At 40.5% G+C, this 268988-nt stretch overlaps 1 protein-coding gene and 1 non-coding gene across 2 annotated transcripts; both read left to right on the top strand.

The window, feature by feature from the left end:
* Positions 1–90887: 90887 nt before the first annotated feature.
* NPSR1 (neuropeptide S receptor 1) lies at positions 90888–240419 on the top strand. The gene is made up of 9 exons (XM_046670608.1): positions 90888–91034; positions 118106–118238; positions 191874–191977; positions 207322–207415; positions 212394–212595; positions 221916–221992; positions 234244–234330; positions 239299–239479; positions 240329–240419. The coding sequence occupies exons 1-9, from the start codon at positions 90888–90890 to the stop codon at positions 240417–240419; spliced, it is 1116 nt and encodes a 371-aa protein (XP_046526564.1).
* LOC124244290 (U6 spliceosomal RNA) lies at positions 219077–219183 on the top strand. Its single transcript, XR_006889940.1, has one exon. It is a non-coding gene; the product is annotated as a U6 spliceosomal RNA (small nuclear RNA).
* Positions 240420–268988: the final 28569 nt, after the last annotated feature.

Here is a 268988-nt window from a genome sequence, read left to right on the forward strand (position 1 = left end):
ATATATGGATCTCTCTTTTGTATCCAATCTGGCAACCTCTGCATTTTAATTGGCTATTTACTCTCCTTACATCTAACGTAATTAGTAACAGGATTGAATAGAAGTCTACCATTGTACTGTTTTTCTCTATTTAACTTCTATTTTTTTTTTCTGTTTTTCTTTATCCTCTGCTTTTTAAAAAACTAACTGAGGGGCCGGCCCCGTGGCCAAGTGGTTAAGTTCCTGCGCTGTGCTTTGGCGGTCCAGCGTTTCGCTGGTTCAGATCCTGGGCATGGACCTGGTACTGCTCATCAAGCCACACTGAGACCATGTTCCACATAGAAGAACCAATTGGGCCTACAAACAGAATATACAAGTATGTACTGGGGGGCTTTGGGGAGAAGAAGAAGAGGAAAAAAAAGAATATCGGCAACAGACGTTAGCTCAGGTCCCAATCTTTTGATAAAACAAAATTAGCTGAGTATTTCTTAGTATTGCATTTGATCTCCTCCTTCATTCTGACATCCATTTCCTTTGCCCAGCAAGTTTGCTGCTCTCTAGGCACCACTTTTCACTGTGGGAAAATAGACACTCTCATATATTGTTGGTAAAAGTATAAGTTGATATAAATTCCTATGGAGTACAGCTTTACAATGTCCATTAAATTTAAAAATGCAAATAAACTTTGATGCCACAATTTCCCCAATGAGAGTGAGTCTCAGATATACTTGTACATATGTAAAATGATATATGTATATATGCATGTAAGGTTATGCTTTGCAGCGTTGTTTGAACTAGCATATGACTGGAAACAACTCAAATGTTCCTACATTGGATACTACCCTTAAAATTACTGTATCTTTATACACTAGCATACTATTCAGCTTTATAAAAGAATGAGGACACTTTCTGTGTCCTCATAGACAGAAAGATCTCCAAGATAAATTTGGTGAAGAGAGCCAGGTGAAGTACAATGTATATAATATGTGTAAAAGAAAAAGAGGAAAAGAAAAAGAATCTCTATTTGTAATAACTTACATAAGCATAATGAACTTCTGAAATGCTAACTTGAACCATTGAGAATACATGTGGAATTGAGAGAAATGTGTAGATGAAATATTTTTTCATTATTTAATTTTATATGCATTTAAAAATTTTAAACTATGTGAAAATTATACCTAATCAAAAAATTTAAGTACATTAAAATCAGTATCATAAAGGACTAATAAATCCACAAAGAATATATCTAAGGATTCCTTGGAATCCAAAGAACCCCAGCGTGAGAAACTTCTATTTTGTTTTTATAGCACATGTACATGGAAAATATTCAACAGTACAAAACTATAAGTTAATTTTCTATCACACTGTCCGAAGTATCTCTATGTAAAACTGCCAGCTTTTAGGGTGTGTGTTTGTGTGTGTGCATGTGTAGTTGCGTACACTGTATATCACTATAGCCTAGAAGTTTTTATGGGTACTTGACAACATTTACAATTCCTTTCATAATTTTTGGTCCCTATTGGTTTTCTGCTTCTGAAATAAATTTCAGTAACTTATGTTTTAAAAAAATTCATCATCTTTTCCAGATTTTCAATTTGCTTTATAGATTTATTTGTGTAATAGTCGCCTATTAACTTTTTAAAGCCCTGTGCATGATGATATATCTATTTCCTTTTTTATCTCCAAGATGATATGTTACTGCTTTATCTTCTTTTAGCTTAATAATCAGTGAACTTCCTTAGTTTATTTTATAGCAGTGTTTTCAATAATGCAACTTTGTATGTATTTATCAATTCTATTTGTTTCTATTTTCTAATTCATTAATATCTGCAATGCTATTTATTATTTCCTTTATTTCACCTTAAATTTAATTGATTGTTAGTTTTGAGTTTCTTGAGTTGACTTAGTTCATTTATTTTTATTTTCATTATAATTTTATCATTAAAAGTTATGAATTGACTTAGACCTAGCACCGCTTATCAAGCCATGCTGTGGCAGGCGTCCCACGTAGGAAAAAATAGAGGAAGATGGGCACCGATGTTAGCTCAGGACCAGTCTTCCTCAGGAAAAAGAGGAGGATTGGCAACAGATGTTAGCTCAGGGCTAATCTTCTTCAGCAAAAAGGGGAGGAGTGGTGGCAGATGTTCGCTCAGGGCTAACTTTCCTCAAAAAAAAGTTATGAATTATTTTTTTGGATATTTTGTTACATTGTATTATCATTCACTTAGGAAAGCAAATTTAAATTTTCCAGATGCTTAAAATATTGGTTTAAATGCATTGTGGTCAAATGAGACCTTTAGACTTTTTGTTTTGAAGAAACTATCAAGGTTTTCTTTTTGCCTACAACATGATTAATAGGATTCATTCTCTGCTTATGAGATCTTTATATAAATATACACTAAATGAAGACTTACAATTATAAATTTCTTTTATAGTCTTGCTTAATATTTCCTACTTGATCTTTCACAGCCTGGAAAATGTCTTTCAAAATTTTGAACTATAATTACTATTTTATTAATTTATTTTTTGGAAAGAAATAGAAGTTTACATACTATATAAACCATTACATGAAAGCACCTGCTCTCTTAGGAATTTGATCTCAATGAGAACAAGCAGTACCTTGACATAGAGGCAGAATGCCAGACACCTCAAGAGAACACTACTTTGATGTTGATTTTAGCTTCTCCTATGTATTCCTTACCTTTGACCAAATTTTATTACCATCCAAGTATATATCTACCAAAAAAGATTTCTATGCTCTAACATATGATTACCTTATTTCAACTAATTATCAATAAAATGTAATTCCAACCCAATGAGAACACCAAAATTGAAAGTTTCAAGAACGTACACTTGGTTTTAGTACATTTGTATAAATGACCAATCTTTCTTAACAAAGATTTTAAGCAGAATACACATTCGGAAGGCAGAATCATGAGCTTAAATGTACTGCAAATAGCACTTGCAATTTCACAGCTTCATTTCGTGTATGGATATTAGAGAAAAGACAGATGGTTCACATTACTCCTTCAACCAAACTACCACTTACAGGACATTATCTTTGACAATGACAGGCCCTAATACAATCAATTTTACCTTTGCCTATTACGTGAATGTTTGCTTTGTCAAGAAACTAAATTTCAGTTGGAGCAACACAGAAAAAGCCAATTTTACACCCTTTTAAAAAGTCAAGTAAATGGAGAAAATGGATGGCTATTGATGTATTTACAGGCTGTGAAGGCTTTGGCTTGTAGAAAAGGTATTCTCTATATCTTGTCAGGGGTATTGCAACTCTTGTTGAAATAGTTTTTGCAATGATAAAGAACCAAGCCTGGTAAAAGACTCTTTCATAGAATTATAGAATGTTAGGTATAGTAGGAATACGAGAAATCACGTGAAATATAACAGTTAAGTTCATTGCAAGTAACAGATGGCATGTCTAAAATAGGATAATCCCAGTAGAGTTTTTAAAAGGCACTAATTACAAAGGCATGGGAAATATGTAGGGAAATGATGAAGGATGATGCAGTACCTTGGGATTAATAATAACGAGATGCTTTTACTACCCATTAAGCCTAAAGGAGTAAGAGGAGGAAGTAGTTACTTGCATGGAAAAGAAGACATACAGAAAGTAACAACTTGAAAAGAGCTGTGAACTCAGTTGAAGGATATGGCCAGCTTAATATTAGCACAGAGAGGAAAGTGAGGGAATAAATACCCGCGTTCGCTCTCTTCCTTTCTCCAATCTTCTGGCAGGGCTCCACATAGGCCAAACTCAGCTGGAAATCAGAAAGTCAAGGGACCTATGGAGTTGTTTATACAAGTCAACCTCCTAGAAAAAGGAGCAGGGTGCGGAAGGCTGAAGGTGTACTTAGAAAGGGAAACAAAAGGTGTATGACACATGACCCAATGATCTATACTTTTAGATGAAGACTTTGAGTCACAAGTTGAGGAACTGACTTGCTCAGGTTCAACAAACAAGTTAGAATCAGAAGTAACACCAGAGACTTACTCCCAATCATCTAGTCCCCATTTCATGGAAGTTGCCTGTGTCCCACTTCCAAAATATCTTGCTTTGGGATAACTGTCATGATTGGAAAGAATCTGACGAGACTCTTGAATCAAAAGGGCAAAGTAAATACATGTAGTTTTTTCTCCTTTTGTTCTGGTGATCAGTTGTTGCATTATAAAACACCCCCAAACATACAGCACTGAATAGCAATAATTTTATTGTGTTTATGGATTCTGTGAGTCAGAACTTTTGACAGGAAGCAGCAGTGGTGACTTTTTTCTAATATGCAATATTTAGGGGTTATCTGGGAAGATTTGAGTGTCTGCTTAATAGTGAAATGGCTGAAGTGTAGAATCATCTGAGAGCCTCCTCCTTAACCTCTCTGCCATGAGGCTGAGATGACTAGGAGGCTAGGCTGAGCTGGAGCTAATGACCAGAGCATCTACACATGGCATCTCCATGTGGCCTAGGCTTCTCACTGCACAATAGATAGAATCCAACAGGGCCAATCCTGAGACGGTGCATCCAGAGAGTGAGCTCTCCAAGAACCAAAGTAAAAGCAGCCTTGCTTCTTCTGAGTTAGCCTTGAAAGTTACACTGCATCTCCTCTGCTAAATTCCTTTGGTTACAAATGAGTCACTGAGGCCAGGCCATATTCAAAAGGAGGGGAATTAGATGCCACTTCTTGATGGGGAAATGGCAAGTTCACACTGCAGAAGTGCATATGAGCTAGGATATATTGTTGTGGCCATTGTAGGAAGATATAATTTGCCACATCCTTCAAAGACAACGTTTAAATAAGAGCCAAGAAATTTAAAAGTATGAATTAATATTGAATAAGGGAATAGAGATGGGATTCACCTGAGGAAAGAAATACCAACACATTTTTGGAAGAAAGAAACTGAATAGAGAGCAGTAAGTGATAGAGTAGAGTACATAAACCTACATTTAGTATATGCATAGAAGATAAAGTTAAGAAGATGCTAACCTGCCTCCAGAAGAGCAGAGAAGCACAGGACTTAGAAATGCCAGCTGTATAACAGGAGTGTGGGATGTGAAAATGGGGATATTAATTTTCTGAATATGTACTAGACAATACTCCTGTCACACTCTATAGAAAATTCATGTAAACTAGTCATTTGTGTGTCTGGCTTAAAAAAATCATGGATTTGTCTCAGGAAATTGAGCAGCTATAGAACAAAGACACTAAAATTCTGGCATTTAGCTCCCTATTCAATTACCTAAAACAAACTCTTTCAGAAAATATTGGAGGAAGGAACAAGTCTCAATTTATTTGAATGTGTTAGCGTATTTCTGGCACCAAAACAAAGCAACACTGTTACGAGAAAAGAAGAGTGAAGTTCAGTATCCTGAAGGAACATAGATGCAAACAATTTTAACAAAACTAGCAAATCTAATCTAGAAGTATATAAAAGGTATAACATATTGTGAAGAATTGAGCTTTACCCCTGGGAAACAAAGATGGTGCAGTATTTTAAAAATCAATTAATACAATTCCTATAATTATGAGCATAAAGAAAAAAATCATATCTTAATACATATAGGAAAAACATTTAACAAAATTTAACACTATTCATGATAAAGACTTCAACAGGGGCCGGCTCCATGGCCGAGTGGTTAAGTTCGCGTGCTCTGCTGCGTTGGCCCAGGGTTCGGATCCTGGGTGCGGACGGACATGGCACTGCTCGTCAGGCCACGTTGAGGCGGCGTCCCACATAGCACAACTAGAAGGACCTGCAACTAAGATATACAACTGTGTACAGGGGGGTTTGGGGAGATAAAGCAGAAAAAAAAAAAAAAAAGATTGGCAACAGTTGTTAGCCTAGGTGCCAATCTTAGGGAAAAAAAAAAAAAAAAATAAGGCAGGAATTTGCATAGTTTGTCTTAAAACAAAAAAGACTTCAACAAACTAGTAATAGAGTAAAACTTTCTTATTATGATAAACAGAATCTATGAAAAAACTTTAGCAAATACCTTGCTTTCTGTTGAAAGACTGAACACTTTAACCATAAAGTTGAAAGGAAGGCAAGTAGGTCTGCTGTCAACACTCTTAAACAAAATTGTACGTGAAACTTTCCCACAATCAAAGCTTTAGGCCCCAAAATCTTCCCTGATGAATTCTTACAAACATTCAACAAAGAAATAACAACTCTTCACAAATTCCTCCAAAGAACTGAGGAAGATGTCTCATTCTATAAGGCCAGCTTTACTCAAACACAAAAAGGAAAGTTACAGGTTAATATCTGTCATGAACACAGATGCAAAAAAGTCATTTAAAAATTAGCAAATTGAATCCAAGAATATATAAATATAATAATACACCATAACCTAGTCAGTTTTGTCCCAAGAATGCAAGGTTAGTTTAACCTTTATAAACCCATTAATGTAATGCATTGTGTTAAAAGAATAAAAAAGGGAAGAAAAATACATGATCATCTCAATAGATACAGAAAAAGCATTAAGCAAAATTCAACATTCATTCCCGACTCAAACTCTCAGTAAAGTAGGAATAGAAGGGAACTTCTTCAACCTTATTAAGAGCATCTATGGAAAACCTATGACTAGTATCATACTTAATGGTAAAAAAACGAATATTTTCCCCTGAAGATTATGGACAAGGAAAGGATTCTACTCTCAGCACTTCTATTCAATATTATCTTGGAGGTTCTAGCCAATCTAAAGGGCAAGAAAATGAAGTAAAAGTCATCCAGATTTGAAAGAAAGAAATAAAACTACTTTATCTGTAGAAGACATAATGTTCTGGAAAGAAAATCCTATTAAATCTATAATAAAAGTTATTTGAATTAATAAGCAACTTTAGCAAGGTTGTCGAATACAAATCCATATGAAAAAATCTATTGTATTCTATATGCTAGAAATGAAGGATCAGAAAGTTGAATTAAAATAATGCCATTTAGGGGGCTGGCCTAGTGGCAAAACAATTGAGTTCTGGTGGTCCTCTTCCACGCGGCCAGGGGTTTGCCGGTTCGGATCTCGGGTGTGGACATATGCACCACTTGTCAAGCCATGCTGTGGCAGGCATCCCACACATAAAGTAGGGGAAGATGGGCACCGCTGTTAGCTCAGGGCCTGTCTTCCTCAGCAAAAAGAGGAGGATTGGCAGCACATGTTAGCTCAAGGCTAATCTTCCTCAAAAATAATAACAATAATAATACCATTTAACAGTAGCATCAACACATGAAATTCTTAGGGATATACATATTAAAAATGTCAGATAGATTTACAAAAAACTGCAAAATATTCCTGGGAGAAATTAAAGATGATCTTAACACATGGAGAGATATACTACGCTTATAAATCAGAACACCCAATATTTTTAAGATGTTGTCTCCTCAAAGTGATCTATATATTTACTACAATCCTACTCAAATTCCCAATAGGAATTTTATAGAAATTTACAAGCTGAATATAAAATTCATTTGGAAATGTGAAGGACATAGAACATCTCTACAACTTTTGAAAGAACAAAGTTGGAGAGGACACATGATATGATGGCAAGAATTTCTATAATGCTAGAGTAATCAAGACAATCTGGTTTAGAATCATGATAGACAAATCAACCAAGAGCAGAGAAGACTGTCAAAGTAAATTTTGACAAAGGCGCAAAAGCAATTTGCTTCTTCAACCAATAATATTGGAACAATTGGAGAATGATATGCGAAAAAAGAAAAAAAGAAAAGGAGAGAAAAGGAGGTAGGGAAGCAGGCAGGAAGAAAGGGAAGAAAGCAAAAAAGAAGGAAAGAAAAGATGCTCAACATCATTAGTCATTAGGGAAATGCAAATTAAAAGCATAGTAATATACCACTACATACTTACTAGAGTGACCAAAATTTAAAAAAACTGACGATATCAAGCCTTGGCAAGAATATGAAGGAACTGGAACTCTCCTTCCACTTCTAGATGTTTTCCTCAGACAAATGAGACTATGTATCCATACAAAGACTTTTATGAATATATACAACAGCTTTATTTGTAATAGTCCAAACTGAAAACAACTCAAATGTTCATAAAAGTGAACAGTAACCAAATGCTGTATATCCATGTATGGAATACTACTTAGCAATAAAACAGAATGAACTCTTGACACACACAAAACAGAGAATTCTTAAAATAATTAACCCGAGTGAAATAAAACAGACAAAAAGTTTTCATGTTTTATGATTATATTTATACAAAATTTAAGGAAATGCAAACTAATCTACAATGACAAAAATTAGATCATTGGTTTCCTGAGGGATGGGGTTGCCTAGGTATGGCCAGGAGAGATGGAGTCTAAGAAACTTTTGGGGTAATAGATATATTATCTATGTTCAAGTGATGGTTTTATGGGTACATATATATGTCAAAACTTATCCAATTATATACTTTAAACCTGCAAGTTTTTGGGTGACAATTATGCCTCAATAAATCCGCTAAAAAAACACTATTAAAAACTGATTGGCAATGAAACACAGGGAGAAAATATTTCAAATACATATATCTGGCGTAGGATTTGTAATCCTACTATATTTAGTTTTAGAAAGGTCTACATCTAAAAAACAAAAAAGTTTAAAAACCTTTTTTTTTTCGTAAGGAAGACTGTCACTGAGCTAACATCTGTGCCAGTCTTGGCTTGATGAAACACTACCACAGCATGGCTTGATGAGCAGTGTGTATGTCCTCACCCAGGATCCGAACCTGCAAACCCCAGGCCACCAAAGCAGAGCATGCAAACTTAACCACTACGGCCACTGGGCCAGCCTCAAAAACATTTTTTAAATAGGCAAAAATTTAAACACATTTCACAAAAGAATATACATAAATGGCCAATGAGAAGCACATGAAAAGATGTTCAAAATTTTCATCACCACATAAATGCAAATTAAAACCACAATAGATATGACTGTATTCCCACTACAATGACTACAATAAAACCACTGACAATCCAATGTTAGCAAAGATATGGAGGGGCTGGAAATCTCACACATTGCTGGCAGGAGTGTAAAATAGTAAAAATTGTATAAAAGTGTATGGAAGTTTCTAATAAAGTTTTTACAACTACATTATGACTGGGCATTTCACTCAAGAATTCGCTTGAAAGAGATAAAACATTTGTACACAAAATGTCTTTTACAGGAATACTCATAGTAGGGTTTTTGTTGTTTTGTATCAAAAATTAAAAAGTTTATTTACTTAACATGAACATATGCACAGCTGGTATATTTGAGAAAATTTGGCAATTTTCCTTCATTTTTTCTTTTTTTTATTGAGATGCAATTGATGCATCACATGGTATTAGTTTCAGGTGTACAACATAATGATTTGATATTTGTGTATATTGTGAAATGATCACCACAGTAAGTCTAGTTAACTTCCACCGTTACTCACAATTGTGACTTTTTTTCTTGTGATGAGAACTTTGAAGATCTACTCTCTAGCAACTTTCAAATATACAATGCAATATTATTAACTCTAGTCACCATGCTGTACATTACATCCCCAGGACTTATTTGTTTTTATAACTGGAAGTTTGTACCTTTTGACCACTTTCACCCATTTCTCCCATCTCCCACTTCCGGTTTCTGACAACCACCAATCTGTTCTCTTTGTATGAATTCATTTTTTTGTTTTGTTTTGTTTAGATTCCATATAAAAGTGAGATCACATGGTATTCGTCTTTCTCTGTCTGACCTGTTACACTTATCATAATGCCCTCAAGGTCCATCCATGTTGTTGCAAATGGCAAGATTTCCTTCTGTTCTATAGCTGAATCATATTCCATTCACAGCAGTTTTATTTACAAAACTCCAGAGCTGAAAACAACTCAAATTTCTATCTGTAGGAGATTGAATAAACAAATTGTGATATATGTTATAATAAAGACCACTCAGTAATAAACAGGAATATACTACTAAAATAGACAATAACATGAATGAATCTCAAAAACATGCTGAGCAAAAGAAACTAGACATAAGAGTACAGTCTGTGTGATTCCATTTAAATGAGGCACTAGAAAAAGCAAAACTCATCCATGGTGTTAAAAATCAAAAAGTGGTTGCTTCTAGTGAGTGTGGGGCAGGGGTTGACCCCAGGAATTTTAAGGAGTGATATACATATTCTATTTCTTGTTTGGTTAGTGTTGCATGAGATGATACAGCTGTTAAAACGCACCAAACTATACGTACATTAGACCTCAATTAAAATAAAGAAGAAATACCATTGAGTTAATTTCCAAACAACAATAATCATACAAAAGAATATCCCCAGAGGAAATGTGTCTTTAGGTTGTGTCTTTAGATGAAATGGTCCACTGAGAACCAAGAACAATCAATTCTAACACCAGCCAAAGTATCGTTCAAATAAATAAAGCCTCTTTCAGATATTAAATGTCTCAGAAACGTGTTTCTTCCCCAGTCATTACTGGGGAGTTGATTGAAAATACGCTGTAGCAAAATAAGAAAATAATTAAGAAAGAAAAAGACATGGCATTTTAAAAAACAGTGAATCCAAAATGGGAAAGTAATAAAAGAAAGCTCCCAAATTACATTTTACAGATGTGTAGAGAGCAATTTGTACACACTGGAGGATGAGGAGAGAGAATTCCAAGAGTGAGCTCTCAGGGAAAGAGGTGCATTCTTGAGACGTATAATTTAGATCAACTTAAGGAGGTGATAAATGTTAATTGCGGATGAAAAAAGGAAGACTACCGGGGCCAGCTTGGTAGCATAGTGGTTAAGTTCACGCACTCTGCTTCAGCAGCCCAGGGTTCATGGGTTCCGATCCCAGGCGCGGGCATACACACCGCACATCAAGTCGTGCTGCGGCAGCATCCCACATACAAAATAGAGGAAGACTGGCACAGATGTTAGCTCAGGGCCAACCTTCCTCATTGAAAAAAAAAAAGGAAGAAGAAAAAGGAGAAAAATAAATTAAGACTGCCAATCTTATAAGACTTTAAGGAATACAGCACCTATACACCTAGATAAAGAAATTCAGACTGGAGACATTCCGGTAGGAAGTTTGGGTTCTTTTAAATATGGATTGAACACTAAACAACTATGGTCATTCTTAATGTCATTTTAAATATTTCCCCCGTAATTCTAGAAGGATGCTCTAGAATCTAATATTTCTTTTGTTATAAAAAACAACTGAAACTCAGCAAATACTTCAGTTTCAAATCAACTTATTTTCCTCCTGTTTAGCTTATGTAAAAATAAATTTCATGTCTTTTTACCCAAAGTATTATATTATGTAAAGTACCATGCCTTTGCTATGAAATTATTTCTCAGACTATTTACCCAACCTTACATCCTTCCTCATGTTTATATGCATAGAGAGCAGCCTGGAATCATGCCCATCTAATGTTCATTATACTTCTCAGTAGTGGAGTTTGGGTGACTTGTTTTTTGACTCTCCTCCTTATACATTTTTATAATGATGAAATTTTTGCAGTGAGAATGTATCATTTCTATAAAGACATTAAAAAAGAAAGCTTTAAGAAAGGAATCTTCACCAAAACGTGAAAAATGTATTATAGCCCTAGGCTACTAGAGGGCTGTCATTTTCTCAGGGTAAATTCAGAAGCCAGTCTGTACAAGGTGGACGTATGGGAGCTGGCTGCCCGCTCATCCTTCTTTACTGCTGTATCGCAAGAGCTTGGCGATCGCCCTTGTAGCCATGGCATCTTCTGCCCATTATTCCCAACACCCTCCATTGGAGGAAATTGTCACAACCACAAAACACTACAGCCAATGTGCTTGGTGCAACAGAAACAACTGCTTAGTTGTTGTGCTGTCAATTCCAATAGAATTCAGAGAGATATATGCATAAACTATTTCGAGGAGCAGAAGCACCAGGGCCTCCATCAGTTATTATCCTAACAAGGATTAGATAAGAATAAGAATAAAGTTTTGGATAATCACTTGAGAAAGTTAAGTCCAGAAAAGGATGAAAGGGGTGCAAACAAGGAGAAATGATATCACAATTATATGCTCATTCATTCAATGCATTCCATCCTGATTTATCAACTGTTAGTTTTGGAGAACCTGAAAGTGTGCCTGGTGTTGGGTGTGTAGAGGAAATAAGGTAGACTCATTTTTTGCCCATTTGTCACTTCAATTTAGAGGAAAAGAGAGAAAATAATCAACTAAGTAATTGACAACTGTTACAGCACATTAAGGAAACAAATAGCCGTTGTGATAAAAACTAATAACAGAGTGGTCAGAGATTTGTCCGGGAAGAGGTAATCATTAGTGATGAGAACTATAGAGTGAGAAAGAGTAAGCCATGTGAAAAGGGTGCAGCTGAGGGATGTCGTCGCAGAAAGTACAAAGACTCCAAGGTGGGAAGGGGTTTGGTGAATTCAAGGACCTGACATAGGGTCAGTGTGGCTGGATGGCTGTGAGGAAGGGGGCCAGTGACAACCCAGACCAGCAGTAGCACTCAGAGTCAACTTGCGAGCTGCGCTGTCCTGAGACGCATGCCTCGGGTTCTATGTTCAATGCCACCTTACGGGACATTTCTTCAAAGGCTGCTATAGTGTGTTGAATGATGACCCTCCAAAAGATGTATCCATCAGAACCTGTGAATGTGACCTTATGTGGGAAAAAAAGAGACGAGGATGTTTGCTGACAAAATCAACTCAAGGATCTCAAGATAAAGTCATCCTGGGTTAGCGGAGACCCGAAACCCAACAACAAGCATCCTCAGAAGAGAATAAGAGAAAACACAGAAAAGACCATGCAAAGATGGAAGATATTATGAGAGTTATGCTACTACAAGCCAGGTTGGCCTGGAGCCCCCAAAAGCTGGAAGAAGGGAAGGATTCTCCCTCACAGCTTTCAGAGGGAGCTTGACTCCGCTGATACCTTGACTTTGGATTTCTGGCATCAAAAACCATGAGGAAACTGCTGTTTTAAGCCACCCAGTTTTGGTAATTTGTTATGGCAGCCCTAAGAAACTCATACAGTTGCCAATGTTTCCATCTGTTTTCCTTTCTCAGAATGATCTGGAAACAGCAGGTGATAAGATGGAAAGGGAGGGACAATAAGACTCCTCAGAAAGAGGTTTGGCTTAACCCACCCATCCGTCATGGGAACACTAGCATTGTCCCAAGGGCACAGCCCAAGACCACCTAGCCCTGGTTTATCAAACCCTGTGCCTGGTGTATTTCAAAGTGATACAGTGATCTCTGGCTCTTGTAGATGCTTGTCTCTTCAGAGATCTTCTTTGAACACTCTGGAATCCTGGTATTCCCTTTTGGCCATCATTTAAACAATCCATATTAAAGCCCTCAGGAAAATGGGTTTTGTTTTTGTGTTGTTATATACATCCTCATCCCCTTCAGGATGCTGCCCTTCTCTGACTTCAGACATATCCAGGCCAGACTCACCTCAGGAAGAAGGATTTCAGCTTCAGGATCTTAGAGCAGAGTTTTCAACTTCAATTCTCTGAAGTAGCATCTGCTTCCCCAAAGGAACAGAAATCCCTTTTAATGCAGCCATGGACCATTCTACGTGAAATCTTCTTGTTCTTGCTGGCTGACTTGTGAGAGCTCTGTGCAATTCTGGGAACCCATCAACAAGTGCTTGCCTCAACAGAGACATGAAAGAAGACATCTCCTCAGCTCCCAAGGGAGATCGGGAGTCACTGACTTCTCTGGAACACAGTGAAGCTCAGCTGGGTAGAAAGTGCTCTCCTCTGAGTGGTGGGAGGGGGTTTAGTCTTCCTAGTAGGACTCTGTATACCTGGCTGGAAGGAGGGGTTTCTCACTGAGAATGGGGCTGCACACAGAGCAATAAACCAGGTAAAGAAGGGTCGGAACATCAGAGGATGTGGCCTGGGCTGTGAAGCCAGGACTCCAAAAAAGAGGGAGTGAGAGCAAGAGAAATGAGGTGCACGTAGAACTCCACAGACAGAATAGAGAGGAAGGCTGCTGTCCACAGCCCAGCCCTCTGTGTCAACCTCTGTGTCATGACGGTAAGTCAGATACCAGAGCAGAAGCCCAGAGAAGCCTAAGGTCTTCATGTCCTTGTCACCTGCGCTATTGGCATGTAAGTCCAATGACAGGGGCTTGCTCATCTAACTTCTCTGCATGTTAAACCTTAACCAGGGGAGTCCCTACAATCAGGTAGGCTGGTTGTAGGAGGCATGCAATCTGCCTTTCTTTGACCTCTCCAAATCTTAGTTTTCTCCAGTGCCAAATGACACTTTCTAACCGTGGAAAATCTCTCTCTCTCTCTCTCTTTTTTTTTTTTGGCCTTCTGGCCCCATCGCCCTCACTTGTTGCCTGTCCTTTGCCCTGTTCTCTGACTTTTCTCTCCTTCCCTTGTGGTGCCTGAAGTCAGTCTCCTCTCCATCTGGATCTCCATGGTCCTTTCTTGTAAATCTCAGCTCTGCCATAGAAGGGAAGGGAGGAGAGGGTAGAGAAGAGTAAAAAAGCAAGGAAAGGAGGGAGGGAGGGAAAGAGAGGACAGAGGGGAGGAATCAACCTTTAGTGGGCATCTATTCTGGGCAAAGTGCTTTCCTGTAGGGTATCTTGTTTAATCCTCACGACAAGCTTGTGAAAGTGCTATTACCAGCACCACTTTATACATGTGCAAATGAAAGTAAGTAACTTGTCCAACAGCACACAAGAATTGCTTTTTCTGTGTAGATAACTGCTAAAATGCTTTGCCCCAGGTAGACACAATTTCAGTGACCAGCCATGATTTTGTGGTAAGAGGTAGGTTTGTACTTTCTTGTTACCAGCAGTAATTATCAAATGCTAACACTGCATCATCTTAGAATGCAAGATTGCAAAAGAAATATTTTCAGGGCCAGTTACTTGTTGACAAACATATCCAAGGAAAATTTTGAAGGATTTTCTCTACTCAGAAGCAATTACTGTAAAGGAGAGAAAATCCCCAGCAGACTTTTGACTCATTTCCTGGTTTGAGAGCTTCGCTCTGGCAGGAGTGAGAGTTCCAGTGACATTCTTCAGAGAGCGGAGTATACAAGGCTCCTACAATCTCAATCAACTATATTTAATGGACTCTTTTAGAGAATGACGTGTTTAAAGAAAAATTCATTCTTCTAATTGCCTAATAAAAAATAAGGGCAGAAGGATCAGCCAAAATAATGTATGATGTTGAATATGGAAGGGCCAGATAGGCCAAATACGCTTCTCTCCTGAGAGAATGGAAATGATAAAGAATAAGTTCACACATCTTGTCCCTCACCGTCATTGCACCCACCATGCCCACCCTCTGTGTTCCATAGTATCCCGCCCAAACCTCCAAGGGTGAGCATCACATCCAATCACAAGCACTGGTTTACCTGCCTGTCTGACACACCAAGTTCTCAATAATTCTTTTCAATCTTTTTTCTTTTATATCAATAATGGAACTACATTTCCTAACCCATTTCATCCAGGTATGACTGTGAATGGTTATTGTGAAGAGAAGGAAAGTGGAAATTATGTTCTTCAATTTCTGGTGCCTTCCTCGTGCTCTCTTTACCTTTCTGTCAGCTGGATACATATAATGAGGAGCCACTAGAGGGTCCCTGAATCCCAAATAGGGAGAACTGCCTTTCATACAGAAAGACTCGCCTCAGACAGAATATAAAGAAGAAACATACGTTTTTTGTATTTGATGTCTGTTTGTTAAGGTAACCCAGCTACTCAAACTTATAACAATAGAAACATGGGTTATAGGTTAAATCTGTAACAAATAGTCTTCTTTCATACACCAAGGGGTCATCTCTACGTGGCCCTGCCACTCTGCTGTAGTTCTAACCCATCACTCTGTGAGTCAACATTAATTTGTCCCAGCTCAAAATTTAAACCATGAGAAGTAGTTTGAATTTCACCTAAGTTCACAAATAAACCATTAAAGTGTCTTAAGTAGGGAAGTGACATGATTAGATTTGGATTTAGGAATGACCAATAATGCAAGACCAAAAGCAGAGAGACTAGGTTGAATGCTGTTGCTAGAATCTAGGTTCCTGGCAGTGTAGACAGAAAATGACAGATGTATTCAAAACACATCTAGAAGGGAGAAGGAGAAAGGGCACTAAAGAATGAGTAGTGTGAACACTCAAGAGATGGGTAGAGACAAAAGAGCCTTTGAAGGAGACTCACAGGGCACATCTGAAGAAACAGGAAGAAAACACAAGGATGTTTTGCACAAGGAAGGGAGCCAAGGAGAAAGACTTCCCAGGAGTAGGTTGTACACAGAGCCAGATAATACTGAAGTGCAAATGAACTAAGTATGAAGGATGCCCATCTGACTGGATATAAATGAGAACCAAGCCAGGGGGCAGAGTGAGGAGAGCTAACCCACATTACTGCTTGGAGCTTGAGAAATGGATATAGCCTGAGGATATGGAGACAGAAAATTCATTCAGAAGAGCTGGTTGTGACACGAGAAGTAGGGAAGTAAGCAGTCCGAGAAAAACTTGGGTTGAAGGAGGTTTTTTGTTTTAAATGTGAGAGGATTATTCAAATGACATTGGGAAGGAACATGCAGGGAGGAGAGAGAATAATCGATGGAGCAAATCGCTGATGAGAGAGCTGTAGGGAGTATGGGATACAGAGTAGGCAGAAAAATTAGCTGTTGGTAGGATGAGGAACCTTTTTTATTATAAAAGTGAAAAAGAAGAAGTACAAATGGGAGTAATTTATGTTTGGCAGATTAAGTGTATATGGATAAGGAAAGCAAGGAAATTTACACTGCCTGCAGAAAAGGAAAGAGAAAACATCTGTTAAGCCTATTAGAGTTTCCATTGGTTGAAGGGAAAGCAAAATGGCCCTAGTAAGAGTGATTTGGAGGAGAAATACACATGAAAATGATCTAGGCAAGATCTAGAGTAAAATTTCAAGAAACTGCATGACCATACAATCTAGTGATTAAAAACATGGGCTCTGGAATCAGAGAAACAAGGTTTTACATTTCAGTTTCATCATTTAATAACTGTAGGGTCTTGAACAGTTTGCGTGACCTTCTTAAGACTCCAATTCCTGTTACCTGCAATGAGATTATATACACAAAGTAATGAGGTAGCACATTATTAGTTATCAAATACCTTTGGCATCATCCTTATTATCTGTCAAAAGTGTTCAAGAAAATATAATCATGAAACAAGCACAGAAATTCAGGGATTATGGGTAATAATGGAGAAACAAATGGGATAGCTTCCCGAATACTCTGGAAATGAACAGAGATTTAGATAACAAGAAAGTTGATGAATATGGAGGACTGATGTGAGTAACTGATGTTCCAGAATAAAAGATCAGACAAAGAGTAACGGAAGCTATAAGCAAAGATACACATCCTTTCTTTCACTATCTTTATGAGTTTTCACACAGTACACCCACATATTTATAAACTACCCACTTTCGCTCTACAAAGCAGGAGGTTTTTCACTTCTACAGTGCTGAAGCTCATTGTAGTCAGCTCAGAGGTACATGACATAAAATTTTGCTCATGTATTTTTCAATTTTTAGGGTTAAAATAGAGTTTTATCTTTAAAAATACTTTAATATTTTACAAAATTGTGCCCCATATACATTTCAACCATCACTTGTTATTTGCACAGACGAAAAATACTTAACAAAAAAAAAAAAGCTGGCAAAATGACAAACACTGCTGTTACTATTATTACCAAATCCCTACTACTTTAGGAGTTTTTAAATTTAATTGCATAATGATAGAAATTATAATTATCTGCAGTATGTAATTACCAACACTCATTATTGGTATTAACAGCTTAAAGCTTGAACTTTCTTTTCCATTAATAGAAGCAGAGCAGTTTTCACACTAATGTTAAGGATAAGCTGTATGTGTGGTTTTGCCCACTAGCTGAAACTTTGGAGCTGATGACACTCGTATGGCAGGAGTTAATTGTATCACAATACTCTGATGACCTGGAGATACCTAATTGAAACGGCTCTTTGCAATGCAAACAAAATCAATGACAAAGGATCCACGCTAGAATCCATTCTGGCAATTTTTCTAATTACGAAGATAAAGGAAAATCCTCAAGTGTTGAGAGGTTTGAAGGGATAATAATAAATCAAACCTCATGCCCAATCCCCACTTGAGAAATCAGACAATGTGGTCAGATAGATGGAGAATGCAAAAGCCCTGTCACTGATACAGCTGACTGGGGAATGTAGCTGACAGCTGGTACCCAAAGGACATCCTGAACCATCTATCCCTCTCAGTGCCACTCTGAAAACAGAAATTAAACTTGCCAACCTGGTCACTGGCAGAACTGGATGACCTCATGGTTCCCCAACAGAGGCGGATGCCTTTCACACGGCAGAGGAAGAGATATGGAATGTTCTAGTGGAAGAAAGTTACACGTTGGGCAGCTCAGTGCTCCTGCACATGACCTCTCTTTCCAGAAGACTAGCTTGAATTTCTTACATGCAGCTCAGAGCTTCAACAGGGGGCAAGAAGAAACTGCCAGTCCTCCTAAAGGCTAGCCCCAAAGCTGGCACAACATCACTTCTACCATATTTTATTGGTCAAAGCATTCAGGCCAGCCTAGAATCAAGCGAGCAGAGGAATAGATTCCTCCATTGCATGAAGGACTGGCATGAATACACAGAGAGGGAAGGAATGGACGGCAGTCAAGCCGTCAAACGCTCTGAAGGATCTGAGGGTGCCCCACAGTTGCCTCTGTGGACCAGCTTCAAACCCATCTACACGGTCTCCCTGTTTCCATGGAACGATGTTGTTCTGGACTCTGAGTGTGGAATGAAGAGAGCCCTGGATGCACAGGATTAATAAAATTCTCCCCTACTATGGATTCTTACCGCTCTTCGACTTAGAGAATGACAGACGAAGCTCGTTATCCTCTGCCTATTCAAGGAAAAATGAGTCTCATGAAAGAGGAATCAGTAGAGCCTGAGATTTTATTTGTAATAAGAGTTTCACATTCTTAATGCTTAAAATAATCTCGAGTTTGAAAAGCTGCAGGGAAACTACCTTAATATATGCTATAATTTCTTCATTCTACATTTTTAAAAAGTGTTTTCTATATGTTTAAAACTCACGTTAGTCCTCTGAGATAAGCATAGATACAAAAAGCGTTGGGCCTGGAATAGCAACTTAGACATTCGCTTTAAAATAAAATGTTTTGTTTGTTTGTAAAAAGCAATAGATGTTCTTGTAAAAACTCTGGACATACAACAATCTTTAAGAATTAAAAAAAAAACCAAATTCCCCATAAAAGCACATCTCAGAGATAAGCATTATTACTCTTGTAATTTAACTTCTAATATACTCTTATCTGTGTCCCTTTAGTTACCAGCAATAAAAAGCTCTTAAAACCTTCAAAGTCACATATGCAGTTTTTCCGTTGCAATCAGATTTAAAACAACAACTAGGTATAGCTGTATTCCCCCTCATCATTAAACACTTTTCAAAACACAATTTGTAAATAATATGTTTTTAAATCTGACTATACAAACTAATACATTGTAGAATATCTGGAAGTTACAGAGAAATAATAAATAATTCTAAAATTCTCTATATGATCACTATCCACAGATAACAATTACTATCTTTTTGCTGTTTTTCCTTCCAAAAATATTTTAATACAGGTAAAGGTATTGAAAGTGGCATATCTATCTATATGTCTCTCTCTATATATATGTGTGCATGTGTGTACATATGTATACTCGACATACATATATATGCATCTTCTATTTATAGAATTATAATCACAGTGCAGACTGTTTTATAACTTTCACTTCACTTTTGCTGAACAACATGTGGTCAATATTTTCCCATGTTTTGTCTTCTACAATACCATTGCATCCAATAGTATTATGAAAATTTTCAAAAGTTCAGAAAAGTATAATGAATCATACTTTGTACACCCATATACCCACCACCTAGATTCAACAACTGATGACACCAGTTCTCATTACTCTCTGGTTGAGAGACGTTCCTGGGACTCCCTCTGGTACTTCCAGCCTGCCGTGCAGTGGAAAGGGGTGGGGACAGGCACACTCCAGCAGACAGCAAATACCTTCAGGCAGCACAGGACCTCTGTTTGAGTGACATTGGGGTAGGCAAGGGTCTATGGGTGGGGCACTGATGGGGCTGGATACAGAAAGATATTACTATGGTTAAATGGCCCACAGTCAATGCTCTATTCATCACAGTTCTTTGACGCCTCTCTCTGAAGCATGTGGCCCTCTCTGACTTTTTCAAGGCAGTTTCAGGGAAGAGGTTTTCTAGTTCCAACACCAGTCGGTGGGAGCGGTCATTTCTCCATCTGCCAGCATTCCCTGTGCTACAAAGAAACTTTATTTTTGTTCTTGAAAATTGTTGAGATTGTTCTTTTAGCCTTTAAGCACGTAGTATAGAACCCCCAAATACCCTTGCTATTTGAGAATGTATGATACACTAAGAAAGCACAGACATTTATACCAAAAATATATATTGACCATAAAAAAATCAATAGTTTGGGGAAAAAACACTGTACTCAAATTCTATATGAAATTGACTAAGTGGTACCCAAGAATCTGCAAAGAGATGGAAATAGAAAGCTAGGCTCGCTCCCCTGGAGTTCACTTTCCACCTAGCGGAACTAGGGGACTTCAGAAAGACTCCACTGTTCATGAGGCAGTGAGATTCCACCCTCTCACTGAGCAGTAAAATGACCTTAATCTTGACCTCTTCATCTCAACTCCTCTTTCCAAGGGTGAGGTGAAGCAGAGAAGAGCCTTGAGTTTCTCCTTGAGAAAAACAAATAATAATTGTGAACATTTTAGAATCAGTTTCAACAGGGATGTCCCTGTCATTGTTTCATTTGTGTCTCATCACCACTGAGTGAGGTAATGGAAAATGTAATGACTCACTCCCCCTGTTGGAGAGCAGGATTCAGAGGCTCAGACAAGCATTCAAACCTAGGTCTCTGGAAGCTAACTTACTGCTCCTGCCACTCCACCACCTGCACCTCTCCTCACAAGCAAAGAGAAAATGGGTCTAGATAAAATGCTGAACAAAGTACAAAATAGCAGGCAAAGTATCTTTGCTAGGAAACCACTTACTTGACAGCTTTCCTCATTCCACAATATGCTGTCTATAAAATGCGCATTGCCTTCAAGGAATTTAAGTTCAATCTTCCTCGTTTTCCTTGTGCAGCTCCCTGCAAACTGAGAGCTATTCTGACGAAGTGAGTGAAGGCAGTAGGCACTTGCATCAAGGTCCCTTAACTCCCATTCTGCTAAAATGAAATTATGAGGTAATTGTTCACTTGAGAAACTTTTGACAAAGTAATGGAACAGAGCCGGTTAATCAGGAGGGCATTTGTTTACCCCAGTCTGGGTCTGGTTCTCTGAGGACCACCTCTTCCACCTTTGGGCCACAGAAGAACCTCAAGAATTTGCAGTCATAAAAATGAAAAATCACTGCATGGAAGTGAAGTAAATGAGTTTTGTGCAACCAATATGAAGTGATTTTTTTTTTCCTCCCACAAAGCACTTATCTCAAAGGAAAGAACTAAATCACAGAATTTCCAGAGCTGTCTCTTCTCTTACACATATTGGTTAGCTTGAGTTCTTGACTTGCACTCAGAGGAAACTGTCATTTGGCCAGTATCTTCCCCTCACGTGAGGTCTATGGAATTCTATGGAAATGTTTTTCTGGAAGAAGCAGGGATGTTGCTATATTTGGCCAGATACATTTTGAATCATTTTCCTTTAACTATTAATGTACGTATTAACTCCATAGTGGCGCACCATCTTGTTTGGGATATTAATTGGCTTTTGAAAGATTAAAGCTCACTCCTGAACCTCTGGCTCTCAGCAATTATTCCTCCAAGTGAATGAAAAAATACAGAGGCAAACAAGTAGAAATTCTGAAATTCTCCCTCCGAATGAAGCAAATACAGAAATTCAGATCTCAGCAGATTTTTTGAAATCCTACCCTAACACATTTAAATTCCACTATTTATTTCCCCTGATCTTAATTAAACAAGCCCTTCGGACTCTCAGGCCTGTCTAATCATCCAAGGACAAAATGCCTGGAATTCAGCAGTCTCGCCCATAGAAAGTCTGCAGCAAATCAAGGTAAGCAATTATGATTTCTTTCAGAGACCAAACATAAACACCTACCAAACTTCCTACTTTATTGAGTTCTAGAATCCTATTCTGAAACTACAGCATCAAGCTCTTGATCTGTTTGAATTCCTAGTCAATCCAAGCAGATTGAATTTCCTGAGAGACAAGAAAATTGAGACAAAATCTAGTAATATTTTATGGGTGATTTGACCACCCTGGCCACACTCTTCGTTTTCACCACACTTAATTTGGCCCCACATGTGGTCACACAGCCTTGTTTTCCCACCTGTAGAATGGGCCCGTTGTGTTACTGTACTGTAATTCACATATTGTGCTTCCCTTTCCCTCTCTCCCTTCCTGACTTCCACCACTTCTGGTCTCATGTTGCCGTCTACATCTTTACTTTAATAACAGCTTGTGCTACTGACATTAAGTGATTTTCAACTTGTCCCAGTGAATCGCGCAGAGTGAGAGAAAAAAATTGGAGATAACCTAGTCAAACTCTTCCTTTTTATAAATCAAAAACTAAGCCTCAGAAAGTTAAGTCAGTCTCCCAAGGTGTCACCACTATTTGATAGAAGCTCTATCCTGATCTTCTGACTCAACACTGCACTCTTCACTCACACACCACTCGTTCAAAATGTTTTTAGCCACTGGACTGTTCCTGCAGATAAAATATTATGAGGAAGACAATATAAAAAGAGGATAAATTCAAAGCAGTAGAGCCTAGAGACCCACCTGCTGGACCTTTCCTTCCTCCACTGGCCTGAGGCACAGCCATGAGACCTCTGGGGAAGAATATTTCACCACAAGTAGGGCATGGGCAAAGAGCAGTTAAAAGAGATGCGTCTGTCACCACTGTTGGGCCAAGCAAATGCATACTGATGGATCACGATGCTGGCTTCAGGAGTCCACTTAGCACAGTTTGGAAACCACAGCAGCTACCAGGTTAGCAAAGCTGCAGGTGGAAAAACATAGCCATCTAACATTTCACCGTCCAGAAAGTTCTAGAAATTGGAATATACAACATTGCCTGAGAAAGCACTCATGTCTAGTCACTGATTAATCACAGTGTCAATTTTCTTTGAAAGAAACTACATAAAAATTACAGTTAAAATTAGTGCAGATTACTTCAGCTCAGCAGAATAAACTCAATGTGGAGAAAACCAACCTTGCCAAAATTCCACACAGTGGGAAAGAAGAAACTGTCACTAATCCATAGGAAATGGCAGGTATTTGAAAAAAATTAAAGTTTGAAATATATATATGTGTGTGTATGTGTGCGTGTGTTTGTGTGTGTGTGTAGGTGTACGTGGTTCTAAAAGGTAATGTGACAACTGAAAAATATTTGTTATGAGTCATGCTTTAAAAAGCAGTTAAAACACACACAAAATCCCAAGACACCACTCCATCACTTGGCAGATGGAAAGAAGCAAGAAGCTGAATCAATGTTATTTTCACTCACATCAAACGGTACTTTCTCTGAGTTGGAAAGGTAAATATAGGAAGAAACAGTTCAGAACTTCTGAAAAATGACAAGTAAACAGGTTTGAAAGTCTAAAGCTTTCCACTTGTGCATTTCCTGTTTCCTGTCCTGGGGTGTCCATTCCATCGCCTCTACCTGAAGGCAATGTCTACCTTTTCTCTTCCACCTCAGTTTATGATGCAGAGGATAAATCATGAGACCAAAAGGCAGAAGGTCAGAGATCCATACCCAGTTGGATCACATTACTTTCCTGGCTCTAGGAAATCATTAATCTCTAGGAGCCTCAGTTTCCCCATCTGTTAAACGTCATGAGGGATTTTATTGACTTTGTTGCTAAATGTAACAGCTGAGGATTGTAAGTTTACTGCTGTTATTCATATCTAATTTTTTAAATATGTTTTCTTTAACAAACACTTATACAGCCCTTACTATATGTAAGGACTATACTTTTTGTTTTTTTGAGGAAAATTAGCCCTGAGCTAACATCTGCTGTCAATCCTCCTCTTTTTGCTGAGGACGATTGGCCCCGAGCTAACAGCGTGCCCATCTTCCTCTACTTTGTATGTGAGACGCATGCTACAGTATGGCTTGATGCATAGGTCCATGCCCAGGATCCAAACCAGCAAACCCCGGGCCAAGCAGAGTGCATGAACTTAACCACTGCGCCACTGGGCCAGCCCAATATAAGGACTATTTTTAAAAGATATATCAAAATTAACTTATTTAATGCTCAACCCTATGAGGCAAAATATCCCCTTTTACAGACGAGAAAATAGAGACACATAGAGATTAAGTAATTTTCTCAAGATCACACAGTTGGTCAGTAACAGGATCGAAATTCAAACATAGGTAACTGGCTCCAAAGTTCCTGTTCTTACCTATTACATTATGCTGCATTATTGTAAGCTAAATATTATCTGTAAAAAGTTTCTTGACATTGCATAAATCAAAAAGTAAATCACCAGCCTCAGACAAAGTACTGGAGGTAGTTGGAGCCAAAAATCAAAAAGTAGAACAATTTCCCTAATCTCCTCTTGACTGCTATAATTGTGTAAATGTTTAATCCTCTTCATGCTGAGTATTAATCTTCAGCAAGTGGTTGCCTCCTAAAAATTCTGGGGGATAAACTAAACTGGGCTTTACAGGCAAAGCTGTATTTTAATTGCGCTCTCTGGATTAGCAGAATGGTGAATGAGTAGGCTCAGAGCTACGGTAGAGTCCCCTTCCGGTAGGCGTCCTCCAGCTTTAGAGGCTGTTGGAGCAGAAGCTACACTCGATGCTATAAACATAAGGTTTCATAGGAGCGATCCCTTTCATAAGGCTAAAGAGGGCACTTACCTTAAGTAACTGAGTCCAAGCTCTGGAACCTGCAACATCTGTTTTTCTTTGCTAACGTTAAAGAGAATTGCCCCCTCCCTACCACACTTGTCTGAGAGCCCTAAATTGTAAGAGTAAAACACAATGAAGCATCAAGACAACAAATGTCTGAACTGAAGCATATAAAGGACATCTCTTTGATGATGCGGGCCTCCATCTTTGATGACTCAGCTAACATGGGCCTTTGTAACAAGGATGGGTCCAGGAAGGATGATATTGCATCTTCAGCAGAAGATCAAGGTAGAGTCAGTGTCTTTGCTAATATGTGAATTTGAGCACCTTAAGTGGGCCAACTCTAGTTTCTCTTTGGAAGAAGATACATAATCATAGTAACTGGGTGTGTTTTCCTTTAGGTGATTCAGGAGAAAATAAGCTATAGCCCCACTGATGCAGAAAGCTGACATGCAGTTCAAGCCGACCCCTCCTCTTCCCTTGTGCTCCTGTAACAAACAAGTCATCCTATCCTCCTCAGAACAAAAGGCAAGCCACATAGAGAAAAAACTTCATTAACTTAGAGCTGCAGACTGGGACCAGAGATTGTCAGGCATGGGGAGAGAGACAAGCGAGAGTGAAGGGGGCTACTGTTATCATATAGGAAGAAGAGGAATATCCTGAGAAAAAGAGGTGAGAATGGAGAGATGAAGTACAGAGGACTGCATAGATGAAGAGAGTGGATTGAAAAAGGGAATGTCCCACATGGGACACTCTCCAAAGGCCTAAGGAGCAGATCTTGTCTCTGACTTCTCCTGCAGCCCTGCACTCTCCTTCAGCATTCAAGGGTATGGACTAACTAGATAAACTCACAACTCCCAGTCCTCAGATGCCATACCAGTTTGGGATACTTGCTTGAACCCCTTAATAAGAAAAGTGGTATGGAGATTTTGAGATAAAGAAAGTGGGTTCTGGTAAGATAGATCTCAAAAAAATTTTTTAAAGCAGTGATTTGTAGCATTTGCCACTCTCCTTGGTGTAAATATGACCATCATTGCTGATTTCAAGCTACCAAGTTGATGTCACTGAGTGCAGAGTTTGTAAGCAATTCCCCCAGTCCCTCTGTCCTGAGTCAGTACAGTCTGGGTCCAGCATACCACTCCACTGGTATCATCAGCCCATGTCTTGTGGATATCTTATTAAAAGCTTGTAAACCAGCAGATGATCATACACTGTTATGTTATGTTGAGAGACTGTTAGACTAGTTTTCTTGACTTTTCCCTTCCCCCAGAGAGTTTGAAAGGGATGAGTCCAGTTCAGGTAATGTCCATGAAAATATATGGTGATTGTAAGTCTCTGTTCAGTGGAACAGCACCATGACCCACTGTGTTCACATAGGCCAAGTAAGTAGTCTTCCACAACACTCAAGCGCTGAGATCCACACAACCTGAAAAATAACTCAAAGAGTCAGCAGGATATCTTAGTACTGGAAATGACTACTAAAGGCAGGGCTGGAGAACAGAGTTTAAATCTGTGGTCAAGTCAGCTTCCAAATAGGGAATTCACTGGAAGTAAGGAGTTTGGAGAAGTAGACACCTTAAAAAAGGAAGCTTGGAGGAGAGCAACAGAATTCATGTTCTCTGCAGGAAGACTGTCTCCCAAGAGAGTTTAGAGGAAGGAAGTGATGGGAGATTATGACTCACACTAAACACTTATCTCTCCTGACACAAGCAATACTGGACCAGAGCAGGGCTCCTGAAACATCCTATGGATTCCTGGTCTTGCTAAGGGGTGAGAATCACAATGTGAAGGAGCAGAGGGCAGAATTGCTCCTGAGAGAAGCTTCTCCCAAAAGGGAGGGTCGAGGGAGAGACTGGGCATGTTTCCCCTGCATAACTCACCAATCAGATAAATTACTCTAGAGGCCAGGAGTATCATGCTAATTGATGTCCCCCACATGAAGGGAGAGAAAGGTACCAGCCACAGCCCCTGACATTGCCTCCGTTATTTTTGTCTTTGTCCATTGAGCTTAAGCTTTTTGTCTACTAGGGGTGTAGATCCTTCCTCCAGGAAGAAGGTAACCACAGAGCTTTAGGGAAGACCTGCTCCCCATTAAGCCCCTCGCCAAGCACTGACATCTGCTTCTTTGTGTGTGTGCATGAGGTTGCAGACGGGCAATATGTAATTTGTCTCCATAAGGCTCAGAAATTGGTCAGAACAGTTAATTAATTAGGACCACCCCAAGGCCATTCAGTTCCTAAGGCTGAAAATTTGCTCTATATTTTATTTCGCATGCCAAATTATGTCCAGCCAGCATATCAGAGATTCTGCAATAAAAACAGATGAATAAAATGCTAATAAGATAGACACACTATGAATTTGATTACTAAAACTCCCTTAATCAAATTCCAGAGAGAAATTAAAGTTCAAAGATTAACAACACCTTTGCTTGTTAAAGTCCAAAATTTATTCTGTCTACTTTCATGTTTTGCTCAGCTCAGCTAAAGAAGTTATTCTGGAACCTTTAACTTCACTTGCAATGGCTTCCTGTAGAACTCTCCAGAACAAGGTAGTGGGAGAAGCCACTCACATAGCTGACTCACCTCCCTGAAGTCTCACAGACCCCACAGGGCAGTGCTAAGGCCTGGGGTTCCTCGGCTGGTATTCCCACCACAAAATGTCCGTATGCTTTCTCATTTTTGTGTCTCCCTGCCCCTTCCCAACTCCCAGGTCCCTCCTTTATTATCCCAGACCAAAGAGTTAGGATTGAAATGCACAGACGTGAAAATGTCTCACCTCCTGCTCCTATGTAGTCATAGACTTCAACGGATACACTCACTTGTTCAGAAAGAACTGGCAAGCTGGACATTTGATGCACTCCTATTTTTGTTATTAAGTAAGAACAAAATCCAGACGTTTCTCCCTCACTTTTGGAGAAGCACAGATCTCTGCAGTCCATCCCTCTGCCAAGATTTGCTGATGTCTCCCAGCAAGAATCTACTCCTCCTGCCTTCCTGGAATTTCTGAGCATTAAATATGTTAGGACAAAAAAAATGACCATTTTTGTTCCATGCTTCATTAAGAGAAGCTTGGTAACACTGTCCTCAAGGACCACGCCACAGAATGAGACTCATTTGGTTTTGGAGCATTGCTTCATAAATAAGGAAAGTAATTTTACTTACTTAAAACTATAATATCAATTTTTCTATTTCTCTAATCTTTGCAACCAATTTTGATAAATAACTTCTGACATTTAAACTGCAGCTCAGTAATCTTCCTTCTCATTAAAAGGGGAAAAAAAGAAGTTTTGGAAATAGCCATGCCTCCTGGCCCTATTACTGGATGGTTCACTTTTTAAATAAATGCTTTCACTATAAAAGTAGAACATGCATTTTAAAGTACATTTGGAAAACCCAGAAAAGTAGAAAGAAAGAAAAAACACACTTAGCCTCATTACTCCAGAAAAACCATTGTTAGCATTTCAGTGTTTTCATCTCTGACTTCTTCTTAATTTTTATGCTTATAAAGTATTTCCTTGGATTGAAAATAGGTCAATTACCCATAAATTAAGCTATTCATTTAATGTAACTCTAAATTGTGACTCTTTATTAGAATGCAATTCTAATAAAATCCTGATTGGCTTCTTTTAGAAGAATACTCTAAATTCAACCTAAAGTATAAATGGAAGAGACTATGTAAGAAAAGTTTTTGAAATGGCAAAGAAATAAGGCAATATATATTAAAATTGAAAATGCGTATTCTCTCTGACTTAACCCAATTTAAGGAAACTTTCTTTAAAAAGTATAATCCTAGCATGCAAAGACACACGTCAAAAGTATTTTGGAGCACTTTGCTTGCTTTGTTTTGGAACTGCAGGTACAGAGCGCTGAATTCATCACACTTCTCAATTCATGGAACATTAATTGACACCATCCATACACGAAAGGATCATCTCTTGGTTTTGTTTTTCTTATTAGTTGTTTCCTTTAGATCTCCGATCCTCATTCCCTTGTCCTCCTTCCCCAGGAATCACACACCACACCACATTATGATAATCCATTCTTTTAGGAATGGCACCTAAATTGCTTCCAGGACATTTTTATCACCAGCAATGCAGAAATGAACATCCCCATGTACTTTACTTTATGGATCCATTTTAGCTGGGACACAGGAGATGTATATATATACACATATATATATACACTTACTTACTTTTGCAAAGTACTTTTGAATTGCTTTCCATGTTGCTTATATCTTTTTTGCTCTCACCAGCTGTCCATGAGGTTAATTCAACTCTCATTCTTACCAATACTTGTTATCCACTTTTTTCAATGTAATGGGTATAATATAGTGGTTTACAATTGTTTTATTTCACATGTACCCCATTAACTAGTAAGCTTGACTAACACTATTATTTTTTTTATGAATATTAACCTTGAGCTAATATCTGCTGCCAATCCTCCTCTTTCTGCTGAGGAAGACTGGCCATGAGCTATCATCCATGCCCATCTTCCTCTATTTTATATGTGGGACACCTGCCACAGCATGGCTTGTCAAGCAGTGCATAGGTCCACACCCGGGATCTGAACCAGCGAACCCCAGGCCGCCAAAGCAGAGTGTGAGAGCTTAACCGCTGCACCACTGGGCTAGCCTCTTGACTATCACTTTATATATTTAACAGCCATTTGATTTTTCACTTCTAAGATTTGAGTGTACACGTTCTTTTTCCACTTCTTCTGTTTGGTGTCCTGAATTTTCCTAATGATTTAGAAGGAATTCCTTAAATATTCTATATTTTAATCTCTTCTCAATCTTATATTTGGCAAATATCTTCCTCTAGTCCATTGCCTATCTATTAATATTGTCTATGGTGGTTTTCATTTAACAGAAATATCAGCTTTGATGTAATCCAATCTTAATATTTCATATTGTGGGTAATATTTTTTAAGGTCTTCTTTAGGAATATCCTTCTGACCTGAAGTCAGAAAGATAAGCTTCTATGTTTTTTTTTTCCTATTATCTTTATATTTGACCTTTAACACTTACAATCCACTTGAATCCATCCTTGTATTTGCTTGATGTACAGTTCTTCACACAGTGAGCTGGTTTCCCAGCCCCTTCTGTTAATAATCGATCTTCTCCTCCGTTAATGTGGTACTATCTTCTATTAAATTCACCCAAATACAAGGCTCTGCATCTGACTTTCCATTGAGTTCCATTCATCTGCTTGTAGCTGAACCAGCAGCTCCTCTTTTTTATCCTGTAGGTTCAGTCTTCTCTGTTTGCTTTACTTTTAAAAAAAGATGTGAGGAATTTGAAAATAGGTAAAGCAAAAACTGATGGAAATAAAAGAGAAAATATTTAAATCTATAATCTTAGTGTGAGACTCTTATATACCTCTGTAAGAAGAAAATAAAATAAGAAAATAAAACGTTATTAAGAATGTGCAACATCTGAGAAACAAAATTTTTAAAAATTGACCTAACTGGTGTATGTAGAACCTTGCACCCAACAATCACAGACTTCTCATTCTTTTCAAGTTCACGTAGTACATTGAACAAAAATGACCATATGCTGGGCATAAAGAAAATGTCAATACACTTTAAAAGGTTGATATCACTCATCATTTGTCCTCTGATTATAATGGAACCAAGCTAAAAATTTTAAACATAAAAATATAAAAAGAATTAAACAGTACACTTCTAAGAAGTCTATAGGTTAAAGAAGAAGTCATAGTGGAAATTAGGAAATACAAAACTGAATGATAATACAGAAATGATGTAGCAAAATGTGGGGGATACAGATAAAAGAGAGGTTAAAGGGAAATTCATAGCTACATATATATACATAGAAGAAAGGCTGGAACATGTAAATTTCCATCTCAACAAGCTAAAACACACAAATCAGAAAAAAAAGCAGCAAATCAACCCCAATGAGAATAGAAGAAATAACAAAGAGCAGAAATCAGCGAAATACAAGAAAGTACATTATGGAAAATCAGCAAAGTCAAATGCTAGCTATTTAAAATGGACAATAAAATTTGAAAACTCTTAGAAAGACTAATAAGGAAAAAATAAAGAAGACACAAATCACCATTATTAGGAATGAAAAAGAGGACGTTTCTACAGATTCTATAGACCATGAAGCAGAAAACAACTCTGTACCAATAAATATGACATTTCATATAAAATGAACAGTTCTTTGAAAATAGACACAACAAGTAGAAAATCTAAATAGCTTCCTGTACCTTTTAGAGAAATTGAATCTGTTATTAAACATATTTTCACAAAAAACCACATGGTTTTACATGGTAAATGCTTCCAAATATTTTGAAGAGAGATAACATAAATTTACAGATTCTTCCAGAGAGTAGAGAGACGGAACAATTGTAAATGCCTTTTATTAGACCTCTTATAATCCTGATTTCAAAACTTTTTCAAAATATATTATTAGAAAAGAAAATTATGGAACAATCTTTCTAATGACTATACATGCAAAAATTCTAAACAAAATTGGGGGCTGGCCCCATGGCCGAGTGGTTAAGTCTGTGCGCTCCGCTGCTGGCGGCCCAGTGTTTCGTTGGTTCGAATCCTGGGCACGGACATGGCACTGCTCATCAAACCACGCTGAGGCAGCGTCCCACATGCCACAACTAGAAGGACCCACAACGAAGAATATACAACTATGTACTGGGGGGCTTTGGGGAGAAAAAGGAAAAAATAAAATCTTTAAAAAAAAAAATTCTAAACAAAATAATAACATTGGATCCAGTTGCATTTACACAGGATAATACATTATGACAAAATGGGGTTTATTCCAGAAGTGGCATGTTGGTTTAACATTTGAAAATCAGTGTAATTCAACACATTAATAGCAAAATGAAAAAATTATATGATCATTTCAATAAATGTAGAAAAAGCATTTGATGGCGCTTAACAACAAATTATAATAAAATCTCTTAGAAAACTGCGTATAGAAGAGAACTTTCCTTGGTTACCAGAGGTGAAGGGGGTTGGGGGTTGGGCAAAAGGCACAAAGGGGTGCATACGTATGGTGACAGGTAAAAATTAAACTACTGGGAGTGAGCATGATGAAGTGTATTCAGGAATTGATAAACAATAGTGTACACCCAAAATTACACAATGTTATAAACCATTATAATTCCAATAAAATTATCTAAAAAATTCACCATAGCTATTTTTTCATAAGTAAACAAAGGTTTGAAGCATCACCTTTCGTTAGGCTTATTACAAATTAGGGGAAACTGAATGTGCTTAATTGATAATTTTATAATTAATAATGCTAAAACCATGCCTTTGTACCACAATTTGAATTTTTATAAAGACCTTTCAGATCTATTATCTTGAACTCTGAACTGTAAAAAGAATCCTCTTAATTTAAGTAAACACACAGAGTCAAAAAAAGAAAGAGAACTTTCTTAATTTGATAAGAAACATCTACACAAAAACTCACAGAAAATACTACACTTACTCACAAAATGTTTATAGATTTTGCCCTAAAATTTGGAAAGAGACAAGGATATCATTCTTAAAAAAAAAAAAAAAAAAAAAGAGCCTGATGGCCTAGTGGTTAAGTTAGGCATGCTCTGCTTAGGTGGCCCAGGTTGGGTTCCCGGGTGTGTACCTACACCATTCGTCTGTCAGTGGCCATGCTCTGGTGGCAGCTCACATACAAAAAGAGGAAGATTGGCAGTAGTTGTTAGCCCAGGTTGAATCTTCCTCAAAAAAAACAGGACTTTTTTTTTAGAGCAGTTTTAGGTTCACAGCAAAACTGAGAGGAAGACACTTGGATTTTCCATATACCCTCTGCCCCACACATACATACCCGCCCCCATTATCAACTTAGTCACCAGAGTGGTACAGTTACCTTGATGAGCCTAAATTGACACATCATAATCATCCAAAATCCGTAGTTTACATTACTGTTTACTCTTGGTGTTGTACATTTGATGGATTTGGACAAAGGTATAATGACACGTGGATCCACCATTATAGCATCAGAGTATTTCACTGCCCTGAAAAGTCTCTGTGCTCTGCCTATTCACCTCTCCCTCAACCCCAACTCCTGGAAACCACTGATCTTTTTATTGTCTCTGTAGATTTCTCTTTTCCAGAATGTCATATGGTTAGAATTATACAGTATGAAGCCTTTTCAGATTGGCTTCTTTCACTTGGCATATGCGTTTAAGATTCTTCCATGTCTTTTCATGGCTTGAGAGAGGGTTTCTTTTTTGCCCTGAATAATATCTCATTGTTTTGGGGTACCCCAGCTTATTGATCCATTTACCTACTGATGGACATCTCGATTGCTTCCAAGTTTTAGCAATTATGAATAAAGCTACTATAAAAATGTGTGCGCAGGTTTTTGTGTGGATGTAAGTTTCCAACTCCTCTGGGCAAATACCAAGGAGAATGATTGCTGCATTGGGTGGTAGGAGTATGTTTTTTCTGGTAAGAAATTTCCAAACTGTCTTCTGAAGTGGCTGTATCATTTTGCATTACCACCAGCAATTAATGAGTTCCTATTTTTGCACATTCTCACCAGCATTTGGTGTTATCGGTCTTCTAGATTTTGGCAATTCTAATAGGGGTGTAGTGATATCTCATTGTAGTTTTAATTTACATTTCCTTAGTAACACATGATGTGGAGCATCTTTTCATATGCTTGTTTGCCATCTGTGTATTGTCTTTGGTGAGGTGTCTAGTAAGGTCTTAGACCCATTTTTTAAGGGAGTCGTTTGTTTTCTAATTGTTGAGTTTTAAGCATTTTTTTTTTGTAAATTTTGGATGAGTCTTTTATCAGATTTCTTTTTGCAAATATATTCTCCAAGTCTGTGGCTTATGTTGTAATCATCTTAACATTGTCTTTCACGGAGTGGAAGTTTTTAATTTTAATGAAATCAAGTTTATCAATTCCTTCTCTTATGGATCATGTCAATGGTGGTGTATTTAAAAAGACATCACCATACCCAAGGTCATCTAAATTTTCTCCTATGTTATCCGCTAGGGGTTTTATAATTTTACCTTCTACATTTAGGTCTATGATCCATTTTGAGTTAACTTTCGTGAAGGGAGATATCATTCTTGTATTCAACCTTGTACAGGAGTTCCTACTCAGGAAATAAGACAAGAGAAAACGAAGAAATATATGTAAGGATTGGAATTTAAAAACATAAGACTTTCATTATTTACAGGTGCTAAGACTGTGTACACAGAAAATCCAAAAGAATCTGAAAACATTGTTTTTAGATTTGATATGCGAATTTATCGAAGTTGCTGAAACCAAAGTCAATATGCAAACAATGATTATATTTGTATATGCCAGCAACAAACAATATAAAATGAAATTTAAAAAAGATTCCATTTAGAATAGCATCATAAAACATCAAATAGTCAAGAGAAAGTCTAACAGAGGTATGGAAGACCTCTAGATTCAAAGCTACAAAACATTATTGAGTGAAATCAAAAAAGACTAAAATAAAGGGAAGCATATATCATATTATTCATCTGCTAGGGCTACCATAACAAAACACTCTATACAGCAGAAGTTATTTTCTCACAATTCCGGAGGAAGGAAAGTCCAAGATTAAGGTTCCAGTTAATTTGGTTTCTGGTGAGAGCTCTCTTCCTGGCTTGCAGATTCTATGTTCTCTCGTGGGAGAAAGAGGGAGAAAGAGAGCAAGCTCTCTGGTTTCTCTTCTTATAAAGACACTATCCTATCAGATCTCAACCCACCCTTGTGACCTCATTTAACCTACTTACATCCTTAGATGCCCCATCTCCAAATGCAGTCACATTTAGGACTTAGGGCTTCAACAAATGAATGTGGGGGTCGGGGGAGGGTAAACACTCAGTCCATTAACAGCATTCATGAGTAAAATCTTCTATTACCAAAGTATAGGGAAAGGCAGTCTAAGACTCAAAATGAAAGAAACATTCATAAGTTCTTTAAAAGTTTTAATCAATTTTTAGTCTCTGCATGACATAGATATATATATAAAGCAAAGTCAAAAGACAAATTGCAAACTTGTAGAAAATAGTTGCAACATATATTATCAGTAAAGATTTAATATCCATAATATACAAAGATCTCTTTAAAAATGAAAGAAAAATACTAACATCTTGATAGAAAAATGGATGAAACATATGAACAAAAAATTCATAAATAAAAGATATAAAACTGGCTCTTAAACATAGGAAAAGATACTCAGTTTTACTTATACATAATAAGAGAAATGCACACAGAGATGTCCTCTCTCACCAATCAATTTGGCAAACATTAAAAAGCTTGACAACAAATTCTCTTGGCAAGACTATGGGAAAGCAAGCACTCTCCTACTTTGACAGTGAGAATGTAAACTGGTACAATCCTGAGGGAAGGGAATTTGGCAATTTCTAAGAAAATTACACATGCATCTGTATTGTGACCCAGTCTTCCCACTTCTAGGAGTTGACCATGAAATTACACCTCCCACAGTATGAAAATACATATGCACAAAGTTACTCCTTGCAGCTTTGCTTGTAATTGCAAAAATATTGTAAAAATTTAATTTCCCACAAATGTAAAAGTATCCAAATAAACTATAGTACAGCCATGCAATGACTATTATGCACCTATAAAAAATAATGAGGAAGATTTTAAAAAACTGATACCCTGTTCCAACTTAGAGAAGGATTAGGAAGAGTGGCCTATCTGGCTACTTTTGGGCCAAATTGTGCACCCATATCAGAGACTGCAGAGCTACAAACTTACCAGCGGGGCAGATTCCTTGCCCTTCTTCATTGATAGATCTCAGTTCTCTCGTAACTCCAGGCAGGACAGTTCAGCACACTCTATAGAGAGCCTAGCACTTCATCTGTGAGAGGGTCACCTCCTGGGCACTGAGTCCAGGGCGTTCCCGAGCCTTCTTGCCCTGAGAGTGATGCTACCAAACCAAGGTAGGTGAGCACAGGTGGAAATGACAGAGGTGGAAATGACAACAGGGTTACCTTCCAACTGGAAACCAGCGGATGACTGTGCCTTGCATGGTGGGGTTTTCATCAGACACTTCTTCCCATTTTCCCAAGGTTTATACCCTTTGGAAGACTTAGTGGGAGGAGTGGGGACGTTTTCCAAGATTGGTGATAGAGAAAAGGGGCAGGATTTTGTGACCTGGAAAGTTGACTACATATAGTAACTGGCTTTAACCTTTCTGAAACCTCTTGACCAGGAAGGAGGATTTGGGTAGTTCTTTCCTAGAAAAGTTCTGGAGAAAGGTAAATGGAGACCTCTAGCATTCCCCGCAGTGGGAAGGAGAAGGACGGAAAGAAGCCCCTTCAGTAGAGAAGCTCTCCCCCTGGAAAATAAGCCTTCAGGATATTCAAGAAGCCCTGGGATGGACGGAACTGATCCAATCTGGAGAACAGAGCAGAGGACAATGAGCCACCAAACTGGCAGGTGTTCTCCTTGCTTTCTCCTGTTTACCCTTCTTCTTTCAACTTCAGGTTAAAAACATGTAAAGAAGCCTGATGTACTTGAGACAGAGATGCAGAAGGATTCCTAAGCAATTGAACATCATTTCTTTTGAAATAGTTCTTGAGTCAGCTAGAGCCCGAGATCTCACTGGATTTAGAAATGTGCACCAGACTACACTGTTCCCTTTCCTTCAGGTACTTGAATCATCTAGGAAATCAGCTCTTCACCCACAGTGGAAAAATAAATATTTCACTACCTAAGTTTATGGGAAATTTTAGTTTGGTAAAACAATTCTATTCACATACTTCCTTAAGAGAGGAAAGAAACACGTTTTCGATGAAACTTTAAAAAATCCTTCTCTACTTTTATTAGGAAACAAAATGCAAAGCTCCATTAACAATTTATATTTCCTCTTTGTATAAAAGGCTACTTTAGAAAATGCTGTAATAAGAAAGCTCCGAATGAAAGACAGCTGGAGATTATCCCAATAAATATTCAGTAAGCAAAATACCCCAATTACCATATCCCTATCTCCTTTATTTTCCTGCAATAAAAACTTAAACAGTACCTGAATGAAAGTGTAGATCAAAATGAATTGTTTTGAAAGATTGCACAGACACTATCTATCATAAAGGTCAAAATTCATAAGAATGACATGTTCAAAATAAGCTTTCTGTACTCCAACAATTTGTCTTATGTCCTTATCTTTGAGAATAGAGTTTTAAAGAAAACAAGGTCTTTAATGGTTTGCTCTGTCCTCATCTTTGTTCTGGTCAATATTTTTGTTAATGACTGAGACATGGACAGCAATGGTATGCTGACCTAATAACCTTGACCAGAGACTATGTGAAGGAATCAGCCTGGATCCCCCAGCATGAGAAGCAGATGTTGTTAATAAATCAGAGGGTAGAGCCAGGATCCACTACAGACCACCATATTGCCTAGAAGTCATTTTCTATCAGCCAGTCATGTGCTTATTTGGTTGCAAATTCAATGGATATCAACAACTCTTTGTGGCTTCCAAAACAGTTGATAGAAATCTTAGGCTCTCATGAAATCTGGAAAAAAACAGATTATAGCCCCAATGTGTGCTGAGCCCATCATAGAGTTTAGCTCCATGACAGGGTCCGTTCTGGACCCTACTCATGAACTGGCTACTTAGACGAACTGGAGCCAGCTCAGAAGAAGACAACTGAGATGGTGAAGGCATAAAAGTATTGTCACGTGGGGAGCTGTTGAACAAGCAAACAGAAGAGAAGATTTATGGAAGACGTGATATGTGCCCTCAAATGCTTGAAGGGCTGTCATGCAGTAAAAGGACAAGATGGGCTGCTATTGCAGAGGCTGGCTGCACGTCTGTGTAAGACAGAGCTGTGAAAGAATAAGTAGGCTGCCTAAGTAGGAAGCAAGTGCCCCGCCACTGAGGAGTTCAAACAGACAAGGATTTGTTAGGGATGTCTGGAGAACTATTGGGTTGGAAACAGTGGTGGCTGGAGGTGGCTGAAGATTGGAAGATTGGCCTAGGTGGCCTCTGTAATGCACTCCACACCCAAATTATATGAGGCTTTATATGTAAACCAGGTTTCCTTTGGTGTCTTCTTCTTTCCTCTCATTATTGCATGAAAGTCCCTTTTTCTTTGTGCTGCCTTCCTCAGTGACCCCAGACAAAACGTTCTTTTGCCTCTTGTTTTCAAGACCCATAATAATACTCACCACATTCTGCCCGCACTACACTGTCTCGTCTACATGCCTTTCTTCCCCATCTAACTGTGAGTTCTGACACATCAGGAGCAGACTCTCACTCGTTGTCAAGTGTACGTCCTGTGCCTGAAAGCTTCTTCTCAGAAGTGAGTACGTGCATCTTTGTAAATACTATATGAGCAATTTGGAGAAAATAGAAGAATCTGCTTTAAGAAAAGAGGGGTTGGTGAGAAACCTCAAATACTTGTTATGTAGAATGCAAAAATTAAGAGAATAAGCCAAACCTTAAATGCTCCATTATATAATCAAATGGCATTGTACTTACGCAAAAAGTTTCTTCTGAACTGGAAAATATCCTTTACACGTTGAAGAAACCAGTGACCAGTGTTTTCTGAGGTCAACCACACCCCTGCACAGGGATGAAAAGAATAGGAATCAGGAATTCAGAAACACAGAGAAGGGCGTCATTAGAGCGTTTCTGAACCCGGCATTCTCATTCCATTGAGTCTGACATGCTGGACAACCAAGCCCACAGCGAACAATTGTCACTTTTCCAGAATCATCGTGTGTAAAAATTCTATCTAGCCATTTCCTGGATATGCAGCCTCTTCATGGGGTTTGACTTAGGTGTACCTGAGGCCCGGAGTTAACTTGCAAATTTGTGGACTTCACTCTGCAGAGCAAAGTAATGGGATGGTTCTTTCAGACTCTTCGGGCACGGCAGTTAAGGGTGCAGCCCTGGGGAGCTGTCACCCGCGCCCCCCACAGTTACAATGGCTGGGAGCAAAGCAAAAGTGCACATTTTAAGTAAGAAAGATATATTTGAGACCAATATATTTGGGACTGTCAGAAGTAAAGTTGTTAGAAATGTTTCTTGTAATGGCAGAGTTAGAATGTGCTTTGATGTCATTGTTTAGAATTAACTTTACTTTTTAAATAATTTGTGTGAACATCTGTCCATGTATTTACTACTCATCAACATCACATTCACAGTGTGAGGGTTCAGAACAGGCAGAATAAGGAGGCCCTGGCTTCAGGGAGATTACGGCCCTTTTGGGGCATAGGTCTGGGGTTTAACACAGGCTGATGTCAAGAAATAAGGGACAGAGGCGAAGCCAAGAGAATTGGAACAGTGAGCTCTCCTCTATCGAAGCACCTGTGCTGGGAAGACCAGGAGCTGCAGAAGCAGGCTGCTGTAAGGTGCCTGGGCACGACTTGGCTGTGGGGTTAGGCAAGCACTAGAGAAAAGGTGTCAACTACGAATAAGGGTGTCGCAGCGGAAGAATCCAGGCTCTCGGATCCAGCACACCTGAGTTGTCCCACACTTCTCGCTGATCTGACTGTTCATGGCAAGAGCCAGCCAGGATCAAGGGATACCTAAACAGAAACTCTGCCTGGAAGGAGAATGGTAAGAGCTGGCCACCACCAGGCAGGACCCAGGGAGGCCAACGGAGCACCAAAGACATCATTATGTAGGTTCTTGTGTAGCAGTTCTCAACATTTCTCTACTGGACCACATGTGATGGATGGTGCTCACTTGTGCAACACAAACCTGCCTTTGCCTGAGAATTATTTGGCATGGCATTTTTAAGCATTTCATAATCATAAAAACAACAAAATCGGGCACTTACCTCAAAAAGTTGCCATTTGAAAGAAAAGAATAATAAATGTAACTAGCGTCATTTTTTTCAAACTTTGAATTTAAAATATAAGTAGTGTTGGCTGCCTGCGGGCTCAGCCGAGACAGGATAGATGGAGGATTGTTGCGATCCAACTGAATTAGCTTTCAGACCCCTCTTTCTCTCATTCAGAGTTCAAGTACTAATGATAGACTGATCTTTCATCTGTGTTATAAACTCTAATTGCTGATGAAGTTAAAGTATTTGCACACTTTAGTACAGGAGTACCAGCAACCCCCCTCACAGCACATCACAGCACACCACTGTGTCCACACCGGGTGTGGGAAAAATGGGGTTCTGGAACCTGATATGGACTTCTGAAAAATCCCTCAAGGAAAGTTTTCTGTAGTTGTGGAAACATCCTCGCATCCAGGGCTCCTTCCCCTCACTAATGTCCGATGGTCCCTGGACATTCAAGGAAAGGACAAGACCTTAATCCAGGAATAAGTAAGAGCTGGACAGGGACCCAGTGGAGACACACATGCACAGAGAAGGAAAGCTGAGGATCTTTTGTCTTTCCTTTCTTCCTTTCTCCCTTTCTTCCTTTCTTCCTTCCTTCCTTGCTTCCTTTTTCTCTTTCTCCTTCTCTCTCTCTTTCTTTCTTACCACTCTGTCACTTCAGGGAGGAGAGAAAGGCCTTAGTAACTGCCTGAGATTATTACATATAAATCCAATTAATGTGTGACAAAATACAATTTTGTTTTCTTCCCCACAAGATTTGCTGGAAACCAAAGGACCAGGCCATTCTTTACACACAATGTCTAGCCCAAGATAGAACCCAGAAAACTGAGTAATTGCCCCTCTCAATTGGTCCCTTGGTTATTTGTCAAGTAGAGGCAAGAATCGTGCAGTGGTTAAATGCAAAACCTTTGGCACAGGACCGATTCCGCGCACATCATGGCCATGCTGTTCACAAGCTGTGTAATCTTGAGCCTCAGTTTTCTTATCAGTTAAATAGGGGTAATAACATTACTTCCTTGGACTTTTAACAAGAGATATTGTACAGAAAGTGATTAGCACAGTTCCTGACATGGAGTAAGCACTTACCTTCGGCCAGTTGATGTATAACTATTAACAAAAGTGGGGATAACGGTGGCAAATTGTGTAGACCCTGAAGTCAAACTGTCTGAGTTCAAATCCTGGCTTTAGCTCATTGTGACATTGAGCAGGTTACTTGGCTTTCTATGCCTCAGTTTCCACATCTATAAAATGGAAAGACAGTACTTACTTTACAGGGTTGCTATGAAAAGTAAATGATATAATCACAAAATGCTGATAACACAGACCTCATAAATATTAGCTGTTATTTGTTACTATTCAGTTGAAGGGAGAATCATTCCTACCATTATTCAGTTGAAGGGAGAATCATTCCTACTCTCCTTCTCCCAGTTATATAAGGGATCAACACCAGTGTTTCCCACTCAGACTGACGTATAGTCGGATGGGAAACCAAAGATGGCAGCTTGCTTGGGCTGATTCTAGGAGGCTGTTTGGGCCTCTCTTGCCAATGGGTAGCTCATTGGGCTCTCCACTGGCAAAAACAACCACCCTAAGCCCCAGTAACTGTCAATATCCCAGCACCTCTTAAAAACAATTGAGAAAATTCATGCTTCTGGGACATTGCAAATAAGACTCCGACAAGACATGCTTTCCTGCATTCTTCTCATCCACCTGGAAAATGCTTACCTGAGACCCAGCTTGGAAGGTTGCCTCCTTGATGACTCCCTCAGTTAGAGGTAGACACTCCCTCCTCTAGGGCACACAGCTCTTGTTCACAACTGGTACAGGATTTATCAAGTGGCATTTTGACTACTTGTTTCTCATGTGTCATCTTTCCAGCTAGACTCTGAGCTCCAAGGTAGTGATTTTTCCATTCATCCCTGTTTCACCAAAGCTGTCCCAAGCCTGGCACAAAGTATGCATTTAAGAAATCTGTTAATCTAGAGGCCAGCTCCGTGGCGCAGTGGTTAAGTGCGCACGTTCCACCTTGGCGGCTCAGGGTTCCCCAGTTCGGATCCCGGGTGCGGACATGGCTGTGCTTGGCAAGCCATGCTGTGATAGGTGTCCCACGTATAAACTAGGGGAAGATGGGCATGGATGTTAGCTCAGGGCCAGTCTTCCTCAGCAAAAAGAGGAGGATTGGCAGCCATTAGCTCGGGACTAATCTTCCTCAAAAGAAAAAAAAGAAAGAAATCTGTTAATCTAAACTAAAGAAAGTAAACTCATTCAAGGTTTCAGTGTATCATATTCTCAGCTTCGTTCAAGTGTCCCCCACTAGCCTGAAAGGTCCTTCAGAGCAAGGATAGTGGTGGTTTTTTTTTTTAATCTCTACAGCCCCAGAATAGCCAAGTAAAAAGCAGGTGCTTAATAATCATCTATGGAATAAAAGAAGGATGAATTTCAAACTAGTTTCTTTTGAACATAAGTTTTTTATTAACATATAGAGTAAATCAATAATTCTTGGGTCAGATAAACAGCTCAAGTAATCAAGTGTAAAAGGAAATTAAAGAGAAATAATATAATTTAATCAAAATTAAGGTAGCGTCTTGTAAGTAGAGTGTTTAGCTGATACAACAAGTCAACAGTTGTCTAGAGATTCTAATTCTTGCTCCCCTGGCAAACTATGGCAGTGAATCATTCACTGAGTTTTCAAATCCACGTTCTGAGGTTCCACCCCAATTTATTGAATAAAAAGTCCCTAAAAATGAGCTTCGATAGATGTTTTGTTTTTCCAAATATCTCCAAGATTAACGTGAAACCAAGATTGAGAACCATCCTGGCCTTCTAATTTGCGAGCCCTGTGATACTGAGCAAATTTTTAATTTCTCTAAACCCCAATGCCCTCATTCGTAAAATGAAGATAATTATCATGCCTCCCTTCTAAGGTTGAGTAATGTTTAAATAAAACAATCCGATAAGAAGTGTTGAACACAGTACCTAAAATGCTGAAAGCATGGAATAAACATTACTATCATTTAATTAGCGATATAATTTTTATTATTGTAGTATGTGCCACACTGCCACCCATGAGCCATCACTGGCACATCCTGGCCAAATATCCTAACTGCAGATTCCTGTCCTTTTTATTTACATGATTAAGACTGGGCCAATCTGCCAGTTCTAACTCAAGTTGTTAAGTAAGAGAGAGGCTAGCTTATAAGCCTTCCAATCATCCTCCCTCTTATCAATCTCTGCTATCAAGGCCAAAAATTTCCCTAGCTATTTCTAAAAATTAAATTATGCAAGTCTCATTCAAGTTTGAGCTTACTTCCAGGGGCAGAAGAAAAGGCAACAGAGAAAATACCCTGGGATGAAACTTCCTAAATATTATTTACCCCAAAGTGTGAAAAGAAGGCTGGAAGAAACCTGCTATGTGGGAAATTGTTTTGAAGGTAATTTGTATTTATTCATAAACTTCCTTTCTGTCAAATCTCTAATGTCCTTATAACTCTAGCACGTCTCTGCTGTTCATTTCCATTGCATTAAAAAGGAGACTGATGACTCCATTCCATGCAAATCGTAGCACATGCAAACTCTTTAAGATTAATTCAGAAACCAATTTATATATTCATATTAGAAAAAACAAGGTTAATATTTATAAGGAAGATAAATGCTTTAAGGTAGAAAAAAGTATCCTTGAAGAAAACAGCCCAGAAATTCCTATATTCTACTAAGAGGCTGGAGGTGACAGGCATGTAGAAACAAAGTGCCAGAGTTGAGAAAACATCAATAGAATGTCCACAGTTAGAGACGAAGTCCACACAGTGTCTCTACATACCACATCTTCACGTTGATTGTCAAAGGTAGTCTTCCCAGTGACGATGAAAGGGAATGCTGTTTTCCCAGTATTCCAGATGAGGAAACGGGCGCAAATCTCCGAGGGAAGCGTTTGCCGTGTGGGATGCGATGGGATGAGGCGATGCTACCCTGGACCACACGAAGAGATGAGCACTCGTGTCAGAATGATTTTTATACATTTGGGAGATGTGAATAAAACAGTTTAGATCTTTGGAGCAGAAGGAAATTGATCAGGGGGTAGGGGACAATATTTTCTCCTTCAGTTCTTCCTGTTTTAATTTGTATAAGTTTTTCTTTTTTAATTTATTTTACTTATTGTGAAAAGGAAAAGTGGCCCTCAGGACTGCACTGTGACATTGTTTTCTATTTCGTCAGATAAGGATGCCTCTGTTTTTTTTTTTTTATTCTCTCTTTCTTTATATCAACAGAAAAAGAAAGCTTTTTGATCAAAGTATTTTACATTTTCCCATTAATTCATCAGAATCTTACTGTGTTGACAGGAAATATCTCCCCCTAAAGCTCCATTCTTCTCCCTTACAAAGGCTTCAGCGAGGGGGGGGACAAAGAGATGATATACTCAGGGAGATTGCTGCCTATGGGAGTAGGTTTAGAGCAATTAACCACAGGCTTACTGCAATGTCCTCTGAATTAGCTCGGGGCTTTGGTTTCTTAAAACTGACTTCTGTCTCACAAAGTTCTTATGGCAAAAAGAAAGAAAAAAAAGAGCATGATGGATAAATGAACCCCTCAGATTCTGTCTCCATGAGCTATGTGGCCTTGGGCATGTTTCTTAACCCCTCTGCTCCTCAATGTCTTCATCTCCAAAATGGGGGAATAGCGTTAGAGACAGTAAATCACAGGTCATGAGGATTCAATGAGTTAATACATTTAAATGCAGACCTTAGATCTGCAATTCCTATTCAGTGTGCTGAGGTGCCCCAGGCATCTGCTGTGAACTCACAGAGGGTTGTTGGGACATTCAAAATTTTCAAGGGAAGTGTGGTGAGACCAGACATCTGTCAGAATTGCGTGAACTACTAGCTCAAATCAGTTCACAGTTTCAACACTAGATCACACTGCATTCCTTTTGACGATGGTTTATCTTTGCAAAGCTGGGTTTCCAGTTAATGTTGTAAAAAAGAAAAAGAAGCAAGTACTGCCTAAAAATCACTGTGGAGCAGGACATGAAGATGGCAGTAGCCAATCTAATTCCTAGACTTCAGAAGTTGGGCAGCACCCACAAGGTTCACACAGCCCATTAGTAAGTAATTGTGTTATTTAAGAATGAAATGAAAGTATTATCTTTTCTTTCAATTTATGTATGTCATTTTTTTTTCAAATCACTTACTTATCAAGACATAAATCTCTTTTAAGTCATCAAGACCTAACTACTTAGTAAGTGGACGTGATCAGTATTTCTTTTGGCCCAGATGTGCCATGAAAAACATTATGAAGTCACTATGAATGCCATGAAATGAGAACGTTTGGGACTTCTGGCTCGAACAATTCCTGGCACGTAGTCACGCTGTACACGTCAGCTGCGATGATGAACCCCCACGCTGTTCTGAGTCTTATATCAAGCTCTCCCGGTTCCATATGATTAACATAGCTGACATCTGTGTCTGCAAACTGCCTAAACAGGTTGGGAGAAAAAGGACTGATTTCTACAGATAAAGATATGAGGCTAAGGCTGGCCTATGGCTTGTCCTGGATCACTCAGCTCAGCTCACCCACATGGCGCTGGAACTTCCACAGAGAGCACTTGTTTCTCTGAACTAGGCTAGTTCCTCAGAAAAAAATGACACAGAACAAAAAAAAATGTGTTAGGACAGTCAAGATTCTTCTTTTTGGCCCCTCCTCGCCCCAGGGGGTTGAGTCTCTTCCTTCCTTCAATTGTCATTTCATTGGAAAAGATGTTATTTAACCATTTTAATGGCAGAGTTGTTTGCTGACTAGGAAGACACGCAGCCAGAATTAATTTTCCTCTCTAATTGGGAAGGCTTAAAGTAAGACTCTGACACGGAATTCTAGGATTCAAATTCTCACCTGCTACCTTTATCTCTGGGAGATTCATGTCTCTTCGACATGGAAGCCTTCTGCTGCCTTTTGGGAACCGTGGCTGGCTTCCTCTGAGACCCAGTCTGAGGTACCAGAAAAGAGGCAGCAGCTAGTGTGTTTTAGTCAAAAGACCCAGTTCTGTTATTTCTAAGAAGCAAAGGAAAATATCCTGGAGGAAAGATTCCACTTGACTCAGATAATCGTGCTACTGGAGATAGACCCTTTCCCTGATTGTTTCAAGAAACTGCCTTGAAGTGTTTGTGTTTTCATGTTTATGTTATTTTTTATGTTTCCCCTTATGTATTTATGGGGTTGGTTTATCTTTAATATTTTCAGAGCATCCCCCAGGGTCATCCCAAGGGAATGCTTCATAGCAGCTGCAAGCTGCATATCATCTATTCCAAGCAATAGGTAAGGGATTCCACAGAAGGTGCTCTGAGAAGACAAGGCTCTCAGCAACTTTCAAAGGTCCAGCTTTGAAGCCTTAAGCCTCTGTACCCATCCACCCTGCCTCTTACTACGCATCTGTAAAGGGCACACTCTGACCCACAGTTTCTGCCCAGAGACTCAGTGCTGAAGTGTTTTCACCTATTACTCAAACCCTCCTTTCTTGCCCTCAACTCGCCTCCTTTTGAACTCGTTGCCCAGTCCCTTCATTCTGGCTTTGTTTCACTGACTGATGCTGCTGCCGTCCTAGCTATGAATGGGTTTCCTCTCATTAGTCAAAGATAGTACTGGACTTTTCATCACAGCAACACTCTGACAAACCATTTTAGATCAAGCCACTCTTAGAGTTTGAGCCAACCCCAAAAACTTTCCTTGCATGGCACCCACAATATTATCTATTATCATCATTATTATTATTATCATTATGAACATAACCTATTTGTTTATTAGTCCCATCATTGGAGCCCTATGTTCTGGTTTGTGATCAGGGGATAAGTATACCTAACTTGCAGAATTGTTGTAGGAATTAAATGACACGCTGAATATGCAGTGCTTCGCTCAGCCTTGAGCAGGCTCACAACAAATGTAGCCTTTATTATTATGAGAAGTGCCACCACCTCTTCACCCAATGAGGACAAGGGGAAACTTAGAGCATATGGTGGTCAGAAAGGCCCCCCAAAATATCTATACTCTCATCTCTGGACTTGGAAATATGTTACATTAGATGGCAAAAGGGATTTTGCAAGTGTAATTAAGGTTACAGACCTTCAAACGGGGAGATTAACCTGGATTATTCAGGTGGGCCCAATCTAGTCACACAAACCCTTAAAAGCAGAGAGAATTCTCCAGCTAGAGTCAGAAAGAGGTGGCAGAAGGGGAAGTTGGAGATATTTGAAGTGTGAGAAGGACTTAAGATGCCATTACTGTAGGAGCCACATGGCAAATATGAGAAGGACCCCAAGTAGCCTCTAGGAGCAACGATTTGCCCCCCCAGCTAACAGACAGAAAGGAAATGGTGACTGTAGTCCTACAACCTCAAGGAAGCAGATTCTTCCAGCAGCCTGAATGAGCTCAGATGCAGATTCATCCCAGAGTCTCCAGACAGGAGGGCAGTTCTTCCACACCCTGATTCCAGCCTTGAGACGCAAAGCTGAGGGCCCGGCTGAGCCCCTCTGTGCCAGAACTACTGACTTCACAACTATGAGATAATACATTGTGTTGTTTTAAGCCACTAAATTTGTAGTCATTTGTTACAGCAGCAATAGAAAACTCATACAGAACCTGCATGATCAGGCTGGGGTCAGAAAATGGCTTCCGAGGTAGTACAGAATCCAAGTCACCACTCAGGATTGCCACTCAGAGGCTGTGGCAGGTGAGGCAGCACTCAGCAGCAGCTGCCACAGGAAAGCATCAGTCACCATGAGACAAGACTCAAGGGGCTGAGGGACTCAGACAGTGATCCTGCTTTAACAGTGTGGATGGCTACAGCCAGGAAAATTGTGAGACCTCTGGCACTGGGGATGAAAAATAAAGAAACTGGGGGAGGTGGCGTGCCAGCTGGTAGGACTCAGCCAAAGGTCAGTACTTTGTGCAGTAGTTGCCAGGGAAGTGCACGTTGCTGCTAAGAATAACAAGGTTGATTTAGCAAGGATTGATATGGCGAGCCCATGGTGTCACTAACAAACAGTTTTAGTTGGTTTTCTGTATTTCTTGCTCCTGCACTGATTTGGTGAACCTCTCGTTTAGCACTTTGCTGGGCTGACCCTCCAGTCTTTGATACTTACTTAAAGGGATAAAACACACATGTCCCGAAGCTCAGAGAAGTTAACCTTAGAGCTAGCTGGGACCTCAGCACATTCAGGTCTCGTTTCAATATCACGTGTCTCCCATAAAGTTCACTATTTGCCTTCACCCTGATATGTAATTTATGACAAAGTTGTCTCCTGCTCTCTCTATACCTACCCCTGAATGAGCTCTTATTATTGGCAAATGGGAATCTTGAACTGCAGTATTTGTTCTTTAGAAAATAAGAGAGATGTCGGGGACTGGCTGAGTGGTTAAGTTCGTGTACTCCGCTTCAGTGGCCCAGAGTTTAGCCGGTTCAGATCCCAGGCGCAGACATGGCACCACTCATCAAGCCATGCTGAGGTGGCATCCCACATAGCAGAGCCAGATGGACCTACAACTAGAAGATACGACTATGTACTAGGGGACTTTGGGGAGAAGAAGAAGGAAAAAAAAAAAAGAAGATTGGAAACAGATGTTAGCTCAGGCGCCTATCTTTAAAAAAAAAAGAAAGAAAAGAAGGGAGCTGTGATTTTTTTTACACTCTGGGTGAAGTAGAGCAATTCATCTCTGTTAGATATACAGGAAAAGCTCATGCTGCGCTCAGAAAGTAAGAGTAGAACTTAATGCAGATTAGGTGTAAGCAAGGGTCTCCTTGAGCAGTGACAAGTACATGGAGATATGAGGGATGAGGAGGAGGCAGCCACATAAGTGAGGGAAGAAATGCACTCCAGATGGAGAGAACAGCATATACAAGTGCCTTGAGATGGAAAAGAGGTTTATATGCTCCATAGGCTGCAAGAAACCCAATGAACATAAGGAAGAGGGAAAGCAGTTCAAGACGAACTGGAGTGTTGGAAAGGACTCAAATCATATATGTATATGGGATGTGTTAAAGGTTTGGGACTTTATTCAAAGTGCATGGGGGAAGATGTGAGCATTTGGAGGATCAAATTGGTGTGATCTGATTTAAGTGGAAGATGTTCACTGTAGCTACTGTGAATGAGCGAGGTTTGGGAATGAGCAAAAGCAAGGAGACTGATAGTCTAGGCATGATCAGAACAAGGACAATGGAAAAGGAAATGTAATGGACCTAGTGTCTGTGTGTTCCTCCACCCCAATTCATGTGTTGAAACCCTAACCCCTAATGGGATGGTGTAAGGAGGTAGAACCTTTGAATGGTAATTAGGTTATGAGAGCGGAGCCCTCGTGGATGGGATTCATGACCCTTTAAGAAGCGACATGAGAGAGCTTATCCCTCTCTCTCTACTTTCCAGTAGGTGAAGATACAATAAGAGGGCCATCTGCAAACTGGGAAGAGAGCTCTCACCAGACATTGGATCTGCCCGCACCTTGATCTTGGACTTTCCAGCCTTCAGAACTGTGAGCAACAAATGTCATTTAAGCTACCCAGTCTATGGTAATTTGATAGCAGCCTGAACTGACTAAGACAGGAAAATTTTGAGATCTTTTTTGAAGGTGTAATCAGCAGGAGTTGGTGATGTATTGCACGTGGGGGTTGGGAAAGAGAAAGTGCCAAGAATAACACCCAGATTTGTGGCTTAAACCACTTTACCACTTGAAAATGGAGAATCCAAGAAGAGGAGCAGGTATAGGGCAGATAAAGAGTTTCTTGTCTTGTTTTTGTGCTTCCGTGGTATCCTGTGCATGCTAACAATGGTTTATTTGTCTCAAAAACATCTATGGGCTTCTTGACTTCATAGCTTTTTATCTTTGACTTTGTATCTTCAGCAACTCCATAGCATGGTATCTATCATATAGTTGACACATATCTGTTTAAACATTAATTATATTCCATAGTGTTCTTGCTTTGTGAGATGAAAATCTAAATCCTCATGTGGCATACAACATCTTTCTTGATCTGGCCCCCAGCTACTTGTCCAGCCTCATTTCTTGCCACATCTCACACACATCTGATGCTTTAGCCTCATTAATCTTCTCTCCCACCCCTCAATACACCAGATTCCATCACAATGTCCTGACTTATAAATTCTCTTCATCTGTTTGCCCTTTCTCTCTTCCTACATGAACCATCACAAAGATTACTCCTCTTCAAAGACTTCTATGACAACCCCAGGCTGGATCCTCCACAGATTCAACTATACTTTATGCTTCGATCAACACATCACTCATTATGCTTTCATATCAGTTTTCAGCTTACTCTCTGCATTCAACTGTGAAATTAGAGACTGACTTGTTCATATCTCAAATATTTATACTTTGCATTAAACTCAATATATGTTTACTGAATGAATGGATGAAGGATATAACTGGAAGGAAAAATTATTCCTGGTGAACAATAAAAAAAGTCAGAGAGTCAGGAGAAGAAAACTAGAAACAGCAGTGTCCCGGTAGCCAAATGGAGAGTGTCAATAAGTCAATGTTGGCTGTGAAAAAGAATTTGGAAACATTTAACAGATCTACCTATACATTTACCTTTTGATTCAGCAATCCCACATCTAGGGATCTACCCTGAAAATAAACCTCCAAAAATGTGAAAAAGTACATGATTTGGCTATTAATTGTAGCATGGTCTAAATAACAAAAGTCCATCCATGAAGGACTATACCGTCCATCAGTGAAAGATTATAGAGTCCATCCATGAAGGACCATAAAGACCATCAATGAAGGACAGTAGAGTCTATCAATGAAGGACCATAAAGCCACCATATACGGTGGGGATAGAAGTCGGCGTGGAAGGAGTTTGGAAAGGGGCGAGGTAGACTGAGAAGCTCACACACTCCAGAGAGTAGGAAGCAGAAAATAAAAGGAGTTGAGGAGCTAAATCAAGAACCAGATTGTTGATTTTTAATAGAAAAGACAATATCACAGTGACATTAAAGGACCTTTGAGTGAGATTATGATAACAAATCACCAATCATTCCCCCTCTCGTGTTTATTAATATGGCCATACTTACTATTTTATAGTCAAGTTTAACTATATATTATGTGAAATATTATCCATAATAGTAAAAACATACTCAAAATAACTTCATGTTTCCTTCTGCTTACGTACCCTGATTCATCACACTATCACTCTATTAAACATTTAAGTCCCTCCTCGCCTCCTTTTATTTTTGCTAAAATTAATGGTACTACTATTGGGGCCGGCCCAGAGGTGCAGCAGTTAATTTCACACATTCCACTTCGGTGGCCCAAGGTTCACCAGTTTGGATCCTGGGTGCAGACCTACGCACTGCTTGTCAAGCCATGCTGTGGTAGGCGTCCCACATATAAAATAGAGGAAGATGGGCATGGATGTTAGCTCAGGGCCAGTCTTCCTCAGCAAAAAGAGGAGGCTTGGCAGCAGATGTTAGCTCAGGACGTATCTTCCACCCAAAATAATAAAATTTAAAAAATAAAATAAAATAATGGCAGTATGATATATATATTTGTGTATATTCTCAATCCGGGAGATCATTTCTTTGGTACTAATTCACAGGAATAAAATAACAGGAAGAGAATGTGTGAGGGGTTTTATGCCTCACAATGCTGCCTCCCAAAGAGTTGTGCCTATATACAATGCCACCAACAATGAACAAATGTATCCGTTTCACTGCCACCTCATCTGACATCACTACATATTAGCTGTCAGTTTGAGTCTCTGTTTTCTCCTTGACATCCTTGTAAAAGGAGGGCACAGAGATACCGGATCTAGTAAGATACTGGCCTAGTAATATCCACCATGTAGGGAATTATGAAAAGTAGAGACGATATCCCAATGCCCCATTGAAATTACCAGAGAAAACTGTATATGAATGAGGGAGAAACAGAGAAGGACCATATTCTCAGGGCTGAACCGTCCATGAACTTTAGAGTAGACGGGAGTGCATTGAGATAAAGCCCAACCAACTCATAGAATAAGCATAGAAGAGAGTAAAGTATGCCCCAGAAGCAAGGGGAGCGCATCCTCAGCAAAACCCATCAAACTGTCTCCAGCTCAAAGAAATAGAGGCTGAAGGCCAGATTAAACTATAGCAGTTGGGAGAATAAGAGGGAAGTTTTAACCTCATTAGTAACTTTGGGAAATGCACTGGCTGCCATGGAGCACTGCGCTCTGGGACCTGGGTCACTCTCAGGCTGCATTTGCCCAGGCAGTGTGCTAACTAAACAGCACAGAGGCACAACCACACAGGGTGCTGATCAAGGGCAGTGTCTCATTTAGAGAAGACAGGCAGGGCCACAGCGAATACATACAGGTGGACACCTCAGAGATTATACTGGCAAGGTAGTTCTTCCACCTCTGGTGAGACTGGTGACAGAAAATTACCTGAGAATTCTCTTTTTAATATTTTTTTTTTTTTTGAGGAAGATTAGCCCTGGAGCTAACTGCTGCCAATACTCCTTTTTTTGTTGAGGAAGACTAGCCCTGAGCTAACATCCATGCCCATCTTCCTCTACTTTATACATAGGACACCTACCACAGCATGGCATGCCAAGCTGTGCCATGTCTGCACCCAGGATCCAAACCAGCAAAGCCTGGGCAGCCGAGAAGCCGAACGTGTGAACTTAACCACTGCGCCACTGGACCAGCCCCTACCCAACAATTCTTAAAGGTGGCCAGCCTGCGAGGGTAGAAGAGGATACTCTGGAGACCCTTAGGGGATTTCCCCAAGAACTGGGGGAACACAAGGGGAACCCCCTGGAAACATTTGAGATGGTTTCACTCAGGGAGTTGAGGAGTAATCCCACTGTCAGCTTAATGTGAGTCTATTTGCACCTTTTGTGTAAGTTTAGAATGTAGCTTGAATGTAGAACAATAATGACAGAAAGGGGGGCATTAGTTCTACATCCAATAGAGGAAGGACATCACAAGAAGTCCTGTTCCAGTCAGAGTTCCCAGTCTTGCACAGGGACCTGGGAGGAGGCTGAGTGAGGAAACCGAAGGAGCTTAGCTCTGAGCATCCAGTACAAGGCCCACTTGGTCCGTCTTGACTCTTAAGGGATGTGAAAGTCCCCCCTTCACTCAGGTCTCTGCACATGGAGCATATCACAGGGTAGGACCACTCTGTAACATGTACCACATAGCAGTAAAAAGTAGAGGTGGACTTTCCCTTGGGTTTGGAAACCAAACTGATCCCTTAGTAGACCTCAAAATACCTAGGTGTTCTCAGACAGTATGAAAGAAACCTCCCAAAAGAGATATTGAATTTTGTGGTATAAGGCAATGGAGGCTTGCATATTAATTGGAAAGAAATGTGAACCCCAATAGTGAAACTCACTGGCATCAGATAGCAGCTCCTCCCTGACACACCATAGACTCTGGTACCAACAGAGTTGTAGAAGCTAAAGGTGAGCCAGGCCTCCAGGGAGCAAGAATTAGGGAGAAGTCAATGCACGAGTGACCTTAGCACATAGACTGGTGGGCCTGAATGCTGACTCCAGCGTGCTCCCAACGCCACTTACAGCAGCGGAAAACAGCCCCAGATAACTGCCATCTGCACCTCCACAGGAGGGAAAGAAGCCCAGCAAGGATGTGCTTTGTAGCCTGAAAACGCCTCCCACTGAAATACCTTCCTGCACCTCACAGCAACCCGACCTCTTTCCTCACAGAACGAAACAAACATCAGGAATATTGCCTTTTCCCTTTGTCTGGAACAACATATTTGAATGGTTATCTAAAAATCTCTGACTGAATCCTTCTCAGCCCCTAACATAGAAACAAAATAGATATGCATCTCTCCATAAGAATGAGTAAATAGAGAAAAACCTGCAAACCTATGAAAACACTCAATCATTCCAAACAAAGAGACGATTCTGAGAAATCAGAATAAATGCTTTCTATTAAAAAAAAAGTCAAAGAAAAATATATGCTGACAATTTTGGTTTATATTTTCAAAAAGATTCAAGAGAAATTTCTATCTATGAGAAGTTACAAATCTGGGATAAGGAACAATTGTCTTCAGATGATCAATATAATTACACTGAAAATATAATGGAGGCTATAACTGATAAAATATGTATTTTTTTAAAACCTGAAATTAGTTAATTGGATGGAAGTCTTAAGAAATTTTCTAAGAACTAGGAAAAAAAGAATCATGATGAATGTGGTGAATATATTCAAAATAGACACTGTTGAAAGAGATTTTATTTACCTGTAATAGGAATTGAAGAAGGGACACATATAATGGAGACAGAAGTAGAGCCATAATCAAAAAAATTATAGAAGAAAGTTGCCTGAGATGTGGAGAAGTTTTCATCTTCAGGTGAAAAAGTCTTACTGAGCACTTGGCAAAATGAATGAAAGACCCAGGAGCCAAATTTAACTGAAATCTGTTTGCAAGGGAGCCTGAGAAATGCAGTTTGCAAGGTCACCTCCAGAGTTAACAAGTAGAGTAAAGTAAGGGCAGGGTGTAGATTTTAGAACGAACGGGCCAACTGGCACAATGATTGTGGAAGATTTATTCCATAAACAAAAATATAATTTAATATTAGGAACTCTCTGAAGGCAATTCATCATATAAATAATCAAAGAAAGAAAACCATGAAAAGATACTGAAATGGCACTTGAAAAATAGCAATAAAAGAATAAGACATCAATACTCGAGTTAAATACTAAAGACAGTGCCACTAAAGTCAAGAATAATAAAAGACTTTGCTATAATTGAATTATTCAATATTGTTCTGGATATTTTGGTCAATGTAATAAGATCTTTATCCCTACCAAAAAGCAAAAGAAGAAAGGAAAGAAAACATTGAGAGCTATAAACAATAGAAAAGAGGAGAGAAAATTACCATTATTTTTATATGCTGTCATTTCATACTTATAAAACTTACAAAACTCAATTAAGTTACTATTAGAACTGATAAATGAATTCAGTAAGTTGGTAATTAAAAAGCAGTATAGAAAATCAACATACTAGCAATAAATAAACAAAACCCAACTTACATTAGTGCCTAAATATATTAAATACCAGTGAATAAATTTAACAGAAACATAATGTAAACAATACTAGAAAGACCTTCCTGAAATAGCTAACAAAAAGACATGCAAATATGGCAGAAATAAGATGTTCTTAGAAGTCTCCTTGTCTCATGGATTGAATGTTTGTGTCCCCCCAAAATTCATGTCTTAAAGCCCTAACCCCCAGTGTGGCAGTATGTGGACTAAGGAAGTAACTGAGGTTAAATAAGGCCATAAGAACAGAGCCCTGACCCCAAAGGAATAGTGTCCTTAGAAAAGAGACACCACAGAGCTTGCTCTCTCTCTGTCTCTCTGTGGGCACACACGGACAAAAAGCTGTGTGAAGACACAGCAAGAAGGCAGCCATCTACAAGCTAGGAAGAGGGCCCTCATCAAAAACCCTATTTGTCTTCACCTTGAAAATGGACATCCAGCCTCCAGAACTATGAGAAAATAAATGCCTGTTGGTTAAGCCACCCAGCCTGCAGAATTCTGTTACAGCGGCCTACGCAGAAGAACACATCATGTCATAAAGGTGTCAGTTCTCACATTGAATCATTTCAATCAAAATATTGATGAATTATTTTTGAAAACTTAACCTGGGTGTCCCCTACAAGCCCCTTAAAATTTAATTTAAAAAACAAATTTTCCTCAAATAAATCAGAAAGAAAAAAAAATATGCTACACTAACATGCACTAACACATGCAAATCCCACCGCTATATTGGAAGAAAGCTGGCACAGAGTACATACTCATAAAATGTTAGCTATTACTGTCATCTTCCCCTTCGTTATTATTACTCACTTTTGGTAAGTATTTTAAATGTTTTAACCTGTACTGAGGGAAACTGAGCAAAAAAAAGTGCCATGTATATGCTCTGTGGCAGGGCAATTTCATCTTTAGGAAAAACCATAAAGATATGGTTAGACTAATGGGCAAAGATATTTACTGCAGCTTTTTTTATGGTGGCATGAAATTGAAACATTCTAAGTGTTGAATAATGAGGCAGTGGTAAATAAATTATGGCATATCCATAAAATGGAGAAGATTTCATCAGTAGAGTCATGGTCAGTCACAGCCCAGTCAGGGAATTGTTTTTATAGGTGACAGAAGAATTGAGAAGGCAAATAGGGGATGATGAGGCAATGCAGAGTTTAGCAACAACAGGAAGCTGCTCACACCCCTGCACCTGGACTGATGATGGGGAGGAAGTGGTGTTACTGGGACTGGAAGTTGAGACCTTCCTGTGGGAGCTGGGGTCCCAGTGGGAACTGGAGCAAGGTTGCAGGGAAATCTGAGACCGTAGAGGAAAGGGCTATTCTGCTCTTGCTGGAGTCAAAGAAGGGACTAGTTCCTGGCAGAAGTAACACTCAACACAAAGAGGAAGGCGGAGAAACATCCTAGCTTTTCCTTTCTAATCTTCCACCAGTTCCTCCCATTGGAGAATCTACCTGGAAATTAAAGACACTGGAGTCTGAGATACACAATTCCTTGCAATTCAGAGCAGAGTAGTAAAAGACGGGGAACAAATCCGAGAGGAAACAGGCAGTGAGCCATTATTTGATACTTACTGATGAGGAAAGCATATTCATGATATATTTTAAGAAAGAAAGATTACAAACATTTATACTGCCCAAATAGGCATATAAATATGTACATAAATACAAAAGCACACAGAAACCCATCTAGAGAACACATACCAGGATGTTAATGTTAGCATTACCTGGATGATACTATTTTTGGCTTAACTATATCTTCCAGTGATTTTAGAATAAATATATGACACTAGTGACTTAAAATAATAAGAGGATAATTGTGTTTCCAGGTTTAAGAAAAGAGCAATTCGATTGTTGGCTCCTTGAATATTGGATATAAAGATGAGCTATATTTATCATGTTTAGAGCCTTTATTTTAGACAAAAAACAAGCTTGGATTTGTCTCCCAACATGAAATACACAGCTGCATCTGTTGATGTTGGCCATCAGACAAAATGCTCAATATATTTTCACTTCTGCTTGCCCTTTTCTACTCCCACAGATAATTGAAGTAATAAGGTATATCACATCTAATTCCTTTCTATCTCTTTCAATAATACACTATGAATCATCTCCTTTATGAATTCCTTTCACATTTGTTTCTTTTATTACCATGTTAACCTCTATAATTCAGACAGTTCTATTCTATGGTTCTTATAGTTTAATATCATTTATTTTGTAACATGTATTCTCTATCCTTTAGATTTTAATTTTGTTTCTTTTCCTCCTCAGAACACTATCTATATTATTTGAATGGTATTAGAATGTAGATCTTGTTTGGGAAGGTAATTCTGATGCCAACCTGAAATGGTAAAATGCCAATGCCTTACTTCTCCATCAAAAACCACTTATCCTTCCTCTACGTTTGCCTCAGTCAGTATCCGGTCAGGAGGTAGTGATCACACCTATTGCTTTTAAAAGAAGAATTTAATACCAAGTATAGTTAAGTAGGTATTGGAGAACTAAAAATGCAAATAAGGGACACTGAAGTATTGTAGAGGTTGTAACTACAAGAACTGGCAACTCTCCCCAGGGTTGGGAAGACAAAGAGAAGGGACTGATTATTAAAATTTAGATGCTTAGAGGAGGGGCCCTGAGGAACTGGGATGGAGACCTCTGAGGAGAGGGCACTGCCTGAGTGGTACCAGAGCAACACCTCAGGGGCTTGTAGGAGGCATCTTCTGGTACTGGAACTCAAACCTCTGAGCAGCGGGCCCTGGCTGGCCAGTGGTACTATCCTGAAGGAGCACCATGAGGCTGGTTCTAACAATAAACTGGGTAACTCCTTGAACTTCCTGCCCCTGTGAGGGTGAAAAACTATTTCCATGATGTTGCTGAGATGAACAGGAAACAGACAGGAAGGAGCATGCCCCTTCTCCCTCTTCCAGTGGGCCATCCTCCCTCTGGACCCCCATTGGCAGAGGTAACAAGGAGCCAGCTGACAAAGCAAAGAAAGTTTGCAGGGTCCCGCCTAAAAGGCTGAGGATAGAAGGGTGGTTTGAAGCTGAGAGATATTACCAAAATTCTCCTGCCACACAGCTCTTGTCGAGGTGCCTGCAAATAATAGGACTCTGTGCCTATTTATGAGAGTGCAAAGGAGGATTGGGGACCAAAGAAGAGTAGAATAGGCCTGGAATAAAAATTGTGGGAGTTGTTTACCCAAAAGAGTAAAATAGCAAGACAGAAACACCTTCCTCTGACTCAGCTGGTGCTCAAGAGGAGCAAGCTTTGGGTTTCCTGATGGTGAGAGGCCCTCATACCTCGCTACTATATTCATTTGGCTCTCTGACTGTGCAGCTCCTGGTGTTTTTTAATCTCGTTTCCTGTTAGTGGTGCCCACTGAACCAGATGATGAGTTCACATTTCTGAATTTTGACCCTGAGAGCCCTCCGTCAGGTACAAAGCATATTCACCCTCTGGCTTTCTAAGTGGTCTCCCTCCAACAATATAGTGGCTCATAGTATCCCACCCTTGGGTCATGCATTCCTACAGACCTGTGGTGGCCTTAGAGAAGGCCTATCCGTCCATCTATTCATTCATTCACTAACTCATTCAACAAATGTTTATTTAGAACCTTCTGTGTTGGACATTGTTCTAGGCACTGGAGATACAGCAGTGAGCAAAGCAGACCAAAGTCTCTGATGGAACTTATATTCTAGTGGGACGTGGGAGGGAAAGGCAGGAATGAGGCAGATAATGCACAAATACATCATAGAAGGTCATGGATAATAAGCCCTGTGAAGAATAATACAGCAGTATGAGAAGATAGAGAGTGGGAGGGATGGAGAGAATGATCAGGAAGGACTCTGCAAAAGTAACAGTTGGACAGATATCAGAACAATAGGAGTCTTGGGAACATCTATGTAAAAAGCAATTCTGGGTCAAGGGAAGAAAAAGATCAAAGGTGCTGAAGCAAAAGCATATCTGGCATTTTGGCAGAGAAAAGTAGCAAGGCCAGTGATGCCAGAAAGAAGCTGGCTTGGACTCTGGTGGGGGATGAGGTCAAAGAGGGAGGAGATCACACAGGCTGCATAAGCTGTGGTAAGGACTTTGCAATGCACTCTACATGAAATGAGAAGCTACTTAGAGGAGGTGAACAAGACAGAGAAAACCACTGATTCAAATTTTTTAAAAAAAAATCATCCTGGAGGCCAGCCCAGGGGCATAGTGGTTAAGTCCGTGCACTCTGCTTTGGTGGTCCAGGGATCTCAGGTTCAGACCCCAGGTGTGGCCCTATGCACCGCTCACCAAGCCATGCTGTGGCAGCATCCCACATACAAAGCAGAGGAGATGGGCACAAATGTTAGCTCAGGGACACTCTTTCTCAAGAAAAAGAGGAAGATTGGCAATGGATGTTAGCCCATGGCCAATATTCCTAACCAAAAAAAAAAAAATCACGCTGGCAACTGTGTGAATAATGTCATTGACTACAAGAACCAATCAATTAGAAGAGACACCATTGTTGTATGTAACACTAAGAAATAAAAAAAAAAATGCATAAAGTTCTCCTATGACTCAGAAAATTTTTATAGTTGTTAAAAAGCTGTTTTAAATCTATTCAGATGTAGATTTTTATCATATATCACTATTCTGCATATATTAAAGGAAAACAGATATGAAACTAATTAAAGAACTCCTGTCTTCTTCACATTCAGAGTTAAACCTTTCTGAAATACTTGTCAAGTCAAAATCATTAAGGGAGCTCAGATATTCATTCATTCATTCATTCATTCATTCATTCAACAAATACAACCAAGCACCTGCTCTGTGCTGAGCACTGTTCTCGGTGCTGGCATGCGGTTGAAACGATGACAGATGTAATCCTGGCCTCACCAAGCTTACAGTCTAGCAGATCGCAAAAAGCAAGGAAAGTGAAGGACAAGAAACAGAGAGAAAAAGGCAACATTTCTTCCAATGCTCCATCATCATACCACATTGTTCACAACAGGAACTTTAGTGTTGGACACAGCTGGGTTTGAAACCTGACTCTCCACTTACTATTTATGCATCCTTGAACAAATTATTTAATCTCTCTGGTCATCAGTTTCCTTCCAATATCTACCTCATAGAGTTGTTATTCGGGTAAAATAAAATAGCATATGTAAAGTCCTTAGAGTATGGGCTCTAATTACGGAGCATATATATTTTTATATTTAAATATGTTTTAAATGGTTCTCAGCTTAATTCAATGCCCATGATACCCCAGATTCTTCTTACGTTCAGCCATATTGCCTAATTCCTTCTTTCTGTAAACTTTTAAGGATCTTTTAAATAAACTATACATACAAAATTGTAAAATCATGACTATTTCTTCTTCTTATAATTGTACATTGAGTTAACATCTTGTTTCTCCTTCTCCTAACTCATAAAATCCAAGAAAAAAACATATCTTGCTTCCAATTGTATAAAGGATATTGTTAATATTTGTTATTCCCTTTGTTCGTGGAGGTAAATATTAGAAGACTAAAAGGAAAGTGATGGGAGCAGAGACTCAAAGACACTGAAGGACGGTGCCAGAATTACTGTAAACATCTAAGCAGGTGGAAGGAAGTTAAAGGAAGTACTGAGTTAGCTCCATCTAGGAGCCCCCGTTGTTTACTCATCTCTCATGTGAGTCACTATAATAAACAGTTCTCCATCAATCCATAGGGTTCCATGTGAAAGACCTCTTAGACCTGAAACAAAATGGCTGATGATGTCATAATAACAAACTTCTTGATGCTGTTACTGCAATCATTTTTCTAACAGAACTTGAAGTATCTGTGGTCTGGGCATTTGCCTGGTGATATATTTAAAGTTTTGATTCCATTTCAAAAAGCCTTATGTAGACAAAGAAAACACAAATATAACTCCTCCTTCCCTTTAAATCTTAAATGACGTAAATCGTTTCTTTTTTGAAATTTTTCTTGGCTTCTTAGAAGCAAAGTGGATAACCTATCTCCAAAATGTAGTTCCATCCTCTTTCTCTTTTAAATTCTAGACCTGAGTAGAGACCTCATTCGCCATCTGGCTCAGTTGTGAGAATCCCAAAACACTGGAGATATGAACTGGAAAAAAATATCTTTTCATATGCATCCTCTATTAATATGTTAGCATAGTGAATGTATGATCAGTAATATTTCCATGTGAGTGAAATATCCACTCTGCTCCCTGCCAACCCGCTCTGTTCCAGAGTAGGAAGGATCCTAGAGATCAGACAGCACAGCTTCAAAATTAAGAGGACCCCATGGTTCCAATACAATTATGAGAGCATAAGGTGCCCTTTCAATTCCTAAATATTTTTAAATAGATACTAAATATATATTTACTATTCGACTTACTCTCTTCCAAAAGATATTTTAATTGTAATGAGCAACTTGAGGCAATATGGATCTAGAGAATGATCACAAATGGTTAATGATTAAAGTCTCATTTCAAGCAAATAACTGAAACACAATGAGGAGATTAATGACTTCTTATCCAGGTAACATATGGTCTTTAACTACAACAGATATTTGAATATGTTCTATGTTTATAAATTTGCATTTTTGCAGAATGCTCCAAGCAGCTCAAATTAATTTTCGGCATGTGTTACTTCTTAAAACACATTCCATCTTTTGATTCACAAAACAAAATTAATTTTTTCACTTGAAGTTTTAACTGATGTGGATAATCAGTTGTCAACTGTGTGGAGAAATTAATTTCATCCAAATTATGGATAGATGGCATTCTAAGGCAATGATGTTTATTTCTTTAGAAACTCTTGCCTGTCTTACTTTTCACACAATTCCTTTTGTGTCCTGATCTATGTTATACATTAATTCTTCCTTCTTTTAACTTCCCAAAAGCATACTGTGGCATCGAGGTGGGAAACTCCCATACAAGGCTCACACGTGGATCCCACTTTCCCCTGAAATTGCTCAATTTACTCCCTATATTTATCATGATGAGGATGATGGTGATATCCTCTGTTTCATTCATTCAAATGCCGTTCAAATGTCTTGCACTAGAATACTTTTACAGCACTTTCACATTTATACCTTATTTAATTCTCACATCAGCTGTGGAACAGGCAGGCTGGTAATATTATATCCATTTTTATAAACAGTAAAAGAGAGATTCAATAATTTCACAAAATTACAGTTATTAAGAACTGACGCATGGAATAGTACCCAGACTTCATAGCACCCAGAACATAATGTTGTCTATGATGTCCTAAGTGGAAATAATTTGAGTATTGATATTGAACATACCTCAGTTGGAACATTATCTTTCAACTAGCTAGGTGAATGTAACTTTAGATAAACTTAAAACTCTCCTAAAGCTTCAGTTTCCTCATCAGCAAAGTGGAGATAATAAGTAACACATATAAACCAGCTGGCACAGTTCCCAGTGCATCCTAAGTTTTCAATAAGTAGCTGTAGTAAGGATGCTACTTAGTGCATAGCAGATGCTCCATAAATGCAGCTTGTTTTCTTTCTAGCCAGATCACATCAAGGTTTATTGCAAGTGAGATTGTCACTAAATGAGGACTGAAGGAGAAAAAATATACAAATTAAGTTGAACAATTACTACTAATAATTAACATGTATTGAGCACCTACTGTGACACACGCTGTTCTAAAATGCTTTATATGTAAAGGTAGGTACTACTATGATGATCTTTTTACATATTGAGAAACTGAATCAGGGGCCAGCCCCATGGGCGAGTGGTTAAGTTCGCATACTTGGCTTTGGTGGTCCAGGGTTTCACCAGTTTGGATCCTGGGCATGGACCTGGCACCGCTCATCAAACCATGCTGAAGCGGCATCCCATGTAACACAACCAGAAGGACCTACAACTATAATATACGACTATGTACTGGCGGGCTTTGGGGAGAAGAAGAACAAAAAAACAGATATTGGCAACAGATGTTAGCACAGGTGCCAATCTTAATAAAAAATAAAAAAATAAAAGTCAGGTTTATTTATGTAAAATAAAAAAGAAACTGAGTCACAAATCAGTTAAGTAAATTCTCAAGATCACATGACATAGAATGACAATGCTGTGATTTGAACGAGTTAACCTGGTTCCAGAGTCCTCCCAGTATAGGTCAATTCCAACATCAATACGATATCCAAATTATTTCACACAAAAAAAATATAGCAACCCTACATAGGAGGAAGCCCTGATTTGTTTTATATTCTCTCAATAATTAGTTTCCATCCTTGCATCATTCAACTATCTAAACAGAATAAACCAACATTACCAATATCTTGACAAGGCAAGAAGTTGCTCCTGAGAGCAAGCCAATCAACATCTATTTTTTAACCAACTGTCAATTGAAATCCTGTCTTTAAACATTACGTAAAAGAAAGAAAAGTTTCCCTCAGGTAAATCAAGATGGTATCATACCTTTTCCTTGCTCAAAAATCGCCAGTGCCTCTCTTTTTCCTGCAGAATCCAGCTCAGATTCCTCAGCCTGTCACTGAGGACCCTCCAAAATCCACCACCATTTAGTTTTTAAGTCTTCTCATCTCCCCCTGCTCATAGCTTGAAGTCTCCACTCTTCTCCCGATATTTCTTTCAAATTCTTATTGCCACAACTCTTGCTAGTTATCCTTAAATCCAGAACGCCATCTTGCCTGTCTCTATCGTCCCTTCCCGTTCTCCACGGTGCATTCATAATTGGCAGCATTTCTATGAGTCATCCTTCACTTCCACTGTCTTTGAGAGCTTGTTTCCTGTCAACTCTAGGAGCACACTGACTTCTCAAATCATTTGATTTTAGTCCTCTCTTTGATTGAGTCCCTATGATGTTCCAGGTGTTCTAAATGCACATTTGTAACGATATTCTGGGGCACAGCAGGACTAAGTGCCATGACCCATGAGAGGTGCCCTCAGTGGGAGTGAGAAAGGTAGCAGGCATGGAGAGTGTGCCTAGGTCTGACATAAGCAAGGAGAACATGTTGATGCAGTGTTAAGAGGTTTCTTCTCCCTGGGTTTCATTGTAGTCATTGCCCAACTCAGCCACTCTACAGTCATTTCCAGCACTCTTTTTCCTTGCTGCCTCCCATTATCAAGTCTTTTAAAACCAGGCACTCATTTTCCAGACTCCCTTATAGCTAGGGATTACTGTATGCTCTTGTTCTTGCCAACAAGATATAAAGAGGTAAATGCCAGTACCTTCATGAACACCATGAAAATATTTTCCTCTCAGAAGAGAGGCAGATAAGAAGAATACCCTTCTCCACCACCAACCTCCCCCTTTTTTTTTCCAATACCATCCTTGCATTTTGCTTTGGACACTGACATGTGAAGATATGATGATTAGGCATGGCAGCCACATTGTGATCATGAAAAAAGACATTGACAACGTGATAAAAATAGCAAAGAGGAGCCTGGGTCCCCTATGGCTTTGTTGAGCTACCACATCCACTCTGATACTGCCCACCTCCAGCCTCTGTGGTATAAACAGTACATCTTCATGGTTTAATCTACTGCAAGTTGAGTCCTCTGCTCTTTGTGGTCCGTAGCATCCTAAAACTGATACATCAGCAAATGGGCGGCAGCAATAACTTTCTACATGCCCTTCCATCTTTGGTAACATAGATACAGCCTAGAACAAAGAAGTCGTCAAATTTCTGAGCGATATTTTTATAAAGCTAAAGAAGCAAAACACCCACAAATCTTGGATGCCTTAGCTTTTCATCGTAGATTCAAATTCTTGAGAAAATTCCTGATGGATTCAGAGCCTACAGTTTATACAGTGAGGCAGGAGGAGGAGCATTCTACCCAACAGTTGTTTCCTCACTGCACACAGAGAAGACAAGAACATTTTCTACGGAGAACTGGGAACAGAGAGCAAGACAATAGATACTAATGTTGGGGTCTGACTCCTGGCTGCCCTTTCCTGCAGGTTTGACCCATTGATGGCAGTTGCATCAAGTAGGCTTGGGGATCTGAATGCAGAAAGAGCTTGCACCACACTTCCAGTCTAGGACTCAGAGGAGATAGCCATGCAGACTGCCTCTCACCAACATTGGTAGACTGCTGTGGATTAGTATTAGGGGTGTGGCATAGCGAGACCAACCCATCTCAGGTCTTGGAAGAGATTCGAAAAGTTCCCAAGCCTCCCCAACAAGGGGCCAAGAGGACGGCTGAGAATTAAGAGCTGGTGTACAGTCAGGGATTCACAACCCCATAGCAGAGACTCAGAAAATGATATCATCAGAGAAACAGAAGGAAAAAGAAGAAGAAAGAGAATAATTCAGAGAGACTGAGTTTAAAACAAATTACCCTGAAATGGAAAGACTGGAAAAACAAAAGTGATTTGTGTTTTTTTCTACTGCAGAACAGAAATGGCGTTTCACGAACTAAGTTGATTTCTATAGTAAAGAAAGTTTCATTTTCCCATCTGAGTTGGTATTATACAATTTAAAGTTGTACTAGACAATCTGGCATCTCTGGAATGCAATATGTTAGGATTCATCCATCTGAACTAACAGTAATTTCTCACAAGAGTCACCAGCGGCAGGCTGCCCTGTTACCTTCACATCTGACTCTGATTTGTGTGAGCCAAAGGAGTGTTGACTTGTACTTTCATCTGGCCCAAGGGAAAAGACCCAAGTTGATAATCCCCAGGTGCATAAACCCCACAGGCTAAGAAGTTTTCAGCATGGATTATATTTCTCAACCACAAAGAGGAGACACAAGCTCATCAGAGGAAGATGGCTTGGCCAGCCATGCCGGTTCTCACCACATAGCACTTCCATGCTCAAGAATGGACCTTGTTCACAAGAAGCCACATCACTCACACTGGATTTTCCTTTGATACCAGGTTCCTTGGGGTACCTACCTGTCATAAGTAGTGCTTCATTGTTGGCAGATAGGCTTCTTGGCTCACTGTGAATGATTTTTTATGCCATTTAAAGTTCTGAAGCACGCAGAAGGAGAATGCTCAAATTAGGAACCAAGTCAGATATAATGAAAGAGACTTTAGAGCAGCCAACTAGGCCACTGCAGAATATAGACTGATGTGGACATGGAATCAGACCACCTGGGTCAAATCTCAGTTCCATACCCTACCGGGTATACTACTTTTTCCTCAATTTCCTCATATGTGAAATGCGAAGGCTAACATCTACCTCAGCTTATTTTTCTGAAGATTAAAAGAGAAAACACATATAAAACATTCAATTCTGCTGGTCCATAGAAGAAATCAACAAATATCAGTTTCTTTTTCTCCCTTCTTTTGTTACTTTATGCTATAAATTTTACCATATTCTGACTTTAAGAACAATGTGTTTATGCAAAGGTTTAACAACCATGGTGACTTCATTCTTTATTCAATCTCATTAATTTCAGCATGAGCTGGGCCCAATAATAACAAGACCACTAACCATTAAACTCTCAGGTACCCACCTGTAATCCACTTAAACAGTTAGAGACGGCTCCTTTGATGTTCATTCAACAGATGTTTATTCTGTATCAAAAGTGTGCCAATCTCATCCTCAAGCCCAGAAAACAGAAAAGCGGTTAATAGAGCCTCTGTGATACAATGGCTGGGTGACATGGGGCAAAGATGAAGGCTATCAAACTCAAACCCAAGAATGAGAAGCAAGGAATATATATCAGACTGTTGCAATAATTCAGGCGGGAGATGATGGTGGCCTGAAGTAGGATTGTCATGGTGGACATGGGGAGAAATAGACAGTTTCAAAAGGCATTAAAAAGGAGCACTGGCAGATCTCTATCATTGAACAGGTGTACATGGCAGATGGGGTAGAGGAGGAGGAGTAACTGAAAGCACTTTTTTGAAGGTTACTCTTTGAGAATTGTGCTGAGTCAAATATTTTCATTTAACGCCCATATTGCTTAAAATTATATATCTTCATTTGATATTTATGTACATATGCGTGTATGTCTGTTGTTGGGTGTCAGTATGGACTCTCAATTTCTGCCCCAGGTAAAATAAAATAAAATTGTCAAACGTGACAATATGACATAGTCCATTAATACTAATTGAGGCCTGGGTCAGAGAGACACTTATCAAGATGACATGGAAGATACAGAGAAGCGAAGCCACATTCTTGACTTCCAGAAAATTTATAATACATCAAAGGAAATAAAACATAACTTTTTCCCCCATCTCCCCTAGTTTATTTTTTTTAAGGACCCTATTCAGTTCTCAGCAAAGTGGATATCTGGGAAGAGGTTTTGGGAAAAAGCAGAAAAATCGCCTTGAAACTTCCACGTAATTATTTTAGTCTTATAGAGAGAGTGGATGGAAAGAATAGGCTGTGCCATTTGCTTTAGAACCAGGTACCCCAAAGCCTAGATGCCCCTTCTAAGAATTAGTTTTATTTCTATGAAGAAAAAGGACATCGTAGTAACTGAAAGCACTTTTTTGAAGGTTACTCTTTGAGAATTGTGCTGAGTCAAATATTTTCATTTAACGCCCATATTGCTTAAAATTATATATCTTCATTTGATATTTATGTACATATGCGTGTATGTCTGTTGTTGGGTGTCAGTATGGACTCTCAATTTCTGCCCCAGGTAAAATAAAAAATGTGAAGATGCTTCCCTCCAACCCCAGTCACATCCTACAGTCTCCTTGTCATATCTGTACGTGCCCTACCTCACTTGTGGGCAACCTCTTCCTTTATTCCTCCTCATCACCAGGTATGCTTTTTCTATACCATCTCTGGGGTCCTGAGTCTGTCCAGATGGCTGAAGGCCACCTCTTGCAGGCGAAGAGGCCAGATCCATGTTAGAACATATTGGGCACTATATTTAAGAGAGTAAAGGAAAAAGACAACTAGAAAGCCCCAGTCCTCTTGCCCCAGCTTCTGTTTCACTGTGAATTCATCACCAATCATGGTCTTACTCAGAGAGGTTGCTCCAGAGAGCATTCCAAGAAGGAGGGTATAGGCAGAGTCCCCAAACCTAGGCAGATTCCCAAAACCTATCTGAAATATCCAAAGCCAAGACAGACATAGAATAAGATCAGGAAACGAATAGGCAGTTGGAGGAACCAGGCCAAGCAGGAGTAAGAATGAGAGCATAGGTTACAGGTCTGAGGTTTAAGGCTGTAGATTTGAGACCAAGTTAGAAAAGACCACTGAAGAAGCACAGCAGGTAAGCTAAGAAGCAGTAAGGAATCCTTAGGACTATTTCAGATGCTTTTCCACCATTCCCATCCCAATCAAATACACATGGGCATTTGTATCTTGCCTTCTGAATTACTGGAATGGTACGCCCGATCATGTCATTTGCCTTGGGGAGAGGGTCTTTGAAACTAGGACAATAGCTCTGGTTTCCAGCCAAACAGACACCACAAGAGGTGTCCAAGAACATAAAGAACAGGAATCTGTTGTTATTCTAGACTCCCTATTCCTTGGGCAAGATATAATTTTAACTCAGTATTACCATCCTTTTCTGATTTTATACTAACCAGGGTCACAACAGCCATCCAAGACTTCCTCGGACACCCCACATCCAGCCAATAGCTGACTTCATCACCTTGCTTGCTGAGCAGTGGGGCAGCAGTTGGAGCCCCTTCTCATATGATCTAGTGATGACATATTTGTGCAGAAAATCTAAAACTAGTTGGAGTTGGCAAGGTCAGGGACTGTAGACCCCCTTGTCACTCGACCTTCAGAGTGCTAACCTCTTTTCTCCCTCTCAGATTCATTCCACAGATCAAATGGCAGATGCATTCTCTGCAATAGTGAAAAAGAAGACATTCTCAGGGAAGCCTAGGTGCCTTCCTGAATCAGACAGAACCTCTTATTCAGCTGACATATGCAGGATGTCCGATATATTCAGCACACATTACGTTTAGAGTAATGAATCTTCTCCTACTTAAGTGACAAGAGATTGGGCTTATTAATTTTTTTTTCAGCAAATGCATCTTAACATTGGTATTTCTAAGATTCTTTATAACATTAAAACAGAGTTTAGTGTAGCTATATGCAGTATGATGTTTTGATTCTGATACAAATTTGTCATATATGAGAGAAGGGAGAAGAAAAGCTGGCAGTTCAGATAAGAGTAAATAATTGACTGAGAAGCTCTTTTATTTGAGAAAGATGTAAAAGTAGAAATTGAAATCATTGACATGAACTAGAGACTTTGAAAAACCTTTATTCTGGAACTGAAATTACCCAGATAATTCCTGGCATTATTCCATCCAAGGTCAGGGGTAGTGATATAGACATACAGCCCTTATAGTCCGCGTTCAATCTTTATATTTTCTCTTTAAAGGGAATTTCAGCTTCCCTGGGGAGTAGGGATGCTATATCTTGGGATGGGAAAGTAAAACGGGCCTGGGACAATTCGTGGTTGGAGAGTGATGGTCTATCTAGACCCGCTGGAGATAGTTTAGACGCAAGTAAGTAAGTGGACTTGAGAAGAGAGCTTACACAACAAAGCATTCAAACAGCAGAAAGGTGACCAAAGAATAATAATTATGGTCCATCAGAATAAGATTAACCTATAAGCCTTGAGTCCATGACAACACTTAAAAAGAAAAATTAACTGAAGAGTGCTAATAGTATTATATAAGTTGGAATATAATTACACTTGTGAGGTGTTAGTGTTGTTTATAGTAAGAGGGTTATTTGTCAAACAATTAAGAGAGTCCGGCACTGAAGTTTAGCCAATCCAGGTTACCCATGACAAGCTGCTTCTGCTCTTGTGGAGGTTTTAAAGCACAAAGCAGTCCATACAGAGATGGGGGCCTATGTTCATCTCTGAATCTAACTGGGTTCATGATTGCTTTAACCAGTAGACGATGGTATGGTAGAGGTGATGCTATGTGATTTCAAAGGTTAGGTCATAAAAGGCCGTCCAGTGGTGCCTTATTTACAGGAATACTCACTTTTGAATCTCTGAGCCACCATACAATGTTCAGTTACCCTGGGGTTGCCATGCTGTGAGGAAGACCGAACCACATAGACAGACTAGGTGTAGACATTCTGGTCAACAGTCCCAACTGAGCTAAGCATTAGAGTCATCCCAGCTCCAGTGCCAAGCATGTCAGTGTAAAGCCCTCTGAAATATTCCAGCCTGATGTCATTTAAGTTACCCAAAGTTTTCAAATCTCCCCATGATGTCTAGCCTTCCCTAGACAACATGGAGTAGTGACAAACCATTCCTGCTATGCCCTGTCCAAATTCCTGATTTGCGGAATCTATCAGCACAATAAAATGGTTGCTGATTTGTGCCACTAAGTTTTGCAGTAGTTTATTACAGAACCATACCTAATAAGAACATCTCTAGACTTTTAGGTAAGAACAAATTATGTGATTAAATTCTCAGGTATTTATGAAATGTTGTTCCATATTATTATGCTTTCGATTGTGCTTAGAGATTCAGATGTATAATACATTCCAAAGACAAAAAATCAAGTAAAGTAGAAAGATAACAGATCAAGAAATTTCTACTAATATAGTAGATTTTGAACTACAGCAAAATGTGCATCAAAACAGCATACAGATCTCCTCCCTAAGACTCTTATTAATTGAAGTTCCCAAGAAACTATCTTAGTACAGTGATTCTTAAATTTTAATACATATCAATATCACCAGAAATACTTGGTAAAAAAACAGAGGCCCAGGCCTTTACCTACTTAATGTGCCTGAGCCTCTCTTCTTTATTAACTCTCTAGATGATTCTCAAAGTACATTAATGTTTGACAACCACTGATACAGTGTTATGGAAAGTAAGTAGAGAAAAGGGTGGAATGTAGATAAGATGGCAGTACTTCCTGCCTCTCTACCCACTGCATGCAGGAAAACTTTGAGGAGAGGTTCAGTGAAGGCAAAGCACGTGTCCTTTTCCAGCATTTCTCAGACAGTTTCAGAGCAGACGGTTTTTAATTGCAGAGCCTTTTCCCCTGACTCGAGTGAACACCCCTTGCTCCCACACACATTACCAATCTGAGGTTATGTGGCGATACGCTCACACTACAGAGAGGAAAGGACCAACTCACTTGCCAGCTAAGTGTGTAGGGGTGGATGTGATCTAGCTTCATCATACAGAAAAACCGCAGGTACAATTGCTTTGTTTAACTCAATGGTTCTCAAACTTGACTGCACATTGGAATCCCCAGAGAACTTTCAAAATTCCCCATTGCCCAAGCTGTACCACAGACTATTTACAACAAAATCTGGAAGTGGACCACAGGCAATGGTTATGCATAAGGCTCCCCACGTGATTTGAAGTCTATCTAAGGTTGAAAATCACTGTCTCTAACTCAAATTCTCACAAATGAAGCTGATTCATCCTGGATTAAGAGAGAAATCTGGAACTTTAAGGGTACTCTTTCTATTAGGATCTTCTCATAATTTGGTGTCAGCTAAAGTAGTTTAAGATATGAGAAAATGTGGGCCAGCCCCAGTGGTTTAGTGGTTAAGGTCAGTGTGCTCCGCTTTGGCAGCCCAGGTTTGGTTCCTGGGCACAGACCTACATCACTTGTCTGTCATTGGCCATGCTGTGGCGGCAGCTCACATACAAAAAGAGGAAGACTGGCAACAGATGTTAGCTCAGGGTGAATCTTCCTCAGCAAAATAATAATAATAATAGTAATAAAATAAAATACGAGAAAATGTGCAGAAAGAGAAGTTCCAGAGACCTAACCGTCCATATTCCTGCCCCCTCCTTACACTCTTCAGTCTAAATGACACAATCCTAAGATAAATTTTCTGTTGTCTGGAAGAAAGCATCTACCATGTCAGTATATGCAAATAGCAAGCTGTGTAGACCTCATCCCTTTCTAAGACGATAAAGCAAAAAATGACAGCAATACATATGGAATCCAGAATATAAAAGAAGTCTTAGAACTCAATAAGAAGATAAATAACCCAATTTTTCATATAGGCAAAAGATTTGAATAGACATTGAACCACAGAAGATATACAAATGACTAATAAGAACACAAAAAGATGCTCAACACCATTAGGCACTAGAGAAATACAAATCACCCGCAACTAGGATATACAACTATGTACCGGGAGGGGGGTGGGGGTGGGAAATAAAGCAGAAAAAAAAAAAAAGCAGAATGGCAACAGTTGCAGCACAGGTGCCAATCCTTAAAAAAAAAGGAAGATTGGCGACAGTTTTTAGCCCAGGTGCCAATCTTTAAAAAAAAAAATTAAAAAAAAAAGAAATACAAATCAAAACCACATAAGATACCAGTTTACACCCATTAGAATGGCTGTAATGAGTAAGACAGACAATAACAAGCGATGGTGAGGATATGGAGAAACTGGAACCCTCATACATTGCTGATGGGAATATGAAATGGTGCAGCCACCTTGGAAAATAGTTTGGCAGTTTCTTAAAAATTAAACACAGCACAACCAAGTAGAATTTATCACAGGTACATGAGGCTGGTTTAACATTCAAAAGTAAATTAATGTAATTCATCACATCAACACACGACAAAAAATCATATCAATAGATACACAAAAGACGTTTGACAAAATCCAACTCTCAGTGTAAAACTCTCAGTAAATTAAGATAGAGAGGAATTTTCTCAACTTGATAGAGAAAATCCACAAGAAACTTACTTCTAACATCATGCTAAATGGCAAGAAATTCAAAACTTTCTGGCTAAAATCAGGAAAAAAGCAAAGATATCTCTGTTCACCATTCTTTGCAACATCATTCTGGAAGTCCTAGCTAGTACAACAAAAAAAGAAAAGAAAAGCTAATAAATTTGGAAGGAAGAAATAAAATTATCTTTGTTCATAGATGACATATTGTCTATGTATATAGAAAATCCAAAAGAATTAGCAAAAAAATCTCCTGGAACTAATAAGCAATTATAGCAAGATTAAAAGATAGGTTAATATACAAAAGTCAATTGCTTTCCTATATACCAGTAATGAAAAGTAGAATTTGAAAATTTAAAACATAATATCATTTATATTAGCCTCCCCAAATTAAATACTCAGGTATAAATCTAAGAAAATAGGTACAAGATATATATGAAGAAAACTACAAAACTCTGATGAATTAAGTCAAAGGAGAACTAAATAAAGGGAGAGATATTCCATGTTCATGGATAGAAACTCAATATGGTCAAGAAGTCAGTTCTTCTCAACTTAATCTATAGATTCAGTGCAATTTCAATCAAAATCCAGGAAGTTATTTTGTGGATATCGACAAAATGACTGTAAAGTTTATATAGAGAGGCAAATGACCCAGAATAGCCAAAACAATACTGAAGGAGAAGAACAAGTTGGAGGATTGACACTGTCTGACTTCAAGACTTACTATAAAGCTATAGTAATCAAGATAGTGTGGTACTGGCAAAAGAATAGACAGACAAATGAATAGAATAGAATAGAGAACTCAGAAACATAACCACACAAATGTAGTCAACTGATCTTTGACAAAGGAAAAAAGGCAATACAATGGAGCAAAGATAGTGGTCTCAATAAACGGTGCTGGGAAAACTGGACATCCACATGCCAAATAAATAAATAAATAATAAATCTAGACACAGAACTTACACCCTTCACAAAACTTAACTCAAAATGGATCATAGATCTAAGTAAAATAGAAAATTATAAAACTCCTAGAAGATAACATAGGAGAAAACCCAGAAGACCTTGGGTATGGTGACAACTTTTTAGATAAAACATCAAAGGCACAATCCAGGAAAAAATTATGTATAAGCTAGACTAAAATTACAACTCTGCTTTGCAAAATACACTATCAAGAGAATGAAAACACAATCCACAGACCAGGAAAAAATTAAATAAATAAAATTAAAATTAAAATTTTGCTTTGCAAAATACACATCAAGAGAATGAAACCACAAGCCACAGACTGGGAAAAAATATTTGCAAATGACGCATCTGATAAAGGACCAGTATCCAATATTTATAAAGAACTCTTAAAACTCAACAATAAGAAAACGTATAACCCACTTAAAAAATAGGCCTGAGACCTTAACAGACACATCAACTAAAGATACACAAATGGCAAATAAGCAAATGAAAAGATGCTCCACATCACATGTCATCAGGGAAATGCAAATTAAAACAACATTTTAATACCACTATACACCTATTAGAATGGCTAAAATCTGGAACACTGAGAACACCATATGCTGGTGAGAATGTGGAGCAATAGGACTCTCACTCACTCCTAGTGGGAATGCAAAATGGTACAGCCACTTTGGAAGACAGTTTGGAGGTGTCTTACGAAACTAAGCATTACATACAAACTCTTCCCATATGCTCCAGCAATCACATTCCTTGGTATTTACCCAAAGGAGTTGAAAACCTGTCCACACAAAAACCTGCACACAGATGTTTATAGCAGCTTTATTCACAATTGCCAAAACTTGGAAGCAATCAAGATGTCCTTCAGTAGGTGAATGGATAAACTGTGGTATATTCAGATAATGGAATATTATTCAGTGCTAAAAAGAAATGAGTTACCAAGCTATGAAAAGACATGGAGGAATCTTAAATGCACCTTACTAAGTGAAAGAACCCAATCTGGAAAGGCTACATGTATGCTTTCAATTATATGCCATTCTGGAAAAGACAAAACTATTCTAAAATGATTTTGTTCCAAAACTAAAACTGGAGACAGTAAAAAGATCAGCAATTGACAGGGTTAGGGGACAGAAAGATGAATAGGCAGAGCACAGAGGATTTTTAAGGCAGTGAAAATACTCTGTACGATATTATAATGGTGGATCCATGTCACTATGTATATGTCCAAAACCACAGAATGTACAACAGCAAGAGTGAACTATAAAGTATGGACTTGGGGTGACTATGATGTGTCAACAACATAGTAAGTTCATCAGTGGTAACAAATGTACCATTCTGGTCAGTGATATTGCTAACGCAAGAGGCTATGTATGTGTCGGGGAAGGGGGTATTTGGGAAATCTCTGTACCTTCCTCTTAATTTTGCTGTGAACCTAAAATGATTCTCAAAGAGTAAGTCTTAAAAAAAAGAATAAAGGGAAAGAATAAATTGACATATTAATGCCTTTTGTTTTAACTTTTAAAATTTATTTTAACTGGTTTAAAAATTAAACTAAATAAAAAGTAAAAAGAAAGATTCAAACATAAATTTATCATACAACTCAGATATTCCACTACTAGGAATCTATTCAAGAGAGATGAAAATATTTGTCCTCAAAGATTTGTACATGAATGTTTATAGCAACATTATTCACAATCGCCAAAAGTGGAAATGACCCCAAAAGTCAATCAACTGGTAAATGGATATGTAAAATGTGGCATATGCATACAATGGAACACTTTCAAAGTTAAAAAGAAAAGAAGTACTGATCCATGCTACAATATGGATGAACCTCAAAGACATGAAATATGAAAGAAGCCAACCCAAAAGTCAACATATTTTATGATTCTATTTACATAAAATGTTCAGAAAAGGCAAATCAATAGAGATAGAAAGTTAATTAATGGTTTTCCAAGGCTGGGGTGCATATCAGGAAGGACTGAAAATCAATGTAAGAGGTCTTTTTTGGATAACAGAACTGTTCTAAAATTTGATTATGGTCATGATGGTTCCAGAACTCTGTAAATTTACTTAGTCAATTGAATTATATACATCAAATTGGCAAATTTTATGGTATTTAAATTATATCACAATAAAACTGTTTTTAGAAAGACACAATATGGAATTGGCTTTAAAGTTCTGAAAAAATAGGGGAAAAATAAAAATAAACATACAAAAATAAAGAAGATTAATTTGAAAAAAATCACTTTAAGGAATAGAAGAAAAATTTAAGCTGCAGGAAGTTTTTGAAAAAGTCATGAACTCTATAATTAGCTAAATATATTGAGTATTTACTATATATCAGGTACTATTCTAAGTGTTTTATAGGATTTTATCATATAAAAAATCCTATAAGGTTGATATTGCATCCCCTTTTATGGACGTAGAAACTGAGCCTAACTGGAGATAAAAGATGAGATGATAGAATAAAAAGACAGACTTAGATTAAAAGGAAGATGATAGTGCTAATTCAGGGAATTAATAATGCCATCCAACAATTGTAAGTGGTATTAGAGAGAATAAAGACCCAAAACTAGTTTAGTGATGATCAGAATGGGACTGAAGACATCACAGACAATGCAGAGGAAACGGAGAGAGATTAGCATGATCAGAGAATACATGATAGATAGATATGGATGACATAAAATGAGGACCAAAGAAAGAATAATAGTGTTCTGGGGGATACAAGAAAGAACCAACATAAAACAAATATTAAAGATATTATTTAAAGTTTACTCTTAGCTGAGGAGAATTCTAAATATAAATGACACTACGATTAACAAGAATAAATACCAGATAACAGTGTACCAAAAACTGCACTGAGCACTTCACACACAGCAACTCGTTTGACCATAACAACAACCCCAAGAAGCACACACTATAATTATTCCCATTTTACAGATGATCCTTAGAGTGAGATGATTGTATACCTCCAGTTTGTCTAGGACGATGCTAGTTTACTCCTGTTGTAATATAATCAATGAAATAGGAGCAGAAGTTACTGGAAGAGGTTTCTGGAAAAGCTCCTTTAAAAAGAGCTGAGGAACCATTTGCTTTTCCTCCTTCCACCTTCCATTGGCTGGAATGCAAACATGATGGGACTGGAGTGTCCATCTTACAACCATATGCTGACCGTGAGGATGGAAATCATTCACCAAGGATGTCAGAGCAGGAAGATACAAGGTGACTAGGACACTGATGACATCATGGAACCACTTCACCATCCCTGGCCTGCCACTGCTTCTTGTCTCTTTGTTACTTGAGAGGAAGGAAAAAAACTCTCCTGCTTAAACCACACTTTTTCAGGTCTCTATTTCTGGCACCCAAAAGCGATTCTTAACTAACGCAGGATCATAAAATTAACATAGAACAAACCAAAATCCAATGTGAAAACAATAATGTGTGACAGAGAGTCACTTTGTCAATTGATATCATCCAACATGAGTATGCATCATAAATTTTTCTTTGACAAGAAATACAATAATACAACATCATTTGACAATAATACAACATAAAAATACATGGAGGAAAGCCTGTGGCAAATATAAAGAGAAACTTACAGGATTTCAATTATATTGGGAAACATAAGCAAACTTCTCCAGGTCTTGGAAAAATCAAGTAGACAAACTCTAATAGGGAAGAAAATAGAGGTCTGAAGAATACAGTAGAATTAATGAATGCCTTGATACATATTCATATGTAAGCGTGTGTGAATTTAATTGTCTTGTAAATAGAATTCCATAGAGTTTTTCAAAAATCAATTATGTGAAAATTTAAAAATATTTCAAAATATGGATCTTGTCTCCAAAACATAATTCAAGAAATAAATAAAAATATAAAATTACATTGGATTGAATAAAAATATTTGAACAAAAAAACAAAAAACATTTGAAGTCACTCACAAGTAATTCTTAGGTCCAAGAAAAAATCAAAACACATATTATATGTATTGTATGAAATAATGAAATTAAGAATAACACATGTCAGAATCTATATGACATAGCTAAAAGCATATTCACAGGAAAATTCATTGCCTTAAATATGAAAGAATGAAAATAAATGTTAAGCATTTAATCCAAGAGTTCAGATAAAGTACAGCAAAATTAAGACAAAAGAAGAAGGAATAGATAAAGAAGAAGCAATTATTAATCAAGAAAATATTTTGAGGAAATTATCAGACAGGTGCTCAAAGGTGATTGTTCAGTGCACAGTGCCTGAAAAATCAGAAACAACTTAAATCTCAGTTAATATAGGGATGATTGAATAAATAATTGGAATGTCATATATTAGCATTACAGAGAGATACTAAAAATAAACACTATATTCATTGATATAAAAGCCTATAATACGTGAAATTAAAAAGCAGAATGCAAACAGGGTGTGAAACTGAATAAAGGAAACCACATTTGGAATGGAGAGGACGGAAGGTGGGCCTCTCAGGCACTACCACTTTGTGTCACTTATGCACCCCAACAGGAGGAAGCCTCAATTACAGACCCCAACAGAAAGAAACATGCCTTGCATTCCCAGCAGGATGATGACTCTACTTTACTACCCCAGCAGGAGGAAGGAGGATTTCTCCTTGCCCAGCAACAAGCCCTGCCAATGAAACTGTTGTAACTCAGCCAATGAGAAGCCATCACCATCCAGAACTCTCATTTTCCTCAATGGACTTTTGTTCAAAGCACCCCCTCTCAACTTCCTCCTTTTTCTCTATGAAGTGACTTTCCTCTCCTTTGTTTGCCTGTACAGTTATATAACATCTACATAATATCTTTTATGTCAACAAGGGACCACATTTACAACAGTGGTCCAATAAGATTAGTGCCATATTGCCTTGGTGCGTAGTAGGCTATCCCATCTAGGTTTGTGTAAGTCACTCTATGATGTTCACACAACAAAAAAAATCACCTAACAATACATTTCTCAGAACGTATCCCCATTGTTCAGTGACATATGGCTATAGTTTTTGCTATAGCATGCTTGTCCCAAATTGTGTTTCTCTGCAATTCCCAAATAAATTCATTTTTCTGGTAAAATAGCTGGCTGTTTTGTTTTTAAGGTCAACAAGAGTGTATGGTACGATCTCACTTGGGGACTGAGGAATACATAAGCAGTTAATATAACTATAGTCTCTGCATGTCCAGGTATTTATTTAGAGTAGGGAAGTTTTACTGCTATAATTAGAAAAATACAACCCTAAAAGCATGGACTGCTAATTCATATTTCTTCCCATGTCCTCTTTAAAGTAGAACGTTGTGTTCTAGTTCTTTAGGGAATATATCTCTTAATCACTGTAACATGTGTAACCTCTCATACCTATTAAAGCCAGCAATTACCAGATGTATTACTGCACTTATCTTTGCTCCGGGAGCCCAAGGGTTTTTCTCTCTGCTTTCAAAGCAATTTTCTCTCAGAGGATACTATTATTTCACACTAACAATTTAGAGCCCTCACCACCACATGAGAATGCAAGGCAAAGAGAACGGGACTATGGCGAGTTAACCTGCGTGAAGAGTCAATGATTGCCTGCAATTCTGTTTCTCTACTTGAAAAGCTCTCCTTTCCCCAGAGCTCTCTGCCCCTTTAAAATGGGGAAACTTGCACCCACTTTAAAGCAATATTCTGGGAATGAAATGCTGAGAAACACCGCAAGCACCCAGCACTGGGGTTAGGAGGAATTCCCCCTTTCCCTGCCCCATATTCTTTCCTACTCCTGCCTCTGTAATTAAAACTCCTCCAACCAATCCATATTTACATAGATTCTACAAGAGGCATTTACAAAGTCAAGGCCTAGGTGCAGCAGCTGTGATATATCTTACTAAAAAATGTGCGGCATCATGATTATGGTGAGCTTCGACTGTCGGCTCATTCCTTTGAGAGAAAAGTCATGGGGAGTAGAAGGTCTATTCGCACCTTAACCCTGAGAAATTCAGTCTCTGCAGGCGGTGCGCATTCTGGGATGAGAGGATCAAAATCCTGCCAGAGGATGTTAATTTCCATTGTCCTAAATACACACTTACCATTCTGCACGCTGGTGGAAAAACAAAAGTTGCCTGCTTCATTCAAAGTAATTACAAACACCAAACCCAAATGTAAACCTCAAAACTATGATGTTTGTTTCCTCTGAACTCAGAATATGAATTCCCTTTACTACTCACTTGGAGATTAGTCACACTCTGCCCGTGTCACCTACTGCTTTTGTGTTATTTTACTCTCCTCTCTGTGATTTAACCTGGAGCGTTTTATGTCTGTTCTCCCCAATGAAACCACGAACCTCCCCACAGCACCTGACACAATGTCCTCCTCAATTAGCAATTGCTTCAGAGATTCTTTTGTGACCAACATTTTCGATTCAACACGACACACATTTTCGAACAGTTTGGAGGTGTCAAAAAACAACTTGGCACATTGGTAAGAAGAAACTTTATTTGAAAGGATTGTTGCAAGAGGGAGAAAGGCGTCATTGCAATGACAGGAGAAGGGGGACCGTTGCAATAGGGCTAATGTTCCCACCAGGAGATCTGAAAGAGCCTTAAGGGTTCAGCAAAGGAGGTTCATGAGGCTGAAAGAGGCAGGTGTGGAGAAGAGGAATGGATGGAGCGGCATGATCTCACGTTAGAGGGGAGAACGTTTGCCCAAGCAGTCAGACTATTCATGTGAAGGGCTGCTAAGGAGGGGTTGTAAGCCGGCTCAGGCTGAGGGCAAAGTTCAGCTTAGGGGAAGGACAGAATCTTAACCAAAGTTTGTTTAACCAGCATTTTGTTCTGATTGATCAGTGGGTATAAACCAGTTTAGCTAACTGTTTATGAGGCAAAGAAAGGGAACTGGAAGGTCTGTGTCCGGCCTTGTTATAGGTGTCAATGACCCACAGGGGGCATCCATGAGTATGATCTACATGAGAAGAGGAATGATGGTTACTTGCAGAAGCGTTTCTGGAACATAAAGAAATGATTAATGTCTCTGTTTCCCAGGATCACCGGGCTCAGGTAAAGTTTAGATTGTTAGAGGATACAAAAAGATGATGGGGCAGCTTCAGGAATTTGGAGACTAAATAAAGAGACAACAAAAATTTACACACATAAAAAAATCAGTCATAATTAAGAAGAAGGCAAGAAGGAAGACGTTAGCACTAATGGACAAGCATTATCTCACCTAATTCTCTGACACCATCATAGGGCAGGCACTATCGTCAGCCCATTAGCAGACAAGGAAGAGAGGTCTGGGGCTGTCCACGGACTCACCGAAAGAGAGGCAACAGAGCCAACTTTGGATCCAAATAACATTGACAGTCCAGGTCACAGTTAATACACGAAAATGTCAAAATTTCAAAAGCCCCTATCTGCAGTTTCACTTTCTGAGGTTTTGGTTATCCATGGTCAGCTGCGGTCCAAAAACATTAAATGGAAATTTCCATAAATAAACAATTCATAGGTTTTAAATTGAGTACGGTTCTGAGTGGCATGATGAAATCTCACACTGTCCAGCTTAGTCCTGCCTGGGACGTGAATCATCCCTTTGTCCAGTGTATCCGTGCTGGATATGCAACCCACACGTTCGTCATTTAGCAGCCCGTCATTTAGCAGCCCTCTCGGTTATCAGATCAACTGTTGAGGTATCGCAGTGCTTGTGTTCAAGCAACCTTTACTTTACTTAATAATGGCCCCAAAGTGCGAGAGTAGTGATGCTGGCAATCCGGATATGCCAGAGAAGCCATAAAGTGTTTCCTTTAAGTGAAAAGGTGAAAGTTCCCAACTTAATAAGCAAAGAAAAAAAATCATATGCTGAGGTTGCTAACATCTACGGTAAGAACAAAGCTTCTATCTGTGAAATTATGAAGAAAGAAAAAGAAATTCACACTAGATTTGCTATCGCACCTCAAACTGCAAAAATTATGGCCACAGTGCACGATAATTGCTTAGTTAAGATGGAAAAGGCATTAAATTTTCACAGTAAGATATTTTGAGAGAGAGAGACCACATTCACATAACTTTTATTACGGTATATTGTTACAATTGTTCTATTGTATTATTAGTGGTTGTTAATCTATTATTGTGCCTAATTTATAAATTAGACTTTATCATAGGTGTGTGTATATATAAGAGAAAACATAGTATATATAGGATTTGATACTATCCACTGTTTCAAGCATCCATTAGGGGTCTTAGAATTTATCCCTCTCAGATAAGGGGTGAACTACCATAACGAATGAGTTCTGGGAAGGTCAGGAAATATCCGGGGGCTCCAGAACTCTCTGTCTCATTTACATAGGACTAACGAGAACCCTGTGGCCTTTCAGACTGCAATTAGGCGGAATGGCAATCCCTATTGATATGGACCCCAAAAACCATTAAAAATACATATATAAGAAACAAGTTGAAATATTTTGCCTATAATTTTTATTATAGCCAAAGTTTATGAACTCTTTCCTTTTAGCTTTATAGGAAAACAATATATTGGTTCCAGAACATAAATATTGTAGCCAAATCTCTTATAATAAAACTATGACGCAGGACGCTGTGAGGAATTTGTGGAACCTTGAGCATCTCTCTCCCAAACCTCTCCATCATTCTGTTTGCTGAAGCTGAAAGTCCTGTCCCAAGGGCAAAGCTTTTCATACTAGGAAGGTTAAGACTTACAAAATAAATGCCCCTGACAGACAACTCCAAGGGGTAGGTGGCTGATATGAGACTGATTTTGAGCAAAGGTTTTCATAGTAGAGATGAAGAAGGGAGCCAGAAACCTGGGAAGGTGACCTTTGTCTAGAAAGGGAAGAGGTAGAAAGTGGAGGGCAAAGATACAAAAAGATCTAAAAACCAATCCAAGAAAATCCTCCTTCTTCGTAATGATCAAAATATGTGGAGATAATATTTAAAACTAAATTTGTTTATTCCTTTACCTCCTATTTATAAAATCCCATTACTTGTAGCTCAAGGGCATGCCCTGTGAGGCTAAGGAGCTGGGCACTCAACAGGCATATGAAAAGAAGTTCAACATTATTAACTATCAGGGAAATGCAAATCAAAACTACAAGGAGATATCACCTCACTCCCATCAGAATGGCTATAATTAACAAGACAGGAAACAATAAGCGTTGGAGAGGATGTGGAGAGAAGAAAACCCTCATACACTGCTGTTCGGAGTGCAAACTGGTGCAGCTACTCCGGAAAGCAGTCAAAAAATTAAGAATAGATCTACCACATGATCTAGCTATTCCACTGCTGGGTATTTATCCAAAGAACATGAAAACACAAATACATAAAGACACATGCACCCCTACGTTGATTGGAGCATTATTCGCAATAGCCAAGACTTGGAAGCAACCTAGGTGCCCATCAGGGGACGAATGGACAAAGAAGATGTGGTATATATACACAATGGAATACTACTCAGCCATAAGAAAAGATGAAATCCGTCCATTTGTGATAACATGGGTGGACCTTGAGGGTATTATGCTAAGTGAAATAAGTCAGAGGGAGAAAGTCAAATACCATATGATCTCACTCATAAGGAGAAGATAAAAACAACGACAAACAAACACATAGAAACAGAGATCGGATTGGTGGTTACCAGAGAGGAAGAGGGGAGGGAGCAGGGCGAAAGGGGTGATTAGGCTCATGTGTGTGGTGATGGATTGTAACTAGTCTTTGGGTGGTGAACCTGGTGTAATCTACACAGAAATCGAAATATAAAATGATGTACACCTGAAATTTATATAATGTTATAAACCAATGTTATTTCAATTAAAAAAAAAGAGTTGGGCATTCGTCACTGCTTTGGAGGAAAAGAGTAACTGTAGGCTGGGTCATTTGTGAGCCAATGGCAGAGGGTCTTGTGGAAGCCAAGTCAGCTCCCAGCTGTCCTTTCATTGACATCAGGGAATAGCCCATAGTCAGCAATGGCCAGCATGTCCCCATAGACTGCCCAATAGGTGTAATGGTTATCTATGCCCTGGGATTTGGGGAAACTCCCCACATTCTGGCAATGGAAGGCCGGCTGGGAATCAGCCAGCCTGATTCAATGTGGTCCCTGACATTGGCCACAGAGGGTGTTTGTTTCAGCTGAGGCTTTCAGGTTCTCCATCACGGCAGGAACACTGTCCATGTCTCAATAGCTACTAGAGATTGGAGAGTGACCAAGGCAGTGAGAGAGGAGGGGTGGTTTCACTCACAGTCTTGGGCAATGTGCAATACCTTCCTCCAAACTAAACGCTTAACTGATAATCAGGAATGGGTGGGGGAGTCTGAGGAGAGGAGAACTGGACCATAGCAGGGAAACAGGTGCACCAAAAAAATAAAAGTTGAGGGGCCAGCCTGGTGGCATAGTGGTTGAGTTCACCTGCTCCACTTTGGTAGCCTGGGGTTTGTAAGTTTGGATCATGGGCACAGACATACACACCACTCATCAAGCCATGCTGTGGCAGCGTCCCACATATGAAATAGAGGAAGATTGGCACAGATGTTAGCTCAGCAACAATCTTCCTCAAGCAAAAAGAGCAAGATTGGAAGCAGATGTTAGCTCAGGGCCAATCTTCATCACCAAAAAATAAAATAAAATAAAATAAAAAATAAAAAGGTGAAACTTCCAGACACCACTTCTTTTCCAAAGCCCCACAGCCTAAATGTGCCTCAGAAGCATGAAGAATAAGTGATACCTCGTAGTGCAGTTTCATAGCAGTTCGTGTGAATTTCTGTTTTGATGTCTCCAAGCCTTGGTGATGTCTTCTTGAGATGCCCAGTCCAGGACCTATTGCCTTCTCAGGACAGAACTAAACTGCTACCTCCCTGGGATCAGAAAGGCAGAACGCATTACTGAACCACCCCAAGGGCAGAGAAAATCTAAGGCCGGAGCTGGGGTTTTATAACCCATACTCCCTTCCCTACCTGAAAATTCTTCTTTCAGGCTCTAATTGATATTTTTTAAGGAAGGCAATACTTAGTCCTAGAAAGGTGTTCCAAATTGCATGCCTCAGTGTCTCCAAAATGGAGGTTAGCTATGACTTCCTGGTGCTGAGAAAGAGAGAACAAAACCTGGTGGCCCAATGACAAAGAAATGGAAAAATTCCCTGTGTCTCTGCTCCTCTGAGACTACAGGTACCCAGTGGCTCAAACTGGGTCTTGAGAAAGTAGAGCCCAAAAATGAGGTCTGCTCACTGCGGGTCCCAGGAGCACCAGAAGCACCAGAAGCAGCCCTCGGGGCTGAAGACCTGGCAGGAGCAGACAATTAGGACAGCTGCCCCAGAATGAATGTCGCAGGCAGCCAGCAAAAACCACAGACCGGGAGCCAGGTGCTAGAGATTGCTGTCCTCCTAGGACAGTGCTTCTCTTCCTTGGAGGCACATTAGAATCACCTGGGGAGCTTTTAAAAATCCCAGTGCCCAGGTTGCACCCCAGAACAATCTAATCAGAACCTTTGGGGTGGCACCCAGCATTCGTATTTTTTAAAGCACCCCATCTTATTCCAGGGTGCAGCCAAGACTGAGAACCCTGCCCTGGTGTGCAGTGAACGTGAAAATACAGGGCTTGGAGAGGACGCCCAGCTTTTACAGGGACTGTAGAGATTTGAGGCTCACTTGATTGCAATCTGTTGGGAAGCCATTTACCAATGCTTGGGTTAGGGGGGCTGGCAAGGTGAGGGAATGGTGGGCTGCCTCTACTGATATACTTAGCAGAGACCAGAGCTCTCAAAACAAGATAGGGCCACTGTGAACATCACCAGCAGGCCCTGCCTGGAGCTAGGCCCCCAGCACCATTGGACACTCAGGGCAGAGATTGCCACTGCACCTTGACAACATGCTGGGTTTGCGATTGTTGGTGTTATTGGTTAACAGCTAACTGATACAAAGCATTGAATTTTCAAATAATTTATGGGTTTTTTGTTAAATCAGAAAAGTTTCAAGGTCACCCTTATAACAACATTACACTCATGCACTCACGTTCTGATGGTTTCCTTCATTCAACAAATATCTATTTAATACCTACTATACTCGTGCCAATCACTGTGCTAGACACTGAAGATACAGTGGGCAACATAACAGCTGTGGTTCCTGCTACTGAGGAGCTTATCATCGATCAAAGGGCAGAGATACTTAAACAAAGTATTATATTGAGATAAGCATAATGATGGGTTAAGTAAAGGCTACCAGGAGGACACAAAGCAACAGCCTCTTGGTAAAGGTTCAAGGAAGCTCTTTCCTGCCATGACGCCTGACTGGTAAGTAAGTGTTAAAGAGCAGAGGATGATGTTACAACTAACAAGGAGGAATTGCCCCAAACTAGGAGCCCTTTCCCAAAGTTATGCAGAGCCACCATCCATGAAGGAAATTAATAGTTGTGGCAATTATTAACTATCATAATACTGTAATATAGTTTAGTTCCCTACAGGTTTGGGGGAATTTATCAGAATCTCAGTAATGTGGGAGGGAATGTTCCAGGTATGTGAACAACATTTTTCATATGCATCATATTAAAGGACCACAGAGTTAATGCAGGAAACATGTCTAAAGGTAATCACACTCATCTTATGCCTAAATGTCAATGGATTGATGCATTTCAGTCCCTCCTTAACTCCACTTATGCCCCCCTACTCAACATCACTCAGTTCATCCTTCTGACGACCCCATGAGCTTTGGTGTGCTTCTCTGGCATGGTGCTTCTCAAACACTAGCAGTCCTCAGAATCAACTAGAGGGTTTGTTAAAACATGAATTCCCTAGCCCCACCTCTAGAGATTTTGATTCAGTAGGTCTGGGGTGGGGCCTCATAATCTCCATTTCTAGCAAGCTCCCAGGCGATGATGTCGATGCTTCTAGGCCGAGGGCCACATCTTGAGTATCTCTAGTCCTTGAGAGAAAATTCCAACTAAATTTGCAGCCAGCTGAGACTCTGCTCCATTCTTTATCTCTGACTACAATATCCAGAGAAGCTTACGAAGCAGGATGCAGGCTTGGAAACTGCTATCCAATTTTTGCTTTGTACCCATGGAAATGAACTTCCATAGCCCCTTGACTTCAGCCTGATATGGATGGGCAAGAAGAAACACCCAGAGGCCATGCTGCAGTAGATCTCTGCACGTGTTGAGATCTTCTCCTTTCGCCCCAGACCAGACTCTAGAATTGCTGCTGCCATTCTTCTGTTCTGTTGCAGCCATAGGCCAAGCAATGATGCACCTGGGCAAAGTATGCAGAAAAAAGGGCACAACTAGAAAGCTCCGTCTCAGCATATCTCCTGTCCATGGCACCCGGCACTTCCCTGCTCTAGGTTGCCATTTCCCCTCCCACCTCCCACCTTTTTCACGCTGTGATCTGACCAGCCTCTGACCCACATCTAGAATGTTCTCAAAGAAAAGTGCAGAAACTGTAAATGTATGTAGCTTGTACACATTTCACAAGTGGAACACCCTCATGTAACTATCACTCTGATCAAGAAACAGAGTATTACCAGCATCTCAGAAGCCTCTTCCTAGCCCATTCCAGCCACTACGCACTCAAGGGTTTCTTAGCTTTTATTTTATATAAGTGAAATTAAACAGCATGCATTCATTTGTGTCTAACTTCTCTATAACCTAAAATTATGATGTGAGACTTATGCGTGTTATTCCCAGTAGTGATAGATCATTCATTCTCATTGTCTTATGCTTTGCATGGTATGAATATCCTACAATTTATTTGTCCACTTTGCTGTTGATGATCACTTAGGTAGTTTCCAATGAGGGGTAATTACAAACAGAGCTGCTCTATTCATCTTTACATTTTTTTGGTTAACATAAGTGCCCATTTGTGTTGGGAAACTACTGGGTCATAGAATATGCATAGTTCAGCTTTAGATAATACTGCCAGGAAGTTTTCCAAAGGGCTTACACCAGTCACATCGCTACAGTAGTGTATGATCGTTCTTCATCCTGCTCATCCTTACCGACACATGGTGTTTCCCAGCTTTATCATTTAAGCCTTTCTAGCAGATAGCTGATAGCTTTACTCTTAGTCCTGTGATCCATCAATGCCCCTCTCATTTTATGCAATCTCTAGGGACGGATTCAGGTGAGGAACAAGAAGCCATGTGTATTAGTTGCAGTTCTCGAGAGAAACAGAACCAAAAGGATATATATTTATATAGATATTGTGGAGGCCTGGAATTGGCCACCCCAAGATATGTCTCTTTGGTATGAGGATTGTTTGGGGCTGGTTACTTTTAAACTGCAGACAGGAAAGCAACTCTGAAAAGCAGAGTTTACTTACCCTTTGTTAAGAAACATTTACATTCTAAAGGAAATCTGCATCTGTAAAAGTGTCTCCCTCTCTGTACCAGGAAGAGGGGGGGATGACCTTATCTCTAGAAACTCTTTATCAATGCAGAAGTCAAGGACTTACATCTGCATCTTGTTTACTGTACTTGTGTGGTAATCTCCCATGATCAACTCCCCTTCCACCCCCCCCCCCCCCCCCCCCCCTTCTTTTTAGCTGAAGATGATATTTAAGGTGGTGCCTTCAGCCATTTTGGCGAGTTGGTCAGGTTGCCTGACCCTCTCCCATGTATACATGTTATAAAGCTGTGTTTAATTTTCTACTGCTATTCTGTCTCATGTGAATTTAATTCGTTCTCCAGCCAGAAGAACCCAGAGAGTGTAGAGGAAATGTCTTCCTCCCCTATGATATATTTATTTATATTATATTTCTATGTATTTATATTTTATATTTAAATATGTATTTATATTTATATTTAATAAATATTTATATTTAAATGTATGTCTATCCGATAGGATATACATAGAGAGAGAGGGAAAGAGAGAGAGAGAGATTATAAAGAATTGGCTCCTGTGAGTATAGAGGCTGAGAAGTCCCAAGATCTGTAATTAGCAAGCCAGAGAACCAGGATGCTGGTGTGTGGTCTAGTCTAAAAACTGTCAAGCTTGAGACCCAGGAAGAGCTGATGTTTCAGTTCAAGTCCAAAGGCCTGAAAAGACCAATGTCCCAGCTCAAAGCAGTCAGGCAGGGGGAGCTCCCTCGTATTTGCAGGAGGATCAGCCTTTTTGTTCTATTCAATTGATTGGATGAAAGCCACCCACATCAGGGAGGGCCATCTGCTTTACTCAGTCTCCTGTTTCAAAAATTAATCTCATCCAGAAACATCCTCAGACACATCAAGAATAATGTTTGACCAAATATCTAGGCACCTGGCTCCTTAGTGAAGTTGACACATAAAATTAACCATCACACCATGTTAGTTTTCCATCTGCAAACATTCCTTTAAACTGCTGTACTGTATTCCATGTGCATACACATACACATATACATATATATACATCTACATTACATATACATATGTGTATGTATATATACACATATATAGTAATACATTTTATAAATAAAAAATGTACTGTTTCATTTAATATTATGTTTGTGAGTTTCATCTATAATGTTATATTTCCTAAGATTATTTATTCTCATTGATGTATAGCATTTCCTTGTGTGACTACATGGAAATTTATTTATCCGTCCACTGTTGATGGGCATGTGGGTAGTTTCCAGTTTGGAGCTTCTCACTGACTTTGTCATCATGAATATTTAGGTTGCTTCTGATTTGTCTCTAAACAATGTTGCAAAGGCATCTTGTCACATGTCTCCTTGAGCATGTACATAAATGTTTCTCTTGAGTAGCCACAGGTTAAGAAACCATCCATCCGCACCATGAGTGGAGGAAAAAAAAAACACAACCAGAAAGTTCCCTCTTAACCTATTCCCTGCTTATGGCATCTACAATTTTCTCTCTCTCCACCCTCCCCACACTATGACTTAACCAGCTTTTGCCCTTTCTCAGAATGTCTCAGAGATTTTGTTTTATGAGTTTTTATTGAAGTAAAACATACCTACCAAAAGTGCATACATTTTATGTGTGTAGTGCAATGAAGTTCCCTAAATTAAATACACATAACCCAGGTATATAAGAAACCAAGATAAAGAGATGGAAAATTTCTAGCATCAAGAAACGGAAGGATGCATTATAGGCTACATAATTTCAGCTTTGCTGGAAACTGCCAAATTGCTCTTCAAAGTAACCATGTCATCTAACTCTTTCACCAGAAGAGAAAAAGTATACCCATTTCATCTCATTGTTGTCAACACTTGGGGTTGTCACACCCTAGTTTTCATTATGCCAATAGATTAAAATTCTGTCATTGCTTCAAGTTGCTTTTCCTTAATTTTTAATGTGATTGAGCATCTTTTCATATCTGTTTGTCAGTCAGAATATTCTTTGCTCATTTTGCTATTGGGTTGTCATCCTGTTTTGACCTTTTCCCTAGGAGCCCACAGCTCATCCAGTTTTCTGGAAAGCTCACTCCTATTTGCTATCCCTTCCTATAGACAATATCTTCTCATCTCTAGTACACTGTACTCTTCCTGGGCTGGACGGATTATACTAAATCTTTCCCAGGAAATTTCCCGGGCACTCCAGTCTTTTGTGATCATCGCTAAACCTGCTACTTCTTATGCCAGGCGTTATTAGGTAGTGGCTGCACATATTTGGCTCACAGAGCGTTTCAATTTAAGTCATCAAGTATTTATGCTTGGTTGCAAAACAAGCAGCTTAGTCCTTTTGTTTTACACCTGGCCTGCTACTCTTACTCATGTTAACTTCACTCCTCGATAGGCATTTGAGGTTCCACGCACATCAGTGTATGCTACAGTGAAAGCACCCCTCTCTGGGAACTTCTGAAGAGGTCAGTTATCAACTCATTTCCATTACCAGCTGGGGGATCTTGGGCAAGTCATTTCACATCTGAGAGCCAGTCTCTTCTAGTGAAAATGAGGACATAAGGATACGTTCCCTGGCTATGGCACAGAGTGATTTTGGACATCCAATGAAAGAACATCGAAGTGCTAAGAGTATTTACCAGGCATCACTCCCAGTCACATCATGAGGGGTCGTGGCTTACTGACTAATACAGCCCCCCCAGGTTTTCTGAGAGCTGCCCTGTGAAAACCTAGAGAAGAAATGCAGGTGTGAATACCGGTGTGCTATTTGCTCACATTTACTGAAATAACGTGCAGGCTACTAAGTAAATGGCTGGGTAAGGATTTTAAGTCAAAAGCCAACCTCAACTGAAACAAATGTGTAATTATGATTTGATTTCAGAAGTGCAAACATGATCTGAATTAATTGACCTGCTGCGTAGTCCAAATTCCTGTATTATCGAAGCTGGAGCAGAAGTGGAGTGCACTCTGGAAGTTAGGAAAAGCACAACTCACCAGGGAGGCCTATCCAAGGAGCCATGTGGGTCGCTATGGGGGGGTTCCCACCTGTTCTCAGGGTGAGGCACCCGCCCTGGGCGGGACTGCTGGTGATGAGGCTGTGCTGGCTACTGGATCGGAGCTGCTGAGGAGAGAGCAGCACGTGGATTCTCCCTGTCGTCAGGCAGAGCTCTTCATTGAGGTGGGCTCCAGGAGGGCTCTGAGCCTCTGCTCAGCCAAGCTCCAGCCGGAAGCCTTGGGAGGCAGAGGAGGCGCTGAGCTGCAGCTGCTGCCCAGCTCTCAGGCGGGAGCTGGACTCTCTTCCTCTGCTGCAGGCACGGGGACAGCCAGGCTCAACTCCGCCTGAGCCATGCCAGCCAACCTCACAGAGGGCAGCCCCAATTCCAACGGGACCACGCAGACACTGGATTCCTCCCCAGTCCTTTGCACCGGCACAGTGACTTTCACTGAAGTGGTGGAAGGAGAGGAATGGGGCTCCTTCTACTACTCCTTCAGGGTAAGTTTCCTGCCTTCCACTCTGAACACTGATTTTAAATAATGAGACAAGTGAATTTAAGAGACTCAGTTAAAGAATTCTAGCCAATATATGTGGATGGGTGTAGTTTTTTCTCTTTACTGAAAAGAGTAAAAGAAAAATGATGAGCTAAAGCAACGAGTTTTTCATACTATGCAAGGACGTATATTATAGTTTATTATGAATACTGCTGGAGCTTTTCTGCTGCTGCTGAAAATGTGTGAATAATGAGTAGCGTTTATGAGTGGATGATTTTTTTATTTTCCCCCTTTCCTTAGGTGAAAGCACTTTTAATTAATCCTAGAGTAGTGCTTGAAATGTCTGTTTCTTGTGGGGGTTATTTCTGTGACTTTTTGCTAGGAATATCAGAGATGTGAAAAGCCCACATGCCCCAGGACAGTGCCTGGTGCAACGAGAGACACAGCACTGAATAAGGAAGGAAAGACCACGCTTTCTTTGTTGAGCCTTCCACTGAATATCAGTGAGAAATAGATTGTTTGGCTGTAGTTGGCGGTGCCACCGTTTACAACAAGTTGCCGCGTAGAACAAACGAGGAACTTGGAGTTTGGTGAGTTTCACCTTCAAAGTATCCAACGGCAACATTGAGGAAATGATCCTTATTAAGCTTATACTGTTCCATCTTCTGCAACAAGATCATAGTCAGGAACAAACCGGCATCTAGAAAACAACAGTTTCTTGCTTCTTGCATCAGCTGGGGCAACAGGTTATTTCACGCGCTGCCTGATGGTGCATTCAGTCATTGCAATAATTCCCAGGTCAGGATCAAACGGGTCTCTTATACCAATAGGGAAAATACTTCAAGAAAAATTCTAGCAGCTTTTTTTTTTTAATCCTCTGAGTGTTCTTGAAATTATTTGATTTTTACTCGCCAAGGTAGAAATACTGTAATATCCACCTCTCGACTGGAGCTTTGCTTCTTTGTGAACACTCGGAATAAAACTTTCAGCAGGGAGCTGTCCCGGGAGGCAGCCTAGCGCTGCTCAAGGACCAAGAGACAACGTAGCAAAGCAGAGCCCGGACAAGTTACTTAGGCTGGCTGCAGGGGACTCAGTCCCTTAGAGCCACCTCCTAATGCGTGCGCACGCACAGCCCAGCTGCCCAACTCCACGATAGAAAATAGAAACTGAAATTGGAGTTCGTTGCCGTTTACCGCTGACTGAATAATCCCCCTCTATGAAGTCAGCCTGCAGACCCAGAGATTCTGTCTCAGAGAAGCAGGCTTTGTGCACCCAGGAAGCACACGGCTCCTTTCAGTGACACTGCCTCCGTAGCCTCTTTGATATTTATAGAACAGGACAGCAAACAGAATGAAGACAGACTGGCCATTGCAAAAGGGATAATAATCAGCGATAAGGCAGTTGGTCTGAGACTCAGGTAATAATCATTCTCAGCTAAAATCTCATTTGCCATTTTTTGAATACAGCTCCTGAGGGGATGTTTTGAATATTTGGACAAACAAATCCTGGCTCACTCTCTAGTAATGTCTGCTCTCCGTCCTGGCAATATCAGCTCTAGGCACTAAAGAAATCACATCATTTTTATCTCGTCCCTAGTGATATGCTTGCTGTCAAACAACTGGGACCACTGGAGGAGGAAAGGAGCAGAAAGAGAGGAATTATGTCTGGCCAGGAGCTTAGAATGTTCCATTTCTTTTTTTGAGAGATGCAATCATTGACTACAACACAGTGATTTTTAGTTACACAGCAGTCAGCGGTGGTGTTTGTGGGACCCTAGCTTAAATGTCCTAGTGTGACTTTTTTTCATGGTCCCCTTTGAGCCCAAGCCATTTTGATGCACTGTTGATACAGAAATAGTTCTGGTGCAAAACTCGTGTTCACTGTGATCCTTTTACCCCACATTCTTCTCAAGAAGAAAGTCAGAGCTTTGCTTCTTGACCATCTCACAAATGTGTCCTTTTAATCTCCAATGACTTTACCAAAAGCAGTAAAAATATCATAAAAGTTAAAATGGTAACAGCAGTAAAAGTAGCAGAAATAATAACAACACAATAGCCGTACATCTCATTTGCTGTGGGTTTTCTTGGTGCCAGGAACCTTTCTAAAGGACTTCTGTGAAGTATTTCGTTTAATTATTGCAACCTATCATGTATCTTTCCATCTGGAATTGCCTTCCATCTTCATCTAAATTTCACCCATTCTTTAAGGCTCCCTTGGGTTGCTTCCTCCATCATGCCCCTTGACTCATCCCTCCTCTGAGTCCCAGTAGTGTCATGGAGTGTACCTCTCTCCTTGCCACTTAATCCAGCTCTGTCCTCAACTGCTATGTCAATATGTGTCAGGTAAATGTGTAACAGTCATTAAGTTCCTTGAGTGAAAGGAATACCTAACGTTTGTTTCATATTCTCTCCAGAAACCAGCACCATGCTAGGCATACTCAATAAATATTTACTGCATAAATGAAGTGCAGTGTTCTGTTTTCTGTCACCTGCCTATGTTTTATGCGGCTGGGCAACAGAAAGCTTGCTTTCTCAGTGACAGAGGTGGGGGTCTTGTTCACCATGGCTCCACCTGTCTGCCTCTGCCCTGCCTGGTTTCTACCAGCTGTAGAGATCCTTCTCTGCAGGCACATTCTGCTCATCCTTATCCCATTTCTAAGCCCACATGACCAAGGTAAGTTACAGATTCCAGTGAGTGGGGTATGGAATTAGTTTTGGCACCAAAGACTGGTAACAAGTACCTGGTGTAGCCCTAAGGAACCCGTTCCCACCATGTTACAACCTTACCTAGTCTCAGCTGTCTTGCTCAGTCTACATGCCTGGGCTTCTAACCTGGTTTCCTACCCAGCACTCTAGTTCTCCTTGGAACCCCAAAGCTTTCTTGGCGGGAGGCAAGACATCCCTGACTAGATCTTACTAGCCCTTTCTTTACGGGCTTAGAGCCTTTTCCTCCTTCTCACCTCTACTCCTAAATTCTTGCCCTTGCTTCCCACTGCTCTAACCTACTGTGCATCCTAAGGATGTCCTTGGATATCACCAGGAAGGTTGGAGGTGAGTGCACCACCCCTTCCTCCATCACGGGCTACATGTGACTAACCCTTTGTGGTCCTGGGTTCAAGATTCTCAGCTCATGCCCTGGTTTCCTACATGGTTTCCAATTTCTCAGACTTTCAAGGTCCATCCAGTTCACCTCCTCAAGTCCCGGCCCCCAGCACTATATGGGCTTCAAGAATCTACCAGAAGTTTTCAAGGAGGCTGGGACCTAGTTCATCAGCAAGCGGATAGGGGACCTGAATATAAACCTGTCCAAGTGGAAGACAAAGATGAAATTCTTCATAATAGCCCTTAATTTCGTGGGTGAATTCTCTAGCAATGTTTCCTAAATCTCTGATTCTTAATGATGAGAAAATTAATTCAAAGTAACTGGGAGGGAAATCTGTCTGAATTAGTAAATTGCCTAAATTATAAAATAATGCAAATGAACTCAGTTCTATTACTCTCAGGTGAGGGGAGAAACATGAACCAAGACTGCCAAATATTACCTAATGACGATCTTTTATTGAATCTCCTTCACTGGGTAGTTACAAATGATATGCAATTAGCCTAATTATTCTTTACAGGTAAATGGTTGCTTCTAAGTGCTTGGGGGTGATTGGACACAGTTGCTTCCCTTGGTTTGCACACACTCCTGCAAGCTGTCTTACTGTTAATTTTCTTGACACACCCATCCTCCATTAAGATAACAATAGCAAATTCCAGTTCAACTCATGTCCCAATTATCTCACATTGGGCTTTAGCAAGAGCTCAGTTTAAGAAGTTTAGGTATACCCTGCTTGTTTTCATTATATTTAGGTTGACAATTTGTTTCTAAGAACTCATCCTACTTACTAAGTACTATCATTTTCACCTCCAGTGACTGTCATTTCAACTCCTCTCTGCAAACTTGTCTGCTTCCTTGAACCCTCCTCTTGTCCTATAATACCCCTTTGGGACTTCTTGTCTCCTTTCCTGCCTTGGACCGCAGAACAAGATCAGTTATGCCCTTTCTGCAATCCAGGAGCCCTGGGTCTCTGACCTTCCAATGTATCTCCTGCAAGTCATAACAGGAGGTCCTGCATTTACATCATGCATTTTTTTGTCCTTTTCTAATTAGTTTTACTCAATGTGTTCATTTTGAGTTTCTACAGTTGAATTCTGCAGCTGTTCATAGGAAATTACTACTAGTTTTGCTCAGTGAAATCATTATTAAAGATCTGCTATTTACTGCCTGTTTCTACTGCCCAGACTTAGCACTCCACTTTCCAATCTCCTACCCTGGGGAAGCTCTACCATGTCCAATTTCACTCCACATCACTGAGAAAGGCACAAATGTCACTGGTTGGCTCCACAACGGCGTCATGCCATTCCCAAGCAATGTACTCTAGTGTGTGAAAAAGGAAAACTTCAACTAAATTTCTCTTTGCATTACTAATACATCTGATGGCAGGAAACACAATCCTAGTTCGTTCAGATAAACTCAGTCATTGCAGAGTTTTCAGCCAAAGAAGGGCTTTCCTATTTTCTGACTCAGGGAAGGCATCTAAGCTCTAGGGATGGTGCTTCTAGAGTGTGTTTACGTGTGTCTGGTGGGAGTGAGGGAGGGGAGCTGACCTAGGGAGGAATATGGGCAAGTAGACATCAGAAGAGTCCTGTTTTGCCTTCAGAAGTGGTCATCCTGGTTCCAGACCCTTGGCCAGATCCCCATCTGGCCCAAGGCAGGCCCTCACTGTTTTCTGCTGTAGGATCCCTGTGTCACATTTCCTTCAAGTACACAAGTGCTCACATCTCCCTCTCTCCCTCTCTCAATCCTGGCTAAATTTCTGTGTCCTTACTGGAATGAAAAGTTTGGGTGCTTCCCTCCCAACTCTGGGCTATAGAAAACACGTGGTGTTGTCTGTGGTCCTCTCTTTGCCCATGTGGCCATAAGAACTGTACAACTCCTCCTCATGACGGCTGGGAAAATCCCTAAGGGCTGCATTCCCTGGGTCTTATACAGTAAGTGGACCTCAGCACCCTTCTACTCCTGTGCTCCCAAACTGAGTGGGCGTTGTTTCTTCCTCTCTCTTGTTGTGCTAACCTTTGGAGGGGGCGATACAATGTTTTCTCATCTGTGTCTAAATTTCCTCCCATTCTGTACCACTGTTGTATCCTCTAACACTCCCGTCTTCTTTCTCTGTCATGGGGAAACTGACTCCACTGCTTTCTTCCAAACTTATTATTCCAAGCTCTCAGCTCTGAATACTCAAAAGACACATCCTCTTGCAAGGTAGAAAATAATTTCTCGTCGAGCTATTTATGAAATCCTCCACGAAGGTATTTTGAAAGCCGGACGCTGACTTGTTTCACTGTCTGTATTGATAGAATAAAAATTACACCCTGAGGGCAGTTGGAGTAAAGCTCTCTGACTGCCTGAGCTGGGGGAGATTTTGTCAAGGAACTAGGAAGGAACGCATCCATTAATGCTTCAAAATGTCATCCTGTCATCTTTGAAATAATTTCCTGTTGATGTAGTGGGTAAGAATGTTTCGATCCATGTACTCAAGTGGACAAGAAAATGTAACTTTACTTTTCTGTAACTGAACTTAGCTTCTCTCTAGACTTCTCAGTCCACCTGATTGCAGAAGAAGTAGCCTAGTCATCCTCAGGTAAACTGAGGCTCTGAAGCCTTCCCCATCATTTTAGGGACGGACCAGCTCTAAAGCCAGACTGCTGGTGTCAGGTCCCAGCGCCACCAGTATCTAGTCGTGTGACTTTAGGCAGTTCACTTCTGCCTGTGCCTTAGTTTCTTCATCTGACAAATGAGGCTGTAAGAAAAACAAAATTCAACTAAGTTTTATAGATCCTATTGGCTTTATTCAATGACTCATGAATCGGGCAGCATCCCATCTAGCAAAGAGAAAGGAGCTCTGAGAGACCTTGTAGGACAACAGGGGAGAGACAAGGAAGTTACTAGCAGAGTGGACTGTTTGTGGCGAGGTCACTTTCCTTTAGAGGATGGCAGGGATCTATCAGGCAGCATGCCTCACTAGTGTGGACCAGATAACTCCAGGTTGACTGGCTTGAGATTCCACTCCCGGGAGAGGTTGAAACTGTAATTAAGTTAGGTATTAAATCTTGGTTTGGTGATGTGAGCTTAACCCCTATTTTGGCCCTGTTGTCTCTCTTTTTCTTTAAACAATGCTAATCATTGAATGTGCTTCAGAGGGTTGCTGTAACGAGCTAAGTAACTGGATGCCTGTGAAGCCGTTAAGAATGGAGAGTGGCCTAGACTACAGTGTTCAATAAATGTTAATTATTATATCCCCAGGAATTGGTTGTTTCACTCATTTCAAAAGCTATTTACTGAGAGATGAGGAGCCCACAGTCTCTATATGGAAGAAGCTTCTAAAGATTCTGGGAGAGATCACTGTGGATGAAGCTCTTCAGGACAACTTTAACACGCGTTAGGTCCCTAAACAGTGGTGGTGAATTGAGCTGTTTCTTTCCATTAGACCATGAAAAATGTAGAACAAGATATCTAGAGAAGATTCCATTTCTTAGATCATCCTGACATGATGTCTAATTTTTATCTATGCAAGCTTAATGACCCATTACAAGAAGGGCTATTGACAGAGCTGGGAAATGATGTCCCATCCAGAGAAAGGAAGGATGGGCTTCTACTGTGGCAAAGAAGATTTTCTATACAACAAGATGGCAAAACCACTCAAGGTCAAGGTCACGAAGAAGTCATTAAGGAGTAATCAGGGTGTTTTTTTTTTCCCTCAGGCAATATTGATGGCTGCCTAAAATGCCTATACTTGTTAGCGCTTTACAATTAACAACATGATTTCACAGTATTTCATTTGATCTTCCATCAGCTCTAGGAGGGTTAAAATATGTGAACATTAAGTCTGAGAGAAGTTAAAGGTAGGAACTGCCTAAAAAATGAAATAAGAAAGAAAACTAGAAAAAAAGAAAGATTTTAGTCAGGATAGGTTAGGGTCTGCAACAATAAAACTAAACCCTGAATCTCAGTGGTTTAACACAGTGAAAGTATTTTTCTCTCCTGTCCCAGTTTTAGGCAGGTCAACTTGTAACTCTGCATTCTAGAACAAGTGGTTTCCAAGGGAGATGACAAACCTTCTCTTATCTACTTTGGCTTAAAATGACACATGACTTTGACTCTGATTCCATTGGCAAGAATTAATTAGCTGATGGGAGTGAGAAATGTAGCTTAACTGAATGCCCCCAGTGTGGGGAACACAGTGTACTGCTCTAAAGCTTGGTTTGATCTTCACCGTCTGCATGATAAAACCCAAAGTCTTCAGCCTCGCTGCCTGTCACAGTCTGACCTGACCGCGCTCCCTGCTCCTCTCCTCACATCCTGGACCACGCTGGGCTGAATGTCTCACCACATTCTAAGGAAATGAGGTTCTGTTTACCTTTGGCAGAAATGCCTTTCTCACACCTTTTCCTTCTGATGTCACACCTAAGCTTGATTGCCCCCTTTTCTGTGAAGGCTTCAGATTCGTGTAATAGTCCAGCACCATCGCACTCCTTGTGCTCTCAAAGCACATCAAATCTCTGTGCAACATGACTCATCTCTTGACATGTATGTCCACCTACACACACAAACACAGACACACACACACACAGACATGAACACGGACACACAGACACACAGAGACACAAATGTACACAGACATGTGCAGTGTGCACATGAACACAGACACATACATACACAGATACACACGTACACACACACACCCCAGATATCAGTCATTTAGGGGCACCTCTAGATTTCACTACCACTAGTATAGTGTCTGACATATAGCAGATAAATGGCCAATAAGTATTTTGTTGAATGAAACAGCACATCAAGAAACAAACTACATAACAAGTTTATTCCTAAGGTCTCAATAAATTCACGTGAACAGTTAGAGTGGAGTCTCTATTCTACAAGCCATTGGGTTTGAATTTTAAAAGTGCTATGATTTGGAGGAGTCCTGGTGCCACAGCAGGCCATATTGGTGGGGGGTGGTGTGGAGACAGAACTTTAGACTTGAAGCGAACACCACCAAGGTCTGTCTGTTGTCCTTCACAAGCTGCCAGCACTGGTTCCACACCTGGAGACCGTTGACCTCTGAGCTCGAGACAGCAGGCAGGTATTGGGAAAGGCACATGTTAACATTCGCATGCCTGTTCTCCATTTATGTGTTCTCCTGCCTGATTATAGAAGCTCAGCCACAGAGCTCCTCTGCAAGGTACAGTGGGCAGAGGGCAACATCTGTAGCCAATAGGAGCTGCTCCAATAGGGTGTATGGATCCAGCCTCATCTACTAGAATCTCAGTCAGTCACACATGATTCCTGTCTGCTGCCTCTGGACACTTCAAGCAGAAAATGTATCTGTCTTGTGAACAGTGAGACTACAGCTGCTTTCTTTGGGTAAGATCCTGTACTGGGTACAAGGGAGCCAAAGAGGATTTATCACTATCCTAAGGGGCTGGTAAACTAATGTTTTAATTCAACAAATATTACTAAAATGACTTCAGCCTTGTAAATTCTTAACACCTATAGATAAACATAAATATGTCTCACTCAATTTAATTTAAATTTTAAAATAAATTAAATATCATGTCTAAAAATAAATCAAAGTATAATAATGTAGAATACAATCTTTTAAACTATGTTCTTTCCCTCCCCATATGTTGTATACCCCTTCACCCTACCAAGTTGAGAATTGCAGATTGGCTTGACTGAGTGGTACCTTAGGCACTGGGGGTTCAGAGATGGACAAAACAGGTACTTGCCCTCAGGCAGCTCTGCCTAATTGAGAAAACAGACATATAGTCAATAATTATGATATAAGTATAAGAGAAGAGGATGTAGGCACTTAGATAAGGGAAGAAAAGGAGGGGGCTGGGCAGGGGCGGTATAAATAAATTGAAAAGAAGGATTTCTGCATAAAAAATCAAATGGAGCTGCATAGAACACAAGTAGATTGAAGCTCTGGATTTAGGTGGATGAGTTAGAGAGGCAAAAAGACCCAATGGACCATTAGACTTAACAATATGTATTTTTTTTCCTTATAGGCAAAAAGAAATCTTTGAAATTTTATTAGCAAAAATGTTGACAGTGAAATCTGTGACTTTAGAGAGATTAATCAGGCTGCAGAGTGTTGGACGGATTGGAGGGAAGGGTCACTGGGAACAGAGAGTCCGTTATGATGACCCAGTGAGAGGTATGGGTGCTCAGTCTGACAAGGATTGTCTGGGGGCTGAAAGGAAGAAGCAATGGGACGTCATGTCGGATCACATGCAGGTCCTTGGGCAATCAGAAAAGGTTGGCAGAGGCAGAGAAGAAAGACGATATGGGGGTTAAAATTGATAAGCTGATTCTAAAATATACATGGAAAGGCAAAGGAAGTTGAATAGCCACAATAATTCTGAAAAAGAATAAAGTTGGAGAACTCACACTAGCTGGTTTACAGACCTACTGTAAAGCTACATGTGGTTCTGAGGAAAAGATAGACATCCAGAAATGGAACAGAGTAGAGAGTGCAGAAATAGACCCACACATATATAGCCAATTAATTTTTGACAAAGGTAAAAAGGCAATCCAACGGAGAAAAGCACAAATGGTGCTGGAACAAAAGGATAACCGTATGTAAAAAGTGAACTCCTGCCAAAATCTTACACACTATAAAAATTACCCCCAAATGGATCATACCCCTAAGTATAAAACCTCAAACAAAACATCTAAAAGAAAATATAGGAGAAAAGCTCTGTGACCTTGGATTAGGCAAAGATTTCTCACATACGACATTAAAGGCATATCCATAAAGGAAAAATTTGATAAATTGGACTTCATTAAATTGAGTTTCTATAACTTGAAAGATGCTAGTAAGAGATTAAAAAGGCTAATTACATAGTAGAAGAAAATATCTATATTTTACATATTTAATAAGTAATTTTTATTTAGAACGTATCAAAAATTTTCAAAGCTCAATAAGCAGGAAAAAAAATCCCAATTAAAAAAATAACAAAAGTTTTGAACTGACATCTCTTATCAACAGAGTGATTAAGAATTGCCTTTCAGGAAATCTGCAAAGTTGTGAAGCCAGAGCATGCATGAAAGAAGAAATCAGGACCTGAAAGGACCTCAGGACCAATGATCCTCCTCACAGAACCCAAGGACGGGGACATGACTAGAACTTGAAAGTTGGACTCTTATCAGAAGCATAGGATCCCTCATTCAGGAAAATCCGGTGTTAAAATTCATTTCCCACCTCATCACAAGTGTTTGGAACCCCATCGTAAATGTCTAGAACGCCATTGTAAATGTTTAAAACCTTAACATAAATGCTTGAAGCCCACCAATCAAGAACTGTCTCGCTAGCGTTTCTGGGTGCCAGCCTGTTCTCCTTAACCTCTTAAATTTCCCCCAAATCCTGAATTGGGGAGACAGATCTGAGGGCACACGCCCCCCCCCCCCCCCCCCCCCGTCTCCCTGCAGGTGGATCTCGAAGAATAAAGCACATTTCTCCCCCAAAGGCTGATGCCATAATTAATTGGCTTGTTTACGAGCATTGGGCAGAGAACCCCTATTTTGTTCAGTGAAAGGACCACAGACAGTCAAATAGGCATTCCATTTATTCCACATTTTGGGCAGTTCAGGGCTAGCTCTGCTCCTATTTCTCTTCCTATTATTATCTAGATTAGAAACAGATTGAATAGACTTTTATGAACATTGATTCAGACTGGACTGTATTTTTCTGAGTAACCAACAAGTATCTCACTCTTCCCAAAGAAAAAGGCCTTAAATTTTTCAGAATGATTCTTTACTTTCCAGATAATGACAACGCTATTCATGTGTAATTTTATGGAAAAAATACTAAAAGCACTTTAAAAACATTAGCTCAAAAACTACCCAAAACATCAGCTCATTTTTTTGAGACTGCTCAATAGGAGGACTTTTTATTCTCCCCTCATAGCGTATAGAATCACATCCTTTTCTGACGTGGACTCTGGACCCTGAAGCCAGTTCTATATCATGCCACCCTGACCACATCACAGGGCTCTCTGGCCCCAGGCAGCTCTGCTGAGGGAGCAGAACTGAGATGGCTTCTCTGCAGGATGGTGAAGTCGGGGAGGATACAACTGTTACCTTTTGGGGAGAGAAGGAGGCAGGTAGTGGTGGAGGAGTTATACTCGCTAATTACCTGTGAGGACCACCCCCCACACCCAGCCCCAGAGGAGTGGACGGTGAAGGAGGACTGATGCCCTTGCCCTTAAAGACCAGCCTCTTAGACTCTCCACCTACCCAGTCACTTCATCCTCCCACGCTCTCCAGCCACCCAGAACATTCCCCTATTGCCAAAGTTAAATAAAGCAGAAACTTCCTGGGACTCCCCCTTTTTGAGTTCCATTTTTGGAAGGAAAGAGACTTCTGCAGATAACAGTAGGTAATTGGAGAGGAATAAGAAGCAAGCAGAACCTTGACAGGATTCACAAGAACCCAGATTAAGCTTTCCTGGCCTCTCACAAGCCACTCCTTTCCCTTCCCAGCCTCCTCTGTCTGCTCTCCTCCCTATCAGGGCATTCAACATGGACTTTGCACTCTCTGCTTTAAAAAATTTTTTTCTCCCACCTCTTTTCCCTAGTTCTCCTTTCATCTCAAAATTCTTTTCCTCAAGGAGCAGTGTTGCAAGTCTTAACATAAAAGCAGTTCTGAGTAAATGAATTCCTTCCCTCAGGTGTCTCTCCCCGCAGCTCCCTTAACCATCTATGGCTATTTGCATTTTAAAGAGGACTTTGCTTAATGTAAATAAACCCCTACTCTCCTGAGCTCCTGGGGCCTGAGACTGCAAGGAAGGTCATCCTGGGTCTAGAGGATTGTTGGAGTATCTTGAAGAAGCAACAGCAACAGGGAAGAAGGTGCCCTTTCCTTCTTCTTCCCTCTCCTCAAGTCTCTTTGTGTTGCTCCTCTGCCGGGCTGGAGCCATGACTCACCCAGGCCTGCTGTATTCCAGGCTCTGCATGGGACCAGAGAGCTCTCACAGCACTCAGAATTCCACTCGCATATTGAACAGAAGTCAAGGACCATTATTCACAACTCATAATTTAATAAAAAAAGGAAAGGGAATATTGTTAGTGCCCAAATGCAAGTTTCCTTTCTTTCATCTAGTATTGTGGACTATTGCCCTTGGCATCACATAGCAATCTATGCAAATAGAAAATATTCTTTTGATTAAGAATAAATTTGATTCCCTTTCCAATCCATTTAGTTCCTTTTGAGGGTCTTTTTTTTTTTTTTTTTTTTTTTTTTGCCTAGGTTGGGATAAATTCAAAAGGTATGCAAGAATACAGAAACTATTAGCCAAAAATAAAACTTAGAATAATTTATTGAATGCTATTTCTGCCAAGCACTTAGTCTTTTCCATTGATTGTTTTATTTATTCCTTCATTATGCAGGTTAAGCTAGATTATGCTGTGGCAACAAAAAAGCAGATATCATCAGAGAGTTAAAACCATGATGTTTATATCCTGCTGTTGCCACATGCTCATTATTGGTTAACAAGGGGCCTCTGTTTATTGTAGTCACTCAGGGACCCAGGCTGATGGAAACTCTATCTCAACACAGGCTTCCATAATATAAGACTCAGAAGACAGACAGACAAACAGAATAGTGAACCCCGCACTGACTTTTATAGCTGCTGCCCAGAAATGACACATATCACTTCTGCTCACAATTCACTGGCCAAAGTAGGCTCGTGGTCAGATCTGGTCTCAATGGAACAGAGAAATATAATCTTCCCTCTGAGAAAGGCAGGGGATATTGGCAATCCTAACAGTAACTCCTCTAACTCTAAAACAGGCATTATTATGCTGATTTACAGAGCAGCAAAGTGAGGCTCAGAGAAGATAAATTCACACAGTAGTTAATAGTCCAAAGATTAGAACCCAGATCTGGTACCAAAGCACATGATGTTTCCATCCTATCAGAACTTCCCAAAGGATATTCCACAGAACTCTAATTAAGAGAGTTGCTGAGCAGATAAAAGGGGACTATGGCCAAAAAGGTTTGGGAAACAGCACACATTATATATCGTCATATGCTTAGAGGATGTATTAGCCTATTTAAGTCTCTGAGAAGTCTTACAGAAAAGAAACCTGTTTAGTTCTGCCTAACCTGCGTTTCCCAAATTTGTTTGACTGCAGACATTACTTCGGTACCTCTAATGATGCTCCATGGAGAATGGTCCCTGAAAGCTCAGAAAACGCTCTGCCATGTCATGTTCTCTCCCTGAGGAACCTGCAGAATAACCTAACAGAACCACATCTTTAGGCAGATGAAGCCCAGAGAGATAGTGATCTTCCTAAGGTCGCACAGCCAGTAAATAGCAGAGTCAGGACAAGAACAGTGGTCTCTAGGTTTCTGAGTCAGATCTCCTGGGCAGCTTGTTGGGAGGATCATGAAAATATGAGGGTACTTTAGAAACTAGAAAACACTAGTCAAAGTAAGATAGCATTAATTCTCAATGCTAAGCATGAGTGAAATATATAAAATATTTGAATAAATGAAAAAACATGTGGTGCTCCAGGACAGGAAGATTTAATTTTGTGAAGATATTGATGAGGATTATTTTGGACTGGTTACTTTTGAAAGCTGCAGGCAGGAAGGAAACTCTGAAGGGTGGAATTTGCTTGCCCTTTGATGAGAGACATTTGCATTCGTGAAGGAAGTTTCCATCTGTAGGGGTGTCTTCCTCTCTGTACCAGGAGCAAGGGGGGATGACCTTATCTCTAGAAACTCTTAATGGGGAAGGCAAGGACTTAAGTCTGCATAATAATCTTGCTCGTGTTTACTGTGCTTGTCTGGTAACCTCATGTAACTGACTCCCCCCCCCCCCCACCCCCCACCACCACCAACATCCTCCTTTGTCTTTAGCTGAAGATGGTATTTAAGGTGGTGGCTTCAGCCATTTACTTAATCCAATGTGATTCTTATCTAAAGTTGTAGGACTACCCAATAACCAGACCCCACCTGCAGTGATACCATTTTAATGACTTTTTTTTTTACATATTCTTTCCTTTGTCTTGTAAAGAGATAACTCACATACCTATGCCTTAAATTTAGCCCTACCCTCAACCCATGTTTGCAGCTCTCACTCCCCATGGGTCCTGTCCCCATGCTTGCAGCTCTTATTCCCCATGGGTCCTGTCCCCATGCCTGCAGCTCTTACTGCCCATGGGTCCTGTCCCCATGCCTGCAGCTCTTACTGCCCATGGGTTCTGTCCCCATGCTATTTCATACTATTCTCTGAATAAAAGAGCACTAATGCCAGACCTTGAGAGTCCAAGAAATCTTTCTTTCAACTCCTTGGCTCACCAAGCCTGCATCAGATATCAATTCTTCCCAAGTTATCTTATAATGTTTAAAACAATTTTAGTCAAAATTTCAATGTGACTGTATTAATTTGACAAAATCATTCAAAAAGTCATTGAAAAAAAAAACAGGCGAGAAAAGCTAAGAGATTTAAATATAAAGGCTAATGAGGAAGAGGGATTTTTTTTCCCTATTGGTTATTAATAAAGATAAATCTGCATTAAGCAAAACATTTTATAATTAGTACAATAATTAACAGACCAATAATAACAAATAGTTAGCCCTGAAAATAAAATCCTAGTACATATATGAACTTAATACTACAAAGAAGCTATAAAAATTTGTAAGAAAGGATGATTGTTTTGGCAATGATGGGGTGCAGGGCAGGCCTCCCCAAGATGCGCCACTAGGGTATGCAGATTATTTCAAGCTGAAGACAATAAAGGCTCAGACTCAGCAAGAACATTCGACCTTTCCCCCCAACTGCCTAAAACAAATTTAAAATAAAGGCCTGTCTCCAGGACAGGCCATCACCATAGATAACTTTGGGTTCAGTAAACTGGGAGGATCCTTGCTAAGCCCACTCTTATCAAAGTTCTATTTACCAAACACTTGCTTTTCCATTTCCATGTGGGTTGCCTTCTTTCCCTTTGAAGCCCCAAATCACTACCCCAAATGTCCTCCTACTCTGTAGCTGAAGATACGTTAAACAGGTAGCCTCAACCAGTTGGCTGAGTTGCTCAGTCTGCCTGAGCCTCTTCCATGTATACTTGTTATAAAGCTTTGTTTCATTTTCTCCTGTTATTCTGTCTCATGTCAATTTAATTCATTCTCCGGCCAGAACAACCCAGCGCAGGTAGAGGAAATGTCTTCCTCCCCTGTGGCAACAAAAAGGGTGGATGTATGATGATTCTTATCCCATGTAAAGATATAAGACCAATTTCAGTTGGATTTGGAACTCAGTTTTTTAAAAATAACTAGAAAAAAAGTATAATTATCAGACTGATTTTGGGATGAGCAAGGACTTTCTGAGCCTAAAAATAAAAATTTAAAGGGAAACAACTGAGAAAATTATTTGCAATAAAAATAAATATGTATAATATTATAGTCAATAATATATATAATAATTATGTGACAAGTATAACGTGATTAAAGTCCTTAATACATAAAGACCAGAGCCTTTAGAAGAAAAGAAGATATTTCTAATAGGGAAGATGAGCAAAGAAAATAAAAAGAATTTTAGATACAGTGTAGAGTTAAAAGAACATATAAAAATATTTTCTAGTGGTCTGAACAATACAAACAACAATAAAATATAATATGAGATATCAGATTGGGTAATATTAAAGAAAAATGTTACATAAAGCATGTGACAGTTCTATAAAACTGTTGGTGGGGAAGTAAATCAGGACAACAAACCCAACTTTTCCTGAGAGAATTTTGGTAATATACAGCAAGCCTAAACAATGTATTTGCACTTTGACTTAGTAATTCTGCTTGCAGGATTGAACCATAAGAATTCTAAAGAAAGGGTCAAAGAAACTTCAGACACAATCTTAGATTTAAGCTGTTTTATTCAGTACGTATCTGAGAATAGAAGAGTAAAATTGTTACATAACCATAGGATGGAGTATTAAGGAATATTATCAACCTAAAACAACCACTGCTCTGTGTTCAATATCAAAGGTTCTTCTAAAGCACAATAAAATGTAAATATAGTATGTAATGTAAATATAGTCCAAGTTTTATAAGCTAAATAGATATTCAAGCAGAAAATATGGAAAAGAATATAACAAAATGGGAAAGTGAGAAATTCTCTTTGGATGGTAAGTTTTTATCTTTGTACTTTTTTTTTATCTTACTAAATTTTTGATGGTGAGCACATATTACTTTTATTATCAGAAACATGTAATGATAATCATGTAAAATGCACCATGCAGCCTCTCAAATAGATTTTGCACATTGTATTTCCATGAGAACAAATGAAAGGATCAATTTCCTCTGCAGTGAAACCTTAAAGGAGGCTCTGAAAGTGTGCCAATGGAGGGAGAGCAGGGTCCAGACAAGTACTGGCCCCTGAGGATCACATGCGGAAGGGTCTGGGAGCTGCCAATGTCTCTGTAGTAATGAACTATGTGGGTGGGAGAGGGATGTGATCTTTACATAATTAAGGTTACACATTTCCAGAGCCACAGCAGAATTCAGGAATTTGCTGGGGGCAATGCGATGATTCTCCCATTTCATTTCTTTTCCCCCTCTCTTGTATAGCTCCCCATATAACTGTTTTCCCACTCCAACCCCCAGTTGAGATTGATAGTGATTTCTGGTTAGGCATGCAACCTGTGAAAATCCATTTTTCCAATCTTGCATCATTTTTCTGTTTTCATTGGGATGGGCTGAACCACAAAGTGTGCTTGGACATCATGTCAAACAGAGAACAGTAGGAAGGTGGATTAGACAGAGGTAAGCTTCAGGCTAGAGGACCAACCTGGCCTGGTGATCTGGCCCCTGCTAGGGAACCAGGGCTTCTGAGCATAGATCCAAAGTGCTGTGGCCAACTCCATCAAAGTCCAAGAAGCTCAGGTGGGAGTGATGCTTGGAGGCAGGCAGGTGGCTGCATCTGTAGACCTCAGATAGGCTCCCATGGAGTGACTGATGAGAAGTGGAGGGACTCGCACCTGACCCTGGACAGGGGTGGCTTGCAAGACTCAGATAGCATATAAGGGACCAGAACATGCAGGCAAGGAAATGAAGGGACAAATGGAAACCAAGGCAGATGACCAGCTGTATGAATTGGGTGCACACTAACTCATTAGCATTTTAAACTCTGCTGACCAACCACCCAACTTAGATGCACAGAAAATGAAGCCCCCAAGAGAAGCAATTTAGGACATCTCCCTGGAATCCTTGTACTGAGCCCCTCTCATGTTCTTATCTACCAGATGATCAGCTCCATACCCTGGCCTCCCATCTGCTTCTGCTCTTCCATTTGCTAGCTCTCCCAGGTTTCTTTTAGCTCTTGATTCTGAGCGTCCTAGACAGACTGGAAACTACAGACTGAAGGATCAGTGTCTGAGTTGAGATGGGCTCTCAGGGGCAATGTTCCTCAGACGCTTTCCCATTTATTAGTGCCTCCAAAACAGAAAAAAATTCCCAGAGGCGTATATTTTTTAATTATGTGGATCATCAGGAAGAATAGTTCCTTGATATTTTTATTACATAGTGATTACTTTGGTTTCTACTACACTGTAGAGATTTGGACCTAATTTATCCAAATGTTAGTTTTCTATATTTCAGTGGTCCAAAGCTCAAATAGCAATTTTAGTGTTAATCTCCATTCTTGGTACATAGTAGATGCCTCTTTTGCTTGTTCAACAAATATTAATTACTACCTGCACTTGGAGCCCGGTGGGTTTTCAGATGATTTCTAACATCTGTGTTCTGGCATGTTATGGGAATTCAGATGGAATCCCAAAATTTAATCGCCTCAAATCTTCCAATACACCCTATTTGTGATTAATCTGGAGATCCTCATGTGACCCAAGAATGGGTCACAAGAAGGGACTCACGTTAAAATGAATGTGGGACTCCGACATTTCTGTTTCTGGTGAAATCTGAGAATTTACTAGTAACCAGAAAGCTAAATCAGACAGTCATGCAAATACAGTCCCATGCACCAAACTTTGATTGGAATGAGAAAAACTAGGCAGTGGGAAATTAACATTGTTAATTAGATACTAAACATGACCTGCAGCAATAATGATAAAATACTCCAGACCAATAGCTAACCCTTTCTGGTCAGAGTAGAAAGAGCCAATGCAGTTGTTCAATATGTCCTGGAGGCTAAGAAATAATCATTAGGCAGTGAATCACTTTCCTGTTCAGCTCCAGTTTGAAGGAACTAAATTTATATTCTGTCCCCTGTGATAACGGTGTTGAGGGGTAAGGCAAAGGCAGTTCAGGCCATGGAGACAATTAGAGATGATTCCAGATGGAGAAGAGTCTTCTCTTTTGATACCAGATTCTTCTAACTCAAGACAAAGACCCAGGGTGGTCCTTGCCCCATTTTTTAAATAGTTGCTTTTCAGGACAAAGGATCACTTTCTCATTAGAAGCCCTTCTCTGCTCTGTGACAACACCTAATGTTCGCGGATGGCCCCTCTCTGTCCTCTTTAACCTGAAAGTTTTCGCCCCTCACTTAGACTGTTGCCAGGCATGCTACTTCTTTGCTTGGCTACTTCTACTCATTTTTTCAGACTCAACTCACATATTAATTTCTCCAAGTTCCATGTTTTGACAGGCATGACCAGCCCCTCCTCAAGTTCTACAACACGTCCCTTACTTGGGATTCTACAACATCTCTATTATGGTAGCTCACATTGAAAATTACTGTTTGTATATGTGCCTCCACCATCAGACTCTGAGCTCCTTGACTTAGCCTGCCTTCTCTCCCCAAAGCATATTGAACTTTGCTACTAGATTCTCAATAAATATTTGTTGAACTTGATTATACAGAATGCAACCCAGCATAATCATGTTCACAGCAACATGATTTGAAGGACAGTTTCCCACTTCAGGACTGAGTATCATTTCTACACCAATATATCTGTTCCAAGGCTCTCCCCTTGGGGTAAATGCCTTCCCCTCTGATATACTACACGGGAATTCACAGAATAACTCTTAGCCCACAACTATTTGGGACCATCTTGGGCCACAGCCCTGCTGTCAATCTCAGCAGACCAGGCTGCTACACCACCTCCTAATCCTTTCACATCTCTGTTCTTCATGCGGGAGGCCCACCAGCCCTTAGTCGGAGGGTGCAATCTACATCCATGCTCTGGACCCCTGTTAAAGCGAAGTGAAAAGCCTTACAAAAATACGAAACTGGAATTAACATCCACACTTAGATATAGCTTTATGGAATTTTCCTATTTTTTAATAAGAGTAATTAATTTGAAAATCTACTTACATATTTTTCATAATTGAGTATTAGAAACGAAGGCTACCCTCAGTAATCAAAGATAGAGTTCCCATAGTTCCAAGTAAAACAGTTAGAAAAGGCGAGTGCAGATAGAGAGTTGTGATGACAATAATTCACTTGCATTTGCGAGGGTGTCTCCCAGCTGAGTTCCTGGGAGGGTGGTGAAAGTGCAGATTTTCCAAAGGGGCATCATCGGGAGGTGATGGCTATGGGGAAGAAGCCCAGGTGGGCACTCCTGAGCAAGCCCAGTCCTACCTGCACGCCTCCTGGTTGGCCGTCACTGGTTGTCAACCCCCTGGCAGTGCTTCTGAAGCAGCAGGGAGGGCAAGACACAGGGAGAAGTTGGGACAAACTCCTGAATGAGAGGTTCCCAACTTTTAAGAAATGGCTCCTGTCCAGGGGTTTCCAGAGCCTCCTAATGTATCTCATTCCCACAGTCTAATTAAGCAGCTCCAGCAATCCAAAGCTTTGCAGTCTGTTCCTCCCGGTCTCACTTGAAATTGTGCACTCCCTGGTTACAGAGTGACTCATCCTCGATGGAATTAGACATTTTCAGATATCAGCTTTTGATATTGCCAACCCACCTAAGCAAACTAATGAGGCCTGGAGCAGCCTCAGAGCCCAGGTGCCGTGAATGATGGGTGGCATACGGGTCTCAGTGACAGGACAGCACAGCTTCTTTTCCTGCTCGCTGAGAACTGAGGCTGAATCATAACCTTTCTGAGACTTCATTTCCTCTCTTGGCATGTAAGATATTTTTGCTCCTTCCAGTGTTTGCGATATTCATCTGCAACATCGCAGAAATAACAATAACCATAAAATGAACAATGAAAATGTAAGGAGTACAGAAAGTTCTGTGATGCAGCCGCATCTTGTGTGATGTTCTTGACTACTGTTGTGTGGAAGCCACACATGGCTCCAGTGTCCACCTATTCAAACACATATTGAGCATTGACCTTACTCTCAGTCCTGGACAACACAGTTTGACACCAACCCAGCTCCGGACACCCAGGTTCAGACAAGTTTTGGGTCAGAAGGAAAATGAAGATGTTTCCTACTTGAAAATCGAACGTAAATGAGGCAAGTTCACCACCAACTGGTCCCAGATTGGAGCAGAAAACTGCTACAGTAAGCAAGGCATGGACTTTTCAGTCAAGCAAAATGGTGTTCGAATCTCAGCTGCATCACTTATGAGCCAGGTAGCCCAGGTTAGAAGTTCTCTGAGTCCCATTTCCCTACCTGTAAGATTGAAGACAGTGACAGCTCATCAGTCAGGCTGTGATGATTAAGTGAGCAGTATGTAAAGCTTCTCAAATGGTGAGTGGCACGTGAAGATCAACCAATAACAAACATTTATTAACACCTACTATACATTACAAACTCAGTCAGTCAGGTGCTAGGCAACACATTCAAACAATATTAATTCCCATTCACCCTATGATTGTTAAAGGTACTTCAGACTGTTTTTTTTTTCCAGATTCCAGTACTCCACTGGAAAAGAAGATTATTATTCCTTGAATTTGGATAAATCATGTCTTCCTCTCCAGACAAATCTGACATGTCTAATTTCAGCTAGAGTACCCAAGTAAATGTCATGCATTTCCTGATGTAATTCCCATTTCAGGTAACCTTTTCTGTGATACTTATAAGTACCCTTGCACTTGTCATCCGACAACTATTTCTTAAGCACTTTCTGTGGGGATGACAGAATGCCAGCCTGGAATGGAGACCCAGACCTAATGCCTGCCTTCATGGGCATCCATTTGTCTCTAGAGGCATATCCCATGGTGCTCTTGGGATATTATGGGATATCCCAGGATATCCCACAGATATCAGCCCTGTGACATCACCAGCATCTTCAAGGGAATCCAGCAATTCATCCCTCGAAATCCCAGGTTGTAATTTTCTGATCTGCAGAGGGCTGATGTCACCGCTTGGTCTCATAAACTTGAGGTTGAAAACCAATTAGTTGTGAGCCCACAACCATGTAACTGAGTTGAAAGCACTGTAGTCTTTAGCCATTTAAAAATTCCAAATTCGCCTATTACTTCTACTCAGTGCAAACTTCTGTCTGGAATTTTTCCTCAGACGACCACTAGGGGGCATTTAATCCCCAACTATACTCGGCAATAATTCTGAGAATGGTGTTGGGACACCATCAGTCCCTTGGCGGGTACCAGGGTGCAGAGGTGGAGTGCCTGTTAGGCTCAGGTGAAATTCCAATAGACTGGAACTGAAAATATGACAAAAAGCATGAATTCAAGCATCATGTTGAAATGGTAGTGAGTTATTTATAAATCACTCCTCAAATCCATATGTAGTCAATGAAACTAAGGAAAGAGATAAACCAATTTTTATTGTGTGTATACTATGCATCAAGCACTGAGCTAGAAATCTCCATTTTCATTATCATATCTATTCATCACAAGTATCCTGGGGCAGATTCTATTTTTATCTTCATTTTATCAATGAGAAAACAGGCTCAGAGAGGTTATCACTTATTGATGTATCACACATCTAGAAAGTAGCAAAGAATCTGACTCCACATCAGCTTGATTTTAAAGCCCACCCACTTTTCTACCAAATCGCTCACCTGATTGTGATGCTCAAATGCCTTTGAACTTGTTTCCTCAATTCCCATTGTCATAATTTTCCAAATCCTCATATTACCTTGGGATTTGTGTGTATGTGCATGTGAATGCATGGGTAAGAATGCTATGAATAAATGATCTTACAACTAAGTGTTTTCATACTTAATGATCCTTGTACTACTTGGTGAAACAGGATTTAAATTTGGCTGAGTATAATTTATACACTACATTTTTTTCTTTTTTTTTTTTTAACTTGAGGAAGATTTGCCCTGAACTAACATCTGTGCCAATCTTACTCTATTTTGTATGTGGGTTGCCACCACAGCGTGGCCACTGATGGTGGTGTAGGTTGGCCCCCAGGAACCAGGCCTAGGCAGCCAAAGCAGAGCACAATGAACTTAACCACTAGGCCATGGGGCCGGCCCCTACACTCTACATGTTTTATCTTCCCTTGTGATGCCAAGACGTTACACTGTAGACAATTAATTGATGCTGAATGAATTAACAAACAAATAAACAAACATGGCTCTTAGGAAGACTCCAGAATGCAACAGTGGGGGATTTCCTCCATCTGGAAATTTCCTGAAGCTTGTGAGATAAGGTTAGATTGTCTTCAAATAGAAAACCCCCAAGCAGGATGAGGGGGCCTGAAGTCATGGGATTTGCTCAGCCTACCTCATAGCCATCATCTAATCCCAAAGAGAATAGACCCTGACCTATTTACAGAGCGCCTTGTGTCTATCAGCCCAAGGCACAGTTTGGGCAAGCTCCTAACATAAAGGTTCAGCCAAGCCAGCACCAGCTATGCCAGCCCTCCTGAGGCCTGACTTTGAACTCACTGATACATCTAGCCAGGATATTTGATTTGCAGTGTTTGTCACTCTGTGCTCCCAGCAGAGCAGATCTGAGCCCCAAGCTTACTCGGAAGAGATTGGACGCCTGGGTCAGGATTGTGCAGTACAAAGACAAAGAAAACAGCCCATTCATGCCCACTGGGAGGCCAGAGATCTCCTCCCCTGGAGAGAAACGTGATTTCTGGAAATCTGACCTTTGATGCCAGCAGCATAATCACCAGCTCGCCATGAAAAAAGCAGACCATTTACCCACTTCCAGGTTGTTTTTCTGGAAACATGACCTAATCATACTAACCACAGGCAGTTGGTTAAGTGAAGAAAGGGGAGCATGCAGAGAGAGATATTCTGGAAAAAACGTGGACCCACGTTCGTTCAAAATTACCCAGAATTCACTTGATTAATTTTTGTCCTCTTTCTAATTCTCATCCAAAAGGCCTTCAGAGTGTAATTTTAGTTGGAAAAAATCTTGTGTCAGAAGTAGAAAATAGGGAAGGTTGATGGAAAATTGGAGGAATCTCTATCAGGTTTAGACGTTCTGAGGGCAGGGCAGACTGACTCATTTACTCTCTCACATGAAGTAAGAGTCTCCCCAGAGAATCAGTGCAGGGGAGGCTGGCCCCGGGGGAATTACACTACAGGAAGCGATCAAAAGCTCAGACTGTGGCAGATTTCTGTGGGAAGTTCACTGAATGTTGCTGACCTGATGGCCGAGATGGGTGACGAACTGCTTTCTCCCAGTAGAAGGGATGTGGGCAACTGGGCAGGGCCTTAGATGGTGCTGGTAAGGACAGACTCTCAGGAAGGAGGCTGTATCCACTAGCCCTGTATCCACTACCTTCCTGACACCCTACCATCACTGGCAGAGTAGCATGCCTCCATTATCTGCTTCCAGAATTTTCTCTCTCCCCACTCCCCACGGAGATCTGTATTTCTGGTCTGGCAAAGAAATATTAGAAGCATTCTTTTTCCTTCTTTCTTCATCTGAGGCTGAAAGAGTTCAACAGAGGTCAACTTGGTACAGTACAGGTGTGGAAATGAACCACCCCTACCATCACCCAGGCTGAGAAAATTTGCTGGACACAATACAGTGTTCTGTAATTCGAAGAAAAGAAATTACTTAAAAGCATCGAAATGCTTCTTCCTATGAAACAGATTTCCTGAAAGAAACAGGAGAAAATCTTAGAAAATCTCTCATTTGCATTCTCAGCAGGGCTTGAAAGGACTTTGCACGCCCACACCTGTCACACCACCTGCTCTAGGCTCTCCTTCATCTTTTCCTGAACCATAAACACCTTCCAGGACACCATCATCTTCTCTGAGGGCAGACTATATTAGGACTATGTTGGGGACATGGATGGCTCATCCCGCACCCCAGCCCTCAACTGCATGATCTATCAGCATCATAGTGTCAGCAAGACCTCCTGCTGACAGAGAATTCCAAGCCATCTAGTTTCTAACATCGGTCCCCAAATTGCTCTACAAGTTTAAAAGGTAGGCCCTGCAAGTTCAAACCACTCATTTATGTCCAACCACCTACACACCAGCTGCTGAATGAGAAACCACAATCTAGTCCATCAAAGGCCTCCCCTGCTGGATCCGCTCCTGATGGCGTAACTGTCCATCAATCTCAAAGGAGAGAATTCTCTTACAAAAACTCATTCCCTCAGTCCACCCACAATAGCTCTTTTTATAATAATTAGTTTCCATTCCTGATGCTTTCTCAATGCCACCCATATCTAGACCTCTAGAGAAATGAATCATCCAGAAGAATACGCTCCTCCTGCTCAGAAAAGCACTTGAGAAAAAGTACATGGCCTGGTCTTGGGCAAAGACCCCACTCTCCAAAGGGGAGATAACATAAGCATGCTGGAGTTGAGGTATCTGCCACCTGTGCCCTTCAAAGTAGCAGAGATTGTCAACTCTGTGGTCCTCCCACTCCACTTGTGTACCCACCCTCCCCCCAGCACCGCCACAATGCCCATCCTCCTCAACTTCCACCACTAGGCAGTTCCAAGGCCCTGACCTCCACCCAGGGCCTCAGGAACCCATCTGTAAATCTGAGAGGGAGAACCTAAATATCAGCTTGATAAAGTGCAGGACTCATGGAGATGCTAGCTCCAGCTGGACTTCTGGAAGGATACGGGCTGGAGGAGCAACTGTAAGACACTGCCCCTAGCTCTGGAACCCAAGAGAGCAGGTTCAGGCTTCCACCTGGCAATGCAAGGGAATCCCAGTCATGTTATGGTCAGGGAGAATTAGATGCTAAGAAAATCTGGGCTGACTCAGTACGCTTATCAGCTCCCTCTTCTCCGTCAGTCCATATGCTTCCCTACGTCTTCAACATATTTCCAGTACGTTTAATCCATTTCTTTTAATTGAAATATTGTATTCCATTGAAAGTATGAAAGTACCATCTTTTATTTAGTCATTCCTCCAACTGACTTAAAAAGCAAGTTCCACAATGTGTAGAGTATAGTAAATATCAAACTAATATCCACACAAAAACTACTATATATTTGCTATGGATATGTATTTGTGTGTGTGTATGTCAGTGTGTGTGTGTTTATAAAGTATTTTTCAAAGGATTGGAAGGATATACAATATACTCAAAATGATGTTTACCTTCTGGGAGAGGGGAGTTGATCAAGATGGAGAGTGATGAAGGGAATTGAGATTTATCTGAATTGTTAGACTTTCTAAGGAAGAATTATTCATCTGTTATTGTATAATATAAAATTAATTTACTTTAAGAAAAAATGCTGCCCCGATGCCTCAGACACTCAGGGAGTGTATTAGTCAGGGTTCTGCACAGAAAACAGAACCAACAGGTGTATATATAGGAACGCAGAGAGAGAAGGACTTATTTTGAGGAAATTGCTTACATGCTTGTGGCGGCTGGCAAGTCTGACATCCATAAAGGGGGCAGCAGACTGGAAATTCAGCCACGATTCTTATGTTACTCAAGGAATTCTTGAGGAAGAATTCCTTCTTCTCTAGGAAATCTCAGTTTTTGCTCTGAAGGCTCACAACTCGTTGGATGAGACCCACCCATATTATGGAGGGTAATCTGCTTTACTCAAAGTCAAGTGATTGTAGATGTTGCTCACATCCACAGAATATTTTCACAGCAATGTCTTGCACTAGCATTGGTCAAACAGCTGCGCTCTCTAGCCTGGCCAAGCTGAGACATACAATTTTACCACCACAGGGGTTTCTTCAGGCTCTTCTGATCTTCTCCTCGAAACAGAAGCAGCTCTCAGATTTCTGTCTTAGACTTCTGCATTCTGACCAGAATTCTTCCCAGACCTTTTGGGTTGATGCCTCTTGGCTTTTGATTTCAGGCTCACTTCTGGATCGCCTTGGCCCCACACTCTTCACTCAGGGCCCAGCCCTACCCCGCTCCTCTGTCCAGTCTATCCCAGAGCCCTGGCCCTCTGCTTATTCTGGGCGATGGACTTTAAACAGATGAAAAGCTCTGTTTGAAGGAATCACGAAAAAATTTTTAGGAAGGACTTGGAATATTAAATGAGTAGCATTCCTGATTTTTTTGTTTGTTTGTTTTTACTAACTATACATTATTCAGTGGAACTTTAATATTGCTATATTATAAAATTCTGCCAAAGGAAAAAGAGTAAGATAACCCATAATCACATTACCCTAAAATAACCACTCTTAACATTTCAGTCTACTGCAGTCTTTTACCTACGTGTATAATTTTGCAGAGTTGTAATCATACCCAATATGCAATTTTATCATGTTTCTCCACCTACCATTATAAGCATTTTTAATGTTACTACATAATCTTCACGGCTGTCATCGTTAATAGCTACACAATAGTTCACTGAATTGAAGTGCCTTATTTACTTAACTATCCTGTTATCTTTAAACAATTTCCAATTTCTTCTTACAATAAATATGCACATCTTTCTGATTGTAGTGTTCTTTATTCATACATTGAATTCTTTCACATGGACTTAAAATTGCTTGGTCAAGGCATATATACATATATATTTGTGTCTCGACATATATTCCAAATAGATTGTTTTTTAAGTTAGCGTCAATTTATACTGCTATCAGTGCAAATAAGGACCACTGTGTCTTTGTTCTCTTGAGAGAGAGCTTTCACGGATGGGGATAGGAGAACAGGAGGAAGACATTCCAGCAACAACCCCGAGCCTTGCATACTATAAAGTACCCTGGCCCTCACTGGGGCACCGGTTTTGTGTTGCTTTGTTTCTTACAGACTGAGCAGCTGATAACTCTGTGGGTCCTCTTTGTTTTCACCATTGTTGGAAACTCCATCGTGCTGTTCTCCATATGGAGGAGGAAGAGGAAGTCGAGAATGACCTTCTTTGTGACCCAGCTGGCCATCACAGGTAAGTAACTACGCAGGTGGGAGAGGAGGAGGTTGTGTGTAAAATTTCTATGGCTCCTCACTTCCAATTATTTTACCACTAGAAATGGTATCTTTTCAGTCCAAAGGCATCAGCAAATGTGGGAGTAAATTCTATAGGGATATAAATCCCATGTTTGAATTTTTCTTCCAGGAAATTTAACACATTTAAATATCCATAAGATTCCATTATTAAAATAACTCAGCATACACAGACTTGAAAGTACCATCATCAGTGCCACGAAAGGGTTCTATAAGGTTTCACGCTTTCTATATACAGAAGCCTCCCTAGTTCACTAAGGTAGTATTAGTATATCATACTATGTTATGAGCTTAAGGAATATATCCCAGAAAATGGACCAGAATTATCTTTATTCAATACTAAATGTCAAGTCTCAAGTGTTTTGCAGATTTGAGTCTGTGGGCATTGCTTTTTAAATGTAAGTGATGTGTGACACCACTACTGGGCATAGTAGAAGGACATGAGATAATATCTAGGATCAAGATGCCAAAATGTGGATTTTGGGAATGGCCAGTACAGTCAAAGTGTGAATGCATCACACCTAGAGGGGGAATGGTGATACATTCTTAAGCTAAAAAAATGGTCTGTGAACAAAAGAAACCCACAGAGATGGGTAGAGTCCAAATAGATAGGGCCCACATTCAAAAGGATAACATAACCAGGGAAAGTCATGTTGCACAGGCCAGAGAAGAGAGTGGGCATATGGGATTCCCAGAGAGTCCAGCCTGAGACAGGCTTGGTGTCCTGAGTTCTGGGAACAAGATGGCAATCATATGAGTTCAATTTGGGTCAGACTGTAAGGCAAATGCAAAAAATTGTTTTAAAGTGTTAAGTGCTAACAAGAATCAATGGTAGATGACTGTCAGAAAGGGTTGTTTGGTACATTCCAACCTGTGCTGTACTCTCAGTTGCGGTAATGGCAGTGGAGAGTTCTTGGGAATTTAGTCTTGGGTCACAATATGACACTGTAACTTACAAGAGAACATTAGCCATACATTGTTGATAGCCTGAAATTCCCCTACTTCTTTCTCAAACGAAGTGTAGAAATCCCATCTGCCTGAGTTACAGTGACCAGGATGAAAAACAAAGGCACCCTTGAGAAACATAGAGATGGTAAGAGGAACCTGAGCTAAAAAGTGCAACTTATGATGGGTAAAACTCTAGGCTATCCTGTAAGCAAGAGCCCCATTTCTCACTGCTATGATTGTAGGAGTAAAGAGTAATTAGGATTATCCAGCTAACGCTAAGATGCGAAATCCCTCGATGAGGGTGTAATAACTTACTTTCGTTATACTTCCTCAATTGCAGCCCACATTTTATGGAACTATGTGTTCCATTAGAGTGTAAGAATTTAGAGATGGCAAGGAGATCAGCATGAAATTTAAAGTATTGTCAAAAATAATCATTAAATGAATAACTGAAATTTTATCATCTATTATCAAAGAGAAAAGTTGTGTGTTCTATTCAAATCCATAGTCTGCCATATTGACCTGGGCTTAACTTCTGATGATTGTTGTACCTAGTCTGTTTTTTATTTGTTAATTTCCTCTGGAAAAACTCAAGAGGTCAGACCAGGAGCATTTCAAGATAAGAATTCTTGGAGAGGAAAGTTTTGCCGAGAAAGCTAAGTTATTATTTAAGATATGAAAATTTCCTCCATATACCTTTCACGATGGTCTCAGATCCTTTGGTAAGAAAGCTGAGAATATTTATCTGAGTCTTCAGTATGTATATTAAGGTTATTCAGCTATCAACTGAAGGATCCTATTCTTTGAGATTTATATAAATTTGATTCGAGACCCCTATGCCATGTTAATGAGCTCCCCAAGATTTGTTCCGATTTTCTGGACTTTATATTCTTACTCATCACTTCTGCTTCTTACTCCCTAACTCCACTCAACTGCTCTCTTTCACGGGCATCTCACTTTCCCTAGTTAGTCTTTTTTTTTTTTTTAAATCCATACTGACCCTAAGAAGGCATTCAGCTCCCTTTTATTTTCTTTAAATTGATCCACAGAAACATGACTTTCTATGTTTAAAAGACTTTACTAAATGTTTCAGGCAACAGAGGGAGATTGCATTACAGCAAAGCAAATATATTAAAATTAAATATTATATAGTTTCAGAACTTTCAGCTGCCATCAGAAATTTCTTGATTTACCTTGCTTTAGGCTTGTGTCTTATTTTCATTTTTCTACTTTCTCTCTCCTAGAAATACCTATTTATTATATGCCAAGGAGTTTTTTCTCCTATTCTTTTCAAACCACGACCTCGGGGATATTACATCTTCCAAAAGAACAAAAAAATCAGGCATTTTTTTAACAAAGGAAGTTCCTCCCTAAAAAAGAACCCTGGAGCCAGCTACAAAAATAGAGAAACAAACATACACATTCATGTTTATACTTACATATGTACTTACATATGTCATGGATAAAAATAAACTAGTCTGAATTGTATATAACTGTAAGATACATAATGATAGCTCAAGAATATATTATGTGATTTCAGCTTTCAAAAATTTTGAACTTGTTCGTTTAAGAATAATACTCCTACCTACAACAATTAGAAAATCTGGACAAGTGTAAACATTTATTAGAATGTATCACAGAGCTACCAAGACAGCAAAGACTTTATAAGCCAAGATGCCATAGAGCAGGGAACCCTGAGATGTAAGTCCAATATTTGGCACCACTATTCCTCTTAAGACGTTAGCTGATTTAAAAGCAGAGGGTGGGAGCTTAAGAGCTGACTAGAACTTTTGTCAGCCTTACTGGACTGATTGGGCAAAACTTGCTCTGCCAAAGTGTAGGGGCTTTCATAAATACCCCATGGTTTCTATTAGGACTGCTGAAAAGCTACAACTTAAAAGTAAGAGTAAACTGAAAATAGGGCTGGCCCCGTGGCCGAGTGGTTAAGTTCGCACGCTCCGCTGCAGGCGGCCCAGTGTTTCGTTGGTTTGAATCCTGGGTGCAGACATGGCACTGCTCGTCAGACCACGCTGAGGCAGCATCCCACATGCCACAACTAGAAGGACCCACAACGAAGAATATACAACTATATACTGGGGGGCTTTGGGGAGAAAAAGGAAAAAAAATAAAATCTTTAAAAAAAAAAAAGAGTGAACTGAAAATAGATCAGCCTTCACAAAGACTGAAATACAGCTCAAACCCTGAACTGGAGTAACATGACCTACCTCTGCACTTACTGAAACTTCTGCCAAGAACAAAAGTAAATCCTCTATGGATGAAGATAACATCATCAATAACATCAAATTAGCCATAATATTTCATGCATAATGTTCATCACTTTTAATAAATAACTGAGGATGCAAAAAGACTATAATTGACTAAAAACAAGGAGAAAATAGACAATAAAAAGAGTTGCTCAAGAGGTTCAGCTATTGGAGTTATCAGACACGTAGTTTACTACTGTTACTAATCTGTTTAAGAAGTTGAGAGATAGGATGAAGGATTAAATGTCATAGAAAATAAGCAAACAGAAAATTTAAGAATAAAATACGTAAAATAACCAAAGCTATTAATATAAAATACAATAGATGGGTTTAGTAACAAATTAAACATAGCTAAAGAGAAATTATTAAACTGGAAGATAGGTCATAAAGAAATAATCAAATTGAAGCATGGAGAATGTAAATACAGAAAGAAAATAAGAAACATATGGGCACAGTGAAAAGGATTCCCTTTGAAAAGGATTTCCCAGTGAAAAGAACAAGATAAGATAGAGTGGGAAGAAACAATATTTGAAAATATTGTGACCATCAATTTTCCCAAACTTCTTGAAAGACATCAAACCATAGAGTCACAAAGTACCATAAAGGTAAGCAGGACTAAAAAGCAAACAATCAAACAAATACAAAGTGAATTAAAACACATGAAAATTATGAGACTAAGTAAACTCTATGTAATCTTGAATTTGAATTGGAAGTTATGTTAACTCATGGTGTATTTTATGTTTAAAAAGAATCCTTATCTTTTAGGGATACATACAACATGTTTACAGGTAAAGTAAAAACATGTCTTAGATTTGCTTCCAAATAATTTGAGTGCAGAGTTGGGTATACATAGATACCCAAAAAAATTGATAACTAGTGGAGTTTCTTTATTCTTCTTATACTATTCTCTCTACTCTTACATATATTTGCAAGTTTTCATAATATAAAATTTAAAACAGAAAGAAAAAATATACGTGATAGCAATGGAACAAAAAAAGGGACTTGGGGAGTTAAAGAGTTTGAAGTCCTTGGATTGTCTTGGATATAGTAAAAGCACTAATTTATATTAGATACTAATAAGTCAAGGACCCAACAAAATCTATAAAATTCAGGTGCCATCTAGTAAGTAACCAAAGAGAAAATCTATCTGATTTCAATATATTTGATTATTTAAAACTTCTCCATATGATTAAAAGAACATTTTATAATTTTCACAGATTTCTTGTTTTCTTCCCAATAGTTCTAAAAAGCTATTATTGAAGTAATGAGTCAACATAAGAGTAGTTTACTCCTATCCTTTCCTCTTTCTCCAAACCACACCAAACAGTCTCTATTGATTAGCTTTTTTGTTCTACTCTCAGTCTCTTTCACTTCAGATAACAGACCCTATTTCATGATTTTTATTTAAGTGCTCTGAATGCATTCACTTGCGTTTTCCCCTATACTAAATGATTTGGGGTATACGTGCATTTCTAAAGTACCTATTGCAATAACACTTCAGGACCTAAAAAAAAAAGTCAGGGAAGTATGTTGAAATCTTTAGGATAACCCTTCAAATTATAAAAAAGTATATTACCAGCAATCTAAGGGAGATGTAAAATGAAATATTTAAAATACACAAACATATATAAATTTATGTATAGTATACATGGGTTATGTATAATCTAAAAGAAGTTAAGAAAGGAGAGAGAAAAATACTACAATTATTAGAACAGGTAACACAAATAAGCTTGTACATTTATCTTCAAATATATCAGTAATTGCAATAATTGTAAAGGGACTAAATACTGCAAATAAAATAACAAGATTGTCAGACTAGATTTAAAAATGTCTACTTTAATCTCTTACAAAAGATATATACCTTAAATATAAGGATAAAGAAACATTAAAATAAAAGGAAAGTAAAAGGATAGTAAAGTAAAAGGATGAAAAAATAATAAACTGAGAAACACAAACTAAAAGAAAGCTGATGCAGTTGTATACATATATCAAAAATTTAAATTTTCACTGTGCTTCTTGGAATCACTGTAGCCATGTGTGTCAGCATTTGCTTTGGTGGGAGCACAAATGAAGACAGGAGGACTTCTAGCCCTAGTAATGTTCTATTTATTCACCTTGATCATAGTTACATGGATATGTTCCCTTTGTGATAATTCATCAAATTATATACTTATTATTTGTGCACTTTATACAGTTTATTTCAATAAAAAGTTATTTATAAAGCACATCATTTCAATATAGAGCAGGGGTCGCAATCTCAATTGCCTTCAGGAGTCGAGCAGTTAATGTAAATGTGTGAAAGAGCCTGGGGAAGAGACGAGCAGAGATGGAGACTGAAGTGAACCGGAGAATGAATGCTGCACCTAAGCGCATTCAAACTCAATTCTTGTCAAACACTGTGCTGATCAAAAAAACCACACCTACAGGCCAAATCTGGCCTAAGGGCCACTGGTTTACAGCTGCTGATATATAAAATGTTTAAATCAGAATTTGAAAAGCTTGTGCCCTCATAAAATTCTAGCCCACCCCTAAAAGTATGAATCCAACCTTCAGTTTGTGAGTAGAACATTAAGCTTTTTGGGTGGGGTTGGGGAGAGTGAGAGCAACGTGGGGAGCTCGACATTTATAATGGTTTAGACAAATCACATGTTTGACAAAGTTTTAAAATTCATTCATTTGTCTCAAAGTTTTAAAATCCATCTCAAAGAAGATGCTATGTTGGGGCCAGTCCTTTGGCCGAGTGGTTAAGTCCATGTGCTCTGCTTCGGCAGCCCAGGGTTTCGCTGGTCTGGATCCTGGATGTGGACATGGCACCACTCATCAAGCCGTGCTGAGGCAGCGTCCCACATAACACAGCCAGAGGAACCTGCAACTAGAATATACAACTATGTACTGTGGGACTTTGGGGAAAAGAGGAAAAAAAGGGAAGAAGAAGAAGATTGGCAACAGATGTTAGCTCAGGTGCCAGTCTTTAAAGAAAAAGACAAAAAAGAAGATGCTATGTTAGGGCTTTCTTCTCCAGTTTCTTTTGTTATAATGTTTTTTAAAAAATTGAACCATTATGTGCTGCAGGAACACTAACAATGTGAGTGAAAACATAAAAGAAATTTCCTAATGATATCAAGTGCAACCTATATAACCTGAGGTCTTCATGATTATCAGATGACCACTTAGATTAAGAAGAAAAGTCAAGATCAACACAGACTCATACCTGCTTATCACTAAAACTCTTCTATCAGAGAACCATGTATTGGTTCTCTATATGAGGAAAAAACGGTGACGAAACACTGGCCCTATAAAACACTGATGTTATAACAGAGGCTGATGGCTTAAACTCAGCATGAATGAGTTGCTCTCACATAAAGATGCTGCTATGATTAGTGTGTCCCTGCAATGCCAATACATTTGCATAAATATAGCTATAATAGTATAGGTTTTCCTCTTGGCATTAAGAAGAGGATGTCTTAGTCTGCACAAACTGTCATAACAAATACTGTAGACAAAGTGGCTTAAACACCAGAAATTTATTCTCCCACAGTTCTGGAGGCTGGAAGTCTGAGATCAGAGGAGTGCCAGCCTGGTTGGGTTCTGGTGAGAGCTCTCTTCCTGGCTTTCAGAGGGCTGCCTTCTCGCTATGTCCTCACATGGCCTATCCTCGTGCCTGCACATGGAGAGAGAAGCTCTATGCTGTCTCTTCTGACATGCGCACTAATCCTACCAGATCAAAACCCTACCCTTATGACCTCATAACATTAATTGCTTTGGTAAAGGCCCTATACTCAAATACAGTCACTGGGGATTAGGGCTTCAACATATGAATTTTGGTGGGACACAACTATTCAGTCCATAACAGAGGGAAAAAGCTAGGTGCAACAGAGAATTACAAATGGCTCAGAATGGGTGGAACACAGCATGGGGGGATGGAGACCCTGGATGAAGAAAGATAGTAGTAAGAAATAAGAGGAAGTGGTAAATGGGAGCTTCATAGGCCTTGCAAAGATGTTCAGGCTTTACTTGAGCACATCCTCTGTCCTGCTAGCTTTGTTCAGTCCACCACCACCTTTTATGTGGATTACTGCAAAAGCATTAAGGTATAAGAAGTGACAAAACAAATACTTAAATTAATCCATGGCCAGGTTTTGCCTGTAAGAGAGGAACACAAGAAAGCAAGGAAGTTAAACTTGTTGTCAAGAGGATGATAGAAGTGTTGGACCAAAAAGACTATGTCTGTAGAAAGAAATGAAAGTAGGGCAGGTCAGAAAGATATAAACACAGTGGAGGGTTAAGGATGAGAGGTCTCAACAAAGTCTTAAGGTGACTTTAGTCAGAGCACCTGAGCAAAGAGGTGGAAGGAAGTGAAGATGCACTCAAGAAGCAAGATATTCTCAGGTGAGTATTGCAGAGATGGTATAGTTTGTTGTATCCATTGTACTGAGGAGCTAAAGTGAAGTGGCAGGAAAGTCATTAGCAAATGGGGCCACAATAATGGAAGCTAAATTTTGTTAAATGCTTATTATGTATCAACCTCCATGTTAAACGCTTTATGTAGATTATCTCATTTAATCCTCTCCATAGTTCTATGACCTAGCCCTGCCATAATCCCCTTTTTACAGACTTGGAAATTAAGACTCAAAGAGATTCAGACCTTGCAGTGCATGGTGGACCAGAAATTAAAACCCAGGCAGTCTTTCTCCCAGTCTTGAGATTTTAATCATGATTGGGTGCACCTTCCCAAGGGGCCAATGTGTAGGGTGGGTGATCCATGGGTACACTGAACCACCTCAGGATAATGGAAACCTGGTTAGAGGAAGCAAAATTGAGAGTTTGGCGCCAACATATTTAATAAATGAGTGGTACTGACCAAGCTAGAGCATAAGAGTAACTAGGATACGAGGATGTGAGAGCTGAATATAAACCTCAAAGGATGTTTGAAAGTGCTATGATTCAGTATAAAAATATCTGTAGCTGACCAGTTGGCTGAATTTGTAGCCTGCACAGTGGGTGCCAGGATTGCCTTACTAATGGACAACTCCACATGCAGGACAGGACAACAAGAAGTCCTTCTGCCCCATCCCAATGCCTCTCAAACCTGTTGACATTAGCTGAAATGTCTGTCACTGGAGAACCACTTCTTTGAAGGCTGTTAAAGTGAAAGTACTCCAAAAACAGACCTCGTGCTTCGCTTTGTTCGTTGCTTCCCACTGAATGAAATTCTGAGAGCTCTTAGAAAGGGAGGGTCCCGGAGGGAACGGACAGCAAGGGGTCGGGAGGCGGCAACGCCATTGAAGACAAATTGCGCCCATTTCAGACTTTTCCACTTCAAATCCTTTGGGGAGGCATCGGGAGTTACATAAAGGCAAACAAAATTTAATAGTTCCAAATTTGGGAAAGAGCCAGATCTGGCAACATTTTTAGTTTTCTAATTTAGTCAACACTCTGAATGAAGACAGAATATTTTCAAAGTATCTATTCTTCTATCAACTAGTGTACAAAATCACTCTTTAAAATACACAAAAATTTCCACAAACATCACTTTGAATGAATATTTTGCTTCGCCAGTGTTTTAGGTTATTCAAACTTGGGTTTGAATCTCACAATTCTACTCCCTAGGTCTGTGGCTTTGGAAAAGTGAGTTAATTTCTCTGAATATCAGTTTCCTAATCCAAAAAGTGGGATACCTCCCAGAGATGTGGAGAGGATTAAATGAGATCCTATCTATGAAGTGCCCAATACAGTGTGAGGCACAGAGTAATTGTTCAATAAACGCTAGTTGTTAATGTTACCACTGTAGTTGTTTCATTCATCGAATTGAAATGAATGAAATGACTAATTTAAAATCCTTCAGTCACTTGCTGAAGTAAGTTCTCCAAAAGGCCTGAAGTTCATTGCTGCTCTCAGCTCATTTGCTCTTTTATTCAGGACAATGTACTTTGCTCAGGTGTGTCTTTGTCTCTCAAGTGTTGCTTTGAGGGATGACTAAACCTTTTTCATATAAACATATTCTTAAATCATCGGATTTAACTGACATCATCAGTGACACAAATATTTGGAACACTACAGAGACATTATAACTGACTCTTCCGAGGGAGAAAAATAAGCACTAACAGTTGTTATTGGGTAAAGAAACACTAATGCCCTTCATTAAACAATATTTCCCGTCAAGTTTCACCTCTTGAGAACAGCCTCCTACTTTTAGACCAGGAGACATGAGTGATTCACTGAGGAACATTTTGACTTCTATTTGGTCTTTTATTTATTTACTTGGTGAAATCAGTTGGAATTCTATTCAGCCACACATCCGTGAGATCTAGATAATGGTGGCTTAAGTTTATAAGGATTTATTTTGAACTAATGTAAAGAATTTTACAGATAGGCAGTCCAGGGCTCATATCCTGCTTCCTTATTGTTGGGGACCCAGGCTGCTCTGTATTGCTGCTCTATTAAAGGACTTTCATCCCCAAGGTCAGCTCCTGGTACAGATGGCCCTTTGTTCCAGATGGCTGCAAGAACTCCTGCCATCATTCACAAATTCTAGTGAACAGGAAGGAAGAGGAAAGGATAGACAAGAGGGGCCCGTGCCAGCTATCTGTCCTCTTTTTAAGTGGAATTCCCAGAACTCCCACCCATTAACTTTTGCTTGCGTTTCATCTGCCATCTCTTACTGAAGAAAAAGCTATTTGTTTGCTTGTTTGTTTTTAACATGGGCCCATTGGCCAGAAAATGTCAGATTTCTTTTCCTAAGGAAGAATGAGAGAATAGAGGTAGGTAGCAGTCTCTGGCATAGCTTGTCTTCCATACTCTAATCTCCATTCAGAACTGAGAAGTTTAGACAATGAATCTCTGTTTGACCACCCATTCCCCTGCTTTGAGAATGCTTCCTCCAGAGTGCCATGCTCTCTTCTGACCTCTTATCTTAGCAGCCAGCACTTGGCATGCCCTCCATACACTGCAGTGACCCACTGAGTGATTGCCCTTTAAGTGGATAATCTCCCATTGTTGACTATTTACATTTCCCACAACTCCCCCAATTTTGGCTATTATCAGCAATTCTGCCTTGAGTATTCTCACAGTTAAATCTCGTAAGAATTTATTATTTATCTAGGAAAGTTTATAGAAGCTGACTTACTGCATTAAAGAAAGACACTTTGGTGACTTTCAAATTGACCGATATCTTTGGGGTCACTCAGTGGTAAAAGATGATGGAAAATGTCATAAGACAATTCTCTAGAAGCCATCAACATAGATCCACAAGGAGTGTTGTTTAAAAAAGTCCCTGGAAACAAAAACCTTATTGGTTTGCAATAGTTCTAGAATCATCCCCAGTTCCTTGAGGGCAGAGATTCTGTCTTCATCTGCTAATGATACTTACACACCTACTCAAGTATAATTGGCTTATTTTTTTTTTATTTTTTTTTATTTTTTTATTTTCTTTTTAAAGATTTTATTTTTTCCTTTTTCTCCCCAAAGCCCCTCGGTACATAGTTGTATATTCTTCGTTGTGGGTCCTTCTAGTTGTGTTATGTGGGATGCTGCCTCAGCGTGGTTTGACGAGCAGCGCCATGTCCGCGCCCAGGATTCGAACCAACGAAACACTGGGCTGCCTGCAGCGGAGCGCGCGAACTTAACCACTCGGCCAAGGGGCCAGCCCCGGTATAACTGGCTTATTTTAAAAAGAAGCATTTTCTTCCACCCTAGCCAGTGTGTCAGAGAAGAATCCACACCTGATTTGTCTTTTTTTTCCCACAGTAACTATAGCAGCATTCATGTATTTGTGAAAACAAAGAACACATCACTTACCAGAATATTTGAATGGAGAAGTGTTTTAATTTTGCATCTGTATGTTTTAACTCACTTTCCCCTTCTCCACATTTCTGATTCCTTCAAAATAATCTTAACTAATTCTTCTTTATATATTCCATTAGGAATTTTGGCTGTAGGATTAGTCTTGAGAATGGAAGGCAACCAGAAAATCTTGAAGCTGCACATTCTGCAATTTTTAGCACTTCCATTCTAACAATTTTCTGTATGAATTTAATGACTGTTTATATTCTATGAGCTAAAGTGCCAATTAAAATTTATTAGTCATTTGTCATCTTCAAGACTGATTTGTCTGTTTTATTCAAATGCAATAAAGAACGGGAGCTAATGAGAGCAACTCCTGTTGTGTGTTCCACAAAGGAAAGATAGAAAACATATTTTTTGGCACACATTCAAATAACTTCCTTCTTCTGATAGGCCCAAATCTTCTCATTTTGCTAAAGGAAATTAGCTTTGCCTCAAAGCACTTTCTGGAGAACAATTTGCTAATGAACTCAGGAATTCTCCACCCTCAAAACCCTCCTGCTAATTATCTGACAGAAGAGAAAATTGAGAGGTTCAGCAAGGAGGTGAGACCAGGAGTGCTGAGGTGTCCAAAGCCACATGTGAAGTTCACTACCACTTTCCTACGCTGATTTCATTCATTTTTTTTCCTTAATTCTTGAGTCTCATACTCAATTCATTTACTTATTTTAATTCTGCTCACTCATTTTTTTTCAGCTTTGTTGAGATAAAATTGACAGATAACATGTGTAAGTTCAAGGTGTACAAAGGAATAATTTGATACATGTATATTTTGTGAAATGATTACCGTAATAAGTTTAGTTGGCACGCATCATCTCTCATTGTTAAAATTTGTGTGTTAAGAACGTTTAAAAATCTACTCTCTTAGCAACTTTCAAACATACAATACAGTATTGTTGACTATCAATATAGTCTATCAATATAGTTGACTATCAATATAGTTGATTATTGTCACCGTGTCATACGTTACATCCCCGGAATGCGTCCATCTTATACCTGGAAGTTTGTACCCTTTGACCACCTTCACTCATTCCCCCCATCCCCCAACCCCCACCTCTGGCAACCACCAACCTGTTCTCTGTATCTACGAGTTTGGTTTTTTTAGATTCCACATGCAAGTGAGATCATACAGTATTTGTCTTTCTCTGTTTGACTAATCTCACTTAGTGTAATGCCCTCAAGATTCATCTACGTTGTCACAAATGGCGGGATCTCCTTCTTTGTTATGGCTGAATAATATTCCATTGTGTGTGTGTGTGTGTATACATTCTTTATCCATTCATCCACTGATGGACACTTAGGTTGTTTCCACGTCTTGTCTATTGTATATAATGCTGCACTGAACATGGGTGCAGGTATCTCTTAAAGATTGAGATTTCAATTCCTTCAGCTATATACCCAGGAGTGGAATTACTGGATGATACGGTAGTTCTATTTTTAATTTTTTTAATTGAAGTAAAATTGGTATAAAACATGATATAAATTTCAGGTATTTTTAGTTTTTTGAGGAAACTCTATACTGTTTTCTATAGCAGCTCTACCAATTTGTACTTTTACCAACAATGTACAAGAATAAGGATTCCCTTTTCTCCCTACCTTACTAACACTTGCTGTTTCTTGTCTTTTTGATGATAGCCATTCTAGCATGTGTGAGGTTGTATCTTATTTTGATTTTGATTTGCATTTCTCTGATGATTAGTGATGCTGACCACCTTTCCTGTACCTGTTGGCCATTTGAATATTTTCTTTGGAAAACGTCTATTCGGGTCCTATGCCCATAATTTAAATGGATTATTTCTTTTTCGGCTATTGAGTTATATGAGTTCCTTATATATTTTGGATATTAACCCTTACCAGATAGACGGTTTACAAATATTTTCTCCCATTCCGGAGGTTGCCTTTTCATTTTGTTGATCATTTCTTTTGTTGTTCAGAAGGTTTTTGGTTTGATGTAGTCCCACTGCTTTATTTTTGCTTTTGCAGCTTTGTGCTTTGGGTGTCGTATCCATGAAATTATTGCCAAGACCAGTATCAAGGAGCTTTTTCCCTGTATATTCTTTAGGAGTTTTAGGATTTCAAGCTTTACATTTGTCTTTAATCCATTTCAAGTTTTTTGTGAGAGGTGTAAGATATCAGTTTCATCTTTCTGCATGTGATTATCCAGTTTTCCCAGCACGATTTATTGAAAAGACTATCTTGTCTCCATTGAATATTCTTAGCTCCCTTGTCAAATATTAGTTGACTATATATGCATGGGTTTATTTCTGGGATCTTGATTCTGTTCCATTCATCCATGTGTTTGTATTTAAGCCAGTATCATGCTGTTTTGATTACTATAGCTTTTTATTATATTTCAAATCGGAAAGTTTGAAAAAGAAAAGATGCCTCCAGCTTTGTTCTTTCTCAGGATTGCTTTGGCTATTTGAGGTCTTTTGTGTTTCTGCGTGAATTTTAGGAATTTTTCTATTTCTGTGAAAAATGCTATTGGAATCTTGATAGGGATTGCATTGAATCTATTGATTGTTTTGGGTACTGTGGACATTTTAACAATATTAGTTCTTCCTATCCATGAACAAGGGGTATCTTTCCATCTATTTGTGTCTTCAGTTTCTTTCATCAATGTCTTATCGTTTTCCATGTACAGAGCTTTCATTTCCTTGGTTAAATTTATTCCCAAGTATTCTACTGCTTTTGATGCTATTATAAATGAGATTGCTTTCTTTATTTATCTTTTAGATATGTTAGTGCATAGAAATGCAACTTAGCTTTGTGTGTTGATTTTGTATCCTGCAACTCAAATCAGGTAGAAAGGCCCACTGAGCTCCATAGCCAGATGGTACCCCACACTGGGCTCTTCAGATGGGTAGAGCCACTGGTTTGGATCTCTGCTCAGGTACAGCTGTGAGGAGGAATGCTCATATCTGACAAGATATGAGCACTGGTTACTAAAAGTCCCGCCCTTCATATCCATTTGTATCTCCTCCTCAGCCATCAAGCCTCGCAGATTTTTCTGGTGGTCCTTGCAAGGTGAGACCCTAGCAGGCCTCCTAGGATGCATCCTGCAACACTGGGGAGCTGGATGTCCACCTTGCAATCTTTGTTTCCCACTGGAGAAAGTGTAGGCCCAGGTGGCCCCTCTTGGTGTGGCATTGCTCCTGCCTGGGGAAAGGCAACGTAGTCAGAGTGTAGCCACTCCTCTCCCCCTTCTAATGTGGTCCTTCCTGGTCTCTGTGGTCCATGAGGGTGCTTCAGCCTCACTCCTGGAGTCTGGGATTTTCACAAGCATGTCTTGTCTATGGACAGTTGCCAGTTGGTCTTCTTGTGAAGGGGACTGAAGTCAGGAATGACCTGTTGCCATCTAGATGACATTACTTGTAATTCTTCTCATTCATGATGAAAACCTTTAAGACTATGAATTTTTTCTGCTTCATAAATTTTTATATGAGATAATGTTATTGTTTGTATTTTCTAAATATTTCATTTACGAAGTTTTTATTTCTTCTTTCATACAATAACCACCTAGTAGTTTTTGGTTATTGTTACTTTTATTTTTAATTTCTAAGGGACTTTATTTTCCTTTAACATTTCATAATTCACATTTACTTTTATTGGCTTGCAGTCAAAGAATATTTTTGGAAGAAATCCTGCTCTTTGGAATTTACTAAAAGTAACTTTGAGGTGTAACATGTAATCATTTATTTTGAAACATATTTAATGTATACTAAAAAATAGGATAATTAATGTTGTGAGAATAATTAAATACCACTCAGATGAGAACAAGAAATGGTTGTTTATTCAGAGTTTGCTAGAGCAAGGGAGTCAGCCACCCTCATTTGTGTTGGCAGAGACTCAAAGCTGGGCAGAAGAGTAGGGAAACTTTATAACAGAAAAAAAGGGAAGACATAGGGTATGCCCTGATTGGAGGCTGTCAGCCCCAATTGGAAGCTGTAGCCAGGGTAACTAGAAGCACGGCATCCTACATGATTGGTTAGCAGTGCATATTTGGCTTTCTCTGGTTGGTCCTAAGTTGGAAGCAGGTCAAAAATTAGGGAAGCTGTCAGTCATTAATCAAGTCCTGGCAATTTGGGGTGGATTACTACAACGCTCATCATTTGGCTTTCTGGATAGGTTGATACAGAGGCTAGGTTGGCTTCTTTGACTGGTTCTTGCAGGTTGTGGGTCAAAGTTCTATTTTTATATACAGTCTGGGCATTTAACAATGCATATTTAGTCCCTCAATATATTCTTTGTACTTATCTTTTTGAATTTGCCCTTATTAATTATATTCTTCAAATTTTCTCTATTTTCATATATTTCTGACCTATCTGATATGTCATGGATGACTAACAGTGCTGTTAAGAACTTTCACACTTTCTTTCATTTTCTCCTAATAGTTTTTATCAATATTTATTTCATAAATTTTAACATTTTATTTGGTTCCTAAAGGCTCCTGACTAGTTTATCTTTAATATAGATTTGTGTGCTTTATACTACACACACACACAATCCTTTCAGTTTCGTTTATTAACTTTGCTTTGAATTTTATGTGATATTAATATTAAGTGCATCTATTTCCTTTTTATTGCATTTATTTGCCAAACACTGGACTAAACATTTTAATAACCTCTCATTTAAAAAATATATTTATGGCATTTGTCTTCTGCTTTGTGGCTATGCTTGCAATAATTATCAACAGATCTTTCTATGTCTGAATGTTTCAATGTTCCCCAACAGTTGGCTTCCCCATTCTTTGTTCCTCTATTTTGATACAGCTCTCAATTTTCTGGAGTACTTGAGTGATCATTTTTTTCCCCTTTCAGGGTGGGTACCTGGATAGCAGTCTCAAGCACCCAGCATTTATGTAAAAGTCTTTCTCTTGCCTCCACAACGATGACAATATACATGGGTATAGAAATCTTGACTTCACAACTCAGATCTCCATAGATGTTGCTCCATTAACTCCTGGCCTTTTGTGTTACAAGGGAGAAGTTTAAAGTTAGCCTGGGATTTCTTCCTTTGTAAGTTATCAAATTTTGTCTTTTGTTTCTAGGTTTTTTTCTTTGAGGATTCACGCTTTTACCTGGTTATTTCTATTTATTGGTCAGTTAGATCAGTTCTGCTCCTTGCCAAGTGAGCTCTCTTGATCTGCAGATTAAAGTGATTTCTTAGCTCATTTTATTTTTGTCTGAATATTGAATACTGAATTCTGAATAGTAATTCAATATTCAGACAAAAATAAATTTAGTAAATTTGTCTGAATAGTGAATACTGAATATTGTCTGAATTATCTTCCGTTCGTTCTGATCTGATGTTTAGGAGAACTATCCACACATCAGTAACTATGGTCTTTCTCTCTCATCATCTAAATATCTTGGTCGTATTCCTCTATGTTTGGAAGAATTATTTAAACTTTTCCTATCATTGATATGATTTTGATTCCATTATTAGCTGTATTAACTCTACTTTTTATTGTTTCTGAAGTATCTTAAAAGTTGCCTTTCCTATGATCCGTTTCAAACATTCGTTATATTATCTAGTGTCTTTTTATTTCTGTCAACGTCTCAGTATTTCCTTTTTCACAACTATCTAATGTCTTATTATCTCATCTTTCACCTTTTATTCCATAATGTCAAAGTGTTCCTAAAATGTAAAAAGAACACAAAACACACTGCTTAAAATTTCGGTATGTTTCCTGAACTAGAGTTTTTTTGAATGTATATTCTTTTCCTGACATTTGTGTGTTCTTTTCTACTTCCTTAATGCCACAAAATCTCTCTACCTTATGACTCACTCATTCCTCCAAAAGTTGTTTAATTGGCCTCATCTGAATAAATGCGTGTGCCTTTCCTTTAGATTATCCCAACAGTGGCTGCGCAATACCTTCATTGTTTCCTACTCTGAGAAGAGCTGGTCTGTGTTTATAAAGAAAATCAGTTCCACTTGAGCAGGAAAAGAAGGTATTATCCCATCACTATGGGAATAATTTAACTAAAAGGAGGGAACTCTTCTCCCAGGAAAGCCTTTTCTTCTGCAGAGAAATTGGGTTTCTTTTTGTTCCCTGCCTTTGCTCCACCGCTAGCACACAGCGTGACCCAGGAAGGCACTTACCCTCACTAAGCCTTCATTTTCTCATCTCTAAGATGACGAGGTTATCTGGATGTCTTAAGAGGCCAAAGTGAACTGGTTTTTGTAGTCTTGTGCTTCTAATTAGAAATTTCCAGTTATAAAAGTTAAGGAGAATTTTTACATCTTCAGATAACTGCTAATTAAACAACTTTTGCTATAATGAGTGCTGGTCACCTTTATGAACTAGCTCTGTCACTTAATGGGAGTATCTGGCTCTGGCCCACACAGGAGAAATGTGGCCAATGGAATGTAGTCATGAGGTTGACTCACTCCCCTGTTTCTTGCTGCCTCACTGGGCTTCCCAAGTCAACATGCTACAATTCCACACTTGGCTTATTTATTCACTCCCGCCTTTAGTCATTCAGCAAATAGTATTAAGCATTTACTATGATGAGGCACTGTTCTAGGTACTAAGGGCAAGCTGGTGTACTTGGTTATAAGGGACAGTTCAAACAATACAGCAATAAAGGGGACAATTTTGCTTTTGTCACACAAAGCTCAGCGGCAGACTAAGCCTTGGGTTTGATTTGCTCTAGCAATTCAGCAATGCCCTTAAGGACTCTGTCTCTGACATGGTATAAGGCTTTACCGGAAGCCGAAGCCGTGTTCCCCATCCCTGTTATAGGATGCTATATTACTTTCCTAGGGCTGCCATAACAAAGACCACAGACTGTGGGGCTTAAACAACAGAAACTTATTTTCTCACAGTTCTGGAAGCTAGAAGTCCAAGATGAAGATGTTTGGCAAGTTTGGTTTCCTCTGAGGCCTCTCGCCTTGCCTTGAAGATGGTCATCTTCTGCCTTTGTCTTCATTTGGTCTTTACTCTGCATGTGTGAATGTCTGTGTCCCAATCTCTTTCTTCCTATAAGGACACTAATCGTATAGATTAGGGCCCACCCCTATGACCATATGCTTACCAATAACTCCTAAGGAATTCTTATCCACATGATGGAGAAAGACTGACTTCTAGAAGCTTTCTTAGAAGTGTAGGAAGGCATCCTTCCCAGCAGTGCTTGGCAAGCCTCTATGTGCCCCTCACTGACCTAACCTGAGTTTTAGGCTCATATTTGAACTAATTGGTATGAACAAGTTATGCAGTTACACTGATGAGGACAGGCTGAAGTCAGTGCCCCACTCCTAGAGGTTCGGCTTTCTCCAAAATACATGGGCTGAGCAGGTGGGGTGGCTACTTGAATTGAAAGCCATGCTGCTTAGCAAAAGAAGGAGAAGTAGTTGTTGGAGAGGTAACCTTAATGACTACTACGAATGGTAAGGGGAAAAAAGACAGGGTCCCTCATGAGCTTCTAGGTAGGAGCAGGAAAATGAGATTTTTCTCAGGGCTTCAGGACAAGGGTCGCTGGGCAGTTAGTGCGTGGATTCCAGAGCAAGGCAAAATATGCCTTTGCATAAGAGTTAGAGATTAAAAACATTATAACGCTGCCTGAAAAAAGTAATATTTATGAAATTATAAATTTAACTTATTCCATTCAACTCAGGGGAACTTACACAGATCAGATAAACTGCAATTGTGTTTCTCTTCCTGATATTCCTATAGAAAGGTGAGTGGTGAGCACTAACCTTGAGGATGTCTACAAATCTCATCCCTTTCAAGCTTATAGTAAGCTTGTGAGATAAATAGCCCCATTTTCAGATGAGGATCGTGAGGTTCAGAGGGGATAAGAGGCCTGCCAAAAGTCTTCGAGTGCCTTTTGCACTTCACCATTGTGCCTCTTCAGTGTGAGGGGCGCAGGAATGAGAACCTGGAGTTGCAGGTGGTCATTTTTCCCTAAAGGGGCTTGAGAGCCACTAAGCACCTGTTTAAGACACCTTTGAGAATTCGGCAGCCTCCTACCCTTTCCAGGAGTCCTTGGGGTCACACGCTGAGGATTCCCAGGAGTAGAGAGACTTTATTAGTAGCCCCCCTTATCCACGGGGAATGCGTTCCAAGATCTAAAACCACGGATAGTGCCAAACCCTGTATATACCATGTTTTTTCCTATATATACATATCTATGGTAAAGTTTAATTTATAAATTAGACACAGTAAAAGATTAACAACAATAACTAATAGTAAAATAGAACAATTATAACAACATACTATAATAAAAGTTACCATAGATCTTGATAACCTCAGCATACGATTTTTTTTCTTCCCTTATTAAGTAGAGAACTTTCACCTTTTGACTTAAAGGAAGCACTTTATGGCTTCTCTTTGGCATGTCCAGATTGCCAGCGTCACTGCTCTTGCGCTTTGGGGCCATTATTAAGAAAAATAAGGGTGACTCGAAAACGAGCACTGTGATAGCTGACAGTGGGTCTGATAACAGAGCCGGCTACTAAGTGAGTAATGGGCGGGTAGCGTGTACAGCTGCAGATATGCGGAAAAAGGGGCGATTCACGTCCTGGGCAGGAGGGAGTGGGAGGGCACGAGATTTCATCACAATTGTGTGCAATTAAAAATCTATGAATTGTTTATTTCTTGAATTTCTCACTGAATATTTTTGGACCACAATTGACCACTGGTAACCGAAACCATGGGAAGTGAAACCTCGGCTAAGGGGGCACTGCTATATACAGGCAGGTATGCAGCTCTGTCCTGTGCAACTGTGCCCTTGGCTTAGCTATGACTGCCTCTGTTCTGGATGAACTCTGCCAAAAACTCAACGTCAAGAATTGCTGCCTGTCCCTAGTTTTAATAATTAAAGGAAGTTTTACAACTTCCAGTGACTCTTAACTCAGTTTTCTTTGGCTTACTATTTCTTGGGCATTAACAGTGCTGTTATTGTTACACAGACAAAGGCTGGACATGATCTATGATCAATTTCTTCCTCCATAATAATCTCATTGCATCCGCCTGAATTCCCAAGGTTTTTTGTACCATTTGGTCATTGTCTCAAAATTCAAGGAATCAACACTCATGTTAAAATATGTTCTTGTAGCATGATTTTTAGGCCAGTCCACTTTACAATGCTGCAGATTTATATATCCCACTGCTTTCTCAACGTGTCTAAAAATGCCCTTCTTCCTGCACAGCTTTCCCATTCTCCACCGATGCCAACACATCTTTGCAGTTGCTTAGAACAAACATGAAGTCATCCTAGATTCCTCTTTTTCTGTCACACCACACATCTGATCATCAGGAAATTATCTGACTTAAAAAAAAGTACATCTGAAATACAACCACTTCTTGCCATTTCTGTTGCTTCCAGTCTGTTTGAGCTATCATTGTCTCTTGCACAGATTACTTCAGTAACTTCCTAATAAGTTTTCCTGCTTCTATATGTGCTTCTTATAGTCTACACCAAGAGTGGCAAACAATGGTCCACAAGCCAAATCCGGTCAGCTACCTGTTTTTGTAAATGAAGTTTTATTCTAACACACCCAGGCCCATTTGTTTACATGTTGTCTATGGCTACTTTCGTGTTAAAACAACAGAGTTGAATAGATGAGACAGAGATTGTATGGCCTACAAAGCCCAAAATATTTACTATCTATCACTTTAAAGAAAAAACTTCTGGCCTCTGGAATATTCTTAACTTGGCAGTCTGAAAGATCCTTTTGAAACAAAAATCAGATCAGGTCATGCCTCTGCTCACATCCCTTCTATGACTCCCCATTCTACTAGGTGTAAAATCCAAAAGGATTTACAAAGGCCTACAATGTTACATGATCTGGCTTTTCCATTACCTCTCTGACTTCCTTCCTACTGCTCTCCCCCTCATTCACTCTAATCCAGCCCAAAGGCTCTTTACTGTTCTTCCAAAATGCCAGGCACAATACCACCTCAGGGCCTTTGCTCATGCTGTATTCTGCCTGGAGAACTCTTTCTCCAGATGTCTACATGGCTCACTTTCTCATATTCTTCAAATCTTTGCTCCAATATCATTTTTTATGGGGCTTTCCCTGAACAACCTAATGAATACAGCCCACCAGTCCCAGACCCCAGAATTCCTGAGACTTCATTCATTCTATTCTACTTTTCCTTTTATTTCACAGCAGTTGTTACATTCTACTATGCTATAATTTATGTATGTTTTGAGTTTATTGTTGATTGCTTGCCTACCCTCCCTAAAATATAGTGTGGGGATCTTTGTTCCATAGAAAAGGACCTGACACAGAGTAGTCATTCAATAAATATTTATTGATGGTGTGAATGAATGGGAAACAAATATAAAATATTTATAGGCCGTAACACTCTACTAAGCATAATGGGAGAACAAACACACACACACACACAAATGTGACATATTTCTTTACATCAAGAATTTACTACCACATACACAGTTGAAGAAATTCAGGGAAAGTACAATGGAATGTAATTAGCACTGAAATGACTAGTATAGCCAAATGAACAAAGTAGGTTGAAGTCAAAGAGCAAAGAAGGACAGGGTTGTTTGGGAAGGATTTGTGGAATGCCATGAACCACTCCCAGAATAATGGAGAGAAGTAAATGGATTGCATTAAACAGTGGGCGGCAGGAGGATTCCGTAGTATTCCATATGAAGGGCCCAGAACAAACAAAGCCAGGTAAGCAAGAAGATGAATCTTTACCATGCCTGCTGCTTAGTAATTATCAGTCAGCCCTAACTTAATCCAATGCTGAAGTTTTGATCTTCCTCCATCAATCAGCCAGTCAATGAATCAATCAATGAGACATTGAGGAGCTTGGTTTAATCCTTCTGGAGGGTCTGTGCAGAGAAGGCAAGCTATGGAAGGGAACGTGGTGCCTCCTGGAGGACACCTGGCAAGGTAGTGCTGGAAGAGTGCAGGTGAGGGGCAAGGCTTTAGTCGAGCGTCTTTGCATCTGCATGTAGGAAGTCCTGGTGGGCATTCACGGAGCCCCTTCCCAGGACATGGAAGTGAGGGGAAGAAGTTCTCTTTTAATGATTAAATTTACTAAACCAATCCATGATGTGAAAAGGCAGAATCTTCTAGACCCACTGAAATAATTTTACTATAGTTTAATCAGTGATATTAAATTCTCTATATAAGTAATATAATTTATAATGATACATGTATAGATATATAGTATATATAGATATCTATCTATATATTAGATATATACATTACATATCTATATGTAACTATATATAATATATGCAGACATTATATTATATATAATATACAGGATATATATTTTATAATGTATACAGATATAATATATAGATACATATTGTATCTGTATTTCTATACATATGATGTAGATATATAGATATAGGTATATAGATTCAAAGGAACTAACAATCTGAAATTTTTTAATAAAAAGAAAGATACTTTGGAATTAGGTATGTACTACTGGCCACAAAAGAGATGCACAAAATCAGGTCAGTAGAGTGGTGTTCTGTCCTTTGAATCAAGGACATGTCGTCAGGCCTCACCATGATTATATATCTATTCAATCAGCCAAAACCCATTAGGCATCTGCTACGTTCCCGGCTTATGCGAAGTGTCAGGAATTGAGTGGAGAGAAAAACAGACAGTGCGCCTGGCCCTGTGGAGCGGAAGTCTAGCACAGATGCAGATACTAAACATATGCTAGTAGAGAAGGGTGGGAGGGGTCTCCAAGACCAGCCACCAATTCTTGTTCTGATTCATGATCGTGAAACCCCTTTCAGATGACTACCTCGGTTTCTCAAGCAGACTGTCATCAGAAAACTGTGAGTTTTTGGGGGGTGGCTATAGATCGGAAGCCCACTTTCTGGCCCTGCTGTGCTGAGGACTAATGCACAGACCCTGGCCAATTCCCCCATAGGAATGCCCTTTGTAAGCACACTGCCCTCCTCAGAGAGACCTTCCCACTCGCTACAAAGTGCCCTATCAGGAGAAATGTTTTCTTGGGCTTCCTTTACTTTTCCATTTATATTTTTCTCATCTAGTCCCCTTTTTTGGCCCCTCTCTGTCTTCCCCAAAATAAGCTTGTCTTGATTTACCTTGAGTTCATTTTGCCAGATCGCCTGTTGTTAATTCAACGTCATCATTGCCCCTCTCGGGATTTTCCTTTGCATCACGGCAGAGAAATCAGCATGTCCCAGAATGGTTTTTCCCATTTGCTTCCAAGTCAGATTCTGCCTCGGAGAATCTACGCCTTGAGGGGTACAGACGTGAGACTGGGAAGACAGAAGAGAAGGAGAGAGCATTATTCTCTAGCGGCAGGTCTGACAGAGCATGAGCAGATGCTAAACATGAGATTACCATCAGCACCTTCTAAGCAAGTGCTTGGAAATTACCTGATTTCCAGGTGCTTCCAAAGATTCTTAAGGTTTGCGGAGACTCCAGGTGAGCTCCCACAAACCACCTGTTTTGATGCTGCAGGCGGCTAAGGCCATCTGCAGTAGCTCTCTAGCCATTCAGGTGCTTTTCAATTTCATGAACTGAAGCCAAAACTTCCCTTCCCTCTTAAGTCTCCAATTCCCCATATCCAAAAACTCTCCTCCTTGGAATACCTGGAAAGGCCGCTTTCTAACCAAACCCGACAAGTTCGAGTTTGGCAGGTTTGTGGGGGAAGGAGTAATCCTAGTTCTTTTGGCTCTCCCCTCCAGATCCTTAGATTAAATATGCAATGGTCTCCCCTCAGAGAGAAGAGAGAAGCAGAGGACAGGAGGGAAGAAATCCACTGTCTGTGAGTCTAGATTCCACTATTAGTGACTAAGCTGTCCTTTGTGCTTCCTACATTGAAGTCACAAAAGCCATGAATAATTAGAAGCTTGAAAAGAAGTTCTTCAGCCAATAAGAGATAGACCTTTCGGGGCCGGCCCCATGGCCGAGTGGTTAAGTTCCCGCGCTCTGCTTCAGCGGCCCAGGGTTTCACCAGTTCGGATCCTGGGCATGGACATGGCACCGCTCATCAAGCCATTCTGAGGCAGCATCCCACATGCCACAACTAGAAGGACCCACAACTAAAAATATACAACTATGTACCAGGGGGCTTTGGTGAGAAAAAGGGGGAAAAATCTTAAAAAAAAAAAAAAAGAGATAGACCTTTCTATTTAGCCTGATATTTGATAACTGAGAAGCTCTCCTGGGTCTGTGGCCTGATTCCATGGGGAAATACTGGTTTGGGATCTACTATAGGCAAAGCCTTCTGCGAGGCCCTCTGGAGAAGAGTGATGTTAGTAAGAAAAGTCTTTCATTGGGGGACTGCCATAGAGCAGGGAGAAATCAAAGTTGTTAATTGAAATGATGAAAGACAAAGGAAAATGTCATGAAAAAAATCCATAAAAGCAAGAGCTAAGAGAGTTTCAAAGAAGGTGAAATTATATTTTCATGAGAGAAATCAGGAAGGCCTTTCTGGAAGACGTAGATCTTAAATGCTGGATAGATTTCCCAAAGAGATAGACAGGGAGCTGTCCTGGCCTAGAAAATAAGATGCCAAAAGGTATGTGGTATTCTCAGAATATGGCCAACAGGCTTGCTTCGCTAGAGAATGGGGACTCCATAAAATTACAAGCACTGGAAGCAGCTCATAGAGCCCACAGGGCTGGTGGTTCCCAGTCATCCTGCAGATAAGAATCAACTGCAATAGCCGTTAAAAAAGATAATACACTAATGTCCAGGCCCCACACTGAAGATTCTGATTTAATTGGTCTGGAGCCAAGCCAAGACATTAGTATTTTTTCACAGTTCCCCAGATGATTTTAATATGCGGCTAGCATTGAGAAACACTAAGACGATGCCCATGAAATGCCTAGCACACATCTTGCTCTAGAAATGTTAACTTTTGTTCTCGCCTGTCATTTTTGGGAGATCTGAGAGTTGGGTGCAGGCTTCTTGGAGGAGCATCCTTTCCATGGCTCCACAGCTGCCTGGAAGCTCTGGATAAAACCAGACAGCACACTTCTCAGCACTGGCTGCACATTCCCATCAACCGGGAATTTGCAAAAGTACCAGTGCCCAGTCCTGCCCTGACCAATTAAATCAGCATCTCTGTGGTGGAACCCAGATATCAATTTTTCCCTGTTAATTATTCCACAATCTTCAGCCATATGAACTGTTCTCTATTTCCCTGTTATAATGGACTAACAGCTCTCTATGCCATTTCACTTTTCACAATATGCCTAGTGTTGTAGCTGCTTGTTTATATTCTCTCTCCCACTGTACTGTCATCCACTGAGATTAAGGATTATGTTTTGTTTCATTTTGTTTTTAGACAATCTCTTTCCCCTTGCACTCAGCCCCCAGTAGAGTCCTAACATACGACATATTTTCAAGTAATATTAATGTAATTAATTGCATAAGGCCACAGATACCCATCTGGAACTCTCCAACTTCTCCAATCTTCTTCTCCATTTACAATACTTTCCATGTTTTCTTTTTGTTGTTTTGTTTTAATGTTCTTCACACTGTAGCCAAAGTGATCTTTCAACATTCAAATCCATTATTGATGCTGAGCGTTGGGTGTAATAGTATATACATAATGACGTAATTAACATGCATGTTAGTTATAACGTTCAATTGATTTCTGTGTGTGCAAGAAGGCATCCACAATTTATAAAGGTCCCAGTGACTCAAAAGTGCACCCAAAGTTAAGAACCAGCTCTAGGGGTAGGCTGAGGCCAGATTGTGGAAGTCTTCAGGGACCAGGAGTTGGAGTGCAATAAATTAGGGCATGGGGTCATCACTGAAGTCTTTGAGCAGAGACACAGCTTAAACAGAGACGTGTTTAAGCATGTAAAACAAAACACAGCAAGTGAATATAAGAAGGAGACTTGATTACTTCTGTAGAGTCCTTTATTCATTTCTCAGAGGAATTATGTAATCATCTCCGTTCTGTTTCCAGTTCCCTTCCTTCCTTAATTATTTCTTTCTCTGTTCACTTGCCCTGATAGCCTTATATTCATTTGAGTATCTGTCAAAGGGTCACATTTCAGTATATTAATTCTCTTGCTGAAGGTTACAGCTTGAATTCCCATCTGCTAGTTTTATTAAAATCTAAATGGAAAAAAAAACCCTCTCCATTATCTGAGAGATCCGTGTGAGCAGCCTGGCCCCATTAGCTGTTGTCTGCAGTGGAGATGGATTACGAGCAGGCATGATCTTAAGGACTCGGCTCTCCGGTGGTTGTTAAGAAGAAGCACAGCCTGGGCAGGGAGGCTGCCTGCCTGAGCGGTAGCTACCATCGCTGGTCCCCAAAGCAAACCGAATTTCAATTGTCAGATCCATCTTGCTGGAACAAAAGAACACAACTGTGAATTTAATAATCTAGAACATCATTTCATGTTTCTGAATGAATTTGCATCTTTTAAAAGAGCTAGCACATTCACGGTTTTGCTAGCACAGTCTTTGTGGTTTGCGCAGTCTTTGCTAGCACAGTAGGGAACAAATGCTCAAAAATATTCTAGAAAGAAGGAAAGGAAATCAGCTTAAAATGTTAGATGGAGCAGCCTCTGGAATTCCTCCTTTGTAGCCCACCTTCACTCCCCGCTCCAAATTAGAACTTCTTGAAGAAACATATATTTACAATTTAATAATTTAGTTCAAAGGCAGAAAGTAAAATCTCCAGATTTCAGAAATGAAAAGGAAATCCTTAGGCAGGAAGGCTATGGGAGCAGAAGCCCTGGAGAACGTAGCAGAGATAAAGATGCGATACTTAGCTGCTGTGTTTTCACGTCTCTGCAGGGAGGTCAAGCCTCCAGGACTAGAGCATAGAACGGGGCTCACTGAATAAAGCCTGGAGCTGGGGAGACCCTGCACTGTCTGTGATTAGGAAATGGAAACTCTCCCCACTGGCTGGGAAGCCAGCCATCTGTCTCAGGCCTTGTCCCAGGTCCCTCCAGATGTAGGAACTTCAAGAAACAGGATCTCGAACCAACTGTGCACCGTACACCAGGCACCATGTCTACTGGACACCTCCAGAGAACATCGTTCACATAAACAAGGGTCCCCTGTGCTGATCAGGAAATCAAGCAGGGCACAATGAGGCAGCTCGTGCTTTATCAGATGCCTAAAAATCCCCACTGCCAGTAACATTGTACCACCCACTCACTTTCTAATGTCCAAAATTCTGTGAGACAGGACACATTCATTTTGCTAAAATATAAAAGTTCCAGGGAGAAGATGCATAGCAAGACTGACGGGTCACATAGACCTCAGTGTAAATTAATTTCCCAGATTCCTTTTCTGAAAGCAGCTTAGGTGATGGGGAGATGTATGAGAGAATGAAAAGCCTGAGGATGTGAGATGCCGCTGAGAAGGGAAAGGACCCAAATTAGAACCCCAGAGACAGTCACTGTGCAGGTGCTGTTAGATGCGGAGCTGTTTCCACTCCTGCTCCGAAATGGCCGTGCCCCAAAATGAGACCAACGCCCCAAAGGCCCAGTAGGGCTCTCAAGGTCTCCCCCTCGGAAGAGACTACTTTCAGATCCTGGGATTGTGGAGCATGTAATGGTAACCCGAGGAGCTATCCATCAGAGAACAGGAAGTAATCAGTGTGCACATCCCGCAGGCGTGGGCCCTGGAACCAAAGGCATTTTCATTAGGACGCATCCTACAGGGGAACTTGTGAGTGCCACCAAACATGTCAAGTGGCTTCCCTCCCTTCCACTTAAACGATTTGGGATCCCCAGGCCCTATCAAAGTGCCACTGTGGCCCTTTGGGGGAGGATAAGCACAGGAATAAACATAACAGATGGTCAAACGCAGCCAGGAGTTGCCCTGGCATCCTACTTTAGAGCAGCAGTTTAAAACATTGTAGTTTACCCGTTTAAAACTAACCTTGAGGTCCCCAAAGAACTTTTGTTTGTGTGCGTTAACTTATCTTTACAGATGTTCACCATTTTAGAAATTAAAATTGAGAAATTTTTTAAATAATTATTGTCATTTTAAGTAACAATAATAAAAAGTTAACACAAACAACATACATTATGAAAAGTAACTGTATTTCTGAAACAAAACCCAAAAATGGTTGCATTGTTTCTTCATCAGTCAGCTGTGATATTATGCGTTCTAGGGAATTATCAAGCAGGAGGTGGGGAGGGTTATGGGAACTCCCAAATTTGTAGTCAGTTGGGCAGGAGGGTGTGTCACCTGGGCACCCCATTTGAGGCTGGCATCTGAAGTGGAGGCAGTATTCTGGGACTGAGCCCTTAACCTATGGTGTCTATGCTAATTCTGAGAGTTAGTGTCAGAATTGTGTTGAATTGTTGGACACCCAATTGGTGTCAGAGAATTAGAGACATGTCACGTAGCCTCCGGAAAAGTCCACTGTGCGCACATGAAAGAATGAGAGTGAAAAAAGCCAATAACATCTTAGCATTGTTGTAAAAATAGTCTTGACTTTGCAGACCTCCCTAAAAGGCTCTATGGACCCCCAGGAGCCCTTAAACCTCACTTGAAGACTGCTGTTTTAGAGAACTGTCTTCTGTGATTGGGCTGTTCTGAAACTATCTGTTCCTTGGCTCCTGAATACCTCAGGCATATCTCAAAGGTCCAAGGAAAGGTTAGAAACAGCTTTTTCATGGTTAAGAGCACGTCTAGATACAAGTTCAACAGCACAAGGAGTCCTGGAGTTTGCAAAATACTTATGGATTAGGATAGAATAGAATGTTTGCAGGTTTCCTTGCTGACCCTCTATGTTGGTGAGTCTGGAGGCCAGAGAGAAAGCAGCCCCGGCCTAAAGAATGCAGACTGAAGGGACCTGAGTCTGCCATGTCATCACTGCACAGGCTGGGGGAAAGTCAGCACAGCCTTCCGAGATTTCCTCATTTGCAAAGTAAAGATAATAGGCCAGGACTCTGCAGATATGACCTTATTTCACTCACATGCACATTTTGCACGCAGAGACATGCAAATTCCGGGAGATACTGTTACCCCTTTTTACAGGGGAGACATCACATGCTCAATCAAGTTCCCAGTAGACACAAGGTGACCCTGTCCTCTTGGAACCCAGGTTCATTTGGCCTCAAAGCCCATGCGTTTCCTAGTCCTGCTGGCTGGGTGAGAAGGCGTCCAGAGTGGCAGGAAGCAGAGAGAGGTGAAGAACAAACTTTGTTCTGTAAGTTTATCCAGAGCCTGTGGCACATGGTAATCGTGCCAGGAGTGTGTGAGCACTCAGTATCTAATAGCTGCCCGGGGAGGATTATGCAATGAGTGGAAATAGCATAGTACCTGATTGCTTGTCAGAAGGCCGGAGTGAGGGTAAAGGCCCTCAGAGCATGCAAATCCCTTTCCCCCAACCCTGACCTCTAGGGGAGAGATGAAAGGGAAGCTTTTTCCTGTCCTTCCATTTAGATGCTGTTGCCAGGCATAATTTGCTGCAAGTGTTTCCTGTCTCACGACTTAGTTAGAAGAATGGAGTCAGATGGTTAGCATGTTAGATTGTTCAGAGCTATACTGAAGCAGCGGGCGACCTAGAAAAGATCTACTCTAAGAAAAAATTGGTAACACGCTGTCCCTCAATACTGATGACATTCTGTCTCCATATGCCCTGTTAAGAAGTTTCAGAAATATTATTGGAAACAAGAAAAGGATTTTTCATACAACTGGCACTTTACTAAATAAATGTATATTTCATACCTGATTCTTTAATGAGGATTTAAAATGTATTCTCATACTGCTGCCAGAGTACGTTCTTAAATCACAGACAGATTGTTTTCATTCTCTTATGCAAAAAATCTAGATGGACTTCCAGTTCAAGATTGTGCCTGGCTCCCAGCCCTCAATGCAATCTATCCCATTTTCTCACTTTAAAAATATAAGAAAAAACGAAAACTCCCATTACATTGAAAACCACCCTTTACAGACTATCTAATGTCAGAACCAGAGAGGAACTGACACTACTTACTCACAAGGCAGATGGCATTGCATTGAGAAACTCCAAGTCAAGGAGCTGTCTATGCCACATCTAGACTAATTTCACAGAATACAGACTGTGAACAAAAGCAAGACAGAGGCACTCTCCGCAGCCTGCTCTGACCCACTGCATAAGGAGAAGCCCATCCCTAAATGCTGCTGAGCCACAAGGCAAGCAGAGGGTAAACTCTTTACCCCTTAACTACTTTCTGGAAAAGAATAAAAGTCCCAGGCAAAACAAAAGGCATGACATAGGAGCAGACTCAGGATATAACGCCACATGCAGTCCCACAAGTAAAGAGCTGAGTGCAAGAATTGAGGGCAGTCCTCTAGTAACAGACCCAGGTTAGGAGTTACGTGTGGTTTGTTTGAGGGGTGTGTGTATGTGTATGTGGTGTGTGCAGGTAGTGCATATGTGTGCGTGTGGTGTGTGTGGTATACGTACATGCATACATACGCATGCAATATGTGTGTGGGGGGTGCGCATATGTGTGTGTGTATATCTAACTATAATAATTAAGAGTCCTAAAGAGTCAAGCAATTGAAGGAGAGGGAAGACTTCCTTTGGCTAAATACCCATCAAAAACTTGGAATTGGCCCTAAACAGTGCACATTGACCTGGCCTCTTGATGCATCTCGGGAAAAGGTATACTTGGTTCACCATACGCTAAACAAAGAGCAGGAACGAGAGTAATTCATTTGTCATATCTGTTTCTAGTCATCAAATCTGAAAAGAAATCTGTTTATTTTTTGAAGAAAATAAGGAAGCCATCAAATAATTTGAAACTATAGAAGCATACTTTATACCAAGGAAAAGGAAACAACATCTGGAAGGCTCAGAAGAAAAGGATATCTCTGAAAAAAATGTACCTCAATGACTAGAAAAAGACATTTCCGGGAAATGTTTTAGTGTCATACAAAGATGTAAGAAGGCATCAATAGGAACAGTATCATAAGCAGAAAGGCAGGATGAAGAAAGAAATGAGAGAATATGAAAGGAGCCGTTGTGGGGAAAAGAGCAATCAAAACAGCACATGAAGCAACAACCGAAAAAGGCCCAATCCATGGTGTGGAAAACCCCAACCATTACTGGAAGGACAAATTTGAGAAGCCTTTCCAGAATGCCAAGAGAAAGGCTAAGGAAGAAATACGAATGGAAGACAGCGAAGAGGGTTCCTGGATGAGAAACACGAAGAAAAGGAAGAAAAGCAGAATTGAACCTGTACCAGAAGAAATTCTGCCTGACCTTAAAAACAAGTGGGGGAAGGGGAGCTTGTATAAGCAGATTCCAAGGGCTCACTATGTTTAGGTACAGTAATTAAAAATACACCCCCGCCCCACTTGTACCACCATCTAGTCACACCTGAGCAAAGTATTCTTATTCATTCACTCAACAAATACTTACTTTATTCCAGCTAAGTGCCAGACACTGCAATTACAAGAGTTAAAGAAAAAGTCCCCAAAGTTTTAGGTAGAAGAAAATTGTTTACTTACAATACACACAATGACTTTAGATTTCTTTGCCAAACCAAACATCAGAACATTGTGGAAAGGTAGCTATAGTTTTAAGGGGATAGTTTGTGGCTCAGAGATTTCATATGCTGCCAAGTTGCCATTTGTGTGTGAAGGTAACAAAATGACGTGCCAATGCACAGTGGTTTAAAACCATGGCATTAATGTTGAACGTTAAAAAATATACTTAAAGTTGTTCCACAACCAGTAGAGAGTTGGAGCACAATTAAAAGCCTAAGATTGAGGAAGTCATAATACAGAAGTCCTGAAATTATTAAAATACAGAGAAGCATAAATAATTGGTACATGAGGCTATAAACTGAAAATACATATCAAATGTTATACTAACTAAAGAAGATATATAAATGTACATACTCTTAACTCAACAATTTCATTAGTTAAAAAAATTTCCCAAGGAAATATTTAAGGATGGGTATAATGCTTTCTAAACAAAGATATAATTTACAATGTTACTTATAAAGTGAAAAAAATTAGAATAAGATAAAACAATGGTGGCATATGTTATATAAACAATAATTTATACGTATAATGAAATACAATAGAACAATGTAGAGAAAATCCATTGATAGGATAATGAGCTGTGATATGTTGTCATGTAAAAAAAAACAAGTAAAACCCCAATATTTACAGTATAATTCTACTTTGAAAAAATATTTATGCATGTAAGTAGAAAATTAGGTTTAGGAATCTCTGCAGTTAAATGTTAATAGTTGTTATGTCTGGGTGGTAAGATTTTGTATGCTTGTTATTTTTTGTTTCATGTTGGTTTGGTTTTGGCTCATCTGGATTTTCTAGTTTTTCTGCCAATTACATGTGCGAGACTTAAACAAGGCTGTGGCACAATATGATTTTCAAGGGTAGAGACAGGATAGCAGGACCAGTATGAGAGACACTGTGATTGAAGCAAACCAAGTGAGAGATGATGGCAGCCTGAAGTCAGACAGGGGCAGTAGGAATGGGTGGGCAGACTTGGGTGATTCCAGAGACAAGGAACTGACAAGGCTGGAGATTGGTTGGATATGGGAGTGAGGCTCCAGATAATTACAGTGTGGTAAGAAATCATGCCTCCTCTGAGTGTTAAAGGATAAGGAAGAGTCGGCTAGACGGAGAGAGGGGAAGGCCGTTTCAAACAGAAGTGTGTGTCCCACTATTTGACCTGTCTCACAGCCACCTTTCCCAACCAAATTACAAACACACTCACCAAATTTGAATTAACATTTTCAAAGGGAGCAGAAAGCACGGTCCCTCTGGAACTTCTGAGCATGTTAAGTCAGAGCAAATCCGTCCATCCTGGCTGTAACAGTCCCCAGACACTGCAGCCCAAGGCTGCTTTGCAGAAAGAGGTTATTCTCCGCTGAGCACCTCATTTACTCCTGACTTGAGAACTCCTGGGAATCCTGGATCAGCCAAGCACAGTGCACCTAGTATTTCTACGAAATCTTCATTTGACCCCAATGACTGGCAATAGCTGAACGATGTCCCATTGTCTAGTAATAATCACTGTGACCTTCATGGAGACTGAAGTGTCCTTTCCCCAGGGACTTGCTCCAAAATACCGCCCAGCAGATCTGAGCTCCTGTCAGAACATGAAGATTCATCATGCTGACAGCCTCTCCCGGAGGACTCCAAGTGCCTGAGAATTTGAACAAAGCATCCTTTTATATGCAGGAGGAAGGGGACACAAATTTCCAAATGGCACAAAATAAGGTGGACTGTAATTATCTAGCCTCTGTAGACATTTGAAGTAGGAATAGGTCATTGAGATTTCCATTTCAAATCTTCATCGAAATTCTTTATCAAAAGACTTCTTCTTCACTTGATCTATTCAACATTTCTTACCAGGTATAGTTTACAACAATAATAATCATCATCATAACAAAATAATATGAACTTTAGTTCGCCTTACCCTTTTAAAGATAAAAGATAAAGAGTTTAACCTTAAAACAATCACAGGACGAAGGTAACCCAATTTCTACAGATGTCAGAAAGAAAACTTCTACATTTGGCTGAACCAAAACCCATCTACCTCCCACATTAAGGAGTTGGACTTTGGTTTTAAATAAAATGCTATTATCAAGACAGATAATCACTCATTATACTTTCACTTCGACCTTTGCCCTCAAGCTCGCCCAAACCTGAATTACCAGCTGGTTTCTCCAACAGCATAATTAATGTTGACTTTCTTTTCATCACCTCCTATACTAGGACTGGAAAAATGGTATAGTATGAAGGAAGATCTCTAAACAGTATACCATATTGCCACAGAAACAGATGCAGAAAAAAACCCTTAGGACTCTAGAGAAAGAAAGCATATTATATAAGTTTTCCCCTAGAGTTTGGCAGCCTTTGTTTATAGTTGGATATAAACTCATTCAGTTCTACAAATAAGCCCACACAGATTTACTTCCTGACATCTGTTCTCTCCTCCCAGGATCTGGAAGGTTTGTTTCTTCTGATAAAGTATAAAATGTTTGTGGAGATAAGGTGTATCCAGAAAGAGAGAGAAAGCAGACATCCTGGCACCCAGGAAGCGGGATTTTTTTAACCACTCCCTCAAAGTTATCTTACTCAGGTGGTTTTGGAACAATGTTTTGAAACTCTCTGGAGTGGGTTATTTGCTGGTATGCACATAGGGGTTAGGAGGATGATGTCACAGAGTCTAGAGTCAAATCCCAGCTCTATGTCTCACCAACTGGATGAACATGGCACGTCAATTAACTATCTAAGTCAGAATTTTCCCATTTATTAAGTGGAGATGATAATATATGAAAATTAATGAGATTATATATGCAAAGTGCTTAGCACAGTGTCTAGATTACAGCAGGAAATCAATAAACAGGAGGAATTATTATTATATTATATGAAAAGCACAAAACAGATAGTACTACATTATGCACGATGCCCTCCTTTTATTGGACAGAAATAATTCAACACAAATCCCAAAATATCTGCTGCCTGTGAGGTTAAATCAGAGAAATGTCTAATGGTAATAGACAACAAATTTTACCAAGCTACCGAAATAGATGATCCATTTAAATTCCACTTTAAAAAGCAACAAAAAAGGAAGGGGACCTCTAAAACCCTTCTCAGCACAAAGAACAGACTCTCAGAACAGTAGACTGCCAACTGCAAGGTGACTGCAGATACAACTTGCATTACCACTCCTGAAATCACTCATATTCCAAGAAGAGAAAATACTTGCAAGACTGGAATTTAATACAGCAAAGCCAAAAAAAGACATCACAATGAATAACATTCATAGTAACACTTATGGAGAATTTACTATGTCCTATCAACTAGACCAAATCCTCTACTCAGATTAGCTCTTTCTAGCCCAACAGCCACCCTAGGGTAAGTGTTAGTTTCATCTCCAGCTGCAATTCAGGGTACTGAGGACAGAGGGATTAAGTAATTTAGCCAGGCTGCACACGTCATAGACAGTGGAGCATCAGATCATGTGTCCTCCTAATCTATACTGGGTAAAGGAGGCGTACTGGAGGTGGGCTGGGCTAGGCTGGGCTGGGGGGTGTGGGAGTGGGGTGCATGCCACCAGAGCCAGTTTTTATCTGGGATGGTGATGTGAAATAGAGAGATGAGCCAGTGCCTCAGCCCTGACAAAGTTCAAAATCTCCAGGTGGAGCTAATGCTCATGCCTTAGTCTTTAAAATAATTAGACTTTGATCTGGCAAAATGAAAGTGGAGAAATTCTCCCTCAACTCTTGTCTGCTCACCTAAGGTTTTTCAGGAACCATCCAAGCATTTGAACAACAGTGACATGGTCTCCAAAGAAATCATCTCAGCTCCAAAGTCTGGTCTTATGAAAGGTCCTCAGAAAAAACTCCTCTTCTGGGCTTGAGACCTCTGACAACCACATGCAATGGTTTTCTTCTCACAGGAAGCCAACAGTCATTGTACTGGAGTAGAATTTGCTACCCCAAAATGTGTCTCTTTGGCTTGATTATTTTTAACAACAAAAGACTCAGGAAGAAACTTTGACCTTCCCTCTAACCGCCTAAAAGAATTTAAGATAGAAGGCCTTTTCCAGGAAGGAGCTATCACCGTAGATAACCATAGTATAACATGAGTTAAGTGTGGTAGGCATGAAGGAACCCAGCAAGGCTCATTTGATCAAAATCCTCTCCATGTCCCACTGTATCTGCATGACATGGCGCACATTTGTTTACCAAACATTTGCTTTTCCATCTGCATGTGAATTGCTTCCCTCCCCTTTGAAGTCCCAAACTACTACTCCCAGCATCCTCTTTTGTCTTTAGCTGAAGATGGTATTTAAGGTGGTGACTTTGGTCATTTTGGTGAGTTACTCAGTTTCCTGAGTTTCTCCCATGTATACATGTTACTAAACTTGTTTGACTTTCTCTTATTATTCTGTCTCATGTCAATTTAATTCCTAGACCAGACAGAAGAACCTAAAAGGGTAGAGGAAAATTTCTCCCTTCTTTGTAGCATGAAGACTGCGGCAATTGACCATGGTTTCTGTGGGCCTCTTCTCAGATAAGCTGCAAATAGGAGCAAAGAGAGAGTATAAAATGTCTGTAAATTCTTCATTATAGTCCCTTTTTGCTGAGAAAGCATTTTTGCTTGCTTTTTATATTTCTATTGAAGAAAAGAGAGAAATTTTTTTTCCTGCGTCCTAAGAGAAAAATGAAAGATTCAATTTCACAGTGTGCCCACAATTTCTGACCTAAGGAAAGTAATTAAGGGATCCAAACTCTTTCCACCTACCCTTTGCAAGAACCATCACCCATTTTCCCCCTCAGAGGTTCAGCTCTGAGTCAAACCATTCTGAGCACATCATCCTCTCCCAGAGAGCCTTGTCAGCCCCAGGGTCCAGGCTATGCAGAATCCCCCACTGGCTGGGGGCTGTGGCAGTGCTGGCAATCACTGGAGACTGCTTAACCTTACACTTGAGAGAGAATACAGGAGGAGTAAAACGCCTTGACTGATTCCTGTTTGCCTCTGACTCCTGAAATTTCCATCTCCTTGGGAATAAAGGAATCAAAGTATGCTCAATCCCAGAGAAGAGTGGCATCCGTGAGTTTTGCAAGCTTTAAACATCTTGAAAAAATAGACCAACTTCTGATAGAAAAATCAATGAACACACACAGAGTTTCTGAAGTTCAAAAGGAAATTCCCTAAGGAATTTAACTAATGCAATTTAGTAAGAAGACAACATAATAAAAGATGTAAGTAAAGAAATGAGTGAAATTATCAGTTTGCAAATGATATGACTATCTAAGAAGAAAGCACAAGATTGTTTTGAAAACCCATTGGGCCTAAGAAGAGATTTAATTAAAGTAGCTGATTACATAACCAACAAATATAAAAAGCAATTTGCTTTTCTATATACTAGCAATAACCTATTAGAAAATATAATAAAAAACTGAAGATTGAATTTTCCATAGCAACCAATATACAAAATGCATATGAACACACTTTAAAATAAATGGAGTGACTTAGGCAAAGAAAATTACAGGTGTTTACTGAGCAACATTTTAAAAATTTAATAATTGAAAATCCATTCAATGTTTCTGGTCAGAAGACACCATATTGTGAAGATTCAATTCTCCTCAGATCAAAATTTTAGTTTCATGCAATTCAGATGAAAGCTCCAACCAGATTTTTAATTTTAAAACCAGCAGATATTATTTTAAGCACATCTGGAGACAGATGCTCTTGATACTTTCCAAGAAATGTGAGAAAAGGAAAAGTGTGTGTAAAATGTAGTCACTCATCTGAAGACAAAGCTGTGTTGGCTTAAGATTGGAAAGTGAAGGAACAGATGAAAAGCCAGAAACAAATCAAATATACATAAGTCTTTAGGAGATAAGAAAAGTGCTTTTGAAATGAAAAGGGGAAAAAAAGGTAGTTGAACAAACAGCGACGGGACGCGTGCTCCGGCAGATTGATGCCCCTGCCTGCCTGAACACGCTCAACTCTGCCGCCGGCTGCCCTCCCTACCTGCCCTTCCCTCTGACTTGCACAGTCCTCCCCCAAAGCTATTCCTGCTAGATACTCAATGTTCCCTCCTCAGTGAGGCCTTCCTTGACCTCCCTAACTAAAATAGCACCCTGCAGAGGGTTTGAGGAATTTCGGGGCTGATCAATAAAAAAGATATGACCATGAGGTGGCAGTAACGCACACAAGCTTTGTTTAGGCACCTTGACAAGTTTGCGTGTGAGGGAGTCCCTCACAGCAACCGATGGCCCAGAGGCTAAGGCGCAGGGGTCACTGCTCAGAAGGGGAGGAGGACAAGGGGAGGAGGGGCGAGATCGATCCGAGAGGGGTTTCCGCGTCTAGGTGATGTCACTCAGCTGCACAGTAGGCAGTCTAGGGGCAGGGAGCTCCAAAGTTGACAGCATTTGCTTGGCGTCTTTATAGCACAGGAGTTTATCTTATTAGGGCTAGCAGATGTTGGGCACAGGGTATACAAAGCAGAGTAGGCTCTGGATGGCTAAAAATCTGTTTTGGGGCGCCCGGCCTGGTGGCCCAGGGGTTAAGTTTGCACTTTCTGTGTCCGCCTGGTTAGAGTTGGATCCCACTTGCGGACCCTATGCACCACTTGTCTACCCACTGTGGCAGGCATTCCACATAAAATAGAGGAAGATGGGCACGGATGTTAGCTCAGAGCCAGTCTTCCTCAGCAAAAAGAGGAGGATTGGCCGCAGATGCTGGCTCAGGGCTAATCTTCCTCAAAAAATAAACATAAAAATAAATAATTTTAAAAAATCTGTTTTGGGGGGGCTATATTTAAAACAATGGGATGTAAAAGTTTGAGTTTGGTGCCAGCCTGCTGAGAAGTAAGCAAGCAAGGAGCCAATATACAGAAGCTGACCTTAGCTTATTCATCTAACACACCACCACCCCATTCTGTGGCTCCTTACCCTACTTCATACTTTGTTATGGCACTTACCACTCTGTGATATTATAATCTATATTTATTTGGGCTTTATGTTTATTATCTGTTTTTCTCATTACAATGTTAACTCTGTGAACACAGAAACTGTGTCATCCTTGTTTGCTGTTTCTCCAGTGCCAAAAAATCAAGTGTCTGAACAGAATGGGAGCTCAAAGAACATTTGTCATAGGAAGGAAGAGAGGAAAGAAGGGAGGAGGGAGCTATACTAAAATAAGCATCAAAATCGGTGAAGGATTCCAATAGAAGCATAAAATTGTTTTTAGGAAAAAATTTCAATAATTAGGGTGGAGAGACTTTTTCCAAGTGGGACATCAAAGTAAAAATTGTTGAGAAAGACTAACAAATTTGACTAAAAAATGCCACACATAAAACTTAAATCATAAAATTAATTTTTAAAAAATGAAATTATAAACTAATTAAAATATAAGTATTATTTACATAGCCAATGAAGAGTTAATTTACTCACCAAATATGGACTTCTGAAAAGTCAATAAGAAGATAAATAAGTAATAAAAAAATAAACACAAATATGTGAACAGGAAGATAAAAGGAAATGCAATTCACCATGAGCCAATTTTAAATGTGTAATGTTGTCATCAATTAAATAAATGCAAATTAAAAACAGTGAGCTGCCCTATTTGCCTGTTAAGAAAAGGAAGTAGGTTTCAAGAAATTGGTAGTGCATCAGGCCATTTTTATCAGATCAAATCTGAAATGGTGTAAACAAAACATTAGAAAGTGTTTATCCCTGGGTCATATTTTGCTTGTTGGTACTTTCTCATTTTCAACCAATATGTACCACTTATGTAGTAAAAAGCAATTATACATAAAAAATAAATAGTTGTAATAAACCTCTGGCTCCCAGGATGGACCAATTCTGAAAATAATTTTCCGGTACCAAGACCTGCCTGGGTCTGTTGCACCTTTCAGCATCAGAGAGAAGAGGGTGATTTTTCTCTGCTTTGGACGAGGGCCAGAGGATGAGGGTTAATACCACACAGATGGATCTTGAAGGCCCAGTAGAGGTTTTCCAGGTGGTCAATGGAGGAAGGAATTATAGGCAGAAGAATAGAATGTGCAAAGGGGCAGGGGCACAAAACAACATGGGGCACAGTAGCGTCTTAATAAAAACAGGTGGCAATCTGAATCCTCAGTTTCCAGAATTCACAACTGGTGCTAAAAGTCTATCGTGTAACAGGCCTCAGTTTGAAGTTCATCTTGCTGGTAATGGGTAAAAGACAGAGTTTTTGATGGAACTTGCAAAGTAAAGGTCAGCAAGAAGAGTGCCTGCCTCTAATCTCTCTGCGGGGAGTGCTGGGACAGGTCATGAGTGTAGTTCCAGGGGAGGGACCAGCTGCTCAGCTTTCTTATTCATAAGGGATTGGGCAGGTTTATCAATGAGGAGAAGGGAGTGGTGGGGGCAGGAAAAGGGCTGCTTGGGCACTAGGCAGTGTGGTTTAGATGTCAGTTGTTTACAGCAGTTGTTTAGGAAAGCCAGCTGCCAGCTTGAGCCCCAAGGGAAGTTGAGTTCAGATGCAGCCCCGTCACCTTCCATGGGAAAAATCCATTGTCCCGACTGGCTCCTCATCCAGGCAACCCAACAAGAGTTATCAGGGTTGCTTTTGGACTATTCCATTTATCCATATCAGAATCTCAAGGTCGCTTTTGTACAATTCTGGTGTCGATACCAGAGGTCCATGACACTTTATTAATTCTACTGAGGCTGGATTTGACTTACCCATGCTTTAAGGGTAGTGTGCAGAACACATCACTAAACCAGCGAGTGGGGCTAGCTGACCATCCAGGGTCACATCTCTACTAGGCTTATTTTTCTGTATTTATCAGCACATACACATGAACACTTTTACGATGAGGCTGTTATTTTGTGAAAAGTAGGCACAGCAAGGGTGCTAAATGCCAATGCTAGTGGTGGCCATAAAGAGCAAAAAACAGATAGTTTTAAACAGAAAAGAGACGTTCTGGATAAATGCCAAAGAAGAGATATGTATCTATTTGTTAAAGCTTGAATGTTAAGTCCACCGTTTAGAAATAAGTAAAAGTGATTCATGAATCTGTTTTAATGACTGCCTGAACCAATTCAAAAATTGCTCATCCACTTAGAGATAAAATAAATGAATGATGAAATGGTGGTTAACTTGGAGCGTTAGCAGGTGTTTGACTTTACAGGAACCCAAGCACAGCGAAAGTACCATTAAAGCTTTGATAGCATATGCTGAAAAATAAAAGTTGGTTGCAAATTTTAGGAAATATTTTTTTCTTTTCAGAATTTAGATAATAGGCCTTTGTGAGGAGGAGGCTTCTTAATCATACCTCTGTACAAATGTGGACTCTATAGAAATGGTTAACATCATTCATGGTTCTTGGTCCATGCTACTGTAGACATGTAATGCAATATTGTGTGGAGGTTATTTTCACGAAAAATTTACTGTAATTGCTATTTAAATTACCTTAGTTCTGCATTTATAGAGTCATGGAATTCACAATTTTTTTAGTTATAATATACTGCATTATACGGAAAGAAATTATGACATTCAAAAATACGGAGTTTACAACTGTCTTGAGATATTTCCCTTACGAATACCAAAGACTACTTTGGCACTGCTATGGGGCAAACTGGGAAGGAAAAGGCTTGGGGGTGATATTGAGGAGATGGGAGGGTGGAAGCCCCCCGTGAGGTTGTATCTCAAGGCATGCATAGGCATCAGGGTCAGGGAAGGGTCACAATCATAGGAGTGACAGAATCAGATAGGTTTCCCTGGAAGTCAGTTCCCCTGAAAGATTCCCCTGGAAGGGCTGTGGAGGACAGATTGGTAAGGAGCCAGATGGGAGGAGAGTTGGCAATCTAGAAGACTATTTTAGTAGTCCTAAAAAGATGATGAGGATCTCAGGTGAGCCTCAAATCCAGTGGTGCTCAACCCTGGCTGGATACTAGAGTTATTTGGGGAGATTTTGAAACAACAGATTCCTAAACACCATTCCAGATCAATTACATTAGAATCTCTGGGGGTGACGCCTGGCATCAGTATCTTTTAAAGTTCCTCAGATGATTCTGATGCAAGATGAGAGTTGAGAACGCTGCACTAAACCAAGCAATGGCAATAGATGTGGGTATATTCAAAAAACATTTAGGAGATGGAACTTGGTGACGACTGACTGATAGAAACGGAGAAACAAGAAGAATCTAACTTCAAGATGTAGGTCTTTGACAGCTTGGAGGATAAAGTGACACTTATTAAGGTGGACAACATGGAGGACCTTCTCAAATTGAACACATTTCAAGCTTTGAATACACCGGAACGTGAAGTCTCTTCAAATCCTAACCTGCCCTCCAAACCTACAACCTTGGAGTGGCAATCAGCAAGGAAAGCCTCTGTTATTAGAAAAATAATTCTTTGCTAATGTTAGGGAAATTATATCCTCTCAAAAGTCACAAGAAAAAATGGCTTGACTATGGATGCCTGTTCTCAAGGGCAATCGATATCGAAACAGCAACATCTCATTTTGAGGATCTTGCTCCTATCTGAGATTAAATTTATCATTTCTTTTCTTTAAGATTGAGGTGGATCATCTGCTTAGAGGACGGTGTTTCTCAGCAAATTGATCTAAATGGCCATGAAGTTCCATAGAAATTATTAGATTTTAGTCTTCTCGAAAACCCATGGCCACTTGCAAGTGTACTCTCAGTAATCTCCTGCTGGCCTTACCTATTCTTCTCTTGCTTGCTCTCTCCTCATTTAATGGTTGTACTTTTCTCTGAGACAGTGTTTCTCTCAGGCAGGATCTCTTCACAAGGGACCCCAGCAGCAGAAGGCTTATATTATCCTTAGAGCTAGTAACCAATAACCATGGCCATGGGATGGACTACTCCGATTGGCCAAGCCTGAGTCATGAATCCACTCTAGGTGGAAGAAAGGGAGTCAACACCACCTAAATCATGTGGATTAGGACCTAGTCGAGGGAAAGATAAATGAGATACTCTCGTCAGGAGAAGAAATATGCACATGGTAAGCAAAAACAACAGGTAATCATTAAAACTTCAGTAAGTCTCCAATTTTCCATTCCCGAGCCTCACTAGGGTGGTGTGAATCCCAGGCATGATCCAGGGATTACTGTGTTCCCTTACCCATCTCCATGCATAGCCACATGCGGAGGCCGAGAAGGCCACGCTTCATGGGGAGGCCCTGGAGGTTTTAGAGAAAAGATCACCCTGGAGACAGAAGCTAAAATGAAGGCCAACTTGTTGCACTGTTCATAGCAGGGCCATCCCTCTTGTTTCCTGTCCCAGAGCCCTGTGCCTCTCCTCTGTTTTGCTGACTTTGATAAATGAATAAACAAATAAATGAATAAACGAACATATATTTGGGTCCTACAAAAACATTCCCCATAAGGCCCATGCCAGCCTTCCTTCTTTCCTCCAAAAAATAAATTGAGTGATTATTGGAATATAAGAGCTGAAAAAGTGAGAGCTCTCAAATCAGGATTCAGAGAAAACAAAATGTGACTTGTAAAGGTAACACTTAATGAGTTAACTTCCAAAAGCCTGAAACAGAGCTTTAAAAATGTTCATTTCTTTAAAATAGTAGTTAAGGTTTTGATCATTTCCCTTGAGGAAGTCATCTAAAACTGCTGAGAAAGCTTTTTGCAAGAGATTTTCATCACAGGGCTATTTATAACAGCAGAAAATTATCAACAACTTAAATGTCCAACATTGAAAGAACAGTTAAATAACATATTCTATATCTCCTCAAAAGATATAATATGCTATTTAAAATGGTGTTAATAACAAATTTGTAATAATATAGGAAACATCTCATAAAGTAAATGAAAAGCAACAGGGAAAATTATATATGCATAATGAACTCCAGCTATACAAAAAACTAAAGCTTATGTAGAAAAAAGAATGTAAATAACTGCTGTTTTGGTGATGATAAAACATATGATCCTCCTTCTCTCTCAACTTTCTACTTTTCTCTAGTTTCCGTATTTTTGGTAAGCATAGCCAGTGTTCGGTTTTAGTCATTTGATTAGCCTGTCAGCAGAATTTGACACAGCTGATCAGTCTAGAAACTTTCTAGACTTGCCTTCCAGAAAACCATACTCTCCAGGTTTTGCTCTCGCCCCACTGGTTCCCCCTTCCCTGTCTCTTTTCCTTGTTCCTTGTTTTCTCCCTGATCTCTTAGTGTTGGGTCCCAGAACTTGGTCCACCCACCTTTACTCTTCTCTAGCCACACCCACTTTCTTAGTGATCTCATACAGCAGCATGACTCTGCATATTATCTGCATGCTAATAACTCTCCTGTTTATATCTCCAGACTACACCTCACTCCTGAACTCTAGATTTGAATATACAACCCAGTACTAGACATCGCCTCAAAATGATATCTCAAACAATTCACATCCAAAGGTTAATTCTTGATCTTTTTCCCCCAAACCTACTCTACTTGGACCCTTTCCCATCTGTATTAGTCCAGATTTGGTCAAGAAATCAGTATCATTCTAATTATTATAGCAATAAATGGATATAGTAGATAAATTGGTGTTTTCCCAAGTGTGAGCAAAGCTGGAAGAGTAACGATCAAGAAGATTGAAGCCAGAAAGTCAAGGAAAGACCCCCAAAAGCTGGTGGTTCTCAAATGTCCTCTGGGCAACTACAGCAATTCTCAAGGTCTATAGCAAAGCTCCCACGAATTGTCTCAACTGCAGAAGTAAAGCAGGCTCTTCCAGAAGCCTGAGAAGCCACTGTGAACCTCACAGCCACCCACACATCTGCCACTGACAGTAATGGCCACTCCTCACTTTTACTTTTCAAATCTCTCATTGGAAAACTCTAGGGCCGTCCTGTGGCCGAGTGGTTAAGTTCGCGCGCTCCGCTTCCACGGCCCAGGGTTTCTCTGGTTTGGACCCTGGGCAGGGACATGGCATCGCTCGTCAGGCCACATTGAGGCAGCGTCCCACATGCCACAACTAGGAGGACCCACAACTAAAAATACACAACTATGTGCTGGGGGGATTTGGGGAGAAAAAAAAAGAAGATTGGCAACAGCTGTTAGCTCAGGTGCCAATCTTTAAAAAAAAAGAAAGAAAGAAAAACTCTAACCTGGAACCATATAGAGAAGGAAAATGTAGAAAATGCAGTTCCTAGATTCTCCTCTGCCATGTGGACGAGTCCCCTAGAAGTAGATGGAAGGATATAAGGTAGGTAACGGACAATCCAGCACAGCATTCCAATTGACAGCAATGCCATTCTTCTGTTTCTCAGGACAAAATCCTTGGAGTTTGACTCTTCTTTCTCACTCCAATGTGCCAGGAAATCCAGCTGTTCCAACCTTCAAATATATCCAATACTGACTACTTCTACTGATATTACCTTGGTCCCAGCCATGTCTGTCTGAATTCTTGCAGTGGCCTCTTAACTGATATCCCTGCTTCTACCCTTGCCATCCCCACCCCTAGACACTTGTCGCAGCAGCCAAAGGGATTCTTCTGAAACATGTCAGATAATGTCATGCTCCTGCTCAAAACCCTCCAGTGGCTCCCCATTTCATTCAGTGAAAATCCTATAATGTCCTATGACACTTTACATGATCTCCCCTCCCGCCATGCCCCTCTGATCTCATCATCTACTATCTCCCTTTTTGCACGTTATCCATTCCACAATAGAGCTATGTAATAAACTAACCTGAAACTCAGTTGCCTAAAATGACAATCATTTATCTTTGTCATGATTTGCAGGTCAGCTGAAGGTAGGCTGGTCTAATCTGGGCTTGGCTCCAGCCTTTAGGTTGTGATTCCAGTGTGCTCCGTATATCTCGCATTTCACTTGCAGGGGGAAAACTGGGGCTATATCCTTCACATGGTAAGAGAAGAGGCACAAGAGAACAATTTGACCAAAAAGTATGCTTTGTCTTTAAAGAACCTTGTTTTTCAAATATCTCCTTTCTTTAGAACCTTCAAATCCTCTCTCTATACAGGTGTGTTCCCATCAACCCAGAAAAGGTGGAAGCATTCACCTTCTGAAGAAACAAAATGTTACCTTTATCACGAGTCCCCCTCAAGCTTCCAAGTCTCTGTCTTCCCATCTAAACTTCTCAAAAGAATCCAACCCTCTCTGTCTTCAATGCCCTCGCTGCCCATCGTGGTTCTGGTTTTGCTCTCATGTGAGTTACGAACGATCTTTTTCTAGTTGCATAATGCAGTCCTTATCTGCTGGACTGTTGTGCCACACCTGTCACTGATCATCACTCCCTCCTCTGTGAAACTCTCTTGAACTTGGTTTCTGTAACTAGACCCTTGTTATTCCCCCTCATTCTTCTCTGACTTCTGTCTTCATCTCCTTTTTTCCACTTGCCTCTAAATTGTCAGCGTTTTCAGGTGGCCCGTAGAGCCTCTCATCTTCTCCCTCTACTCTCCCTGGGTGATTCTCTATGTTTTGCCTATATCCTACATCATAATGAAATTGTCCTCTGCATCTCTGCTCCTCTGCCTAGCTTATCCTCTATCACCTACCTCCCTTCTCCTTCTCTCCCTAAACTCCAGTGTAACCCATCTAATATATAATTGGAACGTACCATTTCCTACTCAGAAATCTCCAAAGCTCTGGACTGCTTGTAAGCCTCTCTCTATGCTGTTTCCCCTGCCTGGAATTTCCTGTCCTGATCCTTCCTAAACAAACCCTACTCATTCTTTATGCTACAAGCCAGTGTCATCTTCTCCAAGAAACTTCTCTCTTTGGTTAACATAATACTAGATAATAAAAGTGTCTGTTTGTGTGTTTGTTTTACACACAAAGCTGAATTCCTTGACTGCGGGTACGGTGTTGTACTCCTTCATTTTTTGTCCTTTTCCCCCGCTTCTTACCCAGATTAAATGCTTAGTCATTTTTAATTAATCTTTCTTACATACTCAATTCCCTCTGCTCTGCCTCTTTTCATCATGTTGCTTGGCAAAACCACAACCCTGGTAAAATCTCATTTTCCATCTCTTTGCACTTAGGTAAAACAGGCTGATAAAATGACAGCACACTATGCTGCTGACTACGCTTACTTTAATAACTTGGACTCAAATAAGTCATTAATTCTGCCCAGCAACCATATGCCTATTCCCCTACGGTTAGTTGAATTCTCTGAATAAATACGTCATATATTTACCAAAGACTGTAGATGTTTTTAAATGTTTTCACTTTTTCATATGACCTTGTGATGAGAATGCAGTATTTCATACTACATCTCTCACTTTCCTAAACTATTTCTTACCTTCTCTCTCCTCCAACTTCCAACATCTTCTCTTTCATTCTCCTTCCCTCCAGATGACTTTGCTTCTATTCCACTAAGAAAACCAAAGTAGCAGAAGGGAACTTCCTCATTGTCCTGCAATCCTATACCTTTCTGCCAACATCAACATCCATATTCCCTGCCTTCCCATCTGGTGACGGGGTAAATTCTCCGTGCTCCCAAGGCCAATCAATTTTCTCATGCTTTAGATATCAGTACCTGTTACCTACTCTGGTTCATTGCTCCAGGAATTTCCTCCCACGCCAATTAAGTTTTCCCCTTTCTGCTAGATACTAACTATCAACATTTAGCCTGCTGTTGTTTCTCAACCACTTGAAAAACAAAAAATCAAAAAAGAGTTTATTCATCCAACTTATCCCTCCAGCTACCACTCTATTTCTTTACCACCCTTTAGAGGAATATTTCCTGAAGGAGTTGTCTATATTCGTTGCAACCAATTCCTCTCCACCCATTCCCATTCAAATCAATCAGTCAGGCTTTTGTCCTACCATATCAGTAAAGCTGCTTTGGTTTAAATGTCCTCAATTACCTTCATACTCTAAACCTACGAGCCAATTATCAAGCTTCAATTTATTTGAACTTACAGCAGTATTTTACATAACTGATCATTCTCTTTTCCTGAAAACACTTTTTTACTTGGCTTCAAGGCACCAAAATCTCCTGGTTCTGCGTCTATTCTGCAGACTGCTCCTCCTCAGTCTCTTTTATTTGTTCTTTCTCTTATTTCTGATCTCATATCAATAGAACGTTTTCAATTCTGAGATCAATGATTTTATCTGCACTTGATGGCATTATCCTGTCTCATGACTTTCAAAACATTTATATGCTGATGATCCCCAAAGTTGTATCTCCATCCTGGAGTTCTCTCTTGAACTCAAGTTTCCTAAGTCCAACACATGCGATGTTTGTTGTCTACAGCCCCCCACCAGAGTGTAAGCTCCATCAGAGAAAGATTTTTATCTGTTTTATTCACTATGCCTTGAACAGTGCCTGGCACACTGTGGGCATTTAATAACTATTTGTTGAATGAGTGAATTGGTAATGCCATACCAGCTCTCTTTTGCTTACTGTTTGCATGGAGTATCTTTTTCATTCTGTTTGTGCCTTTGAGTCTAAAGTGAATCTCTTTTAAACAGCGTATAGTTGGATAATGATTTTTATCCTTTATGCCAATCTCTGCCTTTTAGTTGGAGAGTTTAGACCATTGACATTTAAAGTAATTACTGACAAGAAAAGACTTACTTCTGCCATTGTGCTATTTGTTTTCAGATTATAGATTTTTGTTCCTGAATTCCTTTATTACCGCCACCTTTTGTGAATGATTGTTTTCTTGTAGTGTTTAGTTCTTCTCATTTTTTCTGTATTTTTTTAGTTAAGATTTTTTTTCTTAGTGTTACCCTGGGGATTAAAATTAACATCTTAACTTTATAACTGCTATAATCTGTATAATCGTTTGAATTAATACCAACTTAGTTTTACCAGGATACAAAAACCCTCCTCCTTTACAGCTCCACCCCCTTTTCTGTTGTAATTGTCACAAATTACATCTTTATACATTATGTGTCCATTAACGTATATTTATAATTATTGCTTTATGCATTTGTCTTTTAAGTCATATAGAACAAAAAAGAAAAGTTACAAACCAAAAATGCAATAGCACTGGCTTTTATGTTTACCTATGTAGCTAACTTTACTGTTGTTCTTTAATTTTTCCCAATGGATTCTAGTTGCTCTCTAGAGGCCTTTCATTTCAGCTTGAAGGATTCCCTTTAGTATTTCTTCTAGGGCATGTCTACTTGTCAGGTACTCCATTTTTCATCTAGGAATATCTTAATTTCTCTTTTATTTTTAAAAGACAATTTTGCTGGATAGAGAATTTTTGATTGAAAGTTTTTTCTTTCAGTACTTCAAATATGTCATCCCACTGCCTTCTAGCCTCCACGGTTTCTGAAGAGAAACCTGCTGTTAATCTCATGGAGAATCCCTTGTGGCAAGTCACTTCTCTTTTACTGCTTTCAGGGTTCTCCCTGTCTTTGGCTTTCAACAGTTTAGCTGTAAAGTGTCTTTAGTGTAGATCTCTATGTTTATCCTGCTTGGAGTTCATTGGGCTTTTTACATCTATAGAGTCATGCCTTCAAATTTGGGAAGGTTTTGGCTATTATTTCTTCAAATATTCTTTCTATCCCTTTCTCTTTCTGTCTCCTCTCCCAATGAGACTCCCTGAAGTGAAAGCTTAGGATCTTCTAAGGACTTTCCTGAGAATTCGTCCAGCCCTGAGTACATACATGAACTTCTTGATTCACCTGTATACATAGGTACTTTTAAAAGCCCTTATTCCACCACATATCTTCTTTCCCAACCTCATCCTTATCAAGACTTTTTGATCTGTCTCTTGTTTGTCCCTACCATTTTCCCTTGCTCCGTGCTACTGTGTTCAACACCTTTGCTTTTAAATGGTTTCAGCAAGTGCCACATGGGAGACTCTTCGGTGCTGGGAATGCACTGAATCAGGTGAAATAAAGGCACGCTTTGTACCAGTCCTTGAGGTGGCTGCCAGACAGGTCAAAACAAACCACCACAGCTCTTTGAAAATAAGGGTTGTATTGTTCACTGTGGCACAAGCAACCTGCATCAGGGGTGCAGTGTTTTCACAACCACTGCTGATCTGGAGAGTAGGGGGTGGCAAGCAGGCAATTTAAAAGGCCATAGCACTCTTACCACAATGCAGCAACTTCTTTCTGTGTTATCTTTCCCCTAGTTGTCGTAAGTATTTTACTATATTCCAGACTTCTGTCAAAGTCGATCCTGGCAGTTTTTGCTGGCTTATTAGTTGCTGGAGGCTGGAACCCTGGAGTACCCTCCTCTGACATTTTTGGTAACATCACCTCACCTTTTTCTTAAGGTAGACGCTTGGATAATTTATTTTCACACTTTCTTCTTTTCTAATGTAAACATTTAGAAAGCATAAGTATTTCTCAAAGACACTTTAATTACATCTCGCAAGTTCAGGTAAGTATTATTTTCATTAGCATCTCATTATGATTAATTAATCTATAATTTCTGCTATGATTTCTTTTTTGACAGATTGTTATGTGTGTTTTTTAATTTTCAAAAGTACCAGGCTTGTCTAGTTATATCTTTCTCATTGTTTTCTAGCTTAATTTCTTGTATGTTTTAGATATTTTAAAATTGGCTAAAACTTGACAGAAGGCCTAAAACATAATAATTTTATAACATGCCATGTGCCTTTGAAAATATGAGTTCTCTAGATTTAAGAAGTATTAGCTATATATTTACATCAGGTCAAGGTTGCTCACTGTGTCATTCAAATCTCCTCTATCCTTAGTGAATTTTTTATCTACTTGATCTATAAATAACTAAAAGAGATTGCTAAACTCTGCAGTCATGGTGGTGGATTTGTCTATTTCTCCCTGTAGTTCTATCAATTTTTTACTTAATTTATTCTAACAGGTTTAAAATTGCTGCAGTTTCCTGGTGAATTAGACTTTTAATCAATATTCAGTAACTTTCTTTACCTCTAGCAGTGCTTTTAGCTTTAAAGAAGGTTTTATCTTATATTGATGTAGCTATAGCATCTTTCTTTTAGTTAATATTTGCCTGATATGTCCTTTTTTTATTCTAACATTTTCTGTTTTTATGTTTTAGGTGCTTCCTTTTTTTCTTTCTTAGAGCCAGTATTTGTGTGTCTAGCCCCGCGTCCGGTTTGACCACCTGCTACAAGGAGGGCAGTAGACCTCAGGATAAGAGGAACAGGGAGAGCAGAGGACTTGGAAAGAAGCCCTGATCCTGGCACCTGACAGGGGTCCAACAAATGTTTGTTGAACTGTCAAAGCAAATTAGATGGCCAGGTCTTCTTCCTAGCGTTGGCCTTGAACTCAGATAAAGTCTCCCCATGACATCTTTGTGTTGGAACTCTAGGTGTCACATTAAGAAGCCCTGATCCCCAAGACCTTCTGTTCATGATGAACACTCCATTTGGTTTGTGATTCAAAACAGCCATTATCTCCGTGAAGCTATTTCCTCATCCTAAAGCTGTGGCATTGTCTGAAACTAGTATGGGATATTTAAAACCAGGACTTTGTCAGGTTTCCTGTATCTGAGGACTGGCATCCTTCATTGATTATAGGAAATTCCTAGCCACTATGTCTTTGAGTAATGCCTCTTTTCCATGCTTTTTATCTTCTCCTTCGGGAACTCCAATGAGATTTTTGTTGGACTTTCTCATTCGATTCTCTTTGTCTCTTAACTTCTCTTTGATCTCCTTCTTTGTCTCTCTCTATTGCCTTCAATGTAATTTCTTCAGACCCATCTCCAAGCTTCCTAATTCTCTTTTCTTCTGGCTCCAGTCTACTGTTTAACATGTTTATTGAGATACTAATTTTAATTCTCACATAATTTTCCTTCATTTCTAAAAGCTCTATTTTGTTCTTGTTTTAATGTATCTGGTCAATTAGAGAGGAATTTTCTAATCCTATCAAACTTATAATGCCCTGCTTTATTTCTTTCAATATATTTTTAGATGTTATATAATATTGTTTAGCTGATAATTCCAATACGTAAAATCTTTGCATATCTGATTCCTGTGTATACATAGATGTTTCTGTTTGCACAGAGGAGTTTTCCAAAGGCCATAGTACACTCATGAGAGAATGGAAGTAAAAAAGGCAAATAAAATCTTAGTATTATTATGAAAGTAATTTTGACCTGGTAGAATGAAGGTCTCAGGGACTCTTAGGGGTCCTCAGACCCCACTTTGAGAATCACTTCCCTAAAGCATCCATTGATTTAATGAATTATTTATCTCCTATGCATCCAGAATTACCCTTGGAAATTGCCCTTGGGACCTTTGGGAAAGTGCCAACCTTGGGAACATTGAGAAAATTAAAACACCAATTATTTTCCATACGGCTTAATTTTCTCTGAAACTCTGGTTGAGAAAGACTGCAAGCAATAAAAACAGCATGTCTAATGTAACGAAATAAGGTTTTTGCTTCTTAAACAATGTGTTTTTCTCCCTCCCCTCTTTAGAATTTCTGTCACTACATAATCCGCTATTTGGAAGACTGTATCATGAGGTTTTTACCGCCACAATGAAGGTTTATTGAAAGAACATGAAAACAAAATAGTCTACTTCTTAGCTTTTCAGTTCAAGTGCTTTGGAAGAAAAGATGAAAAACCAGGGCCCAGTCCCCTGGCTAAGTGGTTCAAGTTCCACGGGTTCTGCTTTGGCAGCCCAGGTTCGCAGGTTCAGATCCCAGGCACGGACCTACTCCACTCACTAACCACACTGTGGAGATGTCCCACATACTAAAAAAAAAATACGGGAATATTGGCACAGATGTTAGCTCAGGGCTAATCTTCCTCAAGCATACAAAAGAAAAAGAAAAAGAAAAAGAAAGAGAGAGAGAGAGATGAAAAGCCAGGCTACCTGGATTCAGGAACGGCCAAGGGTGAGGAAAGCACGCAATAAGGAGACAGCTCAGCTGTCAGGGCTTTGCTGAGAAGGAGATCTTGAGCCTGAGCTGCTCCAGGGCAAACATTGAGGGGGATATGGGAGGGAAGATACAAGTTAGAGAAATTCGAGAGCAGGGGATCTGTGACCCAGTTTCTCAAGAGATAGTCCACAGAGTGGAAGGCACTGGGTTCCCCCTCCACCCAGTACTGAAAGTGAGATGAAATGTCTACATGGGTGTCTAGGCAGAGAACTGAAACAGCCACATACAGTCTGTGCACCCTGCGTCCTGGTGCAGGAGCAGAGAATGTATTCTGAGCAACCAAGAACAAGAGCTGGTGGCCTTAATGGGGACCTGCAATTAGAACAAGGGCGGCACCACTTTGATCCGCTGACAACCAAAGGCAAGACAGGGTGCAGGACATCTCAGTAGATGCCAATGATGATAAAAGATGACACCAAGGACCAGAAACCCCACACACACGCACGCACACATACACACACAAGTACACGCACGTGCACATGCACCCACATAGACAACTTGATACTATGTAAACTTTCTAGAACTTTAAGAGGAATACAGAGACGGGGAAGAGTAAACACTTAATTGACTGCAATTAAGCTTTTGACATCCAGCAGAGTAGGAGTTCATACTAGCAATTAATTTCTGTTTAGAAGATGAAGAATGTTATTTTTCTTCTATAACTACAAACAAAAATGTAATGAATGCTCACATTCTAGGGTCCCTCAGCTGCGGTGACAGGTGGGAGGAGGTGAAGAGGGGATGGAGGGAAGGGATCTGGGCACGGCTGCCTTGCTGCTTTCTTACTATGGGGACCCCATCACAAATGAGGCTCGTCGTGGCTCTAGGCATATTTACTGCCTGGTTCTGCTCAGCAAGGCTCTCAGCCAGAGAACATAATTGATGTGCACCCAGCCGGGGCTCTTGCCAGCTCATGGAGCAAGGGCCTCTAATTCAGAGAAAAAGGAATTGGGCCTCTGTCAGTCATATACCTTTTATACTTTCATATGAGCATCAGTCAGACCCTGATTTCAGTCTGACAAACAGGGAAAAATAAAACTGTCAGAATCCGGCATGCTCTCTACTGGTACTTTTAGTTTGGTAATGGAAGGGAATGTTATTGCTCTAGGTATTTGCATAATATCTATTGATCAAGGCTCCTTGATGCCACTATTCTTCATGCTAGGTGCTGGCAGCGAGGGAGGACTGTTTAGGTCTCACATCGCAACCTCTTCATACTCAGACGGGGTCACGGTTCTGACACTGCTCAAGAATGGGGCGAGAAGTCCCCATTGTGATGGAACAAGAAGAGGCAGCCTCAGGCTGGGGCAACAGGGTGAGATGTGGAATGGGGCAGTTGGGTTTTATTCACAGCTTTGCCACAGCTTTGCTGTGTGACCTTGGGCAAGCTGCCAGCCCATTCTGTTTCTCTCTGCATTCCACACTGCCTGGAACCCCTCCATTAGAGAGTCCCTTCTGGGCCAAGGTTTAATGCCCCCATTAAAATGAAAATGCTGTTGAGAGAATAAGTGGCTTTAGCCATCAGCCCTGGAGAATTAGTCTGTCAATTGTTTACAACTGAGAGCTCTTTGGTTTTGGTGGCTGAAGTGGGGCGAGAACACATAGGAGGAAGTGAACTGGAGTATTGGGAATCTCCTGCTGGGGAGGGGGTGGGTGACACAAGGAAGGATCCCAGTGAGTCACTATAGAATCCTAGACACCGGTCTGGGAGACACGGCTTGGGTTATTGCATCCATCTCCCCACAGTGCCTGAATCCCTGACAAACGGACTGAGGATCTTCCCATAATCTCCTCCAGTAGAGGAGATAATCAACTCCCCCTAGCACGAGCAACTTGGAAGCTCCAAGACCTTACTGAGAAAAGGCCCTGAGGCCAGCCACTTACTAGTCTGATGTCCAATGCTTCTCCCAGATGACAGCCCTTAAGGGAATGTATAACAAGCACACATTAAGGTCAGGAGAGTGACCTTGAATCTTCTCTTCTTCCAGATAAATAACGTCTTATACCTTCTCTGCAAAGTGTGCAACCCCAACAAAGCTGAGCCGCCTTCTGACCAGTCTCAGCCTGAAGTTGTACTCGAAAGAAACATCCAACTTCAGTCTAAAGGAATTCTCTCAGAAGCAATGGCATTTATCAGTGGTAATAAATTGCGTGAAACACAGCAAAATGTCTTAAAATTCCTCTCTATTCATCCTTTTATCTCTCTCAAAGTCTCCATCAGCTGCTCAGAATCTCTTCATTCTCTGTCCCCTAGGCTCTCTCTTCCCAAAATTTCTTCCTAAACCTTCCAAGGAAAGAGAGAAGGGGGTAGAAAGTGAAGTGAGGAGAAAAAAGGAAGGAAAGCTTGCATTATTGAGAGCCCGTTATATTCCAAACTCTTTTGACATTTAATCTTGGCAAAGTATACTTATCTCAATTTTGTAAGGTCATAACTAAGACCCAAGATGTCTAAGAAAGTTGCACAAGGTCACAGAGCAATTAAGTGCCAAACAATGGCTTCAGATAGTGCCTATGTCACAGGCAAGACCCAATTACACTCAAAATAATTCATATCCTCCTGAGAGCCTGAGAGCCAAGCCTCGCGGACCAGGGGTGGGGCACTGAATAGGCCAGAAAGTCCAGAGGAGACTGGCTGCTAATCACAGATGGGCCGTGATTATGACAACTACTCCAATTAAAGTCCAATTTCACCTCCTTAGAAGGTTTCTTTTATATTCCGAGTCTGATGGGAAGTTCACATCTTAAAAATGGAGATCTGTTGAATATTTAAAATTCAGCACTTCCCTAAGGCTTGAAGAAGACTCTTCCTGTGTTTGTCCTTAATCTTTTGTTTTTATCTGATATTAGTGTCCAGAATTTCACTAGGTATTCGGGGGATTGGGGAGTAGAGAGAAGCTTGAGTTGCAAGTCTTATCCATGAGTCTCTCACGATCTAGTTGGAAAAACTAGTAAATTAAATGTATATTAAATGATGTGACAATATGTGCTATATCGTACTTTCATGCCTGACTCGTGCTGCTCTCTATACCTGGACACCCTTCTCTCACTCTGATCTGTCTAGCAAAGCCCTGCTCATTCTTCAAGGTACAGAGCTCAAGGGGCACCTCCGTGCAGCCTGGCTTGTCCTCTTGGTTCCTACTCCAGCAGATTTGATCAGTCACCACATCCTTTGTACAGATATCATGCAATGCTGCGTTTAGTTATTTTGCATGCCTCCCTTTGACTCTAGAATATGAGCAAGTTGAGAACAGGAATGGAGTTTTCTTCCTTATATTCCCAGCACATGGCATGGTACCTGAAGCCTAGTGGACAGCAATCAACAGTTATTGACTGATGATCATTTAAAGAAGTGCTAAATGAAGTGATGTAAATCAGGGTCCTTCAGGGAAACATAGTGGGAACTGCATGGAGGGGATGGAACTTGCATTGGGTCTTAGAGAATGGATAGCATTTGGGGTTGTTGATGCTGCCAAAGGTTCAGGAGAAAGTCACTAGCTAGAAGGATAAGATGGAATAAAACTTCAGAAATACAAGGATGTCTTCCCAGGTGTTTCATGGTGGTCCTGGTTTCAAATATTCCATCCTGTTGTCCGATATTGCTCTAGCTTCAGAATGAGGAAAATGGTTTCACGGGGAAGATGATGTTAGCCTGAATCACAAACACAGTTGAGTACTCATCACGACCAGAAGTCTGCCCAAAGGATACCTAGAGTTTCAAAAACAAAGAAGGCATTTCCTTACTTTATCTGGGTCCCACTTCAACACTGGGAAGAAGGCCCAGCCATCTTGAAGCCGCCAAATTCACTTTGACAGTTCAACGAACATGTGCAGAAAGTTTGGCAGTTCCAAGAGGGTCACCAGCACTGGAGCTCCTTCCCATTTCCTCTGCTTTCCCTGACCTTCTTCTGAGGTCTACCTTTGTAGTAGGTGGCCAACTGGATATAGGATTAAGTACATCAAAATTTGCTCTTGGGGGCCAACCTCACAGCCGAGTGGTTAAGTTCGCAAGCTCTGCTTTGGTGGCCCAGGGTTTCGCTGGTTTGGATACTGGGTGCCGGCATGGCACTGCTCGTCAGGTCACATTGAGGCAGTGTCCCACATGCCACAACTAGAAGGACCCACAACAAAAAAAATATGCAACTATGTACTGGGGGGATTTGGGGAGAAAAAACAGGAAAAACAAAAAGATGAAGATTGGCAACAGTTGTTAGCTTAGGTGCTAATCTTTAAAAGAAAACAAAACAAAAAAACTTGTTCTCAGACAGAGGATCTTCAGGGCGGTGAAAATACTCTGTGTGGCACTAAAATGGTGGGTACATGTTCTTATACATTTGTCCAAACCCCTAGGATGTACAGAGCCAAGAGTGAGCCCTTATGTACACTGTGGACTTTGGATGATTACGATGAGTCAATAGGTTCATCAACTGAAACGAATGCACCAATTTGGCGCCAGATGTTGATAAAGGGGTGACTCCACTCGTGCGAGGGCTGGGAGCATTTGGGAACTCACCGTACTTTCCGCTCAATTTTGTGGAAATCTAAAACGTCTCTAAAAAAATAGACTTTATAAAATAAAACAAAAACTTGCTCTCAGGACATAATTAGAAGAAAATAAATACACACAATATATACAAGCAGACATGTTCTTGTGCATTCAGTAGCCGTCTCTGGATATTCTGTTTAATGCTAGGAATAGTGGCTGCTTTGGGGGAAGGGACTGAGTGACTGAGAAAAAAAGTAGGAGAAGGGTGCCATTCTTATTGCTAATTTTTATTATTTTTATTTTATTATTTTTTATGAGGATTAATCCTGTGCGCACATTATAAGCATCAGCTGATGACTATTCACAAACTGAATACCCTGTGCAACCAGCACCCAAATCAAGAAACAGAGCATTACCAGCTGCCCTCGAGCCCCCTCCACTGACTTCCATCATTACCCCTCACCTCCAATGGTAATCCCTGAGGCAAAGATGAGTTTCATCTTATTTTATACTTTATCTACATGGAATCTTATAGTGTGTATGCTATTTGTGTCTAGCTCCTTTTGCTTGGCATTCTGTTCAAGAGATTCGTCAACATTATTGCATGTTGTTGTATACGGTTCTCTCTGTACTCTACAGATCTACAATTGATTTCTGTATTCTACTAGTTACGAGCAATTGGGTAATTTCCAGTTTAAAGCTTTTATGCTGTATTACTGCCTTGACCATTCCAGGACACATCGTTTTGCGAGACACTTATTTTTATTACTTGTACAACTTTTGTGTGCTTGCATTACTTTAAATAAAAATGCTTTAAAAACACCTTCCAGGGCATTTTAACTTGGATCAGAGACTTAGTTCGAACTTCCCTGCTGACAAGTAGGCAGAAATGAACAATAATAGCAACTATTTGCTGAATGCTCACTGAGCCAACTCTTTGCAAAATGAACAACAAAAATATCTTTACATATATTTCTCATTTAATCCTCCAAATTACCTGAACTAGAGGTACTCTCATTACTCCCATTTTAGACCTGTGGAAGCCGAGACTGAGAGAGGTTCATAACCGGCCCAAAGTCATACAGTTAGCAAGTGGAGAACTACAATACAAACACAGGGCCCTGATTCTAAAGCTCTTGCTTCAACCTCCAACTGCAGAGCCTCCTCGAGGCAGGGCTGGGCCTTCAGGGAGCCCGTCAGCGTGCGGAGGAGGAGCTGGAACTACAGCACCTCGGACTGCCAGCTCAGCGCAACCCAACGGCGTGAATTGTTCTTTTCCCCCTTCATGTCCTAATTAATCAAATCCTTTTGAACATGAAACAGAGCGAGATTGGATTTTTGCAAAGATGAAAGAGAGGAATCTGTTCCCATCTGGTACCTTCAAAACTCTCCTGTGTAAGCCAGCAGGGAGCCCTTGAATGCAACCTGCGTGGCAATTTAATAATTCTCCAAGAATGCCAGAAGATTTGGCAAAGTCACAAGCAATCTGGATCCACCAGCACTTAGGCATAATGGGAAGATCAGGGTTTAAGGTCTAGAGGTAGGATCAGACAGATTTTTCTGTAAAGAGCCAGATAGCAAACATTTTAAGCTTTTTGGGCCCTATGATCTCTGTCGCAGCCACACAACTCTGCCGTTGTAGCAAGAAAGCAGCTGTGGGCAATATGGGAGTGAAGGGGCATGGCTGTGTTCCCGTAAGACTTGATTCTTGGATACTGAAATTTGAATTTCACATAATTTTCATGAGCCACAAAATATTTTTCTTTTGATTTTTTTCAACCATTAAAACATTTAAAAAGCCATTCTTAATTTGAAAACTACAAAAACAGGTGATGGAGTATGGAGATCTGGATTTAAATCTTGGCTTATCATTGATGATTTCTGAGCCTTTCAACGCATTACTTAAATTCTCCTAGCTTCATGTCTCCCTTGAGGAAATGAGCAGAGCAGGTCCCATGCATCCAGGGTCTCCTTTGTGGCTGGCACTGAGGCACATGCTTTATATGCTGTACTTAATTTAATCCTCATAATGACCACAAGATGCAGAAATTATATTATCGCCTTTCTTGGGACAGTCATGGTGATAGAAAGAGATTCTGTATGTAATTATACCTGACCTGGACTTCCTTGTTTGCTGCGGTTGACCCTTCTTCTCATATGCAGAAGTCTCTATGGTGGTTCAATAACAGTGTTCCTGCTTCTTCTAAGCTTCTGTGATTTTTCTGAGTATCTGTAGGTGTACTGTACCTTAGAGTGAGTCGTTTCATCTAATTAGAATTACTCTATTCAATTAGAATTACATAAAAGTCCAATTTACACTCCAAATTTCACTGAACCAAAAGTCGAGTGCATGCTCTGAATGGTCACTAATTCCATTTATGTGCACAGTAGAGAGTTCAGCTCAGATACACTCATACAGAACACTACATTAAATAAGATAATGTATGTTAAATGCCTAGCACAATGCCTGGGACAAATGTAGTCAGTCAATATTTGTCCTCACCCTGCTTAGTGACAAGGATCAGACTCAGAGAGCTATTTCTTGGGAAATGTGACTGTTGCCTGGAAAGATGGAGCCAGACCTTATAAGACACACCGAAACAAGCAAACCTTTCCGAGGAAATAAATGCAGTGTCCTGTAAGTGCGTACTAGCTCTGAAGCCCGGCCAACTTTCTTGTTCCCAGGCTGATCCTTCAGTTTCTGCCTTAATCAGTCACCCACTTGGTTGGGCATTGCTTCCTCTCGCTCTGCTCTTCTAGCGAACTGACCTTGACCAAAACCCTCCAGCTTTCTTCTGACCCTGCCATTTGGTTCTGCTTCTCTCTTTTGCCTGTTTGTTCCTACCTTCTGACATCTCCTCTGAGCTTTTGCTCCCTTCCCCACTCAACACAGACAACTCACTTCTGTCCCAATGCATTATACTGCAGCTCAGACTCTTCTAGATAACTCTGAACTTGGACACCTCAGCTTGCTTTACAAGAACATTTGGAAAGAATCATTTCATTGCTCAGAGGCCCTCAAGAGGCAGAATGGTAGGGTGGTGAAGAGAGAGCCTAGACTCTGGAACTACCCTGCCTGGTTTTGAATTCTGGCTCCTCTACACACTAACAGTTGAGTGAGTTACTGACCCTGTCTGTGCCTCAGTTTCGTCATCTATAAAATGAGGGTTATAATAGTAACCACTTCCTAGGATTGTGGTGAGGATTAAGTTAGTTCTTATATACAAAGTGCTTAAAGCGATGCCCAACACATGGTAAGCACTGTATCTGTTAGCTCGTGTGATTGCTTGTTTGTTTTTTAATAACATCTATATGTCTGGGCCCTAGACCACCCTGCCACCAAAGAGGGTACAGATGTAGAGTCTCGCAGGCCCTAAGGGACAGATAGCCTGCCTACAAGTCTTTCTCTGTGCAAATAAGGAACACACACATTGCACAAGATCTTGCCAGGAGGGCCTATACTGGTCTGAATGAGAAGAAACTTACCAAACAATTATAAAACTCACTTCCTAATATAACAGCACCCTTTGCTCAGCATGTTGCCCACATCCTCAGTGCTGTGCAAGTTCACAGATGCTGCAACCTGTAGGCTGTGCCCCTATGGGCTGAGCAACCATATCACGTATCCTTCCAACCAGCACATTTTGCATTTCTAGCTTCTTATTTTGATGTAATTTCAGGATTATAGAAAATCTTCAAAAATAGTACAAAATATTTCCATGTACCCTGTATTCATAGTCCTCAAATGTTAACATTTTTCCGCATTTGCTTTATCAATTCCTTCTGTCTATCTATCTGTCCAGCTATGTCTCTCTGTCTATCCATCTGTCCATCCATCTAAATATGTACTACTATGTAATCTACAAACTTGACTTCAATTTCACCAATTGTCCTAAGAACATCCTTTATGGCAAAAGAAAATCCTGGGTCTTGTATCCCAGTCAGTTGTCATGTATCTTTAGTCTTCTTTAATCTGGAATAGTTCCTAAGTCTTTGTGATTTATGCCGTCAACACAAATAGTACAGGTTAGTTAAATAGTACAGGTTAGGTATTTTGTGAATGTCCCTCAATTTGGATTTGAGTGGTATTTCCTCCTGATTAGATTTAGGTTATACACTTTTGAGAGGTATGCCACAGGAACGACGCTGTGTTCCTCTTAGTATATAATATCAGAAGGCACAGAATATCAGTTTGTCTCATAAGCGGTGATGTTGTTGTATTATTTCTCCAATGTAAAGATACTACTTTTCCCTTGGCAATTAACAAGTACCTTAAGACTGTATAACTATCCTGTTATTCCTCAAACTTTCACTTAGCATCCAGGGCAGATTTTTGCCTGAATCATCTGTGAAGTTTTCTACATGATGATTTTCTATTTCAATCATCGCTTCTGCGTTCATTAGTTGGCTTTCTGCTATAAGGAGGAGCTTTCCCTTCTCCCCCTGACTTATTGACTTATATCAGTATGGACTCATGAATTCGCATTTTTATTCAATAAGTTATAATTTGATGATTCTCATCGTTTATTTTGATGCTTAGATTGCCAATTGGCCAGGGACAGCCCTACAACTTGGCTCTTGTTGCTTTTGAAGTGTTTCTCAACAATTGTTCTCTCAAGTATTGGCTTGGTTCTATTTACCTTGTCAGTCAATCCGTTAATTTAATCACCACTGTCTTCTTAGTGGATGTCCAACGTATTAAATTAATTACCATGCCTTAGAGCAAATAAAATTACCAGTCTTTATGGTAGATCTATTTTAAAAAAATCCTCAACCTCTTATTTATCCATTTTTTTTGGAAAGCTATCTTCCAGCAAACTGGCTGGGAGCTCAAGATTTATGGCGAAACACTCCCTCTCATTCCTAATCCATGCAGCTCTCTGTAGAGTCCTTCAATTCTATTCATTGCCTCTTCACCAATAAGATGCACCGAGGTTTTATTTGCCAAGCATTTTACTAAGCACTTTACATGCATTATCTCATTTAACCTTCACAATAGTCTTATAAGTCAGTTACTCTTATTATAAGATTTTTAGAAGAACCTGATTTTCAGGGTGCTTAGTGACATGCCCCAGATTGCACAGCTATCATATGGCAGAGCCAGCACTCAAAACCCTGCAGTGAGGCTCCAAGACTCATGCTGCATTCACTGCTTATACATGTAAGAGCATAAATGAAAAATACACAGTAAAATATGAGGATCATGGAACATGTCAAATCGTAACTACAGAGACAAAGAAAAATTAGGTTTTGAGGTACTACACAGTTACTGCAGCTGAGCATATTCCATTGTGTGCTTGCTGGGGGCCAAAACTAAGGGCGAAACTCATCAGATATGATTCTTTTGAGCCTTGAGGGAAACGTACGGCAAGATGTTTCCTGATCAGGAACAGTGATTCTGTGGAGCTTTATATACAGGACTTTGATAATACATCAGGAAAATGTCCTCAACAACGTCCTTATGACGAGTGAATAAGAGATTCTCACAGACCTTCAATAGGAGCCAAAAGCATGATGCCTAAGCTCAGGCGTGTAGACCGCACGGCAGATGGCTCTGAGCATAGCAGTCATCAGCGATAGTAGTTTCTAGATCCAGATAGCTTTTTCAGTGGCTTTAGTTTTGAACAAGCTGAATTTTTGCTACGATCTTAGATTATGTGAAGAGGTGGCCTTTAAGACCATCCCTAGACAGTGCACACGATCTTGCGTCCCTTCCTGCCTTATCTCTTGTTGCACATGGGGTTCTCTGGGAAACAGATGCTGAAACAGAATAAGGCATGCAAAGGTTTTGGGGGAAGTAACACGTATGAAAAGAAAGAGGAAGAAGTAGGACAGGAGGACCCATCAGAAGATGGTGGCGACCTTACAGTCTCTGCCAGCTCATTAAAGGATTCCCATGTTGAATAAAAGTGACTGGACACTTCTACCTGCACCTCTCTCAGTCACTGGCAGAGCTTGTACAAATAATAGCATAATCTCAACCAGAAAGCTGAGGCAAACCCTAGCCTAACAACTGGAGGATGCCAGTGAACCACACACCTCATCTGGACAATGAATTCTTTCTTGAAGAGGGGTCTGAGCAGCGTATTTCCATGTCTACCTCACCACCCTATGAATAAACCTGTACTTGGTTGCCACAGGGTAAAATAAGAACCAAATATTTCTTATTACAATCTACCACTTCCATCCCAACTTGCTACAATTCAGCTGTTCTCCAGCAAGAACTGCAAAGAAAAAAAGACATTCAAGGGACTCATTCCTTGGCTATCTACAAATGGAACTCTCCTCTCCTTCACTTGGATTTCTAAACAACCCAGACCACTGATGTCAATTCTTCTTACTAACAAAATCTCATTAAAAGAGGAAACAAGTTGTCAATTTCTTATATTTACACTCAGAGTCAGTTTGAGCCCCATATTACACAATGTTGATTGTTTACTACCAGGTCTCAAGAAATTTCCCCTTAAAGTGAAGAGAAGAAACAGTAATGACTCAGTACCTTATTTTCCCTCATTTCAAGAAACTGTATGAGCTTGCTGAAACTGATGTTTGCACATGTGTAAGAGTTCTTCACCACTCAGCAATGAACAATGATGCAGGCCAGCCAGTTGGCCTCACTCAACGAGATTCTTGGCTTTTGCACACATCAGAAGCAAAGAGAATAGATTTTAGGACGTCTTGGGTTTCTTTAATTAGACACATGATTTTTATTTGTTTGGTAGACCAATGGAGAAAAGGAGAGGCTGGTGGTATTTATGACTTGTTAAGACTAATTGAAAATCTCAGGAACAAAGCTTTCTGTGAAGACAGTGCTCTAATGAGAATGAATGTGATGATTATTTACCTAATTGAGCAGTAATGATTGAGGTGCAGGCCACTTTCCTGGGATTAATAAAGAGCTGGGGAGTTGACAGTTTGGGCCATTAAGCTCTGCTAGTACTTGATCTTGGAGAAGGGCACAGTGCCAAGATCATATTAGTATTGTAAAATGTGTCCAAAACTTAGAAACACAAGAACTTATTTTTTTGAGAAATAATTTTAATTGGCAATTAAGTACTTGACATCAGTTTGGGCAATGCAAGTTCTATTATTAAACAAACTTCCACATAAAGTCTTCAAATCGTATTCCATTTAGAGCATACTCAAGCATTTGGTTGTTAGAGAAAAGTGGGAGAGGGAGAGACCCTTAGCAATACCAAAAGTAGCTTCTTGTGCACCCATGAGCAAACAACCTATTATCCTCTCCCTTGCTTTTAAAAACAAAACAAACAACAACACTAAAGACATTGAGTTGAGCTGGAAGCATTGCACACCCTGGAGAGTCAGAGTTGACATTGTTACCACAGTGTCCCTCCAGGAAAACCAGACCACCTTTCATCTAGTGCAACAAATGTTCTTGTGCTCCTCACTTGCCAAAAAAAGCGTTAGTCAGCTTACTAGGTGTTCAGGATTCCTATAGTTCTGCTCTGCATGGAAAAGTTCAAACATCAGCTGAAAGCAAGGAGGAATGGTGCTTCAACTTGCTCTCTATGCAGGCTGAATCCTACAGGGGCGGACTTGCATTTTCAAGAAGTTTGCAAATCCATTTAATAGCCATTTCCTCCTTATCTAGCAAGCACTGAATATCTTGTAAGACAATATAAAAGGGGATGAGACTATAAGCATGAGTAAGTCACAGCCCCCACCAATCAGGAGCAGAGATCTTACAATCCAGACAGCTCTTTTACTTTTTTGGGGAGGGAAGGATAGCCCTGAGCTAACTACTGCCGATCGTCCCCTTTTTGCTGAGGAAGACTGACCCTAAGCTAACATCCGTGCTCATCTTCCTCTACTTTATACATGGGACGCCTACCACAGCATGGCTTTTGCCATGTCCACACCTGGGATCCAAACCGGCGATCCTGGGGCCGCCAAGAAGCAGAGCATGTGCACTTAACTGCTGCGCCACTGGGCCACCCCAGACAGCTCTTTTAGAAGTCTACTTGAGGATAAAAATTTCCAATCATGTTCCTCTGTCTAGCATCTTGATTCCGTAATCATTATCTTAATCCACAGTGAAGGAGATGGTTAATGTGTCTCAGTCTGCTCTGTGAAACCACCCTTGCTGCAGCCAGCCAATCAAGCAAGAGCAGTAATAATGTAGTTGTTTATTTAATGGAAAGTTACTAAGATCTTAAAATATAACAAGACAAAATTAGGGGCTGGAGATATGAGGATGAATAAGAAATAATCTCTATTCTCACATATTATAGTGGAATTAGAGAGAAATACAAAAAATATATGTATTCATGTGTTATAGGTACTTTGAGGGAAGGGCAGAGAGAGGCCCAGAGGAGAGAATCAGCCAATCTCAGTAGTCAGGAAAGGCTTCATAAGGAAGTAAACTCGAATTAACCTAGAGGAGTTAGGAGATGTCCTTCCTGTAGAGGTGCATAACGAACCTCCCAAGTCAAGGGAGCAACATAAACAAAGGAGCTGGCAGAGGGAACAGCTGGGGAAGCTCACGGAACAGTAAGGAGTTCCCCATAGAAGCTCTCACAGCTACATCTTCTTAAGCACCTCACTGAATTAACCAACCCTCTCCATTCTTTGTGCAAAACAGCCTTATTAACTGAATACCCATGACTCGCAGGGCAGCCCCCAGTGAGCCTGTCCATTTCTTCTCCCATCTCTTGGGTTTTAGGAGTCAGAGGTGTTTGTTCCCCAACCAGTTTATGCTGGTCGAACTCATTTTTGAAATTGTATAATTTAACTAATATTAAAGAATTGTTGTTTCTGTGAAAATTAAATTGGATACTTTGGAAAGGCTCAATATTTTTTTTTACTGAGTAATTAAAAAAAGCTGCAATAGAATTAAGCTCAAGGAATGCAACTATAAAAGAATGAAGGAGGATTATAAAAATCCCTACAATGAGATTCTGCCCCAAATTGCTTTGCTAGTATCTCAAGTTCTCACTCCAATTTAAAGAAACCAAAACTGGAAATCATGAAAGATGCATTATGGATGTGTTTTACGCACAAAAAAAAGATGATGAATAAAATCAAATAAAAATCTTGGCCCTACATCAAAGAAATGAAAACTAAATGCATATTAGTGTTTTATATTAAAATGTTTAAAGGTAGGTTTGTGTGTGTGTGTGTGTGTTTGTGTGCTTCCTTTCTTTAACCAACATTTTGGTCAGTTAGCCAACTGTCAGTATTGATGTGTCAACATTGATGTTGAGAGAGTTTCTCTTATAGAATGAATTTAAGATGGGATGAAAAAAGATCAGACTGAAGAGGGAAGCGGGAGAGCTCCAAAAGTCACAATAGGGTATTTGGAGTTTATTTTGTAGACCAGGGCTTGGCAAACTACAGCCTGCAGCCTGAAGTTTATTTTTATAAACAAAGTTTTATTGGGAGACAGCCATGCCCATTCAGTTAAGGATTGTCTACGGCTCCTTCCACACTACAATGGCAGAGTTGAGCAGTTGTTACAGAGACTACGTTTGGATACGCAAGGAAGCTTTAGGCCATGCCTGCAGGAAAGGCATGAAACCCTGCCCTCCTACCCAGTCACATCTCTCAACAAAAACCTTAGGCCACTGTGAGACCAAATAGTGTTCCCCAGAGCACAGGGAAAGGCACAGAAACAAACAGTAAAAACCTCTCAACTCTTGGGGATGGAGGCATAAAGTGGCTGGCCCAGGATACCATACTGATACCATTAGAAGTCTCCTACCACTGGGGAAGGGCATGAAACTCTCTCACACACGAGACCCACAACAGATACAGACAGGTGTTCCATTGCCATGAAGAGGTATGGGAACCCTGAGAATGCCCCACCCCCAAGGGCCAAGCACACAGGTCTATGTAAGACAGAGGCTGAGCCAGGACAAAACAGAGCCGTACAACCATCAGCTTAGCAAGCACTGAGCAACAGGCAGTAGCAGTGTGATAGGAATACAGATGCAATTCAAGGCAGAGGGTGGGGCATTAAAACCCTCCAGCACCCAGCTCCCACCCTAATAAAGCATCCAAAGAGGACTCTGAAGGCTGTAGGGGGCTGAGGATAACTAACATCATTAACCATTAGGGAAATGCAAGTTGAAGCCATGATGAGAGACCAGTACACACCTAGTCAAATGACTAAGAAAAAACATACTGACCATACCAAGTGCTGGCAAGGACACAGCAGCACTGTATCTCTCGCACATTTTTGGTGGGAATCGCAGTGGTGCAGCAACTCTGGAAAACTGTTGGGCAGTTTCTAACGAAGTTAAACATATACTTACCCTGTGGCCTGACAATCCTCCTCCTGGGTTTTTACTCTAGGGGGATGAAAGCTGATGTTCACACAAAATCTTATACATGAATGTTTATGTCGGCTTTATTTGGAACAGCCAAAAACTGGAAACAACTCCAATATAATAAGCTTAACCTCCTGTATTCTCAGGAGGCACCACCATCTACCAGGAACCCCAGCCAGGAAGCCATAATACATTGTAGACTTCTCCCTCTGTTTCACACTTAAAGTACGAATACTCAGTCACCAAATCCTCCCTGTTTTACCTTAGAAAGTATATCTCAAATCTGCGTCCGTCTCTATATCCCTACTCCTATTTGACATGCACTCGGTCCTAATCATCTCCTTCTTGAACTTCTGCACAGTTCCCTAACAGATATAGTGGTAATTCCAGTATCGGACCTACCAAATTGGTCCCCTCAACAGTGGCTAAAGAAATCTATTTAAAACACATTTGAATATATAAACATTCAATAGCTTCCACAGTATATAGGAAAACGCGGAAGCTCCTTTTTGGCATGAGAGACCCTGAAAGGTCTAGATTCTTGTCTCTCTAGCCCTGTTTCTTGCCACTTTCAAGCTCCTGTTCTAGGCGGCTGCAACAGCAAACTGGTGTTGTTTCATGTACACAAGCCGTTTTGTTTCTCATCTCACTTTTGCTCAACTTCATAACTTGTTCATGCTGTCTTCTGTCCCTTGAATCAATGTTTTTCTCTTGCTTTCCACCTGACCTATCCTTACTGACGCTTTAGGGTTCAGCTCAGGCGTCACCTCATTCTTGATTTCTCCCCACTCCACCCATATTCATGCTTCAACTGGGAACCCACGTTCATGGTTGCAAGAAACTGTTGACGGAACGATAAAGCCTGCTGTGAGCCTGTTTTGGCTTTTCTGAGTATAACAGTTTCCTAGGATCTTTCATCGGACAAATTTTAAAAAGCAGGAGTAATACATGGACGTGATTAAGCCTTTAAAGTATACCCTTTGTTCCCAAGCTTCTGTTAATTACCATTTAGGAAAGGCTTATTTGCAATGTACTCAATTACTTAGGTAACTAAATGGCTTTTTACTTATCAGATACTGCATCGTTTGCTTAATAGTAAATAACAAATGCGGTGGCACAGTTCCATTAATAGTCTACTGCAAGATATGGGCTTATTTAAGATTGAGCTCCAGGGGAAAAAAGAAATCTTGCAGGAGTGCATTCTAATTGTTCATATAGCCACTTAGATCTGAAGAAACATAAGTTTAGTTTTTTCCCATTATTTTTAATGAGATATTTTACTTGAATACCCAAGTAGCTCCAATGTCCATTCCACTCATTCATCCAGTTCATTCCCGCTGTGAAAAGCTTCAGGAAATCCCTATTTGATCAGGTCACTACCCACAAATCTCAAGGCCCTGCTCAAGTCTGACGTTTCAGTTAGAACTTCTCCAACTGTCCAGAACTGTCACGAGATTTCTCTTCTTCAGTCTTTTGAAACTTTTCTTGTAGTTCCCATGCACTTACCAACACTTCTCATTGTTGTTACCTATAGAGAAACAAAAAGGAAGGGACAGACAGACATAAAACTGGGAGGGCCACCTACTGTTTTGGGGTGGACCATAATGTGTGAATGGGCAAGGAAAGCTTCTGGAGAAGGGGACATGTCACCTAGATATTGAAAGTAAATAATTCAATAGGCTAATACACGGAGGGAGGCCATTCCAAGCAGAGGAAACGTATATCTGACAATACAAATGTGTGATGAATATGATGTTCAATATAAAAATGCCAGATGGGGCCTCGGCAAGAGGGAGGCAAGGCCAGATCATGGAAGGCCTTTCTGCTAAACCAGGAGGCTAAGGCCTTATCCTGCTAACAGTGAAGATTTAGAAAGGGAAGCTTTGCCTCCCCAGTTTCTCTAGAGGAATAAAAGAAACTTCTGTGGGTGAGCAGCCCTATAAATAAAAGGGAGCCAGGTCAGGAATAAGCTCAAGGGAAGAAGACAGGGACTCTTTCCTGCACACTAGTCTGGGGAGTAAAAGAGAACAGATATAACAAGAATTAGAAAGAAAAGTAAGAAGACATGAAGGAAGGAAAGAAGGAAGTAGGGAATGAACGAAGGAAGAAAGGGAAAAAGAAAAGAAGGAAGGAAGGGAAGATACAGACACTGGCATCGAAGAGTCTGGGTTACAAGCCCGGGTTCACCTCTAACTTGCTACAAAATCTTAGGAAAATGTTCTAACTTCACTTATTTTACTCATCCATAAAACGGGGAACTTATCTTGTAGTTTTTTGCGAGATTAAAAAATCTTTAGATACTTTAAATACTTAGAATCTTGCCAAGGATATAATAACTGCTTAATAACATCCCTTAAGTTCATGCCCAATGTTGTACAGAAGCCTGAATTAAGAGTAGCAATTCTCCTTTAAAGCACAGAACCAGCTCTAGTTACATAAGATATTAACATTGAGGGGAGTTGGGTGACGGGTACATGAAACTTCTCTATTTTTGCAACTTCTTGTGAGTCTTTAATTATTCCAAAATTAAAAAAAAAAGCCATGGTGACTTTTTCAAATTACAGTGACAATTCTTTTGACAAATATGTGCTGAGGACCTGCTACATTCCATACTCTGCTCAAGAAGCTGGGTTCCTTCTGTTCCAATATTAACAAACCTCATTTTCCAGTGTTCACAAAAGGAATTAACCAAACGACAGCATGATTTTCAGTTTTTGTTATTTCTCTTTAGCAGAAACCCAGCAATAAAAACCAATCATTGGAAATGGAATTGTGAATGTCCTAGCTTCATCCCCAAAGTTGGAGTTTCTTTTTTTTTCAGCTGTTCAGTTTTCTGAGAGCCTACATCTAGCTGAGTGCATATTCTTAATTTCTGAGTAAGGTTCTGCCCAATCCTCTGTCTGAGTAGAATTGCACAAAACCACAAACTCTCTCCCATAAAGCCTAGCAGTGTTTCTCAACAAAGCCAGGATTGAAATTTTGATCTGAACAATTTATTAAAGGGTACAGTCCATGTGTCATCCAGGATGTAGCTGACATTCGCGTGTCTTTGCACAACCCAAAGCCAGGGTGCATATCTTCATGACAATAATGACAACTCAAATTCAGCCCCCACTCACCCTCCTACCACAACAAGGCATGGCACCCTAGAGCATGAATAATCTGCACAACTCCATTGAGAGCCTGCTGCAGAATGCTTAGCATCCCCGGCCGCATCCACTGATTGTCTGCAGTCAATCTTAACTTCAGAGTTTCAAGTAGTTTACCTGTGTTCCACCCATACCTTCCTTTCCCTCATTGCGTAGACACAGTTCTCCCTCCATCTGCTGATCACAGCCATTTACTCTTGCAAAACTGGTGACTCTCCTTGCCTGCTGGTTCCCAGACACAAGGAGTCCAAAGTGACCTTATGACAGCCATAGCTTTTAGTTCCAAGGGATCCTTGCTATGTCCCCTGGCATGATCGCACTTCCTTTTGAGACTAAGATCGCCAGCCTGAAGAGCACAGAGGTACACAAAACTCCCCGGGGGGGGGGGGGGGGGGGGGGGGGTGAGTGGGAGTGATGTTAAGTGAGGCTATTCCTGCTTCTACCCCTTGATTCTCAAACCTATGTATACCTCCTGTGAATGACATGTTACTATAAAGAGGCCTCTGATTTAATGCATATGCAACATTTGAAAGGATAGCACTCCATCCTTTCAAGTATTGCCATTAAGCTAGCACTTCGTCTGTGCCTTCAATAGTCCAGTCCAGTGCTCTAGGACGACAGCTACTTATGGGTGGTGCACTATGTGATGTAAACAGTGGATTTCACGATCATGGGTTCAATCCTATGCCCCCTTCACTATGCAGTGAGTCCCCTGATCAGATACTATGTTGTATGGGATTCCATTCCTAGTGGGCAATCTGAAATTGTCTAGAGGGTGGTGAGTGGTGTTGACTACAGCTCAGAGGTCAGGGAAGGCAAGTTCATAACCAGAATAGGTAAATCTCTGAGAGGAAGGACACCTATCCCTTGCAGGATGGAAGGGGCCCAATGTAATCGACTTGTCACAAAGTAATCAGGTCTTCTCGAGAAATAGTACCACACTGGGGCTCAGTGTTGGTCTCCATTGTTGGCAAGTTGGAAATTCAAAGACAGCAGTAGCTGGATTGGCCACAATAAATAGTAGTCCCTCATGTTGACCAATAAATGGTCTTCCCGCATGTGTTTCAGAGCCTCCTCCCCTGCTCCAGGCCCACTCAAGGCCATCAAACTTCCATGTCATTCAGTATATGAGCCAGAGCAATATTCCTAGATTTGGAATGTGGGGCCTCTAAAACTCAAAGAGGCCCACCAGGTATTGTGCTTCCTTTCTTGAGATAGGGGCCTGAAACGCAGCAATTTATCTTTTGCTTTGGGGAGAAGAGTATTCTAGCTGTTCCTCACTACTGGACCACTGAAACTTTACTGATGTGGCACATCCCATAATTTTCACAGGGTTTATCCCCCACCCTCCAGTGTACATGTGTCTTATCAGGGCCTCTAACATACTAGACAACTCTTGTCCTGCCCAATAACCTGATGTTATCAATGTGAATGGATCAATGGGATATTCTGAAGAATGTCCAGATAGACCAGGTCTCCTCAGTCCTTATTATGACAGAGAATGGGAGAGTTAACACAGACCTGAGCAAAACAGTAAAGGAATATTGTTGTCTTTTTCATGTAAATGCAAACTCTTTCTAATCTTTTCTGGTCAGATTAAAAAAAAAAAAACACTTTTGCCAAATCAATATCTGCATGTCATGTACCTGAGGCCGTATTAATCTACTCTAGCAAAGATACCACACCTGGTACAGCTGCTACAATTAAGGCTACTACTTCTTTGAGCTTCTGGCAGTCTACAGTCATTTTCCAAGATCCAGCCAGTTTCTGCAGGGACAAAACTGGTAAATTGAGGACTTCCACTTGGCCTTCCTCACTGTAATGAGGAAACCAGTATGGAGTTATTACAACTGCCAAAGATATTAATCCCAATCAAACATTCACAGACTAGAGAAACGACCAGCGGAAGGCCTACAGATCTAGCGGACCATTCCATTGCAGCCAGGATTCTAATTATCACCTGGTCCTATAAGATTCCACTCTTATAGTGCAGCCGTAATGACGCTTCAGCATCTAGGTATCATATCAACGTAGACTTTGTGCCTCATAGTCCTCAAAATGTTTAGATATTCTTTCTTCCCCGGTGTACAGTCTCCTAAATAAATGGCCATAGGTCTCTTTGGGAAAAGAATAGGAGAATCTGTACAGTACATACTAACAATAGTGCTACAAGAGCTGGCTCCATGACCACCTCTCCTACCATTCACCCTGGCCTGCAGATAGGAGTCACCACTGAGCTTCTGCCTAATGCTGGTGCCCCTCTCACCAGTGCATTCCTGGTGTCCTTGATGAATAATGTGTCTTCTGAGCCTTTCCATGGAAGATAATTCTCTAATTGTTCTTCTGGCTTCACATAATATATTCAATACAACATGACCACTTCCCTCGGACTTTTTATTCTTTTCTCTACTGCTTGCTAAGGCAACTCAGGCATTTCCATTTTGTCTGTGAAGGACCATCACTCTCTCCAGCCTTCTAACAGCTACCCTAGCAATGAGTTTTCCCTGCCTCTCAGGTCCTTGACAGAGTGCTATATCCCATGTCCCAAGAAAGTGACCCAAATCAATGAATTCTTGCTATCCAGCCTTAAGGTTCAGTCCTATCCATCAATCAGCAGAGAACCCCTACAACACTGTTTTGAGAAAGATTCTGGATCACATGATCAATTGTAATATTTGCATTGGAAGGGTGAGAGGAAGCTTCTAGACATATAACATATTTTACCATTTCTGCTATAGACCTCTGTACAACTTATATAGTCTGTAACTATAGAATTAAGTAAAGAGGATCATAGGAGCTCGCAGTCTCTGATCTTGGTCTCAGATCTTGACCTCAGTTCCTCTGTAGTTTAACCAACTAAGTTAATTAAAATGATAGCTCATGCAGTTGACTTTTTCCAAGGGCAGATGTTGAAAGGGGAAAGGAGAAGAAAGCAGAGGATCCTGGGGGCGGGAGGATTGGAATTCGGTGGTAGAGAGGTAACTAGAGATTCAAGTTGTAAAACAATGCGTGCAGAAAGTGGAATTTGAGGAATTATTCTCAAAGACAAATATTTTCTTTTTCTCTATTTTGTCCTTTATTGAAATTCACACAGTCCTTGTTTTAGTACAGGTCTAAATCCCCTTAAAACTCCTCTTCTGTGACTTGAAAGGTCCACTCTATGATTAGTATGATTTTCCTTTAGTCGTTATCAAAATCCTTCCTAGGTGGCTACATCTGAGTGGTAATGAGGCTCCAGTCATAAAAGTCAAACAAGTCCTGCCTTGCCTTACTTTTCCTCAATGGCCAGCTGATAAATCTGAAAAAACATTTCCCCAGAAATTCATTTCTGCTATGGCAAAGCTGCAAATCTGGAAAAGACTGAAATTAACCACTTGCGTGTTTTTGTTAGACTCTTTCACAGGACTGGTCAACATCTTGACCGATATCATCTGGCGATTCACTGGAGACTTCATGGCCCCTGATCTGGTTTGCCGAGTGGTCCGCTATTTGCAGGTATGTAGCACCTTCCAAAGGTGATGAGACAAACTGACACCAAAATTAACTCATGGATTCTTCCTAAGAAAAATGATATAACGTCTATGCAGCAAACTGCTCACTTCATCCTAGTAGAAAGGACAAACAAAATTTGTAAGATTTTTTAATGTCTTTTGCTAAAAGTAATACATATATAAAGAAAACACAAATAAGCAATAATAACATAAATGTTCATATTGAAGGATTAAGTAAAATTTCTGGGTTAACATTAAGACATTTGACATATTGTGGCTGTCTTAATCCATTCAGGCTGCTATAACAAAAATATCACAGAATATTATACAATCACTGATAACTCATCAAATTTGAGCAGCAAAGGCTAAAATAGTGCTCTCAGACTATGAGCTGAGGACTCCCACATGACAATTCTCTGAATTCTTATTAAAAAATGCTAATTCCTGGACTTACTTCAGATCTCCTGAGATAGGTCCTGAGAATCAAGACGTTTTGCTTGCTGATTCTGCATGTTGACTCTTCACACAGGAAATTTTGAGAGCTCCTGGGCTTTAAGTTGTAGTGGGGGCCAGGAAGTAGGTAGGGAAGAGAAAGAAAAGAATTGAGAGAAATTTTCCTATTACTAGGCAAAGGAAAAATTAGATGAAGTCGTGTGAAAGACACTTTTACACAGGGAGATGCTATCCTAAGCCCATTTTAAAAGGGCTCTCAAGCTGGCTTCAAAAAATGTTCCAGAGCCTGCTGAAAAGCACAGCTCTCAAACATGATGCTGTTGGATTACTGTCTCTGCCCAGTGGGTGGATGGTGCTTAATATCCTGCAGAAGCAGGATGTCCGAAAGAGCAGTGTCTCGTCCTGGGGAGGATGAGCAGCCTCACAGGGCAACCCCAGGGTACCTTTGTGTTCAGAGCTCCCTGAATGGGAAGAAGTGGGTGGAGGTGGAAACAGTCTTATTAGGAATGAACGTGAAGCTGTGCAAGGATTAGTCTGGATAGAGAACTGCTAGAAAAGAGCTTAGTCAATAGGATAGCCGGATTCCCGTGCCCTAGGCTTGCCCTATTCAGCTGAGTCTGAACCACTTCTTCTTACTCATTTTTGGTCAATACTTTGTTCATATCTACAAATGCCACTGTAAGTGACTGTGCATGAGAAAAGGACAGATAAACACGAAGATAAGAAGGTCCCCACTAGAGCCCGTTTATTGCCAACTAACAAATGTTTACTCAGATCTTCAGAATTTAAATGAGCTTTCCTGCTATTCTCCTTGTGCCTCCTACCCTGCCCCAGGCCACTGCAGGCAGAGGCCTCTCTCCCTGGATACCCTGTATTTTTTTTTAGGAAGATTAGCCTTGATCTAACATCCACCACCAACCCTCTTATTGCTAAGGAAGATTGGCCCTGAGCTAACATCTGCACCCATCTTCTTCATTTTTGTGGGATGCCACCCCAGCGTGGCTTGATAAGCAGTGCTACGTCTGCGTCCAGGATCCGAACGCACAAGCCCCAGACCGCTGAAGAGGAGAGTACAAACTTAACCGCTCCGACTCCAGGCTGGCCCCACCTTCCCTCTTGATGAACAGTCTGGAAAGGCTGGAGCAGCAGCCCCCACGGACAGTGGTTACCAGAGACTGATAAACACAAATTCCCTTGTAACTCATTTCTTTTCTTCCTGCTTGAGAGAATGAAGATATAAAGCAGAGAAAGAAAATACCAGAGAGTAAGTGGCTTATAAACAGCAAACACTTATTTCTCACAGCTCTGGAGGCTGGTAGTCCAAGATCAGGATGCCAGCGTGGTCAGAGGAAGGCCCTCTTCTGGGTCTCAGACTTCTCTTTGCATCCTCAGATGACAGAATGGTCTAGGGAGCTCTGTCAGGCCTCCTTTGCTCTTTTATATGGGCACTAATCCCATTCACGAGGACTCCACTCTCATGACATAACCATCTACCAAAGACCCCACTCATCATCATGCTGGGTATTAAGATTCCAACTTATAAATATGGGGGAAACAAACATTTAGACCATACATAGCAGTGCCTAAATAATGTCCAGAAAACATGTCAAATTGGTTTTTTTTTTTTTTGCCTTTTTCCCCCTCAAACTAACCCAACACTGGCTACTATTCTTTTTGAAAAACTTTGGCAGTTTGTTAAAAATAAGTATTGTCTCTGGTTGTTTAAACTTGCATTTCATGTATTACCACCTAAATTGGGTCTTTAAAAATATCTATTGGCATTTGAATTTCTTCTCCTCTAAATTGCCTGTTATCTGTTTTCAATTATTTTACAGCTAGGATACTTGTTATTTTCTGAGTTATTGCTAAGATTTATTTTTGGATTAAACATAGTTATGCTTTGCTTCAATATAAGAATATGCTTCAATATAAGATATATATATATAGTGTAAAGTATTACACATACAACATATGCATATATTATATGATTAATATAGTATATACATATATAATATAGATTAAAACATTTCAACTAAGTATGGAAAGAATATACTATTTCATAACTGCTATTAGGAGTAATGTGTTCTGTTTCTGAGTTCTTAAAATTATTTTCCATTAATATATTTCTATTTTGATGCCAGTACATTAGGTCTAAATTATTGTAGCTTTATGGACACATAATGCATTTCTGGAAAACTTTATCCTGCTATATTCCATTTCTTTGTAGGATTTTTTAGAATCTTTGCATCCATATTCATAAGCGAGATTATGATTTTCATTTGTTCGATCATTTTCAGATCTTGATAATGGAGTTAATCTTCAGAAAATGAGCAGAGAGTTGTTACAACTGCAATCTTCTTTTGCGCTCTGAACATACCCTTGAAAGTTTGGTAGACGTAAAAGAGCCCCTATTACTCTCGGGGGTGCTATTTTCTCAGGGGTAATTTTTGAAAACATATTTTAATTTCTTCTTGAGGATTTTTGCTTCTTTGTAGATAAATGTTTTCAATTGCTTATTGTATCAATTGCTGAGAAACAAATCATACCAAAATCTAGTGGCTTGAAACAATAAACTTTTATTATCTCACAGTTTCTATTAGCCAAGCATTTGGCAACAGTTGGGTCTGGCAGATCTAGCTAAAGGCTTATTATAAGCTTAGTTAGGAGTTGCCTAGGACTACAGTCATTAGAAATTCTGACCAGGGCTGGACAATCACTTTCAAGGTGGTTCACTCACATAGCTGGCAAATTAGTGCTGGCTTTTGGCAGAGCACTCATTCTTCCTCACAGGGACTTTTCCACAGCTCCTCACAACATAGCAACCAGATTTCCCAAGAACAAGCTATCCAAGAGACCAAGGTGGAAGTAGGAACATATTTTATGAACTAGCCTGAGAAGTCAGACACCATCACCTACACATTATTCTATTGGTCACACAAATCAGTGCTGTCTCAGTATAGGGAGAAGGGAACCACAAAAGAGAGTAAAACCAGGAGACAAGGACCGCTGGGGATATCTCAAAGGCTGACTGCCACACTGATGTTTATCGAGAATATGTTATAATCTGTTTTTTTTTCTAATTGTTAACTTTAAAAGGTCTTCTTGATCCAGAATTATTCATATCAGTAATATTTCTTCCAATAGTATTTACAATGAATATCAAGATAATACTATATTAAAATATATCTTGGTGACATAGCAAAAATGGCAGAATAAGAAACTCTTATAATTTTATCCTTCATAAAGGCAACAAGAAAGCAAAAATTGTCAGAATCAAATTTTTAACCACTCTAGAAATTCACCAAAATTTTGCAACAATCAGGGGAGCATTTTTTTCAATAAAATATCTGAATTTCAGTAAGAAAAATGGTATTTGGAGTCTTTTAGCTTCCACTAGTCTAATTCTCCAGTTTTCAGCTTTGCGGTAGCCTTAAAAATTAACATCTTGGGGGCCAGACCCGTGGCTGAGTGCTTAAGTTCACGTCCTCCACTTCAGTGGGCCAAAGTTTCACTGGTTCGGATCCTGAGCGTGGACATGGCACTGTTCATCAGGCCATGCTGAGGTGGCATCCCACATGCCACAACTAGCAGGACCCACAGCTGAAAATATACAAGTATGTACCGGGGGGCTTTGGGGAGAAGAAGAAAAAGAAAAAAAATTAACAGCTCACATTCACAGTGAAAACAAATAGTCTGGCAGCCATTAGAGAAAGAAGAAGAGGACTTGAGCTCTTTAAAAGCTTCATTCTTGGGAAATTGTCATCATTTGACTTGTCTGGTAATTCTCTGTAAGACCCCACTTGCAAGACTGTCTATATTTTGCTGATTCAGGACTTGCCCACTGTGAAAAGCCTTTTCCCTACTGGCATTTGTCAAAAACAATTACAGACAACTGATAAACTTCACACATGCTTGAGGTATTGGATAACAATTTAAGAAAACAGTAGATAGATTTAAAACTAAGCTTAAAAATATAAGCTTAGAAATGAGCTATTCATAGGGACTTTGAAAATCTCTGACGTAGTCCTGAGAATCTGGAAGACCAAGTCCATACTGAGGACTGTACCTCTGCTCAACAAAAAAAAACAGAAAAGGCCCTAAACTGTCAACTTTGACTGACTTGAGGCTTTGTGCAAGAACGAAGTGAAGGTAAAGACAGAGTTTTCAGCTGCCTGGCTGAATGTCAAAACTATGCCCCCAAATTCACACTGACCCTCTCTGCAATGACTGGGAAACATATTGGTTCCAGGCATTTAAGAAAATCTCTTTTCCATTATTAGCTAACCACTAAGCTGAGGAGTTTAGCGACCGCACAGAACAAATAATGCACACTTTACAGAATTTTTTCAGAAAAGTCACTAAGCAAACAACAACCATAAAAATCAGCAACAAGCACAAATCCTAGAGAGGAATACAAATTCAATTTCCAGAGTCATCAGTTTTCAACAACAACGATAAAAATAGAGGACACATAAAGAAACAAAAAAGTGTGGCCCAATCACATGGGAAAGAAAATCAAAAGAAACTGTTCCTGAGGAAGCCCAGACATTAGATTTACTTGACAAAGACTCTAAATCTGATATTTTAAATATGTTCAAAAAGCTAAAGGAACCATGTGTAAAGAACTAAGGGAAAGTATGAAAACAATGTCTCAGCAAATAGAGAATAACAAGAAGATGTAGAAAGCATAAAACAAAACCAAATAGAAATTCTAGAGTTGAAAAGTACAATAAGTGAAATGAAAATTTCACTAGAGGGGATCAACAGAAAGTTTAAGCAGGTGGAAAAGACAATGAGCAAACTTAAAAATGAGCTGATTTAAATTATCCGACCAGAGGAATAGAAAGAAAAAATATGAAGAAAAATTAACACAGCCTCAGAGACCTATAAGGCACCATCAAGTATACCAGCACAGTCATATTGGGAGTCCAGGAAGAGAAGAAAGAGAGAAGGGGGCAGAGATAATACTTGAAGAAATGATGGCTGAAAACTTACCAAATTCAATCAATAACATTAATCTACACACCCGAGAAGTTCAGTAAATTCCAAATAGGGTAAACTTAAAGAAATCCACACATAAATACATCACAATCAAACTCTGAAGACAAAGACAAGGAAAGAATCTTGAAAGACGCAGGAGGAAAGCAACTCATCATGTACAAGCTTTCCTCGACAACATCGGCTAGTTTCTCATGAGAAAGCACAGAAGCCCATAGAGAATTAGATAACATATTTAAAGTGGTGAAAGAAAAAGAAAAACATGAGAATTCTATGTCCAGTAAAACGTCTTCAAAATGAAAGAAGAACTTAAGACATTGCCAGATTAAAAAAAACTGAGAGAATTTGTTACTGGCACATCTCGCCATAAGAAATTTTAAGGGGAGTCCTTCAAGCTGAAATAAAAGGATGCTAGACAACATCCATTCATGATTTTTTAAAAACTCTTAGCAAACTAAGAATAGATGGAAACTTCTTCAACTTCACCTTCAATGAAGATCATCTACAAACCACATACAGCTAACAACTTATTTAATGTTGAGAACATAGAAGCTTTCCCAGTGAGATCAGGAACAAGGCAGGAATGTGCCTTCTCACCACTACTTTTCAACATTGTACCGGAAGTCCTAGCTAATGCAATGAGACAAGAAAAGAAAAGAAAAGTTACATGGATTGGGAAAGAATAAATAAAAGTGTCTTTGTTCACAGAATATATGATAGTTTATGTAGAAAGTCCAAAAGAATCTGACAAAAATAAATTTCTGGAACTACTAAGTGATTATAGCAAGGTTGCAGGATATAAAGTTATTATACAAAAGTCAATCACTTTCCTATATACTAACAACGAACATGTGGAATTTGAAATTAAAAATATAATACCATTTACATTAGCCCCTCCCATAAAATTAAATACTGATGTATAAATCTTATAAAATATGTATAAGGTCTCTATGAGAAAAATTACAAAATTCTGATCAAAGAAATCCAAGAGAACTAAACAAATGGAGACTATTCCATGATGAAGCATAGGAAGACTCAATATTGTCAAAATGTCAGTTCTTCTCAACCTGATCTATAGATTCAACACAATCTCAATCAAATCCCAGCAAGTTATTTTGTGAATAATTGACAAACTAGTTTTAAAATTTATATGGAAAGGCAAAAGACACAGAATATCCAACAAAACATTGAAGGAGAAGAACAAAGTTAGAGGACTGACACTACCTGACTTCAAGACTTACTATAAAGCTGTAGTAATCAAGACAGAGTTGTACAGGCCAAAGAATAGATGAATAGACCGATGAATAGCAAGATCAAAGAATAGCCAGCCCCAAAACAAACACACATAAATATAGCCAACTGATCTTGGACAAAAGAATAAAGAGAATACAGTGGAGCAAATATAGACTTTTCAGCAAATAGTACCAGAACAGCTGTACATCCACCTGCAAAAAAAAAAAAAGGAATTCAGACACAGACCTTATAGCCATTAAAAAATTAACTCAAAAATGGATCACAGACTTAAGTATAAAATGCAAAACTATAAAATTCCTGTAAGTTAAATGAGAGAAAATCTGGATGACCTTGGGTATGGCAATGACTTTTTAGATACAACACCAAAGGCATAATCCATGAAAGAAAGAATTAATAAGCCATACTTCACTGAAATTAAAACCTTCAGCTCAGCAAAATACACTGTCAAGAGAATGAAAAGACCAGCCACAGACTGGGATAAAATATTTGCAAAAGACATATCTGATAAAGGACTGTTATCAAAAATATACAAAAAACTCTTAAAACTCAACAAGATAACAAGCAAACTGATGGAAAAAAGTGCCAAAGGCCTGAACAGGTGCTTCACCAGAGAAGATGTATATGGCTAAAAGCATATGAAAAGATGTTCAACATCACATATCATTAGGCAATTGCAAATTGAAACAACGATATACCAATACACAACTATTAGAATGGACAAAATCCAGAGCCCTAACAACACCAAATGTTGCTGAGGACGTGGAGCAACAGGAACTCTCATTTATTGCTGGCAGGAATGTAGACTAGTACAGCTGCTTTGGAACACACTTTGACAATTTTGTACAAAACTGAACATATGGTCCAGCAATTGTGCTTCTTGGTATTTACCCAAATTAGTTGAAAAATTATGTCCACACAAAAGCCTGTACACAAATGTTTATAACAGTTTTATGCATACTTGCCAAAACTTGGAAGCAACCAAGATGTCCTTCTGTAGGTGAATAGATAAATAAACTGTAGTCCATCCAGATGATGGAATATTATTCAGCACTAAAAAGAAATGAGTCAGCAAGCCATGAAAAGACATGGAGGAATCTTAATGCATATTATTAAATGAAAGAAACCAGTCTGAAAAAGCTAGATACTGTATGATTCCAACTATATGGAATTCTGGAAAAGGCAAAATAAGGAGACTGTAAAAGGATCAGTGGTTGCCAGGGGTTAAGGGAGACAGAGGATTTTTAGGAGAGTGATACTGCTCGGTGTGATACTCTAATGATGGATACATGCAATTATACATTTGTCAAAACCCATAGACTGTACAACATCACGAGTGCACCCTAATGCAAAGTGTAGACTTTGAGTGATAATGATGTGTCAATGAAGGTTTAGTGATTGTAACAAATGTATCACACTTGTGTGGGATTTGGGTAATAAGAGAGGCTATGCATATGTAAGGATTGTGGGCTTGCAGCAAATCTCTGAACCTTTCACTCAGTTTTCCTTTAAACTTAAAATTGCTCTAAAAAGTAATGCCTATTAAAAAATGGAATGAAATATCCAAGAACTGCGGGAAAATTACAAAACACATAATAAATATGTAGTGGAAACACCAGAAGGAGATGAAAGAAAGAAGCAGAAAAAGTATTTGAAGCAATAATGGATGAAAATTTTCCAAAATTAATGATAGACACCAAGCAACAGATCCAGGAATCTCAGAGAGCTCCAAAGCAAGATAAATATCAGAAAAATCTACCCCTAGACATATCATATTCAAACAGAAAACCAAAGACAAACAGAAAATTGTGAGAGAAGTTAGAGGAGGGGAAAAAACCTCACCTATAAAAAAAATAATAATTACCTCTGACTTCCTATCAGAAACCATGCAAGCATGTAGAGAGTGGAGTACAAAATTACACAAGTCTTAAACTGATATCCATGTAAAGAAGGGAAGAGCATCAGAGAAAAATAAGCAAAGGTAAAACAAAATCTTGTATTTTTCATATTCTTAAGTGATCTGTAGATAACTGTTAAATGTAACAATAGCAACAAAGTATTGGATGATTATAGAGTACGGATCAGGGAATTGAACGACAGTAATGTTAGCAGGGGGAACACAGTTGAACTAAACAGCTATCCGCTGAAATAAACTGAACTGCTAACCAAATTGATCTAATTTACACAATACTTTATCCAACAAAGCAGAATAAATATTCTTATCAAACTCACATGAAACATTCACCCGGAGAAATTACATACTGGGCCAAAAGCACACCTTAACAGTGTAAAGGAATAGAAATCACACAAATTTCTATTTGAGTCTGTGGCTGTCAGACCACAATGAAATTAAACTAAATATCTGTAACAGAAGGATAGCTCGAAAATCTCAAAATATTTAGAGATTAAATAACACATTTTTAAGTAACATATGAGTCAAAGAAATAATGAAAACATAATTTGTAGGATGCAGTAAGAGCAGTGTTGAGAGAAATTTATAACATTGAATCCTTGTATTAGAAAAGAAAAAAGATCTAAAATCAATAGTCTAATCTTCCACCTTAGGAAACTAGAGAAAGAAGATCCATGGAAACCTAAAGCAAGTAGAATTTTTTAAAAAATTAAAGCAGAACCTTCTCTTGCTTTGGGGTCCTCTGAGATTCTCTTCTTCCACACTGTTAAGTCATAAGCTCATGTCTATTTAAAGAAAGGAAGAACATCAGAGAAGGAGTAAATGAAGATTCGTATACAATAGTCAATTGCTTTTTTAATATTCCGGCAATAAACAATTTGAATTTAAAATTAAAAACACAATACCATTCACCTTAGCATTAAAAAAATGAAATACTTAGGTATAAATCTAACAAAATATGTACAAAATCAATACAAAGAAAACTACAACGCTCTGATGAAAGAAATCAAAGAATATTTAAATAAACGGACAGATATTCCAGGTTCATAGACAGGAAGACTCGCTATTGTTAAGATGTCCATTCTGCCCAAGGTGATTTATAAATTCAACGAAATCCCAATCAAAATCCCACTAAGTTACTTTATGGAGTAGATCATCTCTAAAGTATATATGGACAGGCAAAAGACACAGAATAGCCAACACAATACCAAAGAAGAAGTTTAAAGGACCGACGCTATCTGATTCAAGACTTACTATAAAGCTACAAGAATCAAGACAGCATAATATTAGCAAAAGAATCGACACATTGATCAATGGAAGAGAACAGAGAGCCCAGAAACACATGCACACCAATACAGTCAACCGATCTTTGACAAAGGAGCAAAGGCAATGCAATGGAGAAAAGATAGTTTATTCCAGAAATGGCATAGACTACTGGAGTCATTGGACATTCACATGCCAAAAAAATAGCAATTCTAACCACAGACCTAACACCTTCCACAAAAACTAACTCAATATGGATCATAGACTGAATGAACTGTGCAATACTATTAAACTACTAGAAGATGACATAGGATAAAATCTAAGGAACTTCGGATTCCTCAGTGACTGTTTTGATACAACACCAAAAGCACAATCCGTGAAAGAAAAAATTTAAAAGGTGGACTTTATGAAAATTAAAAACATCTTCTCTGTGAAAGATACTATTAAGAGAAGGAAAAGACAAGGCACAGAATGGGAAAAATGTTTGAGTAATACATATTTGATAAAGGTTTTGTATCCAAAATATACAAAGAATGGTTTAAACTCAGCAACAAGAAAACAGCCCACTTAAAAATGGGCAAAAAAAATCTGAGTGGACACTTCACCAAAGAAAATACACAGATGGCAAACAAACATATGGAAAGAAGCTCAACTAATGTTATATGGCATTAGGGAATTGCAAATTAAAACAACAGTGAGACACCACTACACACCTATTAGAATGGCTAAAGTTCAGAGGCTGGCCCCATGGCCGAGTGGTGAAGTTCGCACGCTCCGCTGCAGGCTGCCCAGTGTTTCGTCAGTTCGAATCCTGGGCACGGACATGGCACTGCTCATCAAGCCATGCTGAGGCGGCGTCCCACATGCCACAACTAGAAGGACCCACAACTAAGAATATACAACTATGTACTGGGGGGCTTTGGGGAGAAAAAGGAAAAAAGTAAAAACATCTTAAAAAACAAAGAGTAGCTAAAGTTCAAAAAACCGACAATGCAAAATTAGTATTTCATCCTCAGTTACTGAGGATGTGTAGCAATAGAGACTCTCATTCTTTCCTTGTGAGAATGCAAAATGGTACAGCCACTTTGGAAGAAAGTTTGACAGTTTCTTATAAAACTGAACATACAGTTGAGCGCCTAGGCATTTACCCAATTGAGTTGACAACTTATGTTCCCACAAAAGCTTGCGCAAGAATGTTTATAGCAGTTTTATTTATAACTGCCAAAAACTAGAAGCAAGATGTTCCTCAAAAGCTAAATGGGAAGATAAACTATGGTATATCCATACAATGAAATATTATTCAGCAATTAAAAAAAAATGAGCTAGCAAGCCACAAAAAGATACATAGAATAAATAAACTGTTACATTCAATAATGGAATATTGTTCAGCAATAAAACAAAATGAGCTATCAAGCCATGAAAAGTCATGGAGGAATCTTAAATGCACATGCTAAGTGTGAAGAAGCCAGTCTGAAAGACTGCATACTGTGCGATTCCAACTATGTGACATTCTGGAAAAGGTAAAACTGTGGAAACAGTAAAAATCAGTGGTTGCTAGGAATTGAGAGAGATTTGAATAGGTAAAGGACAGGAGATTTTTAGGGCAGTGAAACTTTTCTGTATGATATTGTAATGGTGGCTACATGACATTATGCAATTATCAAAATCCATAGAAGTGTACCACACAAAGAGTGAAACGGTACAAACCATGGACTTTAGTTAATAAATGTATCAATATTGATTCATCAGTTTTAACAAAGGAACCGCACTGATGTAAGATGTTAATAATAAGGGAAAATGTGTATGTGTGTATGTGTGGGGGCAGTAATATGGGAACTCTGTACTATCTGTTCAATTTTTTCTATAAATCTAAAATTTTTCTAAAAATAAATTTTATTAATTTTTTTAAAGTCAGTCCAAGAATCCTCCTTTAAATGAATATGAATCCAATCTGGCATTTTTCTAAGTGAAAATTCTCTAAGCTTCCTGTGTTTAAGTTTCACTTCTCTGCAAGATTTTCTTTGGTTTCATAGTTCCTGGGTCATTTTTGTCAGAATTGAGGAGTGGGGTAGTGAGAATTCAGACATATGTCCTTAAGCTGCCGTCTGTTCTCCAAAAGGCATCCCATATGTTGTTGATGTGTAGAATTTTCATTGTTGACATTTATGAATTGACTATAATTGTACTTTGATTTCCTTCTTGACTCAAGCTAATTATAAGGGTGTTTAAATTTCCAAGTGGTATTTAAAAAAAAACATGATACTAATTTCAGCTTTTATTGCTTGTTTTAAATATGTGAATTGCATAAGTTCCACTTTTTGGAATCTATTGAGGGTTATTTTTTTTCTTGGTAGTTTAATATGTGACCAATTTTTGAAATTTCATTTAGATTTTTCAATAATGTGTGTTATTCCTAAAGTTTGTTTAATTTTTTTTATCTAGGCATTATTGTGTTTTTTCATCTGTAAAACTTTGAACATTTTAGTTATATATATTTAGTGTTCTGTTACTTGTTACTTGTAAGTTTATGAATATTCTACTGCCACTTACATTGTATCTTTTATCAATATAAATAATTGCTTTATCCCAACTAGTGCTATTTGTTTTTAATTTAATTTGTCTAATAGTACTATTGTAATGAACGTTGCCTTTTAGTTTTTAGTTGCTTGATACGCCTTTGATCATCACTCTATTTTTAAACTTTAATAATCATTTGGTTTTAGAGGTTTCTTTTCTAAACAGTACACAGTGGGATTTGGGGAAAGGTTTTGTAAACAGTTTTTGGTTTAGTGAGGGAGCTTAAGCCATTTACATTTATTGTGACAAATAGTGTTTGGTGTCATTTCAGTCACCTCATTTTAATCTTTCTGTGTTGAATTGTTTTCCTATCTGTTCTTCCTTTTTTATTTGCTTACGAATTATAGTAGGCTGAAAAATGGCCCCCTAAAGATATCTGAATCCTAACCCCTGAAACCTAGGTATGTTACCTTACATGGCAAAAAAGGATTTTGTAGACGTGATTAAGTTAAGGATTTTGAAATGGGAAGATTGTTCTGGTGGGTCCAAATGCGATCATACATCTCCTTGTAAGAGAGAGGCAGAGGGAGATTTGACACCCAGAAGAAGAGAAGGCAGTGTAACCACAAACTCAGAGATGGGGTTGATGTGGCCACAAGTCAAGGAACGTGGGCAGCCACCTGACGCTGGAAAAGGCAAGGGATGGAGTCTCCTTTAGAGGCTGTGGAGGGAAGTGGCCCAGCCAACACCTTAATTTGGACTCGTTACAATGCTTTCAGACTTCTGGTCTCTCCAGGACTGTGAGAGAATAAGTTTATGTTGTTTTAAACCACAAAGTTTCTGGTAATTTGTTACAGTAGCCATGGGAAACCAATACCTTCTTTTATCTCTATTTTTATTTCATTCTATCATAGCTGACCTTTAATTTTTAAATTTAATGTCTCTATTAAAATAAAAAACAAAAGAGATGTCTAAATGGAAATTTAACATGATTTCTCTCTCCCCTCACTCAACTCCCCAGATTTTTCTCCTGAAATGTTTCCTAACTATATTCAAAGTAATTTTGTAAACATTTTGTGTTTTTCTGACTCATTGGTTACCGTAGCTGTTACCGTTCTATCCCCTTCCCTCTGCTTGAGTTCTTAATTCTGAAACAATTCTGAATCCACAGAAATATTTCCTCAAGGAAGATTTTTTCAGGAAGGGTATGTGATATTTTCTTCCTTTTTGTGTATCTAAGAAAATTATTCTGTGCCTTGGCACAGAAATGATATTTACAAACTTCTTGGATCATAATTTTCTTTTCAAACCTCTGAACATGTTTTGATACTGTTTTCTGACATTTGTTTTTGTGGAGGAGAGTTGTGACAATTTGGGGTGCATTTGTTTTAGGTAACCTTTAAGGTATATATTTTTTACCCTGCCTAGATATTTGAAGACCCTTGAAATTAGATGCTCTTGTTGACCATGTCTTAAAGTAGATCTCTTTTTATTACTGTCACCTGCTCCTCCAGGCACTCTTTATTGTGCCTTTCCTCCTGCTCCAAAGTCTGAACTTGTGTCGGCCACTTCTCTCAACACAGCCACAGGTGGTTGAGATTCTTAAGGCCTTCTCCCCGCGACATCCCACTCTACAGGGTTCTGCCCTAGGAAGCTCTCTTTCCCATCCTTCTCTGATGCCACCTCTTCAACTGGGTGTGGCCAGCCTTACCAATTCTGAGTTCATGGATCACACATGCAAATCCCAGTTTTGTCTAGGCAGTTATCTGATTTTTTGGGGGGGTTAATTTGGCCATCATTTTTCACTCTGTCATATATCACCTTTTTAGCAAGAGGAGAATTTCTTCTTATATCCTTTAGGGCAGCCTTCAGTCTCTCATCAGTCCTCAGAATCCCCTCCCTGTGACACCTTCCACAACATTAGCGCTGAGGTGCATTTGTAGTAGTGTTAGAGAAGTAAAAATAATAAAGAACAATAATGTAGTCGATTGCTATTTGCCTAGGCCAGGGAAAGAAAAAAAAGGCACAAATTCAGGACAAAGTTATTATCAAAGTGATGTTTTTTCTATTTTGCTTTAGAAGAAATTCAGATACTCACCCCAAGACTTCAGTCTTCAAGTTACTTTTCTACTGGCTCTGGATTTGACCCAAAGGTTACAAAGCAGGATATGGCTGGAATCTTGGTAGAAATGAGGCTCAAAGTCACATTTTCCACCTTGACTATCCTTTCAGAGATATTTCATTTAACTACATTTTTGAGTATGCTCTTCATATGCAATATACTAACCTATTATATTCCAATTTTTTTCTCTGCAAAGTATGCAAATTACACTGTAATTAACACAAGATAATTTAAGGGCACGAGTCAGGTTAATAAAAGAAGATGGGAAGGAGGAAGAGGAGACCCAAGGACTGACTAGTGACCAGCTCTGCTAGAGAAGTGCTGGAGGAGGGAGAGCTCTGAGGGTGTCAGCACAGACGATGACAAATGCTTCAACACACCACGTAGTCTCCCTGAAGCCAGATCCTTTCTATCTGTCAACAACTCACACTGATAAAAGGCAAATGAACTTTTGTTTCTAATTATTCTGGAATGTCAATTGTGGCAGAGAAAATTAATTTAGCTTTAAAAGTCAATTACAAACAAATGTACCATGCAAATGTCAAGAGGGACTGATCCTGAAATACGGAGTCTCCAAGAAGCCAAATGAATGAGTGAGCAAGTGAAAGCTGGAAACCTTCTCACCTGCCACCGCTGGTAACGCAAATTCCAGTGCCAAGAACCACAATCCGCTTCCTGACGTGGGCAGGCAGTCATTCCTCTCCCGAACCCAGACCTCACCCCTCCATTGGTTCAGTGCTCAGGTTTCCAAATAGCACAAAATGTTCTTCTTTCTTGATGTACATTCCTCACTTCTATGAAGTCATCCACCTCCTCTCATTTCTGCCTTCAGGTTGTGCTGCTCTACGCCTCTACCTATGTCCTGGTGTCTCTCAGCATAGACAGATACCACGCCATCGTCTACCCCATGAAGTTCCTGCAAGGAGGTGAGCTGGCTTGACCAAGTGCTATTCTGTAAGGAGTCATCCTTGAGGGAAGGTGGGATTGTTATCGCTAATATTATACCCTTAACAATGGTTCTCTTCCTCCCCCTTTCTTCTCCTCCTCCCCCACGTCATGGATCTGACGGTCCAAAAAAATATAGGAAAGAAAGTTTGGGTGCCTGAGAAAATGCTGATGGTCCACGGGTGGCTAAGAACCACTAGGGAAGGTGGTTTGCTGACCATTCACCTTGGTACTAATGCCTCCAGCTTTGTCCTTTAGAGCAGTGTTGACACACAAACCTGTCCAAAAAATGAACACCCCCGCTTCAACTTGTTCATTTTCCAGAAACAAACCCCTTGCCATCCTTGCCCCAAAACCATAGAAATAATTGGAAAGATATTTTTAGTTGATAATCATCCTGGAAACAAGGAAAATCCTTCTCAATCCATAGAGAGTGAGGAATTCCTAAAAGAAAGAAGAAGCTGGGTCAGAGGGAAGACTGAAACCACATAGCCCAAAATACCCACAGATGATGCCGCAGCACTGTGGGAGGAGTATTGGGAGCACGTCCTGAAGGGACCGTGTAAACTCTCAGAGCAAGAAGGACTCAAGGTAACTGGCAGGGTGATTCCTGGGACACAATGAGGAGGGTTAATCACGGCACGTCTCCCTTCCTGCCATCCTCCCCCTTCCCAGACGGATAGCTAGGATGAAGGTCCCGGGATGGTGGGTACCTAGTCAGAGGTCTAATTGTCCATTACTCTGTCTACAGGCAGAGCCCACTCTCCTCCATGACCCCTTAAAGCAAGTAAGCACTCAACGTTTGTGGACCTGCCCTATGCTCTCCCGAGCAGGCTGTGAAAACTGATAAAATGAGGAACCTAGTATGAAACCTTGACTACAAAGATGAGGTACAATCAAATATCATAAAAAATGTGACGAAGCCGAACTGGAAAATAGATAATACATTTAAAATACCATTCTGCAGAATTTACACCTAAGGAAGCAAAATTAGTAGAGCAAGCAGAATTTTAGAATTAAGTTGAATTAATGTCATCAGTTACTCTTGAGTACATTAGACAGTCTTGGCACAGATACTTTGAATGGCAAATTAACAATATCTAATTAAAATATAAAATGTGCTGCCCTTTGACATAGAAATTCTACTTCTCGATATCGTCTCTGGAGAAACACCCACGTGTGTGTGTGTATACGCATGTGTCGTGTATTGTAGCCTTACTTAGACTAGCAGGAACTCAGTGCGAACCTTGATGCCCCTCAATGGAGGAATGTCTATCCCACATGGGTTTCAGTTGCTTAGGTTTCTTGATTGCATACTATGTGCCATTCATGATTCTACGTTCTTTAGGTATGTTAAACACTTCAATTCTCACAACAGCTCTGGGAGGTAGGTTTTATTATTATCTGCACCCTACAGTCTGGGCAATTGCAATTCAGAGAGTTAAAGTAACTCGTCCAAGGTCACACAGCTAGTAGGTACAAGGGGCAGGATTTGAACCCAGACGTGGTCTGTCTGGGTCCAGCTTGGATGCCCTTAACTACTACACATCCTGCTTCTCAATGAGGAGATAATAGAGCCGTGGGCAGTAGTACACACTCACGTGAAAAGATCTACATCACAATTTGAGTGATAAAAACAATGAATACAATAATCCATACAATATAACATTAACATAAAGAAGGAAACTCAAAACAATGCTAGACATTGTGTACAAAGAATGAGAAAGTTAAGAGCAGAAGGAGAGAAGGCAAGAAAAAGGGAGGTCCCACAATAATAAGAATCGCCTACAAGGACACACACTAACCTGTCCTCATTTCTGGGGAGTTGGACTAGCCATAGTGACCACAGGGACTTACGTGCAAGAAGGTAATTTCACACCAGAAACATATTGTTGTGTTGGGTGCAATTAAAAGTAATTCAAATTAGAATTTACACCCTTTTTAGGCATTTTCTAGGTTTCGTGTGTGTTTCTATGGAAGCTGTGCAACCAGCACCAAGCCTCCTGGACACTGTCAGGCCCTAGTGGTTATCGTAGAGAAGGAGGCAGAGAATGGGATGAGGGGAAACTAGAGAGACAGTTTATGATGTGTGTATGCAAGAATGTAATACACTGATTCATCCATCTACTTATTTACGCCCAGCAGGCTCCAGCAAGAGTTGAATGTAGTGTATACAAAAAGACACCTACATTAGAGTGTTTCAAGGGGAAGAAATAGGAGCGAAGGGAAAATAAGTATAAGAAAATGTGTAAAGGGTGTCCCAGGATACTTGCTGGAGCTGAAGACTTCAGGATCCATAGCCAAGAGGGAAACATGGTCAGTTACATATCTCATCATATTCATCAGGCCAAAAATAAAATCAACTGTTTAGCTCAGGGGAAATATGACTAGTTCTAGGAGACACTGTGCAATATCACAAACAGAGTCCTAAATTACCAGAAAGGCAGCAATGAATATTATAGCGTTCTTTTAAAGATGTGAAGCAATTTATTTCATCACTACAAAATTAACAGAGGCTCGATGTAGGGCGCTTGGAAAATAATCATCTCCAATAGCTTCGGGGAAAGATGAAAGCTTGGAAACAGACATTAGCCATTTTCCCTTCTTCTGCCCCACTCCAACTGAAGTCATGGAAGAAACATACAAATGGGGGAGACCTGTAGCTGGGATGGGAGCCAAGGAGAGATGCCAAATATCAGAAATTTCAAGGAATTCCCAGTACACAGCGAGCAGGTTTAACATGGGGATCAAGCTCCCTCAGAAAGCTGCATGGCCTTGTAGGAAGTCGGAAAGGTCCTCATAGTTATAGGGTGAGGTGGTAGGCGAGAAGAGGGCGTGAGAGGGTCCAGGGAACCTACGCTGGAGTCGTCTTGGGGCTACAGCTCATGGGAATTCAAGGGCAGCTGTAAGGGGCAACGTTAGGAGTTTATGCGTCTTATCTGAGAAGCCAGGAGAAGGAGATTTCTCATGGAGCAGCAGAGCTCTCCCACGAAGAATGGAGCAGGTGGAAGCCAGGAGGGAGTCCCACGTGGCTGAGCAGACACAAGGCAGTGACAACCAAACCAGAGGAAGGAGAGGACACTGGGAGGCCACATTTTACTGATTTTTTTTACTGCTTTTCACTGAAGTGGTAGTTTCCTTAGCCAGCAACTCCAGAGAAGTTGACGATTTTCAGGCTCTTCAGGAAAAAGTAAATATGAGAACAATTGGGAAAACATCAACTAATAATGAAGCTAGATCTGCAGTGCCAGAAATTAAAACATAATATAAAACTTGATAATTAAAACAAGATGACACTGGAACCAGAATAACCTAATGTAAAGCATGTGGAATACCAAATCAGTTAGAAAAGAATGAATTAGTCAGTACGTGGTGCTAGAAGAGCTCTCGAGCCATTTAAAAATACGTTAAATCACCACCTGTCACAGCTAATTACAGAGAAATTCCAGTTGGACTGAAAAAGTAAAAATTTTAAACATGAAAGGATATGGGTGTGGGTAAAACTTTTACAGTTTTGGTGTGGAAAAGATCTTTCTAGGAATAATACCAAAAGCAGAGACAATAAGCAAAATATAGTTTTTACTATATAAAAATTTAAAATTATTTATATAAATAATAAACATTGTAAACATGTTTAAAAAACAAAATGACAAATAGAAAACATTTACATATAACAGGCAAAGAGCTAAGATCCTTATAAAGAACTCTGGCAAAGCGATTAGAACATACCAATTGAAAAAGTAGGCAAAGGACATGCACAAAGTGTTAAGAAACAGGGAAACACAAATCAATAAAAGATATACAGAAATGCTCTTTTCACTACTAATTATGGAACTGCAAGATTAGACATTTGCATAGAAAATCTTACCAACCAAATAACAAGATTAAGAGGAAGAATCTTCTGGGGGTGAGAGAATGTAAGTAAATGGGAACTTCTGTACACTTCCTATGGGAGCCTAAAAATTGTAGACACTTTTGGGGGAAATTTAACAATATTTTCCCAAATCTTCTGATTATAAGAGTTCATCCTAAGGAAACAACCAGAGCAGTGCCAAGAGATACCTATGAATTATTTATAATAAAAAATAATTGGAAACCATTTAAATACTTAATAATAGGCTACTGATAAAATCGGAGTTTGACGTAACCATGGAAAAATGTTATTTTATCAGTACTCTTCAAATGGCACTTCACACACTGGCCCACTGAGGGCTCAATTTGTGGAACTACTCCAGGGCAGGTCTGGAAGTTTCTGGTTCTCACCCAGCTTCAACCTGAGCTACCTGGGCTTCCTGCACTGGGCTGAAGATAAAATTATATTTGAGAAAAGCTCTTACTACCTGAAAAATTCTGAATGCCACTTGTATAGACGCAGAATTCTTGACACAAAAAGATGGTCAAATTGTTTTTAGAGAAAATAATTAGGTTAAAGCATGTATATTATTATTTCATCTTTATATATATGTAATCTTTACATTATGTATGAATGTATTATCAAAATTTAAACTGGATGTTTCTGGGGGGGCCACTATGGTACAACAGAAGGACGCCAGATGGACCAAGGCTGCGTCCCTGCCTTTGAAGATCAGCAAGGTAACCAGAGGCACGCATTCGCACAGCAAACCGTTAAGTGTATATGGGACAAATGGAGCTCCCTGATACTATGGGAATGGATGCCTCGACATTTCAAGTCAGGAGAGGAGAAGTAGCAATTAGGGGGCACCGCCCTTATGCCAGGCAGGGTGTCAGCTTCTGTGCAGGGGTTCTCCCTAATCTCTCTCATCCTTGCATCAGCCCCAGATGCGGGTCCTGTGATCCCCATTTACACATGAGGAAACTGAGGCCCTGGGAGGTCCAGAGTTCCTCTCACATAGAGATCTTTTTCTATACTCGACTCCAATTGTGCTCCCCAAAGGATGTTTCCAGATGCCCAGGCATCCCTCTCTTTTCTTTGAGCAGAAAAGCAAGCCAAGGTCCTCATTGTGATTGCCTGGGGTCTCTCTTTCCTGTTCTCCATTCCCACCCTGATCATATTTGGGAAAAGGAAGCTCCCCAATGGTGAAGTACAGTGCTGGGCCCTGTGGCCTGATGACTCCTACTGGACCCCGTACATGACCATCGTGGCTTTCCTGGTGTACTTCATCCCTCTGACCATCATCAGGTAAGAGGCCAGCAGGCCAGACCCACAGGGGGCTTTCCTGGGTTGCCAACTGCTGCTCTCTCCCCTGTAGGCCACTCATTATTCCTAGTGTCCTTGGGAGAACAGGCCAGACCACAGGATTTTACCTAAAGCTACTATGTGCTAAGTCCAACTGCTCCAAAGCGGAAGAAGGAGGAGGGAACTAACCTTTTCTGAGTAACATGGAACAGGCTTTGTACTAAATGACTACCAATTATCCCATTAACCACACTACAACTCTATGAAATAATTATTGCTGTCCCCATCTTATGAATGATAAAATTCAAGCTCAGAGAGGTTAAGTAACTTACCCAACATCACACAGGATTTAAACCCAGGTTTGTCGCGTGTCAAACCTGTTCTTTCTCCTATATCATGCAGCCTTTCAAATATAAGACCTGGTACCACTTTCAGAAATCTTGTAATTGAAAAAGTAGACATACTTGAAACAAAACTGAATAAAAAGCACAGTACGCACAAAAAACATGCTAGAGAGTGTGTGCAGTGAGGTCAGGTAACGGCAGGGAACACTTTTTGGAAGCCACCATTGAAGGAGGGAAGGATTCAGACAGGAGAAGGGGAAGGTAGAAAGAAAGCAGGTTTCCTGGCCACCAGAGGTCAGAGTGTGTGGCGACAAGGAAGGACAGGCAGACAGTGCCTGTGGGGGAGAAGTTGGCAATAAGCTCTTTCTGGGTGGGGTGAGGCTCCATGGCGAAGGGCCTTAGCAACCAAGCCATAGGAGGTTCTTTTTGTCCTGCAACCAATGGTGAGCCAAAGATGGTCTTTCAGCTGTGAAGACCATGACCACCTGGACAAGGCAGGGTCTCACTAGGTCACATGGCAGGATCGCCTCTGAGAGGGTGGCCCTGCAAGTGTGGATGGGATGGGGGACTGCAGGGAGTCATCTGGTGTGTTGAGTGTGTACGTGGGCCATGCTCCTCCTGCACCTCTCATGCATCCCCAAGCCCGCCATGATGTGTCCCATAACTTGTCCTGGTGGATGGAAGACCAGCCTTGGATATTTGACAGTATAAACAATGCTGTGATAAAAATCTTTGTACTTAAAATTATTCATGAGTCTCTGATGATTTCCTCGGAACTCAGTTTAGTGGAATTGCTAGAGCAAAGATGATGCCCATTTTAAGACTTTTGACAGATATTCATAAACCACCATCCAGAAAAGTCATATTCCTGCCAACAGCAAACAGGAGCTCTGACTGTTCTTCCACTGACCCAACAGAAGTGGTACCATGTCTTCCTTACATCTTTGCCAAACATAGAAGTTAAAAAATGTATCTCATTGTTTCAATATGCTATTCTTTGATTATTAAGGGGTTAGGTATTTTTCAAGTGTTTTCTGACTTTATGGGTTATCGTTTGTTCTTGCTTTTGGCTCATCTTTATTCTCGTAAAATACTAAAGCTGGAGAAATGCTGTCCATCATATAGTCCAGCCCCTGAATTTTCACAAGAGCAGACTTAGGACTAAAAGAAGCGAAATGACTTGCTCTCCATCAGAGGTCAAGCTGGGCAGGAGCACGGTGACCTCCATGACCAGCCCAGCAGCCTTGCTGAGATTGGAGATTGTCCCGTGATCTCTGTGAATTCACAAATTAACATCTACGTTTTTATCTCAACTCACTGCCTTCCTCTCCGCCAACTTGAACTTGGGAGGAAAGTTGAAGGAAAGGTGAAGGTTATTTAGACAGTCAGTCGTAGGTAAGTCATAGCTGCGTTCAAGGGGCACAGGGAAGAGGAGAGAGGCTAGTCATAGTGGTAAGAAAGCAGCTCAGGCTGTCACCGGCAACTGACGCATTGATTTCAGTAACAGTGCATGTCCTCGCTTCTCTCCTAAATGACTTCCCATCAGCTGGTGAAATCAGTCAAAACTCCTGCTCAGCGGGGCGGATACAGTGCGCGAGCCACGTGGCTCATGATGCGCTGTCTGAACAGATCTATCATTTGGCTCTTTTACTGTCCTAAATTCCCCCCGTTAATTCGAGCTGCTTCTTCCCACCGGGACCTCTCCTGAAACTTGCCTACAGCCCAAGTTGTGCATTATTTAATGTCATTGGGAAAAGCAAAGTATGATTTGGTGATTAGAAGGGATGTCTTCAAAAGCAAGTTTCACTCAGCACTCATCAGACTAAGGCCTCCTTAAATCCTCTTCACACTCCTTGCTTCCAGCCACGGCAGAACTAAGGAAGTCCCAAATGAGCTCCCTCAGTCCTTGCGCTTCTCTGAAGCGTTTCCTACCTGCCCAGTCGTTACGTTCACTCTTCCGTGGTCAGGCTCCTGCCGAAGAAAGAGCTTCTCTCTGGGCACACAGCATCCTCTACCTCCGTCAGCTCCTCCTCTCTTCTTGAACCAAGACCAGGCCCTGGTGGAATTTTGTGAGGAATTTGTTTTCCAACTAGTTCCTAGGATAAGTTGCTTCAATTTCGTCTCTCAGAGCTAAGGTTTAACTCCTTTTTTTTTTCTTTCTTTCCTTTTTAACCACACTTTGCCCTCTGAGTTTGATTCTGTTGCTTTTGGCTCTTTTAGATAAAGTTAAACTCTTAATTCCAAGCTTAACTAGACAAAAGATACCACTCGAAGAAGGCGTTCACTCACTTTGTTAACCGTTCCTCATCTTCATTATTACTCATGCATGCCATATACATGTATATATCTTTACCAAATTGATATGTGCTATATATATATATACACACATATATATACGTAATAGGAGTTGTATGATCTGTTGCAAACTCTCCTGAGAGCTGTGTATGAGTAAAGAGTTAGCTGTTCTGTCATCAACTAAATCAGGCTCCTGAGACTTGAAAGCGTAGTGACTGACAGTAAAGGCAATATATTGTTTTCTGGGTCAACACAACTCCTGTTGTTTCAAAATTCACTTGACGTAACTATCTAACTCTTGCTGAGGAGGTTATTAGCCTTGGTGTAATTGCTGTACTTTGGCTATGGTTATTTTCTTACCATCTAATTGATTTCTCATTCTCCTATCATTTTTATTTCTAAGAGATAAAGGTAAAGACATAAAAGATCCATGGCTGACAATTGCAAAGGAATAAGTAGAAAAAAGCATGTTTGTCATAGAGCATTGATTTGTGTTATGTGAAAATACCAATTTGTTTTGCTTGAGGAATGGGCACCAGACTGTGGGAAATCCCCATGCTGAGGGTGGTAGCCTTGTGGAATACAAGGCCATGATGAGCCAAAGGACCCCAGGGGCCTGCCCAGCACTGTCCATGGGCGTGAGGTCCAAGGCCAAAGAAGATGACCCCTCACATCGGTGAAGGAAGTGACATCCTATACTGTTACCCAAGGGGTGATAAGAGTTATGTCTTTTGAAAAAGCCATTCTTACTAGTTTGCTAGGTTATGGTAGATGTTTGTGATTAAATTTCCAATATCCATTCCACTCTAAGCTACACATGGCAACCCCTCCTCTCGGGCATGTGAATGGTTCAGGAATGGCCATGTGATCCAATTCTAACCAATGAAATGTGAGGGAGTATCTCCTAAGAGCTTTTGGAAAAGATGGTTTCTCATCTTCCTCTGGACATTGCTGTCTCTGGATTGCACCTGGAGCTGTTGCAGCCTAACTTACGAAGACACCTACACTGAAAAAGAAAAGAGGAAGGGATGGAAGGAACCCAGATTTCTAAAGGTCAGCTTTGAGGGGCCAGCCTGGCAGGGGTTAAGTTCTCATGTTCTGCTTCAGCGACCCAGGGTTTGCGGGTTCGGATCCCTGGTGTGGACATGGCACCGCTTGGCAAGTGATGCTCTGGTAGGCGTCCCACATATAAAGCAGAGGAAGATGGTCATGGATGTTAGCTCAGGGCCAGTCTTCCTCAGAAAAGAGAGGAGGATTGGTGGCGAATGTTAGCTCAGGACTAATCTTCCTCAAAGAAAGAAAGAAAGAAAGTTCAGCTTTGACCCTTTGAAGTCCCAAATATGGGAAAAAAGAAATATTCTAATTGTTTAGACCAATTTGAGTTGGGAGTTTCCTGTACCTTGCTACAAAAAACATCCTCACTGATACCCAACTGTCCATACTTACTGGTTCCAGACATCAGTGAATTTATCTGAACTTCTGAAGTCATCAGAGTAAACTCTGACCTTTAGGAAATGTCAGTTAATTCAGTGGTACCAAGTGAATCACTAGGGGCATCCCTTTGATTGGCTTTCTGTGTCCTGAGAGGCCACTGAACCTGATACCAATAGACTGTATATATCAGGACTTTAAGTTTTTCTGAGCTTCTTAAGTATCAAGCTATTACTACATTTTCCCCAAAAGTTGTGTCTGCCTTCACATCTCCCTGAGCCCAACTACACACAGATATGCTTCTGAGACCCTGACCCTTTATGCCTCTTTCCACTCATTCATCATTCCCAGAAATACCTGTAGGGCACATATTCTCTGCCAGACACTGGTCCAGGCTAGGGAGATAGAGAAATGGCAAGACATACATAGTGTCTGGGTTCAGGGATCTTCCTGTATAACAGAGAAGGCAACCAATTAAGAGAGAAGTTACAACACAATGTAATGAGCGTTATGGCAGAGTATAGAGAGTCCTATGGGATCCATAGCAGGGGGGGATCTAGGAATCAAAGAGGGCATTCAGGAAGTAAATAGAAACATATAAACCACATGTAGCCCAAATACATGCCCCAGAGGAAATTGTGCACCCTCCTTGCTGTGAGACAGCATCATATGCTGGTTAACAAGCCTTTGAAGTCAGAGGATCCAGGCTATGGTACACCTCTGCCATCCTCCAGCTTTTTAAACTCAGACAAGTTACTGAACCTCTCAAAGTTGAAGTCTTCCCATCTAGCAAATGGAAATAATACTAGCATCGACCCTATAAAGTAGTTGTAGAGAGTAAATGAGATAATTTCCACTAAGGGCTTGGAATAATTCTTGGTTGACTGTTATAGTGAGCAAGACGCTACCACTGTCACTATCAACATCACATCAGAGCTTTGGTGGCCAACAGACCTTGATTTGAATCTCATCTCTGACACTCTCTAGTCATGGACCTCACCCTTGTTATCCATAAAATGGGGGCAATAAACTCCTCTGCCCATAGTTCATATATGAAATCATAAAGTAAGAACTTGTGTGAAATAAAACTGACAATCAATATGTATTAAGCATTTACCACACAGTGCCCAGTACCATGTTAACTGATGAAGTTAATGAGACAAGGATGTAAAGTGCTTTAGAGCGAGACTGGCATACTGCAGGGCTCAATACTGCCCGCTTCCCTCCTGACCATGCCCTCATGGATACTGGGGTGAGAAGTGGGGCACACGACTCTTGTTTCTCTTTCAGGATTCCTAAACCAAATGGCTCAGATTGCTTCCAGAGCATATTCTCTCTTCCCTATCTTCAGGCCACGCTACCATAGTCATTTCACAAAGAGATGGAATAAAATGCAAAGACAGTTGAGTCGGTAGACACTCCCATGACTATCACCATCTTTCACTCAGTCTAATTAAATGGCTTCCTATCCACTCTTTAGCCTTTTCAATCTCTGCTCCACACCACAGCCAGGGCCATCATTTTTATTTGGGAAATTGCTAATCATACAAAAGAGTACGAAATAAAAAGTAAAAATCTTCCTCCCACTTCCCTCCCTGTCCCACTCCTCAGAAGTGGCACTGTTAAGAATTTCTTGTATACCCTTCCAGGACTGTTCAATTCCTATCCCAGCATATACCTATGCATAGAAACAGATTAAATATACTGAAGAATGTCTGATCTTTGAAAGAAAATGTTTCATTTCACTTTCCTGCTTAGAGCCCTTCAGTGGATTTCCATTGTTTCAGGATAAAGTTCAAAACCTTTAACCCCACACACAAGGCCATGCATGATCTGGTCCTTGCCTCACTCTCCATCCTCCTCTTAGGCCACACAAACTGTCTATGCACATGCTTCAGCCACACTGTCTTTCTCTAAGTTCTTCACATGTGCCATGCTCCATCCTGCCTCTGTGCCTTTGCACATGCTGCTCCCCCTGCCTGAATGATCACCCCCATCTGCATTTAAAAAACTATTTTATCTTTCAGATCTTAGCTGAAATTTCACCTCCTCTGGGAAGGCTTCCCTGACCCCCGGAACCAGTCAGGGTCCCTATTACATACTCTTGCATCACCCCACATTTTATCTTCACAGCATTCTACTCCATTGTAATCATACATTACTTGCATAATAAATGATTATAAGCAGGGTGATGATGTTCAAGGTGAAGAAGGCCAGGAAGGTTGTGGGAGGCTTCGGATGTCCTGCTTAAGAGACTGGATATTATCTTACAGGAAAGTGGAGGCACTGGTGGGGTTTTAAGTCAGGGAATGGCTTTCTGTCCTAGACCTCCAGTTGAGATGGCAGCCTGGGTATTCGAGATGGTAGCAGAGTGCTAGAAGATTATGGAATAATCAGGCAAGAGATTATAAGGGGTGCTCCCTTCATCAGCGCACATGTTAAAACTGGAACAATACAGAGAAGATTAGCATGGCTCCTGCATAAGGATGACACACAAGTTCATGAAGCTTTCCATATTTTTGCATTTAATGGGTACAGAGTTTCTGTTGGGGAAGATGAGAAAGTTCTGGAGAGGGATGATGGTGATGTGCACAACATTGTAAATATGCTTAATGCCCCTGAACTGGACACTTAAAAATGATTGGAATGGGAAATTTTATGTTATGTTTATGTTACCACAATAAAAAAAATCATCAAAATATACAAAAGAGATTATAAGGGTCCGAACTGATGCTAAAGAGCAGGAATGGAGAGGAAGGTACAAATTATGGAGATATCAAGGGGGCAATCCACAGAACTTGCTGATTAACTGGATGAAAGAAATGAGAGGGAGGAGAAAGGAGGCCAATATAATTCAGAGGTCTCTCTGATGCATGATGTTACACTCTGAGAAGCCCTTGATTTGGATAATAAATGAAAGGCGTACCTGGGTTTTCCCAGCTACCAGTGAAGCTGGAACTGGCTTTCCACTTGCCTGGTGGTCCTAAGCACATGAGGTGGGGGCCACATAGGCCCAAACCCCTAACACATTAGACCTTTCTTCATTTTCCATTATGTATATGGTTGATGGTCAATAAATATTTGAATTATTGATCAATTAAGCACTGGGAGTGCATTGATAATACACAATTAATGCTTCAAGGTGGTTGTAACATTGCTTCGTATTTCATTTCCCTGGAAGAAAAGTTTCCTGCTATAACAGATACTCAGAGTAAAGAACAGGCGCCTAGTAATATTTTTCTCATTTTTTTCCTTAACATAGACATACAAATTCCAGAAAAGTCCCCGGGCAGGTATATGAGAAGGAGCAGGGATACCACAAAAAGGCCCCAAGCTTTCCTGGAGCCCTTGGAGGGGTTCACTGAGCAAGAAAGGGAAAAGCAACAGGAGTAGAGGGTTTACCACAGTCATTCATTGTTATATTCTAAACATTATTAAAAGCAATTAGTGCTTTGTCAGCTACTGCAGACTAGAGCCCTGTTTTCTTTTAAACAAGTGACTCTCAAGAGAGAAGTCTATGCAGTTTTAAAACAAAGCGGTGCTTTCTCCCAAAGTTTTTAGTCGAAGTACTTAAAATATTCAAAATGTCAAATAACATTTTTAAAGGATATAAATTTTTATGTTTATCAAAGGGGACATAAGATACAAAATTTGCTGATGCTTTTGAATCATTAATGCATTTTCCTGTTAGACAGAGATTATATCAAGAGTAGATGTGATATGATGTGAAAAATGGAGAAAGAAGAAGGTAAGGAAAATGACATTTATTGAGTCTCTGCTAATTTTCAAGCACTGTGCTTGGCACATTAAATGTCACGTTTGATCTCTAAAAGACTCTTAAGAGGTTTGTATGATTAACTCCATTTTACGGTCTCAACTGAGGCCCAATGTCTTAGTCCATTCAGGCTATTATGACGAAATACTACAGAATAGGTGCCTTGTAAATAACAGAAATTGATTTCTCACAGTTCTGGAGGCTGGAAGTCTGAGATCACGGCTGGGTGAGGGCCCTTGTTGAGGTTGCAGACTTCTTGTTGAATCCTTACATAGTGGAAGGGGCTTGGGAGCTCTGCTGGGTCTCTTCTTATGAGGACACTAATCCCATTTGTGAGGGGTCTACCTTCATGACCTAATCATCTCCCAAAGGCCCCACTTCCAAACATCATCATATTGGGCATTAGGATTTCAAGATATGAATTTTGGAACGACACAAACATTCAGCTCAAATTACTAAGTGTATTAGTTATCTATTGCTGGATAACAAATTTCATGAACCTGGTGACTTAAACCATTATACCTTAATTATCTCATAGTTTCTGAGAGTCAGGAGTCTGGAAATGGCTTACCCGACTCATTTGCTCAGACAAGGCAGCCATCAATGTGTCTGGGGTGCCATCAGAGGCTCAACTGGAGAAAGATCTTCTTCTCAGCTCCCACTGGTTCTTGAGAATTAATCTCCTGGGACTGTAGGACTCATGGCAGCTTGCTTCTTCCAAGCCAACAACGGAGAGAGACACTAGCGAGACAGGAGCTACACTCTTATGTAACCACAGGCATCCATCCCCTCACCTTCACCCAATGCATTGATTACAAGCAAGTCACAGGTCCCGCCACACTCAAGGGGAGAGGATCACATGAAGGTATGAACACCAGAGGCAGGAATCATGGGGCCACAATAAAAACAGTCTAAAGTCAAGGTCACACAACCAGCAAGTAGAAGAACTGGTTACAAATCTAAATCTTTCTGACTCCAAATCCTGTATTTGGATTCTGATCTCAGCTATACCTCTCACCACTTGAATTATCTTACAGAAATCCTTTAACTTCACCAGTCTTAGCCTCCTCATGTGAAAAACAAGTAGCTGGGTCCAGCTCTGTGGCCTAGTAGTTAAATTCAGTGCACTCTGCTTTGGCAGCCCAGGTTCATGGGTTCCGTTGCCTGGCATGGACCTACACTGTTTGTCAGCCATGCTGTGGTGGTGACCCACATATAAAGTAGAGAAAGATTGGCACAGATGTTAGCTCAGGATGAACCTTCCTCAACAACAACAAGTAGCTGCATCCGCTGATCTTTATGGTGGCTCTTGGTTTTGACCAGCTGTGATTCTATAATCAGCAAGTGTAGGGGGCAGGTGGGGTTGAGAGACGCTCATCCATACCTCACAATCAGGGAGGCGGGAGCCATCCTCTCCCTGTGTCCTCACAGTAGGGATCCATCAGCCATTTTAATATCACCTTTGGTCCTTTCCACAGCGTCATCTATGCCATTGTGATCCGAACTATTTGGACTAAAAGCAAAGCCAGTGAGACGGTGATTTCCAACTGCTCAGGTAAGCCTCCACTCTGCATTGCCCCACTCAACTCTTGGCTGATTTTGTTTCTGCAGAGGTTTTTCCTTGAAAATATGAGCTTAGGTTTTCTGGATCTAACAAGCCCGCTCTGTTACGACAGGGCCCAGCTCTCAGATCAGACCCATCAAAGGCTGTCCTGGGCAGGCTCTGCCTTCTCCAGGCGGCCTCCCTGAAAACTGGAAGAAGGAAGAGGGACTTTGGGCCTGGCTAAGCTGTCTCAGCACAGAGTCCCCTGAAGCAGGCCTTGAGCCAAGATCCAAGTCTCTCAGGCCTGGCCAAGAAGCACCCTGGAGGACATTGTGATGAAAAGAGAGGACTGACCGAGGAGGACACCACACATGCAGCAAAATACGAGGATAGCCACTTCTATTGGACTTGAATTTACAGATGGAGAAAACTGCCATCTATCCAGAGAGCAATGCTGGACTCTAAGTCAGTCAAGGCACGGTCCATGCTTTCCCCACTGTCCCAACACACCAACTCACACCAGACCCAGTCAGAGATCGCTGCTATAGCCGGTCCCCGAATTCCATTTCAGTAAACCTGAGTGCAGAGCACCTCCTGCACGGCTGGTGCTGACACTTGGAGGCCTACCCTGCTTCCCAGGCAAACACTGCTGGACCGGACTGAGGTCAACCCGGAGATAACACAGCAAACCAACTGCCGGAAAGAGAGGAGAAAAGTCTCCTGATTTTCTATTTATTATAATGTGACTACTTCTGTAGGAGGGATCTAGCTCTGCTCAGGTTCCATGCTTCCTGCTATTCCTTGTACACACATACACACACAACACAGGCCCACATGCACAAATGCACGCATTCACACACTCAGTCACACATCCACCTTCTTATATGCTCATAGGCACACATGTATACATACTCACCCACACGGACTCACACAGGGCAGCAAGGTACAACACAGATATCTGGGATGAGAAGAGAGGGTTCCAGTTCCAGACGTGCCACGAAGAGCTATGCCACCTTGCAAAGTCATTTAAGCTCTCTGAGCTCTGAGTGGTTAAAATGAGAGGACAGACCAGAGTTTCTCCAAGTCCTCTTAATTTCAGACTTTGAACTGAGATCTTTACTGGGCCAAGAGGGAGATCGTTCTCCTCCCTCTTAGAGCTACTTCTTCCAGTGTGGCTGTGAGAAAGTCAAGAGGACTCACAAGTACTGTTGGGCACTAATAATCTATGTCCCTTTCCCTCGGAGAACTAGTAGAGATGTATGAGTCTTAGTGGCTTCATCTGAGTTCGGTTCAGTTCTGCTGTGTTCCTCCACACATCAGGAGTGGGACAAAGGACTGGGAATCCCAAGTGGAGAAATAGCACAGGTCTTGAGTACAGGAAGTGTACAGTCTTGTGCACTGGATCTCAGCCCTGGCTGCGCAATAGCATTGCCTGGGGAGCTTTGCAAATGCACCAGTACCTTGACACCACTGCCTGAGAGATTTTGATTCACTCAGTCTGGAATGGGGTCTGGGCATCATTACTTGAAAAGCTCTCTGGATGATTTTAATGTGTGATGAGGTTTGACAGCCCCTAGTCTAGTAGGAGACAGTCACAGGCGGCTGACTTTCACGTTGAGTGATGAGAGTAACCCAGAAGTGTGCACTGGCTGCTTGGAAATTTTTCACCTGTGAAGAACCTATCACTCAGCTTGTGACTCATTCTGGCCTCCACACAGATCCTTGTGCCTGCTTCGTGCTCGTGTAATCTCCTCACCCTGCTTTTTTTCTAGAAAAGAAAGAGCGATCAGAGAGGATAAACACAAATGTATTCATTTTATTCATTGTGAGTGTCTCTGGTCAAAGTCAGAATATTTGTCTGAAAAAAAAATAGATGAGAGCTTCCTTCCTCTATCAGATATCAAATAAATACATTAAATACTATAATTGTTGAAGAGGGTATCCCTATCATACAGTTATACAAACAGGAGAATAGAACACAACAGAAACTCTAAAGGAAACTTTGGGAATTTAGGGTGTGATGAAGTATTGCAAACTGATAGGGAAATAGAGATAGTTCAATAACTAATATTGAGAGAACTGCCCAGCAATTTGGAAATAAATACGCTTAGATTCCTATCTCTTATGCTATAAGGAAGTAAACTTCTGATTAGAGGTTTATATGAAAGAGAGAGACAGAAAATAAAGAAAATATAAGAACATTGTTTATAATCAGGAAAAAATGAAAAAGTTCTGAATACCCTATAATAATGGATTGAGCATAATAATTGCATAGCCATATAATGAGATATTACAGCTATAAGAATTATTGTATAGTATACTTATTGCAGTAGAAAGATGTCTACAAAGTATTATATTAAGAAGGAGAAAAAAGTATGATATCGTTTTTATAAATATGTGAATATATAATATACATTAGAATATCTATGTGTATGTACAGATAGATGATAGCTGAATGGATGGATGGATAGAAAGACAACGAGCGAGAGAGAATGTCAGGACAAATACCAAATGTTATAGTGATTATCTTTGAGTGGTAGAATTATAGTTGATTTTTCTTTTCTTTTTTTTTCTTTCCACCTCTCTGTGTGTTAAAATTTTCTACAATTACATAAGTTGTATAATATGAAATAGTAGCCTAGTGGCCCTTTAGCCTGGGTAAATAGCCATTATTATGCTAGTTGTATAAACGAGATATTCATTTTTTTTTTAAATCATCACTCAGTCCCCACAAAAAGTACACTTTCAATGCACTTCCCTGTGTAAACTTCATGCTTGGACCCCAAGAGACCCAAGACTGAGACTCTCTCTCTATATATATATATACACATAGTTCTTGAATCTATGAATCTTTAAACTTTCAAAACTTACATGCTCAGTGAATGGGTATTGACCAAGTTCAGATATATCCTGATATATAGATAGGCTCTACATGCCGAGCCTTCCATGAGGCGTGAAATTCCCACCAATGGAGTCAGTCCTTCTTTGTCAAGGTACTATCTCTAGGAGAGCCCAGGAGAAGTACATTTGTCACCTAGGCTGAGTAATGTGCACTATACAAGCAACATATTGATCAAGTTATCCCTTAACAGAGTGTACGCCTCGTTTGGTGATGAACAGACCAAGTGTGATGGGACCAGAGGGTTTTGGAAGGTCCAGAGCTTTGGGTTGGAAGGGCATCAAAGAGAAAAGGGGAATGTCTTTGCCTGTTCAGGCTTCCATAACCAAGTACCATAGACTGAGTGAATTAAACAACAGAAACTTATTCTATCACAGTTCTAGAGGCTGGGAAGTCCAAGATTAAGGTGCTGGTCAATTCTGTTCCCGGTGAGAGCTCTCTTCCTGGTTTAAAGACGTCTGCCTCCACCCTCTTGCTGGGTCTTCATACGGCAGAGAGAGAGAAAGCTCTCTGGTGTCTCTTCTTATAAGGGAACTAGTCCCATCATAAGGTCCCCACCCTCATGACCTCATCTAACTCTAATTACCTTCCAAAGGCCCCATCTCTGAATACCATCACATTGGGAATTAGGGCTTTAACATAAATTTTGAGAGAACACAAAAATTCAGTCCATAGCAGGAGGAGAATCAGAAAAAATAAGACACTGTGGAAATAAACAAAGACCAACCAAATTAGAATAGAAAAAGGATATTTATTTAGAGCTTGCTACAGCAAGAGAGTCAGCCACCATCACTTGCATTTTGGCAGAGATTCAAATGCAGGCACAGGAGTGGAAATCTTTATAGTGGAAACAGGGGAAGGCTGCAGATGTGCCCTGGTTAGTGGCTGTGGCATGAGAAGCTGTAGGCTGGCTAAGTAGAACCACGGCATTCTATGTGACTGTTAGGGGTGTGAATTTGGCTTTTTCTCTTGTTGGTTTTAAGTTGAAAGCAGGGACAAAAATTAAAGTCACTGTCAGTTACTAATCAGGTCTTGAGCATTTGGGATAGATTGTTACAGGACTGTGTGATAGAGATAGAGGTCTGACTTCCTACAAGTCTGACTTGTACATAGTTGCTTGGCTTCCTGGTCTGGCTGTTGATAATGTGTTGTGTTCCTGGACTGGTTGTTGCAGAGTGTGGGTCAGAGTTCTATTTTTATGTCTGGTCTGGCCATCATCCTTTTGTTTGTTCAGTCTGTCAACACAGACTGACAGACAGAGGGACAGACAAAGCATCTCCTGTCAGCCACTTCACTAGATCCCTCCCACACTTTATCTCCCTGAATCCTCACACAGCCCTGCAAGCTGGTATTATCATCTATCTTTTACAAATGCAAGACAAGCTCGAAGGTTAAGCAATTTGCTTGCTTTCATAGGTAGCACATGACACAGCCAGAATTCAAAGGCACAGATGATTGACCAGGAAGCCTATGATTTCTCCCCTGCATCAGGCTGCCTCTCAGAAGGAAGGACATTACAGAAAGGGACATGGTGAATGACTGAAAAAAAGAGTTCAAAGTGAAAAAAAAAATTTTTTTAATTAAAAAACCCAAACTTGAGATTTGGGGCATGGCTTTTTTTTCTACCTCATTCCTTCTAGAGTTTGCCTTCAGAGCACTATCCCAGTCTCATCTCCTGAAGTGCTTTGTTTTAATGTATTTAAAATCTTAAAGGAGACCACTACTGGTAGGTGCAGGGCCCAATTTTGTTTAGGTAGGTTGAGGTCTTCCTGTACTTTGACTTTTGAATCAGATTGCTTTAAACCCCTGTCCTCAGGTTTTCACCAGTTCCAGGAAGTTGGTGTGTCTCTCCCTGCCTGCCCCTCTGAGCTCTCGCCCTCACTATCTCACCTCCCACAGCTCTCTCTGTTCCCTGTGCTCCTGGTCCAACGAACGATGGAATCCTCCTCATTTTCCTTGAGTTCACCACTCACAAGAGTGAATAGAGCAAATGTTGCCAGAGGTGATAGAAGGTTTCCACATTCTGTCAGCTACCCCACCACCGAGGGTATCTCCCACTCCCTCTTCTCAGCAGGCCTTTCACCACTGTGATTGGGCCCCTGTCTCTCTCCAGAGTCCCCCATACCTCTCTGCTATTGGATTTTCCAGTCCCTGCACTCTTGGTTTTCCCCATTCTCCGGTCTCTAAAATAGAACAAAGCCACATAGAGATGTGTCTTCCCTCCCATACACAGTATACCATAATCCCTCCCCAAAGGTGGAAATGGCCTTAGTCAGTTTTTATTCTTTAGTGCAAGTTTATATCTCCATTACACCTATTTTTTAGTTATCTGTATCTTTATGTCACCATCAGTGACCCCCTTCTGGAACGCGGGGCAATGGTAGTCTCCAAAGCCCATATGCTCTCTGTATCTTATTCATTAATGGAACTCGTTTGATTTCCTATCTGTCGTTACAGCCAGGCAGCTCTGGAGTTGGCTGGTAAACAGATCTCCAATGGTGTGAGCACGCCAGGATTATTGCTCATCAACAAGGGGACATCAGCAATGATTAGTGTGAACAGAAGCTCACTTTGTAAACACAGGCTGCAAAATTCAAGCCATAATTAGTTTAAGAACCACTCTTCTTACTGGCAAATATGTCTATTTTCTCCCCCTCAAAGGCTGACAGAAAGAAAAAAAAGAGAACTATTTAAAAAATGATCAAAAGACTTTTCCACAAATAAGTGTGGAGAGCAAGAGATAGAGGAGATGAGGTTTCCATTTCATAAATGAGCATGCCCTTGATGCCCAGGGGTATCCACTTGTAAAAGAGAGCACCCCCTGCATGGCAGCAGGAGACTGCGAGGTGCACCCTGGAATAGACTAAGTGTAACACATCTGGACGCAACTGCATCTGGCCACGATGACTTGAAAGATGTGATAAGATCCATGCTATACCCAAACTACATGTTTCAAATTAAATGAGGCAGAATGAGGAGGAGAAAAAAGCTTTGGATTAAGATCTGAGTTAGAGTCCTATTCACGTCTAGCAAAATGAATTTAAGATAAGCCCATTAACTGCTCTCAGTACCTGTCTTCATCAGTAAATGTGGGTAAAATGGCTTCTCTACAGATAAGTGCATTTAGCAAAAGACGTAAAGAACTTTATGGGAAAAACTATAAAGTCACAAATAAACGAAGCTTGTAGCATGTTCGTGGACAGTAAGATTCAATACTATGCAGATGTCAGTTCTCCCCAGCGGATCTACAGATGAATGCAGTTCCAATCAAAATTGAAATGGGACATTTTATTGAGCTTGAAAAGCCAATTTTAAAATATACACGAAAATTTTAAGAGCCAGGAATAGCCAGGAAGGCACTCCTGGAGAAGTGGAACAAGGTAGTGGAAGTCTACTGTACTAAATATTAATATTTATCATGAAGTCAGAGTGATTAATAAAGTGTGATATTGACACAATACAATAGATTAATAGAAAATAAACAGCCCCAAAGCAGAGCTACATATGGATGAGACCTTGATATATGTCAGAAGATCTTAGGGAAAGAAATGAAATTGAATCTTTACCTCAGTCCATAGACAAAACCAAATAAATTTGACTCTGTAATATTTAAAAAAATCAAGTCACAAAGTGGCAGAAGCTATTTGCAACACATATACCTAGAATAGATGAAGAGCTCCTAAAAATCAATTTTAAAAAAAGATTTTTGAAAGAAGATAAATAGAAAAGAAATGGGCAAGATACAAACAGGCTTTTCACAGAAGGGAAAATAGGAATAACCAAAAGTAAATCCTCAACCTCATTTTATAGTCAGGAAAGTGCATATTTAAGTTCAATTAGATACAATTCTCCACCCACAGGATTGGTAAAAATTTTAAAGTCTGATATGTCTAAGAGTTGACAAAGATATAAAACTCATGGTTTATTTGGCAATATCCTTCCTCAAACTTAGTAGGTTTCCGATCCATTCACTTCCAATCAGTTTCATGCGCCAGCACCATATCCAAAAAGCCTTTCTTAATATAATTCTCAGGTCTAACTTGTTTCTTTGCTTCCTCACCCAATCCCTGTCTCTCAACTTAATGGAAGCTAGCTTGAGACCATCTGAAACAACAGGTGGGAGGCCACATCCTTATCTGATCTTTGCCTCAGGAATGATTCTCAATGGATCTTTGCTGGTTAAAACTTCTCAACGTTATGACTTAATCTGGGGACTAGGGCCAGCAGTTTCATTGACACACGACTGTACACTTATAGAGGGTACATGTTTCCTTTAATGCTCTGCCTGCGTTCTCGTTTTGCACTGGGCCGCGCAAAGTATGTAGCTAGTACTATTAGAAGCTAGAAGCAATTGACACTTGCAACTCTACAGGATCTCAAAGTTTAGGAGTTTAATTTCCTTTCTTTTTTTTCACAAGCCAACCAAATCTTGTCTGAGTTCATCTCTTTTGTCTAATACCTTGCTAAATAAACACAGCTGGTAGCAATCAGCACACATTATTAACATTCTGTTTACCAAGTGTGATGGTTAATTTTACGTGTCAACTTGACTGGGCTAAGGGATGCCTAGAGAGCTGGTAAAACATTATTTCTGGGTGTGTCTGGAGGGCATTTCCGGAAGCATTTGAATCAGTAGACTAAGTAAAGAAGATCGCCCTCACCAATCTTGGTGGACATCATCCAATTCATTGAGGGCCTGAATAGAACAAAAAGCCAAAGGAAGGACAAATTTACTTGAGCTGGGACACCCTCTCCTCCTGCCCTCAGACATCAGCATTCCTGGTTCTTGGGTCTTTGGACTAGGACCAGGATTTACGCCACTGGCTGCCTGATTCTCCAGCCTTTGGTCTTAGACTTGCTCCATCATCTCCTCTGGTTCTCTCGCATTTGGACTTAGACTGAATTGCACCACAGCTTTCCTGGTTCTCCAGCTTGCAGTGAGCAGACTCTAGGACTTCTCAGCCTCCATAACTGTGTGAGCCAATTCCTATAATAAATTTCCTCTTATATTTATCCATATGTATTCCTATTTGTTCTGTTTCTCTGGAGAGCCCTAACTACTACACCAATCTTGTCTCCTGGGCTCCAGGCTCAGTAGGCACACAATCTGCCTTCCTAGGAATCATATGTGGCACTTCTATCAAATGGATCTCCCGTGTCCCAGCTTCCAATATCAGTTTCATTGCCACCTGCTGCCTGCCCACTAGGTCAATGCCACATGGTTTAGAATTTTGTTGTGACAGCACTGTATATGAAGTACCAATTTCTGCTTTAGTTAAGGAAACACTAGCAGCTATAACAGAGTAACCCCAAAATACAGTTGCCTTAAAAATATAGAAATTTGTTTCTTGCTCAAAGTCCAATTGATGGTAAAGTTAAAAGGAAAGAGTACTGCTCCATGCAGTCATTCAGAAATGCAAGCAGATGGAGACTCTGCCATGCTTAACAGATGGCTACTACAGTATCCCTCGGCATCAACATCCAGGAGGAAGGAGCAGGGGGAATAGAGAGTGGAGGATTACTCAGGTGGTTTATCTGAGCCAGGTCTGGCACTGGTATATGTGGATTCTTCCCATGTTCCCATAGGCAGAACTTAGGCACATGACTACACCCTGCTGAAAGGGAGGCTGGGAAATGTAGTCTAGCTGTGTGCCCTGAGGGAAAAGGGAAGGATTTGGTGGACAGCTAACCAGTCTCTGCCACAATTATTTTAGGCCTGTCAGGTTTCACCTGGGCCGAGGGGCTGAGGAACAGAGGAACAGAAAAGGCTGTGTGTCAGGTGTTAGGTCATACCTCCTCGTATCTAGCTGTGACCTCTGGTTTGTTAGAGGCTCAAAGAAAAAACAAAGGGAAAGAAATGGCCAAAGTCCCACAGCTAAGCAGATGAGACCCAATACACTAAAAATATTTAACATTCAGGTTATATTTGTAAATAAAGAGGCCATCAATAATCAATCAAAAATGAATTTCAAATTTAAAAATTTTAGAAATCAGGCATAACTGCTAAAAACGTTTAATTTTTAAAATCAACCAAAACTACACAAAGTTCCCAACACATGGAAAAATATTTATTTTAAAATATTACCATGTAGACTTCCTTGTTAACAAACAAATCATCTGCACTCATTATAGGTCCACAGATGGCTCCTCAGGAATATCCCCCCAGGAATAAATTCCGCTTCATTTAAAATCCCAAGATACCAGTTGCTCCCCCTTCAGGTGCTCAGCCCCTGAGAAGAATGGGTTCCCAGTGGCTCTGCAAGGGGCATGGAGGGTGGGGCAGGTAAGGAGCAGGAACTGACCACTTGGAGACTAAATTTCTAGCTTGGACCCCCACTAGGGATGCATCCTTGAACTGAAACAGCCTAAAGCAGCGCGCTGCTTCCAGCCCTGAAGCTAAAGGACCTGCCGCCCCTACGCTATCCCGGCTATTAATGCACAGTGACGGCTGAATTTAACTGCTTTTCACTCCAGCTCAGCGCCAAGCCTGAGTAGAAATAATCCTTTTATCTCCCAATAAAGGAGAATTACCAGCATTTTGTAGCTCAGCTCTCTTTGAAGAGCCATCTTTAGAAGCGGGAGGCTGTGCATTTCCTAGAGTGGTCAGATTAAGGATGCTTTTCACTGATCTCATTGGGAGATCGAAGGGCAGGTAGTTAATTATATTGTCACCCAGTTGCCCTGTGGAAAGTACTGCAAGTTTCCATTTTAAACAGATTCCAGAGCACAAATGTCATTCTTGAGAACTTTTCTGAAAAACCAACAAAGTCTTCAGGGCCATACTGTGTAGGAGCCAGCTGTGACTCCAGCAAATGGGGATACTTTGAAAGGACGCAATTCGGTCCGCTGCCTTTTTTACTTGCCTCCCATGGGTATAATCTCACTCTGATCATTTTTTGATGCATATAAGTCCTATATATAGATAACATTGTATAGTAGACTATCTAAATGTAGTAATACCTTCTGTTCACTTCCATAAAGGCAGCTCATGTTCCCCCTGAAATAATGTTAAAACCTCATTCATCCCAACTAATATTGGAATTGACATTCTCAGCATGGGACTTGGCATCTTGAATACATCCTCAAAATACAATAATCCTCAAAATAACTCTGTGAATTTGATGTTTTATGCCTCGTTTTTGAATTGGGAAACTGAGGCTGGGAATGGTAGGCAATTTGCCTAAGGTACACAGCTGGTAATCGGTAGAGCAGAGGGTGTGTTCAGGTGGGACCCTGAAGCCTGTATCCTTGACAAGATTCCACCCTGGAAATCAGAGCTTTTCCAACCTTGCACTACCAATGTTTTGCACTGAATAATTCTTTTTTATGGGGACTGTCCTGTGCTTTGAAGGATGTTTAGCGGTATTTCTGGTCTCTACACACTAGAGGCCAGTAGCACCCCCTCCCTCCTGCCGTGACAACCAAAAATGTGTCCTGACACTGCCAAATGTAACCCCAGGGAGCAATATTGCCCCCAGTTGAGAACCAGTGCTATAAATGCTTCTGAAGCATTTGCTTCCTTACACCACTAAAGTTTTGTGGTTCTGTGAAATGCGTGGAATAATTTGAAGGTCCTAACATATACATAGTGACTAAGAGTGGCCTTACAGCGTAACCATTAAGAAATAAAAAATCAATTATAATTAGCATTTCAGTTCACTGCACATAAAAAGCCCCTATTCCTATTATTCCTGGTAACAGTTTGTCCTCTCCAGTGAGTAAATGTTCACACTGTGAAAACATTCAGAAGCTTCAGTGGCTCGTGGCTGCCTCAGAAATTCAGCCCCAACTCCTCACAAAGACATTCAAGGTCTTCCCACTTTGGCTTCAGTTCTTCTCCTCACCTTCCAACCCAAATCCCTTTCAGGCTCCAGCCAAATGAGATGACTCACCATGGTCCAAACACATCCTACATTTTCTTGTTTCCATGTCTTGGCTGAAGACATTCCCTCTGCTTCACACATCTTTCCCAATCCCATACCCACACCCTCGGCTCCATCTTTGGAATCTCTGCATCTCCCCAGCATAGTAGTAGGCGGTCGGCTGTCTTCTCTGTTCGTAATTGGTTTGCGTCTCTCTCATCTGAACCAGACTTGGGGAGAGTGTGTGATCTTTCCTTGTAGACTGAAAGTTCCTAGAGAACAGGAACTCTGTGTTAGCCTATTTAGTTTGGTCCTTGTCTCTTAGCAGATGGCTATGCTTGTGGGATTGTGCTGGATCGGATTGGAGAGAAGATAGAATAAATAGTGCAAAGGTAAACTTCAGACCACTTTCCATGGGGATTAAAGTAAATTTCAAATGTAAATTTCAAACAATGTAGCAAGGACAAGTGAGGACAGCATTTGGCCTCTAGTGTACAATCTCTCTTCCCCGTATGACTTGGATGCCCTGAGCGGCCCTCTGACCTGAGCCACCACTAGGATTGTGCCCACTAAGCCCTAATCAATGCCACCTGGCTGAGGGTACGTGGGACTGGCATCCCGTCCATGCTTCCCTCACTGAGGATGCACTCTGGGGCAAGGCTGCACGCATCCAGAGGGAGGGCAACTTTTCCCAATCTTCACAGAGGCACCACATTGCCTGGCAGAAGTCCTCACAGTAAAGACTCTTCCATGGTGTCCAATAACTCCATCCCCAAATTTGCTATCTATCCACTCCTTTTAATAAGAGCTGTTGCACTGAATTCTGCCCACTTTAATCAACTTTTATTTTACCACTACTTCCTTACTAGAGAGAGGTTTATATTAATTCATTCAACAAATATTTATTAATCACACACTAAGTTTAAAGGATACAGTATTGAAGAAAACAAAGTCCTTGACTCCATCAAGGTTATATTCTCATGGATTCTTATATTTACCCCTCATGTGTTTACCATCAAACAACAGCCCACATAGAATTAAAGTTATATCCAGGCTCCTGTTTGGGACAGGATGTTTTTGAATATCCCTGGCTTGAGGTTTTATTGAGAGTGGAGTTTCTGAGTTAGATGAATGAGTAGTCTGGGGTAACCATTCTAAGAAAATGGCTTTTCCCTAGGCTGCTCAAGTGACCAGATGGGTATCTCAGCATCCTCCTCTGTGGTCACATGGCTAATTCGAGCTTCAGCTGATTCAGGGCATTCAACCAAGCCTCTTGAGAGAGACTGGATGTCCCAATGCATTGCATTTTATATTAAGCTGCAAACTGAGCAGTTTCCAGTATCCAGCCCAGAGCCATCTTTACTCTGAAAATGTCCAAGGGGTCCTCCTGGGCGTAGGTGAGCAAGATATAAGTGATCTCCTGACAGCCACGAGTCTAACCTGAGACATTCCTATTGACAGAAAGAGCTCTCCATTTTACCGTTCCCTTTTTGTATCTACAGATGGAAAGCTGTGCACCAGCTACAACCGAGGGCTCATCTCGAAGGCAAAAATCAAGGCCATCAAGTATAGCATCGTCATCATTCTTGGTAAGTAATGTCCCTCCTTCTGTCACAGAACTGTGTGAAAATTCCAAAAGCAAACCTGTACCTAGGACCTGGTGGCAGAGAGCCCACATAAAAAGGAATTTGTCTACGCACACTTCTACCTTTGTCTGATTGGAGTGGAATGTGTGGAACTTGTCGGTCCAACTGTGGCTCCTTCAAGGGCCCACATTTGATTCCTAATCTCTCTCTTTATGAACATAGTTGCCCACCAAGGCCATGGGGTGGATAATTTGGAGAAAATCTGATTAGGACATGACTAGCTAAAGCTGATGCTCATCATCACCTAGTTGAACCAGTTACTTTCTTTAAGGCATACTCTCCTCCAGGGCTAAAGTTCATGAGACAGAAGTGGCATTTCATTTCTTCTGGATATTTAATTTCAGGGTCACTATAGATCCCTCCCTGTGGCCGCTTTATCTTCTCCCCTACCCTCCTGTCTTCTTTCCTTTCCTTTTCCTTCCTCTCTGCTCTTAAGACCCATAAAGTCACCTCATCTTAGGGGGGAAAAAAGGCATTTCTAGAACACCTAATATGTGTCAGATTGGTGTGTGTTTGTTATTCTCAACCTTTCAAAACTTTCTCTCTTTTATACCCTCTTAGCTAATGACCTTCCTTTGTATTTCACTAAGAAAATACTATATCAGAATAGAACTTCCCATTCTCCCACTTTCACCTCCATCAACCTATCTGCATCTCCACCATGTGCTCAGTCTTTTCTCCAATTACTGTGGATAAACTAACACTGCTTCTTTCTAAGTCCAAAATGCTTGCTGGAGCCCTGAATCCCATTCTTTCTGCTTATTCAAGAATTTTGCTCCTTCAGATATCTCCTCTCCCCTGCAAATGTGCCCCTTGACTGGATCATACGCACGTAAACATATTATTACAGCTCCCTTGATGAAATCTCCTGGTAACAGACCCAGTTCACCACCCTTTTTTCTAGCACATCTCCTCCACTCTTCAACTCCCATTCTTTGGAGGCTCTTTCTATTAGCTATCTTTCCTGTTACTCCAGTAAAACCACCCTTATTAAGGTCACCACAACCTCCAAAATGCCAAATGTCAATTCTCAGTCTTTGTCTTGACTTTCATCAGTCACTCCTTCTTAGAACACTTCCTTTGCTTAGAAATTGTATCTATTCCTACTTGAGATCAGTATTTGTATTTCTAGGAAGCTTCTCATACTCAGCATGTTAAACCGGAAGTCTTAGCATGTTCTCCCACCCACTGCAAAGGAACACTTCTTCCTGTTGCTGTCTCCATTTCAGCAAATGATACCATCTTTCACCCAGCATCCACACCAAAAACCTGAGGATCATCTGTCAGTCATTATTCTATTCCTCTCACATCCCACGTGTCTAGTTCATCAGCAAAGCCTGGAGGCTTTACCTGCAAAACAGATCTCAAATCTAACCATTTCTCAGCATCTCTACAACTACTACTGTCTTGGTCAAAGTTTCCACCAGCTTCTGCCTGGAACATTACAACTGGTATACTCTTATTCCTTTTCTGCAAAACAGCCAATGTGATCTTTTAAAAATGTAAATCAGATGCTATCACTACCTCGCAAACCTATCTATATCTTCCTATTATGTGGGAATAAAATCCTACCTTTTTAGCATGCCTTACGAGGCTGGTGTCATCTGTCAACCAGCCAAGTCTCCAGCCCATTCCCATTGCTCTCCTCCTTGATTATTCCATACCAGTCACACTGGTCTTCTTGCTATTTCTTCAAAATGTCAACTTGTTCACACCTCAAGAAGGTTACACTATTCCCCCCAACCTGGAATGCTCTGACTTCAGGTGCTAGCATGGCTTACATGGCTTACTCTTTCCAACACTTTTTTTTTTTTTTCCAAAGATTGGCACCTGGGCTAACAACTGTTGCCAATCTTTTTTTTTTTCTGTTTTATCTCCCTAAACCTCCCCTGTACACGGTTGTATATCTGAGTTGCATGTCCTTCTACTTGTGGGATGTGGGACGCTGCCTCAACGTGGCCTGATGAGCGGTGCCATGTCAGTACCCAGGATCCGAACCCTGGGCCGCCGCAGCGGAGCGGGCAAACTTAACCACTTGGCCACGGAGCCGGCCCCTCCTTCCATCATTTTGTTTTCCAACAATGCCACCTCCTCAGAAAGGCCTCCTTGACAAGTCTTAAATAGCCTTCTTCTAGTCTTTACCCTACCTTATTTTTCTTCATATTCTTACTTCTACCTGACATTATTGGATATCTATTGATTTGCTTATATCTGTCTCCACTGCTGGAGTAATAAATCCATGAGAGCAATGAGTTTTGCTTTTGTGTCCCTTACAGTATTATCACCAAGCCCTTAAATAGGGTCCCACACCCACTAAGTGCTTAATTAATATTTGTTAAATGAATGAATGAATGAGGATATGCAGAAAGGAAAGGGATTTGTGCTATTCCTTTTTCCTTAGCTCAAATGCTGCCCCTCCCTATTCCTCTTGCAGCTCTTCGGAGCTCTGAGAAAGCAGAGCTCTCATGTAAGCTGCGTGTCAAATCACAAAAGCAGTCAATTTCACCTTTCTAAAATGCAACTGAAAAATGCCAAACACACCGCATGCAGTGTGACTCAGCCGGCAGAATATAGGCACAAAACAACACTGCGGGCAGACCTGGGGATAAAGCAGATGCCACCCACCAGGGCTCACAATCCTTTCCTAGAGGCTTCTGAAGTAGATCAAAGACTCCCTAGCTTTCCCAAACAATCAGAAGCACAGATACACATCCCCTGGAGGTTGAGTCAGGAAATGTATCTTATACGTGTGTTCCTGAGCCAGCATAGCCCTTTGTAATCAGGAACCATATGCACAGGCCCTGGGGGTCCTTTTAGTCAGAAAGCAGGGATGCCCACGAGAGGGTCAGCCAGTGTCAACAGCCCAATCAGACCAAATCGGCCCTCTCTATAACAAATATTTTGTAATGCCCTTTTATCATCCTGAAATGAAATGCGTACATAATACTATCTACTTAACATAATTCTTAAAAGACGAATATACTGCCTAAAAGGAGGACTGTATAAAGGAGGAATGGAAAGAAAATCGTTTAGACTAAGACAATACAGATTCCAATGTGCAAATCATTGGACACAGCTATCTCAGAAGAATAATGAAATAGTCAGATACTTACACCCAGACTGTAGTTATAGCTACAGATAAAAACCAATACGGTGTGTTCTCATGAAGACATAAAAAACAAGCATTCTTGCTGTCAGTGATTGATTTTCTGAGCAAGTGAAAAAACCCTGGTAAAGTCCCACATTAAACAAAGTACTCTTTCCTCCATTTGCAAGGGAATTGCATTTCTGGAAGATTCAGTATTTATTAAAAATATTTGTGTTCACATCTATAATAGAGTTCGGTTTCTAGCGTGGAGTGGTTATAAATAGGCATCTCTTCTATGTAAATATCCAGTTGGGCATTCAAAGATGCATGGGACATGGCTGGGACTGCCTGCATTATGCAGGACGCCTGGTATCCCTGGAAAAACCAGAACCCCTCTCACACACACACACACACAAACACAGACACATTTTCCAAATGCTTCCAAAAGGCAATTTTGCCCCTCCATGCCCCAGAACCACTATTCTGGGCCAATGCCAGGGTTAACCACCAGAGCCCAGAATGTTCAGTGGTCTTTGTGTTTTAATCACTCCCCTTTAATACATTACCAAAATCTTGGGGGAAAAAACCTGTGTCAGTCAAACACTTATGGAGGAAAGTTGGTGCCTGCAAGCAGATAGTGAAGGAGGCCTGACTTCTCTGAGGAAAAGTCCTATGGGTGAGAAAGAGAGAAAAGTAGGGTGGAGAGAATGTGGCAAGAAAGTAGGAGAGCAGATGTGCATGTCTAGTCAACCCTAGAAAGGTTTACCTGTGTATGTGGGTGTTAGTCTGGGTTCTCCAGAGAAATAGGAGATAGATATATATGTAAAGAGATTTATTATAAGGAATGGGCTCATATGATTATGAAACTGAGAAGTCCTAAGATCTGCAGACCTAGGAGAACCGACAGTGTAATTGCAGTCCATGTCTGAGTCTGAAGGCAGGAGAAGACAGTCAAGCAGAGACAGTGAATTCTCTCTCACTCAGCCTCTTTGTTCTATTCAGGCCTTCAGTGGATTGAATAGGTCCACCTACATTGGGGAGAACAATTAGCTTTTCTTAGTCTATCAATTCAAATGTTAATCTCATCCGGAAGCGCTCTTAGAGAAACACCCAGAAATAATGTTTAACCAAATATCCCTGCACCCCATGACACAGTTAAGGTGACACATAAAATCAACCATCACACTCTCGATCTCCATTTTCCATCCATTTTCTTTGAGGGTTTGGAGCTAAACTGAATCAGGGTCTCACACACATCAATTGATTTGGAGAGAAGTATAGGATGGGTGTTTTCTGAAGTGGCTGACTTGGAAAAAAAAAATTGAGAACACTGTGATTAGCCAGTCTGTGCTCTGAAAATATTAGGTACAATGCTTTCCCCTTGCCATACCCTAAAACCAGGGGTCACTATCTGATTGAAATGTTATCTGTTCTGTCTTTTCCCATAGAGTTTCCAAAGGGTTTTGCTGGTTTGCTTCTGCACTGTGTGGGACGAGAAGCTAAGGCCACACCAAGCAGTTCCCAGGCTTTCAATAGAGTCATGACAGTCAAATCAGACCCTCCCTTCACAGATAGAGAGCTCCAGGAAATTTAGTCAATTTTAGAAATGTGTTTGTGGGATGTGGACACTTGTATGTGTATATGTGTGCGTGTGTGTGTTTAAACAAACATGACATTAATGTCAACACATGATATTAATGGTCTAAATATCCCTGAGATCCCAGGTGCAAAGGAATCTCCTAGTTGAAGCTCCCATCAGGGTCAACTCAGAAAGCCCCCTGGGCTTTGGCCCACTGTGGTGCTAATGACTCTCCTCTCCTCAGCCTTCATCTGCTGTTGGAGTCCGTACTTCCTCTTTGACATTTTGGACAACTTCAGCCTCCTTCCAGACACCAAGGAACGATTCTACGCCTCTGTGATCATTCAGAACCTGCCAGCCTTGAACAGCGCCATCAACCCCCTCATCTACTGTGTCTTCAGCAGCTCCATTTGTTTCCCTTGCGGGTAAGGGGCACTTCTGCCTGGGCCAGACACACTGATGGCCACTACACTCCCACTCCTACATTCATCTTCCTCATTCCAGAGCCCTTGGCAGGTTATAGGTGAGACACTTGAGGGTCAGAAAGATCCCGCTAGTGTGACAAATTCAAACCCAGGCCCGTGCTCTTTCTCCAATACTACATCACCTCCTATAGCAACCGTCTTAATCAGGTCACCTATAAAAGACCTCTCTTTTGTTCAAAGCTTCTCCTTATGAGTTGCCTCAATACAAGGCTGTGGTGATGGCAGGACACAGAGCGTTATTACCATTTTACACATAAACAAATTGAGGCTCATAAAGTTAAGTGATATTATTGAGGTTATTTAAAAAATTAGTAGCAGAGCTGAAATTAGATCCCTCCCACTACTCAGTCATTTGGCTGTTTTTCAGCTGTCTCCCTACACAAGCTACAGGGAGTAAGGGGAGAAATCCATAGGAGATAGAATAGCAGAATGGTTTAAGTCTTGGGTTTGATGCCAGTCGCCGAAGTCCTGCCACTGCTGATTCATAGTTCCGTGTGACCTTGGGCAAATTATTTAACTTCCATAAACCTCAGTTTCCTCACTTGTAAAATGCGGCTAATAGCAGTGCCTACCTCTTGGGCAGTGATGTCTCTGTCCATTGGGCTCTGGTGCTGACCAGTGGGAAGGAGGACTGTGAGTACTGGGGAAGAAGATGGGGCATATTACATGTCAAGTGCTTAAAACAGTGTCTGATCCTTAATATATTCTCCGTAACTATTATCTCTTAATATCTCTATTTCCCTTTTCATCATCAAATGATTTTCCCTTCCTGTTTTATTCTTTCTTTAGGGACCAAAGATCACAGGATTCCAGAATGACATACCGGGAGAGAACCGAGAGGCACGAGATGCAGGTTCTGTCCAAGCCAGAATTCATCTAGACACTGGGGGAGTGGTAGTGCTGGCTTGCTGGCTGAACCCCATCAGCTCTCCTGGGTCCTTGTCACCACCTTGGGCATGTGCATGAAGCCTGAGCCGACTTCTCCACCCTACTCCTTTCATCACCTGGGGGATGTACAAGGCAAACATCCTAATGAGTGTGTGTCACCTTCATTAGCAAGTATCAGCCAATATGACATCACCAACTACTCATGCCAGCCAGGAAAGATGCCCCCTCCTTCCCCACCACTCCCAGCTCTCTTTTCCAGTGGTCAGCACCAGAGCCTAATGGACAGAGGCATCACTGGCCCACGTGGTCCAGTCTTGGGCAAGCAGAGGGGACTGAAAAAGCATGGTTGTATATGAGTCTTCTACTTACAATTTAAGAAGTAAATGAAAGACTTACCGAGACCTAAATTTCCCCCCCATTTCTGGATTGGAGGTTCAGTAGTTGTAGCCAAGAAGATGTTTGCCCTTGAAATGCCAACAAATTCATTTCCAGGCATTGGCGCTTTCCATCTCCTCTGCAGATGGCCTTGGTTTGCAGATGGGTATGTTGGCAGCAGTCAACCTCACATTTCCTTTGTATCAACAAATGATTTGTGGAACAAGCACAACTGCTGGCCCTCCAGAGCAAGGTAAAAATTGAGAGGAACTTTCTCTGATAGGAAAAGAAATAGTGCTAAGAAGTCATGGGCCCCAGACCTCTAGTCTCTGAGAGTTGGGACCTGGGTCTCATATGTCTTTAAGGCTCTCCAAAGGCTCCTCCCTTTGCATTCAACATTTGGGCCACTCTGGGCTCCATTCCTCACACCTCAGGGACACTTCTTCCCCTTTGAACTCTTTGAGCCTTATCTTAGTTAGAAGCTGAATTCCTGTGGCTTTTCCAGGCATGAGGTTTCTCTAAGCTCTTTATCGTTTTTGCACGTCGCAGCCCTTGTCTATCTCACACCTCGCCCGGGAAGCACAAGTGGGCTTATTTTGACAAGTCTGGAGTTTGGTATTTATAAGCATAATCCAAGTGAAATATGACTAAATGTTTTCTAGTCAATTTTTACCGTTGGATTTTTCCATAAGTGGAAGTGTAATAATTTAATTTGATTATATATACATCCCCACCCACGGCTCTGGGATGCGCCTGAGCTCCTTATTTTTAGCCTCACATACGTTCTTGACATTAAAATCTCCTTGGCAAAATCCTCCTTCCCAGAATTATTCTGAGCTTAAACCCTTTTTTTTTTTTTGGCCTACTGCTAGCAGAGTCATTAAAATGTGCAGTGTATTTTAATAGCACTCCATTCCTCATTATGGTGTCAACCCAGAGACTACATGTTTAAGGTCACGGTGGCAATTTTTCCATAAACTCTCTTTTCAATTCCATCTGACCTTAGGGAAAGTCTCTCCTTAGGCAGAGATTAGACTCCTCAGCCACCATTTCTCTGAGAATTATTCTCTGAATTTGAGCAGCCTGAATAATCTAGTTTGATGTCTACATAACAGTTTTGAAGGCTGCTTCACTCTCTGTCCCATTAGAGCCACCCTGGAAGCTTTGAGTGGCTGAGAAGTACTTTAAATCAAGATGTGCCACAAAAGACCTACAGAATCATTGCTAAAATAGCTGCCTGCATGGGAGCCAATTAACAGCAAAATCTGGCGGGTGTCCTAGATGGCAAAACAGGAGGCCTGGGTCCCCTTGACAGATGCTTTCAACTTCTGTCAAGTTCTGGTCTGCAGAAGACATTACATGCCTACCTCATCCATCAATAGATTCCGAAAGTTAAAGAGAGACTCGAGTGAGGGGCTTTATGCTCTTTAGGAGCTGTGAATGTGGTTTTGTATTTGTTGGAATGCTGTATCCCTTATTCCCTGAGAAGACTGGAGATCAGTAAAAGAATGGTACAGGTTGCTGCAGGATAAGCTGCCATTAAAATGAAACTTGCTGTATATATTGGTGTGGATTCTGGAATCCCCATTTCCATGTATTTGATGAGATGGAGAAACATGGTTTAAAAATTGTGAGAACACTGGAAATTACTTGTCTTATGGCCTTGGACAAATCATTTAATGTCTCTGGGCATCAACTGGCTCACCTGTAAGATGGGAACAAAATAAGACACCAGAGCAGAGGGTCTTGTGAGTTCTTTACAGATACAGGTTCTGAGATTGAATTGGCCTAAATTGCATGCAGAGAGTCAGAGCTTTTGGACTTCTTTCCCCAGGGGACCTGTGACTCAGTGACTCAGTGCTGAGTCATTTGCCCTTTAGAAGGTGTAACTTCCCCAACTATCACTTTGAAGTCAGAGAAACATCATTTCCCAATTGAGAAATACAGTTGGAGCTCTTGGGAACAATGAGAAGCGTAGTGTTGTGATGTCACTGTTTGTAGCCTTGGAAGCCCAAGTGGGGTCAGAGAAGTCAACAGGTTGCTATACAAAGTACAGATACTTACTTCCCACACCAAGATGTCAGAGAGGTCTACGGTTACGTTGTCACAGAGCTTCAGGTATAGGTGAAGATTTAGCATAACCAGAGTAGGTGTGCTTAATATATTCAGCTGCGCTATAGAAAAAAGTATTTCCACTTTACTGAACTAAAATAAATGTGAATGGTAAAAATTTCTCTGATTTCATGGCTTGTGTGAAGCATAATGTAATTGAAGTTCAATTTCACCAAGCAACATTTCCCACCTTTTTTCCCCAGAAAGTGGTAACACCTTTTTAATGGCTTTAATTTGTGATTAATCGTGAGAAAACAAAGTATCCCTTTTAAAGGAAACAAACATGCAGCTTGAACTTGTTCCTCACTTCATCTGGACCACTCTATCTACACATATACAGAAAGGACTTTGCTCTTCCTCCCGCATCCACAGTGTGGAAAGGGACCAAATCCTGGCTCTGCTGAGGAAACAGGAAAACAAAACTATTTTAGCAGGAAATAAAGTGATTCCGCTCTTCTAGAATCATCTTAAGTAAGCTATAGACATGCAGGCAACTACAGTTCTTTTACGATCTTTTGAATATGCCTCATTTTTATGCAGATTTACCAATATTCCCTGCAGCTTTTCAATTGCGTTTGATTGAAAGGAGATGGCTGTAACTGTGTAAGTGCCAACCTCCTTGCTTTTGGAAACATGAAAAACCCATGTCTCATTTCTCTGCCATTGCATTTTAAGGATGCATTATCCACAACAAGGCTGGTGCAATTAACATTTGAAAAGTGCAATTCCATGCTTCTAGAATGTTAAAGTGGTTGGAGGCTTGGATCTTCTAGACTCATGGTTTTCAGACTGCTCAGGGACCCCCTAAGGAGTTCCAAGGAGGTGATTCAGTACTGATATTCATACACACAACAATAGCATGTAAGTCTAGAGGAAGACAGATGTAGTTAAGTTGTTTAAAAGTTTTTGAATTACCTGGGATGATGATAGAATATAGGTTACCATTAGACATTGATACACCAAAAAATTGTTAGTGCGGTTGAGTCAATTTCGACTCCTAGCGACCCTGTGGAGCAGAACCCTGTCTTGTCTTTTTGTGCCCTTCTCTCACCTTCTGGCACTATATCAGACAACGCTCTGCTGCTATCCATAGGACTTCCATGGCCAATTTTTTTGGAAGTGGGGATCAGGCCCTTCTTCCCAGTCTGTCTTAGTTTGGAAGCTCTGCTGAAACCTGTCCACCATGGATGACCCTGCTGGAATTTGAAATACAAGTGGCATAGCTTTCAATATCATAGCAACATGCAGCCACTACAGTCTGACAACCAACAGACAGGTGGTGTGGTTCCCTGACCAGGAATTAGCCCAGCCCAAGGCAGTGAAAGCACCGAATCTTAACCACTAGACCACCAGGGCTGGCTACACCAAGAACGCGTGTTGTAATTTCAAGAATGCATGTTGTAATCACTAAAATAAAGGAAATGAAGAAGTACATAACTTCCAACTAAAAGACAAAGGAAACTGAATAATAAAATCACTCGCACAGTCCAAAAGAAGGCAAAAAAGAGAGAGAAACAGGAACGTGAATGGCTGGGCAGATAGAAAGCACACAGGAAGATGATGGGTTCTTTATCCAACTATCTCAGTAACTGTAATAAATGTTAGCAGATTAAATGCTCCAGTTAATAATCAAAGATTGTCACACTGGAGTTTTTAAAAAAGCCAACTGTCTGTTGTTTAGAAAAGACATGCCTAAAACACAAAGATACAGAAAGTTTGAAAGTAAAAGAATGGGCCAAGGCATTCCATGGAAACAATACCAAAAGAAAGCCAGTGAGACTGTATTAATAAAGACTAAATAAACTTTAGGGCAAAATCATCAGTTAGAGTTAAATAGGGATACTTCAAATGATAAATGTTTTAGTTCAATAGCATGATATAATAATTCTAAATTTCTGTGCAATTAACAACATGGCCTCAAAATATGTGTTTTAAAAGTCGTCAAAACTACAAACCAATAGACAAATCCACAGCCATAGCAGGAAATTTTATCATACTTAATTCTAGTCATTGAGGCAGACAAAAACTTAGGAATGATCTGGATAATTTGAACAACACAAATAACACAGGCAGAACACTTACATGACCATCCCAAAATAAACAGTCTCTTCCAGCGCACGTGACACAGTTACAAAAGCCTACTACATGCCAGGCCAAAACACAAGCTTCAAAACTTTCGGAAGACTGGGCTCATATGGTCTAGTTTCTCCAACCTCAGTGCAATTATGCTAGAACTCAAGAGCAGGAATATAACTAGAAAATTCCCATGTGTTTGGAAATTAGGAAATATACTTCTTAATAACTTACAATCAAATAAGAAAGCATATAGAAATTAGAAAACAGTTGTATTGAATGACAATGGAATTATATATCAAATGTGTGGGATACACATAAAATAATGCTTAAAGGAAAAGAAGAAGAATTTAAAGTCAATGAACAAATCACCTGTCATGAAGTTCTAAAGATTCACCAAAGTAAATCCAAAGGATATATAAGGAAGAAAATAATAAGTAAGAGGAAAATTAATGAAATGGAAAACAAACATATAATTTAAAAGGCTCAATAAGATAAAATTCTGCTCTTGGAAAAAATAATAAAATTAATAAACCTCTGGTGAGACTGGTCAAGGAAAAAAAAAAAAAAGGATACAAATAAGCAGTATCTTTTCTTTTTTTTTGAGGGAGATTAGCCCTGAGCTAACATCTGCTGCCAATCCTCCTCCTTTTGCTGAGGAAGACTGGCCCTGAGCTAACATTCGTGCCCATCTTCCTCTACTTTATATGTGGGACACCTGCCACAGCATGCTTGCCAAGCCGCGCCATCATGTACACACCCAGGATCCAAACCAGCGAACCCCAGGCTGCTGAAACGGAACCCGCAAACTTAACAACTGCGCCACTGGGCTGGCCCCAGCAGTATCTTTTTTTTCCCCTAAGGCTATCACTGTAGGTCCTGGAGTCAATAAAGAGATAATAAGAGGATATTATGACCCAGTTTATCACAAAACAAACTGAAAATATAGATAAATGGGGCAACTTCCTATTATTAACATAAGAAGAAATAGAAAATCTGAGTATTACCATTACTACTAAGGAAATAATACACCTTCATTGGTCAGTTCTACCCAATTTATGTACAAAGCAACACCAATTTTATACACTCCTTGGGAGACTAGAAAAAGGATGACTTTTAAAATTATTTATGAGACCAAAAAACCTTAACACCAAAACCCTACAAAGACATTACAAAAAGGAAAATTACAAATCAACATTTGTCATGAAAATAAATACAAAAATTCCAAATGAAATATTCACAGGGGCTGGCCCCGTGGCCTAGTGGTTAAGTTCAGTGTGCTCTGCTTTGCCAGCCCAGGTTTGGTTCCCGGGCATGGAGCTACACCACTTGTCAGCAGCCATGCTGTGGCAGCAACCCATACATAAAATAGAGGAAGATTGGTACAGATGTTAGCTCAGGAGGAATCTTCCTCAGGAAAAAAAAAATATACATATATATTAGCAAACCAAATTCAGCAAAATATAAAAAGACAAAAACATGTGACCAAGTTGCATTTATTCCAAGACTGCAAAGTTGGCTTAATGTTAGAAAGCCACTCAAATAATTCGTTACACTAATAGATTACAGGATTTTAAAAAACCCAATGTATTATCAACTTAATAGATATAGGAAAAACGTTTGATAGAATTATTTGACATCCAGACATGATAAAAGATTTTCACAAACTTGAGATAGAAAGAAATTCCTAACTCTAAAGTTTATGTACCAAAAGACCTAATGATGAAACTTTGAAGGTGTCCCCTTTGAAATAAAGAATGAGTGAAGAATGGCAGCATCATCACTTTTCTTCAACTCTGTACTGAGATCCCAGGCAATGCAGCAAAGCAAGCAAAACAAATAAGATAAAAGGTATAAGGATTGGTAATGAATAATATAAACCAACAGTACTGGTATAAATGCACAGTGGAATATCCAAAATAATATACAGATAAATAATTAGAATGAATCATAAAGTTTAGGAAGATTGCAAGATACAAAATCAACATGCAAAAATCTATTTCATTTCCTCATAGCAGCAACAAATAGAAAATTAAATTTTTTAAATTATTATTTGCAATAGCCTTAAAAGATGGTGTTCTTAGAAATAAACTCATAAAAGGTGTGAATCAACACAGAGAAACCGTAATACTATTGAGAGATATTAAAGAAGGACTAATTAAATGTAGAAATAAATATATCATGATTATTGTTTGAAGATTGAATATCATAAAATTATCAGTTCTTCTCCAATTGATCTCTAAGATTAATACAATGACACTCAAAGCTCCAACAGAAATTTTGTAGGACTTGACTAGGTGCCTCTAAAAATTTATGTGAAAATGCAAAGGGCTAAGAATAGCCAAGACGCTCTTGACTAAGAAGAAAAAGATGGGAAAGCTTGATCAACCAGATGCCAAACCTTATCATAAAGCCATAATAATAAAGCTTGTGGTATTGTCTCCAGAGTAGACAAATTAGCAAATAAAACAGGAAAAGAATCCAGAAAATAATGCCCGCATATAAGAAAACTTGATTTATTTCAGCGGTAGCATTGTGGAGGAATGGAGAAAAGGTGTTCTTTTCAATACATGATGCTAGGACAATTGGGTGTTTACATGGGAAGAAATTAAAATGACAGCCTAGTGGATTGTATGCAAAATCAGTTCCAGGTAGATTATGGATCTAACTGCATAAGACAAAACAAGCTTGAAGAAATAATATAGGAGGATATCTTTAAGATCTCTGAACAGGGAAAGAGTTCTCAAACAAAACACAAAAACCACTGCTCACAAAGGAAAAGATTGATAAATTTGATCACTTAAAATTAGAAACTCTGCTCATCAAAAGACATCATAAAAAGGGTGAAAAGGCAAGCTGTAGAGTGGGAAATGATATTCGCACCTCATACAACTGACTAAGATCTAGTATTTAGAATATATAAAAATGTATGCAAATCAGTAAGAAAAGAGAATAAAAGACAGAAAAACGGGCAAGACTTGACATCAGAAAAGAGGTTATCCAAATGGCCAATAAACATATGAAAAGGTGTTTAATCTCATTAAAAGTCAGAGAAAAGTAAATTAAACCACTGTGAGATACCATTATGCACCCACTAGATTGGCATAAATATCACAATAGCATGTGGTGGTGAGGATGTGGAGAATCAGAAGTTCTCATTCTGTTCTGGTGAGTGAATAATTAGTACAAACTTTCTGGAAAATTATGTGCCTTTAACTAGTAAAATTAAGGATTCCTATACCCTATGACCTTGACATTTCATTCCTGAGTACACATACTACAGAAGAGTGTAATTCTGTGCACCATGATATATGTGAAAGAATATTCATAATCGTATTGATTGTAAGAACCCAACTGAGGCCAAAAAAAATGCCCCTCAACAGTAGAATAGATAAAAATAGATTATGGTATATTTCACACAATGGAATACTTGACATCAACAAAAATGGGGAAAAAACCACACAGCTGCTTGCCACAACGTGAAAAGATCTTTAAAAACGTGGTGTGAAAGTAGACAAGATAGATACCAAAGGCCACTATATGATTCATTTATTTACAATTCAAAGCCAGCCAAAACTAAACTATTGTGTTTAGGATGCACATCTAGGTGATAAAACGCCAAAGCAAAGCAAAGCAAAGCAATTACTTTCTAGAAAGGCCAAGACCTGGGGCACTTTGTGGGGAGGGAGAGAGCTGCGTTTGGGAGTGGGCACACAGAAGAGTGACTGGCAAGTTTCTATTTCCTGATCTGGGTGGCAGTTACAAGGGTGTTCACTATCTAATTACTCATTAAGCTACATATTTACGTTTTGTGCACTATTATGAATGTGTGTTATATTTCACAATAAAAAGAGTTTCTAAAACTATATTTTTAAAAAGGCTTTTAGAACGATTATTCTGGAAGCAGCGCCAGAGAAGGGAGCCAGACTGGAAACAGGGAGGTGATCAATTAGGTCTCAGTTACATACAAGAAACAGCAGAGTCGGCTGAAAGATCCTTCTGGGTTCCTTTTCTGCATTTGGAGCCAACACGTATCAGTAGCATCCAGTAATAGGAATATTGATGCCAACATTTTTCAAAATCCGCAGAAACATCTTGGCTCTTCCACAAAACTATGGGAGCCAGTTCAGCAGAAATGGATATCCATCTTCTGTTCTCTTCTTCCCTGTTGAGGGGGCCTGGAGTCCTTAGGCTTTTCTCTTGGCCTCCCACCTCCAAGTCCTTCCAGAGAGTCTCCTCTCCCTTGTCTCCATCCTTTCTGCCCTTCCTCAGCCCTCATGGTACAGCAGGTTTGTAATGCACCTGCAAAGATGTCACTCCCAGCGGGCAGCTGAATGCCGCATTTCTCAGGAGAGGATTTGAATGTAAACAGGGGCCACTGGAGGGGTTGCTGCCCTAACCCCCAAAGAACTAATCACCAAAGATAGGTATTTGGGCCCACAGTAGGCAACTGGGAGAACTATTTGGAGCCAGCAGCATGTAACTCACACATAACTACCTGACAGACTTTAAGGAGGCTGATCAAATGGCCCCAAACCTGGCTGCACCACAGAATCACCCAAGAAGTTAAAAAAGGAAGTACAGATTTCTAGATCCCCAGATCCAGAGATTCCAATTCATTGGGTTCTGGGTAGAGTCTGGAAATCTGTATGTATAGCAAGCAACTCAGGTGATTCTGGTGCAAAGGGTCCTGGTGCATCTCTTCAGTGGGCTGGTATTTAGGAGCCCAAGTTCCGCAGGGCCAGCAAGTGTGCAGGCTCTCTTCGCTTACCTCCGTCCAGCTGCCCTGGATCCAACCTGAGGACCAATGTGTTCTTCTAAGAGTCCAACTTTATCATCTTGCAACTCTCCAGATATCTGTTAGGTAAACCCAGGACATCTCTAATCTCTTCTTCTTTCCACTCTGGATTAAATGCATTTTTCCCCCACGAGGATAGATCTTAATCTAAAGAAGTTCTGCGGGTGTGTAGACACGTATAAGAGAGTCAAGTTGGGAGGTGTGGCCATGTGTTTACGTGATGTCTGGGAAGAAGGAAGGATGCCTCTGAAGAGGTGTTTTGGGGGCTGTAACAACCTGCAGAGGTGAGACCACACGAAAGCCCTCGAGAGCAGCCTTTCTTACCCCTCATTGGTCTCAGGACCCCTTTATGCTTGTTTACGTGGATGTACCCATTACTGCATTGATGATTAAAACTGAGAAAATGTTTAACAGTTATATATGGATTCATTTACAAATAACAATAATAAACTCATTAGATATTAACTTAAATATTTATTATATGTAAATCAAGTATGTTTCCCTCCAAAAAAAATTTCAAGAGAAAAGTGACATTGTTTTAACTTTTTGCAAATCTAAGTTTGGTTTAATAGAAGACAGCTGGATTTTCATATCTTCTGCCTTCAATCTGCTACAATATGCTGTTTTGATGGAAATATATAAAGAAAATCAGGCTTCACACAAATATGTAGTTAGAAAAAAAGGATTATTTTAATCTGCTTCTGCACTCAATCTGCTGTGCTATTACATGCCAGGTAACCTCTGGAAAATTCCGCTGCACACAAGAGGGAATGAAAATAAAAAAGGCAAATAACATCCTGGTACTGCTGTGAAAATAGTTTTGACCTGACAGACCCCCCACTGAAGGGTCTCAAAGACATGGCCCTCCACCCACCTGGCCCACTCTTTGAGTCCCACTGCCTTAAAGAAAAACAGTGTGTTCATTTGTTTGCCAACAGCATTAGCCATTGCTGTAACGCTGCTGTCTTGGATGCTAAGCTGAGGAGGGGGAGGTGGGCAGGCTGAAGGACCACATGCATCTGTTTGCAAAGCTGGTTAAAGCACTAATTATAGGCAAACTTGATCGAGGCTTTGCTCCAGACAACACCTCAGCAGGGGAACCTGGTGATTAAACCCACCTCTGCTAGGGGCCGGAGCCTGTGGTGCTACTCCTACCAGCCACTTAGGGTGTGTCCAGGACCGGGGATCAGTGATTACTTGGACTGAGGAACAAAATGGTCCATATTCAGCTCAAAAGCTACGGTGTTTGTTAGGATTGTGAGTGTGGGTGAGAAATAACACCCCTCATTTGCTCAAATGTACTTGCTAAGTGAGGCCTTGTATAATTTATTACAACCCAGACCATGGTGCTTAGTAGAGCAACTGCCAACCCAGCAATCCTGATCCCCCTCATGGCTCTCTGTTTTTCTTTGCACTAGCACTTTCCCCTTCCAATATCCTTTGTAACGTACTTACTGGTTAGGTTTATTGTTCATTGCGTGTATGTCCCACGAGACAGGGATCTTTGTTTTGTTCACTGTTGTATCTCCAGGACCAGAACAGTGTCTGGAATAAAGTAGGCATCAATAAATATTAGTTTTATGAGTGAACTAGTAAGATTGACAGATGGAGGGGCAGAGAGAATACCAGCTTCCTGCAAGCAGCCTGCACCCAAGAGAAGAGGAAGGCTGAGCTGAGCATGCCCAGTTTATTCTCCCCAAACTCATGATGCAGATTAGGCCATTCCTCTTTCCTTGGGTGATTGAAGGGCAAATAGAAGTTTGGAATGTGACATCTCCACAGGAAAGGAAACATCAGGAACGGATAAGAAGCACCCATTGACTTTCCCCTACTGTGTTCTCAATCTGTTTGTGCTTAACTATGAAGCCTGTAGGCAGCCAGGGGCATGGCGATCCTCAGAGGAGGAGATCAGAAGTTCTATCAAGACCTTTCTGCTCCTCCCACATCAGGCACTCTCCCACTGCCGTCCACTTCATCCAGGCCCTTTATGTCCCTCCCCTTTCTCAGTTCCAACCCACTCTTTGACTCCATTCTTGATGCCGGGGCTGGGACTCTACAGACCACATTTCCCAGACTCCTTGGCAGATGTTTCCGATTAGGCAGGGTTTGCCAAAGGGGATTGGGCAAGATATTAGAAGGAAGAACACAATTTGGGGAATATATGGGGCTTCTTTCCTGTCTGCCAAGCACCACCCTCACCATCTCCTCCGAGTTACTAGCAGCATCCAGGCCACACCTCTCCTTCTTGCGTGGAGATTGCCCCAGGAATCCCAGCATCTGCCTTGGGGGCCCTCCTCTGAACTTGGATAATTTCACCTCTTTACTTTTGTTCCCCAGTCTTGGGACTGGTAGCAGCTTCCTGCAGTTATTAATCACTATGTTACTCTTCCTTTTACTTCTTTCAGTCCTCCAACACCTGTGCACCCAGTTCCCTTCATTGAGTCCCCTCTACCGGAAATACCTTCTATGGTTCCTCTTTCCCTGACTGGATGGCCCCTGACTGGTGGCTCCTTTGTGGATCCTCCAGGGACCACTGGTGGACAAGTGAGAATTGATCCCCAGAGAGCTTTCATGTGGATTAGAAAATCTTCCTTAATTAAATCTACTACATTGCTGGAAATTCATTCTCTATTCCGTTTCTCTTTCGTAATTATGTCCTTCCACATTGTCTAACATAACTAGAGTGACCATACATACCAGTTCACCTGGAACAATCCAGGTTTAAGCCTGTTGTCCCAGCATAATTATTAATAGTCTCCTTTCTCTCTCAAAACTATCCTAGTCTGGATGGCAAATTATGTGATCACTCTAAATATAGACCATTATATGTTCTACAATGAAATTAAATGACATTAAGATACTCCAGCAATAAAATACCAATTACAAGAGGTTCCAAATTTGAATATCTACCCCTGCTCATCATAAATTTTCTAAGAAGAAATTAAAGTTCAATGATTAAATTCAACAATTAAGTTAAAATCCAAAGATATTAAAGTCCAAAGGATTTAAAGTCCAAAATCATATTCTCTTCCCCTTGTGATTTAAGGAAATTAGAGTCCAAAACTCATCTCAATTTGTTATTCAACTCCTATGTTTTATTTCTCAATGTTCCACATCCATGCACCAAATGTTGGAGTTGAGAGCTCCAGAAATAGCCTCTCTCTTCCCCATGAGGGTTTTGAACAGATTATAAAATAAAGGATGACAGAAGCGAGATTAAAACAACACCCTTATTACTAATAAATGTGGCTTGTACCTACAGGCAAGAGAGCCGACTAATAATGAACTCTAGGATGAGCCTTCCCCACTGTGGCATATACAGCAACTGCTCACCAACATCTGTATTCACCCCTTCTCCCAGGCACAACTGCCTATATATTTCCCAGCCTCTCTTATAGTTAACTCTGGTCATGTAAGTTTCAGCCAATGGACTGTAAGAAAAGTTATGCTCACCCTACTAGCCTGATCCATAGAAACTTGCCACGAGTGTTTCTCATGCTTCCCCTCCTCCCCGCTCCCAGCTGCCAGCTGAATGGAGAAGACTCTGAAGGCTTAGAAAAGGGTGAAGCTACTAAATTTCTAGAAGCTGTTTCTTGCAGTGCTTAGCCTACCCTGCCTGACCTACCTACTGACTTCCTGGGAGCACTGACCCAGGACAGGTTTTCCTAGAGCAGGGAGTTAGCTGCTCAGGGAGACAGAGGAGCAGAAGAAAGCTTCTGACCCTGCAGACAGCCCACGCCCGAGAGAAAGAGGGTGGGGCTGAGCTGAGAGTGCTCAACATAGTCTCCCCACATTCAAACTACTCAGATTAAGCCCCACCTGGTAGCAGTGAGGGAGCCTCTTTCCAGAGACTAAGAAAATTACACCTCGTTGTGAAAAGAAATATCTGCCACGCAAAAATGTGTTTTCTTTTTGTGCATCTCTTGTTTTGATGTCTAACAATCTTTCCCTTGCTCCCAATACAGATTCTGTTAGCATTTTCCCAAGAAATTTCCCAAGAAATATATTTTCTATATCCCCTCCTAACTTCCTTAACAGGTAGAAAACAGAGAGGAGCTATCTTTGCTTCTCTCTTGTGCCTAGCCCGTGGAAGGCCAGTCAAATAGTCCTCTTTGGGCAAAGTTGGGTAAAAGCCAAAGAAGAAACAGTGCTTCTTGACCCCCTCTCCATCTGCTCTCCAGATTCCAGAGTCCACAAAGGGTCCTTCTCAGTAGACATAACAGGAGATCACTGGCATGTTCTTTTTTTTTTTTTTTTTTTAAGAATGATGGCACCTGCTCATGAATCACCAGGTTGTTTCTGCGGGACGTTTGTGCTCTCAGCAACTTCCAGAGTCCTCCTGCCATGGGGACCACCTTCCTTCTCCTGTCTTTACCTGAAACGGAGAGAGAAAAGCCCAGATCCTCACCATATTAGGAATAATGCTATCATGAGCCTGCTTTGGTGTGCTTGCTATGCCCACAGTCTCAGTCCCTTCTGGGGTACACTTTCCTGCACAGCCCTTAATACTTAGGTCAACATTTGGTCCTATGTGGCCTAGCACTTCCTGGCCAAAGCAGATTAGGCCAAGGTAGACCCCCAACCCATGGGGGCTCATCCATAGACTGGTCAGCAAACAATGGCCAAGAGACTCAGCCAGTTAGTGGGAATTGAAACCCAAAGTTCATGATAGAGGATTCAAATGGGAGGTCACAATGGACCATGTCAAGCCCATAAGACAGCAGGACCCATGAATAAGCAAAGGAAGTTGACAGATAAAGAACAATGGTGCTGCCGTGCAGAGAAATGCAAATGGAGAGAGGAGGGGAAAGAGAGACAGGAGAGGAGAGAAAAAGAGAGAACACAGTTTGGAGAAACTCATCCATGGAGGTATCTTGGATCCTGACAGTTGTCCAGTTCTTTCCAGATCTGTCCTTGTAACAAGCCCCTTTTCCTTGAACTGACTTGAGTGCATCACTGTGCCTTGTCTGACTACGACAATTCATTTCCATAATTGTGTTATCAGGCTATGATGAATTATCCCCTAGAAAACCATGATCGTATGAGCTTCGTCCTCTTCCCACCTTCCTGTCAGATGCCTTGAGCTACTAACTTTTGGAAGAAACTGTGAATAAAAAAATAGTTTTTATTTTATTTTATTTTACTTAGGAAGAAAGGAGAATAAAATAGGTGAATCTTTGTGGTGTTCTTTAGTTTACTATGAGGTTCGGAGGTTAGGATAAAGGAAAAGTCACCCACAGCAAAACCCATGCCAAACTGAAGAATTCTCCAGGCTACATGAGGAAACAAGAGAGGTTTCTTCAAGGACATCATGGTGCTGGCAAAAAATAAGTTGACTTTCTCTTCTGCTCAGAAGGGTAGAACTAAATCCTGTCCACCTTGTCATCTTTCCATCAAGGAAGAGACAGATTCCTTCCCACTATAGGTGTTGAGACCCAAGTGAGACCCTTCCAAGTAAACCTAAGGAGGCTTTAAGTACAAGAACCCATAAACATGGGCTGCAGTAAAACAGGAATCCAGAACCCTCATCCATCATCGAGACCAAAAGATGTGCCCGAGAAAGGGGGCAGTGGTCCTGACAGAGCTGCAAGAGCCTAGGGGCTTAGTGAACCCAACCTCCAAAGCAGGGTGAATTGGAGGAGGAACTGGTGAGAGAGCTTGGCCCCAAGCCACCCTCTGGAGGGGATGGCACAGTGGCAGGTGAGAAGATTGGGAGACCCGGATCTCCACATGAGACAAGAGATCCTGGCACTTGATGACACACAGTGTACCTCCTGTCCCCATCTTCAGGAAAGGCTTGAGGCTTTTTGGGGCCCAAAAGCCAGGAGCTGCAGAAGACAGGCAATAGGCCAGATGAGCTCATCAGCCCCAAGAATGCAGGCCTAGGGGCAATGCCCACTTGCCAGTAATGTCTCAGGTCCTATTGGAGAAACACATCCAAGTCCCCATGACCCACACCTGTCATAGCTATGGAGGAGTGTCATCTTTCTTGCTGGAGAGTTCCCTCATCACCCAAGGAGCAACAATGATGATTATTTTGATCTGGAAATGCAAAAAGGGTCATTGGAGATGTTAGTGGAACTTCTCCAAGAAGCAACACCTCTTAAGAAATCATAAAGTAAGTGGCTCCCACTGCTCAACAGCCTCCTTGCGGTAGTGTTCCCAGCCTGGGTTCTAGGATAAGTTCCAAACAGTCTCGCATTTAATGAGAATTCAGTTGTGAAAAGGAGGCATTCCAAAATCTGTGGACTGAATAAACTAACAAGGTACGTCTACCCCAAATGGAGAAAGCCCGGTCAGTTTTATTTAAAACTTTCAATCTCTAAAATTTATAATGGGAAGCTATAATATACTGAATTATCTCAGTCTCTCCCCAAACAAAGAAGTTAGTGAGGAAATCAAATGAGGTGACTCTGAGACTGACAGTTCAACTATCCAAAGAACCAAATAATCTAGTATACATAGTAGAATGTTATTAAATAAACCCTTGTGAAATTCCCACTATTTTAAGAGCAGGGAGCCAGCAGGAGAAAGGCGGGTTCAGAAGCCCAGTAGGTATGTGGAAGTGAAAGTGAGGAGGGGTCTGGAAACCCTTATCCTCTTTCACTAGACAGCTGAGGAGGGACCAGGTGCAGCATCCTGCAGCAACCCCCAGCCAGCACCCCACAGCACTCCCTTACGCCTGACTGGCCTCTCAGTCTCTGTCTCTGCCTCAGTCTGACTTCAGTAGCTCTGATCCGGATGGGGAGAAAATTGAGACTGGGAATTTCAGCATCCCTGACCAGTGAGAGTTGAGGATCCCTCAACAGAGAGTAATCCCCAAAGTCAAGGGAAGGGAATGAGACAGAATACACAGGTGCACTCGACAACCAACGTAAACCCTAGCAGTGCCTGCCACTGGAACCTAGCAGTATCTCCGCTTGTCCAGCAGATGGGTGGGGTAAGCCTGCTCTTGGCACGAGTGAGAGAGAACCCACAGTAATGAAAAGAGCTAGGTGCAGCACAGCATAACCCAGTCAGGCAAGCTTTGTTCTCACAGGAGAGAGGCAACTTGGGGTACAGTAGTCCCCCCTTATCCATGGTTTCGCTTTCTGCAGTTTCACTTACCATTGGTCAACCATGGTCTGAAACATTAAATGCAAAATTCCGGAAATAAGCAATTCATGAGTTTGAAATTGCTCATCATTCTGAGTAGCATGATGAAGTCTCATGACATCCCACTTTTTCCCGCCTGGGACGTGAATCACCCCTTTACCCAGAGTATCCCGAGTGCATTCAGTATCTGCTGTTAGTCATTGAGTAGCCCTCTCGGTTATCACATTGACTGTTGGGTATCACAGTGCTTGTGTTCAGGTAACCCTTATTTTACTTAATAGTGGCCCCAAAGCTCAAGAGTAGTGATGCTGGCGATTCTGATACCAAAGAGAAGCCATAAAGTACTTCCTTTAAGTGAAAAGATAAAAGTTCTCAACTTAATAAGAAAAAAATTTGTATGCCGAGGTCGCTAAGATCCATGGTAACTTTTATTACAGTATGTTGTCATAACCATTCTATTTTGTTGTTAGTTGTTGGTAATCTCTTACTGTGTCTAATTTATAAATTAAATTTCATCATAGGTGTGTATGTATAGGAAAAAACATAGTATATATATAGGGTCGGTATTATCTGTGATTTCAGGCATCCACTGGGGGTCTTGGAACATGTCTCCAGGCCGATAAGGGGGGATGACTACTATATTGTGGTATCGGTCACTCATGTTTGTCACCTGAGCTGGTCTCTATGGACTTCAGTTTACACATGTCAGAGCTGCTTTGTCGTCCTCTGTCAAAATATAATACAGATGGGGAAGGGGTGCTGCCCAGGCTCAAATCACCAAAGGCCTGCATGGGGGTGGCCCAAACACGGAGGAGCCAGGTCTGCAACACCACGCTTCTGAAAGGAAGCAGGGGCTCTGCAGGGGTCGAGAGCAACCTCTCCTGAGGAACTCCATTAAGCATTTAGGGGCTGGGTTCAGAGGAAACAAGTCCCATAATGACCATGGGAGGAAGGAAGACTGCCCATCTTGCCACCCTCCAAGACAGGGCTGACACAGTCTGGTAGCAGGCAGAACTGTTCCTGAATGACTCTCCCTCAAACTGCAGGGGAGAAAGTGCCCTTCATTACCAGGTGAAGACAAAAATCAGCGCACAGGGACGGGACAATAAAACAATGCAAGCGACACAATAGAATAATTCAAGGGGAGGAAACACAGGCCAAGTCATTCATAGTGCTTGAAAGTGATTATTCTAAAATGCAGATTTGGTGACATCAGTTCCTGTTTAAAATCGCTGCCTTTTCTCCATTCCCACACCCCCTGCCTTAGCTCAGACCGTAATTAACTACTGCTAGGATAATTGCAGTAGTCTTCCAGCTGCCGCCAGTCCTACCTCCCCCTTCCCCATTATTGCTTTTGGGAATCACGCCTGAACCTTTCTTAGGGATGGAACTGGCAGGGCTGGGGGTGGAGGTGTGTTAGTTGACAGACATCCCAAAGCAATGTCTTTCTGAACTACAAATCATGGTTTTTGTGCCAAGTGATGCACTGGGACTTGCTTATAATTCATTTCATTTAATTTCATTGTCACATCCCCTTGTGAGGCAAATGTCAGTGTCTGCATTTTGCAGATGAAGAAAATGAGACGCAGAGAGGGTACGCCCAATGCCTAGGCCACAGAGCCATAGTGGGGTATGGGTTTTGGACTTGGTGACATTTCCTTGCCCTCACCTACCCTCTTCTCCCTCTCTTCCCCTCAAAGTCTCACTACAATGTTCACTGATTCTGCTACCAACATCTCTTCTCTGATTGCTGCGGTCTATGACTTAACTAACCCTCAGTGTCACCTTCTGTCCCACCTATCCTTTGCCCTATGCTTCATATCTCCCTCCTCGCCAGCCCTCCTGGACCCCATCAGAGTTTGCTATAGCTTCACCCCTTTTTCCATGAGAAGAGATGAGTAGATCTCAGCATGTCCAAGGCCCGTGGTATTTCTGAGGAATGTGGGAGGGCCCAGGCAGGGGCTGTGTGAACAGTGGCTGTTACAATGGGGCTTTCAGGGCTGGGCTAAGCATGGCCCACACACAATGCATTGCATTTTGTCTCTTAGCCATCCCCTGCCCCATCTGGCTGGTTCCTGCCGTTGAAATCCTGTAACATCCGGTGAATAAAGAGCCATTGTGCTTATTTCCCAAACAGAATTGGGCCTGTCATTTCAAATGTGGCTAGGAGCCTCGCCTTTTTAGTAATGATTGCAGTTCTACTGTCCCCACTGGTCTTTATTCTCCCTTAACAATAGCAGCCAGGTGTTGCCAAGAGCTTGAGTTGGCGCACCTAGAGGCCTCCAGGAAGCACTGGGGTTTGAAGCCCTTCTGGAGATGGTTTGACTCCTTACCTTAAACTTGAGGATCTCCAGTCTGCACTTGAAGCCTCTGATCTCATCCCTTCAGTGTCGGGCAGAGGAAGCAGCTATGCTCTTCGCAAGATGTTAGCCCTTAGAATAGGGCTTCTCAAACTTCCACGTGTCTAAGAATCACTCGGGATCTTGCGAAAATACAGGTTTGGATTCAACCTCAGAGTCTGCATTTCTAACAAGCTTCCAGAGGAGACCAGTGCTGCTGGTCCAGGAGCATGTTTGTATTAGCAAGGGCTTAGAGACCTGCTCAGCCACCAGTGGTAGGGCTATAGCTGACCACCCAAGGGGAGTATGAGAGGCTGTGAGGAAGCCACTTAGCTGGAGTTGGCCAGGAAGCCAGTTGCCCCCTCACAGCAACACCTAGACATAACAGTAGGGTCCGGCCCCGGGGAAAAAGTTGAAGAGGATGAAAGAAATAATCAGAGATGCTCAAAGAAAAAAAAGGATGTCTGTGGTAGTATTAGTTAGAAGGTGAAAAGCTGGACTGAGGGATGGACTATATGTCATATGAGGAGTTATGAAAATGAGATCACACTTGGGCAGACCCAGGCCCTTATCCATTTCAATAGATTTTTCTTCTTTCCTGGAGTCCTCTCTTCCATGTCAACTCTGGAAGGCCGACGCTGCAATCACCTCAAGGAGAAGGCTAGAAAGAAACTCGGACAGCCGGACCTCGCTGGGCTCCTCTGCTCTCACTATGTGCTGCAGGTGGCCTGGGCCTGGTGCCACTTCTGACTGCCTATGACAGCACATGGACACCGGTGGCTCTGAAAATGGGTCACAGCAGGCCGGGCTGTGTCCGAATCACCAGGAAGCCTTGTAAAAATGCAAAGTTCTAAACCTAGAACCTCTGACACAATAATGTGTGGGAAAGAGCCCAGGAATATACAAACAATGTTTAAGCTCCCCAGGTGATTATGAAGCCCAGCCAAACTTGGAAAGTCCTGATTTACACAAAATAAAATTGCCGTCCAACCGTTAAAAATGAAGTTAACAAAAGGTATTTAAATGCCAATATTATAAATAGTATAACTCCAATGTCGTGTGTGTGTGTATATATATTTACTTTGCAGTATATAATAAATAGTATAATTCCAATTATGTAAATACACACACATATATTAAATATATAGATATCTGGGGGGTACGATGACAGAGTTACAGGGTTTTCTTCTATTCCTTTCTCAGTTTTCTAGGTTTTCTACAATAAACACATACTCCTTTTGTAATGAGGGTATATTTTTGTGAATGCTGGGGAGCAGATTATGACATATTTGGAACTATCGTGGGGGTTTCCTAGAAATGCAATGCCTTCCAGCGAGGCATGCTGTTCCTCCCTTTCTTCTGGAGAAAGTTCAAGGTGTCCCCTTTGATACTCTCTCTTCATTCTGACTAGTGGCCTGCATGACTGGCTTTTGTAAACATTCCTTTCACTGGATTAAACAAATACAATGACTTGTTTTTTTTAATGGGAGTTAAGGAGAAGTTCAGGTACCTGGGCATATATTCAGGACAGGGCTCCGGTCAGCAAGAAATGGGAGGGCTGAGCAGGGAAACTGAGGCTAAAATCAACATGGCAGTGAGGAGGGGCAGCTGCGGCTCTGGGGAGGCTCTGAGGCTCCCCCCAGCCCCTCTGATGCCAGAGCCCAGTCATGCCAGGGCTGGGTCTGCTGTTGCTCATCCTGGGACCGGAAGGGAGAGGATCTGTTCTGAGTCCAGCTTGACTACTCACCAGCTGTTTATAGCTTTGAGTGCCCAACTGAGATGCTACAATCTCCATTTTCTCACCTGCGAAAGGGGAATAGCAAAATCCACCTCAGCATCATGGTGGTAACTTAAAGCAGCTCAGTGTAGGGGAGCAGAATTTGCTCCCCTAAAATTTGTCTCTTTGGCTTCATTACTTTAAGAATGAAAGACTTAGGAAGAAAATTACCTTCCCCCCAAACACCTAAAAGAATTTAAGATAGAAGGCCTGTTCCAGGAAAGAGCTATCACCATAGGTAATCATAGTATAATATGAACTAGGTGTGGTAGGCAGGGAGGAACCTAGCAAGGCCCATTTGATCAAAGTCCTCTCCTTGTCCCATTGTCTTTGCAAGGTATGGCAAACATTTGTTTACCAAACACTTGCTTTTCCATCTCCGTGTGGATTGCCTTCCTCCCCTTTGAAGTCCCAAACCACTACCCCCAACATCCTCCTTTGTGTTTACCTAAAAATGGTATTTAAGGTGGTGGCTTCAGTTATTTTTTTCAAGTCACTCAGTTTTCCTGGGTTTCTCCCATGTATACGTGTTATTAAATTGTTAAATTTCCTCCTATTATTCTGTCTCATGGCAATTTACTCCTTAGACCAGACAGAAGAACCTAGAAGGATAGAGGAAATTTCTTCCTCCCCTACATCAGTGTGGTATCTGGTACACAAAAGGCCCTCAGGGAACACCCCTCCCCTGCCTTCAAGATGGGTTCAAGTGGTGAGTGGATAGGAAACGGCAGGTGGCAGACACCAGAGGCTCCCAGGAGAGACAGCAGGGGCCAACAAAGCACAATGGAAGGAGAAAAGCTGCCATGCCCTGGGTTCTTCACAACCATCCTGGAAGAGGCCCAGGCAGCACAAAGAGCTCTCTGGGAAGTCTGAGCATTGCAGAGGCTCTACCCTCACCACACTCCTGCTCTCCACCCTCACCAACCAGAAGATGGGGGTGACCTTAGGCTCCCTTGTCCCCGTGTGAGTGTCTGACAGATCACTCTGGTCTAGAGACAACAGGCAGGTGATGTCAGGGAGGCCTTGGAGCAACACACCTGTGCTCCCATCCTAGCCTCACCATGTACAAGCTGGACAAGGGACTTCATTGTTCTGTAACTGTTTCTCCATTTGTAAAATGAGGCTAAACAGTACTTTCTTTGGGAGGCTGTTTGTGTCCCTGGCATGGAGCACACTGCTCAACAAAATGTTTTCCTTCTTGACCCCTTTACAGGAAATTCCTTCAAATTCGTTTCCAGTTAAGTCTCTAGGGCATGAAATATTATTTCTTCCACTTATCTCTGAGGAGTACAGACACCCTTCTCTGTATCAGCATGAAATTCATGAATCCTTTTCTGGCCAAGTCCTGACCTTGTGTGGAGCCCCCAGCCCAGGTCCCAGGGTCTGATGCCACTGCCGAGGCAGGCTCTGCTACTGGGCATCCTCTCAGAAGATGTATTCTTTTATTATCCTCCTCCAAATACATGCATGCCCTTTCACCCACCCCCACCCAGAGCATTTGGTCCTAGAGTCTGTTTCTGGGTTAAAATGTGCCCAGGGTTTGTTTTAATCAGGTGTGTTAAGACATGTAGACACAGATAGGACTATTATGAAGGAAGAAGTTTATACTCAGAGATCCCTAGAAACAGGAGGCATGCCCCACCATGCAGGGTGAGATGGGAGATGCCTTTATTGGGGTTTTTCCAGGAAGGAATGGGCCAGGCAGAGTGGGTACGCTGACTAACTTGGGATAGGATAGTTTGAATAATTTTGGCAGGCTCTGGGCTCTCTGGGTGGCCCCTAACTGTCCAGGAGCTGGCCCTGGGGTGATTTAGGGCAGGGAGAATACTGGCTTGGAGTGTGAGAGTTTGATAAAGCGGATGGTCAGGGCTGTGGGGTCTGGCTTGGTTGGTTTGTATATCAAAGGCACCCTCTCAGGGGAATCGATTGCTATCTCTAGCAATTAGCTGGCCCTGGGAGGGGCAGTCTGTCCAGGATCAAGTTCCCAAAGGCCAGAGCATCAAGAATACAGAAAATGTAAAATATTAGTCAATACAGTTTTGCATAATCAACCTTCAAAAGTGCCACCGAGGTCTTTAGACGAGACAGAGCAGAATCGATGGCAGGGTAAGAAGTCTTGTGTGTTCTGGACAAACCTGTGAGGTGGACACAGACTGGAGCTCTTCCACCTTCCTCTTTAAATGATGACCATCGTAATTTCAGCACCAACTTTTACAAAGCACTCTCTTTCACACGTTTTATTTTACTTTATTTCTATAACCATTCTATGAGATAGGTTTTTGGTCCCCATTCATTTCATAAAGAAACAGTCTGGTGGGGTTTTGGGGGTTAAGGAACTGAAAACTAAGGGACAAGTTAACATGTGTTCAGCTCTCCTGAAGGTTAGGTGGCATTAGCCTCATTTTACAGATGGGGATTTGGAGGCTCAGAGAATTTAAGTGCCTGGTCGAAGCCAGAAGCTGAAATGTCCCCGGGCTGGGCACTGAACCCACATTGATTTGATCTCAAAACCCTTATTCTTCCCACTATGTTTTTTAACTCAAGCAATAGTGTTGAATTCCCGTATACTCTAGACACTGTTTTATTTTATTTTTTATTCTTTATTTTTATTTTATTTTTCTCCCCAAAGCCCCCCGGTACATAGTTGCATATTCTTAGTTGTGGGTCCTTCTAGTTGTGGCATGTGGGATGCCGCCTCAGCGTGGTTTGATGAGCAGTGCCATTTCCATGCCCAGGATTCGAACCAAGGAAACACTGGGCCGCCTGCGGCGGAGCGTGTAAACTTAACCACTCGGCCACGGGGCCAGCCCCTCTAGACACTTTTTGTTTTGGATGCTGGAAATACAAAGCTGAGCAAAATAGATGACATTTTCCCCGCCCTTGGAGAGCTTACAGAATAGTATGGGGAAAGATATTAATCAATTAATGACCAAAAAAATGTAAAATTGGAACTGCACTAAATGCTTTGAGGGAACACATCATGCACTGTGAGACCACCTCCAAAATCCTGGGCCAAGGTCAGGGTCCATTTTACCAACCATGCAGCCCTGGGCTTGGCGCTGAAGCTATTTCCTTGTCCATAATAATCCACCCAGGGCACCGCAGGCATATAGCCCTCCTTCAGAAAGGGCCCTGCTTGACCCCCTACTGCCCAGCTTCTCCTCCTGCAGGTCAGTGGTCCTGATGGCCACTCCAACCAGATTCCAACTATATTAGAAGACATGGCACAGCAGAGCCAAAAAATAAAGTGTTGAGAGTAGTTAGGAAAATCCCTAGGATGGGAGCCTCACTTGTTCACCTGCCTGAGGGCACGTTCCTTCCTTAGGAAGGAGTGACAGCATTTGTTTTTACCGATACCAAGATACCCAGACTGTTCACTTTTCTTCAATTCTGACTGAGGGGGTGTGAAGCGAAGACTTTTTTGAGAAGGAGGAGCTGCAGGGAAAGCTCCCTTGCCCTTTAGGGAGAGGAACAGGAAGAGACACTGAGTGTTGAAGGGTCTGGATGTGATGTCCGGAACTGCTGCAGCCAGCTCCGAGCCTGAGGACAGAGCCAGCACACAGTGAGGCTGAGCAGACAGGAAGACCTAGGTCCTCAGTGCCATCACTGAGCCACCAAATCAGTTGTCCCTGAAGTCCACTGACCTCAGAACTTCCTGTTACCTGAGATAATAAGGTCCTTGTTTAAACCAGTTTGAAATGGTGTTCCTGTTTCTTAAGGATGAATGTATTTTAACTGATGCATAAGAATAAGTCTTATTTTTAGTATCGTGAAGTTTATTTACAACATCACGGGAGTGAAATTATTGATGTCTTCTACCTAGATCAAAGGTATCTTTTAAAGTAAGTATTTTATTGAAACACAGCATACACTTAAAAATGTGTGAAAATCCTAGTGTACAATTTGACGAACTATGATAATGGGAACACACCCAGGCAACCATCTGGGTTGGACCTAGAAGAATGGGAAAAATTTGGATAAGCAGAAGTTAAAGGGCCAGCCAGACACATTAAATGAAAGGAACAACGTGAGTCAAAGTCCCAAGGTAGGACCTTATGAGTACACTGGTGAGGCTATAAGGATACAGGTTTGACAAACATGGATCATTGGGATAAGGACAGAATGTCCATTCAGACTCATTCATTATGTGAATTTTAATAGACTTTTCCTGCTTATGGACCCAGCATCAGGCGTGCTATGTACCTGTTAGGAATATAAAGAACAGGAACACAAGAAGTGCCAAATCTAAGGTGAACTGCAACTTAGAAAAACACGAGTTAGTATACACACATATATTTCCTTGCTCTGTCAGCTCAGAATGACTAGAAGCAATGACACCCCAGTAGCATCAAAAACACAGTACTTTCTAATACCATTCTCCAATTTTAAAAAAAAGCCAGGACTCCCTAGAGAAATGGCTGATTCTAGCAGTGAGGCAGGAAATACACAAGATGAGCCTGGAGCGTCTTGTAGTGCCAGAAATAAGGAAGTTCTTGGGAAGGAAAAAAGCCCACAATGATGGAGATGTCTCAAAGGGACACAGGAGCCAAGTGCACACAGAACCCCCATGGCCAACCTGGAATAATTTGAGCAAAAAAACAAAGTAGCGTTGGGCCATAATCCACAGCATAAAATAAATATCCATGAGTCCGTACTCACATAAAAATGGTTGAATCAATTAATACATAGGAAAAAAGAGACAAATTTCCCATGCAGAAAATTTCTGAAAAATACGTGTGGATATTTCACCCTCAAGGATGAGGAGTATAACTCTCCATCTCTTAAGTGTGGGCTGCAGAGAGCAACTTCCAAAAAACACAGTAAGAAAAGAAAGAATAGAAGAGTAACTTTGCAGTAGAGAAAGCTGACAAACTACCTCAGTCAGGTGATCAAGATCAGCTTCCACAGTCCCTAAGTCCTATTGATGGTATGTACCCTTATATGATGTGATGGAAATGGCACTTTACCTCTGTGTTCTTCCTCCCAAAAATACAAAACCCCAGTGTAATCATGAGAAAACCATCAGACAAATCCTAACAGAAGGACGTTTGACAAAATACTTCACCTCTTCTCCTCAAAACTATCAAAGTCACCAAAAACAGGGAAGGCCTGAGAAACTGTAACAGCCAAGAGGAGCCTAAGCAGACACTACCGTATTAGTGTCCTAGGGCTGATGTAAAAAGTAACCACAAAATGGTGGCTTAACGCAACAGAAATTTATTATCTCGCAGATCTGGAGGCTAGAGATAAGAAATCAAGTTGTCGGCAGGCCCATACTCCCTTTGAAGCCTCTAGGGGAGGATCCTTCCTTACCCCTGCCAACTTCTGGAAGCCCCAGGGATTCCTTGGGTTGTGGATGCATCACTCCAATCTCTGGCTCTATCATCACATGGCCATCTTCTCCAAGTGTCTTCTCCTCCTCTTGTGAGGACACCAGTCATTGGATTAGGGGCCACCCTACTCCAATGTGACTTCCTCTCAACAAATTACATCAGCACCAACCCCATTCCCAAATAAAGTCACATTCACAGGTACCAAGCGTTAGGACTTCAGTATATCTTTGTGAGGGACACAATTCAACCCACAACAATCCTCACAGCAATTATCATCCCCACTTTACAGATGAGGAGCCAGGACAGTAAAGAGGAAAAGAGCACCCAACTAGCAGAGCGTCAGTTCTAACTCAAGTCTGTCTGGTTCTCCAGCTTGGGCTTTTTCACTACATTATACAGTCCTTTTCACACTGCACATCCCCTCCTGCCTCTGCCTTCATTGTTCATCTGCTTTAAGTTAAAAAGGAGCAAACTGAGGTCCAGAAAGGGGTAGTGATTTACCCAATGTCATGCGGGGAAAAAACAGGTGACAAATTTTGAGATTGGGATCTTGAATTAATATATTTCCATTTAAAAATACTTCTTGGGGCCAGCCCCGTGGCTGAGAGGTTTAAGCTCTACACACTCCACTTCCATGGCCTGGGTTCAAGGGTTTGGATCCCATATGCGGACCTACTCCACTCACCAGCCATGCTGAGGAGGCGTCCCACATACAAAGGGGAGAAAGACTGGCACAAATGTTAGCTCAGGGCTAATCTTACACAAGCAAAAAAAAAGAGAGAGAGAAAGATCGGCAATGGATGTTAACTCAGGGCAAATCTTTCTCACCAAAAAAATAAAATAAAAAATATTTATTAAAAATCTCACCACTCAGCCATGTGCAGGGAGAGGAAGAAAGAGAGAGAAGTAGGGAAAAGCCTTGGGAATTTGTAGGATCTGGATCTGAGGGTCTTGTGTTTACCATGAAAGAGTTGCCCCTGGCATCGAGTCTTCAGCTGCTTCTTCAGTTTTTCCTCCCATGCCACTATCTCTGGAAACAGTGACCTAGAAGAGAAAAGAACAAAAGAAAAGGAATTGTTAGAACAGTCATCTCCTATCATCTATCAAGGAGTTGGAACATCGAGGGTTTCATGGTGCACTTACCAAGAAGCCCATACCATAGATCCATAGACACACCCTCTGTCTTCTTTGCCTGGGAAAGTTCTGTGCATTTTTCTCTAAGAACGCAAGAGCCAAAATCATTGGCACCTACTTCTGTGATTGATTTTACAAAGGTCACAGCTATGATGAGAGGCTGGAAATGTCACTGCCATCACTTATCTCTCTTCCTTGCGGATGGCCACTGACAGGGCTGATGTCAAGATGGTGTTGTGGGTTGAAAAATGGCCACCCAAAAATATCAGGTTCTAATCATTGGAACCCAGAAATGTTATAAGGAAACAAAGGTCTCCATAGATGTGACTAAATTAAGGATTTTTTTTAAAGATTGCCACCTGAGCTAACAACTGTTTCCAGTCTTTTATTTTTCTGCCTTTTCTCCCCAAATGCCCCCAGTACACAGTTTTATATTTTAGTTGTGGGTCCTTCTAGTTGTGGCATATGGGACAGCGCCTCGGCATGGCCTGACAAGTGGCGCCATGTCCATGCCCAGGATCGGAACCGGTGAAACCCTAGGCCACCAAAGAGGGGTGCACAAACTTAACCACTCAGCCACGGAGATGGTCCCTAAATTAAGGATCTTGACACAGGAAGATAATCCTGCATTATCAGGATGGGCTCTAAATGCCATCACAAGTGCCCTTAGAAGACAGCACAGACAGCGGGAGGTCACACACAGAGAAGAGAAGAAGGCAATGTGACCACAGAGACAGAGGCTGAAGCAGCCACAAGCCAAAGAACTCCGGCTGCCACAAGAAGCCGGAAGAGGCAAGGAAGAGATTCTCCCCAAATCCTCCAGAAGGAGGGCAGTCCTACCGACACCTTGCATTCAGCCCACTGATACTGATTTCACACTTCTCATCTTCAGAAATGTGAGAATAAACTTCTGTTGTTTCAAGCCACTAAGTTTTGGGGAATTTGTTACAGCAGCCTCAGGAAACTCACACTGATGGTAAAAGATGCATTCCACTAATAAGTGAGACAAACTCTCGAAAGCAAATAGAGGTCTCCTGGTTTATACGATGCATCACTGCAGGAGTGAGGTGCTGTCTGGTGAGGCCCAGGTGCACACTTCTGAAGAAAATAAAGTCAGTGGCCATCAGGCACGTGCGTTTTATCTTTTCTGTGGTTTGCCATGGCTGCCACCAGCTTCAGCTCTCACCCAAGCTCACCCTCCCAGGTTAGCAATCTTTCTTTGCTGGTTGTTCCAGGTCTTGTCTTGGGTTCATAGCCTGCTGTCCTGGGAGCGGTCCCCTAAGCAGGGAAGAATCTGTTTCCTTATCTTTTTCGGAATCTAGAAGTTGCCTGTATTCCGCTCAACTCCAAACTCTTGCTTCTGTTGTCACATCTACTACTACTGACTCTGAGCCTCCTGCCTTTCTCTCATAAGGACCCTTGTGATTACGTTGGGCCCACCTGAATAATCTAGAATAATCTCCCCATCCTGAGACCCTTAACTCAACCATATCTGCCAACTTCCTTTTATTATGTAAGGTACAAG

This window comes from Equus quagga, chromosome 8 (genome assembly GCF_021613505.1).
Source record: "Equus quagga isolate Etosha38 chromosome 8, UCLA_HA_Equagga_1.0, whole genome shotgun sequence".
NCBI classification, from domain to species: Eukaryota; Metazoa; Chordata; class Mammalia; order Perissodactyla; family Equidae; genus Equus; species Equus quagga.

Coding starts and splice junctions, on each gene's coding strand:
- NPSR1 (XM_046670608.1), top strand. CDS start 90,888: ATGCCAGCCAACCTCACAGAGGGCAGCCCCAATTCCAACGGGACCACG. Junction 91,035..118,105: donor CCTTCTACTACTCCTTCAGG/GTAAGTTTCCTG, acceptor TGTTTCTTACAG/ACTGAGCAGCTGATAACTCT. Junction 191,978..207,321: donor GAGTGGTCCGCTATTTGCAG/GTATGTAGCACC, acceptor TTCTGCCTTCAG/GTTGTGCTGCTCTACGCCTC.